The sequence below is a fragment of the Enhydra lutris genome, unplaced genomic scaffold (assembly GCF_002288905.1).
Source record: "Enhydra lutris kenyoni isolate GAN:26980312 unplaced genomic scaffold, ASM228890v2 scaffoldscaffold94, whole genome shotgun sequence".
NCBI classification, from domain to species: Eukaryota; Metazoa; Chordata; class Mammalia; order Carnivora; family Mustelidae; genus Enhydra; species Enhydra lutris.
This window is the reverse complement of record NW_019154178.1, coordinates 1,899,577-2,152,216: the sequence shown is the minus strand read 5'-3', so window position 1 is coordinate 2,152,216 and position 252,640 is coordinate 1,899,577. Positions and strand designations below refer to the sequence as shown.

At 59.9% G+C, this 252,640-nt stretch overlaps 16 protein-coding genes across 24 annotated transcripts; 6 read left to right on the top strand and 10 right to left on the bottom strand.

Moving 5' to 3' along the window:
• Positions 1-4,621: 4,621 nt before the first annotated feature.
• LOC111138817 (collagen alpha-1(I) chain-like) lies at positions 4,622-35,972 on the bottom strand. The gene is made up of 10 exons (XM_022490720.1): positions 35,386-35,972; positions 24,621-24,767; positions 23,018-23,213; positions 22,031-22,172; positions 19,386-19,447; positions 19,195-19,311; positions 13,607-14,407; positions 8,191-8,303; positions 6,405-7,581; positions 4,622-4,690 (listed from the first exon to the last, which is right to left on the bottom strand). The coding sequence occupies exons 1-10, from the start codon at positions 35,970-35,972 to the stop codon at positions 4,622-4,624; spliced, it is 3,411 nt and encodes a 1,136-aa protein (XP_022346428.1).
• A 28,408-nt stretch (positions 35,973-64,380) lies between these two features.
• LOC111138985 (Rh family B glycoprotein) lies at positions 64,381-73,866 on the bottom strand. The gene is made up of 10 exons (XM_022491041.1): positions 73,649-73,866; positions 68,886-69,072; positions 68,327-68,477; positions 68,072-68,219; positions 67,019-67,185; positions 66,599-66,736; positions 66,345-66,478; positions 65,897-66,018; positions 64,925-64,998; positions 64,381-64,748 (listed from the first exon to the last, which is right to left on the bottom strand). The coding sequence occupies exons 1-10, from the start codon at positions 73,833-73,835 to the stop codon at positions 64,680-64,682; spliced, it is 1,377 nt and encodes a 458-aa protein (XP_022346749.1). The 5' UTR covers positions 73,836-73,866; the 3' UTR covers positions 64,381-64,679.
• Positions 73,867-82,338: 8,472 nt separating this feature from the next.
• Positions 82,339-89,272, bottom strand: LOC111138986 (TSSK6 activating cochaperone). 2 transcript variants are annotated; one of them, XM_022491042.1, is made up of 3 exons: positions 88,707-89,272; positions 84,592-84,714; positions 82,339-83,665 (listed from the first exon to the last, which is right to left on the bottom strand). In XM_022491042.1, the coding sequence occupies exons 1-3, from the start codon at positions 88,738-88,740 to the stop codon at positions 83,412-83,414; spliced, it is 411 nt and encodes a 136-aa protein (XP_022346750.1). In that variant the 5' UTR covers positions 88,741-89,272; the 3' UTR covers positions 82,339-83,411. The 2 variants fall into 2 exon arrangements, with proteins under 2 accessions (XP_022346750.1, XP_022346751.1); XM_022491043.1 differs by having other exon boundaries at positions 82,339-83,641.
• Positions 89,273-89,666: 394 nt separating this feature from the next.
• Positions 89,667-107,538, top strand: LOC111138889 (chaperonin containing TCP1 subunit 3). 2 transcript variants are annotated; one of them, XM_022490838.1, is made up of 14 exons: positions 89,667-89,845; positions 91,638-91,699; positions 92,313-92,363; positions 92,459-92,521; positions 93,514-93,610; positions 99,357-99,474; positions 101,342-101,528; positions 102,129-102,278; positions 103,035-103,167; positions 103,350-103,431; positions 104,434-104,614; positions 106,222-106,467; positions 106,725-106,856; positions 107,196-107,538. In XM_022490838.1, exons 1-14 carry the CDS (start codon positions 89,815-89,817, stop codon positions 107,298-107,300), a joined length of 1,638 nt encoding a protein of 545 aa, XP_022346546.1. In that variant the 5' UTR covers positions 89,667-89,814; the 3' UTR covers positions 107,301-107,538. The 2 variants fall into 2 exon arrangements, with proteins under 2 accessions (XP_022346546.1, XP_022346548.1); XM_022490840.1 differs by lacking the exons at positions 92,313-92,363; positions 92,459-92,521 and having other exon boundaries at positions 89,748-89,845.
• Positions 107,539-110,660: 3,122 nt separating this feature from the next.
• LOC111138925 (glycosylated lysosomal membrane protein) lies at positions 110,661-113,006 on the top strand. Its single transcript, XM_022490923.1, is given in 7 exon segments — positions 110,661-110,801; positions 111,103-111,135; positions 111,137-111,361; positions 111,535-111,735; positions 111,836-112,054; positions 112,413-112,669; positions 112,779-113,006. Coding segments are annotated over 7 exon segments (1,221 nt in total). The 5' UTR covers positions 110,661-110,681; the 3' UTR covers positions 112,945-113,006.
• A 955-nt stretch (positions 113,007-113,961) lies between these two features.
• LOC111138974 (transmembrane protein 79) lies at positions 113,962-118,277 on the bottom strand. The gene is made up of 3 exons (XM_022491029.1): positions 117,078-118,277; positions 116,714-116,927; positions 113,962-114,418 (listed from the first exon to the last, which is right to left on the bottom strand). The coding sequence occupies exons 1-3, from the start codon at positions 117,835-117,837 to the stop codon at positions 114,205-114,207; spliced, it is 1,188 nt and encodes a 395-aa protein (XP_022346737.1). The 5' UTR covers positions 117,838-118,277; the 3' UTR covers positions 113,962-114,204.
• Positions 118,278-120,149: 1,872 nt separating this feature from the next.
• Positions 120,150-145,123, top strand: LOC111139069 (protein SMG5). 3 transcript variants are annotated; one of them, XM_022491205.1, is made up of 22 exons: positions 120,150-120,379; positions 123,668-123,766; positions 124,270-124,393; positions 124,749-124,905; positions 127,001-127,090; positions 128,027-128,116; positions 128,772-128,850; positions 130,808-130,933; positions 131,019-131,087; positions 131,238-131,446; positions 132,075-132,212; positions 132,741-133,325; positions 134,929-135,104; positions 136,105-136,180; positions 136,773-136,948; positions 137,765-137,923; positions 141,190-141,249; positions 141,742-141,901; positions 142,278-142,368; positions 143,092-143,166; positions 143,502-143,640; positions 143,750-145,123. In XM_022491205.1, the coding sequence occupies exons 1-22, from the start codon at positions 120,306-120,308 to the stop codon at positions 143,831-143,833; spliced, it is 3,036 nt and encodes a 1,011-aa protein (XP_022346913.1). In that variant the 5' UTR covers positions 120,150-120,305; the 3' UTR covers positions 143,834-145,123. The 3 variants fall into 3 exon arrangements, with proteins under 3 accessions (XP_022346913.1, XP_022346916.1, XP_022346915.1); XM_022491208.1 differs by lacking the exon at positions 137,765-137,923; XM_022491207.1 differs by lacking the exon at positions 132,075-132,212 and having other exon boundaries at positions 131,238-131,455.
• Positions 145,124-146,628: 1,505 nt separating this feature from the next.
• LOC111139071 (progestin and adipoQ receptor family member 6) lies at positions 146,629-150,122 on the top strand. The gene is made up of 8 exons (XM_022491209.1): positions 146,629-146,678; positions 147,207-147,284; positions 147,645-147,772; positions 147,871-148,076; positions 148,263-148,389; positions 148,781-148,877; positions 148,966-149,116; positions 149,381-150,122. Exons 2-8 carry the CDS (start codon positions 147,234-147,236, stop codon positions 149,653-149,655), a joined length of 1,035 nt encoding a protein of 344 aa, XP_022346917.1. The 5' UTR covers positions 146,629-146,678; positions 147,207-147,233; the 3' UTR covers positions 149,656-150,122.
• Positions 150,123-150,428: 306 nt separating this feature from the next.
• On the bottom strand, positions 150,429-152,289 carry LOC111138881 (osteocalcin-like). The gene is made up of 4 exons (XM_022490820.1): positions 151,038-152,289; positions 150,870-150,908; positions 150,718-150,787; positions 150,429-150,605 (listed from the first exon to the last, which is right to left on the bottom strand). The coding sequence occupies exons 1-4, from the start codon at positions 151,099-151,101 to the stop codon at positions 150,476-150,478; spliced, it is 303 nt and encodes a 100-aa protein (XP_022346528.1). The 5' UTR covers positions 151,102-152,289; the 3' UTR covers positions 150,429-150,475.
• Positions 152,290-152,366: 77 nt separating this feature from the next.
• Positions 152,367-159,497, bottom strand: LOC111138880. The gene is made up of 5 exons (XM_022490819.1): positions 157,583-159,497; positions 155,819-155,924; positions 155,176-155,276; positions 154,008-154,203; positions 152,367-152,854 (listed from the first exon to the last, which is right to left on the bottom strand). The coding sequence occupies exons 1-5, from the start codon at positions 158,089-158,091 to the stop codon at positions 152,801-152,803; spliced, it is 966 nt and encodes a 321-aa protein (XP_022346527.1). The 5' UTR covers positions 158,092-159,497; the 3' UTR covers positions 152,367-152,800.
• Positions 159,498-165,525: 6,028 nt separating this feature from the next.
• Positions 165,526-184,352, top strand: LOC111138843 (protein SMG5-like). The gene is made up of 18 exons (XM_022490748.1): positions 165,526-166,317; positions 167,254-167,343; positions 167,999-168,077; positions 170,035-170,160; positions 170,246-170,314; positions 170,465-170,673; positions 171,302-171,439; positions 171,968-172,552; positions 174,156-174,331; positions 175,332-175,407; positions 176,000-176,175; positions 176,992-177,150; positions 180,419-180,478; positions 180,971-181,130; positions 181,507-181,597; positions 182,321-182,395; positions 182,731-182,869; positions 182,979-184,352. Exons 1-18 carry the CDS (start codon positions 166,263-166,265, stop codon positions 183,060-183,062), a joined length of 2,547 nt encoding a protein of 848 aa, XP_022346456.1. The 5' UTR covers positions 165,526-166,262; the 3' UTR covers positions 183,063-184,352.
• Positions 184,353-185,857: 1,505 nt separating this feature from the next.
• LOC111138844 (progestin and adipoQ receptor family member 6) lies at positions 185,858-189,350 on the top strand. Its single transcript, XM_022490749.1, has 8 exons — positions 185,858-185,907; positions 186,436-186,513; positions 186,874-187,001; positions 187,100-187,305; positions 187,491-187,617; positions 188,009-188,105; positions 188,194-188,344; positions 188,609-189,350. Exons 2-8 carry the CDS (start codon positions 186,463-186,465, stop codon positions 188,881-188,883), a joined length of 1,035 nt encoding a protein of 344 aa, XP_022346457.1. The 5' UTR covers positions 185,858-185,907; positions 186,436-186,462; the 3' UTR covers positions 188,884-189,350.
• A 306-nt stretch (positions 189,351-189,656) lies between these two features.
• Positions 189,657-191,517, bottom strand: LOC111139015 (bone gamma-carboxyglutamate protein). Its single transcript, XM_022491101.1, has 4 exons — positions 190,266-191,517; positions 190,098-190,136; positions 189,946-190,015; positions 189,657-189,833 (listed from the first exon to the last, which is right to left on the bottom strand). Exons 1-4 carry the CDS (start codon positions 190,327-190,329, stop codon positions 189,704-189,706), a joined length of 303 nt encoding a protein of 100 aa, XP_022346809.1. The 5' UTR covers positions 190,330-191,517; the 3' UTR covers positions 189,657-189,703.
• Positions 191,518-191,594: 77 nt separating this feature from the next.
• On the bottom strand, positions 191,595-207,014 carry LOC111139014 (polyamine modulated factor 1). 3 transcript variants are annotated; one of them, XM_022491100.1, is made up of 7 exons: positions 206,810-206,990; positions 200,767-200,796; positions 197,278-197,300; positions 195,617-195,665; positions 194,404-194,526; positions 193,236-193,431; positions 191,595-192,082 (listed from the first exon to the last, which is right to left on the bottom strand). In XM_022491100.1, the coding sequence occupies exons 1-7, from the start codon at positions 206,965-206,967 to the stop codon at positions 192,029-192,031; spliced, it is 633 nt and encodes a 210-aa protein (XP_022346808.1). In that variant the 5' UTR covers positions 206,968-206,990; the 3' UTR covers positions 191,595-192,028. The 3 variants fall into 3 exon arrangements, with proteins under 3 accessions (XP_022346808.1, XP_022346807.1, XP_022346806.1); XM_022491099.1 differs by lacking the exons at positions 195,617-195,665; positions 197,278-197,300; positions 200,767-200,796 and adding an exon at positions 195,047-195,152 and having other exon boundaries at positions 194,404-194,504; positions 206,810-207,014; XM_022491098.1 differs by lacking the exons at positions 195,617-195,665; positions 200,767-200,796; positions 206,810-206,990 and adding an exon at positions 195,047-195,152 and having other exon boundaries at positions 194,404-194,504; positions 196,811-198,725.
• Positions 207,015-208,583: 1,569 nt separating this feature from the next.
• LOC111139013 (solute carrier family 25 member 44) lies at positions 208,584-221,873 on the bottom strand. Of its 2 annotated transcripts, none has more exons than XM_022491096.1 (4): positions 221,739-221,873; positions 216,856-217,493; positions 211,445-211,572; positions 208,584-209,411 (listed from the first exon to the last, which is right to left on the bottom strand). In XM_022491096.1, exons 2-4 carry the CDS (start codon positions 217,478-217,480, stop codon positions 209,220-209,222), a joined length of 945 nt encoding a protein of 314 aa, XP_022346804.1. In that variant the 5' UTR covers positions 217,481-217,493; positions 221,739-221,873; the 3' UTR covers positions 208,584-209,219. The 2 variants fall into 2 exon arrangements, with proteins under 2 accessions (XP_022346804.1, XP_022346803.1); XM_022491095.1 differs by lacking the exon at positions 221,739-221,873 and adding an exon at positions 219,991-221,377.
• Positions 221,874-227,764: 5,891 nt separating this feature from the next.
• On the bottom strand, positions 227,765-242,488 carry LOC111138856 (semaphorin 4A). 2 transcript variants are annotated; one of them, XM_022490774.1, is made up of 15 exons: positions 241,146-242,488; positions 240,826-240,993; positions 239,337-239,497; positions 238,355-238,417; positions 237,998-238,096; positions 237,652-237,757; positions 236,853-236,969; positions 236,475-236,599; positions 236,150-236,322; positions 235,043-235,193; positions 231,773-231,953; positions 230,031-230,149; positions 229,788-229,945; positions 229,423-229,523; positions 227,765-229,066 (listed from the first exon to the last, which is right to left on the bottom strand). In XM_022490774.1, exons 1-15 carry the CDS (start codon positions 241,990-241,992, stop codon positions 228,474-228,476), a joined length of 3,162 nt encoding a protein of 1,053 aa, XP_022346482.1. In that variant the 5' UTR covers positions 241,993-242,488; the 3' UTR covers positions 227,765-228,473. The 2 variants fall into 2 exon arrangements, with proteins under 2 accessions (XP_022346482.1, XP_022346483.1); XM_022490775.1 differs by lacking the exon at positions 241,146-242,488 and having other exon boundaries at positions 240,826-241,099.
• Between the last annotated feature and the right edge of the window lie 10,152 nt (positions 242,489-252,640).

Here is a 252,640-nt window from a genome sequence, read left to right as displayed (position 1 = left end):
AGACAGGGCCCACCTTTGCGGTCCTGCCTCTGGGACTCAGCCGTTTGCAGTGTTCTGACACTTGACGCAGGGAAGGAACCAGAAGCAAGGGTGTGTGTGACCGCACGTGTCCCTGAGCGTGTACACAAGGCCATCCGGTGTGTGTGTGTGTGTGTGTGTGTGTGTGTGTGTGTGTGTGTGTGTGTGTGTGTGTGTGGTGTGGATATACCCGTGTGTGTCTCTGAGCCCGTCTGGGCCAGTCCACGACCCGTGAGAGATGAGCTCCGAGGGCATGTCCACGTGCGCGTGCCTGGTGTCTGTGGAGGGACGGGAGGCCACCATGCTGCGCAACCCTGGCTTCCAGCTCCACGCCTCTCCGGCTGGGTCCCTGCCACCACCCCTGCCCCTGCTCTGTCCGCCCTCGGCTTTGACAGGTTGGGACCACTGTTGTGGGGAGCCTGCAGTCGCCCCCTTTGCTTCTCCCTAGGGCCCCGGCTCTCCTGGGCTCCAAGCACGAGTGGCCACCTGGCCCCTGGCCCTTTGCACACATGCAGCTGCCCTTCCTGCTCCTCCCCTGCCCCCACCCTGCTTTCGGGGCCACACTCGTGTTCCTCTTCCTTCTGGAAGCTGCTGCTTTGTCTGGGCCATGACCCTCCCTTACTCAGCGTTGAAACCCCAGCTGCTGACTGGGCACACAGCACGTCCCGGCCTTCTCCACGGGTTCCTGGAGGGAGTTTCGCGAGTCGAGGCGCCTGAAGCAGGGCCTTGAACTACACTAGGGTATAGTCCTGCGCGTGCATCCCCAGAGCCTTGCCCGGCGTCTGGCACGTGGTTGGCGCGGTAAATGCTGAACGTGTGAGGGACAGGTGCGCAGTACAGCCTGAGGGAGGCGGTCCCTTCTCAGGCCGGTCCTGCCGGCAGTCCGCCCACCTTTGGAAGCTGGGCTCGGCCACCACTAGACACAGGGGGGCGGGACGAGAGCCCCTGTGGCTCACGGTGCAGTAATCACCATTTTGCCCTCTGCCTTGTGATGGCAAACGTGGCTTCTGATTACCGTGCGTGTGCGTGTGCGTGTGCGTGTGCGTGTGCGTGCGCGTCTTCTCTCTCCCTGGGGGCAGGGTAGGTCTGTGAATGAACATGTGACATTTCTGCAATTCAGTATCCCAAGGTTTGTCTTGGGGGTAGGGGCTCCTGGCTGGCCAGACGCATGGGTCCCTCAAGGGGGGCTTCATTTCTTCCTCTCACAAAGCCAAATTTGCCTCCACCTACTCCTTCCTCCTAAGAACTGGGCGTTTGCCAAAGTAATCAGTGACTGGAGTCCTCCCGTGCCCCGCCCCTCCCCAGCCTTCCCACAGCTTTCAGGGACTGGGCAAGAGAGCCCTCCCGTTCACTGGGACGCACCATTCCCTCCCCACCCCCCCACCCACCCCCGCAACGCCCGCCAGCAATGCACTCGATGCAGCAGACTGACCCCTGACCTTTACCCAGCCCTCCCCACCTCGGACAGGAAGGAATTAAGGCACCTTCTCTTGATGATTATTTATTTCTTTGGAGAGACAGAAATGATGTAAAAGTGTATCTAGAAATATCTATAACTATATATTTTTAACTGACTCTTTGGAACCCCCTGGGGTGGGCTGGGGGTGAATTCAGGCTTTCGTGGAGGAGAGGAAACCTGAGCCCGGGGACTCTAGTCCTCTCCTCCACCCCGTCAGAGATGGGGGAAGGCGTGGGATTTGTGTGGGGGCAGGGGGCTGGAATGTTCTAGGGAGAATCTGGATTCTCTTTGTCTTCCCCATTCAAGTCCTAGAAGCGAGAGGGAGGGGAGGCATGGGCGTGCCCCCCAAACCTGACAATCACCCACACTCCTGGGGCTGCTCCTGAGTCCTGGGCAGGATGCGTCCAAGCGTGTGGCTGTTGATTTGTTTTCAATATTTCTTTCCGTGCTGTATGGTGACGCTTTCTTAGTATTCTACACAATAAGAAGACAAAGTCCTCGGGATTCTTATGAGTTTTGTTTGAAAACTCTTTCACTATATTTGTTGTAAAGAGGTTTACTATTAAAAGAAAAAGAATACACGTTTCTGATACTTGGGCTTGGGTTCTGGTTTCTTTGGTGTGGCCCAAGGGTCCGCTCAGCCCAGTGGGGGGTGGGGGCTGCTCCCAGGTCTCAGGTGAGTGGTTCGGGCAGAAGCAGAGGCCATCCCGCACGGACCAGGGTTGTCCCAGGGGAAGCCGCATGGTGGGGGGGGGGTTCCTGGGGCATGAGAGGCAGAGGAGCAGTGACCAAGGCCAGGTCAGGAGCAGGGTGACGGCGGGCAGGGCTCCCTCTTCCTTTAAAACGCTTTAATGGGGCCAGGGAACCTCTCCCTGCTCTCTCAGGGTGCCCCTGAGGGCCCCCCAACCTGGTGCCTCACTGCCTGGGGTGTGGCTCGGCCCGGCAGGGTGTGCACGGGTGGAGCTGGTGACGCCCCCGCATCTACAAGGGCAGGGAGTACCCGGGTCATGGGGCTGGTGCTCACGGCATCATGGGGGTTGCGGGGGTTGTGGGGGTCGGCCAGTCCCGGCGCCGCTGCAGATCCCACCTCACTGCTCCCTCCGCTGTGGCAGAGGGGGTGGTGCAGAAGGGCTTCCCATGTCCTCCACATGCGGCCCCGCTCCGGCTGCCTGCGCTGGCCCCTTTGAGACGGCCTCGGGGTCCCCCAGCCTGGCTCTCGTGGGGTCCTCCCTCATGCCAATGCATGGGGGCACGTGTCCGAGGAAGCCCAGCTCTGCGGAAGGCAGGAGATTTCTGCTGCTGAGTCCCTCTCGTCATTTTGGGGGACGCCTGGGGCCATGTCATGGCGCCGTAGCAGCCCTGGGGAGAAGCCCAGGGGACAGCAGAGGCCTCCCATCCACAGTTTCCCACAAAGGCCCAAGCCTCCCCAGACACTGCGGGGGCACCCCGCTCGGGTAGAACAGGCACGCCCGCCCACCCGGGCCGTGTCGTGAGGCCACCTGACGCCACACCTCGTCCCTCGCATCTCCGTTCCTCCTCCGCAGGCATTGCTGCCCGGTGCCCTGGGTAGGCGTCACTTCTGTCCCAAACGGACACATTCCTCGGTCTCCGTGTCGGCACGCCGGGTCATGGGCTGGCTGATGGGCTGTGATGGCAAGTCAGGCGTGTCCCGGGCTCAGACTGGTGCTGTCCCTGCTGTGGAGGGCTGGAGCCATCAGAGGGCCCAGGTCACCGCGCCGCCTCCAGGAGCTGCGCTGTGGACTTGGTTGCGGCAAACGAGCCACAGAAACGCAGCTTCGTGTCTGCGACATGCCTTTCCTCCCCGACCGATGCAGTGCCCTCTTGCAGGGGACAACCGCGAAGCCCCGTCTGCGGCAGTGCCGCCTGTGGGGGCGCCACCATCTCTGCACGTGACCTAGTCCCGCACCGGGCTGCCCGCTGGTTCTCCCACTTGGCGGTCGTGCGGCCAGCCGTGGGCGGTCCGTCTCCCCGCCGTGAGCCTCCCCCTCCCCGGGCTGCCCTCCCCACCGGGGTGCAGCTCTGCTCGTCTCCCATCGCAGCGTCCAAACTCCCCGGCTGAGCTCCGGGGCCTCCAGAGAAGCAACGCCACCTCGGGGTCAGGCTTCGCGCATCCCTTGGACCCTAGACCAGCCCGCAGCCCATCCCGCGTCCTGACAGATTCTCCGTATCCGGCTTCTGCTCTCTTTCCGTCTGAAAGGCAACCAGCACGTACGAGGCACCCACTCCGTGGGAGCCCCTTGACTAGGCCCTGGAGACAGACAGGCCCGGGCAGCTCCCAGCTTAGACACGCGAGTGGGCAGCATGCAGCAAAGGTCGCGTCAAAGGACAGGAGTGGGCCAAGGGATCAGCCCGGAGGCCCACCCAGACCCCGGCGAGGGGACACCAGGGGAGGCTTCCGTGCGGAGCTGGGTTCGAACACATGAGGGCTTCCCGGGCAACACGGGCAGGAAGAGCACGGGCGGTGGGAGGGAGAGCGGTGTGCTCGGGAGATCCAACACTGTGGTGAGGGTCAAGGGAACGGCGGGGAAAGCAGAAGAGGCAGGCCTGGGGTCGGGGCTTTATTCTGGAGATGTCTGGTCATCCAAGGATTGTACGTGTGAGAGGGACTTGGTGAGATCTGCACTTCAGCTCTTGCCAGAGCGCCCTCCTTCCCACAGCGATGTGGAGGACCACTGGGAGGAATGCAGAATCTGGGCCCAGTCAGGATCTTTTACAAGTGAATTTAGCAAATATTATTAAGTTCTGAAGATTTTGTTTTTAAGTAATCGCTGCAGCCAACCTGGGGCTCGAACCACAACCCATGACTCCGAGATCAAGAGCTGCAGTGACGGAGCCGGCCGGGCACCCCTCAGTAAAGATTAAAGAGGTAGAATCACGGGACCTGGGAAAGGCCTGGTGAAGGCAGAGGAGGAAGGAAAGGGAGGCGGCTCAGTGGGTCCCAAACTCACGCTTGGAGTCCTGAGTGGGCGGTGGGGCTCCAGCCCCGGGTCTGTCCAGAGAAGTGAGGTTTTGTTTCAGGCCGAGTTAGAGGGACACCCAGAAGCCGATCACGGCAGTGGGAGATGTCTGGGCCCCGCGGTGTACATCGCCAGGGGCGTAAGGAGGTTTTTCTGAAGAGGGAAGTCATTCCTGGTGCTGGTCACCCGTGAAGTCGACCTCAGGACATGGGAACTCCAAGGACCATGACGAAGGCTGGGGGCCGGGCAGGAAGAGAGCCACGTCTACCGCCCTGAGCTGCACACGGGCAGTGGAGCTGTGCAGACAGAACCACAGTGGATTTACCTATGATCTCCTGCCTTTGCCACAGCCTCGCTCGACTCACTGGCCTCGTGCTCGTGTTTTGTTTTGTTTTTTAAGTTGTTTTACCCAACATGGGACTCCCACTTCCCACCCTGAGGTTAACAGCTGCACATGCTTCCAACTGAGTCGGCCAGGGCCCCCCGACAAGGGCACACTCGTGGTGCCTTCTTTGGGGGCATCCAGGGGCTGGGAGGGGGACACGGGTACTCTGCTCCCCAGGAACGGCTGTGGGGCTTGTCACAGTGGTCAGGGGAGTGGGAACCTATGGAAGATCTGGTTCCAAAGGCCCAACTGGTCCTTCCTAGGGACACCCCGCGCTGGGTTTCTTTTGATAAGGGAAAATGACACTTCTCAGGAACCTGAAGGATACTCCAGAGGAACGGAAACCGTTCTGATCCGTAGCGAGTGCTTGCTAAGTGTTCGTCCTTATTCGCATGACGGCTGCTCCTCAAAGCCACGAGACTGGAAACTTACTCGGGGAAGAGGAGGTCCGGGGGCCCCAATGCTCTACACTCGTTGCTACCTTTGAAACCTGCCCTGCCATTCAAGAGTCCCACTCCTACAACTCTCCCTCCATAAAGCTTCTCCTGACTTCCCTGCCTTTTCCCCTGGTGTCGGGAATATGACCTCTAGAGTACCCTCCTTGTCCTGTCCAAAGTGGAGGTACTACTTTCTATTTTCTCTCCACGACTGGACTGAAAGCGCCTTTTAAAAATGCACTGGGTGGTGTGGTGCCTGGGGCGCTCAGTCGGTGAAGCCTTTGCCTTCAGCTCAGATCATGACCCCAGGGTCCTGGGATTGAGTCCCACATCAGCCTCCATGCTCAGCGGGGAGACTGCTTCCCCCTCTCCCTCTGCCTGCCACTCCCCCTGCTTGTGCTCTCTCCCCACACCCCAAATAAATGAATTAACAAAAAGAAAAAAACTTGGGTGCCTCGGTGGCTCAGTGGGTTAAGCCTCTGCCTTCGGCTCAGGTCATGGTCTCAGGGTCCCCAGGGTCCCCAGGGTCCCCGGATCGAGCCCCGCATCAGGCTCTCTGCTCAGCGGGGAGCCTGCTTCCCCCTCTCTCTCTGCCTGCCTCTCTGCCTACTTGTGATCTCTATCAAAGAAATAAAATCTTAAAAAATATATATAAATAAGGGGCGCCTGGGTGGCTCAGTGGTTAAATCCTCTGCCTTCCGCTCAGGTCGTGATCCCAGGGTCCTGGGATCCAGCCCCGCATCAGACTCTCTGCTCAGCAGGGAGCCTGCTTCCTCCTCTGTCTCTCTGCCTGCCTCTCTGCCTACTTGTGATCTGTCAAATAAATTTTAAAAAATCTTAAAAAAAGAAAAAATTCTTTAAAAAAAAAAAATATATATATATATATATATAACATACAAGTGCGCCGTCTTACCCAGGTCTGCATGTGGCTCAGGGCCGGGCACACAGTAGGGTTCGGTCGCAGTAAATGAGGTGGTGTTTTGGACACCGCGCAGGGCTCCAAGCCCAGAGGATCTTTCTTTCCCAGACTGTGGTGACCTCGCGCTGCTTCTCTGCTCTGCAGCCCCTGAGCCGACCGCGTCCTGGGCTGGCCGCGGGCCCTCCGAACGGGCACCCCGGGCTCCTACCCCACGGACGCGGCTCTCGGGAGGCCGGAGGCGGGGGTGGGGGACTGTCGCAGCCACGGCGGCCAGGCCAGCGGCCGGAGCTCTCGTTCCTCCGACTCCTGCCTGGAGCCAAGGGCCGGGCGACTCTCCCCGCCTCGTGACCGCGCAAACGCGTCGGGAACAGCGAGCGGCGCTGAAGCGGACACGCCGGCCCCGCGCCAGCCCCACGGCGGCTCTGCCGGGCGGGGCGCACCGCCTGCTCTGCCCGAACGATCGAGCCCACCCGCACGGCCGCGCCTCGGGCCCAGGGGCTGGAAGGTGCGGGCCGGACCGGCGGGGCGCGGCGGACAGCGCTACGGGCCGAGCTGCGGTCACCCGCCGTCGCCGCGCCGTCGCCCCCACGTGCCCCGCAGAGACCCGGGCAGGCGCCTCCCGAAGGCGGAGCGGGTTTCGGGACGGCGCACGGCAGGCGCTCAACACACGGCCGACGGGCTGCCCCGTGCTGGCCATTACCTCGGCCCGCCTCGCGCCCACTCCCCTCCCCGCCACCACGCGGCCACCAAAGCAACCGTTAGCGGCCGACCGCGGGCGGGCGCGCGCATCCTTGGGCTCGTCCCCACTAGCGCGGGGGCCGACAAAGGCCCGAAGCTCCACCCAGCGACCCACCGTGGGGCGGGAACTGAACCTTGGAGCTCGCTCGGTTGGCCACTCCGATGACGGACGGGGCCACCAGCCAATCGGAGCCCGGACAAGACGCACGCGTACACAAATGCTTGAGCCCCAGATGGGGAAAAGACGGAGCGGGCGAGCCGCGGCGGTCTGGGTCTCGCGGGGGGTCTGGAGCGGCGGCTGCGCATGCGTGATCCCGGCACCGCCCCCGCCCTGCGCGGCAGGCACCGAGGGGGCGCCCTGGGGGCTGGGTCCGCTTGCCCCGCCGCGGAGCCCCCGCGGAGCCCGCTTGCGCCGTGCGGCTGGGCGGCGGTGCCCGGAGCGGACGCCGCGGGGAGGAGCCCGGCCGGCTACGCGCGCAGAGGGTGCGGCCACGGGCCCGTCCGCCGGCGAGCGGGGCCCGTCTCGGGACGGCAGGGCGCCCCGGGCGAACCCGCGGAGAAACCGTTGTAGAAAGCGAGCAGCAGGGCGCCGGTCGTACGGAGCGGAAGGCCGGAGACAGAGGAAGGGTAGACGGAGTTGGCCGGGTCTCTCGGCGGGAGAGGGGCGGGGGCGGACGGACGGGGCGCGGCCGGCCGCGTGCTCCTGACCCTCCGAATGTGACTTAAGTGAGTTGGCGGGAGCCTGGGTGGCCCAGTCGGTCCGGCCTGTGACTCATGGTACCGGCCCAGGTCACGATGTCAGGGCGCTGAGGTGGAGCCGCGACCCGGCTGGTGGGCAGCGCCGACGCCGCTGGGGAGTCTCCCTCTCTCTTAAAGAAAGAAAGAAAATCTAAAAAAGGCGGGGGGGGGGGGCGCCTGGGTAGCTCAGTTGTTGAGCGTCTGCCTACAGCTCGGGGTCCTGGGATCGAGCCCTGCATCGGGCTCCCTGCTCGGCGGGAAGCCTGCTTCTCCCTCTGTCACTCCCCCTGCTCGTGTTCCCTCTGTCGCTGTGTCTCTGTCAAATAAGTAAATAAACTTTTTAAAAAATATGAGAGTAGCATCATGGCTCCTCCAAAAAAATACGTAGTTGGAGAAAAAGGAGAAAGCGTTAGCTGTGCTGGGTTTCCAGAACACTTCCATGTGCAGTGTCCGTTCATTGTCGCAATAGCCCTTCAAGGTACTCACGAGCAAGATGAAGAAAAGGACCCAAAAGTTACCCAAGGCCGGCAGGACACAGGCAGGAAGGGAAAGGTGAGAGCGTGCGGAAGGCCGGCACGGGCCGGCGGGGTTGAATCTCCAGAGAGGCAAGCGCGGTCAGGTCAGCAAGCACCTGCGGAGAGGGTGAGGGACTGGACTTTGTCATCGCATGGGCGTCCCGATCTGAAGAGAGTGACCCTGAAGGCAGGCGGGGACCCGCATCGTGGCAGGCTGGCCATTGCCAGGGTCAGGACTATTGGAGAAGCTACTCTTCTCTCTGGGCAAAGCCAGCCTCCGAGCTCCCTCCAAGGACGCTGAGTTTGTCGGCGATGGAAGAGGCGATGGAAGACCAGACCGCACAAAGAAAGGCGGGTCCCCCACTGCGCGGCGGAAGCAGTCACCAGAGAAAGGCCTGCGTGACAGACACGCTGCGGGAAAGCTGTTGCCGGAATAGGTGTGAGGTGTGTTGTCGCAAGTGGCCACCGGCCACTGGGCCCTCCTAGCCGGAAGAACAGTGGGTTGATGGGCAGCGATGCAGAAACGCCTGTGGACAGTGCTCTGGACAAGTGGGAGCCGGAGGGAAAGAGCACTGGAGTGTGAGTTAGGAGACCCTGTTTCTAGGCCTGTCGCCTTGGACAAGTCACTTCAGCTGTCTGAGTGTTTCTCCTCGTATGTTAAAGGATGTGCACGCAACCAGAACTCAAGAGAAGCACGCGCTGCAGCCCCTTCTGAAGATCTAGTTAAATCGGCTCATACAGGTGAAGACACGGGATTTCCATCACTGGGACGTGGCTTCCTCCGCTGCCCCCATAATGCGTTCCCGGTGCTGGGACTCCCATGGTTGAGCTGGCGTGCACGTGCGGAAAGTGCAGCTGACCCAAGCCCCCGTGCCCCGCGGTGCCCGAGTCGGGGCCCAGGAGAGGTCTTTTGGGCTCTAGAGTTCTGTGATCCGACTGTGTTCTGTGGACTGAGAAGATGGAACCGTCTGGTCTGCAAATTCCTTTGCGACCCCGCCGTAGAGGGATTTCATAATGCCGACTCGCAGGCCAGGTCACAGAAGCAGTGGTCCGTCGGGTTCTCGGGGAACCTGCAGGGAGCGCTGAGGACAAGCAACAGCCGGTCACCCCGTCTGGGAAGGAGGAGCCGCGCTGAGTGACAGAGAAGGACAAGTGTGAGAAGCAGGAGAGGAGAGCAGCTTGGGTGTCCCATTCCGATGCCCAGGAGAGCCCAGCAGGCACCTCGCCCCGCTGGGTGGCACTGCCATAGGTGTGACAGGCAGTGAAAACCACAGGGCCCGGCCGGAGCAGCCCGCTGTCTCTTCTGGTTTCTGAGATGAAGCTGGAAATCCAGATTTTTATTTGAAACCTCATGATTTTTAAGTGTTGAATACCAATTTAAATTATTTTAAAACCGGTAAAAAACCAAAACGCCGCTCCATTCTCCTACTCTCCCTTCCAAGGACTTTCTGGAAAGTTCTTTCTTTTCCCTTCTCCAGCAGATTTCTGAATCGGTTGCATTCTGCTGCTTCTCTTCCTGTCCTAAGTTGGCTCTGCTCCTCCGCTCAGTGCCATTTGAAGTCCGCTTCCAACGTCCCACCGAACCCCTTCTGACCCGGGCAAAGGTCCCTGTGGCTAAATTCATGGAAGGGCTCCAACTGGGCTCAACTCCTCACACTCGGAGACTGAATCTTGTCCTTTGAATTTTATTACAGAACCAAGAAGTGTTCCATTGGTGTTTATTGAACGGAATGGGAACGTGTCTTTAAGAAAGGCGGGCCGTCAGCCCTGTAATCATCAGATTTACAGAGCGATCAAAGTCTGTGTTGGCCAAATGAAGGCCACGGGATTGTAAGAGAAGGAGTTCGCTGGCAGCTTCGGAAGGCAGTTTGAGCAGAGAGCACTGGGAGACACGTTGCTGTAGTTCCGGAGGAAGAGGGTTGTGCTGTTGTCACACAGATGATAGACACACGTTCTGTACAGATCACGCACTGCAGGAGTTTTGTAGGGAGGGAAGAGGTATGGAGCACGGGGTACTGGGGACATGAGTGCCACTTAGAGTCCTTGAGATGAGAAAGCCCCGGTGTGTTTGTAGGCAAGGCGGCCACACCAGCAGCTCCCGATGTGCTGGCGGTTCAGTGATGAGCCGAGACAAGGTCTCATCTGCAAGCCTGGGGCCCCGGGAGGTGGGGGGTCGGGGGAGGAGACAGGGGCCGCGGGGCAGGACGGGGACTATGCGACAGGACTGGGGCTGTGGGCCATCTCCCAGCCCTCACCCTCCGCTGGCTGTGCTCCTTCGGCTCACTCTGTGGCTTGCTGGGGACTCTGTCTTCAGCTGCCCTTCCTCCTTGACCCCTATCAGGGAGGTGTCTGTGCCTGGGGTTTAAGCCACCTCGGTGCTAGTGACTGATTCTATGTCTGGGACCGAAATGTCTCTCCAGAGCCTCGCATCTGTGTGTCCAGCTTCACCAGTGGCTCGGTACCTTTATGAATGAAACCGGTCATTCCTCCTTAATTCTTCATCCCCACTAATGGTCACGATAATTTTGCAGTTGTCCAAGCCACATACATGTTTTCACCGCCCTCCCTCCCCGTCTCCCCACACGTGCACGTGTGAATAAGAACATACTTGTATTTTGTGTACTGTGTTTCTTTTTACTTACTACTGTCGTATCACTGTATCATGTCAATAAATTTGTTTTACATTTTTTTTAAAGATTTTTATTTATTTACTTGACAGAGATCACAGGCAGGCAGAGAGGCAGGCAGAGAGAGGAAGGGAAGCAGGCTCCCCGCTGAGCAGAGAGCCCGATGTGGGGCTCGATCCCAGGACCCTGGGACCATGACCCGAGCCGAAGGCAGAGGCTTTAACCCGCTGAGCCACCCAGGCGCCCCTTGTTTTACATTTTTAGTGGCTTCCCGGTATTATCTACTCAGGTATTAAAGTCTACTGTCTTGAAAATTGTTTTCTTTCTTCAGGGCGCCTGGGTGGCTCAGTCAGTTAAGCATCTGCCTTTGGCTCAGGTCATGATCTTTGGATCCTGGGATCGAGTCCCACATCAGGCTCCCTGTTCAGCGGGGAGCCTGCTTCTCCTGCTCCCCCTGCTTGTGCTCCGTCTCTCTCAAATAAATAAAATCTTTTTTAAAAATCTTAAAGCAAATAATTATTTTTTAAAAATTGTTTCCATGGGGTACCTGGGTGGCTCAGTGGGTTGAGCGTGCATTTCCCCCTCTCTGCCTACTTGTGATCTCTCTCTCTGTCAAATAAATAAAATATTTTTTAAAAAATTGTTTCCTTTATTATACATAGCACTGAATGTATCAGTACATATCTTCTATTTCCTTGTATTTAACACTTAGAACTGAAAAGAAGGCCAAGGAGTGTGACATTTGAAAAGCTTTATACATATTGCCAAATTAGCCTTCTAGAAAATTGTCCCAGAAGTGTACGGCCCCCTGGTTGCCTATACCTTTGTTAGCATTGGATATTATTATTTTTATGTTTTCTAATGTGGTAAATGATACCTGAGCCTCTAGCTCCCAACCCCCATCTTTCTGTCCAGCGTCCCCCATTTCCATTTGGTCGGTGCCATGACTGCTGGGGGCACAGCTCACTGGGAGGGTGGGGGGACAGGTGACGGCCGGGTTCCTAGGGGACAGTTCTCAGTCTTCCACAGTTTGCTTAGGTTCTGGCCCCACGTGTGCTGCTCTTGGGCACAGAGCTTTCCTTCTGGTGACTCTTCAGGATCTTCCCTGATCAACCTCTTTTTCCCAACCCCGCCTGGGGAAGGAAGTTTTTCCTCGCTGCTTGTTGGCGCCGACCCTGCAGGAGCGCCTGGGCTGTCTTCCCCTATAGCAGCAGCACCGGCTCTGGGAACAGTGTTCCTGCCTTCCCTTGCCCAACAAGCAAACATACTCCAATCTCTCCGACACCGGGAAAGGAGAGTCCTGTCACCCTCTTAGGCTCTCACACTGCTGCCTTCTTTTCTCCTTCCTTCGCCATCCAGCTTCTGCCAAGGGGAATCGGGAAGTCTGTCGTCCTCATTGGCCTGAGTTCCACCCCATCTTCTCCCCCGAAGCCACAGTCTTCAGGGGCCCAAGCAGCCTCACCGCTGGGAGAAGGCCAGGGCTGTGCCCCTCCCTTCAGTCGGTAGCTCGTGACATGGACTGGGTCCTCGCTGCCACTGTGTCCCAGCGGTGTGGCTCTGCCCTCTCCCTGCTCTCTCGGCTCAGGAGAGTGGCCGTGGTCCTGCGGCCATAACCTTCGCCTCCGTGCTCAGGTTCAATGCCGCAGTCCGAGAGCTGCCGTGTAGCGCGTTCCTGCAGTGTGCCAGGTGCTTCCCACATGTAACCGCCTCTGCTCCTCCCACAGGAATCACGGGAGGCGCTTACTGTCCCCGTCCCTGTTACGGGGAGACCGGCGGAGCGTGGTAGCATTCCACGTGTCTAGGAGTGCTTGGGCCTGTGTGGCATTTCGCTGCGTCCTCTCTTCTCTCAGTGCTGGACACGGTTGACCCTGTCAGCCTGGCCTCCAGGGCTCCCCTCTGACACCAGCCTCTCGTCCTCCCAGTGCCCCTGTGGGGTCGAACTCTCCAGCCGAGAGCACGAGCCCTGGATGTGCTGCCCGCCCCCCACCCTGTCTGCTCTCTCTTGCTTCCCTCTCTGGGTCCCTTCTTCCTCCCCACCCTCCCCCGTCCAGATGCCGCTTCTCCATAAACCTTCAAACCCTCCACCGACACATTTAGCTCTACCTCTTCCAACCCCCACCCTTAGTATTTTTTGCTTTTATCATATTTTCCCCAGTCTCAGGGATTTCTGTAAATGTCCGTCCGTGTGACTAGTCTCGTATGTTCTCGGAGGCTACGGACTGTCGCTTAGGCCTCTTTGTCCCTTCCACACTAACCCCACGACCAGCTGGTGTCCCGAGGAGGCGTGCGTGTGTCATGTACAAATGTTAGTTTGGCTTCAACGTCCGGGTTCCAGGCTCTGTCCGGTGGGCTCTTTCCCCGGGAAACTGCCTTCGGGGACGGAGCACTCCGGAAGCTGGAAGAGATGAGAGACGTCCCTAGGAAGAGAGATCGCCCTTCTCGGTTGGATTCTGGCATAACTAGGGTTCGAGAGCCTTCCCACAGTCCGGTGGAGGGAAGCTGGGTCTGGGGCCTGGAGGCAGCTGTGCCCGGCTCGAGCCCGGCTGCACGACTTGCGAGGACGGCAGGGCACACGTTGCTTAAGGTCCCGGAGCCTCAGTGAGCCCCGACCCCGGGGGAGCAGGACAGAGCACCCTGAGGACAGGGCCAAGATGCGGAGTGCAGATGTCAGGGGCGCCCTAACGGCAGGAACACATCAGGTACGTTCAGAATGGGCTGCACCTGCGTCCACTTCAGTACGAAGGTGTCTGCTTTCCCGGCGGTCCGCGTCCACGCGCACGAAGTGACCGCACCCGCGCCTCCCGCCCTGCCCGGCCGGAGGAGGGCAGTACCCGCCGTGACCGCCAGGGGGAGCACGCGCGCCGCAGACGCCCCGGGGCACCCGCTGGGGACTGCACGCGCCGCCGCCCGTCCCCGTCCCTCCTCCGGGCACGCGTGGGGCTCTCTGGCCGTACGACTCCCGGGGCGTCTGGCCGGCGGCCCTCTACAGAGGACCGGACCCTGGACGGGAGCCCGGAGCCCCGGGACCCGCGCGCCGGCGTTGCCCCCGATCCGCGAGCAGCCGACGCCCCCCCGCCCCCCGGGAGAGGCTCTGCTCCCGGCGCCTCGGGGCCGCCGCGAACCCGCCGGCAGAGCGCCGCGGGGTCGAACCCGCGTCTGGCCTCCCGCTCGGGCCTTTCGCTCCCGCGGCCCCGCCGACCCTGGGCCCGGGGCGGGGGACGGTCACGGTCAGCACGGGGACGCCCGCCCCGCCGCGCGCGCCCGCCGAGCCGCAGCCCCAGGGACTGCAGCGGACGCGGGCTGCGCTCCAGGGCCAGGCGCGAGCGGTCGGGGGAGGCGGCGACCCCCGCGGCCGGCCCCGCGCGCTCCCGCCGACGTGCCCCGGCGCGGCCCCCCGGGAGGCGTATTGGGTCTGCGGACACCAGGGGGCAGCACGAGGCCACGAACCGCGAGGCGCGCCTCGGCCCGGCCGCTGGGACGCCCGGGCCCCGGGTCCGCGCCCCACGCGCTCCCGCCGTGCAGGCCCAGAGCGGGCCGCGGGCGAGGGACCCGGGGGCCCGGGCGTCCTCTCCGGGGTTGTTTGCGCAGAGCTCCTAGGATCCGATTTCCAACCTTCAAAAGGGTACAAGAAGGGGGCGTTGGAACGAGACTGAAAAACCTGGATGATGAGAAGTGGGCGTCTGGATAGGACTCCCCAGCCCAGACTGAGCCGGAAAAGAGCTGGGTGCGGAACCTTTGTGGTGTTTTTGTTTTTGTTTTTGTTTTGTTTTGTTTTGTTTTTAAATAGCGGTGGCCCGAGGACGTCATTACCTCACCCATCCCTGCCCCAGGACCCTCACACACACAGACCCCATCACCTTTCCCACCAAAGCAGAAATCAGGCATGTAGCTAACGGGAACTCTTCATTTTATCCCTCCATCAACTACTGGTTCTTCCTCCGCCAAAAGCCAGGGCCCCTTGAGAAAACCGCATCTCATCTCGGCCAGGCCACCTGGAAAGGCTCCTGAGACATGAAGCCAGGGGCTGACCAGGCCACCACCCATGCCGGTGTTCTAGGGGCAGACACAGTCCCCGTGGAAGAAGACGCCTTCTCCTTGGCCTCACTCCAAGATGGAATCCCCTTTCTGGATCATTTCCACTCCTACTGTTGAACTCAACCTCTTTTTTCTTTTCTTTCTTTCTTTCTTTCTTTCTTTTTTTTTTTTTAAGATTTTATTTATTTATTTGAAAGACAGAGATCACAAGTAGGCAGAGAGAAGAAGGGAAGCAGGCTCCCTGCTGAGCAGAGAGCCCGATGCGGGCTCCATCCCAGGACTCTGAGATCATGACCTGAGCGAAAAGCAGAGGCTTTAACCCACTGAGCCACCCAGGCGCCCCTCTTTTTTATTTTTTTTTAAGATTTTACTTACTTATTTATTTGAGAGAAAGAGTGAGAGAGAGTATGAGACGGGAGAAGGTCAGAGGGAGAGGCGGACTCCCCATGGAGCTGGAAGCCCACGGGACTCTATCTCGGGACTCCAGGACCACAACCTGAGTTGAAGGCAGTTGCTTAACCAACTGAGCCCCCCAGGCGCCCTCAACATCTTAATTAGTGGAGTCACCATGGCCGTGCAGCCCAGCAATGCCCTCCCCATTTCCTTGAGCACAGTGGGGCCAAGACCACCCCCTCATCCTGTCTTCTCTGTCTGTGGGCTGGGACGCTCCGGTCCTCCCTGGTTCCTCCAGACCTCACTTCTTGACATGCTTCGCCTTTGACCGTGCAGCCGTCACGCATGTGCGTATGTGTTTACGCATAGAAAGCGTGAACACAACTCAATGTCAGTGATGATCGTCGCTGTTTTCTAACTATCTGCAGCATTTTGCAGTTCATAAGAACTTTCACCTGCATTGTCTAATTCATCCATCCACTCATTCATTCATTCATTCCACAAATATTCACCAAACACCTGTTACAGGCCTGTCACTCTTCCGGACACTCAGTAGAGAAATGATGGCCATGGACACAGTCCCTGCCTTCCTGGAGCTCTCATGGAAGCTTGTGGTTTTCTATCTCAGCTGACACCTGCGAGCTGTGTTGTGTTGGTATCTTGGCATTGGAAAGAATGTTAGAGACCAGTTAATTCAATCACTTCCCCAAATCAGAAATTCCTTCTACATCTTCCCTGGGTGGCCATTCTTGGCCGAAGGTTCTCCCCAGCCCTTTGAGCCTTCTTCCTCCGGCCAAACCTAATGTGCTTCCTTATCTCCTTGTCTCCTTATCTCCTTATCTCCTTGTCTCCTTATCATCTTGTCTCCCTTCCCTGATTCTCCCCATCGCCCCATTAACTGACCGGCATCACACCCCACTAACAGCAGCAGGCCACCGCCTGTCTCCCGAAGCTTTGCGAATAGTTCCTCTTTTTCAAGAATGGTTTTAGGGTATCTCCCACACCGGCTCAGTTAAGCCTCCATGCCATGCAGGAATTCTTCCCTGCACTTTACCAAGGAGGGAGGGCCACCCCCTCACCCAGGCAGAGGCCCCAGGGCTGTTTGTGGCCGATCCTCTTCTCCACACTGTTGCCTACCAGTAGCTCCTTTAAGATGAGCTCAGTCCAGGGGCGCCTGGGTGGCTCAGTGGGTTAAGCCTCTGCCTTTGGCCCCTTTGATTTCAGGGTCCTGGGATTGAGTCCCTCATTGGGCTCTCTGCTCAGCGGGGAGCCTGCCCCCCCCACACTTGCCTGTCTGCCTGCTTGTGATCTCTCTGTCAAATAAATAAATAAAATCATTAAAAAAAAAAAAAGATGAGCTCAGTCCAAAGTAGGGTGACATTCCTCATCTTTCTTGACCTGGATGTGGCTCTCCCCTACTAGAGCCAAGGATGGCATTAGTTTTAGCTGCTCTGGGATAGATGATGTCACTGGTTCATAATGAGTTTGTGTTTACGCAAACACTCAGGTCTCACTGGTCCACGTTCTGGTCGGAAGTGCTCACTCCTGTCCTTCGCTTTCCCCTGTGTTCTGTACGCTGGGGGCCTGTGCATCCTTCGAGGACTACGCCTCATGCCACCTCCTTCGGGAAGCCTGTCCTGATTGCACATCACCTCACTTGACTGTTGTCTCTTTCTCTTTCCGTGGACTTTCTGTCTGATTTTCCGAGCACACATCCCCCGTCCAGCTACACAGGCCAGCAGCTAGCATCCTTCTCTGAACTCTCCAATCAGGGCATAGTCCTCATTGCCCTTCGGGTCCCTTAGTGCTTTGCTGTATAGGTATCCAGCAAACACTTGTCAAGTGAGCACATCTTATACCTAGGAAATTCATATTTTGTCCCTCCCCGTGTAAATACTGTATACACCCCTGCAGGGTTTCATGACCAAACGGTTTCCGTGGTCCTGGGGCTGAGTCCATGCTCTGCGTTTGTGCTGAGCACCTGCCAGGAGCCGTGTGCGGGTCCCCGGATGCCTGCGGTGGTCCTGTGAGGGGGGCATCGCCTCTGTCTCACAGATGAGGGAATGGAGGCTCGGACTGACACTGATGGTGTCATTTCTGCTACTCTGCTGCTTTTCAAGAGCCAAGACGTGCCCTTCTGGGGACCAAGTGTGTCTAGGGGCCCCAAACAGGCAGCTCTTGGGCAAAGCCGGGGACCCCTGCAGAGTTTAGGGCAGGCTGCTGGCGGCTGCTCTGGGTTCTTTTAACCCCACCCCCTTTTAAATTTTTTAATTTTTTTTAAAGATTTTATCCATTAATTTGATAGAGAGAGAGAGATCACAAGTAGGCAGAGAGGCAGGCAGAGAGAGAGGGGGAAGCAGGCTCCCGGCCAAGCAGGCCCAATGCGGGGCTCAATCCCAGGACCCTGAGATCATGACCTGAGCTGAAGGCAGAGGCTTAACCCACTGAGCCACCCAGGCGTCCCCCCTCCTTTTTCAAAGTAAGCTCTACGCCCAACATGGGACTTGAACTCAAGACCCCAAGATCAGGAGTCGTGCTCTCTACTGACTGAGCCACTGGGTTCCCCATACACGAGAGAAGACTTTTTTTTAAAGCGATAACTCCTTGAGGTTCTTGACCGGGTCACAAAGCAGCGGAAAGGGCGGTTGAGGGACTGGGTGTGTGGAATGCACGGAGGCAGGGGAACCCGCGGGAAGACACTGCTGTTCCTTGCAGGCGGGACTCTCCCCACCCCTCCCAAGAACCCTCCCGCCTTTAAGTCTCTGCTCAGAAGCCGCGGGCTTTCCGGAGGCCCCACCCTTCGACCCCCACCCGGTGTCCCGGCCCATTTACTGTCCTCGGCCGGGACTCTGGGCCGTCTGATGCCCAGGGCTGGGTCTGCACGCGCACACCCCTCCCGGTGCCAGCCGGGCTTCCCCGCAGCCTCTCTGCCCCGTCTGCGAAGGCCCCTTCGGTGACAGAGTAATGACCGACGAGAGAAGGAAGGGAAAAGCCTCTAAAATAAATGACTCTCCGAGGGAACCCAGCATTTTCGTGTCCTGCCCCCACAGTTCTTCAGGGAGAGCTGAAGCCCAGATCAGGAACCGTTCCCCGACCGTCCCAGGTGGGGGGGACTCAGAGCCGCCGCAAACGGGCTGGGGCTGAGGTTCAGGGCCGGGAGAGAGCCGCCGAGCAGCTCGTTCCCGGTCCCCCTCCCGGCGGGGGGCTGATCCCCGGAGGCCCCGGCTGGCCGCCCTCGCCCGCCCCTCGCCTGGATTCCCAGCGTCGCAGGCTCCTGAGAAGAATGCGGCTCCGCGGCATAAGTGACCTTTCACCCCGCAGACAAGCTAAGTTTGTTTTCTCCTTTTCTGTCCATCCCGCAGCGGGAGGGAGGGGGAAATGGGCTGGGCCTTGTCGAACTTTCTCCCTCGACAATACCCTAGAGGAGTTGAAGTGCGGGGAGTAAAGGATCTATTTATTTTGGCTCAGGAGGGACAGTGTAAGCAGATGGTCTTTGATGGGATTAGCGGCGTAATCCCTAAGACCCTGGTAAATTGGAAAATGATCCATTATATTCCACGAACCTTTGGCGGCTTCGGATCCTGGGGAGGGAGGGGAAGGGCCCAGGGGCACCTTGTTAGAACGGACCCCCCTCTGGGAGCAGCCCAGGCCCGAGGGAGAATTTGGGAAGGAGTTCGTTAGCTGCCCCGCGGGCCGGCCCCTCTCCTCTGGAGAGAGCACAGAAATCAGAACTCTCCCTGCGCCGTCTCAGAACTCCTCATCGGCCTCCCCCTCCCTCCTCAGGAGGCTGCTGCAGGGTCCTGGCGATCACCCCCCTTCCCAGTCCCAGGGTGCTCACCGGGACTCTTGCTTGTGAAGAGAAGGAGATCAACTCAACCGCCTTGGAAGGCAGGACGTTTTTCTTAGAATCCCAACTGTGTCCCTCCCACTGGATTTCCAGTCTGTTGCCCACTCCCAGCCCCACAGCCCCCCGGGGGTTGCGGGGGACCCCTCCGCTCCACTCACTGGGCAGCCGGTCCGAGCCTGGGCCAGGGAGAGGGGGATGGGCAGCCGCCACAGGGATCAGCCACTGCGGGGGGGATGTGAAAGGGGAGACAGGGCGATAATGAACCACCCGCCCAACTCTCCACCCTCTCCGCTCACCTCCATGCCCCAGAGCCCAAGCGCCTCCAGGCCTAGGAGCCCCTCCATCTGGGGAATCTGGGCTGGAGGAGGGGGCATATGGGAGCCCCGGTCTGTGTGAGGGGTGGTGTAGCTGGTTGGGTCCAGAAGCTCTCTGTCCTGTGTGTTAAGATCTTCATCTCCATGGGACGCAGCAGCTTCTAAAGAAACTTAGATGCTCGGAACGTCCTCTCGTCTCCAAATAACCGGGTGAGGAGGGCATCGGGAAGCTGGGCACGGTACAGACAGGCTTGGCGACTTGCTGCAGGCCCCAGGTCCGCGCCCACAGAGCCCGAAGGGAAGCCAAGCTCAGCGCAGCGGGGGTCGGCTCACGTCGCTAAATGCGTGACGTGACGTGACGTGTTTACGGCACACCTTTGTTTGTTCATGTCAGCACCTGAATCACGTCCAGAACTTTCCGTAGTTGCTGAACAGGTGTCTGATTGCAATTGTATCTGATTCACAGATTTAATTTAGGGAAATCCAAAACCCACACATAATCAAAGTATGCATTTGTCCATACACAGAAGCCACACTTTTTTGAAAGGAAGCACATGCATGAGGGGGGCCGGCGGTGGCACGCAGAAGTCACTCAACTCCAAACAGAAATGCCAACCCCTCTGAGTGTGTCAGCTTCACGGGGGGTGCGGTTTCCAGGAGGAATCTGGCTTGTACAATATTTTATTTGGGGCTATTTCAATGTATAAAGATATATCTTATTTTATTTTAGCATTTTTTAACAGATGGATACCTTATGATGTGTATATTTTTTTAAGATTTTATTTATTTATTTGACAGAGTTCACAAGTAGGCAGAGAGGCGGCAGAGAGAGAGGGAGAAGCAGGCTCCCCGCTGAGCAGAGAGCCGATGCGGGGCCTCATTCCCGGGACTCTGAGATCATGACCTGAGCCGAAGGCAGAGGCTTAACCCACTGAGCCACCCAGGCACCCCTAATGTGTGTATTTTTAAAAACTTTGTTTATAGAGTTATCTCTTCGCCCATCTAGGGGCTTGAACACGTGACCGTGAGATCAAGTCTCCTGCTCTACCAACTGAGCCAGACTGGTGCCCCTAATGTATGTTTTTTTTTTTTTTGCTTTCGGGTGTGTGTGTGTGTGTGTGTGTGTGTGTGTGTGTGTGTGTGTGTGTTGAGATCGCTTGAGCTGACACAGGGATTTGTAGACTGGTTAGAACAGGAAGGCAGAGGGGAAAGACAGCAAGCTCCCTCTCTACCCCATCCTCCTCTCTACCGTCCTCTCCCCCGCCAGTCCTCTCCCCCCAGGACAAAAATCACAGAGTTGAGGGGACAATCCCGAACTGTAAGAAAACTACGATTTCTTGAGTGTGAAGGCCAAGCCGGCACACTGGGCACATTAATTCTCTGAGTTCACAGCCCAGGGAAGTAGGCTTCCTCTCCTCATTTTACCTGTTGGGAAGAGAGACTCAGAGAGGTAAGGGAACTGGCTTAGGGTCACACAGCCAGTTACACAGTGGGGCTGCCGTTGCAGACTGTGCTCCTCCCAATACCGGGCACCCTTCCTCAGAGCCCCTTGGCCTTCCTAGGGACCCAGAGTGCCCGGCCTGGATGTTCACCTCGAGGCAGAACTCTCTGGGGAAGCCCTCCTCCTCCCTGTTCTCCGAGGGGGTTTCTCCCGTGGAAGCACCCCACTCCTCACCTCCCACCCCCACGGGTAAGGGTTTTCTCTCAGGTTAGCTCATTCTCTGCCCCAAATTAAGACACAATACGTTTACTGATGAAGTCGAAAATATTCTGGGCTGGGACTGACCCAGCTGGTCTGGGATGGTCTCTCCTTCCCTCCTGGCTCAGGTCACCTCTGCACTGGGAGAACCCTTCCTTCATCAAGGAAAGGGCTGGACACAGTGGTGTGGCCAAGGCGGCTGGGCTGGTCACTGGCCACCCTTCCCCACCCCTCCCACCCCTCCCAAACCCACAGAGGTCTGGGGCAGAGGAGAGGGCTGGGAGGCATTTACTCAGATGTTCTGAGAGTGGAATGGCCACCTGACACTGAGGTCAGCTGGGGCTGAGTTCAGATATTAAGCTCTGGACTGAGCCAGCCTCTCAGTTGCCAAGAACGCCCTGCACCTCCTGGAGTCCCAGGCAGGCCGCCCGCTTAGGTCCCTGCTCCAGGCCGGAATGTTAGAACTTCCGGGAGGCACCGAGGCGTCAGCTCTCCATCCCCTTCCCTGCTCCGGAGAACCACAGACGGGGTCCATGTGACCCATGCGGTCCTAATTCTTTGGAGGATGGATCACTGGGTCCCTGGAAACCTGGGTCTAGGGGCAGAAGTGGGCAGCTTCAGAGGAAAAGGGAAGGGGCCCCAGCGCCGCTAGAGGGAGGGGGAGGGTCTCCAGGCCTCTGGCCAGACTCGGGGAGGGGCGGGCGCTCCTCTGCCGCCCTGGTCGCCTGGTTCTCTCCTCCGTCCTATTTCCCCGAATCTCCCTCTCTCGGCCTCGTTTCCTTCCCCGGCCCCTGATTCTGGGCCCCCCTTCCCCCCCCCCACCCCCCCCCCGCTCTGTCCGTCTGGTCTTCCTCGTCCCGGGCTTGCCAGGCTCCCCGGCTGCCCCGGCTTCTCCGGGGACTGGTTTCTCAGCTCCACGACCCCGCACCAAGGCCGGGCCTTCCCGCCTCGCGCTCACAGCCCGCGGGGCCGCACGGGGAGTGGCGTGGCCACGGCCGCTGGCCCCCGCGCTCCCCACGGGTCCCGGCTTCGAGAGCCTCCGCTTGGCGCCGCGAATCCGGAGACAGCGTCTACAAGGGCCTGGCGGCCAAAACCTCGGACCCGAGGGAGGACCTAGCCTGGGGGATGGGAGTGCATGGGGGAGGCTCTTCTTGGCTTTATTCCCCGGGGCCGGGTTCGGCAGCGGAGATGGGGGAGGGGAGCGGGCACGGGCACAGCCTCGAGCCGGGCTTTTCGCCTGACCCGGGTCGGGGAGCGGGCCGCCGGCGGAGGAGACCCCGCGCCCCCCGGTTCCCGCAGCCCCTCGGATCCCGTGCCTCCTCCTTCCCGCAGTGCCCCGAATCCCGCAGACCCGCGTCCTGCATCCCCCCCCACGTCCCGCGGCCCCGTCCCGTGCCCCGTCCCCGCTTCCCGCGGCCGTCCCCCGTCACCCCAATCCGAGCCCACCCCCGGCCCTGAATCCCTTCTACCTCCGCTGTCCGCCGCCCCGGCTTCCCGAGCTGCCCTCCTCCCTGCGGTCTCCCGGATCCCGCGACCCGGATCCGTGCCCCCCCCACCCGCCCGGCTTCCCTCGGCCCCCGCTTCCTGCAGCCCCCAAATTCCCGCGGCCCCAGATTCCCGGAGCCCCCGACCCTGCAGCCCCCCTGTTTACCGCCCCCCACTTCCTGCAGCCCCCCCCCGTCCCGTGCCCCCCAACTCCAACGCCACATCGCCCCGTCTCGGCCTCTCCCCTCGGGCGCCTTGAAGCCTTTTCTTTTCCATTTTGTTAACTTGTCTTTCCCACCATTTAATTTAACGTTAAGATCTTTGTTATGTTTCCCTTTAATTTTATGGAACATTATTTCATCCCTTCTGTTTTAGTGATTCCTGTTCTCTGTTTCCGATTCCCTTTTTCTTTCAACGCTCACTAGGTCACTTCGGCGGTCTCGTCCTCGGGGGTGCCCCCGGTGGCCGTGTGCCCCAGAAGGAGCCGCGCCCCACCTGCCCCCGTGCCCGTGCACAGCCCCCGGCCAGACTCGCTGGGAAGCGGGAACCGAGCTGCCAGCGCCCGGAGAGCGCGACCGGACCAGGGGCGCAGGGCGTGTTCCCCTCTGGCCTGGCCGGGCCTGACCCTGGGCAGCAGGCGTGGCGGGGGTGGGGGGGTGCATGGACAGGCCCACGGTTCACACCCGGACGGCGCCGGCCCCTAGACACGCACCGGCAAACACCGAGATCAACCAATGTCACACCCGCAGCCCCAGCAGTCCCAGACCATGAAAACACACCACACTTGCAGAGCTGGGACATAATGGACACGGGAGTGATCGGTACACGCGCACCAGCGAGCGCACACATCATTGTAAATAGACGTGACTCAGACACAAAAACCTACTTGCACACATGACAGCTGGGGGGGCGGGCTTCGGAGATAACTCACACCATCCCAGTGTGACCCTCCGCAGCATGGCAGTGGCAAGTGGACCTGCCTGGTCTCCCCCGGCAGGCATCGCCGTGGCCAGACGCACAGCCACTGGTTCAGTACCTCCGCCTCGCTGAGGCTGGAGGGACTCCCAAAGTGGGGAGTCCTGGCTGCTGGTGTAGGGGAGGGATCCAGCCCAAGTCTGGGAGCTTGAGCCCCAGAAAAGAGCATCAGTCCTAGAGGACCCCTTCTGCAAAGCAGGCGGAAGCCAGCGCTGCTCAGAGAAAATGGCACCGCGTTAGAGTATCAGGCCGCAATCCGAGTGCCAGCAAGGCTTCCCAGACGCTTGTAGCACACACGGTGCTGGTGTCGGCCAGCTGCCCACTTAGAGACCATTATTTGTGTGAAAAAGAGCAGAAAAGATGCATGTGGTTCTAGGAATCAAAGTAACACATGTATACAAATATAGGTACCAGCACACACCTAGGGGGATGGAAAGCAGAGACTCTCCAGCTCCCCGGCGTCGCGACCAAGCTGACGTGCCGCCCGAACCTCTGTGGCCTGGTTTGCGGTTCTTTCTTTCCAGGGCAGATGGGGTGGACAGTGGAGTCTGGCCACAGGTAGGAGTGAGTCGGTGCAGACTGAGCTGGGGAGCCGGGTGAAAGCACAAACCCGATCAGGTCACACCCGGACGTGCTCCGCACAAAGCTCCTGACACCCACACGGGCACGAGGCAGGCAGTGCGTGGTTACGGATGTCCACCCGGTGGCCAGCGACAGGGATTCTGTAGGAGAGAAGATGGGCTAGGACAGATGCGTGTGTGCACACACAGGACCCCTCGGTTTGGACCTGAGCCGCTGCACATGAAAGCCGCAGAAGTAGGGGAGCTGGAAAAGAGAGACGCCAGGGTCGCCCTGGGGAAGCCCCGGGAGGGGGCGGGGGGGGGGACCCATGGTCCTGACGTCTCAGAGGCATGCAGGGGCTGCGCCTGACCAAGCTGCAGATGTGTTTGCCCATTTCTGGACTGAGCCTGCACCAGTAACAGGCAGGAGGAAGGGCCACATGCCAGGTCTCTAGGGTGGGATGGAGAAGGGCAGGCTTGCCCCCACCCCGCCCCCACTGGGCAGGCTGGCTGTCACTTTTGAGGTCTGCCCTGTCCTTGACTGGGTTCCTGGTGCCTTTCTTGTAGGTCTGGTCTCTACCTCTGTATTGCTGGGCCACAAAGACACGCAGCCGACCCAGGAGCAGGTAGAAGGACGAATGCGTTCTGCGGAGGTTAAGCTCATGGGTGATGAAGTCCGGCCATCTTGCTGGTCTCTGTATTTCTGTGATAGAGCCTTTTCACGTTTGTGCAAACCTCAAGTACGGCCTTGAAAGTTTGTTTTCTGGGGCGCCTGGGTGGCTCAGGCAGTTAAGCATCTGCCTTTGGCTTGGGTCAAGAGTCCGGGGTCCCAGGATCAAGTCCCGCGGGGGCTCCCTGCTCAGCAGGGAAACTGCTTCTCTCTCTGCCTCTGCCTGCTACCCCCCCTGCTTGTGCTCACTCTTGTTCTTACAAATAAATAAATAAAATCTAAAAAAAAAAAGAAGAAGAAGAAGAAGAAAGAAAAAGAAAGTTTTTTTTTCTTTCGGTCCTTTGGCTACTGTCTCTCTGGGGGTCTTTTTCTGTCTGTTTCTCTTGAGGAGCCTTCCCCTTCTACATTACATCCCTCAAGAGCAGTCTTGGCCCTCAGGCTCAGTTTCGGTACCCCCCCCGCCCTGCCCCCCAATATTGCCTTCTTTAAAGTTTGCCTCAGGTGGGCCGCGGCTTGCTTTCTTGGGCGAGCAGGCGGACAAGTCTGGGGGCACAGCAAGGCCTGTGGGGCCCCTCGGGGGGTGGAGGCCTCTCCTCTTCCGAGTGGAGTAGAGGGAAGGACGTCGGTGAGGCTCTGAAACCCATGGCCAAGGGCCCTTGGAGTCCCACCCGGCCGGGCAGGGGAGGAACCTGGGGATATCTAGGTGGAGAGCCCAACAGTGAGGACAGCAACCAGACACCCTGGGGGAGGAGGAGGGGCTGGAGTCTACCTCTGTCCGCCCGCTGTGCCCTACCGTCGGGCGGGTAGAACGACACAGGGACCTATTTACTAGGTGGCTCAGTCAGGGCTGGGGGGGGCTTGGGAACGGGGTGCGGGGGCAGGGACAGTGGAATGCACCCCACAGAGCTCGTGCGGCCCCCTCCTTCCAGAGAAGCAGGCCCCCGTGTTCTCTCCCAGTCTGGATTCCTTGCGCCCCTCTGGGGGGGGGCTTTGCCCCCACCTGCTCTGGTCCTCAACTCCTGGGAACTGGGGGGGGTCTGTCTCCCTGTCTCTGTCACTCGTTGTCCTCGGGTCTCCGTCTCTCCAAGCTCACCCCAACCCCCCCCTTGGGAATTCACTGACTTCTCCCGGAGCCCCTCCTTGCTCTTCCCAGAATAACACGGAGGAAAGTGTCCCACACCCTGGGCCCCTCCTCCAGGGCTGTGGGCCCCTCTGCCGGTGTCAGATAATTGCTGGTGTGCCGCTCTGAGAAGCCCGAGTGGATCCCAACGAAGGAGAGAGGGAGAGAAATAAATAATAATTTGCTTCCATTCAGCGTATATAGGTTACTTGATTTGCATATATGCTAATAATGCTATAATTACCCTGCTGTTCTGGTCTATGATCAAGTTCTATAAATACACGGACAGCAGAGTGAGGCCTAGCAGCACCACGCCAAATTATAAGTGTGTGTCTGTGTGCATTTACGTGTCCCCTAAATCCACGAACCTCTCTTTGTTACCACAGGGCCCTCCGAGGCCCCAGCTCGCTGCTCTTCGCTACCCCTCCTGTGTTCGGAGACAGCTCCGGGGGAGGAGGAAAGACGAAAGACGGGCCTGAAGGAGAAAATATTCCGGGTTATAGGTGATTTTTTTTGTATTGATATGATCATGAATAAATGACTACTGGTTTTCGGAGGAGCAGAGATTTCCCCCAAATCCTTGAATTTGTACTGTCTGAAGGCCCTTGCCTCCTATAGGCCTGTACTTGGGGTGCAGGTAAGCCGCAGGAAGAGCCCACCCGCCTGTGCGGGGCTGCTGAGATGTTTGCCAGCGGAGGGTAAGGGGTCCCTTTCCCCAAAGCCACCCCTGCACCTCGGCCCCCTCCTCACCTGCTCCCCACTCTCAGGACGTCAGGGGGAGAGGCTCCCGGAGCTCAAGCCCGCCCCATGCAGATGTTTGGGGGATTGGTGGCAGAGGGGGGAGGAGGCCTGGATCCACAGCTGTCTGCTTTTAATTATAATTATCCCCTTTCGCTTCCTTTCTGGCTAATGAGGGGGGGATTAGGTTTTTTTTTTTTTTTTGCTCCCTTTTCTCCCCCCTTTCCCTGGAGTTGAGGGGTGGGGTGAGTTCAGGGTCCTCCTCCCCTTCCTCCCCAGGCCCTGGTTACTGGGAGAAAGGCAGACTCGGGAGAGTGGGGACAGTGTGAAGAGATTTGCAGGAACAAAGGGAGGACAGGTTTGGATTGCTGGACACGTCCCAGAGCTGGAGAGACCCCCTCCATCCCACCGGCAGCCCCCAGCCCCCAGACAAGGAGCTCAATGTCTTCCAGCCGGTGAGAAAGGAGCTAAAGGGAGCCCAGGCCTGGGGGGGTGGTGGGGGCACAAAATTAGTCTCAAAGGATCTTTATTTCTGAGCTAGTGAAGCAGATTAATCAAGGGGAGAGCAAAATGATCATAATGGGAGCAATGAGGGGAGGGGACTGAGGCCGGAGTGGGGCGCAGTCTGGCCATCCCCCACCTCCCCCCAGTCTCCCTACTCCGGGTGCGGAAGGAAGAGCCAGGCCTGCAGACCCTGACCTAAGCCCTCAGAGTCCCCCTTTCAAAGCTGAGGGACGCCGCCCGGAAGGTGGCTGCGAAGGCACCAGGGAGAGGAGAGAGCCCCCCGCCCCAGCCGAGGGAGGGGAGGTAATGGGAAGAGGGACACTGAAAGCCATGGGGGAGGGGGAGAGAGGGAGCCGGCAGGGACTCAAGTGGCCTCCAGGTCTGTGGGACAAAAGTTGGAGGGAGATTTGTGTATGAGAGAGGAGGGGAGGGGGCCTTGGGGAAGGGGGGGCTTTGACAATGAACTTGAGACAAACTTCATTAGCATGCAGGCCCGCTGTCTGTCACGTCGAGCTCAGACAGAGTTCCCAGGCTGGCCAGGAAGAGTGGGAGGGAGGGGAGGGAGGGGTGGGGTGGGGGTGATGGAGGGGACCGGCCATTGTGCCATCCCGGGCCCCAGCGACGAGCAAATATCAGGATCCCAGCCCTGGAAACCAGCCCCCAAATAGCTCTCCCTCCTCTGAGAACAAGATAATTTATCTCCCACTTTGAATCCATGGTCCCACCCCTCCTGTCTCCTGTCTGGACTTCCCAGCGCTGCCCTTCCGTCCCCACGGTGGGCACACAGTGTCTCCCAAGTGTCACTCTCTCCTTCACAACTTGGATATGGATGTGTGATTTCTCCAGAGCTGACAGGGCCTGGGGCTGGGGGAGGCTTGGGATGGGGGCCCGGGGACACCCTGAAACGGCAAAGTGTCCTCGCCTGTCACTCCTTCTCCACTCCGCTCCCCACTCTGGACGGGTCATCTAGCCATGCTCTCAAGTTCAAAGGTCAGCTGGACCGGGCAGGAGCCTGGGGACTGTGCGTGTCTGTCACACTCTTTCTCCCTTTCTCGGGCTTACTTGGGGGATTTGGGTGGCCTGGAGGAACAATGGCTTTCTTGAGCCCCTTCTTCCTGCCTCAGGTTGGAGAAGGCAGTAGGAGGAGGTGGGGAACAGCGGAGATGACAAAGACCCCTTCCCACACAGGCCTCGGAGAGGGAAGGGAGGGGACTTTCTCCACGCTGTCATTTTGGTGGTCGTGGTGTCTCCAGACAGGGGCAGCACCCCCTCTTTGCAGCCTTCCAGGGAGAGCAGCCAGAGAGAGAGAGAGAGAGGGAGGGAGGGGGGCGAGGAGAATTCCTGAATGGACAGACAGATGCTACGTCACCATCACCGGGGCTGCGTCCCCCCCCCCAGCCAGAGGAGGCAGGAGCCGGAGCGAGGCAGTCCAGCGGCTGGGGCCACCGAGCCTGCTCTCCTCCTCACAGAAGCCGGGTGAGTGGCCATTCCGGAGGACTCTTGCTCCCTCAGACCGCTGGGCTGGGGTGGGATGGGATCCCCTAGAATCAGTCCAGGGCATCCTACTTTGCCCACCAGCTAATGGAGGAGAGGCAGGCACAAAAATCGCAGAAAGGAACGGCAGATGAAAGACGGAGGGGGCGACCCACAGGGGTGGGGCGTGTGTGTGGAGGAGTCGTTGGCAGAGGGGGGTCCCCGCTCCTGCTTCCGGGGCGCCCAGGGCGGTGAGCTGAGGCAGCAGCCCTGCCTTGCTACCAGAGCCCCTCCGGGTCCCCTCCTTCCCTGCCGGCCGCGGGATGCGGCTCACCAAGTTTGTCAATGGGATTGGGAGGCTTTAGGGTCACGGCGCTCCTGATCCTGTTAACCGGCCCCTCCCTCTCTCCACCAGAGGGCCAACATCTTAATGCTCCTACCAGTTGTGGGGGGGCAGGAAGGGAGACTGGTGGGGATGGGAGCGAGGAAAAAGACAGTCCTGGGTCTGGACTCCTGACCTCGTTCCTTTCGTGGCTTTAGTCCTCTCTGCCCTGGGGACTTCCGCTCTTGGGGGAGGACAAGGTCGAAGGAGCTGGGTCCTGGGGCTGGGGGCAGGGAGGGAGCCACAGTCCCAAACAGGTGGGGACCAGAATTAGGAGGAAACCCAAAAGCATGTTACAGAATTTAGATCACTCTAATTCTCCTTCCCTCCTTTTCGCATGAGCTGGCCGGTGGGAACAGGGCTCGGGGGAGCTAAAAGCCCAGTGGGGTATCAGGGTCAGATGCTCAGGTCCCAGAAGGGGCAGGAGCCCCTCTGCAGCTTTTGCCAGCCCCACTGGATGCTGGTTCTTATTTCTTGCTTTTCGGGAAGGGCCAGGGGATATGGAGAGAAGGCACAATTGCTGTCCCCACCCACACGGTGGGGTGGTTCTGGGAGACCGGCTGGACTCCTGTGGGCCAGTGGGGGTTGGAGGCCGCAGAGTGTTTCTGGTCCTCCGAGCCAGGTTTCTGGGAAAAGCTGAGGCTACTAGTCACTGAACAGGCTCCGTGCCTCCCTCCCGGGGCGAGGTCCTTGTCACCGTGCCCCCCACCCGCTGCGCGGCATGGTGTGTGGGGGGTTGCGGGGCAGGGCTTAGCGGGGAGAGGCATTGCTGCTGCGGGGACCCCACGCCTTTCTGATGGAGAGGAAAGGAGCCGAGCCCCCAGCTGTGTTTGCGCCCATTTTCTAGCCAGTCTTCAAGTTTCAGGGGTCGGCCCCGCTTTGGGGTGAGGACCTTTTCAGACGGAGACATCTGCTTAGGAACGGAGGGGACGGCGGAGCTGAGGCTGGGAGGCGAGTGGGCATTCGTGTCCGGGAGACATGGGGCGGGGCGGGCAAAGCGCTCCGGCAGGAGATGGAGCTGGGATGGAAGGCTCGTCCCGCTCCCAGCCCTGCCTAGTGATGGTTTTCCCTGCGTGAAGGCTGGTGGTCTTCCCGGTTTAAAGAAGGTGGAGTAGTTGTGGAGCGAGATTGAGGGAGAAGGACTCATCAACTTACCCCAACACACACACACACGCACACGCACACGCGCACACACACGCACACGCACATGCGCACACACACGCGCGCGCACACACACACACGCACACGCACACACACACGCGAATATGCCTCTAGAATGTCAGAAGCTGGGTCACCCACGTCATGCCCCTAAATCAAAATTCAGCCTGAAAGCAAAATCCCGGAAAGGTGAAACTGTAAAATATTGAGAGAAGGTTCCATACCCAAGAGTAACATGTAAAATGCTGCTTTGTATTTTCACCTTTTGTGCACGTGAGACTGAGAAGGAGAGGACGGGGGCTCTGGCAGCTCCAGGATGGAAGGGCCAGAAAGCTGAGACGAGCAAGGCTGGCGGTGTCTTCAGGGCCCAAGGACTCTACAGACACGCCGCCCTTAGCTCTTGACAGACAAACAGGTCTCAGTGCCCCCGGATCCCTCATCCTGCTCCAGGCAGCCCGGAGCTGTGAGGACAGAATGCCCGTGGGGTAAGGGACTGCTGCCCCAGGTTCAAGTCCGAAGGGCCAGGGGCCTCTGCTTCAGCAGGAGGAGGAGCAGGCTGCGAGCGGGGTGGGTGGGTGCCATCCGGGCAGTGTGCAGGCAGTGTGGGGCCGCGGGGACCCTGCCTTCCCTCACCTCTGGGCTGCCGGCTGCTCTCCTCTCCACCACCCCCACCATCGCTGGTGCTGTCTGGAGTTCCGGCGAGAGAAGAGGGCAGCCTGGCCAGCGGAGGAGGGAAGGACCGAGGAGGGCGGCAGGGAGAGGGGGATGCGAGGGAGCGTGGGGGAGAACAGGAGCCACTCTAACCTTCACGTTCTCCTCCTTGACAGGGCCGGGCCTCCGAGATACAGCAGCCCCGAGTCCTGGGTGGTCACCTTGGCTTTTAGGGTATTTATTTTCTTATTTGTTTGCTTTGATGGTGGGGGTGGGGTGGGCTGGCCCTACACCCCCCACTTCCCCTCCTTGTTCTCCTGGTCCCCCCCCTTCTAGCTTTCGGGCCCTGACTGTGCTCCCCTCTGAGGGTTCTAAGACCTGTGGCATCACCGATGGTGGGAACCAAAGACACTCCCCCACCACACCCAGCTCTGGGAGATGGAGGAGAGGCCCTGGGGACCCGGGGGACTCTTCCTCTTCTCTCAAAGGTTCCTGAGGCCTGGACAGGCAGGGGTGGGGGGGACCCAGGAGGAGGCCGGTGGTTGCAGGGCGGGGTGGGGATATGGGTCCCGGGGCGAGGCAGAGGTGAGAAAGGAGGGCAGCATGGGTTTCGGGGCCCGCAGTCGGAGGCTGTGGCCAGGAGTGCCAGTACAAGGGGTGGCATTTGTCTCTGCACCTAGGTTTGTGTCTGCACACACGTGTACACAAACAGCACCCTGGCACCCCCATGCTTTTGCCCCGCAAGGAAACCCCTTGCTGAGGGCCAGGCCCTCTAGCGTGTCCCTCCCCTCCCTTCCCCTCCCTGGCTCCAGAGGGCTCTGAGACACACGCTCAGCTCAGCTTCTGGGTCTAAGCACGGGGAGCAGCCAGGAAGGCATTTCGACAGGAGAAAACCAGGCTCCTGGGGAGGGAAGCGTGGCATCCCCAGGGACAAAGTCTTCCCAGTCGTCCCCACGCCCTCTAACCTCCTCTGTCCCTATAGAGATAGACAGATTTGTTTTCATGGCTTCAGCACTTTTTTTTTTTTTTTTGCCAATTCCTGCTTTTATGTGTCACTACTCCACAGACAATGCAAATATTCTGTAGCAAAAGAATAATGTGTGATAATGTTCATAACAACGGGGCACCCAGAAGGCAGAAATAATACCTGAACCCAGCCTCCTCCGAAGGCAGCTTTCATGTGTATCTTCCAGGCGAATTAATCTGATCTTTGAAACAAAGAAAAAAAATATGCTTTTAACATAATGACCTGAATGGTTCCAGAGAGTGGCCTAATGCCAAAATTTTTGGACCCAAATTACAAAAATATTTTGGACCCAAATGATAAAAACCTGCCCCAAAGCTGCATCCAGAAAGCGCAATTAGGGCCTTGTTTTTCCACACTTGGGCCTGTTCAAGCGCGGACAATGGGTGCGCATCAGGCCCGCAGGGATGGGGGTGGGGACAGGCACGGGCAGGGAAGGCGGGCTGAAGCCAAAGGAGACACTTGCACACTCTGATCGATACCGGGGACTTGGGGGGCTCTCCCCTCAGCACCCCAGAATTTCCCTGGAAGGACTCGGGGTTCTGCAGGCCACAGCTACTGTACACCAACCTCGGTCGAGAGTGCTGGGGGCTCCAGCGGAGGCCTTCCTGGGAGACTGAGGCTGGCAGGCCCAGCACAAGGGGCACTAAGGCACTCATTTTGCTCCAGTCGGCGGCCTCTCTGAGGCCTGCCGTATCCAATTCCGGAGGGTAGAAGGGTCTCTTGTGGTCAAAGGAACCCCTGAATGAAGTCACTAACACACAACGGCGTCCCTACGCCTCTCCCGTCCCCTCCCACGCAGAGCCCACTTTGTCAATGCCCTCCCTCTTTACCCATCCACACGAGGGCAAACTCAGCCGGGCATGGGCACGCACATACCCTCCTTAACCCAATCTTTCCTGGGCACCCATCAGGTTTTCAGCATAGTATTAGATCCCCCAGACCCGATAGGAATGACTTTGCCCTGGAGGGCCATCTCATTTGCTCCCTTCAACGTGCTGTCCTTTGGGAAACCTGATTGACACGGCCTCATATACAGAGCAAGCCCAGAGGCCCTGGGGAGTCTTCTGGCTCTTCCCGGGCTTGGCTTAGTGCTCCATCCCCATGGGAATGGGGACAGAGGCCCCACTCGCCTCCATCCCTGAGCAGGACCCTGGGAGGTCAGCGTGTCCTGTCTGCCCAGAGAACCAAACCAAAAATGGCTTCATCAGGAATCTGGCCAGAGTTCCAGTGTACACACTCCTCTCCATTTTCCCCTGCGGGGGCCTCCTTACCTTTGGATACCGCCTAGGCCGGGGGAGCTCTGAGGCACCCGTGGCTGTGGCACAAGGCAGAAAATCTAGCTCCTCATCTAGCTACTGGAGGGGAAATTTGGAAACGTACCCTGCTTTCTAGACCCCAGTTTTTGAGAAGGTCCAGCAAGTCTGATTTTGGCCCACGGGGGAGGGGGTGTCTCCCGGGGCAAAGAAGGCTTCGTGTGTCTAACCCCTGCCCCATCCCCTGCAGAAATACAGCAGTGGCTGAAATGGAAGGAAGGTTCTTGGTGGTCCCCCCCCCACCAGTCACTGCACTCCCTTGGGTTGTGTCTCTGTGAAGATGACCTGGGGCCCACTGAGGACAGGGGACTAGGCTGGGACTGGTGACAGGGGAGAGTGGAGGGCACTGGCAAGTGACTCTTCCCACCTTCCCAGGAGCTGGGAGAGGGGAAGGACAGGGGATGGGAGAGAAAGTACCCTTCGGGAGCTTTTAAGGGGTCTTGTAGGGGGCAAATGGGGGAATATTGGTAAGGGAAGTTGGTGGTGTGTGTGGACAAGTGGAGGTCCCACCCAGGATTTCTGGAATGTCTGGAGGGTCTTGGGTTTCCTTTAAAGGGGTATGAAGTCGACGACCTGGAATAATTTGAGGACATTTGTAGGCAGGAAGCTGAAAGGCTGGAGGGCGCTAGGGTTTCTCCAAGGCCTGTAGGGAGGGTGCCTTTAGAGAGCTCATTCAGCAGCCTGCTGGTAGGGTCAGTCTGTCTGTGAGAAGGCTTGAGGAGGATTTCATTTTTCTGCAATGGAACTGAGGCAACAGAGATCCTTGTGTTCCCCCAGTGCTCCGTTCTAAGCCCTGAGCCCGTAGGGGCACCGGGGAGGGCGGGAGGGAAGAAAGTAGGCTGTCGGCACTTTATCTCTTTCTTTCCCCACCGCCGGCTGGTGGCTGGTGTGCTCCCAGTTCTGGGAGGGTAAAGAATTGATGCTGTGGAAGCTTCTAGAAAGCCTTTCCCTTGGGTAGCAATCCTGAGACCCTTTGGAGGCTGACAGAGGAGTGGGGCTGGGGAGCTGTGCCAAGCACAGCCCTGAGAGCGCCCTGAGAGCGCCCTGAGACTGGGGAAGCCAGGCTCCAAACTGCTATTCTGGGGAAACACAGGACTCCAGGCTTTACCCTATTTCAAAGTGTCCCCCACCTCCCAATTGTGTGGTGACTAGTCAGACATTCTCTGTAAGGGGTGTATAAAATGAAAATTGGCCATGGGCTTGCATCTAACCAGGGGGAATAGCATCCAGACGGTGCGGAGAGGTGACCTCCCCCCCACAGTGGATAGAACAGTTGGCCCGCTGGCAGGCCGAGGGGCGCACCTCTGTTGGCACCGCGATGAAGGATCCCAGGGGATAGGAATGGGCTGGGATGAAGCAGACACACGGGCTCTAGGAATCTAAGTCGTAGTATTTTTCAAAAAAGGGGCTGAGAGTAGGGCGGTTGGAGGGACGGGGACTGCTTCCTGGCAGACACTGGGGCTCAGCGAGGGACCCACAGCTCTCTCTCCGGAGAACTCTGCCAGGCAGCTAGAATCCGGACCCGGATTGCGGGGCGGCGCGAGCTGCCGGCCTTGGGACGCTGCATTACTGGACTCGGATTCTCTAGGCTGGATGGGGAGAGCCAGGTCAGGACATTTGCGCCGACAGCGACCCTTCTCCCTCGGACCCCAGCTCTCCAGACGCCGAGATGGAGTGGGGGTGGGGGCGCACGGGACAGGCCTCCGAGGCCGAGTGGAATGTGCGGAGACTGTCAGTGTTAATGCCCGCGGGGTTCCGCCGGCCTCCTCCACCCGGACCCTTGGTGCAGCGAGCAGGTTCTAGAGATGTTCCCGTTTCTGCGCCGCGACTAGGGAGGCCCTGCCTGGTTCGGACCCCGCGTCTCCCGCTAGGAGTCCAGAATCTTTCCCTCACTGTTTTGGGTTGGAAACCAAGAGCGAGGTTCCCGCCGGTCCTAAAAGGTTAGGATCCCAGTACGGAAGGGATCAGAACACGACAAGCACGAAGAACGTCCTGAGGAGAGGAGGCAGGTGGGGGGAGAATCCCATTATCTGATTCTTTTTAATATCTGGGCTCCCCACCCCCATCCTGGCGCAATACCTCGGGACCAAACGGAAAATGTGGGGCCGACGGAGAGTGAGGATGGAGGTGAAAACCACGCATGGCAATGGGGGGAGAGAGCAGGCGGGCTCGGGGTGGGCGAGGCAGCAAGAGGCCGGGGGTCAGCACACGGAGGTTCCTCCCCCACCCCGCTTCTAGGGGGAGGGGCGCCCCAGTTGCGCGCTCCGGCTGGTCCCTGGCAGGGGAGGGGCGGGGCCGGCTGGGAGACGAGGAGGTGACGTCAGACTTGGCGGAACCAATCGGAGGCTGGGCTGGGGAGGGAGCGTGAAAGGATGAATGAAAAGTCCGGAGCCGGAGCGCGCCCGGGCCAGAGCAGCTGCCGCGGCGGAGGCGGGAGCTGGGGAGGCGAGGCCCGCGAGGCCCTGCTCGCCGCGGCTCGGCGGGGGCTGAGATCCGGCGGGCGCCTGCAACCCGGCGCCCGCGGAGCCCTGGCACCCCGGAGCCGGAGCCACAGCTCTCCGCGTCGGGAGCGCGCCGGGAGGACCGCGCGGGAGAGCACGACGGGCGCCCGGGGCTCGCTGTAAGTGGCCTGGCCGGCTCGGGGCAGCAGGTGGGCGAGCGCCGAGGTGTCCAGCGTGCCTGCGCGTCCGCCTCGAGGGGCCGGCCGAGACCCACACCTTCCTCGGGGCTGCGGGGACCTCCGTGACGACTCCCCTTCCCGATCGGAATCCCCGCCAAGCGCCCGGGCCCCTCTCGCCTCGGACCCCCGGCCATTTTCACAGCCTTGGGTGCTTTGTGGACCTCTTTGTACAAAGCCGTTTTTCTGGGGGTCCCGCGGGGCCTGGGGTTCGGCTCACCTGCACCGCCTGCCCCATCTCGAGTGTGGGGGGGGTCTCCCGGAACCCCTGCCGGGTGGGGTCTTTGCCCTTTCCTTCTCTACCCGAGACGCGCCGGGAGGCCCTGGGGCGCCCGCCCCGCACCGGCTTGCCTCCCTCCCGGTTGCCGGGATTTCCTGTTCCCTCCAGGACGCCGCCGCCGGGGGTTTCCCGCACGATTCGCTGCTCGCCCCCCGGCTTTAGTCAGCGCCCTTGTTCCAGCCCTTCGCGAGCAGGGGGTCCCCGCGGTCCCATGCAGAGGCTTGGGCTGTTGGGCGCGCCCTGCAGCTTCCAGAGGAGGGCGGTGGGGACCCCGTGGGGCCGCGGAGGCCTCTGCCGCGGTCCCTGCGGTCGTCCCGGTTGGTGCGAAAAGCCCGCGAGTCCCTCTTCCTGCGGAAGGACCCGCGGAACTCCCGCTTCTGGCTCGGATGCGAGCGGGAAACCAGGCGCTCGAAGCTCCTGGGGCCCGGGGGCGTGCCCTGGACCTCGACGCCTTCGCGTCCTTCCCACGCCCTTTTCGGTCTCCGTGGTTGTCTGTGTCCTGTACTCGGGGTCCCTTTCGGTCTTGGACTCCGTTTCTCTCTCTGCCCCCACCTCCACCCCTGTCCCCTCTCCCACCTCTACCGCGCGGCTGGGGGTGGCGGTGGCGGCCGGGAGGCTGCGTGGAAGAGGCGGCGGCAGCAGCCAGGAGGCGGGGTTGGTTGTTATCTTTGGTTATCTAGCTGTATGAGTGGTGTGGAGTCTTCATAAAGCTAGATAACCGAAAGTAAAAATAACCCCATACACTGCGCAGAGGGCCCCGGGAAAGCTGGCCGCATGGCGGGCGGGGGAGGCCTACACAAGGGGCTGGAGGCGCGAGGACCCCTGGGCCGCGCGGGCGAGAGGAGACGCCGGTGGCCCGCGGGCCTCAAGACCGAACCCCAACCCGGGTCCGCGCAGGTAGGAGGCGCCGCCGGGGCTCACGTTAGCCCGGTGCTCCCCAAGAGCTGGGACTAGGCAGAAAGGGGCGGGGTGGTTCCTCCCCAGGATGGGGCCTTTTTGGGCAGAATGAGGGGTGGGCCACTGCGCGGGGAGCTGCTCTGAGGCAGAGATCCGTTGACTCTACGTGCAGGGTTCTTTGGGACAGTGTCTAGGGCTCCCGCGCAGGCGTCTCCCGTGGGCGCTGGTGAACAACTTCCCGCAGGCTATGCCCAGCTCTTGCTGGGGTGGGAGGTTTGGGGGGGAACCCCTCCCCCAGACCTCCTTTTCAGGAGAAAAGGAAAGAGCAAAGACCCCCCCACCTATGGTTTTTGCTTTCATCCGCTCCCTGAAGCCTTGTAGGTCTACCCCCCTGGGCTGGGAGCTGGGACTGGCGGAGCGGAGGAGCGGAGGCCTGTGGGGGTAGACCTGGGGTAGACGGGGCGAGGGGGGCGGAGAAGCTGGATTCTGGGGAACGGGCCTGCGGAGTGTTTCTCAGCTCCCTTGTTCCTTATTCTTTACTCTTTCTGGCCCAGGACCTGAGTGTGATATCTTGAAAAGCTTCTCATGCCAGCTTTGTCTTCACTGACCACCTGGGTTGAGTTGGGGTCTTACCTGCCTATCCCACCCTCACGCTCTTAGAAATCACCTCCAAGAGCAAATGGCCTCAAGGAGCTCAAACACAAAGGAATCTGTAGCTTAGTATTTATGCTGCCCAGAGAAAGCAAAGAATTAAGAGAGATTAATCAGGGCCTTTTCTGAAAGAACCCATTTATCTGGTCTGACCTAAATATTTTAAGCAAGTGTTTCAGGGCAGTGGAGAGGAGGATGAGGACGGTCTAGAGTTACTTGGTGGGATAGAAGTAAGTATAACAAAGCCAGAAGTAGCCCCCCTGCATTTATGCCCTCTCCCCGCTCCCTCCCCCACCACCTGGGCCTCCAGAGTGCCCGGAGAAAAAGAGGGCAGGACAACTGGGCAAAATGACCTTTCCCAGACCCCAGTTCCCTGCAGCAACTCACCGTTTCCTCCAGGAACTGACTTCTGTAGCGAGGAAGAGATGATGATCCCATGATACATTCTGAGGGAGAAATCCTGGGGACCCCAGACGAAAACAGTCAGGCTTCAGGGAGCCTAGAGCACACACTGTTTCCTCCCTTTAAAGCTTTGGAGGAAGGAGAGATTAGCTGCCTCTCACCTTTTTTTTTCAACTGTTTGGAATTTGGTATTTTTGAAGGGGGGGCAGTGGAGACAGGATTAGGGAGAAAGGGAGCAGGTTTGGGCAGGGACTGAGAATCCCTAACAACAAGCACGTACCTCCCGGTAACAGCTCCGTTGTCGTCTACATGCTGCTTTTTGACCCTCCGACACTGGGAGGTGGTTATGATTAACCCCATATTACAGATGAGGAACTATAGACCTCAGTGCAAAGCTAGGGTCACGGAATAGTTTCAAACCTGGGGGTGGGGGAGGACCAGGGGGTAAGGTGGGAGATGTGGGTGAGGGGTGAGTGAGAAAGAAGGGGGTCGGACATGGGGGTAGGAAGGCCCTGGAGAGATGGGAAGAGAGCCTCAGGCCTGGTAGTGATCCAAGGAGGGGGAGGGAGCGGGGAGGCGGAGGAAGAAGAGGGGAGGAGGGGGAGGAGAAGCTCCAAGAAAGACAGGCTTTTTTTTTTTCTTTTAAGATTTTATTTATTTATTTGACACAGAGAACACAAGCAGGGGGAGCAGGAGAGGGAGAAGCAGGCTCCCCGCTGAGCAGGGAAACCGATGCTGGGCTTGATCCCAGGACCTCATGATCATGACCCCGAGCCAAAGGGAGGTGTTTAACCCACTAAACCACCCAGGCGCCCCTACTTTTTTTTTTTTTTAACTCTTCATGCTGCTGGTTGGAAGTGTGTGTTTGGGATCTGCTGAGACTCCTCTACCTAAGAACTGTTTTAGGGGCAGTGGGTTTATGCTGACACCATGGGGGGGCCCAGGAGCACATCTGATCTCTGGGTCTCCCAAGGAGACCAGTTGGGAGGGAGCGGGTGGGTGGAGGGCACAAAACAAACACCTGCTCTGGGGAGAGGGGGCAGAGGCCAGGAGGCACGCGGTGGGGGAGTGTGGGCTGCCTTCCGTGTCCACATGGCGGCGCGCGTGGGTGCGCGGGCAGGGCTGCCAGGAGAGGGTCGGGAGGCTGTGCTGGGAGCTATCTGTGTCTGCTCAGGAGGCTGAGAACCTGAGGGACCCGGTGTGAGGCTGGGTGTGTGTGTGTGTGATGGGTCCACAGTGGGCAGGAAGCTTGGCTATCGGATCAGGGATGCCCGACCACGCATAAGTACAAATTCACTGAAGGGACCTACACTCTGGATTGGGGAGAGTCTACCAAATGCAGACATCACCGTCTCCCCCAACTTTTATACCAGATGATGCCTCCTCCAGCTGAGCCCACGAGGCACCCTGATGGGATGGGAGTGCAGGGAAGCTGGCTCCAAGGGGCTCGCAAGGGCCTCACCTGTCACCAGTGAGCGACTCTCTGGCTTGGTACCATCACACCTCTGCGTTGACCAGGTGTTAGTTTTGTTCTTCAGATCTTGCGACATCCACCCATTCCTACTGGGAACCAAGTTCTAAGCTGGTTTCTTCGCCCATTGTCCTCCCTCGCCCTCATCCCAGTGGCTTCCTATTGGATTCTGAGTCCAGGAGTTCAAAGGCAATTTTCTCCTAGATATCTGACTCAAATTTTGATTATCACTCACACCCTCACCTTGGGTCAGATTTTCCTCAATGCGGGGCATTGAAAGGTTTCCCCAGGGGCGCCTGGCTGGCCCTGTCGTTAAGCTGTGATCCTGGGGTCCTGGGATGGAGCCTGCCTTGGGCTCCCTGCTCATCGGGAAGCCTGCTTCTCCCTCTCCCACCCCCCTGCTTGTGTTCCCTCTCTTGCTGTGTCTCTCTCTGTCAAATAATAAATAAAGTCTTAAGAAAGAAAGAAAGAGAAAGAAAGGTTTCCCTACTCATAACCATCATCACCGTCAGCAAGCCTGGGGAGGGACAGAAACAGAAAGAGTGTATGTGACTGGAAGGTCTGGGGTTGGGTGTATCACGGACCAGCTGCAACATCTCCAAGCCTTGGCAGGATGTTTATAGAAGGGGGAGAAGAATGTATGCCCTCAGGATTGTTACATGGAGCAAACAAAGAATTCTATGTAAAAGACCTTGTACTATGTTACTATATCCATGGGCAAGGAGTCTACTTCCCTACAGTTTGCAACAACAGTCCGAAGGCTTATGATTGAGCTCAGAATGCAAGAAAGGACAGCTCTTTGGTATGTTCTTGGCTGAGGATTCCAACGCATTTAAACTTGAAGTTCCTTCCTTCTTTTCCAGCTTTGGAGTCCAGGAGGGACTGCTGGGGACCTGGGTAGGCAGTGTCTGGAGGCTGGTGGAAGGAGGAACAACCTGTTCAGGGAAGAGCCTAGAGTCCTTGGGGCAGAAGGGCCATCGTGTTTTCTCTTAACAGATCGTATCACCTCTTGGTAGCGTACTACAATTCGACTTACTTACGTAGATAGAGAAATATGGCAAGGGTAGATAATAATTCCAAGCTTATTCCATTAAGTTTCTAGGATTACTAAAAACAGTTTATCTAGGTAAAGGACCCGTTAGGCAGTGGGTATAATTAACAGACCAAATGGAGACCTGCCTATCAGCCTGCAGACTTTTCATCCGTACTGAGCAGCTTTAAGAAGGGCTGTTTTCTCTCCTCTTGCCTCCCTGCCTCCCACCTCCCTGACTGCCAAGTTCAATGCCCAAGGTTAGCAACCCTCTGGAGAAACACAGCCCCCTCTTCATTCTTCTGGGTCTGGAAGTCCTACTTGAAGTCTGCACTTCCCAAGGCTTGGGATCTGGAATATTCTGATACTTATTTCTTTGCCTTATTCCCACCCTAATGCTCTGGGCACAGATCAACCTTTCCACTTTCCTTCCTTTGTTGTCCAGACCTCAGAGATCTTGGGGAGTTATGTAGGGCACTTTCTCTTCCAGAGGCAGGGTGTGCCCACTTCCCTAGGAAAGAAAATGCATTTAGATTAGTGCTTTAAAATCATTGCAGGGAAAGAGTAGAGGAAACCATGAAAACATTCTCAGGGCTTTGAGGAAAATGAGAAGCAGGGTTATGGAAGGTAAAGGTGTGTGGGTGCATATTTAGATAGGAGAGAGGTGAGAGAAAAGGGGAGTCCTTCCTTGCCACCCAGGCTCTCCCAAGGCTCAGAGTGACACTCCCCTCCTCCTCCTGCCCTAATCCCCCATTAAGGCTGCTCTGAGTTTGTTATGACAGCGGCTGAATTGCTGTTTGCTGTGTCTGCTAATTGGACTGAAGGGTTGGAATCTGGACACTGAAAGGAACCATTGTTGCTGTTTACCTTCTACAACTGCCTCCCTGGGGACCTTCTGGGTGAAGGGGAGCAGCATGCCCTCAGGGTCACTGCACCCATGCCCAGTCTCCACACAAGGGACTGTGGTGGGGAGACAGTTTCTCATTGCCTGATGTCATTGGGATGGTTTGAGCTTCCACAGCACAGAAGAGACAAGCCCAACACCTGAGCCCATCTCCCATCCAAATCTGGCCCGGGTTCGGGGGGGGGGGGGCACCAGGAGTTCCCAGAAGAGAGAAGTTATACGATTCTCCTTCTCTTCCATATTTATTCCCTGCTTCTTTGGCGGCCCTAGCTTTGCCTCTTCCTCCGGTGGGCCAGGGTTAATCCTTGTACTTTGTCTTAGGAGCTTTCTTCCGGGCCAGGGATTCTTGACTAGGTTACACACAGGGGAGCTTTAGAAAAAAATTACTGATGTTTGGGTCTAATTCCTGACTGATGAAATCAGAGTATCTGGGAATGAGGCCTGGGGATCTGCATCATTGGAAAGTTCCCTGGGTTTTTCTAATGTGCAGCTAGGGTTAAGATCCACGGATGCAGGCTTACTCCTCTGCCTGGGTCACATACACACACACACAAGTGCGCGCGCGCGCGCGTGCACCCAGGCACACGCCTGTGCTCGTTCCTACCTTCCCTGCCTTTCCTCTCCAGCAATCCGTAACTGCAATGCTGTTGGGCAGACTGTGTATCTGCACCTGCGTATCTACCTCATCTTTATTACTAAATTCCTTATTACTAAATTCCCTGTGGGAACCATAGAACTTAGGGTGGAACTTAGAGGTCTGAGCCCCATCAACTACCTCGACCTGCCCTTCCCCGAGGGCAGGAACTATGCCCTTCCTGCGGGTTTCCAAACAAGACCCAAATGAAGACTGAGCTAATCTAGGATTCTCATGTCCTTAGGGATGAAGGGGTGCGAGGCTCAGAACTGCGCTGGCTCTTGGGCTCTCCTCTCCCTGAAGTTGTATTGAGGATCTGGATATCTGCAAAGAGGAGAAACTTCCTCCAGGGTTATCTGCCCCTTTACTTAGAAGTTTCCAAATGTTTCTGCTTCTTCTCTTCCCTTTAGCTTCTCACCTGGGGCGGGTGGGTGTCCCCACCCTCCCGCCCTCTTTCTCAGGCGCGAGCCCCAGCTGCATCCAGCACCACGGACAGCTCCCGGGAGGTGAGTCAGCCGCGGCTCGGCCCCCTCGGGGAGGGTGAGCACGGGCCCTTCTAGCTGTCTCTAGATTGTGTAATCTGTGGGAACTGTTTGCAGGCAGCCATGGAGTGTCAGGAAGAGGAGAGGGCTGAGGGCAGTTGTACATTCCATCTTCAGGAAACTCTGTCTGTCCTCCTCGGGGACTCTGGGTGAGGACCGGCTGTCCCAGCAGGAAGGATGAGAGTTAGACTTCAGGAAGGATTTAACCAAAGCCCTTGCGAGATCAGGTAGAGCTAGAATGAGCCTTGGCCCTATGTCCCTCATTGTACAGATTCCCAAGAGAGTAGAGGAGTTAGGACCAAGGTCACTCAGCTGGGGAGGGAAAGTGCCGAGAGGCACCTCTTGAACTCCAGGCTGGCTCTGCACACCGGGTCTGCTAGATCCCGTGGGGCCTCCCTGCCTGAGTTGGGAGGAGGAGGCCTGAGAGGGTTCGCAGGTTGTCCGTGCACGAAAAAGGACAGAATGCGTGTGTGGACATGTGAGGCGTCCACACGAGCCAGCACGAGGTGGAGCCGACTGCTCTCCCATCCGCAGAGGTTGGGGGGGGGGGGAGGCCTCAGACAGAGGCGCAGGGGGAGGCATAGCGAGCTGTGGCTGGCAAGCCCATGGGAGAAAAGGCAAGGGGGCAACCATCTGCCAGGGCACAGAGGCCAGCGAAGGGCCACAAGGCGTCTCCAGAGGCCGGCAAGAGTCACGCAAACTGGAACAGGGCCTGGGAAAGGCCCTTCTGTGTGCCCAGGCCTGCTTCTCCGACACCGGGAGCCCAGAAACAAAGGGGCCATTCTCTCTAGGATGTGATGCCGCCATCTCCGGCTGGCAGTGCCAGGTGGTGGGGGCATCAGGGGGTGTCAATCTATTATCCCCCCCTCGACTCTTAGGTCCTCTGGGGCTGGATGTTGGGGAGGTGGGTGTCCATGCTATGTTGCCATGGCAACCGCCCCAACCCCCACCTTCCTAAGCACAAAGAGAGAACAGTTTTCACCCCCACCCCAGGAGGAACCTGGGTCTGGTCGGGAATCTTCCCTTGGGAATCCTCCTTTCTGAGGCACAAGCCTTGGCGTGCGTGAGCCTCACCCTCTTCTCAGCAGCAGAGCCCCGCCAAGCTGCGCAGGCGCACCCAGACACTCTGGGAAGGTTGTGCGAACAAGCAGGAGTCCCTCGTACTTAACCCTCTCTCCCCTCAAGCTGTCCTGTCCCTCCCCTCCACCCAGGCCATCCTGGGCCTTCTCAGTTCGAGTGACAGTTGTCTTGACCTTCTAGTCCTTCCCAGAAGTGAGGGACACCCTGCTACCCCGAGCGAGCCTCCAGGCTGTGGGAACGGGGGAAGAGGAGGGGGTCATTCCTGCCACCCTCCATCTGCACCCTCCGCCATTACTCATTAGGCATTCTGCCCCCTCCTTCCGCTCGTTAAGCCTGATTTGCATACATTTGCATAATACAACTCATTTACATTCCAGGAGGCTCATGGTAGGAGCCAGGAAAAAGGGGGAGGGGGATGGAGAAGAGAGAAAAGGGGAGAGATTTTGTTTTCATCAAAGTGAGTGTGTGTAGGGGGGAGGTGGCAGGAAGAAGACAGAAATAAAAACTCACACTACTTTCTTTCTTCCCTTCTGCAGTCCCTCCCTGAGCTGGACTCAGATGCCAAAGAGAGATGCCAAGGGGCCGGCTTTTCTGTCCTTTTTTGTCTTGCTTCCTCCGGCCTTGGCTCCCCAGCCTGGCCCCCCACCTTGTTGGGCTCAAGCTTCAGAAAGAGAGAGATGGGGGTAGGAGGCAATGCTGTGGGAACGGAAGCAGAGGGAGCGGGAGGCCGCCATTTTAGGCAGCTGGTGCCCCTAAGACGGCCACCTCGGACAGGTGGATGGACATGGTGGGGGGATGGGGGTGAGGCCACAGGAAGCGCTGGGCTGGCTGACTGGAACGTGGTTGAGTCTACCTGTTCATGGAATTGGGAAGAGAGGATGGGAGAGAGGGAAGGCGGGAGGGATGAGGCATGGGGGCCCCAAAGGAGCGTGAGCCTGGCCTGGGTGCAGGGCTGGTGGAGACCTCCGGTCCCCTTCCAGACCCCAGTGAGCGCCGGTGGTCAGAGGGCCTGGCCGAGGATCTGATGGGCCGTGGGTTAGGTACAGATCCTGGAGGGGTCAGAACCGGGCATCCCCGCAGGAGGAAGGAGAGGGTAAGTGGTGGGTGAGAAGAGGGTTCTAGTCTTCTCTGCCCAGCCCAGGAGGCTGACCCGGATGGACCTCCACGGGCCCTGCTCAGGCTGGACGATCCCTACAGAGCACCTCCTGCTGGCGCCGTCCTGCCCGCTCCCGCGGCCTTCAGCGCTCCTGTTACATCCTTGCTCGTGGCTCTGGCTTCTGCTCCCTCGTCCTCCATCCGGGTTCGCCAGGTCTGCATTCGCGAGTGTGCCCCAGGGTTCCGCGGCCCTGCCAGTGTATCCGGCCAGCCATCGTGGGGTTCTAGACGCTCACCCACTTCACTTGTCTGGCCTCTCTGGACTCCAGACCTGTCCCCCACCTGCCCTCTGTGCTCCCGAGGCAGAGGCTGGAGGGGTACACCCGCATGGTGGATGCCCAGGCCCGGGCTGCAAGGAGGGCCGGGACAGTTCCTGTGCTTTTGGCTTCCATAGTGACGCATAAGCCAACCTAGCCCAGAAATTCACTGGGTGGCCGCTTCCCAGACGCTCACTGGCTCAGCCCTACTTCTGACCTGGCCGGGCTCCTGCCACCCTGCCTCCACCAAACTCCTAGGCCCCAGGTCGCATTGGGAGCAGGCCCTTGCCCTCCACACCACTCACATCAGGACCCATCTCCCCGCCTTGCCCCTCATACCCACACCTTCCTCCCCTTCGCCCTGTCTCCACGTCCACTCCTGTCAACAGGCACTTACCGCCTGCCGTGTGCTGGGGCCTTGTGGAGGAGGAAGGTGGCTACAGGACTTCGCTGAGGAGCTAGCTGTCCCATGGGGAGGGCAGACACGCAAGGAGTCATGCGACAGGGTGAAGGCCTGGGCCGGGTGCTGCAGGGGTGCGGGGCAGGCAGTCAGGGGGGCCTCCTGGAGGGGCTGGAGGAGAGGTGGCGGGACGGGGGGGATGAAAGTGATACAAGGTACAGTGTTGTCACGTCCGAGGTCTGGGGAAGAAGTGGGTGCTGGAGCGTGGACAGGCAGGGGACGGGGCTGTCCATTAGGGGGACTCTGGGGCAGGAAGAGACGGACATGCGCCCCGCCAGGGAGGCTGGATGTGACGGGGTGCTGGGAGTTCGCTGACGGCTTCAGAGAGGCCGGGAGCAGGGTGCGGCCAGGGGGAGGCACGTGACCGCTCCCAGGAGGGGCCGGGACCCCGCATCAAGCTGCCCACTCGGCCCATGCCCCGCTGGATGCCTCGGGGGATCCTGGTTAGCTCTGCAAATGAAGGAACACGTTTAAGGCCTGGGAGCCCCCTGAGGAAGGGTCTCTGCCTGTCCCGCCGGCCTCACCCCACCGTCCATACGTGTACCTGCTTGCTCATGGGTAGGCTTGTGGGAGCTCTCTGGGAAGAGGGGCCGAGAAGCTGGGGTTGGTGTCCAGCACCAGTGCCCTGGGGCCAGCAAGGGAGATGGGCAGCTGGGACTGGAATGAAGGGCAGAGAGGGCACCGGGTCTCGGAAAGTCCCTGGACGGGGGGTGAGGGACAGGGAGGGTGGTGGGGTGTGGGCCTGGGCTCTGAGGGGATCCCTCCTGGGGAAAGGCTGTGGGAGGCTGGAGAAGCAGCCTGGAGGCGGTGGTGAGGTGCTGCTGTTGGCCACTGGCCGGGGCAGGGGGGGTAGTGGGGGTACGGCCCCTCCCCTCCCCCAGGCCCAGCCTCCGCACAAAGGCTTCTCTATGAGGTGAGGGAACGTGGAAGGGCTCTGTCAGGTGAGGGGGCTTAGTTCCCAGGGCCCCCGGGGGTGGGTGGAAGGGGTTTGGAGGAGGGGAGGGCTGACGGGTAGCCTCGAGCTTTAACCAGACCTAGGAAGGACATGGAGAAGCTGAGATCTGGCCAGGCTCTCGGGGCCACAGGCTCAGGACAAGCTCCTCTCCAGGATCCCGTCAGGCCCCACAGGCCCCGCACCGAGGCCCTCCTGCTGGCCTTCTCTCCCACCCACCCCATAACTCCCCGTCCTGCCAGGCCCCTCCAGCCTCCCTTCCCCAAGCCATAGCTGCCCTTCCCTGGTGCTTCCCAGCTCCTGCTCCGGGCACCTCCCTCCCCGCTCCCAGAGGGTGGAAATAAGAATCCCAAGCCGGAGCCTCCACCCAGTCTTGTCCTCCCTGCTGGGACGTTTCTCTCCTTGCCGGGTCTGCAAGTCCCTGCTGACCACCAGCGTGGAGGGACCTTCCCCACCCCCTTGCGCTTCGTGCCCACCGTTCCTTGTGATCAGTGTTCAGGTGTGGGGTGCTGACAGCAGGCAGGATGTCCTGCTCACACACTTGCTGGAAGGGCCCCATCTACGGGACGGAGAGCAGGAGGTTTCCGTTGCTGACCTGGAACCCACAGGCTTGTCAGGATGCAAACCCTGCTTCCCTGACTTACGGGCTGGGTGACCTTAGGCAACTCACTGAATGTCTGTGATCCTGACTTCCTTCCACAGCTGTCCTGGGTCAGAAGGGTCCCTGTGACAGGCTGTTTTGTAAGGCTGTGTGCAGACGTCCAGGGCTAATTCTAAAAGGGACGCAGTTAGAAGGGCCATTGCAGGTAGGTGGGAACAGTCAGGGAGGGCTTCCTGGGCTCAGAGGTAAAGGCAGGACCCCTGGGGCGGGGGGGCGAGGGGCAGGACTCAGGCTGCCGCAGACCCTGCCGAGAAGCGTGGCGGCGGCTCTGGCGGTCTCCATCCTCCAGCATCTTTAACACCTGGAGGGGAGACCCCCTGACCGCAGCTTCTTTGGTTCTTCCAGCTGGCTCTGTGAGCACAATGACCAGCAGTCCTGGGGGAGCCGGTCTGAAGTCCCCCCACTTTGCCCTCCCCCTGCGGCCCCCACGTTAGGGTTCTTCAGAGGCGCCGCTCGCCAGACACCGGGACCCTCGGTGAGCGTCTTCGAACGGTGCCCTGGGCCTGCCATGCCGGGCTCTCCGTCCCCACGTTCCGTGCCGTGGCCTTGTCGGGGCGGGGGGGTGCTCAGTTCAGACTTCGCCAGAGCCCTCAGCCCCTGGGCCAGCAGGACTCCGAAGAGCAGGGTCTTTTGTCTCCCAGCGGTCACTCCTGGCTGTAGGAGCAGAGCTGGGAGGGGGACCAGTTCTCCTCCCCCACAGATCTCGGGGAGCCCGGAGGCCTGCGGGGAAGGGCAGGGCCGAGGCTGGCATATGGAGGGACAGCCCTGGGCACGGGGGCACGAGCCTCACCCGGCCAGGGCTACCTTCTGCCGGCTCTGTCCATCTGGCACCAGCTGGCTCTCCAGCGCTGCCCCCACAGTCAGCCGGACTCCTTCTGCTGCCGTTGCCATAGCAACGGGCTGCCATCTTGTACTCAGGGCACTGCCTCCTATCTGGCTCTTCCCATGGGCTTCCCGGAGGATGGGAGATAAGTCTCCAGGGATGGATCCCTTCCTCCTGCGAGCCATCCCTTTAAAATTAAGATTAACCTACGATTTTTTAAAAATAGCCAAGGTGGAGGCCAATGGTAAGTCGGGCTCTGTGCTGAATGTTCCCGGTGTGTTATGTAATATGGCCAAGGAGGCACTCACGGGATCCGGTTCCCACCCAGTTTCTTACTCTTGCGACAGGCTTTTCCTCTCTCCAACCAGGAGGTCCCATGATCCCGCACATTCCTGTCCTGGGAAGTCCTTGCCAGGACCTAACCCCGATCTGTAGCGAAGCACCCTTCGACCCTGGGCGTGACACGGCGACTTTGAGAGGTAAGGAACACACGGCCACCAGGTGCGGTCGTGGCCCAGCCCGGGCTTCCCAGACTCCAGCTGCTGGCACTGGCCAGCTTGGTGAGGTCCCAGGAACCCTTCAAGACTTGGAGATCCACGTCCAAGAGCTGTTGTTCAGAGGGGCACCCGGCCGGCTCAGTCAGCAGAACGTGTGACTCTCGAACTCAGGGTCCTGAGTTCAAGCCCCACGTTGGCAGGGAGCCTGTTAACAATAATAATAATAATAATGGTAAATGCAATCTTGTCTAGAGAAGGGGAGTCCGTGTCACAAAATGCTTAGAAATTCCCCTTCCTTGGCCCCATAACCACCCAAAGAAAGAAGCAAGAGCCAGCGGCCACTGGGAAGTGACAGTGTCCCAGGCCCTCAGGGTGGGGGGCTGGGGTTCCCCTAGGAAGGCAGTCTCCCTGCTCCTGCCACTCGGGAGGTTGACAGGGACCCGATCCTCCCTCCCTCTGGAGCTCAGGCCGAAGGCAGGGAATGGTCACCTTGACCCAGAAGGACATCCCAAAGGGGCACTGAGCAGGGGCCGGCTCTGCTGGGGGAATCTTGAATGAGGGACAGGCGGAGCGAGAAAGGCCATTCTCCACTGAGGCAGGGTGGGCTGGCAGGGAGGGGCTGGGGTGATTTACGACATCACTGCTTCCCTGCCCCCCTTCCCAGCCCCCTGCTCCTGGACCGTTGCTAGGAGATGCTGGCTGGCTGCCTCTGGGCTGGGAGGGTGGGGCAGGCGGATTCTGCTCCATCTGGACTCCTCCTCCCCCATGGGCTGGGGGGGTGCTGCTCTGAGCTTCCCCCACTGCCCCTGCCCAAGCCCTGGCACGCACCTTCCCTTCTGTTGTCCCCCAAATCCAGCCAGCCTGGGGCTCATGGGGCTCTGAGGTAGGCTGAGGTTCTGGGCCCAGAAATGCCAACAGTGAGCTGGGGAGGGAGAGGCCGGCGGACGCAGCTGGGGTGCCGAGGAGGGGGCCTACTCCCCGGGGCCTCTAGGAGCCAGGGCAGGCTGAGGGCCAAGGGAAGTCGGGGCCTCGAGGAGCCCAGGTTTGAGGGAGACTGAGTCCTCTCACCCTCGGGGCGCTACCCGTGTGATGGGTAAGGCACACCACATTCGCACCCCTCCAGAGTACCGCCTCAGTCAGGATTAGCGGCCTGCAAAGGCTGGGTTTGGGGTCGTGAGGTGGAGAACAGAGGGCAGGGGGCAGGTAAGGCTGGGCCATCTGATCTGAGGGAGGGGAGATGCATCGTGGGGGCATGGCTCAGGTCCCCTCCCCTTCCGGAGAGTCTCTCTTCACACTTCAAAGCCCTTGGGGAAGTCAGATGGAGTGAACTTGAGGGACCCCCCAGAGCCACCGGCTCCCAGGTCCTGCTGGCAGGAGAGGGACACCGTGTCCCCATGAGCGCTCCTGATACCAGAGTACGCACAGCTCTCTGGCTGGGCTTTGTTCCTCCGTTCTGCTCGCTTTACCCTGAGAAGAAGGGAGCCCACCTGGATTCAGCACCCGCTTGCCCGTGCCCCAGTCCCCGCCCCATTCTCCATCAATCTTCCAACAGGCCTGGAAACGGGCTGGTACTGTCCCTCACTTTGCAAAGGGGCAGCTGGAGCCTGACGAAGGACATGTGACTTGCCCAGAGTCGGGCTAGTAAGCTGGGCTGGGCTTTGGATGGGCCCTGGGGGGGTCCCCTGCACGTGCTGCCTCCCTCCCCTGTGGCTTCCGCACAGCAGGTTCCTAACACACTCTGAGTGATGGAGTGACGGATGGGCGGGGGCCTCACAGCTCCTGTTGGGGGCAAAGCCCAAGGGATGCTGAGACCGCCCTTGCGGGCGAAGACAGGACCGGGGAAGAGGCTATGGTTGCTGTCGAAGCCACCGGCATCCTCCCAGGTTGGTCTTTGTCCAAAGGGAGCCTGTTCCCCACTTTCGGCCAAGTCCCCTGGCCACCGCCCCACCTCTCACCTGCTGGGGATCTGAGTTCCTCGCCCTGTCATGGCCCTGGGTAGAGCTCCTGGAAGAGATACCTGGACTCAGCCCTCGGGCATGGGGACCCCTGGCCCTTGTCTTTTTGGTGGAGGGGAGCCCCAAGGGCCACTGGATGTTGTCCCTGGAATTCTGTTCTGTGCCTCCAAGGTCTCCATCCAAAGAGAACCTTCTTCACTGTTGACACTTCTTTTCAGACCAAAAAGAAGGATCTGTGTCATCCAGTGGGTGTGGGCTCGCTCCAAGAAGCCTGGGATTGACCCAAGCATGAGGCTCAACTCTGTCAACTGACCAGTTGCTCCAGGAAGCCTCTGAGCAGGATGGAACTGGCCAGGCCCTGGTTCCAGCCTGGGCTGCCCATTCCTCCTGGAGCCACTGGGGAGAGGACTTCTTTCCACCCGTGCTCCCATGCCTGCTGCTGTCCACCTGGCCCAGCCCGGTCCCTCCCGTGTCGTCTGAGCTGACAGTCCTGAGATGGGGGTCCCATCTCCTCTAATAAAGATTCCTAAATGTTGAGCCAGTCCTGGTGGTCATGATGTACCTGGGTAGGATGTGAGGGGAGGGCTCCCCCCGAGAGACCCTTGCTGTGGGGGCCGCTGTTGCAGCAGAAGAGGAAAGCCTCATGAAGACACACCCCAGGTGTGGGGACTGAAGTCCTCCTTGGCTGCTTCTCCCTTTCCCAGCTGCCCCAGGGCTCCTGGTGATGCCTCCCAGGCTCTGGCCGGGCCCAACTCAGAGCGATGGGCAGATGCTCCCGGCTGAACTGGAACCACCACCAGGACCAAGAGAACGGGAGAGGCTGGGCTTGCTGCCCGGAGTGCCTGTGTGGGGGGTCCCTGGGTGGCCCTCTCTCTCCTCCACAAAGGGGCCCTTCTTCACAGACGTCCTCTGTCTGAACAGACCAGAGAAAGAGCAGCCACTCCTGCTTCCTCTGTAGACACAGAAGGGAGGGAAATACTTAGCAAAAGGGATGCGGGTTAGATGGTGGGTAGGACGACCCAACAAGACCTTGGTGGGAACCTGGGGGCAGGGGACCTGCAGTAAGAGGGGGCTGCGACTGTGCTCTTACCCCATGTCCCTGATGATGCATCCGTATCCAACGCATTCCCCCAAAAGATAGGCCCCTCCCTGTCCGCAGAGCTCCTGCTGTGAAGTGTTGGGAGTCGGACTGCCGGCACCTTCTAAGATCTCTGTCGCCCACTAAGAAGTTCTTCCTCCCACCTAACCACAGCCCCTCTGTGGAACGATAGTCTGAAACCTGGAATCTTCCTAAATAAAAATGCTGAAGATAGGAACCATGGTACACTTCCAGCAGCACAAAAGGGAAAGTATGTCTTCTTCCCGCCCCGTCCCCAGGCACCCCCCTCCTCTCCACAAGGCAACCACCGTCCCCGTATCCTCCCCGAAACACTCCATATGCATGTACGCACGTGTGTCTACAACCCCCCCGTAGAAACACTGACCACTGCACTTTTAGCTCCCTAAACCGGGCCTCCTAGCCTGAGGGCAAGACGAAGCCCAGGGACCCTGGCATCTGCTGAAGGTGCATCCAGAGCGCCAGCTGGGCACCTGCGCACTGTGTCCAGGAAGAAGGGACACATGAAAGTCACCTGGTCTTGTCCCAGTCTTCATTTCGCAGAGGAAACGGACGTGGGACAGGAGGAAGGCTACAGAAGCCCCCCACCCTCACCACACCCCAGGGTCTCCCGCAAGGACAGGTCTCAGAGGGCTGGCCAAGGCCCAGTACACAGCCAAGAAGAGGCCATTCCATTGGTACCACGACGCGGCTTATTTAAGCACCTCCTGACGCCTGGCCAGGGCCTCTAAGGTTCCCAGCCCTCCTTTCAGGACCCTTTCTGCTGTCTGGCCTTGCGAGGATCCCCAGCAGCCCCCCATCCCCAGGACAGTCGCTGGGGAGGAGGGGTGAATGGAACCGGGGCCTGCTGGGCTCCAGGGTCAGCAGGAAGGAAGTCGCTGGGGATCTGCCCCCCACCCCGCCCTGAGCATCAGTCTTCACAGCCCTTTACCCTCTGGGTGCTGGGGCCCTGGGTGGGGGAGGCAGCCAAGGATGGGGGCCAGCCCTCTGCCTGCACCGGTGGCCTCCGGGCCTGGGAAGGAGACTCCGGGTGCAGTCGTTGGGGATGGGATGGCGGCAGGCGGCGGAGGGAGGGCTCTGCACAGGAAGGAAGGGCAGGGCGTGGGCCCAGCAGGTGTGAGAGGAGCCTGGGAGCGTGTGTGCCGTGTGTGTGCCGTTGGGAGGCAGAAAGACCCTGACCCAGACAGGGGCGGCGGGGTGGGGGCGCTCCCTCGCCAGGGATGCCAGCACTGGGCTGGGAGGGGCCTGGCGGGGCACTTCGGAATGTGCTCTCGGAGCCCCACGGAGTGTATGCAGATGAGTCCGTCTGTATGCTGACGGCCCGTCTGTATGCAGATGAGGAAAAAGGCCTCCTCCTCTCCGGGTTAGCACGCAGCCCACGCCCCTTCCTGCAGGGCCCCAGCTGCGGGGCTGCCCGGAAAGAGGCCAGTCTGGGGAGAGGCAACCTGCGAAGAGGGTTAGACTTCAGGAAGGACTCACCCAAGCAAAGTGGGCAAGGAGCTGGAGAGGAAACGGGGAATGTAGAGGGGCGGTGGGGCGAGCCAGGCAAAGAAGATGGGGGGCGGACGAGGACAGAACACAGCCGGAGGGGAACAGGCCCACAGAAAGCCGGGAGCCCGGCAGCTAAGAAAGAACTTAGACTGGAGGCTGGGCAGCCACTCCGTGCCAGGCCTGCTGGGTCCCCTTGGGTCCTGCCGAGTGAGGCCCCCCAGGCCGACAGATGTGTCCAGGACTCCCTGTTTGCAAATGGCAGGCCCTGGCCTATCCAGCTCCACGGCTTAGAACCTGCCTACGTCTTCCCTGCAGGCAGACCCTGGGACAGCTCGTCCTGCCCTCTGGGAGGATGAAAGGTGTTCAAGGTCAGGGCCTGTGCTTGGCCTAGGGGCCCCGGCTGGGAACTGGCAGCGGAGGGTGGGGTAGGCTGCTTGGGGCAGCAGAGAGGGGAGACACCAGGAGGGGGACATCAGGTGTGTGAAGGATGCCAGGGATAATGCCGTGGGGGAAACTGAGGCCAGGATCTTGGGAGATTTGCTCTTCTCCCTCAGCAGATCCCAGTCCCAGCTGAGCCTGAACCCGGGGCACTGGGACCCCAGCCCAGGGCCCCTTCCTTGGAGTGCAGTGGCCGGGAGTGGGGGTGACTTTGAGAATAGCCTCTCCTCTCTGTCCGGTGGCCCCCGGCCCCCCACGTCCAGTGGTGCAGCCAAGGTCTTTGTGGGGAAGCCGCGGGGAAGAGAGGCCCCTTGTTGGCCTGTTCCTGTCGCCAGAGGCCCCGCCAATGCCAGTCGCCAGCACCGGCTGGGCTCTCCTTCCTGGGGGTGCCAGCCGGCCCCCCACTCGAGACCGCTGCTGCCCACTCCCCAGCTCTGTCGTTTCCTGGAGCCTCAGGGCTTTGGCCCCAGTCCCGGCTGGTGGATGGCGGGGAGCCCCAGCACCTCCCACACCCCTCCTTTCACACGCTGGCACCAGAGTCGTGGGAACGCCAGGCAGCAGCTGGGCACCAGTGCCGGGCTTTGCCCACCCCCAGCCCAGTCGACCTCAGCGAGGGGAGAGGGGCAGGCTGCCCCAAAAAAAGCCCCTTCAGGATGGGGCCCTAGAAATCCTTAGCACTAATTATGAATCTGGGGACAAACAAGGCATTTGCAAGTCAATTAGTGACAGAACTTTCCCAGGAAAGCGCTTCATCCAGGCTCGGCTGAAGCCTGGGCCCCATGCTGGGTCACCTTGTCCCTCCTCCTGTCCCTGCCCTGCTCAGAGCTCAGGCACAGTGTTCCGCCAGCCCCTCAGCCGAGGTGCCAGAACCCGGAGTAGGCAGGAGGCTGGGGGACAAGGCTGTGGTCTGCGGAGGTCAGCTGGGGGTCCCTCTGGAGCTGTCCCCGGGGCCGGGCTGGGCCCTTGGGTCCACTGCAGCACAAGCCCGGGGCTGGCCTGGGCGGCGGGCAGGGCTAGGTGGACAAGAAAGTAGATATCACCGTGAAGAGGCCAGGGGGCGGCTTCCCTGTGGGCAGAGAAAGCAGGGCACGAGACAGGCAGCCCAAGGGGGTTCAGCTACACCTATGGGAACTTCAGGGGGGCTGGCCCGCCATCTGGGGCCACTTCTCATGACAGGGAGCCAGGGCAGGACGCTCCTCCTCCCAGGCCTGGGAAAGGCACTCTCTGCCTAGAGGACCCCTTAATTGGGGGACGTGGCGGAGGGAGGGGGAAAGGGGCTGTTGGGGCAAAAGCCCTAGAGCCAGGCTCGCTAGCCATCTGAGGGAGATTAAGGGATTACAATTAAAAGGCGTTTGCAGGCCGAGCAGGTGGGCTGGGGCTAACGATCTAATTGCCGCTTCACACCAGCACTTTCGAGGGGCTCTAATGAGCGGGGTGGGTTTTTCAAGGGGGGGCAGGCGGGAAGAGGAAGAGGGGAGAGTGCACCGGGCCAGGAGGGGCCAGGAGGGGCGGGGCCTCAGCTTGAACACCCCAGATCCAGGGACCACACGGCAGAGGCCTCCCTACCGCTGCCCTCCCGGAGTTCCCAAGATGAAGCTGCGTCACAGAGCTCTGTGGGCAGGAGAAGTGCTTCCAGGCCAGGAATGAACAAAGGGGGCGCTTAGGTCCGGACAGAGCGGAGCCCTTAAGACGGCGGTCAGGGTGTACTCTGTGTCACGCATTTTACTACATACTTTACAAACGTACATAACCCTCACAACCACAGTAAAGTCGTGTCCCCCGCCAGGACAAGACCCTGGAGCTGGGGGTCCCAACGACCAGGGGGGGTTCCCTTCAGACCCAGCCTTTCCAGGAAGGGACAGAGGGACACACCCTCTCCAGACCCCAAGAGACCTCAGGCTGAGGGTCCAAGCGTGCGGGGTGCAGCCCCTGAGCCCCCGCTATGGGGGCCCAGGCCCCTCCTTGACTCTCAGGCAGAAAGAGACCTGGGCACATGGAAGGTGCCACACAGTGGAGCCCTCGCACACTCTGTTCCAGTTCTGGGACAGCCAGCCCTTCTGCTCCTTTTTAAAAATTTTTTAAAGTCTTTATTTATTTATTGGAGAGAGAGAGAGCGTGCACACAAGCCGGGGAGAGGGGCAGAGGGAGAGGGAGAAGCAGGCTCCCCGCGGAGCAGGAAGCCCAACAGACAGATAGACCTGGGACTTGATCCCAGGACCCTGAGATCTTGACCTGAACCAAAGGCAGACGCTCCACTGACAAAGCCCCTCAGGTGCCCCCTCCGCCCCTTCTCTGCCCTTCTGAGAGGTCCTCCTATCCCCTCCGTCCCCAGGCTCCCCTCCCGCATTCTCTGGCTGAGAGGGTGTGACACACGCTGGGGAAACACAGGCATGGGGCTTATTTCTAGAAACCGAAGGGCCTGACCCAAGTAGCCCTGGGAGGGTCCCAAGCAGCTGGGGACGGACGGGACGTGGGGCGGAGACAGGTCCAAGAGAAACTCCGTGCCGTCTAGTTTACCCTTTGTGCCTCCAGAGTGTCAAGAAGGAATTATTCAGAAACAATTACGTTTCAAATATTGGTTATTGCATCTTTTTTAAAGGCTGGGGAAGGATAGTGCTTCACCCCAAAGGCCAGAGTAGCAAAGCCTGAGGTGCTTCATTTGGGAGGCAAGAGTGGGATTTCGGTTCCTTCTGTCTGCCTCTCCCCTCCTCCGGCCTCTGCTGGCATCCCTCCCAGGTACCTGGGCCTGATCAGTGTCCTCCGCGCTCCGCCCAGGTCCCCGGGGCCTTCTGGGACCGGGCCCCAGAGCAGCAGCACCCTCCCTAGCCAGCTGGCGTTGAGGGCAGAGCCTGACTTCTCACCAGCTCCACGTACGCGCTCCCTGAGCCTGCACCGGCCCCATGAGGGGACAGTGGTGGCCTGGTGGCTCCCGTCCCTGCTGCCAGGCCCCCGTGGGCCCACTTGCCCTCTCCGCACGTCTGTGTGTCCTCCCTCTGGGGCCTGGGCCCTGCCGGCCCTTCCTCCCCCGGGGCTGGCTGCCTTGCTGAGGGGAAAGGGGGCCCGGTCTGTGATAATGGAAGTGGAGTGCCCAGCACAGCAGGGCCCGAGCAGGGCTCCGAGCGAGGCTATCATTGCCGTTATTAAATGGGAGGGACCCTGCGCCGTGTGCAGGCCTGTGGAGGGGACCCCTCGTTACTGCTCTGGCTGGGGATAATGAGGCCTGTGGTAATAGCCCCTCACACTCCCAAGCCCGCTGACAAAAGGCCCAACAAAGTGGGAAGTGAATGTGCATAATGGGACACTCGGGGGGTTTCGCCCAGGCTGGAGGGGACCGGGAAGGACCCGTGGGCTATGGCTCCAGGTGCTCAAGGACCCCACAGGCCAGAAACCCCAGCCCGCAGGCCGCCCTTTCTCTACCTCAGCGGGGCCAAGGGCCTTCAGAGGCAAACCCGGCTCATGATGGGGAGCGCTGGCTGGCGCACCCAGACCCCAGAGCCTGGGGCCTCATGAGGCCACTGCGGGAGAGTGACATGACCGGCTATTCCCATCATAAATGACCTGGAGAAAAATAGATCAGGAAAAGGGGAGCAGCAGGGCAGGCAGGGTCAGGAGGTGAATCACAGTTTCAAATAAGGTGCTTATGGAAGGCCAGATTTTGTTCAACTTCGTCTTGTGAAAAATCGTCCGTAAACACAAACCACGCAGGCCAGTGTGAGGAGCCCCATGGCCCCCCATCCGCCTCTCTTCCCTCTGCGCCAGCTCCCCCCACACCCCCTCGGCTAGGCTCAGAGCTGAGGTTTTGAAGCAAGTCCACACTCTCCCTTCCCAATGGCCCAGGCGTAGGGCTCCAGAAAGCCGCGTGGCCCGAGTTCCAGGCAGGGGGACAGACAGCCAGGGGCCTGGAGCCCTGGGCCTGGGATGCGACACGCGGCTCCCACCTCCCTTGGTGGCCGGCTGTGTAGCATTTCACTAGTCTCCGAACTGCTCAGAACCTTAGTTTCTCTGTCTGTGAAAGGGGCTGGGGCCTCATCCTGCAGGGAGTCTGGAGGAGGGGAGGTGCAGCCCTCAGAGGGTTTCATGAAGGTGCTGCTGGGAGGCAGGTCCAGGGTCGGCTCTCCGCACGTCTGGTCCTAGAGAAACTCAGTGACTCCGTGGTGTGACGATGAGACCAGAGCCCCGAGGCACCCAAGCCAGGGTGGGGGTCAGGACGGGGCGTGGGGGAGGTCTCCTGCAGAAGGCCACTGCCGGCTAGCCAGCCACGGTGATGGGGGGTTGGCTGAGCCCAGAGACTGGCCATGTTCATGGTCCGCCCCTCACCGCCACCTGCCGTGGATGGGCCACAGGATCCCAGGCTGCTGGAAACAAGGGGAGCCTGGAGCCTGAATGGCCCCTGTTCTCTCAAGAGGCTTGGTCCCCTTTAAAGACCCTTATCACCACCTCCACCTCCCTCCCAGGGTGATTATCACCCAGAGGGGCCTTTCCTAGGGGACATAAAGAGACCCTCAACTCCCATCCTTGGGGCAGGATAATGGGCCATTCACACTGAGGGACCCCAGCCCCACACCTGGCCCTCTCGGGAGCCCGACTCCACCGCCCCCATTGTCCCAGGGGCAGGGGAGCCCGAGTCCCCAGCTGGAGCACTCCTGGCCCTTCCCCCACCTCTCCAGCCGCCTGGACTCCCGCTTAATTTGGGGGAGGTGGGTCCGCCATTCATCCACCCCCTCACTCAGAATTTCACTTCTCTCCAAAGCCCTTACAGAGCGATGGGAAAATGGGAGGGAATAATTAGGAAAATCATTAGCGTCTCAAGGCCCATCTGAGAGGGATTAAGGGATTAAAAGCCTTCCAGCCAATCTCTCCTACTTTAAGGTTGTTGCAGGGGTTTGGGGTTTTGTTTTCAGGACCCCCCTTCTTCTGAGTTGGGGCAGACTGAAGTCTTGGTGAATCCTTCCCTCAAAAGCCATAGGAAAAAGTCAAGACATTGAAGTCCGAGCAGAGAAGAATGGAGGGAAGCAGGTGTGGGGGGGAGGGGCTCTTCCCAAGCTCTCCTGGGCCGCCTGGGGCCACTTCTCAGGGTGTGAGTGCACAGGGAGGGGGTACTGATGCCCGGCCGGGCCAGAGGGGTACCTGGCCGGGCCTGCCAGGCCACCTTCCACTGGCCCGAGCGCCCGCTGAGGGCTCAGCCTACTCTCCTGCCCCTGACTGGGTCCGTCCTGCTCCGTGGCCAGTGGCCAAGGCTGGAGGTCGGGGGGAGAGGGAGAGGCAGAGCGCCCGGCACACGCTGTCCTCAAGGCGCCCACAGTCCATTTGGGGTGAACCGATAAACAGCGCATCACACCCTGTGAGGGGGGCCTACAGAGGGCGCCGACCCCAGGCAGTTCGGAGGGCTTAGCGACCCTCCCCCCAGAGCGAAGGCCGGCTTTTCTGCACCGGCATTCCGGGCGTTCCGAAGGCCTGGCACCTGGCCGGCTCCCATTCTAGCCCATTGCTCCCTTCCACAGGGTTGTGCTGTCTCAGGAGAGGGTGCTCTAGCCTCAGAGGGAGAAATCCAAACACTGCGCCACCAGGGTTAAGGCAAATGGGGCCCCTAGGGGCCGTGGGTTGTTGGGACCTCCATCCCGAGCTACCCCCGAATGTTCCGGGGAAGAAGGGCGCTGGCTTCACATGGCCCTGCCGTTCGCCTCTCTCTCCCTGGTTCCAGTCCTGGGGCTCCCTCCATTCCCCAGCTAAGCCCCTCGGAGCCTCTGTGCCCATGGACACCTGCTCGGTGGGGGGACGTGGAGTCCAGGACGGAGGCAGGCCAGAGCCCACCTGCAGTCTGGGAGACCACGCAGCCTGCTGGCTTGGGCATCAGTGACCACAGGTATTAAGGGTCTGCATTAGCAATTGTCAACAAGAAGCCCGGTGCTAATCCGAGGCTCGCGGGGCGTGGACGGAAGGGCGGGCGTGGGCCGGAGGCTGGCAGCCACTGTGCACTGCGTGGGGTCCAGCTGGGAGCGGCCCGCAGAGCTGGGGAGAAGGGGGACCCTGCTCCCCACCGCCAGCTCCCGCCCGGGGGTTCCTCGACCCCCCGGGGCGCAGCCTCCTCAGATGGTGTTGGGACAAAATGAAGCGTGAGGAATTGCAGGGAGGAGGGGAGACTTCTGGGGAGAGCCAGAACCAGACAGCAGCCCGTGGGAGGAAGGCGAGTCTGTAAAAGCCTGAGTGAAATGAGCTAGAAGGGGATTGGGAACAAGCCCCACAGTGTCCCGGAGCCACATTCCTGCTCTGGGGAGACGGAGAGTGGATGGTGTGAGCGAGGACGGAGGGGACACTGGGCGGGGGCAGCCCCTCCAGCCGAGGGCTCTCCTGCCAAGAAGAGCAGGGTGGGAAAGCGAGTTTGCGAACCCGGGAGATGCCCAGGGACAACAAAGCCACTTCCTCTCTCAGCCTCAAGCCAAGCGAGGCCTGCTTGGGGCCCCAGAGACCAGCCGAGCAGGTCCCAGGGAGCCCCAGAAGTCCGAGCCGGGAGCTCGGGTTGCTGCTCTTCCGGCACTGGCCAACATGAGGTGCCACCTGCAAATGTCCTCGTGGGAGGGCAGCCGCGCTCTGGGGTTCGGGCCGGTGGGGGCCCCAGCCGCATGTACATGTGCGTGAGGACAAGGGTTTGCCTTCTTCCCGAGGTGGCAACAGGAATCAGGGCAGCCCGGGTCAGAATGCTCTGGAGGAATTCTGGGTCGGCCCAGAGACGGGGACAAAAGAGCAGCTGGGTGAGGAGCTGCGGGGGGCCCAGTCGCAGAGGTGGGGGCTGGGGGCCGGCAGAAGTCTGGCTGCTTCCTGGGTCCCACGGCACCCCTCAGCTCCCAGTCCCGGGCCCCTGACCCCGACTCTCCTCTTAACTTAGATCATCCCAAATGCCAGCCCAGGAGGCCATGCCCCATCCCCCTAGGGTGAGGTGGCTGGGCACATTGTTCCTGCGTCCCTGGGGAGGCCAGGGGTGGAAGGCTGGGCCGGCCCAGAGAATCCTCAGGCAGTGTCTCTGTCTTCTCCCCCCTCCCCCATCGGGGCCTCTCGCCTTCCGGGACCAGAGGCCTGGGTTTCCCAGGACAGCTTTCCTTTTGGTGTGGCCCCACCGATTCTGCCCCAAGAGTCTGAGGAGTCCCAGGTGTATCCCTGTTTCAAGGGTTCAGCACCAGCCCTAAAAGAGCTTCTCACCCGAGTGGCGGGCGCCGTCCTTCACAAGTCTGCATGGAGGTCTGGGAAGGGTGGGCTCGGGCCCTGCGCCTTGTCCAGCCTCAAGCCCGTGAGCCAGAGCTCAGCCTGGGCGCCCTGGAGCAGGGCTCCTGCCCCTCCCCGGAAGGGACTCTGCTCCCAGCCCGGAGCTCCCTCACCCACTGTCTGAGTATTTTTGTAAGTAAAACTCTACATTCCAGGTGGGGTTTGAACTCAGGACCCCGTAGTCAAGACTCTGAGCCAGCCAGACGCCCCCATCTGAGCATTTCAACCCAGGGTTTGGCCAGTTCCACGCGTGAGCCGGACACAGGCCCCTGGGCTGGGGGTGGAGGGGCGCACCTGTTTCACTTGCGGGAGGGACCGTGCGTCTGTCAGTCCTGCCGCCGTGCACCTTTCTCCCAGGCCAGACGGGGCCCCTAAATGTGGTGGACAGGAGGGGGCGGGCAGGAAGGGTGGCCTGCACTAGGTCTGGGGCGCAGGGGTCAGGGAGGACTCCTGGGGTTATCTCTGTCCAGTACCCTGCTTTGGGGAAACCACGAGCGATCCCCTCGAGGCTCTGGACAGGAATCGGCTGTGAGAGTCCACGGAGTCCCCGTGATGTGAGAGAATGGATGGCGACAGGGGTCAGGGCTCTGTGGACAGGTAGGGAGAGCGGGAAGAGCCCCACCCACCAGGCCAGGTTGAAGCCCCAAGGGAAGGAACCCCAGCGGGCCAGGCTAGTGAGCAGGGGGCGGGAAATGGGGGGCCCACTGCAGTCTGACCCCCAAGTCAAGCCTGTTTGGGGCAAGGAGTAGGTGCAGAGGGGACAGGTTGGGGTCACCTCTGCCTGGGGCCGAGGCTGGTGATCAGACTGTGCCGCGGAGACAATGGCGCTCTGTCCCAGCGCGGGGATGACAGCTCATCTCTATGCGGTGGCTGCCGGCCCCTTTCAGGCGGTGGAAGCCGGTGGAGGGGAATTCTCACAGGCCGGGGCATTTGCATAGCCGGGCTCGCCTGCCGGAGACATTGGCCCGCATTGTTCCCGCCGGGGCGGTGGCGGCCTCCGTGGTGCACGGGCCGGGGTGCACGGGGGCGGGCTGCAGGGCCAGACAAAGGGGCTGGGGCGCGGAGCCGGGAGGCGGCGGGCAGGGGTCCTGATGGTGGGAGAGAAATATTGGGGTGAGGCGGGGCACCTGCCGAGCCACCGACCCACACTTCGGACACCCACGCCGTGTCTAATTCCTCCCCGAGCCAGGGCGCATGCCGTGATGTGAATCCCAACGGCACAGCTCAGGCCTTTCCCAGGCTGCCATGTTCAGGCCAGGTCCTTCAGAGGTCAGGCGAGCTGCGGTGGCCGGAGGGCTCCAGCCACACAGGCCCTGAGGCACCGGAGAGCCTCCCTGGACGGACAGAGTTATGCGAAGCCAGAGCAGTAGCCACTTCCAGAAGCCCTTCCCTTAGTGTCTTGCGGGCTTCCACGCCGACCTCCGCATGGACCGTCAACCCCATCAGTGCGTCCCTGGAGGAGCACGAGGGCCCAGTGTCCTCGAGGTCCCCAGAGCTCGGGCTGCATGCAGTTCACGAGCGGACGAGCATCTGATTGTCTTGCGTTGAGAGTGATAATGGTGGTGACCAGAGGGGGATTCCCTGAGGAGCAGAGTCCTATTTGTCCTGAAGGGGTGAGGAAAGAGCCCCCTTGGCCCTGTCCCTGCCATCTCTGTTGACCCAGACTGGAGGGATGGGCCACCTTGCGGGGGAGCAGTGGCGCTGAGTGGGGCTGCAGGCCAGATGGGGGAGAGGCTCCTTAGACACCCGTGTTTCCTGCCCTCTGAGCTCCCGGCCAGACAGCAGTGATGGGACCATCACCCCTGTCCCCTGTCACTCCCAACCCCCCCATCGCCCTCATCCCAACCACAAGTGATGGTTGGCTTCCTCATGGCACAGTCCGTGGGGTGCCCAGCAGCCTGCTGGCCCTCAGGACCGGGTATGGGAGGGAGAGGAGGAAAAGTGAGGACAAACCAGGCATCTGGCTCGGGACAGCTCAGGCTTGGACCGAGTCCCCTGAGCACTGAGCGCAGCACTGTCTCCAGGCCACGGGAGGCTTCGTGGGGGACATGGAGCAGAGGACCACCTGTCCCAGGGTGCTTTTGAGGGGCGGTCCCCGCCTTGTCCCTCCTTTCTCAGGGACCTCTGGGTGGGCCCCCCCACAGTTCCTCCCCCGGAAGCTGCCTGGCTAGCCGCCTCCCCCGAGAGAGAGCTCAGTTGGTCCCTTCCTCCAGGAAGCCCTCCTCCATGTAGCAGAGAGCAGCAGCCAGCCTGAGCTGGAGCAGGCGACGTTTTCAAGCCTGGAGATGCAGCTGTGGTCAAGGAAGGACCAGAAGTGGAGGGCCTGGTGGAAAATGCTGGCAGCCGCGTGCAGAATGACGGTCCAGACTGAACCAGGGCACGCCAGGGCTCGTCCCTTTCCTGACAGGTTTTCAGGTCCCTTTGAGGACTGCTGGGGAGGCTCCAGTTCAGGAACTGGATCTGGGCCAGCACAGGGCTGGGAGCTGAGGCCCCAGGGCGTGGAGGGAGGATGTGGCCTCAGCTCTCCCCCAAGCCCCCCATCCCCACCAGGGCTGACAGGACAGGGTATCCTACTGCCATCTGGGCTGTCATCCTTCTGCCCCAGCTCAGGGGCCTCCCCATGACCCGCCCACCCTGGCCAGCCGTGGGGGCCTCCAAGGAGGAAAGACGAAGCCGATGGGCCCCTGGGGCACGGACGGTCCCCCGGAGCGCTTGTCCCTCGCGGCTCTCTGTGCTCCTCCCCTCCCCCTCGCTCCCCAGCCAAACTCCACACAGTGAGGAGGACGCCTGCTGGGGGCACCCTCTGCCCCTGACCCCCAGAGACCCTGGGTCTGAATGGCTGCTGGACTCGAGGGAGAGTCTGCGGTCCTCCCAGCTCCAGCCGGAAGTCCGGAGGAAGGGCCGGCCGGGGTGGAGGGGTCCCGGCCCTCCCGCCCGCTGCCGGGGGGGCCTCTCTGTCGCACGACCTCTGAAGCCCTAGAGCCCGCCTGACACACGGGGGGCTCAACACAGACACGGGGCAGGCATGCTGGGGAGCAGAGCGGGAGCCTCCGGGAAGGACGTAGGTTTGGGGGTGAGGGGGCGGGAGGGTCACGGACAGCGGCTTCGGCGCTGGGCCCGGAGCGCCCTCTGGTGGTCAGAGGAGGTCAGGCCGGGGGCTGCCTTCCCTCCCGCGGCCGCTCTGGGGCGCTTCCCACGCCCGGGGCCTCACAACGACAGGGGCAGAAGGGGCGCCTGGCTGTGGGCTACTTCCAGGGACTCTGTGGCAAACAACTCTCTCTTTCCCTTCTCGGCCCCGCAGGCGAAGTGGGAGCAGCTGCCATTCTGGGGCAGGAGGACCTGGCCAGCAGCGCCAGCTGTCCTGGGACACATGGACTTTTGGGGAGAGAATGAGCTCCCCGTTCCTGGAGGCAAGCAAGCCTAGGCTGGGCACCCACCTGGCGGAACTCGGCCTCCTAGAGGGAGAACCATGGGCCCAGGGAGGAGGGAGCTCGCTGGCCCTGAGGTCCAATATTCCAACGTTGTGTGTCAGAGCCAGAGAGGAGCCCCCCACATGCCCAGTGCACAAAAAAGGAGTCGCAGTCCTTGGTGTGGGTGGTGTTTATCACCCCAACAGCCGGGCCTGGCGCACACCGCACTGAAACGGCCGCTTCAGCTGCCTCACTAGACAGGCCGAGGGGTGGAGGGGGGTGAGGTCTCCCTCGATCTCTGCCAGGTGCAGCCCCTTCCATCTCCCCACCTTCCACCACCCTGTCCCCAGGGCCGCAGACAGCTCTCAGCCTTTCTTGCAGCAGGAGGGGCAGGAGCTAGAAAAGAACTTCCCTACGGTAGCCGGTCGCCGGTCAGCATCTTCTAAAAGCAGGGCGTCCTCTCTCAGGGCTGGAAGCAAGTCAGGCCCGGCTGTCTGGCTCCTCTGCCCTCAGAGGGCCCTGGGCTTCCTCTTCCTGCTCCCCAGGCACCTGGAGGGCAGGGGTGGGGAGCAGGTGAAGGGGTAGCCCCGGGGGCTGAAGACCACAGCTGGGGTGGGAGGAGTCCCCCAGAGGAGAAGGAGTGGGCAGGAAGGAAGAGGCCGGCGGGATCATCGAGATGAGGCCGGGAGGGAGGGCTTGGGTGTGAGGGGCTGCAGGCACCTCACCTCCCAGTAAACTTGGTCCTCGTAGCACTGGGAGTCCGCAGGGGAGCTCAGGAAGGGCAGCTTCAGCAGGAGGCCTGGTGGGGGGTAGGGGCGGGTGTGAGGGGCTGGGAGGCCCAAGGGCTTCGCAGGACACCTGCCACAGACGGGTCACAGCCGGATTGGGGCAGCCCTACTGTGCGTCGGACCCCGTGCCAAGGGCTCAGCAAGGCCCTTCCCGGGTCCCGCTGCAGCCCTGTGAGCTGGACCTGACCCCCAGGGCATGGTGGAGAAGTCCCATGCCTCCCTCCTTCCTACAGAACATCGCAGACCCTATCATGACGCTGCTGTGACACAGCTCCTGAGCTCTCTGCGGCCTCCCGCAGGAGGGGTGCAGAGAGTGTCTACTGAGTTAGTAAGAGATTATGCGAGGAAACAAACCGAATCCTGTTGGGGCACGAGAATCTCGGGGGGGAGAGCAGGGAGGGCTGGGGATACTGAGTCATCGGTTTTATTTTGAAGGCCACAAGGAGAGAGTCGAGACGTCGGGAAGGACCGTCTGACCAGGCATCAGTGGGCAGTCTGCCTCCACGGATGGATCTGGGTTCCCGACCCCCGGCACCCTGCCCCTTGCCCCTGCTCCCAACCAGAGCCCAGCGGCCCCTTCAGGACCTGAGTCAGCCTGAGGTCGGGCTGCCCTCTGGTGGGTGGAGCGGGCAGTGCAGGGAAGCCACAGACACCAACTCAGTGCCTGGCCGGCTCCCCACCTCCTCTGGGCACCAGGAGGGAACAGGTGCCCACTTCCAGATGAGGTTACCCCCGAACTCTACTACCCCACCCCACCTCTGGCACAAAGCAGGTGCTCCCTAATTATCTGAGCCAATGAACGTGAAGGGCGTGGGATCCGCTGGCCGGTCCTCGGGGGGACAGCCCTCCTCTGTCTTCTGCGCCCCGCAGAGCTCCTGCTAGCCTCCCACCAAAGCCAAGGTCACTCACCTCCGAGGCCCCCACCCACGGAAGCAAATGTCAGTGTGACCAACAGCCCGAAGAGTTGGTAGATGGCCTGGGACGTGGCGGTGCGCCGGCCCGCGGCTACGAGCGGAAACACACTGTCCAGGCTGCAGGGAGAGGGGGTTGGGGGACACGGGGCTGGAGCCCAGGGCCAGGGCGCCAGTGCACTGCATGGCCTCATGCAGCCAAAGGACCTCGAGGGAGCCCAGAACACCCTGTCACCCTCATGGGCCCGCACACCCCTAGATGCTTTGAGAACTGTCTGAGGATCTCTTTTGGTCCCAAGGGTAATTACCTCTTCCTGTCGTTGTTCAGGAACGAATGAATGAAAACAGTGCTTTTTGTGTTGGTCCACAAAAGGAGGAAGAGAGTGAGTGAGGTCACCCTGCGGGGATAATGACCTTGGGGAGGGTCAGGGATGGTGAGGACTCACCCTTCTCCATAAGCTTCGTGGGTGGCCAACCCAGCCACAAGGACCCCCAGGAGGGCTCCCAGGACTCCAGGCATCCCGTGGAGGTTGTGGACACCACATGTGTCTTGGACTTTGAATTTTGCCTCGAGGATGGGCTGGAGGACAGGACACCTGTCATGAGTCTTGAGTGCCCCCCGCCCTGGGCTGTTGGAGATGGGGGAGGAAAGGCACTGAGCGCCCTGTGCTCTGCCCAGGGCCCCGGGAGATGTCTATACCGTGAAGAACTTGTATCCCAACGTGGAGACCGTCCCAGCCAGGAAGCCAGCTGCCAGGGCCCCAAAGGGCGTCAGCATCATTTCACCTGCTGTCCCCACCACAACCCCTCCGGCCAGCGCAGCGTTCTGGATGTGGACCTGGGGCAGCACCAGGGAGGGGCTATGGGAGGCCCTTCCAGATGGCACGCCCAGCCCAGCCCCACCCCGTCCAGCACAGCGGCATCTCCTGCCTCTAGAAGTCCCTCTGCCGACTGACCTCTAACCCTCCAGCTGTCCCGAGGTCTCCTCCTGCGAGGACCCTGCACATCTGGGCCCCAGGCCTGTGCTGCGTCCTGTTCCCTTGGAAAACGGGCCTTACCGGGTCTCACAATGCTCTTCCCCCGACCCATCCCGAGGCCTCCCCGAGGCCTCCACCCCTACCATATCCAGCCGGCCATGTTCCCCGACCAGGGCCGACAAGGCAAAGGTGCTGAGGGTGCTCGCCGTCAGGGAGTAGTACGTGTTGAGTGCTGTCCGGTGCTGCCCATCCCCCAGCACGGTGGGCGCAGAGTTGAAGCTGGGCCAGAAGACCCACAGGAAGATGGTGCCTAAATGGGGAGCACAGAGGAGAGCTGGGGGGTAAGCCTCCCGGGGAAGCATGCCTTCCTGAGGGAGCCCCCAACTTCCAGCCAAAACATCCATCCCATTTCACCACAGACCTGGAGGTGAGTGAGAAATGCAAAATCTGGGGCACCTGGGAGGCTCAGTGGGCTGAGCGTCCCCTTGGCTCCTTTGGGTCATGATCCCGGGTCCTGGGATCGAGCCCACAGTCTCTCCTCCCTGCTGCGCTCTGTCACTATCTCTGTCTTTCTTTCAAATAAGATCTTTAAAAAAAGAAACGCAAAGCCAGCCTTTTTGTGGGGGCATAGGCACTCTGGCCATTCTTCAGTGCCACCTACGAGAAAATAAAATCTCCATTTCCTTCCCCGCCTTGTTTGTGAAGATAGAGACGGGAGCAGGGGCCAAGGTAGAGGCATGTTCTTGGAAGGGGGAGGTGGTGGTGACAGTCAGTCCCAGCCGCTCCCAGGAGGGACCCATGACCTCTCCCTGTGCCCTGGGCGTGGGCAGGGGGTGGGCAGCGTGAGGGGCAGAGTCCTGGAGGTAGTAGGTGGGGAGAATGGTGGGGGGCAGCTGTGCTGGGCTGAGCCTGGCTTCTGACTTGGGGTGGGGGCTGAAGGGTTTTAAGCAGGGACTGGTGCCATCAGACTTGGTTTGGGGCTGGGGATGGTCTGGGGCGTGGGAACATCCCAGGACTGAGTTCCAAGAACATGTCGAAAACAGAACAAAAATAAACCCGCTGACAATGCTGAGCCGACCCCGGGCTCTTGGAAGGGAGAGCCCAGCAGGACCCCAAGGACTGTAGGCAGCACGCCGAGACCTCGCCTGGAGGTGGTCCTCTCCAGCCCCCGCAACCCTCACCCAGGCCGGCCTCACCAATCATGGCAAACAGGTCAGAATGGTAGATGGAGCCCTGGCGATGTTTGCTCTTCTCCAGCTGAGGCCGGTAGAGGACCCGAGAGAGGACCAGCCCGAAGTAGGCCCCGAAGGTGTGGATAGTCATGGAGCCTCCCGCGTCCTTCACCTGGGGAGGCAGAGCAGATGTGTAGGGGCAGCCGACTGCCCCCACCCACCCCACCCGGCCCCATGCTCTCCCCACTTGGATCGCCCTGCCCGGCCCCACTGACTCACCTCCAGGAGGCTGAGGAGCACAAACTCATTGATCCCGAACAGCACGGTCTCCAGCAGGGCCATGAGCAGCAGCTGAGCAGGCCCAGTCCTGCCCAGGACGGCGCCGAAGGAGATGAGCACAGCCCCAGCACAGAAGTCCGCGTTGACCATGCTGGGGATACCGGACAGAAGGGCGGGAGGGGCGGGCAAGGGTGGCCCCGGAGGCCCGGGTCAGGGCAGCAGGCAGGGAGTACCGGCATCTGGGCCCTTCCCTGGTGGGTGGGAAGGGCTCCCGTGGCCCCCGCTCGTGGACAAGGAAAGCAGTCTCGGGGAGGTTCTGGGACGTGGAGTGCGAAGCCCACAAGGGGCAGAAGAACCAGATCCTGAACCAGGAGGGCCCCTGAACCCCCTCCTTTGGCCGGGTGTAGGGGCGGCCGAGGGAGCCGGCAGCCCCTGGGGCGGCACCCGCAGGTCTGGGAGCCGACTGAAGGACAGGGCGTGGGGCTGGCTCTCCCCGCCAGGCAGGGGCCTCCCAGCTAGCCCAGGACTGGGGAGGAGCCGGGAGCCCGCCACTGCCCACCTCTGCACGCCCACATGGATGCGGCCCCCGTGCGTGGAGTGCAAGAAACCCTGGACGAGCGTGGACCACTGCAGGGCGAAGGCGGCCAGGAGGAAGGTGAAGCCCACGCCGCCGAAGCCGTAGCGCTGCAGGAAGGCCATGAGGAAGCCGAAGCCCGCGAACACCATGACGTGCGCGTCCTGGAAACCTGCGGGGGCGCTCGCAGCTGCTCAGCGCCGCCCACCCCAGCAGCCCTCGCCAGCCGGGGCGCCCAGAGGCTGGAGCCGACAGGCCCTCTGAGACCCCCCAGCTGCGGCGGGGACCCCCCAGCCTGGGTCACCCCCCCGCCTGGGTCACCCCCCCCCCCGGCTCACCCTGCTGTCCCCATGTGGGAGCTGGGAGCCCAGCCTCCTGCTCTCTCCTCCGCCGGTCTTCCCACACCTGACGGGGCCCTCCTGCCCGGGCTCTCCCCTGCGGCGGCCCCTGCCCCCCCCCGGGGGGGCTCCAAACTGGCTCCCCCTTCGCACTTCGTCTGATTTTCCCCTTTCTGCTGGAAAGTCCTCCTCCTTGTCTAACCTCCATCCCTCAGACTTCGGAATCTGTGCCTCTCTCCATTTTGAGGATTTTAAACTTTTTAAAAACAGTTTATGAAACAACTTTATTTATTTTGGGGGGGACATAGCTCCGATTGTGAACAGAGAATTCCTCAAGGATGGGGACGGGGACTGGGACAGGAACGGAGGGGCGGGGCTGCTGGGACACAGTGCCAACAGGGACCCCAGGATCTGTGACTTACAGAGGCTCGGGGCAGGGGGGTTCTGCTCTTTTGCGTGTTTCTTTCTATAATCTGCGTATGTTAATTTTATAGATGAATTGGTTGGATTCATCACACACAGTGTCACACAGTGTCAGTGAGGTTTCTGGGCAGGGAGACTGGAGGCTTTCTGCTTGCATAATAGGCAAGGCTGATAACAAACGTCTACAGGGACGCTGGGGATGCGCTACACAGCTGCGGTTTGCTTCGGGGTCCGTGTGCGCCTGCACCCCTCCCCCACTCCGTGTAAACAGGGTTTGAGACGTGACCTAGTGCGGCCCTGCTCGGTCTTCTGGGGGAATTCCGTGCAGTGTCTTTGGCTTTAACGGAGAAATGCTAGAGAAGGAGAGTCGTGAGTGTGGTCAGAAATGACACAGTGTAAACAAGCTGTTGAGAAACGGGGTCAACTCTGACCCCAAACTCCCCTTTTAGAGCTCCACGTGAGAAATCTCCCTTGGAACTTAGTCCTAGCAAATGTCACCTCCCCCAGGGCCCTCCCGGCTGCTTCCCCTGCATTCCCCTGACAGAGATTTACTAAGAACTGGGGCACCAGGCTCTGGGGACACGGCTGTCACGGCAGCTGCCACTGCACCTTCCCTCACGGAGTGCTCAACACAGACATCGAAGAACCAGGGACCCACTCGAGGAAGCCCTCCTGACCTCTGGAGAGAACACATAACTGATTGCATTTCCCTTTTCTCTTGGCCGCCTGGAAGCTCCGAGCCACACCGGGATTGCAGCTGGGACAACTGAGGCACTCATTCCTGATGACTACTATTCATTATTTGTGTTCTGCTTCTCGGCTTTTCTTTTCTCGTCCTCATTATGTGTTTGTTGTAAACGACCTCAGATCTCTTGTAGAGAGAGGGAGATCATAAAGGAAAAAAATCACGGTCCCCTTTTTGTTTCGTCTGAAGAAGCACTGACAGAGGCCAAATGTGTATTACCAGACCGTACACGCGATCCGCAGCTTCAGGAGAAGCAGATTTTTCTTGTGCTGGGTGTGGGCTGACAGGAAAGGAGGTTGCAAGCCCCTGGCAGACGGCTGGGTGGGTCTGGGGCTCAGCTGCCCCCCACCCCCAGCTGCCAAAGGGGTAAGGGTCTGGGGGTCCACTGCCTTTGCTAAATGTCCCCAACACCGTGCCACTTCTCCAGCCCTGTGCGCCCCCGAATCACCAGCTCTCTCCTCCCTCTCAGATTTTAAAACCCAGCAGAAAAGGAGAAGAACCCCCCGGAAGCCAGCCTGTACCCTAAGTTCTTTGAGGCCTTGCTGTCTGGCTTCTCTTCTCCTTGTGGAAAACAGTAAAGGGGTTGCCATGTCTGTCCTTTTGTCCAAGGACAGCTGGATGGCAAAGGGGGCTGGGTTGCTGGGCTCCGTGACCCTGACGAGCAGAAACTGCCCCAGCACTTGTCTTAACTGGCAATAATATTTATATCTCCTGCTCTGGGCTTGTTTTCAATCAAAACTCAGTCCCTTGACCTTTCAACTGGAGTCTAAACATTAAGAAAATCTCCTTCACAGCAGGACATTCCGCAGACTCTCCATTGGCTGTGGCCACCAAACCCATGCACCTTTGGTTGGAGAAAAGATAAAAGTCCCCTAGAGATACCCATTACCCCCCCTCCTTCCCTGACTGCTCCTGCCCAATCCACTCGTTGGCTCCTGAGCAAAATAACAAGGAAGAAGGGGACCGTTAGAGCTGGACTGGGTGACCACGGACAAGTCACTTAACCTCTGTGAGCCTTGGTTTCCTCATCTGTAAAGTGGGGCTACAAACACGCCCAGCAGAGGAAAGGGAGTGGTGACCTGGGGGTCCACCTCCTCTCACACTCGACTCCCTCCTCCTCCCAGAGGTCACAAACCACTCTGGTCCCAGTCACATCCCCCTTCCCCCATGTCTTCCAAGAAGATCCTGATTCTACCTGTCCTAAACCCCTCTCCCCAGAGCTAAGCTCTCAGAGGCATGTGACACAGGACCTGCCCATACCATTTTCTGAGACTCATTCTCATGGCTGTGGCTGTGTCCCCTGTCAACTTGTCTTTTCTCCTCTTTCTTATTTCCATGACTTGCCTCATGGGACAGGAGGAGTTGCCGCAGCTGGGCGGCCAGGGGACCTGGCTCAAGCCTGGCTGGCTTGCTGTGTGATCTTGGGTAGCCCCCTGAGCTCTCTGGCTGTCTCTGCCACTGAGGCGAGTGGACCAGATGGGCTCTGAGGGCCCCCCTGCAGCGAGAGGTCAGACGGACCCTCAGAGCGGCCGTGCCCTTGGCACCGGTTAGCCCCACGGCTCAACGCCAGCTGCAGAACTCCCTTTCATCTCCCGAACCAAAGGGCGGTGGCTACGCCTCCCTCTGGCCCTGACCCCTTCCCCTGGACTCAGGGGCAGGGGAAGACCCGGCTCATCAAAGCCCCAGGCTCCAGAGACCTCACCTTTCCCTCCGCCCCAACCTCCCCCCACACCAGGGTCCCAAGTCCACAGGGACGGAAACCTAGGACATCAAAGAGGTAGGATCCCCACTCCCATCCTTACTGCAGCCCAGGGAGAGCTGCGTGTTGCAGGAGAGCCCTGCCCCCCCGAAACAGAGGGGCAACTGGCTGGGGTGTTTCGGGGAGAACTCGGAGGCAAGCAGGGTGCTGAGGCCTTGAAGCCCTCCAGGAGGAGCAAATACAGGGTCCCGGCAGGCAGCTAGGTCAGACCCTTGGACAAGAGCTTACTTCCCTCAGCTTGAGGGCTGTCTCCTCCCAACTCTCTACCTCTCTGGGCAAATGCACGACCCAGGAGCCTGCCATCCAGGCGACTGTGGCTCACCTTGTGCAGACAGGGTTGAGGGGAAACATGGGAGGATCTGCAGCCCCCCTGCAGAGGACGGCTGGGGGTCTGGGGGTCTGGCACTTCTAGCTGGGGCCCAGTGCATCTCACCCTCTACGCCCTCAGCATCAGCAGTCTCACTGCATCGGGGTCGGGACTGGGAGAGGGTCAGGTGGGGACAGCCTGCCACCAGCTCAGCATAGGAAAAGCAGGGTAATGACAGACCAGGGTTTATAGAAGAGACTCCCACACTCTGGGCCTTGTTTGCATGTGCATCCCGAAAACTCAAGCTTCCTTCTTCCCATTGCCCAGACGGGGAAAACTGAGGCTGAGAGGAGCACTGCCCAGCAATGGTGATGAAGTCTGGAGAGCTGGTATCTTTGGTCCCAGCTGCCCAGGGCCTGAGCTGCAAGAGGCGGCCCCCAACCTTAAGAAAGAGGCTCCGTCCCCAGTAGGGGATGTTGGTTGGGAAGCCAGAGACCTAGTTCCTGCTCTGCCATTCACCTGATGGGTGATTACGGGCAAGTCACAGGCCCTCTGAGCCTCAGCTTCCTCCCCCAGGAAGTGGACTAATGACCCTGCCAGGCTTCCTTCTCAGAGCTGTGGTCAATGGTGGTGTCCTTCTCTCTCTCTGACTCCAGAAGGGCCAGCTTTGAGTGGCTGGGGAGGAAATGCCTCAGTGCCACCTGTCTCCACTGCCTTCATAGCGAGTACCTGCCATTACCACCTTCGGCACACCACTCCCTACCGGGAGGACTCTCTGCCTGGGATCAGGGTGGAGGCCCTGCAGAGCCCGTCTGGGAACAGCCCTGCAAAGCCCAATGATGCCAGCTGGGAGGGGAGACAGGGAGCACCTCCAGCTCGGATCTGGGTTTGAATCCCCACTCCCTCAACTCTGGCAGCCCAAACCTTAAGTAGACAACTAATCTCCTGGAGCCTGGGTTTCCCCATCCTTGTCCACGTCGTGGACTAAGGGAGATAATGCATGTGCGGCCCTCGGCACAATGCCGGGACACCGCAGACACCAGTGAAAGGCTGTCATTATGAATCTGGGGCACCTTCTTCTCCGAGAGAGAGAGTTGCCCTCCTGGGGTAGAGAGGCCCGCCGGAGACACCGCGGACCTTGGGGTCTTTGCTCCCCGCGCCCTTACCCGCACTCACTTGGGTAGCGAAAGTAAAATTCGTTGTCCGCGTGACTGTGGTTGCCCCAGTGCCAGAGGGCGGCATCGGTTTCGGGGTTGTAGCGGACAAAGACTGCAAAGAGGATGGCGGTGGCGCCCTGGAGGAGGAGGCACAGCAGGGGCAGCTGCAGTCGCTGGCCCGCGGCGCGGCGAGGGGACCCGGCCATGGATAGGGGCTTCCAGTCTCCGGCTCCGGCTCCGGCTCCGACTCTCGCTCGGGGCGCGCAGGGCCGACTATCCCGGCTCCGTGCGGCAGGCTCCACCTGGGCCAGGCCCCGCCCCTAGATAACAGGCCCCACCCCTGATCAGGCCCCGCCCACCGGAGCCAGCCCCCGGTCCACGCCGAGGCTCGGCCCCACCTACCGGAGCCAGGCCCCGCCCCCGGATCAGGCCTCGCCCACCGGAGCCAGACCCCGGCCCAAGCCGAGGCTCCGCCACAGCTCGAAGTCCTAGCCCCGGCAGGTGCGGAACCAGGGTGGCGAAGGCCTATGTCCGAGGCCTGAGGTGGGACAACGCCCGGGCGGGGAGGGGGTTATCAGGACCCCCAGTTCCTGTCTCCCTTGGCCCAGCTGCCTCTCGCGCTCTTCCGGTTGGGACAGGTCCTTGGAGATGGCCTGTGACCTGCCCTGATGGGGCACAGCTGAAGGAGCGGGTGGGAGTGGGGGCAAGAGAGGACCCTGCCCTTCGAACGTGGCGTTAGTTTAGAGAGTGTTTCCCAAGGAAGAGGCCCTTTAAGGCCCCGGCCTGGCCCCTCCGGGATTAACACCAGGGACAGTGGAGGGCTTACTCAAGTCTTCCCAACTGAAAAAGCCAGATGGAGAACGGAGGCAAAGAGACTGGCCAGGCATTGATGATTAACCTGATTGGGGGTGTCTGAGCCTCAGCAGCACAGTCCCTCCCTTGGGCCCGAAGCCTTCTGGGCCTCCTCCCACCACGGTCTGCATCCCAGCCTGCCCAGCAGCTGGCCGCGGTGACAGCTGGGCTCCCTGGATGCCTGCACAGGGATGAGGACACCTGGCCTCTGCCTCAGCAGCTGGAAAGAAGGGAAGCTAGATGGAGAAGGGTCTTAGCCCGGAGTCAGGAGCCGCTTCTAACATGGGCAAGTTCTACATTGGCTGGGGTCCTGGGAGACAGACAGTAAGAACACAGACTGACTGACGCCTACTGAGAGCCAGGTTTTGGAGACGAACCACATGAGCCCTCCCTCCAGGAGCACCTAGGAGGGAACTGAATTCCCACTGGGGTGAATGTGGGACCTTAGGAAGTACAGAGCCCAAGGGGGCCCAGGAGGAGAGGCAGCAGAACCCACGGGAGCAGGGATGAGGTTGGGCACAGACATGAGCTGCTTCCTGGGAGGTCGTGTCTGCAGGCGCTCTAGAAGGACAACCTAGAAATTGGGCATTCCAAGAAGGAGGAGGGGACATTTCAAGAAAGGGAACTGAAAAGATGGAAACCTGCCATGGGAGTGTCCAGGGTGTTCAGGGACTGAAGCTGGGGGTGGGGGGGGGTCTAGAAAGATCTTGAAGGCCCTGCTGAGGCACACGGCCTCAGCCCGTGGGCGTGGGGCCATTGGAGGGCTCTCACGGGTGGAAGACCCTGGCACTGTTGGTTCTGACACCTGAAGGCCACAAGGGGCTTCAAAGAAGAAAAGCCAACGGTCGTCTCAGTGGGGCTGGTGGGATGGGAAGCCCTCTGTCCTCCCCGCTGCCCAGCTGAGTCTGTGGGGGCTGTTGTGTGGGCGGGGCTCGTCCCTGTTTGCAAAGGAAGAGCTGCCGTTCCGGAGGCCGTGGCCGAGGGTCCCAGGGACCAGCCACTCCCCCTAGCAGGTGTCTGGTGGGGCTCCTGCCAGCAAGGGGGCTTGCCCCTTCTCAGGAATGCACAGGGACAGGTGTGACGGTGCCGTCCCTGACCCTCCTCCTTGCATCCCGTCTGCCTTTTGTGCAGCTCTCCTCCTCCGCACTTCCCACCGCCGACTTTAGCCTCCAGCCTCTCGTGGCTCTGGGCGACTGCTGGATTCTAGGGGTCCGCCTTCCTGACCTAAGTAAGTGCCCAGCCAAGCAGGCCTGGGAGGGCAGGGCTCAGCCTCCGTGGGACTGCTCCCGGCGGCCCAAGCAGGCTCTCTGGCCTTCCGCGGCCCCTGGCCCATGGCCCGGAGCTCTCTGGCACTACTTGGTCAGCAGGAAGGCTGTTTTCTAGCTCCTACTGCAGGGATGGGGGTGGGGGTGGGGGATGTCTGGTCAGCAGCCTTTGGATAATGATTCTCGGACCATTCATCTGGGATACCCTCCCGGAGCCAGCCTTCTGCCCCAGGGGTGTGGCTTGCTTCCTGGGCACTGTCTGGGAGTGGGGGCTTCTTTGGGTTGCCCAGGCAGGGTCTGGACAGGCCCTCATAAGCTGCAGAACTGGTGAGAGCAGGAAGGAGTGGGTTGGGCCCTCCCAGCATTTTCTGGGAGCCTGTCCCATCTCTGTCTCACCTGTTTGTCTCTCTTAGTCTCTGAAAGCCTCCGGATCTCAGATTCCCCCTCCACCGTGGTTCATTCATGTGTCCAACAACAATTCGCTTAGTCCCAACCCGGGCCAGGGCCTGGGGCCATGACCTAAGACTCTAGTCAACATGGGTAACACAGTTGGGTCCTGGAGGCCTAGAGAGACCTCTATGGGATCTACTGGATATTGGGAGGTCTAGAGGGCCAGAATAGCCGGGTCAGCCTGTTATGTAGACATCTGGGTTACATCTGTTTGCCCACCTGTATGGAAAGATCATTATATTTTAACAAATAGTGGTACCAGCCTGTGTCACCCCTGGCCCAGCAGAGGGCAAGATCCTGATAGTCCTCCCCTTCTGAGGGTCCCCCCGACAAGCCTCCACCTGCGAGGTCTCCCCTGGCCCACCACCCAGAAGGAAGAGGCTCCATCCAAACGCTCTCAGGGCCCCTGCCCTCCCCCTGCATCCTCTGGGCCTGGAAGCTCTGGTGGAAGGGGGCTTTGTTTCTCAGTCCTCCCTCCACCCCACACCTCCCCCAAGGGGTCCCTGAGTCTGTTACCTGCTCCCATCCTGCAAGCTGGGGGTCTACCCCATCTTGGACCTCCCTTCTCCAGGTTCCACTAAGCAGCTGGACACGTGGAGGGTGGCCAAGGGGAACTGCTGGGAGCTGCTTGCCCTGGCCCAGGGAGGCCCCAGCGGTCCTTGGCTTGGGCCCAGGGCTTGGGTTACTGAGTAACGGTGGGGTTGCCCTCAGGGGGGATGTAAATGAAGGGGCAGGATCAGGCTGCGGAGGACCGGAGGGCCGAGGGTGTCCTGGCCCTGGTGCTAACCCGTGCTGCTACCCACGGTGGGTCGGTCAGGGAAGGTTTCCCGGAGGAAGTGACGCTTGCGTTGAGATCCAGCCTGATTTCGCAGCTGGGGTGGAGGAGGGGGTTCTTCTCTTGCAGCGCTCTGGTATGAAGAGAAAAGAGGCCAGGCTAGAGAGCTCCTGGACGCCCATTTTCTGGGGCCGGATGAACCGCAGCTCTCAGACCACCCTGAAGACCACAGCCACGGCAGCACCGTGTAAAACATTGCTGTTTTTACCTCCACGGCATAGTGAAAATTACATCTGGCTTTCTCTGCCCAGGGCCTCACCCACTTAGTGTGCAGTAAAAGACAGATCACTTTCTTGATCTCAAGCCCCCCGTTTTTTTCATATGTTTAACACTCTATCTGCATTTTGGCGATGGGCCGGGTGCTGTGCTGGATTCTGGCGGACGTCTCCCCCACGCTCCCTTGCCACCACATGGGACAGAACCGCGCCCTGTTCTTGGGCCGCCAAGACAGAGGAGACGATGTCTCAGTCACTAAGGCTTGACGGTAGCCGTGTTTCCAAAGTACAGTCCTTGCCTATCCTGCTGGGGGTCTGAGTTCAATCCCCGATCAGTAAAAGTTTTGGGAGACAGCAAAGTGCAGGAGGGAAGGGCGTAGCCTTGGAACGCAAGGACGTAAGTCAGAGTCTCAGCTCGGTCGCAGAGATTTTGCACCAGTTGTTTACCAAGCCTCGAACCTCAGTTTCCTCGCCTGTTACAGGGAGGGACTCACCTCCCAGGGGCTGTCGTGAGCATCAGTGTCCAGGAAGCACGTGACCGGCCACGTGTCCTCAGAAGCAAAGCTCACGGTGATTACCGCTGTTCATAAGGAAACCTGCAAGTAAGCCTTATGGCCATTTCTTTGCCTTAGGGGAAATCTGTGCACTGCTAGGGACGTGGGGAAACTGGCCCTCAGTCCTTAGTTTGAACACAAAAGGAAGGGGGCGCCTGGGTGGCTCAGTGGGTTAAAGCCTCTGCCTTCAGCTCAGGTCATGATCTCAGGGTCCTGGGATCGAGCCCCGCATCAGGCTCTCTGCTCAGCGGGGAGCCTGCTTCCTCCTCTCTCTGCCTGCCTTTCTGCCTACTTGTGATCTCTGTCAAATAAATAAATAAAACCTTAAAAAAAAAAGAAAAAAAATGAACACAAAAGGAAGGGTGTTCATTTAATTCTCAAGTGCCTGAGTGGGCCCCTTTAAGAGGAAAGCCAGGAGGGAATGGGTCATATGGGTGTGACTACTGTTAAAGGGGGCCAGGACAAAACACCCTGTGTCCTTCCCCCACCCCCCACCGCAGCTTCTTTTCCTCAGTGCTCCCAAGGACTCCACCACCACCATGGAACCAACCAGAACCACGGTCCATCCTGGACCAGCTGGGAAAGCTGGCTCATGTCCTACTATTTCCCTCTGCGGGGAGTCCAAGGACTCCCTCTCCTAGCCAGCCCCATGCTCCCTGCTGGTCTTCCCCAAACGTGAGTTTTGATGAACACCTCTCTTCTCTGGAAAGGGAGCAACTGAGCAGAAATGTTCCCATATGAGCCAGGATGGAATGACTGGATGAGATTTCTGTCCGGGGCCTGGTGGGGGTCGTCCACAGCTGGGCAGGAGCAGCTGGGACGGAGGTGGCGAGCTGGTCCCTACCACCTGACATGGGCTCCTGGCTCTAGGAAGCTCCTGGCTGCAGAAGAGGAACTGGACTAGGCCGTCACACTGGAGAACTTCACCTTGTCCGGTGCACGCGTAGGATGCGGGCTGCCTGCTCTGGGTCTCTGTCCTGCAGGCCTGCCTGAGTCCGAGACCCCTGAGACCCAGGCAGGATGTGAAATCTGGGGCTCGTGATGCTGGTAAGCAAAATCATAGCCACTCAGTCCTTCCCTCCCTAGCTGTTTATGGAACCACAATTCACAAGGTCAAGCAGGCCTGGCTTTGCCCCTGGGGATACAGCAGTGAACAACAGACACTGACCTTGCCCTCAAGGAGATGCTTTTCTAGTGGGGGAGCTGCGGGAAACACACATAAGTAGCTCTATAACATGCCCTAAGAGGTCTGATGTAGACGAGGCCGGCAGGAGGACGGAGGGACAGAAAGGAAGGGGAGTGAGACTGGGCTGCTGGGGATGGCCTCGGGAGACTCAGGAGACACAGGCAGGGAGCCAGAAAGGAGCTCCTATGGACCCCTGGGCAGAGGGAACAGCATGGAGGGCAGGGCAGCTAGTGTGGCGAGCAAGGGGGTGGCGCACGGAGACGTGGGCCGCACATGGAGCGCTCAGGGCCCTGGTAAGGAGCACGACTTCTCTGTAGGGATAATGGGGGGCAACCAAGGAGTTAAGAGCAGAGGAGTCACATGATCCGATTTACTACTGTAAAGGAGCTTCTGGCTGCCTGGGGAGCACGAGCGTGCGTGTAAGTGGAAGCAGGCAGCCAGCTGAGCGGCCGGCACCATCCAGGCAAGAGCTGGTGGTCACGGTGACATGGAGGAGGAAGCAGTCAGGCTCCGGGTAGACTTGGAAGCTAGAACTGACAGGGTTTCCTGAAGGACTGGACATGGGGTGAGAGAGAATGGAGTCTAGATTCACGTTTGCATATGGATGTCCAGCTAGTCCAACACTACTGAAAAGACTATCCAGGGGCACCTGGGTGGCTCAGTCATTGAGCATCTGCCTTCGGCTCAGGTCATGATCCCAGAGCCCTGGAATCGAGTCCCACTTTGGGCTCCCTGCTCCTCGGGAAGTCTCCTTCTCCCTCTCACACTCCCTCTGCTTGTGTTCCCTCTCTTGTTGTGTCTCTCTCTGTCAAATAAATAAATAAAATCTTTTAAAAAAGAAGAAGAAAAGACTATCCTTTCTCCATTGGATTACCTTTATTTACTCCTTTGTCAAAGGGGAGCTGGCTATGTTTGTGTGGGTCTATGTCTGGGCTCTCCATTGTGTTCCGTTGCTCTATTCATCTAGCCTCTCACTAATACCATACTGTCTTGACTAGTGCAGCTTTACATTAAGTCTTGGAGTCAGGAAGCATCTCCAAGATGCTCCAATGTCGTTCTTCAATATTGCTATTCTGGGTCTTTTCCTCTCCATACATACCTCACAATAAGTTTGTCAGTATCAACTAAATAATTTGCTGGGATTTTGATTGAGATTACATTTAACCTATAGACCTAGTTGGGAATGGGGTGCCTGGGTGGCTCAGTAGGTTAAGTGAGTGACTCTTGATCTTGGCTCAGGTCTTGATCTCAGGGTTGTGAGTTCAAGCCCTGCATTGGACTCCACACCCAGTGTGGAGCCTACTTTAAAGAAAAAAAAAAAATCAACTTGGGAAGAACTGACATCTTATCAATACTAAGTCTTCCTATCCATGAACATGGACTATCTTTCCATTGAGCATGACTTAAACTTTTTTTTTCTTTTCCTTTTTTTTTTTTTTTTTTTTTTTTTTTTAACTGAGGGGCACCTGGGTGGCTTAGTTGGTTAGATGATCAACTGTTGATTTCAGCTCAGGTCATGATCTGAGTCGTGAGATCAAACCCCACGTCAGGCTCCATGCTCAGCGCAGAGTCTGCTTGAGATTCTTTCCCTCTGTCTCTCCCTCCCCAAACTGGCTTGCTCTCTCTCTTTCTCTCAAAAATAAAAACAAAGGGGCCTTTGGATGGCTCAGTCAGTTAAGTATTTGAATTCAGCTCAGATTGTGATCTCAGGGTCCTAGGATCAATGCCCATGTCAGGCTCCTCCTTCAGCAAGGAGTTGGCATCTTCCTCTCCCTCTGCCCCTCCCCCTGCTCATGCTCCCTCTCTCTCAAATAAATGAGCACAATCTTTTTATTTTTTAAAATATTTTATTTTATATATTATATATTATATATATATTATATATATATTATATATTATATTAAATAATTTTTATTTATTGGGTGCTTGGGTGGCTCAGTCAGTTAAGCATCTGCCTTCAGCTCAGGTCATGATCCAAGGGTCCTGGGATCGAGCACTGCATTGGGCTCCCTGCTTGGCAGGAAGCCTGCTTCTCCCTCTCCCATTCCCCCTGCTTGTGTTCCTGCTCTCTCTGTCTCTCTGTCAAATAAATAAATAAAATATTTTTAAAAGATTTTATTTATTTATTTGAGAGAGAGACAGAGGAAGAAGCAGACTCCCCACTGAGCAGGGAGCCCAATGTGGGGCTTGATCCCAGGACCCTGAGACCATAGCTTGAGCCGAAGACAGACGCTTAATGGCTGAGCCACCCGGGTACCCCAGCAAAAAAAATTGTTTAAGATTTTATTTATTTATTTGAGAGAGAGAAAGCTAGCATAAGCAGGGGTAGGGGCAGAGGGAGAGGGAGAAGCAGACTCCTCACTGAGCAAGAAACCCCATGCCGGGTTTGATCCCAGGACCCTAGGATCATGACCTGAGCTGAAACCAGATGCTTAACCAACTGAGATACCCAAGCACTTCAATAAAAAAAAAATAAATAAAAATAAGTAAAAAATAAATAAAAAACACTTTATTGAATATATTAGGCAAATAACACTGCCTAAATTTAAGGTGTACAATGTTACTTTGATACATTTATATACTGCAATATGATTGCCATTGCAATATTGTTGCTATATTCATTATACTGTGCATTAAATCGCTGTGGCTTAAGACTCTTTACAATTCTGTACCCTTAAATATAACTTTTTTGTGCCCAATTCCCTATCCCCTCGTAACCACCAGTTTACTGCTCTTTTTAGTTTGGCTTGTTAGGCTCCGTGAGTGGCATTGCGGAGTGCCGGCCTTTCTCTGGCGTCCCTCACTCGGCGTTGCGAGCTCCAAGAGCATTCATGTTGTTGCAAACAGCAGGAAATCCTCCTTTGTCATGGCTGAGCTGGACGGGGCATATGGACCACAGCCCTTTTATCCATCTGTCATTTGATGGGCACTTAGGTTGTTTCCAGATCTTAGCTACTGTACAAATGCTTCAGTAAACTTGGTAGTGCAGGGGCACCTGGGTGGCTCAGTTGTTAAGCATCTGCCTTCGGCTCAGGTCATGATCCTGGGGTCCGGGGTCTGAGGATGGAGCACCGCACTGGGCTCCTTGCTCAGCGGGGAGCCTGCTTCACACTCTTTCACTCCCCCTGCTTGTGTTCCCTCTCTCACTGTATCTCTCTCTGTCAAATAAATAAATAAAATCTTTTTTAAAAAAGATTTTATTTATTTGACAGAGAGAGATCACAAGTAGGCAGAGGAAGCAGGCTCCCTGCAGACCAGGGAGCCTGAAGCGGGGCTTGATCCCAGGACCCTGGGATCATGACCTGAGCCGAAGGCAGAGGCTTTAACCCACTGAGCCACCCAGGCACCCCTGAAACCCTCTTCTTAATCACTGCTTTCCCTCCTCTCCACCTCTGCAAACCAACCCAGCTCTCCCCCTGCATTTCACAGGAAGAGAAGGCGTCTGGGGAAAAGGAACCAGTCTTGAGAGTAATTTGCCAACGCATCTGTGAAAGTGACGATCCAGTGTGGCTCACGTGGCTGAGCTAAGCTCATGTGTCCTCTTCTCAAATACTGGAAATTTATGGCTGGACCTGACCCCTCGTTAAAACTAAACTGACTTCCCCGCAGAGAAATTTCTATGTGCCGTGTCTTGGTGTTTCAAGTTCAAAGCTGGTAGTCAGTCCTTCTCTGCTGGAGTCAGTCCTTCTCTGCAGTACAGCTCAGCTTCCCCCACTCCGTCTTGAGGAGATGGCCTGTCTGTTTCTACCCCCTCATCTGGCCAGCAGTAGTGTCACATCGGATTACATTATCAACTGATTTAGGTTTCGCGCCATTGCCCTTCCACCCCAGAATGCCTGCCCATGGTGTTTCCATGACCTTACACGTGCCCTGCTGCTCTCTGAAGGCTTCCAACGGCTCTTCAGTGCCTCCAATAGAATCAGAGCTTCTAGAGGCTGTGGTTAGTCCCATTGCCCGGGGAAAGCTGCCTTGTCAGATCTCAGCTCTCTCCATTCTCCCTCACATCCTCTGTTGGGGAGGAAAGCTTCTCCTCCTAATTTCTAGTGACTTATTCTCCTACCTCAAGGTCCTTGTCCAAGCCCCTCCACTGACATGAACCCCCCCTTACTTCATCTCCCTATGCCCCCACGCCCACCCCTTCACAGAGTCCAAGATGGGTACAGCTGCCCTCCCTAAAAACGCCCTCCCCTGCAGCCCCCCTCCAGGCCCCTCCAAGGACTGCTACATTTTGCAAGGGATTATCTTAGCTGCCTTGTTAGATGCTAACTATCCCAAGACGGTCTCCCGTGACACGCATCCCCAGTGACTCGCCCAGTGCTTTGCACCCGGCGAGCGCTGACTGTGAACCAGCCATGTGCAGGATTCCTATACACTGGGTTCCACCGAGGGCTTGCCGGGGAGAAAGCAGAAGACGCACACAGTGACTTAGTTCGGCGACTCATTTAGTGGACTGGGCCGGTGATTTAACAACAGGCTGCGGGATAAGGCTGGGAGAGTAGAGTTCTTGCTTCCCCGCTCAGGAGCCAGCTGTGTCATGGACGCTTGTAAATTTTCCAAAATAGCCATCTGCTGTTGGGCGAGCTGGGTCTGGAGCTGGAGATTGGCGTACATACACTCCAGGAGTCCCAGGCATTCCGTGGGCTTGTGGTCAACTCCTGAGGGAGAGCAGACGAGGTGCACTGGGGGCAGGAGGGAGACTCAGAGACCGTCCCGCAGCGGGGAGGGCTCCGGTCGTTCCTGCACAACTCAGCCCGCATGCACCTGTGCTCGGCTGTCACCTACCCGGCCACACTATTTTAACTGGAAAACTGTCACTGGGATTTGTTACTTTCTCCCTTGCCAAAATTTCCCCATAGTACTTGTGATCACATAGCCTATTCTGCAATCACTTGTTTAATGGTTGTCTAAGCCCCCCTCTAGAACATAAGCTCCGGGAAGGCAGGAAGCTCTGATTCGTTCGCTGTTCTATCCCCAGCACCTAGAAGTGTGCTGGTGTCTAAGTATTCAGAACATATTGATGAGTGAGTGAGACAATCTGTGATCCTTCCACAGCCTGGTGCAGCATGGGGTCAGCGGGGACCCGCAGTCCCTCCTGTTGTCTCACGTCACTTTGCTACTGTTCTCAACGACTGCAGCCGGCTCCTGGGTAACTCTGGCAGTGATGTGCCTATTTCTTGTGTATTTATTGGCCTTGGCTCCTTTGCTAAACTCTGAGGTCAGCAAAAACTGTTGTCATGACCTGTCATATAATCTAGTGCCTGGTAGTCTCCCTGCAGGTGTCCGAAACACGCACGGGTTTCCCCACAGGAATGGGAGCGACTGCCTACCGTTTCCTTCCCTGGCCGCTTTTTAATTAAAGTTACTAGCAAGCAATACAATCTTCCTTTCAGTCCCGCTTAGCCCAGTAAATATGCGAATAAGGAAACCAACACAAATTGGTAGAATCCGGAAGAAAATGCAATCAGTTGAATGAACAATCCGCAAGCTGCCAGCGACCCGGGGTTGGTTCCAGATCAACTGGGAGAGAGCTCAGGCCACTTCCTGCGTGCAAGCCCTCCCCCTCCAGCGCTGGGTCCCTTGGGGAACGCCTCCCCCAAATCCTTACCTGAGGGCGGCTTTGTTTTCTGGATGCTCAGGGAAGCAGCCGGTGGGGAACTTGCTGGAAGATTAATAAAGCTAGGGGAGGGTTTGGCTGGACAAAGAGGCACGGCGTTACTTTCCTCTTTGGCTGGAACAAAATCAGAGGCAACTACTCAGAGTCACTTCTCACAAGGGACCGCCTTCCTAACTCGACCCCTGCCTTTGGTCTATGAACACAGGTACCAAGGCCCTACGCTGAATAGCTCCAAAGGAAGTGACGTAAGATAGACAAAAAAGAAACCACAGTGGGAGTAAGGGAAGCCAAGCAGGGATGGGCTCAGCTAACATCTGACAAGTTCTCATGGACGAGTGCCACGTGCTTACTCTTGTGCTGGACACTCGCGCATCACAGGGTCTCGAACTCGTGGCTTCCTAGGGCCTATCTCTTTGGGAGACGAATAGCACACTGATGACGAAATATGAGCTACAACCACTTAAGGACTGGGATGCTTGGGTAGCTCAGTGGGATAGGCCTCTGCCTTCCACTCAGGTCATGGTCCTGGGGTCCTGGGATTGAGGCACATATCGGGCTCTCTGCTCAGCAGGGAGCCTGCTTCCCCCCATCCCTCTGCCTGCTTGTGATCTCTGTCAAATAAATACATAAACCAATAAATAAAATCTTTAAAAAAAAAATAACCACCCAAGGACCTAAATAATGCGCTTCTGACAATCTGGGTGAAAATGAGACCTTTGTTGCTATTATTGTTATTATTATCTCTAAGATTTATTTATTTATTTGAGAGAGAAAATCTCAAGCAGACTCTGCACTGAGCATGGAGCCAGGTGCAGGCTCGATCTCACGACCCGGAGATCACGAGCCGATCCTACATCAAGTCAGACCCTCAGCCGACTACGCCACTCAGGTGCCCCGAAAACGAGGCCTTGTATCTCATAGTTATCCTAAGTATGTGACTGGACGCAGAAATGGATGCTTCCGGAAAGGAACAAGAGCTCAAGACAAGTCTGGGAGTCAGGGAAGACCCCAGGCCAGGAGAGGGTATCTACCGGAAAAGATACCTCAAGTGGGGAGGAAAGAGGCTCGGGAGAGCAGGTGAGCCGTGGGGGGCCCTTCACAACAGTAAGTCTGAGACTTCAGGCTTTCTCCTGAATCCGGTGGAAAGCCACTGAGCCTTTTAGGATCAGAAAATGTGATAAAAACTCTATTTTATTAATTTACAGGAATTAAAAGAGGCTGGATGTGAAAGAAGTTCTTGAACGGGGAAATACATAATCTTTAGCACAAATAATTAAGTTAGAAGGAAAAGTGCATTTGTAGGGAGAAGGTCATGGGTCCCACAGAAGACATGGGTCAATTTTGTTTAGTGAGCAACACTTCCTCTGGAAAAACGACTCTTCTCAGATTCCAGGCCATTCTGGTTGGGACCGCACCAGGCCTGGCTCCCCAGGAGGAACGGGCCTGGGACCCAACACAGGCCAACCACGGTATCTCATTCTCCTTGGCCACGTGGCTGATCCAAGCGTAAGCACGAGGGGCCGGGGGGGTAGTGCACATACGGATCCTGCTGTCCAGGCAGCTTGCTTTCTTGGGGTCTGCTATGTGGGAAAACGTGAAGTTGGACAGAGGAAAGCTACTGAGTTTCCAGCACAGCACAAGGAGCAGACACAAGCAAGAGAGCATGGACAAGAGCGCAGGAGAGAGACGGACGGACAGCTGGCTGCGGGCACCATGTCCCTCGGTGCAGTCCCGAAGGCCCCCACTCCTGCAGGGCCTTCCTCCTGTCCTGCGACCATCTCAGCCTCCCTCCCAACTGCACAAGCCTCTGAATTTCCTTGTTTACCCAAGGAAGTCTGGGTTGGGTCCCATCAGATTAACGTAACTCACATTTTGGACATAGTGAATGAGTGGAGACCAGACAGTCCAAGTAGAAATGCCTAGAAAAACAGCCAGAGGTAGCACTGAGCTCAGGGGAAAGGTCAAACTGCCAGGCCAGCCCCAAAAAGGGATAAAGAAGGTGCAAAAGTACATCAGCTCTCTGGAGTGAAAAAATGGGAGAGCAAAAATGGGGCCTTGGGGAGCTCTTCCTCGGGAGTTTGAAGATGAGAAGGAAGCGGCCAAGCGTAGAGAGAGGCGGCGGATGGAGAGAGGCAAAGCGGCTGAGTCTCCGAGGGAGACTGCGAGTCACTGCCAGGCCGAGATCAAGGGGGACAGAAAGACGGACTCCGCCGGCTCACTTACACACCTAGGAGACAGCTCGATGCCCGTGAGCGTCCACCACTGACGATGCCACAGCAAGCAGACCCACGCGGTTGCGCCTCTCAGGGAGCTGACAGCCTGGCGGTGTAGACAGCCACTAAGCGACTGAGCATGTGTGTCATTCCACCGGGAAGTGTGAGAGAGCACCTAACCTAGAACCCATCTGGGCAGCCAGGGACTGTGTTCCCCAAAGCGATCCTGTCTCAGCCGGGATCTGGGGATGAAGATTAAGGACGGCTGTCTTCAGAAGAAACAAGCCTGGGGCAGAGGTGTGACAGGTAGGTTGAATGAAGGAAGACGTCATGTTCTTGTCCTTAACTCCAAGTACAACAGAGGAAGGGACCCCCCCCCCCCCCGGGCAGGGGGCAGAGAGTCCTCATAGCCGGGTGCCAGGCTGAGGTCCTCTCTACTTGGAGACTCACTGGGCCTATGAAAATGTAAATCTGTTGGGGCACCTGGGTGGCTCAGTGGGTTAAAGCCTCTGCCTTCGGCTCAGGTCATGATCCCAGGGTCCTGGGATGAGCCCCCCATCAGGCTCTCTGCTCCCTTCCTCTGTCTGCCTGCTTCTCTGCCTACTTGTGTTCTCTGTCAAATAAAATAAAATTAAATTAAAAAAGGCATATGAAAATGCAAATCTGTTTTATCCCCTACTACTCCTGGTGAAGGTGAAGGAAATTCGTCTTTGGGGATTTTTTAGGCTGCGTTTATGCATCTTCCAAGCCCTGCTGTAGGCCCCCCATCTCCTTTTCCCCACGTCTCATCTGTCATTTGAAGGCTCCTGCAGGATGGTACGAAGACAGAAGCTGAAACTGGGGGTCTCGAGATTATTGTCACCATTGGAAAAAAATCTAACTTTAACTTCCATGCAAATGCACTTCTCCACAATTCAGTCCCTTCCTAGGTTTAGGAGGATATATTTTCCACCAGGTTGGAAGGTGTGAAGGTGGGAGGAATACTGACACACAACGCACGTGAAGGAACCACACCTCCGACAATACAAAGGGGAAGGAGGCTGGGAAGCAGCATCGGGAAGCAGAACACAGAAATAAAGGGAACAGGTGCTTTATGGACATTATCTATTTTTCACGATGACCTTAAGAAGTAGGTAGCTTTCTTCACATTTTATCTGAAAAAACTTAAGTTAGGAAATTTGCTTAGGATTCCACAACTAGCCACGTGGCAGTGCTGGGGTTAAGTCCAGGCCTGGGGGCTCCATGGTCATGCTCTTTACCAGCCCCGACAACTGTGAAGACAGTCTGTTCTGTCTAAGCTGTGACACAGCCGGCCCCTCCGGTGGGAGTCATCTACTCCACCCACGGTTAAGTGGCTGGCTCTGCGGTCGGCTGCTCCAGGCACCTCCCAGTCCGCTGCGTGGGACTGCGCCACCCCCCTCTCCAACGGAGTATCTGTTTACTCTTCCCAACACTAGGTCTCCTGGAATCCCTGCACATGAAATCCTGTTCTAAGCAGTAAGAGGGAAAACAAAGGAAGAACAATGTATTCCCTCAACGTGTCCTCGAGCAACTATCATGTAACAGATCCAGTTCTAGGCACTGGGAATACAGCAATGTTCCCATTTATTTATTTATTTATTTATAAAGGAAGGTCTACGCCCAGAATGGAACTCAAACTCGTGACCCTGAGCTCAAGAGTCACAAGCTCTGCTGAGGGAGCCTGCAAGGCGCCCCAGCAACGTTTCCATTTGATGGGAAACCGTAGAACACCTACAAATACGTTCCACTTAACAGAGAGAACAGGGAAAAAAAAAAATACATACAACTAGAATCACTTTCCCAAATTCTGAGCAATTAAGGAGGCCTGGCTTTGGTGTGTGTGTGGGGGGGTGCAGGGCCTCGGACACACACCTTCTCCGCTGGGATGGCCAGCACGCTGCTCCATCGGGACACCAGCAGGTGTGGTGCCTGGGGAAGAATCACAGCGTTACAGGCCCGACAACCCGCGCTGTCACTACTAGCGACAGTTCGGGCTCTCTCCGGCGCATCTCGGGAGGCGCGCGCGGGAAAGCAGGTCCTGTTCTATGTCACGGCCAAAGGTGCGCGGCCGCGGAGTCGCCGGCGCCCTCACGGTGCTGCGCTAGCTCGCAAGCAGGTCTGTTACCGTTGCTCCCGCTCTTCAGCACAGAGCGGTCGTGGACTACGCCCAGACCTTCACGAAGAGCCTCCCGCGAGCGGGGCTTCCACCACGGCTCCGTTCCGCAGCAGCAGCCCCCTTCCTGCCCTGCGAGCCCCCGCCTCCCCACCATCTCCGTGGGCCGGGACTGGGACGCAGGAGGAGGGCGCTGGGGAGCCGGGACGGGAGCCCCGGGGGCGCGCTCCGGGCCGAACAGCAGGCGGGCGTCTGCGGGAAGCACCTGCGGAAGGAGTGCGGGGGGCGCGCGCGGGAACTCGCCGCGCGCCCCGAGAAGGGCTCTGCCACCCAGCCGGCCCCAGAGACCCAGCTCCCGAGGCGGCCCGTGCCGCGGCTCCTCCCGCAGCTAAGGCTGGAAAGGGCCCCCCGCAGCCCCAGCGCACCCCGCACGCCGGCCGGCTCGGGCACCTCACCTGCGCTGTTACTCCGGCCCGGCACCCACCCTCGTAGTTGACACACATGCGCGGTGGCGCGCCGGCCAACCGCCCCGGCCTCCGCGCTTGCGCCGACCTGCGCGCCGCACGCGGCCGGGAGCGGCCACCCTACTGCGCAAGCGCCCGCGCCCTCCCCGTGCCTTCACCGCGCGCTCTCCATCTAGCTTGCCGGGCCGTTCTGGCGTCGAGGGCGGGGCTAAGGAAGCCGATTGGCCGGTCTTCGTGCCGGTCAATGAGCTGGCTGCGGTGATTGGCAGCGACCCGGAGGGTAGCGGGTTAAGGTGTGAGCCTTGAGGAGGCAGCGTTTTCTGGGCTTCTCTCTGCTTCTCTCTCTCCAGAAGGTTCTGCCGGTTGCCCCAGCTCTGGGTACCGGGCTCTGCATCGCGCCGCCATGATGGGCCATCGTCCGGTGCTCGTGCTCAGTGAGTTGGGGGGAAGCCGGGGCAGGGACCCCCTTTCCGCCCCTTCCCTCCGCACTTCGCCGTGGGGCCCCAGCCCGGTCCCGCCCGGGTCCGGTCGCGCAGCCTTCCCGTCGCCGTGCGCCTCGGAAGCCTCCTCTGCCGCTTCCCCGAGTGCCCCGAGCCGGGTCCCTTGTCTCCCTGCTCCTGGCCGAGCCGCCGGGCTGCGGGCACTCGCGCTCTCCGCGCCGCCGCACCCCTGCTCGCGTGGTTTTCGGTGCGGGGCTGGGGAGTGGGATCTGGCCTGGCCTGGCCTCGGCGCGGTGGCCGGTGGGTCCGTGGCCGCGGGGCCCCGCCGGATCGCCTGGCTCGAGCGTGCGGTCCTTACTGGGGGCTTAGCAGCCTGTCCTCGTGGGATGGGGGGATTAGGTGACGGGAGTGAGCTGCCGAAAAGGGGGTCTGCGCACAGCCAGTGGTACCCGCGGTCAGTTTCAGTGACAGCCCCCCGGGGTCACCCTCCAGCGACGCGCTGCGGGGGTCCGGCTTGGGTGTAATTCGTCCCGCGGCGTCCTCTGCGCTGCGATCTTCCTGCGGAGTTTTCCTGAATTCCTCTCTGAGGAGGGCCACCTCCATTGTCTTCCCTTGGGCCGTTCCCATTTTTCGGGTAACTTCTGTACCCCAGCTACAAGCTCTTGTCCCTCCCTTACGGTTTTCGGTATACAAAATGCAATAACTCGATTTTCTCCGTTTTCCGTGTACCTAGGAAATAACTGTTTTCAGAAAAAAAAGATTCACCTAATTGGGGCAAAGCCACGTTCCTTCTGATGAGTCGGCCAGACAGTCCAGGCAGGGTTTTAGTCACCCCGGCCTGAAACGGGAATCCAAATTCTGAGGGTTCTGAGCGTGTAGATTTGATGGGACTGGGTGAAAATTTTACCCATTTACCTTGTAGAGAGTGTGTAACTTGAGAGAGGAGGGAGATCAGCATTATGTTGGTTTGGTTGGAGCCATGGGCTTGTCTCCATTGGGAGGGCCCAGGGGTGAGTGGTGCATGGTGAAGCCTTTTTCAGGCCTGCGTTTATCCCCGGCACTACTGGCTAGAACCGAGTAGGCCCCGTCAGGATAGGTGCTTAGCTCTGGCTGACGGTAGGGGTCCCTGAGACATTCCTATTATATCCAGGTGTGGAGCGAGTGTGTCTTGTAACCGAGCCCCTCTCAGAGCATATTCTCACTGCACAGCACACCGTGGGGCCACGTCAGTGATTACGCTGGGACTGCCAGTGTGATTCCCTCTGCCCAAGTAGGAAGATGGGAACCCCCAAACTCTTTCCTTTTTTACATAAAGCAGTGATTGATGCTTTTTTTAGGTCACCGGTCGTTTGAGAATCTGATCGCTCTAGAGCCCCTTCCCAGACAAGAACACAACATCTCCCCATTTTCTGCTAATACCCAGGAGTTCACCATTCCACTAGGGCCCATTCGTGGACCTCAGGTTATGAATCTGCTGTAAATACGTGAATGTCTGGCTCATGGGAAGGCGATGACCAGGGTTCCAATGTTGAGGTGTTAGGGATTGGTTGTACGCCAGGGCTTGACATAAAGAAGTAGCCACAAGTACGTATACTTACTTTTTTAACAGTTTTTAAAGGTACGTCGACACAGTAACTTGCACGTATTTGAAGGGTACGGTTCGATGACGGTTGATCTTTGTGACATTGTAAAACCTGTGTGTGTTTTATTTTCGAAGGTCAGGGAATGAGAGTTTCTATACCGTGGGTGAATCCTGGTCTGTTTTTGTTTATTTTATCTGTTTTAGGCCAGAACACAAAGCGTGAATCTGGAAGAAAAGTTCAATCTGGAAACATCAATGCCGCTAAGGTAGTGTGTCTTTTAAGTAGTTTAAAGTTGATTAGTTTGCCTCCAGCTGCCTTCCCTGGTACTTTTGTATTCATTTGCAATTAGGCAGAAGAAAATGCCCTTTCAGGCCGTTTCTCTTATGGTGGTAGGTAGAAGGATACCCTCCCACAATGAGTTAGGCCTAATAGCTGGGCATAATTCTGTTAATGTATATTGTTTTGTAACCTCCTTGTGTCTGTCTGCCATTCCCCACGAGTTACTTGAGGGGAAGGACTGTCTTCCCGTTAGCATTCCTAGTGCCCACTGTAGATCCTGGCGGGGTACTCAGCACATGCTTCTGGACGAAAGAGTGACACCGTCCCGGAGCTGATTTAGCGGGGTGTGGAGGCCCCTGTCGTGGGAAGAAATGCTAACACGTGGACCCGCAGTTACCTGAGTTACAGGAACCTGAAGCTCCGGAAGCCACGTCCCCTTTTCCTGTGAAAAATTCTTTCTGCGTCCACCCTGAAATCGCTCCCGGGGGAGAAATCGCAGCCCCTGGGCGTGTGACGTCCTGTACCGAACGTGCCTTCTAACACACACACTCACGGGCCTTCTGACCGGTGGTACGTGTCTGTCATTTTCTTTCTGATAGACCATCGCAGATATCATCCGCACATGCTTGGGACCCAAGTCCATGATGAAGGTAGGCCTGTCCCTTCCTGAACCTTCTGACTTCAGATTTTTCCTGTCTGTTACCTGGAACAGGTGTAACTTAGGTATGACTTACTTTTGTCCTAGATGCTTTTGGACCCAATGGGAGGCATTGTGATGACCAATGACGGCAACGCCATTCTTCGAGAGGTGTGACTTTTCGTTTCGCTTTCCAGTGTCCGCTTCAGCAGCACACATACTAAAGTTGGAACGTTTTGCTTTCTAACAATTTTATAAAGGGTCCGTAAAATTATGTATACATGATGGTTAGTTTCTTAGGACTGCTGTGGCTTTAAACAGAAATTTATTTTCTCATAGAGTGGAGGCTAGAAGTGCAAAATCAAGGTGTCAGCAGGGCCCTCCTCCTTCCGAAAGCTCGAGAAAAGGATCTGTCTTTGGTGCTACCAGCATCTGATGGTTGACTGCAGTCTGTGACATTCCTTGGCCTGTGGACTCAGTCTCCTTTTTCTTTTCTTTTAAGATTTTTATTTATTTGACAGCAGGCACAAACCGGTGGAGGGGCAGAGGGAGAGGGAGAAGCGGGCTCCCCGCTGAGCGGAAAGCCTGACGTGTGGGGCTCCATCCCAGGGCCCTGAGATCATGACCTGAGCGGAAGGCAGAGTCTTAACCCACTGAGCCATCCAGGCACCCTCTGTCTCCTCAGTTGTTATAGGCCATTCTCCGGTTGTGGCTCTGTTATAAGGACAACAATGGTTGGATATAGGGTCTATCGTAATATCATGCATGATCTAATTTGTAGATCTTGATTACAACTGCAAAGACCGTGTTTCAGTAACATTCCCATTCACAGTTTCCAGAGGGTAGGACTTCAGCTGTCATTTTGGAAAACACAGTTCAGCCGCAACAGTGGGGCTCCTGGGAAGTAAGCTATGAAAGAGGCTCTTCTGTCTTTGAGAAACTTGAGTAGTTGACTTGGGACGCATTTTTCCCTAAAATGAGGGGGACTTGGAGAGAGGATTCACTTAGATATTTTGGAGACCCCTTAAAATCATTTAAGCTGTGGTAAAATGGTACTGGGTAAGGGAGAGAATATAACAGCTCAAGAGTCAGGACCCAGTAGAGTGGGTTCCGAGGTCTCTCAGTAGTGCTGATTCCGTGGCAATCTGCGTTTTCCTTCTCAGATCCAAGTCCAGCATCCAGCAGCCAAATCCATGATTGAAATTAGCCGGACGCAGGATGAAGAGGTTGGAGACGGGACCACATCAGTAATTATTCTCGGTAAGAGGAGGACAGCAGTGCTGATAAGGGAAGCTCGATTGAAACATAAAGTTTTTTCCTTTTTTTTTTTTTTTTTTTTTTTTTAAGATTTTATTTATTTGGAGCACCTGCCTGGGTAGCTCAGTCATTAAACATGATCTTGGGGTCCAGCGATCGAACCCGACATCGGGCTCCCTGCTCAGCGGGGGGCCTGCTTCTCTTTCACTCTTGCTCATGCATGCGTGCTCTCTCTCTCCCTCCCTCCCTCTCTCTGTCAGGTAAATAAGTAAATCTTTTAAGATATATATGTTTATCTGAGAGAGAGGCAAAGAGATCACAAGCAGTGGGGAGGGGTACAGGGAGAAGGGGCCCACGTAGGACTTGATCCCCATGACCTGAGCTGAGGGTAGACACTTTACTTACTGAGCCACCCAGGTGATCAAAACATGAAGATTTTTATCGGAAATAACATCTGTGTCCTGTTTTAAGAAGGAAATTATTACCAGTCTGCTAATTACAAATATTTAAATAATTTATTGGTAATTTTTTGTGTATTTTCTCCAAGTGAGCATAAAACATTCATCACAGTGTAGGATGAACTAAAAACCTAGTTGAACAAAATACAGTGGGTTCTTGTCATTCACGGTAAGTTGCATTCTAGAAAGTCACCACAGACGCTGAGTTAGCAGACACTGAACCGTCTGTCCTGGAGTAGTTACGTGTCAGGCTCCTTTGAGCCTCTTCACACACTCTGTAATACATACACACCTTATTGTATTTGTTTGGTGGGGTGTGGAGCAGGGGAGAGGGTGAGGGCAGAGGGAGAGAAACCCAAGCAGAGTTCCCGCAGAGATGGGAGCCTGGAGCCTGATAGGGTGCTCGATCCCACGACTATGAGATCATGACAGCTGAAACCAAGAATCAGGTGCCCTTATACCTCATTTAATGTGAGGTGGGTTTTTTGGTTTGTTTTATTTATTTCTATTTCTTTTTAATTTTTTAGAAAGGTTTTGTTTATTTGGGAGAGAGAGAGTGATCGAGAGCACGAGCAGGGAGGAGAGGTAGAACAGCCTCCCCGCTGAGCAGGAAGCCTGCTAATCCCGCAATCCTAGGACCTTGGGATTAGGACCTGAGCCAAAAGCAGGTGGTTAACTGACTGAGCCGCCCGGCCTCCCCTACTTATTTTTCAAAGTAATCTCCCAGTTCACTGGGGTGGCTCAGTTGGTTAAGCGTTTGCCTTTGTCTAGGATCATGATCTCAGGGTCTTGGGATCAAGTCCTGCATTAGGCTCCTTGCTCAAAGGGGAGCCTGCTTCTCCCTCTACCTGCTGCTCCCCCTGCCTGTGCTCCCGCGTCAGCCAGTGCTCTCTCTCTCTCTGACAGATAAATAGAATTATAAATAGAATAAACAACCAACCAAATAAATAATCTCTACTCCCAGCATGGGGTTTGAACTCATAACCGTAAGATCAAGAGTCGACGCTTTTCCAAGTGAGCTAGCCAGCACCCCTCAGTTTATTTTTTGTTTTGTTTCTGTTTTTTTTTTTTTCTTTTTTTTTTTTTAAGTTTTTTTTTATTTACTTTGCAGAGAGAAAGAGGTCACAAGCAGGTAGAGAGGCAGGCGGGGCGGGGGGTGGGGGATGGTGCGTTGCAGGTTCCCTGCCGAGCAGAGAGCCCAATGCGGGGCTTGATCCCGGGACCCTGAGATCGTGACCTGAGCCGAAGGCAGAGGCTTAACCCAGTGAGCCACCCAGGTGCCCCTTGGTTTTTTTTTTTTTTTTAAAGACACTCTATGGGGGCTCCTGTGTGGCTCAATCAGTTAAGCGTCAGACTCTTGGTTTCAGCTTAGGTCATGATCTCATGGGTCCTGAGGTCAAACCTGGCGTCACGCTCCGTGCTGAGCAGAGTCTGCTTGAGAGTTTCTCTCTCCTCCTCCTCCCCCTGTTTGCGCAGGGGCATGCACACGTGGTCTCTCTGTTTCTCAAATAAATACATTTTTATTTATTTTTTAAAGGTTTTATTTATTTGAGAGAGCAAGGGATCATGAGTGGGGGGAAGGATAGAGGGAGAAGCCGAGTTCCCACCAAACAGGGAGCCCGGGGTGCCTGGGTGGTCAGTGGGTTAAGCCTCTGCCTTCGGCTCAGGTCATGATCTCAAGGTCCTGGGATTGAGCCCCGCCTCGGGCTCTCTGCTCAGCGGGGCGCCCCCCCCCCCCCCCCCCGTCTCTCTCTGCCTGCCTCTCTGCCTGCTTGTGATCTCTATCTCGGTCAAATAAATAAATAAAATCTTTAAAAAACAAAACAAAACGCATGACTCGATCCCGGGACCCAGGGATCATGACCCAAGCCGAAAGCAGATGCTCAAATGACTGAGCCACCCAGGCACTCCACAATAAATAAATTTTTAAATAAAAATAAGGACACATTATGTAATACCTGTTGCTGATTCATTGAACTCACAGCCAGTAGCACGTAACCCACGCCTGAACGAGGCTTTTGTAATGTCACGCTTTTCTTGCACTTAGGAAGGCTGGGCTGGACTGTAGTGCTACGCTTGGGCCAGTTGGAACAGTGAAGTCACCAAAATGCACAAAAATGTGAACCTGTGGGCGCCTGGGTGGCTCAGTGGGTTAAGCCGCTGCCTTCGGCTCAGGTCATGATCTCGGGGTCCTGGGATCGAGTCCCGCATCGGGCTCTCTGCTCAGCAGGGAGCCTGCTTCCTCCTCTCTCTCTCTGCCTGCCTCTCTGCCTACTTGTGATCTTTGTCTGTCAAATAAATAAATAAACTCTTAAAAAAAAAAAATGTGAACCTGTACCGCGTAAAGTTTGGGAGCTGAAGCAGGGCAGGGCATCGCATTGCGTGCCTCCAGTGTTCATCTCAGCGTGTGTGTGTGAGTGACCATGAAAATGCCCCTGATTTGGGGCTCAAAAGTAACATTGTATTTATTTATTTAAAATATTGTATTTATTGGGGTGCCTGGGTGGCTCAGTGGGTTAAAGCCTCTGCCTTCGGCTCAGGTCATGATCCCAGGGTCCTGGGATCGAGCCCCGCATCTGGCTCTCTGCTCTGTGGGGAGCCTGCTTCCCCCTCTCTGTCTGCCTGCCTCTCTGCCTGCTTGTGATCTCTGTCTGTCAAATAAATAAATAAAATCTTTAAAAATATATATATATATTGTATTTATTTATTTGGCAGAGACAGTGAGAGAGGAAACACAAGCAGGAGGAGTGGGAGAGGGAGAAGCAGGCTTCCCGCTGAGCAAGGAGCCTGATGCGGGGCTCGATCCCAGGACCCTGGGATCATGACCTGAGCCAAAGGCAGATGCTTAGCAACTGAGCCATCCGGGCGCCCCTACAAATGACATTTTAGCCAGTTGTGAGGTTGATGAATGTTGACAATGAGTCTTGACCATACATATTTTAATAACTGATCTTTCCATTTTCTGAAGGATCATAAAGGATCACTTCTGAAAATTTGACGTTGCTTTTATTTCTCTGTGTGTTTTAATTCGATGGGGAAATGTTTATAATCAAGGCATTTTTAAAAATCTGATTTCAGTAATACATTGTTGAGGAAATGAGAACTCTTTTTTTCTTTTTTAAATTAACATATAACGTATTATTAGTCCCAGGGGTACAGGTCTGTGAATCGTCAGGCTTACACACTTCACAGCACTCACCATAGCACACACCCTCCCCAAAGTCCATAACCCCACCCCCCCTCCCAATTCCCCTCCCCCCCATCCCCCTCCCCCCAGCAACCCTCAGTTTGTTTTGTGAGATTAAGAGTCTCTTATGGTTTGTCTCCCTCCCGATCCCATCTTGTTTCATTTTAAGGAAATGAGAACTCTTTTAAACAGATGTCAGTTTATAATGTTGGCCCACATGCCTGGAAGTAGAGTGCGTATAACAGAATTATTGTATGAACTTTTAAAGTGATGTTTTCAGTTATTTTTAGGAAGTACAGAGTTGGGTGGAGATGTAGTGCCGTCACCACCAACTAAGCACTTGGTTATTTTTTGAGGGAGCGTGAGCTGGGGTTGGGGAGGGAGCAGAGGGAGGGGGCGGGGCTCCAGCAGACCCTCTCCTGATCGGAGCCGGACCCAGGCCTCTGTCCTCTGGCCCTGAGATGACCTGAGTCGAAACCCAGGGTCGGATGCTTAACCTGGAGAGCCACCCAGGTGCCCACTAAGCATTTGTTCAGACCCAATTCTCTGAGGAGCGAAAATTAGGTGTGGCTAGTTCTGTGCGGGAAGGAAAATTCGGAGGATGCGAGAGGGAAGACCGACTTCACATGCTTTCTCACTGTTTCGTGGCTGCGGATGAGCAGTAGTCACCGCGCAGAATTTCCCGCTAATAACCTCGTTAAATCTCCGGAGAGATTAGGGCGTTAAGTATCCGCGAGTCTAGGCAGCTCTGATAAAGAAAACCCTGCTGTTCCTAGAGTCATTCTTCTTCGAAGTTATCCTCACTGTTCTCTAACAGGCCATACCCTTTTCTAAGTGAACTTATTCTAGCATATTTTAAAATGCTTGAGTATTTCTGGACGCATCTGGGGGGCTCAGTCAGTTAAGTGTCTGACTTTTGGTTATGGCTCAGGGTCGTGGGATCAAGCCCCGCGTTAGGCTCCACACTCAGTGCAGAGTCTGCTTGTCCTCTCCTCCCTTTCTGCCCCTCCTGCCACATGTGCACATGCGTGTGTGTGTGTGCTCTTAAACTGAATAAAGTCTGTAAAAAATAATTGCTTGATTATTTTAACGGGTATTTTGGTCACTTAGGAATTGGTGTAAGGCATTGAATTCAAACATTCAAGCACAAGCCAAAGTACATTTGTTTTTGTTTTTGTTTTTAAGATTTTATTTATTTAGTTGACAGAGACACAGCGAGAGAGGGAACACAAGCAGGGGAAGTAGGAGAGGGGGAAGCAGGCTTCCCGATGAGCAGGGAGCCGGATACAGGGCTCGATCCCAGGACCCTGGGATCATGACCTGAGCCGCAGGCAGATGCTTAAGGACTGAGCCCCCCAGGCGCCCCTCAAAGAGTCCACTTGTGAACCTTGACACATTTGTGTACATTTTTTTCTCATTTGTGTACATTTTAACAATCAGTGTTAGTGGACAGGTAGTACAAGCAATTTGTACAAAAGATCTTTTTTTTTTTAATTGTTACAAAAAGTACATTTGTCTCTCCAAACTTTTATTAAGAAACAGGCTTGTGTGTGTATGTGCATCTGTGTATCTATTTGTGTGTGTTAGAAAGTAAAGGCAAATTTTTTTAGGAAGAGGATGTTTCACAAATAATCTCTCAGAGAGTAAATTTTGTAAATTTTTGTGGTTATGCTTCCAGGTATCAAGTTTTTATGTGTATTTTTGTTTTTAGTATAAACAGTTTCTCTGTCTCCTAGGTGTTGAGATAATCATAAACAAGTCCGTTTTCCTTTATGTGTTTTTCCTTCTAGAGTCTTTGGGGGGGAAAAATGTCTCCTTTTGCTTAGAAAACTGGTGACAAACGCTGATCTTGAAAGATCAAGTGAATAAACTGTTCAGTCTTTGATCACTTAAAGCATGTCTGGTGAGGGTATTTTCTTCATGGATTGCCTTGTATAAAGTGTAAAATTTGGATTACAAAAAAATTTATTAGCAGACCATTGGCGTAGGTTTTAGGACCATCTATTTTAGGGAAAACAATAAGGTATTTTTAGAAGTCTCATGAAGTTGCCTTGAAATCTTGGTACTTTAAAAAAAACACGGTGGCTTGTGTGTCTCTTTTCAGCGGGGGAGATGCTGTCTGTGGCCGAGCACTTCCTGGAGCAGCAGATGCACCCGACGGTGGTGATCAGTGCGTACCGCAAGGCCCTGGACGACATGATCAGCACCCTTAAGAAGATCAGGTATTGAGATCAGGGACCTGCTGTCAGCCGTGGGGGCCTGGAAGACGGAGGTGTTCTGTGGCGGTGAAGGAAGGCGCATCACCAGGGCTTTACACTGTCATCCTGTATGCGACGAAGAGCGAGGAGGAGAGCAGCAGGACAAAGGACAATGACAGAAGACACAAAGCAGACAAAGGGAGTTGGGTTCAGTTCTCCCGAATGTCTTCGGGTTACATGCGGTTTGCTTGTTCCCCTGTTAGGGGCTGCCATGGAAAATGCTTAGCAAAACAGACCTACCTTCTCAAAGCTTAGATGCCAGTGGGGGGAATTAGTTGAAGAGTTGGATAACTAATTATTCAGGATTTAATACTAAAGTGTCCTACCGTCACGTAGGATTATGACTCACGCAGTTAATTCTCTAGTAAAATGCTGAGGAGAGTGGTAGCCGGCAGTTTTCCATTAAAGTCAGAAGGAGTGGGACTGAAACTTCTGTTCGAGTCCCATCTCGGAATCGAAGAACTTGCTCTTCGTCTGCTGCTTACTAATTGGGTAACGATAGGAGTGTGGAAAGGCAGGACTTCTAAATCAGAGGATGTTAGGTCGTGACATAATGCAGAATGTCTTTGGTTTAAAAATTCTGTGTAAAACCTATAATGATCTACTCTGACGTGGTTGGGTGTTTGGTACATAAGCCTCAAGTAACTTGGCGAGCTGTGTATTGTAGTGCCTGCTAAGAAACAGAGTGTATGTTAAAGTCTGTCTAGCACTTTTAAGGAATGTGGTGTTTGCCTAAAATTATTTTATGAAGTAAGCTGTAAGAATGTAGAGATAACCAAAGGATTTATTGAGTTTGCGGAGTTGAATTGATAGTTCTTCTTATCAGACAATAATTGTCTGAATGTCTTTGCCGCTTGTGGAGCCGTTGTGGAGCTGTTGTTTCTTCTCTAAAATCCATAATTCTTGGGGCGCCTGGGGGGCTCAGTCGGCAGAGCATCTTCCTTCAGCTCAGGTTATGATCCCAGGGTCCTGGGATCAAGTCCTACATCGGGTTCCTTCCTCAGCAGAGAGTCTGCCTCTCCCTTGGCCCCTCCCCCAGGCCATGCTGTCTCAAATAAATATTTAAAAAAAAAAAAAAAAATCCAGGGGCACCTGGGTGGCTCAGTGGGTTAAAGCCTCTGCCTTCAGCTCAGGTCATGATCCCAGGGTGCTGGGATCGAGCCCCGCATTGGGCTCTCTGCTCGGCGGGGAGCCTGCTTCTCTCTCTCTGCCTGCCTCTCTGCCTGCTTGCGATCTCTCTGTCAAAAAATAAAATCTTTAAAAGAAAAATCCATAATTCAACAGCTACGTAATGATAGCACATCATATGCCTTACGCTGTTAATGAAAATTTGGATTAGGTGGTGTCCAAGGTCTTGTAGAACTTCAGTTTTATGGCTGCAGGTAGTCTCAGCACATACAGGTGTGTGCCGCTGCCAAGAGAGGCTGAACGCAAGCGCGCCGCGTGGTTCAGTGCGGAGTCAGCTGCTTGACGGTGGCGCAGGCCGCGGGGGTTACCGGGACGAGCTCTTGGCATTTACTAGCGGTGGGATGAGGTGTCAGAGGCAAAATGTGTCTTGACTCAGGTTACAAAAGTTGAGTTTATCCGGTTGAAGCAGAAGGTAAAGAACAGATCATGTTTCTGTAAACTCTTAAGTCTGGAGGGTCGTCAGGCATGAGGAGAGATTGCTCGGGTTTGAGGTCGCTTCCGGGGCCGGCTTAGCTGCAGTCTTGTCGAAAGGCGGGGGAGGGACAGTTCTGCCCGTGGGCCCCCCGGTCCCCAGGCTGTAGACGGGGGACTTCCTCGACCGTCCGAGCTGTCTGCTGAGCGCACTGCCTGCCTCTTCCTCCAGTGCCCCCGTGGACACCAGTGACCGAGACGTGATGCTCAACGTCATTAGCAGCTCCGTGGCCACCAAAGCCGTCAGCCGGTGGGCCTCGCTGGCCTGCGGCATTGCCCTCGACGCCGTGCGGACAGTGCAGTTTGAGGAGAACGGTCGCAAGGAGATCGACATCAAGAAATACGCCCGGGTGGAGAAGGTGAGCTCATCCGCCGCGCTTGCAGGACGCACTGCTTCCGAGCGCGTCGCCTCACTTGGGATGACCGAGGGTCGTGGTTTTAGAGTTAGAACATTTGCTGGCCAGAAAACTGCAGCTTGAGAAAGAAGGCACCCAGGAGGTGGTCCCAGAATCGTTCTGCTGCTTTCTGTGCTCTTCCTGCACAAGGCTTCCGGGGGCTGGAGGAGGGCTTCTGGGCCTCTTGGTGAGGCTGTGACCCAGGCCCCAGAAAGCGCTCCCCAGCTCTGCTCCTTGAAGGACCCAAAGTGCATTAATAGCCGTGGGCCTGTAGGTGGAGCCCCAAGCCCAAAACATCTGTGGGAATCTTCCCGGAAGTAGGAGAGAATCTTTGTGAGTCACTGAATTTCTCAGAGTCTCCGCTGACCTTCAGATCGGGGTCCTGGTCCGTGATTGGTGTGCCTTCTGGAGGGAGAAGTGTGATTACAACTATGTTTTTGACGTTCAGGAAAAAGCTACGTCAGAAACCTGCAGTAGTGCTCATTCGGGAAAGCCGAGTGTCTGGGAAGGGAGTTGAGAACTGGCTGTTCTTGGTTGTGGATGAAAAGTGGGTCTTTTGCTCAGATACCAGGGGGCATCATCGAAGACTCGTGTGTCCTGCGGGGAGTCATGATTAACAAAGACGTGACCCATCCCCGAATGCGGCGCTACATCAAGAACCCACGCATCGTGCTGCTGGATTCCTCTCTGGAGTACAAGAAGGGAGAAAGCCAGGTGAGGCTCCTGGCCTGCTCCCTCGCAGCTGGTGGAGGACTCCGGCTGCGAATAGGGACAGGAAGTAAAGGCGTGTTTGTTACCGTGCCTGCCGCATCCGCAACCTGCGTGCGTAGTTTCTGCTTCCCGTGGGAATTCTTTCCCAGTGTTCGTACTGATTTCCGTTCACAGCTGAGGGATTCAAAGCTCAGAGAAGGTAGATTAATTGAGGAACACAACCGTACTGGCCAGGTCAGGGTTTGAAGTCAGCTCTGTCAGCTCCGGTTCCATCCCGCCATGCCGCCTCTCCTGACACGAGTAGAACACGGGTCAGGGGTGACTCAGCTCGGGAACGCCAGGGGATTTTCAGAGGGAGGAGGTTAACAGGCTTTACTACGTGTGGTCAGAACTAAGTAACAGGCTCGTTAACACAGGCATTGGGAGGAAGGTGTATTTTGTTGGTGGGAAGAATTAAGACCCAGATACTATGCACACTGACGACCGGAGGGAACATTGCCTGGAGGGTCCAGGACCTCAGGCCACAAACTCCCCTGATTGCTTTTGCCTTTGCCTTCCACTTAATGTGTAATTAAACGAGGGCATTAACACGGAACCGCACCCCTGAAACCAATAAGGCTTGATGTGTTAATTAAAAAAAGGAAAAAAAGTGAAGACACTCGGCTGCAGGGCTGGGGCTGAACTGGCTCCTGAGGGGTGGGCTCCCGGCCCGCAGGCCTCTCGCGGACCTATAAGTCCGTGGCTTTCTCCACCGCGCAGACGGACATCGAGATCACAAGAGAGGAGGACTTCACGCGGATCCTGCAGATGGAGGAGGAGTACATCCAGCAGCTCTGTGAGGACATCATCCGTCTGAAGCCTGATGTGGTCATCACAGAGAAGGGCATCTCAGGTAGGACTCCATTCGCTTTCCCTCCTGGTGAGTAGAAGAGGGTCGCTGCCCCCCCCGCCCCCCCCCCCAGTTGGCATGGACCGCATGTAAATGCGATGGTGTGGGGGTACGTTGGGGATGACATCGGTTCAGGACCCAGGATTCCGGCTTCCAGTTTGACATCTCTGCTCTCGGGTTTACAGATTTAGCTCAGCACTACCTCATGCGGGCCAACATCACAGCCATCCGCAGAGTCCGGAAGACAGACAACAACCGCATCGCCAGGTGAGTTGGCCACGTGAAGACGAGATTCCTCCTTCCCGTGTGTTTCCCTTTTGGAGCTTATAATGTGGTTCCTGTTACCTGAAAAGGTTTAATGTAGGACACAGCCAGATCGGGTATCGATGGGCATAATCTGGGCTTAGCTGTGTGCTGTCTCCAGAAAGGCTCCGGACCAGCAGCTGCCTGCTGCTGGCCAGTAGTGACCGGCCCAGGCTTAGACGTCTGCGGTCCCTGCCTCAGGGTCTGTCACGGCCTGTCTGCGGTAGCTCGGCCTAGAGCACGGCCGTCGGATTCCCTGACTGGATCTTCAGCTGCTGTTCATGCAGCTTACGACTGACTTCGCTGTTTGCAGATTCTGTGTTCACATACCATTCGTTTCTGATACTAATTTTTATTTTAAAAAGCTGAGTCTACCCCAGTGTCAAGTATCAGATCCACGTCCAGTTTTACACTTCCGCCGGCTCTGAAATGGCTCTGAGCGTGCACGGGTACAGAGGGCTGACTGTGGTTCCGGGAGGGGGGGGAAACGGGCAGGTGAGTTCTGTGCTCCGTGGAGTGGAGTCAGATGTACATTCACGGACTCACTTTCCTCCCTTCTTGACTTCGCGCTGTCTTGAGTGCAGCTCCGTTACTGGCCTGGAGCTCTCATCGGGCCGTGCAGGATGCATCGCGTCTGGAAAGGACCATAACGTGGCACACACAGTAGATGCGCCCGAGAACGCATTTGTCCGGTGCTGAGGAGCCACAGAATATCCTCAGATTAAACTGCACCTGGTTGTCCCGTTGTTCCGGGTGTATTTGCAGTTTATAAGCCCCGTCCGTGCAAGGACACGTCACCTACACGTGTTTGAGAATCTTACCGCCGGGCAGCCAGTAGCTCCCGCGTTACGTAGCAGTGTTTCCAGCAATCCACTTCGGGCCTTGCCCCCAGCCACTGGCCTTAGGGGCTGGGAAGATGAGTAAAAGCACCCGAAGTCACATGCCCCCCCCCAATCTAATCAACAGAGCCTGCGGGGCCCGGATAGTCAGCCGGCCGGAAGAGCTGAGAGAAGAAGATGTTGGGACAGGAGCAGGCGTGTTGGAAATCAAGAAAATTGGAGACGAGTACTTCACATTCATCACTGACTGCAAGGACCCCAAGGCCTGTACCATTCTCCTGCGCGGGGCCAGCAAGGAGCTGCTCTCCGTGAGTCTGCCTTGGGGGCGTGCGCGCCTGAACTGGGTCTTGCCATTTCTTTTTTTTTCTTTTTAAAGATTTTATTCATTTATTTGACAGAGATCACAAGTAGGCAGAGAGACAGGCAGAGAGAGGAAGTGAAGCAGGTTCCCCGCTGAGCAGAGAGCCCGACGCGGGGCTTGATCCCAGGACCCTGAGATCATGACCTGAGCCGAAGTCAGAGGCTTTAACCCACTGAGCCACCCAGGTGCCCTGGGTTGTTACATTTCTTGAGAGGGCCCCCCAAGACCTAAAATCCTTCTGTTGCCCATTTATAGCCATTTAATTTTTGATATGTGGCCACAAATATCTTCTTTTTTAAGTGAATAATAATTTTTTAAAAGGTCTTATTTAGTTGGGGCACCTGGGTAGGCTTAGTCGTTTTATGTCTGCCTTCAGCTTGGGTCACGATCCAGGGTCCTGGGGTCAAACCCCACATCGGGCTCCCTGCTCAGGGAGAAGCTGCTGCTCTCTGTCCACCTCCCCCTGCTTGTGTTCCCTCTCACTGTGTTTCTCTCTCTGTCAAATAAAATCTTAAAAAAAAAAAAAAAAAAAAAGATTTTATTTGACACAAAGAACACAAGGAGGGGGAGCAGCAGGCAGAGGGAGGGGGAAGCTGGCACCCCTGCTGAGCAGGGAGCCCCATGCGGGACTCGATCCCGGGACCCTGGGATCATGACCTGAGCCGAAGGCAGACATTCATCCAACGGAGCCGCCCAGGCGCCCTGAAAAACAGTTTTTTAGGGGCACCTGGTTGGCTCACTGGGTAAACACACAGCTCGATCTGGAGGTCATGAGTTCGAGCTCCGCCTTAGGTACAGAGATTACATGGGTATGTAATTTTTAAAAAACTTCTTAGGGGCACCTGGGTGGCTTGGTGGGTTAAGCCTCTGCCTTCGGCTCGGGTCATGATCTCAGGGTCCTGGGATCGAGCCCCGCATCGGGCTCTCTGCTCAGTGGGGAGCCTGCTTCCCCCTCTCTCTCTCTCTGCCTGCCTCTCTGCCTACTTGTGATCTCTCTCTGTGAAATAAATAAATAAAATCTTTAAAAAAAAAAAAAATTTCTTAATTACAAAAAAACCACATAAAATTTACCATCTGGACCATTTTTGAGTGTATAGTTCCTTCCGTACACATTTACATTCTCGGGCCGTAGATCTTCAGAACCTTGTCATCTTGCCAGACATAATCCTTTAGCAGTGACTCACCATTTCCCCGGTAACCACTGCTTCCTTATTTCTTAAGCTGACGTTACAAATACCACTTTTGTCCCAGGTTAGGTAACTTACCCAAAGGTGCACTAGCAGTTCCTACAGTGCTGTTGGGATGGGACGGAACCGGGAGGGGGGAGGCTGCTCTGTGTGGCCTGACTTCATGCCCTGCCCTCTCGCGCACCTGTAGTCCCTGTGCTTCTGGGAGGCGCAGGGCGTCTGCTCTGCCCCACAGGGTTCTAGAGACCTTTCCAGCTGCCCTCCTTGATGGTTTACCAGACGTGGCAGTCAGGGAGCCCTCAAGTGCCTCTCATGTGTCCCTGAGTCCCCAGCCTTGGGCTTCATGTCATCCATTTGCTTTCCCAAGGAAGTGGAACGCAACCTCCAGGATGCCATGCAAGTCTGCCGCAATGTCCTCCTGGACCCCCAGCTGGTTCCGGGGGGTGGGGCCTCGGAAATGGCCGTGGCCCACGCCTTGACAGAAAAGTCCAAGGCCATGACCGGTGTGGAACAGTGGCCATACAGGGCTGTTGCCCAGGCCTTAGAAGTCATCCCTCGTACCCTTATCCAGAACTGTGGGGCCAGCACCATTCGTCTGCTTACCTCCCTTCGGGTGAGTTCCTTCCCACGCTTTGCTCCTGACGGGGTGGGGAGAGCTGCTTGGCCTAGGGGGATGGTTCACATCTGTGTGTCTGGCTCTCCTGACAGCTTGTGCCTTCAGGTGTCCCCTCTGCCTCTCTCCGAACACTCGACGTGTTTGCAGTCACTGTCACCTTGTCTCGTGTCACTATTTTTCCTTATTACCTGATGTTCCGGCCCACTTGTTTCTGGTGTTTTCCCTTGAGCTGTTGATGCTTCTTCCGACTCCAGGCCAAGCACACCCAGGAGAACTGTGAGACATGGGGTGTAAATGGTGAGACAGGCACCTTGGTGGACATGAAGGAACTGGGCATCTGGGAGCCGTTGGCCGTGAAGCTGCAGACGTACAAGACGGCAGTGGAGGTGAGGCCCCTGAGTGCCGCTGGGCTGCGGGCGGGCACGTCCCTGGAAACCAGTGTGTTGGATTCGATCTTGAAGGGCGGGCTTAGAAGACAGAGTGTTCTCGGAAGGTCTCGCAGGGTATCCTTTTCTGTACTCACCTCTAGCTCATGCAGAAAGCAAGGTGACCCTACAAGATGTGGCCCTTCCTGAGGGAGAGCTGCGTTTTCCGTGCCAGGCTCGGTCCGGGTAGATGGCAGATCAAATGCTAACTACGTGGGAGGAGCTAGGTGTTGGGTTTTAAAGAAAACAAGCTCTCTTCCATTCTCTGCTGACCTCTTTGGGGCTGTGGTTTTTCCCTAGACGGCAGTTCTCCTGCTGCGGATTGATGACATCGTCTCGGGCCACAAAAAGAAGGGGGATGACCAGAGCCGGCAAGGCGGGGCTCCCGATGCCGGCCAGGAGTGAGTGGCAGGCACCGAGACCTCAATGCGCAGAGCCGGCGGAGGCTCCCTCTTCCCTCAGCCAGACTGCCAGGGACACTGTGGATGTCTTTGCTTGGAAGGGATCGGGTTGAGGGGCAGCCCAGCCCCTTTTCTGTCCCAGTTCAGTTTGCAAAAGGCGCTGACATGTAATTCTTCTCTATTGTAAGCTTTCCATTTAATTTAGTTTGCTTCCGATGATTAAATCTAAGTCATTTGAGACAGTGGTTATGTGTTTTTCAATTTTGAGTCCTATCTCTGCCTCCTGGTAAAGAGGGAGGAGGAGAAGACCTTGCTGGGGAGGAAGGGAGATGGGAAGGAGGGAGGTATCTGCCTCCTTGAAGGTGTTTTTCAGACTTCCCAATAGATGCTGGTCGGGAAGACTCTTGGAATTCAAAGGGTCGGACTTCCCAGCTGGAAGCAGCACCGCCTTGTGTTCAGGACCCAGAGAACAAGAGGAACCTGTCCAGCCCCTGGGTGTTCCCGCGGGGTTGTGTAGACAGCAACACCCAGTGCACGCTTGGGCTCAGGCATTTGCCCTAAAGAGCGTGAACCTGGGGTTTTTCTGTTGTTCCCTTTAACTTTCAGAACCCCTCCTGTCTTGCCTGGAATGCTTTTCTTCCTGACTGCTGTCTGTCCCCTGGCCTGCTGGCGTGTCCTGGCGCGCTCCAGTCGCGGGAGGGCCTCTGCCTCTCTGCTGGCAGGCATGGAAGGCTTAATTGTGTTTCATGCTTTGTTCTTATCAAGAGAAGAAAATAATGGCCAGGGATGCTGGAGGCCAGGTGGGGCTAGCCTGTGATTTCTTGTGTCCTTCGTGTTGGCTCCTGGGCCCTCCACATCCCCTTTGTCCTTAGGATTCATACAGTTAGTCCTTACCTCCTCCCCGGCCGCAGGCCTTAGTCGTGTTGGGCTGAGTGCTTGGTAGAAGAACAGCACACAGTGCCTCCTGCCTACCACGTTCCAGTCCGCGTGTGTACTCCCCGTCTCCAGGGGGACTCCGATCAGTCATCCCCCTTTCACAGTGGGGCATCCGACTGGCACAGATAAAGTCGTGTCAAGGGCCACGAAGCTGGAGATGGTAGGCGAGCGTGTCTGGCTCTCAGCAGGCCGTGCCCACTGCAGGAGGCACGAGGGGGCCCCTGGTCTGTTTGCATCCGGGGCCCAGCGTTGGCTCAGCCCCGTCTGAAGCCCTTGCTCCTCCTCCTGCCCTGGGGCTCTGGAACAAGCCCCCACCTCCTGTGCTGAGGGCCCTGCCTCTGTTTCATTCATCCTTCCTTCTGCGCTCTAGGACCTTAGGGGCGAGGTAGACGACCGGGTCTTGAAGTGGTGCTCACGAAGACCCTGTGGGTCTTTGCTCCCCGTTGCGATTTCCCCCGACGTCCATTCTGGCTGCAGTTGTCCCTGCCGGGCGTGGGGGCGAGCTCCTCCTGCCCAAGCCCCCCTCCGGCGTTCCCAGCCTCTCCCTGCAGCGCAGGCTGCCTCCGTCACCACCCTGTGGGCCTGTGGCGTGACCGCAGCTTCGCCACCTCCCCGACTGGGTGTGCTGCCCCCCTGCTGTCAGGCTCCTAGCACCGGCCACATCCCGTTTTCCTCCTGTAAAGCAGCATTTTTGAGTGGTGGGGAGGCTTGAGTTCCTGACTACTCAGTCAAGACTCCAGTTTCTACTTTACTGTCTTGGTAGCTCAGACGATACAAGCACTTGTCTCAAAAATGAGTGGTTTTTTTGTTTGTTTTTAGATTTTATTTATCCATTTGAGAGCGAGCGTGAGAGGGGAGAAGGTCAGAGGGAGTGGCAGACTCCCCGTGGAGCTGGGAGCCCGATGCGGGACTCGATCCCGGGACTCTGGGATCATGATCTGAGCCAAAGGCAGTTGCTTAACCAACTGAGCCACCCAGGCGCCCTCAAAAATGAGTTTTTTGAGAAAACGAGTTCATCCCAGAGGAGCCATTTGGGGGAAAAATAAAATTAGATCCCTACTTCATTCCCGGTTTCCAAAATTACTTCCAGGCAGCTGAAAGTTTTCAATATAAAAAAGTGAAACCAGAAGAAAACCTGACATTTTAGAATATATCAGCGTGGGGGAGAATAATGGACATTGTGAAAAAGAGAGCGGAGGCGGTGGGGGACGCGGTGATGTTGGTTCCAGTACAGAAGGTAACTTTAAAGAACTAGCACTTGGCGGTCAGGAAGGTGGGGCCTACACTCTGGCCAAGGTGTAACTACAGAGGAGTGACCGGCCTCCCTCGCCGGGACAAGCAGGAGGGTGGAGGCTGCGAGGGTCAGGCCCTCCCACACGGCCTGTCCGGGGGAAATCTCACACACCGTCCGTGGGATCAGCCGCGTAGCTCCGGTATTTGGACTCAGATGCGTATGAAATGCTGTCGGCATAGGGTGTTCATGCCACAGCCTGCCGCAGCCCATTGCTGGAAACCACCTCGGCTCTGGGTAGACGTTTCCGGGGGACAGGCCCCCGCGGTGAGACACGCGAGTGGAGAATGCGCAGGAGCAGAGGGCAGGCGACAGGCACATGCGGGAGAGCACACGGCAGGCCCGGGTTTGCCGCCGTTTCATAGCATCACACGTATGTGTACACGTGTGGCACGCAGCACGCACAGAACAGCTCGGGTCTTGTTCTGCTTTCTTCAGTGGGCTCTGCGCCCGGCGTGGGGCTCGAACTCGCGACCCTGAGACCAAGAGTCGCCCGCTCCCAGCAGCCTGCTGGGTGCCCCTGCTTGGTGCCCCTTGGGAAGGACAAGTCACAAACACCACAGTGGTGGTGGTCTCAGGAGGGAAGAAGAGTGACACCCTCCCTTACCTTAAGAAGTCTGAGTCACGTGCATTTATTAGTCAACATAATTTTAAGGAAAAACACGAAAACAACAGAAAGGGGGTTTATTCAGCCAGACATAAACTCCTTTTGACAAATACAGGGTTAGTTTGGAAATGTCTTACAAGGCGGAGCTCCCGTAGGTCAGGAAGCGCATGCGCGGGCTCCACAGTCATGGACAGACCCATGGGGGCACCCCGTCTCCGCCAGAGTTCTGTCCAATTCCTCTCCACCTTCCCCACAGCACAGTGTTATCGGGATCCCCTGGGATCTTGAATCCCGACATCGTGGCCCCTTACAGGCAGCCAGCGTGGCGGTCAGGTAGGCGAGGTCCGGGTGTCTCGCTCGGGGCCCCGCTGGGGATGACGAGCCACCCACCTTCCCGACCTTCCGGCTCCCCTTCTCTCCTGAGCCTGGATCGGGGTTAAGGGAGGCGGCCCCTTTAAGGACTGTGCGAGGCCCCGCCCTGCGCGGAGGTCAGCTGAGTGTGCGTGTCACATGATTCTGGGGTCTCTTCCGCCCTCTGAAGTTGGGGTCCCATGTGCAGCGGCGAGGGGCCCCGCTGGCGCTGGGGGCGCGGTGCCCCCAGCCCCACGCTCCTCCTGAGCCTGCTGGCGTCTGCAGCCCTGCTCGGCCTGCTGCGGGGCGAGACCCGCCAGGTGAAGGGCTAGAGCCCTGGGCGCTTCAGCAGGCGCTGGCCCGGGAGGGCACCCGGGCTGCAGGGGGCGCAGGGGGCCGCTGGGGCCCACGGGAGCGGGTTGCGGAGGGCAGGGGCTCCCTGTCTTGCCCTGGTGGCCCGGAGGGACCCAGGTGGGCCTTTTTCTCACCCCCCAGCCCTGCGCCCTCATCTGCCCGCCAGGGTCAGGGCATCCGGGTCTCTGTCCACCTCTGCGCCCCTTACCTCTCCCCATCCCCCCAAGCGGCTTCAACCTGTGTCCTTTTCCCTACCCCATGATCCAGGTGTCTCTGGAGGTCATCCCGGACTGGCAGGGCCCCCCCCCAGAACCTGCTACACATCCGGGCGGTGGGCGCCAACTCTACGCTGCACTACGTGTGGAGCAGCACAGGGCCCCCGGCAGCCCTGCTGGTGGCCACCGACACCCCCCACAGCACCCTGGCCGTCAACTGGAGCCGCCTGCTGTCCCCGGAGCCGGACGGGGGACTCACCGTGCTCCCCATGGACAGCGTCCGGTTCTCTTCTGCCGTTGTCTTCACCAGGGTGAGGAGGCTGGGGAGAGCCAGGGGGAGGAGCAGAGAATTCATCGGGGTCCGGGGGGGGGCACTGAAGACTGTCAAAAATGGGACCCCGGGGGTGGGGGTCTGCGAGTGGGTGGGGCTGGTTCAGGTACAGCGGGACGCAGCAAGCCCCTCCCTCGTCACCCCACCCACCAGCTGTTTGAATTTGACGACACCAACACATCGGAGGCGTCCACCAAGCCTCCCGGAAAACCGCATCCCCCGTATTCCCTGGCCGAGTTCTCCTGGGACAACATCACCGACTCTCTGGACCCTGCCACCCTGACTGCCACGTTTCGAGGCCACCCCATTCGTGACCCCACCAGGGCTTTTGCCAACGGCAGCCTGGCCTTCAGGGTAAGGTGTGGGGACTCAGAGGAACACGGAAAGCTGGTGTGTGAGGGTGGGGAGGGCCTGCAGACACAGGCCCCCGCTTCCCGTGCCTCCCCCACTCCAGGTGCAGGCCTTTCCTGGCTCCGGCCGGCCAGCCCAGGCCCCGCGCCTCCTGCATTCGGCGGACACCTGCCAGCTCGAGGTGTCCCTGGTTGGGGCCGCTCCCCGGGGAGAGCATTCCCTGTTTGGGCTGGAGCTAGTCACCCTGGGCCAGGGCCCCGACTGCCCGTCTGTGCGAGAGCAGCGCTCCATCGATGACGAGTACACGCCTGCTGTCTTCCAGGTCAGGCCTCCAGCGGGGTGGGGGCCGCAGGAGGAGCCCGCGGGGCCAGAGGTGCCGGTAACCACGTACCAACCGGCAACTAGTTTAGCAGCTTTAGGTGCTGGTCACTGTGCCTACGAGTGTGGCCTGCGGAGGGCTGGGGAGGGAGCTGAGCACAGGCTTGCAGAGGGCAGGGCTGGGAGGCGCCCGGTGCTCCCGATCCAGCTCCCCTTTCTACGGAGGAGAGATGGAGGCTCTGTGCAGGTGGCCTTCGGTCCTGGAGGTGGGCCCAGGCCCCAGGCCAGCTAGTGACAGCTGGAGGCCCGGAAGGGTCGGCACAGGGTGTCGTCCTCATCCTGTTGTTTTTCGTTCTCCCCAGTTGGACCAGCTGCTGTGGGGATCCCCCCCATCGGGCTTCATGCAGTGGCGGCCAGTGGCTTTCTCCCAGAGGCAGAGGGGCCGGGATTCGGCCCTGCCCTGCCAAGCCTCCCCACTGCGCCCCACCTCGGAGTACCCTCTCCCACAGTCCCCCATTGTCCGAGCCTTCTTTGGGTCCCAGACCAACTTCTGTGCCTTCAATCTGACCTTTGGGACTTCCACAGGCCCCGGCTACTGGGACGAACGCTACCTCAGCTGGTGAGGGCCAGGGCAGGGCTGGGGCCCTGGGAGTAGATGTGGGGAAGCCCAGCCTCCCGGTCTTCCCACCTAACCTGCTGGCCTGTCTTTCCCACTCTATTTGCCCTAGGTCAATGCTTCTGGGCATGGGCACTCCTCCGATGGACAGCTTGTCCCCGCTCATCTTGGGCATCATGGCGGTGGCCCTGGGGGCCCCGGGGCTCATGTTGCTGGCAGGAGGCCTGTTTCTGCTGCTGGGCCACAAGCAGTGCTCCGAATACCAGCCTGTCAACTGAGGCCCGCTCGCTGGGACGGGGGATGTGCACTTCTGGGCCTGCCTCGCCGGTCTGCCGAATGGAGGGTCAGCTGCTCCCTTCTCCATCCGGCTTCCCTGCAGGACCTCAGAGACCACCCCCAGGGGTGGCTTCCTTCATCCTCCGGGGAGGGACCAGCGACAGGGTGATTGCTAGAGGTGGGGAGGGTCCCTTGGCGATCCCTTCCCACCCCTCGAGCCCTGTTTCCCGGGATGGGACTCGGGCCTAATGAGAGGCCTTCTGACTGGCTGGCCACTCTGGAAGGGATGAAATAGACTCTTTTTTCCCCCCAAGGGCTCGTCTGTCAGTGTGCGGGTTTCATGGGTGCGGGGGAGAGGGTGCTGGTTCCAGGAACCGAAGGCTGAGGTGTGGGCATGGGAGGTGTCGGCAAGGGAGGCCGTGTGCGGTCCCCTCTCTTCCCTCCAGCACGCCCCTCTCTGTCCTGTGGGGCAGGGGGTTCTGGACCAGTTGGCTCACACCAGGGAGGGACACCTGAGAGTGGGGTTCAAGCACGAATAGTGAGGGAGGACCATGGCGGTCATTTATTGTCACGCACATGTTCACACAGGGTCCACATCGGCCACCACACCCTGCAGGCACCCCAGCCGCCATGTGCGTGGGCGCACGCACACACACCCCTGCCCCTCTCCGGACGGAGGCTTCCCCTCCCCTCTGCAGTTTGGAGGTGGGGGGTTGGGGGCCTGACTGGGTCAGAAGGGAGCAGGTGGCAGCTCTGGGCTGGGGCAGCTTCGATCACCTTGACCGAAGCTAAAAGTCCTACAGGGGCCCATGGTGGAGGGTCCTGAACCCAGGCCCGCAGGAAGGTTTCTGCCAAACGTGCAAGTCCCGTGTGATCGAATGCCCAGGCTTTACCTTGGGCACGGGCAATACTGCCCGTCTCCCTGTGGCCCGTAGCACAGAAATGGTCAGTCAGCGGAGGCTCTGCCTGCGCGGCCTCACGGGCGCTGGAGCGTGGGGCGGAGGCCAGCACAGGGGGTCCTGGAAGCAGTGCCAGGGGTGGGGGGTGTTGCTCAGGAGGGAACGATGCCCATGCTCCCTGTGCCAGCCCTCAGCCTGCAGAAGGGGCATGGCCGTCCACCTCTTCCCCTGCAAGAAATCAGCTGAATTCCCTCCCGACAGCCGAGGGCTCCCAAGGTGAAAGGGGGGAGAGCAGGGGACAGACGGGAAATCCTGGGGCTTGTCCCCCGAGGCACTGAGGCTGGGGGGAGCCGAGTGGGGGCCTCAGCCCCAGGGACGAGGCCTGAGGTCCAAGGCCGAGCGGGCGTGATCGGGGTAGTCCAGGCGGCTCTCGGCAATGGCGAGCACGCGCTCGGGCTCCACCACGAACATGTAGTACAGGTTCCACACCAGCATGGACAGCAGCGGCAGGAACGTGAGGCCGTAGCCAAAGCCTCGAAAGGAGCGGCCCACGGCCAGGGTCAGCCAGTATATCAGCCTGGGGGCGGCAGGGAGAGGAAGCTCGTCAGCTGGCTGGCTTGCGGGCTGATGGGGGGCGGCGGACACGACACGATGTAGGCCCTAGTGTGGACATCCCACATCTCCAGGAGGCCCTCGTCATTCCCTCCCTCTCTGCTGACTTTCCAAATTTAAGTCTAAAACTTCAGCGTAGGTGGGATACCTTTCTGCGGTTCAAAATGCAAAGGCACCAGCGAGTACGGTGAAATGTTCCCCGTCCCGATCCCGGGTCTCAGCCACCCGCCTCCCCTCCACCCGCCTTCAGACATCCAGGAACCCCACGGCCTGGAGGTCAAGGCTTTATGTGCAGATGAGCAAGCACAAGGTGGATGTCCTTTTCCCATTATGAAGTTCGGTAGCACACCGTACGGACCGTCCGCGCCACTGCCTGTCCTGATTAGGGTTGTAGCCATACATCACGCACTTCCTCGTCTCTCACAGCCGGACTGTACCCCACTGTACTGGTTTCTTATTTTGCAGATGAAGAAACAAAGACTCTAAAGGGATTAAGTAGAACTGGTCCAAGGTTGCACATCAGGGAAATAGTAAAACTGTGATTTGAACCCAAGCCTGATCATCACCCTCTCTCCTGCCATGTTAGAGGACAGAGGGGAAAAGAGTAAGGAAGCCGGCTTCAAGAGGCCTGGAGCCAAAGGGATAGGTCTCTCCGCTCTTGGAAGATCCATCCCAAATACACACCCCTAGTGCCAGGAGGACAGCAGCCTCTTGTCACATGAAGGACCGCTCGCCACAAAACGCCCGTGCCTCCACTCTCACCATGGGACGGAGAAGAGCCTCGGCCTCGGGCTGCCAGGTGCAGCGGGACACTAGGTTCCAGCGGCTGAGCCCTCCCTGAGCACCAGACTCCCGAAAGCTCTCTGCGTGAAGTCCCTTGTTGAAGCCCCACACTCCGCAGAGGGTGAAGCCAGGCACGAGTGTTGAGCACCTTGCAGGTGGTAGGGAAGGAAGGGCCCTGGGGGGACACACGGAGGGGCTGTGTTCCAGGCCCCATGGCTGCTGGCGGGCGTCCCCTGACCTGCTGGGCTTCCCTCGCCGTGAACCGGGTGAGAAGGGCCAGACAAGCGCCATGTCTGCTTAAGCCAGCTTCCGTCTGAGGCCGGCGCTCCCCAGGATGGACACGGGGACATGGGAGGGTGAGTGACACAAGTAGGAACACGTTCATCTGGGGGGGAACATCTGGGAGAAAACAGGCTGCAAGACGGCCGGGAGGCTGGTGGGACAGACGGCCACTGGACTCCCAGTCAGAAGGACGGCACACGGATGCTAGCTCAAGAGCAAGAATGTTCTAGCACTTAAAGGGACCAGGAATCCTGCATGAAAAGTAACAAAAGGAGGGATGCCTGGGAGGCTCAGTCGTTAACTGCCTTTGGCTTGAGTCATGATCCCAGTGTCCTGGGATCGAGTCCCACACTGGGTTCCCTGTTCAGGGGGGAATCTGCTTCTCCCCCTCCCTGTCACGCCTCCTGCTTGTGTGCATGATCTCTCTCTCTCTCTCTCTCTCTCTGACAAACACAAGCTTTAAAAAAAAAAAAGTAACAAAAGGAAATACATTAGGGAAAAAAACGAAAAGATCTGCATGTGCCTTCAGAAATTCAAAAGTGCTTTCTGGGTAAGCAGCAGTTCACGTGGAAACGCCCCACAGGGTTTCAGGTGACTTCCAGACGAAAGCAGAGGAACGAGAGCCAACGTGGCTCCACGCTTACGAGCAGGAGGCCAGTGCCAGTGACCGCCGACAAGCAGGAGGCTCTCTGGCCAGAGAGAAGGTCACAGGACACTGAGGCAAAGGAACTGTGGGCGGGGGGGCAGGGTGCTGGAGTGGGGACATGGAGCGCTGGTGTCTAATACCTGAACGGTCCTGGGCAATTCCAGAGTCAAAGTCAGGACAGCAGTTTGTAACACAAAGACAAGACTCTCTAGTAACTGGGGCCTTTACACAGACATGGAACTGCGCATCGGTCACAGGGGGTGTCTAACTAGAGGCCAGCGGGTGGGAGGTTGATGGAGGTGACACCTGGCAGCCTTTCCAGTTTTGGGTTGGTCCTTGGCTCTCTAAAACAACTTCCTTTGGGAACACAGGGCGGATCACCTGCTCCAGGTGAGGTCAGGTGCAGGCGGAAAGCGGACTCACGTTGCAGGGGGCACATCCGGGCTAATGCGGAATCCCGAGGGCTCCCTGCCCCCGTCTCCCCAGACAAAATGCCGGGGTCCCTCCAGCACCACCCCCTCCCCCAGCCCCATCCCCCGGCCAGCTCACCGGGAGACGGCAAAGAGACCGGTGAGCAGGGGGAGCAGTTTGAGGGTCTCCTGGGGCAGGTAGGTGGAGAGCACGGCCAGGTTGAAGAAGTACAAGATGAAGAGCTGCACCGACTGGGCCACGTAGCGCCGGTGGATCTCCACCTCCCGCCGTGGCTCCCCGAACGGCCGCAGGGCCGAGAAGCACAGCAGGCTCAGCCCGTACACCAGCAGCCCTGGCGGATCGGAGAGCGCGCATGGTCGGCCCGTGAGCTGCGGGCTGGAAGCGGGGGAGGGCTCGCGGGGTGGGGGGCGGCGTGGACCCTGGTGTGCGCTGGGCGCAGGGGACCCGGGGAAGGGGAGCTCCCGACCCCCGGCCAGCTCACCCAGTATGATGGGGAAGGTGGCAAAGACCCCGCAGCGCAGCGTGTAGATGAGGCGGGAGCTCATGGTAGGCAGCCGCGGGGCGTCGAAGGGCAGGAAGGCGTAGGCCCCGTACAGCAGGCAGGGGAAGAGAACGAGCGCGGCTCCCACCGAGGCCACCGCCCTCAGCCCCTCCCGGCCTCCGCAGCCCCCGCAGCCCCCGCAAGTGTGGCCCTGCGGCCTCACCACGGCCTCGGCCCACTTGCGCTCACAGGGCTCGGGCTGGGTGGGCCGGGTGGGCAGGCAGGCCCGGCGGCCCTCGCCCTCGCCGGCCTCACAGCGCGCAGCCGGGTCCCCCTGGGGCCGCCGCTCGATGCACTGCAGGTCAATGGGCACGAAGGCCCGGGCCGCCTTCTCGGGCACCAGGTTGGCATCATCTTCGGACAACTCCTCCAGCTTGGGGGGTGGCTCTGACCGGAGGGGCTCCGGCTCCATGTCCCGCCACCCGGGGGGGTCTGGGAACAGGGCACTGGGCGGGGGGCCGGTCTCCCAGGGCAAGGTGGCCGCCTCGCTCACTGCGCTGTCAAGACCATCCTCAGGTCCCTCTCCAGCCGTGGTAGACCCAGCTGAGGACCCCACCTTGGAGGACGCAGCTCCGTGGGTCTCGGCCTCACCTTCCCCTTCTGGCTGCCGGCCATTGGGGACCAAGGCCTGGGGTGGGCTCTTCTCCGGGGCCTCAGACCCCTTCACTTCCAGCAGGGCCAGGGTCTCGGGTTCTGTCATCCTGGGGCTCACTCCTGGGGTCTACCATGAGGGCCTACCACCCTGGAGGGAGCAGACGAAAGATCTGTCAGAAGTTCCTGGTTTCTGGCCCTCAGGACAGGTTGATAGAATCAGAACTGTCTGGGGCAGCTGGTCTCATGGGCTTTGGCCTCTTCTGGGACCTTAGGGAGAACATGGGGCCAAGAAAGGTGTTGAAAAGAAGGAGGTGGGAGGGAAGTGAGCAGCTGAAATGGAGACACCCTTTCCGCGTCAAATGCTACCCAGCAGGAGAGGGTGAGTCAGGGGGCGCAGGCGCTGGCAGCTATGGCCTCGGCCAGCTCCCACCCACACCGTCTACTCCCTCCACCAAAACCCCTGGGGTCATAGCCACCCTCATGCAAAAACAGGAGGACGAAAGGGTTTCTAGAGCTTTGCCAGGAGCTCCCTTCCCAACAGGGGCCTCACTGTCCCTCCATCTTCAATCCTCCCCTTCTTCTTGTCGATTCCTGCTTGGAACTCTCCTGGTAACTGATACCACTGATCTGCCTACAACTCTGTCCCAAGGATCTGGCAGCGGCCGTGCGCCCTGCTCCTTTGTCTCCAACGTGGGCACCTGGGCAGTCTCCACTCTCTTCACCAGCCCCTGTCCTCTGTCCTCCATCTCCAGAGGGCCTGGGGCTGTCCCTTCTGAGTTCTAGGTCTAATCATGGCTGTTCCCCATGCCTCCTCTCCTTTCTCCCCTCCCTGTTTTCTCCATCTCACTCCTGCTGGATGGGGCTGGGTCCCTTCCCCCCACCTCCTCAAGCCTGCCTTCCCTGCCTTCCCCCCACCTGCCTCTAGCCATGTAGACCCATGATACCCTCTTACTTTCCATCTGGAGAGACGGAGGGTCCCCAATGTCTGGGAAGGAGCTGCCCGGCTCCCTGCTGGCTGTGCAAGTGTTCCTCTCAGTCTCTCTCCCTATACCTGTGTCTCCAAACCTGTCTGACCAGAGCAGGTGGGGCCCGGATTAAAGGGGCAGGACCCGCCCTGCTGAATCTGCCGACAGAAAAAGCATTGGCAGAGGACGTCGTCATCCTTTCTGAAAGTGGGGGTGCAGCTGGGTGTAAAGGGGAGCGTGAGGTCCAGGCACATGGGATGTGTGGGAGCCTGAAGCTCGGCAAAGCAGAGGGTAAAGAGTGGGTCTGTACGTGAAAGGGTGCTTGGAGTAGGTTGGGAGACCCAGAAAAGAAGTGGAATTTCTACCGTTATCCATGAATATTTGTGGAGCACCTGTTTCTAGTCAGGCACTATTCTAGGCACAGACATAGGAGACAAGATGACAGGCAAGGTCCCTGCCCTCCAGAAGCTTGTTGTATTGGGGTTTCAGGTAATGAAGAGCCTAACCTGTCAGACAATTAGAGAAAAACCTCTTAGCCAAGATGACATTTGAGCTGTGACCTCATGGGAAATAAGGAGTGTCCTAAGGAGGGGACAGCAGGAGAAAGCCCAGCCTAGGTGGTTTCAGGAACAGAAAAAAGGTCGGTGCAGGAGACGGAGGGGGAAGGGAGGTTATGTTCCCATCATAACTCACAAAGACCCCAAAACACCTTGCTTTGTAGCCTGGGTGCAAGGTTAGGAAAGCAATCAGAATCCAAGGTGACCTTCCAAGGCAGAGGGCGCGTGGCTGCTCACTCCCGTGGGGGCTGCTCGCTCCCGTGGGGCCTCACCCCCGAGCCGTCGGAGCTCTGGGAGGGCGGGACAGGGTCTGGGTCGCTCGCCCCGCATCGCGTGGCGGGGTGTGACTGTTTGCGGGGCTGCTGAGAGACGCGCGGTGTGGGTCTGTGCGACGGGAGCCGGGGAGCCGCGGGCGCGGTCAAGGCTGGCGTCTCGGAGGGCCGTCCGCTCGCGTGCCGCCTTTTGAAGGGAACTTTCAGGTACACTTAGGTTTGTTCAAGAGACCGCGGGGGGTGGGGTGGTGGGGGAGGGGAGGAGTCGGCAGTGATCCGAAAGCGACGCGGCTCCAGCGGGGGTTGGGGTGAAGGGTCGGAAGGACGGGCCGAGGACGGGCCTGCTCTGCAGGACAGAGCAGAGCCTCGCTCCTAGCTGTGGGCCCATCTGCCGCCCCGCAGCCCAGCTCTCCAGCCCCTCGCAGGGTCCGCCGTCCGCTCGCCGGCGGCTTTGTCAATAAAGTTTTCCGCAGGGGCTTGCAGAAGCCGGAAGGAGGCCGCGCTGCCCAGAGTTAGTTCGGGCAACTTCCCGGGAGAGCAAACGAGCTTCGCGAGATTTGGCGGCGTTCAGGCCGCGGGCCCGCCGCTGGGCGGCTGCTATCGCGAGATTTGGCGGGCGGAGGAGGAGCTGTCGCGGGCAGCCGCCTCACAGCGATGGCGGCCGAGCAGGGCCGGCGGCGGCGGCGGCGGCGGCTGCGGCTCCGGCCGGACACGGCAGTGGTGGCGGTAGCGGCGGGCGGCGGGGGCCTGTGACCGGGAGCCGCCCCGGACCCGGGCACCATGAGCCAAGGCCCCCCCTCAGGGGAGAGCAGCGAGCCCGAGGCGAAGGTCCTCCACACCAAGCGGCTTTACCGGTGAGGGGCCGGGGCGTGCGTGCGGCCGCCGGGGGAAGTGGGCGCCGCGGGGGCGGGGCCGCGGCGGGCGGGGCCGGGGTGCGGGGGGTTGCGGGAGGGCGCGGCCGGGCGGCGAGCGGGGTGGGCGCGGGGCCCGGCGGGGGCCGAGACCGGGGGGCGGCCGGGCGGCCGGGGGGCGCACGTGGAGGAGGCCCCTGGCCCGGAGCCTGGGGCGGGCGCCGAGCTCTGCGGGCCGCGGAGGTGAGGGTGGGGTCGCAGGCGGGGAGAACCCGGAAGGGAGCGGCGCTCCGAACCCCGCAGGACGCGACGGAGGGGAGTGCCCCGGCCTGCGGTCCGGAGAGCCAGGGGCTTCGTGTGACCTTGGGCCTCGCCATCCGCATCCTGGAGAGGACGGCTTGGGTTGGGTACGCCCTGAAGTCCCTCCGGCTCGCGTTTTGCGGATTTTGAATGAAAAGAGAGGCCGAAGACGAGTTGCGTCGGCCTGGAGGGGCCACGAAGGGCCGGGTCCAGAGTGTTCCTAGGTCACGGGAGCCCATTTCAGGGTACCGGGGCCCTCCTGATCGCGAGCCCTGCTCCCTCCCAGCCTCAGGACTACAGCCCCTTGCCAGGCAGCGTCCATCCCCAGTTTCTGGTTCCCGCAGCGCCACTCGCCCCCCGCAGGTCCTGGCTGCCGCCCCCGTCCCTCTGCTGAGGCCGCTGTGCGCTCTTCCCACACAGGGTCGAGGATTTCTTCTTTCTGGGGGGCAGCTGGAACGTGGTTTCTAGAACTGGGGCAGAATGGCGTGAAGCGTGAGACGAGGTTGAGGTTGCTGCTCTCTAGTAGAGGGTGAGGTTCGTACAACAGGGGCCCTCGGCGCGGCGGCCCCATCTCGGCAGTGCGAGAGTCGGAGCGTGCTCTTTCCCTCCCGCCACTGGGCGTCCTGCCTTTCTGGCCTTCGTTAAGTCAGAGGCACAGGGGAGTATAGGCCGCTCCAAAACAGCAAAGTGATCCAGTCGGCAGCCCCTGGGCGCCCACTGTGGGCTGCCCCCAGCCGTCTCAGGGCGGGTGAGGAGCCGGCGGTGGGTGACACGGGTGCCGCGTCACGCTGCCCGTCCGAGCGTGGGCCCTGCCTGCGAGATCCCGCACGTGTCTCCAGCTTTCAGCAGCGGCCTGGTCATCCTCCTGATCGTTCGCGGGCCTCGCTGTCCCTCAGCCCACCCCAGTACCTCACGGGACGGACGAGGTGATGTGGGTGCACATGTGGCTTACGTGTGCGCGTGCGTCCCTCTGCCTGGGCCTGTGTTCTTGGCTTTGAGCCGGGTGGAAACGGGAGGCGGCAGGCAGGTCGCTGCTTTGATTCCTTACAGACGTGACTGCGGGAAGGAACCGGGGACGGAAGGTCTGCTTTCTCTGCCCCATGTAAATGTGTGGTTAGATACGAACTGTCACTCTGAGCTTCAGTAAATTGGGGAAATTCCCAGCGTCTGCTTATAGACGGAGATTCTGAAAAGTTTTAGAAGGGGAGAAGGCAGCAGTAGCAGGGATGCTGGAAGGGCCACAAACACCAGTTAATTAATTAGGCTGACGAACTATTTTTAAAAAGTCATTTTTTGGGGAGCCTGCTGGCTCAGGAGTGCACGCAGCTCTTGATCTTAGGGTCACACATTCAGTCCCATGTTGGGTGTAGAGATTACTTTAAAAAAAAAAAAAAAAGAAAGAAAGAGAATCTGCAATTAGAACTTTCCGGAGTAATGGTTATTAAGCTTTCTTGGATCGACAACTAGGGAGAGCTGTGGAGCCAGTCCATAAAGGCATGTGCACACGCTCCTGAGGTCTGTCCGTGGCCCGGAAGTTCGAAAGCCCTGCCCTGGGGAACTAAGGGGGCCTAGGATAAAGTCACGGATGGCCGTCTGACGGCCCTGGCATGGAGGGCCAGGCTGGCTCAGAGGGCTTGGCTCCCATCTGTAGGCGGCCCGGAAGGCGTTTGCAGAAATGCTGAGCTCTCAAGATTGCCTGTGAGAAGGCCCGGAGCCCGCTCCCGCCCGCTCCTCTGGGTGCTGGCGGTCATGTTGCCCTGGGCAGGGCAGCGTCTGTTGGCGTCCCACCTGAGCCTCCACAGGGAGCCAGCCTGCCGTGGCCCACTTTACCAGCCCAGGGGCCCACGTCTCAGTGTTCTGAAACAGTCACCAAACCCTCCCTTTCTTGGTTGCTTGTGTGCCGGAGCTGTTTCTGAGTTTCCCTGTTTCCGCAGCTGTTACCTGCCTTCCTCGGGGTTTTCCCCTTCTAGAGATGACACGTCCCTCTGGCATTTCTCAGCCATCCATGGTGGCGTTTCAGTGGCCTTTTCTCGTGGTGTCTGGAGTCGCCTCCTGGCCTTAGACAAGAAAGATAGAAGCTACTACTTGCTGAGTCTGCACGTATGAGGCACCATCATGAGTGCTTTACGTATTCGCTAATTTAATCCTCGTGCAGGGGCCGTAATCGTGCTTCCATTTTGTAGGCGGGAGAGCTGGGATGCAAGGAAGTTAGCACTTTGGCCCAGCACCCAGAGCCTGTCATAGCAAACAAAGAGTCGAGGAGACCTTGCGACTACGCAGTACGCAGTGCAGCCCCCCTCCCCATTCTTCCGTACCCCACTAATTCAGAAATAGAAATTTATGCTAGGGAGGCCTTTCCTTTGTGTCAGGGACAGTAAGCCCTTGGACAATGATTAACTCGTGTCCCGTTACTTGTTGAGCGGCTGCCGTGTGCCAGGGCCTCACGGGAGTCCTTTCAGTTCGTCCTCACAGTCCCCTGTGGCGGCTACCATGCCTGTCCCCATTTTTATGGACAGGGAAACTGAGGCTCGGAGAGCTTAATTTGCCTAAAATTACAGATGTAGACACAGCCAGGGTCAGAGCCTGCATTTCCCGTTGGCGTCCGAGCACAGGCTCTTTCCATTAAGAGAATCCAGCTTTTCCTATCATGGGGCTTCTCTGCTTTGACACCTTGGACACTTGGGGCAAGATATGTATTGTGGTGGACTGTCCCATGTGTTGTGGGGCCTCTGGCGGCACCCACTGTAAGCCAGTAGCAGCTCCCCTGCCCCGCAAGCCCCGCGGCAAGTAGTGACAGAATTGTCCCCCCGGGGAGAGGGCTCTTCTTGGGGTGCGTGGCGACTGTTCATCTGGTTTTGTACAACTTAGCCTGCAGCCTTCCCGTTTCCCTGCCCCTAATTCTGTAGCTTCTTCTCTAGGATCAGTGCCCCCCGCCCCAGCCTGCCTGGACATATGCAGGGCTCAGGGCTCTCTGCCTGTGCTTCCCTCCAGGGCCGTGGTGGAGGCTGTGCATCGACTTGACCTCATCCTTTGCAACAAAACCGCTTATCAGGAGGTGTTCAAACCAGAGAACATTAGCCTGAGGAACAAGTAAGCCGGAGACTCTCAACGACAGAGCCTTAAGCTTTCTCTGCCTCTCTCCCCCGAAACCCTGTCGCACACAGACGCGTGTTCTGTCTTACCTCCTGAGCTCATGGTACAGTAACGGGCTGAGAACTCTGGCCTTCCTGAGAGAGGACGTGGGGACCCCTCACTGTCTCTGCAGCTTCTTCCTCTAGCGGCCTCGTGCCACTGGACGGCACTGAGTTGGGGGACCCGGCCATGCTACCAAATGGCAGGAAAGAAAGATGGGGTTAAAAGGCAGGAAAAAAGGAGAGAAATGTGCAGGGCGCAAAGAAGATTATTAAAGTTCTTACTGCTCCCGCCTCTATCCTTTGGGGTTTCCACTGCTTTCCAGGACTGCTGTTTGTCCCGGGTCCTGCAGATGGACCCTGGATGTCCCTTGGGAGGCATGGGGATTTGTGGGTCGGGGCGTCGCAAATGCCTCCCTGCCCCAAGGATGGTCAGCCTCCTGTGCTGCTCTGTGCCCTCAGGCTGCGCGAGCTGTGCGTCAAGCTTATGTTCCTGCACCCAGTGGACTATGGGAGGAAGGCCGAGGAGCTGCTCTGGAGGAAGGTATACTACGAAGTTATTCAGCTCATCAAGACTCACAAGACGGTAAGGGGAGGGCCCAGGTTTTGAGAAGAAAGGTGTCTGAAGAGGGAAGCTGAGAACGGAAGAGACAGCTAGGAAGGTGGGCCAGGACATGGTTGGAGGTAGAGGAACCACGGAAAAGAGGCAGTAAGGAGGGAGGGGTCCGATGTAATTAGGATTGGCCGGGGAGCCTCCTCGCAGACGGGAAGATGAGAGAGGTGGATCTGAGGGTGTGGGGTGACTCGTGAGTGAAGGGGGATGTGGGCGAAGTTCCAGAGCCAAGAATCCACGTTCGTTTCCTGGGGTTGACTGGGGTCAGGGAGGGGAACAGCCCTGTGAGCTCACGGCTTAGCAGCCCCTCCGCTTTCCCGCCGTCCAGCACATCCACAGCCGGAGCGCCCTGGAGTGTGCCTACCGGACACACCTGGTCGCTGGGATCGGCTTCTACCAGCACCTGCTTCTCTATATCCAGTCCCACTACCAGCTGGAACTTCAGTGCTGCATCGACTGGACCCACGTCACCGACCCCCTCATAGGTCAGTGACATCCGACAGGTGGGCTGGGGAGCGAGAGTAGGGGCCGCCGCATCTGGCCTTCTTACTCTTCTGGGTTCTGTAGCTGGTGACCTGGCCAGGCACAGAGGATTCTAGCCAGACCTGCAGACGGTCCGTGGACTTCGGGTTTCTCTAAACAAGCGTGCGAGGTTGGGTGAAGACCTGGAGGAAAGAGGGGTTTCCGTTGGTCGGGGGTGCAGACGAGGAGGTGTCTGAAGGACGGCCGGGATGTTGCGAGCAGGCCCGTCCCTGGAGGGTGGAAGTAACGGCACTTGTTTTCTTCTTGCCCTTGAGTTTGCTCAGCACCGTGTGTGCGTTTTCTTTTTTAAGTATTTATTTATTTATTTATTTTCGTAGTCTCTACGCCCAGCGTGGGGCTTCAACTCACGACCCAAGATCAGGAGCCTCCCACTGCCCTGCCCTGACTGAGCTGGCCGGGCGCCCCAGCACTGTTGCTTTTAACTTCAGAAACTGTTTCCTAGCTTTTTTGTGCGTATTGAAAGTGTTAGGAACGTTTACGGACGTTCCTTCAGGGTAGCGCCGCGTGGTCAGGTGTCACAGGTAGGTGTGTGCGTGGCTGCCCAAGGGGCCGGCGACTGTGCTCGACCTCCTTCCCTCCTCGTCCGACGTCTGGCCGCTCACGCTCCTTCCCGCCCCTGCCTGTGCCCCTGCCCTGGCCAGACGCTTCTGTACCACCTCGGGGCATTCTCCGTCCGAAGCCCGGCGCTGCATCTGGTGCATTTACAAAACATTTAAAAACAACGACGTAACCTAAGACCACCCTCCTAGACGCCATGGCAGATGGCCGGAGGGGTCCAGAGCCCCCGCAGTGAAGAGCCTTCACTTCGGAGGCTCCGTTCCCTGAACTCAGTTTTTCTCCTCATTGATGTGCTCGCGTCCGGCTGACTGAGGGCACCTGTAGAACGTAGGAGGAAGGGCTTCTCGGGGCGGGTCTCGTAGCCAGCAGCTTGGCGACGTGGTGACGTGGACAGAGGGGAGCGGCTCGAGCCAGTCTGCCTTTCGAGTCCTGGCTCTGCCGCTCGCCAGTGTGTGACGTGCTTCCTGACTGCTGGGTGGGAGCAGCGGAGGTCGCCCTCTCGCCCTCTCCAGAGGTTGCTGTGGGCCCTCCTGACTGCTGGGTGGGAGCAGCGGAGGTCGCCCTCTCGCCCTCCCCAGAGGTTGCTGTGGGGGCAGCGGAGGTCGCCCTCTCGCCCTCTCCAGAGGTTGCTGTGGGGGCAGCGGAGGTCGCCCTCTCGCCCTCCCCAGAGGTTGCTGTGGGAGCAGCGGAGGTCGCCCTCTCGCCCTCTCCAGAGGTTGCTGTGGGCCCTCCTGACTGCTGGGTGGGAGCAGCGGAGGTCGCCCTCTCCAGAGGTTGCTGTGGGGGCAGCGGAGGTCGCCCTCTCGCCCTCCCCAGAGGTTGCTGTGGCCCGTTGACGCCAAAGAGCACTTAGACCGACCAGTGCCTGATACGTGGGGCGCTGCCCCCCAGAGAGCTCGAGCTCTCTGAACCGAGAAGGGGGAGCTGAGAGCCCAGCACATCGGCTCCGGCCACGCCAGTGCTCAGGCACGGCAGGCTCACCTGTCTCCTGCACGGGCGGACTCCCCAGTAGGTGGCCTTCTCCATAGGCCTCCGCCAGGAAGTCCGGGGCATCCGCCTTGGCCTCTTGTACATTTCATTTTTCCCGGCAGGTTTCCCGTCTCTGCCCAGACCTTTCCTCCTTACGTGGGAAGCTTCTGCCCAAGGCACCCAAGACTGCCTTGACAGTTGGCCTCCCCCTCTTCTTCCTTTCTAGAAGCCTTCCTATGATGACCTTTCACGTCGCCTTTCCCCAGGAAACTGTCCTGGCCTGAGGACCCTCGCCTGTCTCCTCCAGTTCCTTCCCGTCCCGTGAATGACCCCTGCCTGCAGGCCTCTGTCTCTCCACCTGGTCCTAGATGCACGTCCCCCTGCCCCTAACACAGGGTTTCAGGACGAGCGTTGGATTCTTGATCTCCTTTCCCCACCTAGGAAAGATGTTTCCCGTTAGGTAGAGGGCCAGGGAAGGGGCTTCTGAGTGTCCCTTTCTGTCTTTCTCAGGATGCAAGAAGCCAGTGTCTGCGTCAGGGAAGGAGATGGACTGGGCACAGATGGCATGCCACCGGTGTCTCGTGTACCTGGGGGATTTGTGTAAGAACCGGCACTCTCGTTGGGGCAACGGTTTGGGCTGCAGGCCAGGCGGGAAGCTGCTTCCGTTGTTGGTACCAGCTTGTATGTGGCGGGAGAGCAATAGGAATAGTTTGGGGTCTGTGACTAACATGTCCCTTTGTCCCTGCTCCTTCATGAGCCAGAAAGGACCAGTGACTATGGAAGAAGGAAATAAACTTTGAGAAAGTCTGGGTGATAACTCAGGTTCAGTATTGGGTTAGGAAGATTTTTTTAGTTGGATGTTTTTCTCTTTTGGGGTTTGCTTTTTTCATTTTTCCTGGACTCCTAGAGGAATTGAAGTTCAGCCTCCTGGAGGGTTTCCCTGCCCGGCAAACATTCTCAGAATGGAGGAGTACTCTCTTGCCTGCTGGGCCCAGGCCTCTAGTCCTGGTAGCTAAAGGTTCCTCATTAGGCTACTAGATACATTACTTCTTGTCCCCTGAGGTTTTTCCTCCCTGCCCTGTGCGCTCCTGGCCCCCTTATGGGCCCTGTGTGCAGAGAGAGCACCTGCTTCGCGTTAGACTGGTCGAGTGTCCTGAGTAACGTCTTCCCTGCAGGATCAGACAGCTGTATTCCAGAACCCACTACCGGAGGTCCTCCCAAGCAGTTACGGCTGCGGTCGGTGCCCGGGTCCCCTGCCCGGGTCCCCTTCCGTTGGGAGGAGATAAACAAGAGCCTGTTTACAAACACTAAACATTCCCCACACCCTGAAGCTCCCAGCAGGGAAGAGAGAGTTGAAGGATTGGCCCACGGTCATGCAGAGTTAAGATTATGCCCGAGGCCCAAGCAGCCAGCCTCATAGCTCAGGTGTCTTCCTCCCAGGGTCTTCCTATAGGCTCCACAGAGTGGACTCCAGGATGAGGGGAGGTTTCTCTGAAACACGGCAGCATCACGTTTCCTTCCTTCTGTCTCCTGCAGCGCGTTATCAGAATGAACTAGCTGGCGTAGACACCGAGCTGCTAGCCGAGAGATTTTACTACCAAGCCTTGTCAGTAGCTCCCCAGATTGGTAAGTGGCGTCTGACTCAGGCCTCCCTAACCAGCAGCACTTTTCAGCAGGAGGACAGCATGGAGAGGGCAGGCAGGCCGCGCTGGCTTCCCTGCGTCCCCCTCGTGCTCGGTCCCGTCACACTGTGCCTCGGTTGGGCGCTCGCCCTCTCGAACACAGGCTCAAGAGAGAGGCAGATTCTTTGTCTTGAGAAGGAGGGAGGCAGAGGGGAAGGAAGAGAAGAAGGCTCCCTTGTCTCTGAGGCTTCTGTAGAGAGAGGAAGTGACACTTGAGGGACAGTGGGAGCAGGGGGAATGCTCCATTGCACGGAGAGGTGGGGATTTGCTTGCAGTAGGAGAGCTCAGGGGTGAGAAACAGAGCTGGGGAAGAGGAGAGGCTCTGCGGGTTTCCAGCAACCCTAGAGTTGCCACAGCCGCCGCTGATGGGATAGCGCCCGGGGGTGCTGATCCCTGGCAGGCGAGGCCAGAAATGAGTGTCCAGCCAGTCCCCTGGGGAAATAGGATTGGCCACTCCTCCCTGGGGACGCTGGTGTCCTCTGCAGACCTGGGCCACCTCCTCCTCATGAGCCCATGAGTTCCCCGGTGCTCAGCAGTGCTGGGTCATGGTGGCAGGGGAATGTCGTGGCACAGACCACATGACTTTTGTGTCCCTGCAGGGATGCCCTTCAACCAGCTGGGCACGCTCGCAGGCGGCAAGTACTACAACGTGGAGGCCATGTACTGCTACCTGCGCTGGTGAGTGCCGCCCGCGGGCCTCGCGTCCCCACCGCTGCTGCTTCGCTCCCCCGCCCTTTCCTAGCTCCTGCTTGTCATGGATCCGCCTGGATTGGAAGGCGCTCGGGCAGCCGGCAGAGCTGCCCACCGTCTGCTGGGAAGTGCAGGATGGCTGTCTTGGGGGAGGAAGTCATCGGCGTGTGGCGGGCGGAATGGTGTCAGGGTAGCGGCTGTCAAGAACAGCACAACTGTCGGGCTTTGGTGTCCAAGTGACCATGGCGACAGTGTGGGAGGCCGCTGAACCGCAGGGTGGCCACTGCTTCCCCAGTGCTGACGCGCCCTCAGAGTAAGGAGCCTCGGCTTCAGGATGGCTGAGCTGAGTGAACTTAGATCACCAAGTCGCCCGAGCCAAGTGGACGTGTGTCTGATGGGTTGCTGGGTGCCCCAGTGAGGTAACGGTCAGGAATAAACCGCCTGGGCCCCAGCGGCAGCCGCCTTGTCGGGGCCGATGGCTCCATGAGAAGCCAGACGTTTCCAGAAGATGCTGCTGTGAACTGGGCTTCCAAGCAAGGGGAGTGGAGGGAGCTGGTCCTTCATAAGCATGTGGGCTGTGTGCGGAAGTGTGAAGTGAGCGTCTGTCTTCTCATTCCCTGTGCCGTGATCCGTGGTTCATTTGGTCCAGGAAGCCTTTCTTCTTGAATCAGCACAGTGTCTGCTCTTGGGGCGCCTGCCCCCTGTCCGGGACCGGCACAGACCGGCCCCCGCGGCTGCTGTTCTTAAATACAGGTTCGTGGGCTTCCGTTGCCTCCTCCCCAGTCCTCTCGTGCCTTTCCGGGAATGCCCCCCTTACTGGTCCTTGGTCCCTCATCACACTTGTGACCGTGATTGTGAGTGATCATTTCCAGAGAGAGCCTGGCACGTCCAGGTTTGGGAGGTGCCCGCAGGGGCCCTGCCTTGCTGTGTTAAAGCACTCTCGTCTCCCGTTGGTGGGTGAGGCATCTGGGTGGGGCCTGGTCAGGCCATTCTTTGTCCCCAGTGGCCTTTTCTAGGATCAGTCACTGGTATTCAGCAGCCCCGGGGGCTGCTCTGTCTGGAGCGAGGCTCCTCTGGACCCCTTCCCACTCTGTGTGGTTTCTCTTCTTGGGAGAGATGGATTTCGTACGTGGCAGCTCAAGGCTCCGGACATTGGATTGTGACCCAAGACATTTGGAAATAGAACCTGCCCGTCTCTTAGGGCCCGGAAGCCAGCAGTCATCTGTGTGGTAATCTGGTGGTCAGAGCAGCTGCGCTGCATTGTCCTCTCCCCCCATCCCCGATTTAAGGCGAGGACGCACAGAACCCATTTCTGGACGGAAGGAGTGTCCGTGACTTTGTGACTACCTGTTACTCACCAGGAACACACGTTTCTTCTTTTCTGACTCTCGCTTCTTATGACAAAAGTACATGAAAAACAGCCCAGTGCCTGTTGGTGCTGTGGGTGCTGCCGTGAGGCTGGCTGGGCTAGGAGCCTCCGCGCTGGCTCAGGGCCTGGGGCCGGCGCGGGGTCCCTGCTCGTCCCGGCTCCGCGTGCACGTGCGTACGTGTGGGCGGCACGCGCTGGGCTTGGCCCGTGGCGGGCTTCTCCGCACACTCACCTCTGACCCAGTGTCTGAGCACGGGAGCTGTGTGTGCACACACTTGTGCGCGGCCGCTCGCTAGCTGCCACTTGTCGTTACGTGCTCTGTGCTGCCGTATGTCAGGGACGGTCCCTGACAGCGGGAGCAGTCATTCTGCTTACGGAGGGGGCCAAGGTGTTCCATTCACTGTGTTGTCCGGAAGTTGTGTCTGTGTACTTTATCGGGAACAGTGGCCTTGCCCCGAGTCTGTACACAGAAAGGGAGCCTGGGGGCAGCGTGTGTTTGCTCCAAGTACTGTTCCCCGAGCGCCAGCAGAGCGCCGTGCCCTGCCGGGGCTGCCCAGTGCACTCTGTGTCCTTCAGCATCCAGTCGGAGGTGTCCTTCGAGGGGGCCTATGGGAACCTCAAGCGGCTATTCGACAAGGCAGCCAAGATGTACCACCAGCTGAAGAAGTGCGAGACTCGGAAACTCTCTCCCAGCAAGAAGCGGTGAGTAGGGCCCGTGGGGCTGGGGCGGTGGGACTGGAGGGCCTCTGGGGCATTTGCCATTTCCCTGGGGCTCCTCTTCTTCCAGGTGTAAAGACATCAAGAGGTTGCTGGTGAATTTCATGTACCTGCAGAGCCTCTTGCAGCCCAGGAGCGGGTGAGCGCCAGAGGGCGGGCCCTTGACCTGCATCCCGTGAGCCCCCTCCTGCCCGGGCCGGCTCTCTGCAGTCTCCGCCGGGCCCCGCAGCTCCTCTTGCCTGCCCTGGGCCCCATCACTGACCTCCTTGTTGCCCCTGCCCTTCTGCAGCCCGGTGGACTCAGAGCTGACGTCGCTCTGCCAGTCAGTCCTGGAGGACTTCAACCTCTGCCTCTTCTACCTGCCCTCGTCCCCCGGCCTCAGCCTGGCCAGCGAGGGCGAGGAGGACTACGAGGGCGGCTATGCTTTCGTCCCGGACCTCCTCGTCTTTCAGATGGTTGTCATCTGTCTCATGGGCGTGCACAGCTTGAAGAGAGCAGGTGACTCCCGTGCCCTGCCTGCTCCCCCGCCCCCACCTGGCTTCCTCCCCGGGCTGCCCGCGGCACCTGCCTCACTGCTGGGCCGGGGACCCCTACACTGAAGGAGCTGCTGGTGAAGGAACGAAGGCAACAGCCTGTCCACACTGTGCCCCCACCTCAGGCCCCTCCCGCAGACACACTCTCGGTCACAACCCGAGCCAACAGGAGGGACAGGGTGCTTAGCCGATGACCCAGACAGAATTCCGACTTTGTTGTCTGGGGCAGTTGGGCAGTTGCGCAGATCTTCCTGGGAGCGGCACACGTGGAGCAAAGTCGGGAGGAAAAGGGAGGCGGGCCTGGGTGTGTGGGGGCTGGGGCTGTGGGGAGCCCGCCTGAAGGTGTCAGAGCCAGGGCAGGTGGCATGGGCCCCCAGGATATGCTCGCCTGAGGACACACACAGTGAGCTGGCACGTCCTAGGCGGCAGGATAATCACGCAGAGACCTGAGAAATCCTTTTTTCTTAGAAGAAAGCTTTGAGAAGTTGGTTGGTCCTTGGAAGGGGGAGAGCAGGTGAGATGGGGCTGGAGCTCCTGGCGCCTGCCCCTCCTCAGAGCCCTGGGCCGCTCATGCCTAGCTTTTCCGGCTTTAGGGTCCAAGCAGTACAGCGCAGCCATTGCCTTCACGCTGGCCCTCTTCTCGCACCTCGTCAACCACGTCAACATACGGCTGCAGGCGGAGCTGGAGGAGAGCGAGAGCGCAGGGCCTGCGTTCCAGAGTGACAGCACAGGTGCGGGCGGGGGAGGGGAGTGTTCCAGAGCAACGGCACAGGTGCAGGTGTGGGGAGGGGTGTTCCAGAGTGATGGCAGAGGTGCGGGGGGGTGTCCAGAGCGATGGCACAGGTGCAGGTGTGGGGAGGGGTGTTCCAGAGTGATGGCACAGGTACGGCGGGGGGGGTTGCTGGTCCAGAGCAACGGCACCGGTGCAGACGGGGGAGGAGGGCGTTCCAGAGCGATGGCACAGGTGCAGGGGTGGGGCAGTTCCAGAGGGACGGCACAGGTGCAGTTGTAGGGGGGGCGTTCCAGAGCGACGGCACAGGTGCAGGTGTGGGGTGGTTCCAGAGCGATGGCACAGGTGCAGGTGGGGGAGGGGGGCGTTCCAGAGTGATGGCACAGGTGTGGGCAGGTGGGAGGGGGCGTGCACATGGGCAGGTCGGGCTGGAGTGCAGTGACGGGAAGGGGAGCACATGGGGGGCTCGGGAGGTGGTGAATCGCTCTAGTTTGCCCCCAGGCCCCACCTGACTGTCCTTTTGGCACAGATGAGCCCTTGGAGAGGGAGGAGGTGCCAGGCTCCGAGCCCCCTCCCGCAGCACCTCCAGCAGGTGAGGTCAGAAAGAGCCGGAAGTTTTCCCGCCTCTCCTGCCTCCGCCGCCGTCGCCACCCACCCAAAGCAGGAGATGACAGTGACCTGAGCGAAGGCTTTGAATCGGACTCCAGCCACGACTCTGCCAGGGCCAGTGAGGGCTCGGACAGTGGCTCTGACAAGAGTCTTGAAGGTGGGGGAACAGCCTTTGATGCTGAGACAGACTCAGAAATGAACAGCCAAGAGTCCCGGTCAGACCTGGAAGACATGGAGGACGAGGAGGGGACACGGTCCCCGGCCCCAGAGCCTGCTCGGCCTAGGTCAGAGGCTCCGGAGTCTCTCAATGGCCCCCTGGGCCCCAGTGAGGCTAGCATTGCCAGCAACCTGCAAGCCATGTCCACCCAGATGTTCCAGACCAAGCGCTGCTTCCGACTGGCCCCCACCTTCACCAACCTGCCCCTCCGGCCCCCGGCCGAAGCCCCTGGTGGGGCCGGCTGCAGGCCCTGCGTCAACGGAGATGCGGACAAGCCCTCGGAGCCAGGTATCTGGGCCTCGGTTCCCGAGGGAGGCGGCTTGCCTGTCTGTGCGGGTGCCCGCCCCGCCTCGCTGCGTCCGTGTGCTCTCTCCGGCCCGGCCCGGTCCGGCAGCGTCGTCCTGAGTCCCCACTGCTGCTTAGTCTGCCCCTTCTCCCACACGGCCACGGCCCCTGCCCCTCGTCCTGCCAGGGACCTCTCTCCCGGGGGTCTTCCCTGCACGGGGCACCCGGCTGGCCTGTCGTCGGGTGCTTTGTTGAACGTGCACAGCAGCTCGTGCAGGACGCGTTCTCCTCCCTCTTCTGAGTGCTGCCCCTTGCCCCTAACCTGGCACTTGGCTCCTCCTCACTTGCCGTCTGGTTTTCCCTCAAATCACGGGGTCTGGCATTCTTCCGGGGCTAGGGGAGAGTTCCTCCCTGCGGGTTCCTGTAACCTCTGCCCCGCCACAGCTTCCAGGCCTTTCCCACTCAGGCGTCCTTGTCTGTTGGCTTGTCTGGGTCCCCAACGAGACCGTGAGCCTCCTGGGGGCAGGGCAGCGTGGGTCTGGTCTGTCCTTGTCAGTTCACAACACCGAGCCTGTACGAGGGTGGGACACAGGGTGGGACGCAGGAAACGCTCTGAAGCCCGGGTGGGGGCGGGGGGCTGCTCCACTGCTCCACGCTCTGACCTGCCCCTGAAAGTGCTGGGGAGGGCGGGGTTGTCCTTTTTTTTTTTTTTTTTTTTTAATTTAGTTTATTAGCGCACACCTGCGTGAGAGGGAGGAAGAGAATCCCAAGCAGACTGTGTGCTGAGTGTGGGGCCCTGCACAGAGCTCGGCCTCACAGACCCTGAGATCATGACCTGAGCCAAGCCCAGGAGTCAGACACTTACCGGAGGGAGCCCCCAGGCGCCTCGGGCTGTCGTTGAATTCTGTCTGCCTTTTCTCCCTCCCCAACGGCTGCCTTCTGGTTGCCCGCTGTGCGTCGTAGCAGGGAGTAGGCCTTTTAGAAACACGGGTTGAGGAAATAGCTGTAGACCCCTCACAAGTTAGCTTGAGACCGAAAGAACCATATTTTGTTTTATTTGTTTATTTTTCAGTGGGCTCCACGGCCAGTGTGGAGCCCAGCACAGGGCTTGGCCTCTGGACCCTGAGATTAAGACCTGAGCTGACATCCAGAGTCAGACACCCAACCGACTGAGCCAGCCAGGGCCCCAGAAAGAAACAGTTTTGTTTTTCTTTTCAAGATTTTATTTGTCTGTTTGTCAGAGACAGAGTGAGTAAGCACAGGCAGGGGGAGTGGCAGGCAGAGGGAAAGGGAGACGCAGACTCCCCACTGAGCAGGGAGCCTGACTCGGGGCTCAACTCGGGGGCCCAGGGATCATGCCTGAGCTGGAGGCGGACCCTCCACTGACTGAGCCCCCCAGGTGGCTCAGCAAGGGTGGAGGCACCCGTTTCTCAGCTTAAGAGCATCTGGCCAGTGGGCGTGGAAAGATGAGGCGGGGGTGGTGGTGAGTTCCCCGTCTTCCGCATCCGCGCTCTGCCCCGGGGTGCGGGCAGGGCGGCCCCTGGCCTGGAGCTGAAGCCTGAGGCCGTGTGCCGGGCTCATCCCGGCTCCCCTTCCCCCACCCCAGCCTCCGAGGAGGGCTCCGAGTCGGAGGGCAGCGCGTCCAGCGGGCGCTCCTGTCGGAACGAGCGCAGCGTCCAGGAGAAGCTGCGCGTCCTGGCGGCCGGAGGCCTGCTGCCCGCCGTGAAGGTCTTCCTGGACTGGCTGCGGGCCAACCCTGACCTCATCGTCGTGTGTGCGCAGGTGCGGCTCGCCGCCGCGGGGGGCCCCGCTGGTTCCTTCGCGACAGACGTTAGGCGCCTGCTCCGGGTGGGCCAGGACGCTTTCTGTAGGGGCAGGGTAGACGTGACGTCTGCCCTCCAGGAGCCTGTGGCCAGGGCGGGCGAGAGCTGCTTGTTGTGCTTCGAGCCCTCGCGCCGGGGCATCAGGCCAGTCGTCAGGCCTGGGGACAGTCAGGCCTGAGGACAGTGACGGCCGGCTTTTAGCCCTGCCCCGGGGTCCAGACGGAGGAGTGGTGCCTGGGAGACGGGCCGGGGGCGGCAGGACTGCCGGACAGGGTGGAGGCGCTGGGGCAGGGGAGCAGTGGGGGTAGCGGCGTCAGGCCTGGGCTGTGGGGGCGGGCGCTGGGGGGTGGGGGTGCGGTGGGGGCAGGGGCGCCTTCTCAGGGTCTGTCTCGAGCCTTGAGGGCCGCACAGTGTTTTCCCATGTTGCTTTATCCCAGGGGCACATCTGCCATGCCGACCCCTCCCCTGCGGGTCGCCCTGGTCCTCAGAGGAGAGCTGAGGTTAGGCCAGGCACACCCTTGGGCGTGTGCTCATTTGTGCTGGCGGCGAGTTACTCACTCCCCTTTAGTCATCGGGAGGTGTGTTAAGGTTGGGGGTGTGGGGTCCCGTCCCCACACAGGTGTTCCAGGATGGGCACATGGAGGGCAGAACAGTGGGGAGAGGCCGCCTCCGGCGCTCAGGTTTCTCCCACTCCCAGAGCCCAGTGTCCTTCCTGTGGCCTCAAACCTTCTCCCCACAGTCTTGCTGCTGGTGACGAAGTTCAGCCAGGCCCGTGGGCCCCCTTCATTCCTCATGGGATCGGCTCCCTATTTTCCAGGTCTCCCAGGAATCCCCTGTCCCCGGCCTCTTTTGTTGATTTTTCTATCAGATCGCTCTAGGTCTGTGCCCACAGCCCCCAGACCCCCCCGGCGTGCTGCTTTCCTTGCCCCTGCCCCACTGAAGGCTTCCCTTCTTCGCAGAGCTCTCAGAGTCTGTGGAATCGCCTGTCTGTGTTGCTGAACCTGTTGCCAGCTGCTGGCGAGCTCCGGGAGTCTGGTGAGTGAGTGCCCAGCACTGCCCCTGCTCTCCCTCTCCCTTGTGGCCCCACAAAGCCCAGCCCCCTCCCTGGTAACCCAGCCTGGGGGGAAGGAGGCTGATGGGGCTCTGTGTCCTGCCATCCTGGCACACAGCGGCCATTGTGGTCTCTGTGTCTCTGGTTTCCTCAACACTGCCCCACTGTGGGCAGGTGGCCTGGTTGGCCAGGCAGGGTGCTCCCCGGGGAAGGCCGTGGGGAGGACAGGAGCCGAGAGAGGCAGGCCTGGGAGCCAGCCCCGGTCACGGAGAGTCCTCCTGGGCCTCCAGAGCTCATCCCCTCTTGCCACCTTCGAGCTGCGTGTGTGCTCCGGTTCCCAGCTCTGGCCTCAGCTGAGAGGGTGCACGTCCTCCTCGAGAGCCCTCCTCAGGTCCACCCTGGGTTCGGGGAGCCTTTCGCATCAGAGCACACTGCTCCTGTGCCTGCCCTGCTCCTCTAGCCCCACCAGTCCTGTGGGACAGCCCTGCGCGTCCATCTCCCTGCTCTCCAGGGGGAAGGGCCATGTCCCTCAGGGGGCTCCCACAGGGCAGGTGGTCTCACGTGGCTTCTCCCCAGGCCTGGCCCTGTGTCCCGAGGTCCAAGACTTTCTTGAAGGTTGTGAATTGCCTGACCTGCCCTCCAGCCTGCTGCTCCCAGAGGACACGGCCCTTCGTAACCTGCCGCCTCTCCGGGCGGCCCATCGTCGCTTTAACTTTGACGCGGATCGGCCCCTGCTTAGCGCCTTGGAGGAGGTGGGGATGGCGTTTCTGACACCAGCAGCTCTGTTCATCCAGCCCCACAGTAAAGCCGGTGGCCCTCCCGTCCAGCGTCCTTAGGGCTGGGCTGGGCGTACTTCTCTCGTGAGCCGCCGGGCTTGCCCTCCTTCCCGTGGGACGCGCATGGATGTCCTTTCGCGGCCTGCCTCCACCGTGTCCAGCTTTTGCAGTGTGGAGTGGGGGGCTGTTAGGGCTTAGGAGCTGTTCTCAGGCTCTTTTCCACTCTGGGGCCGGCATCCTGTGAGCTGGACAGGAAGCCATCAGAGAGAGCCGGAAGGGGCAGCGCTGCCTGACTGGTCACCCGTGTGTCTGCGTGCCTGTGCGGGGTGCCTGGGGACCGCCGGGTAGGCCGAGCAGACAGGCACCCAGCACCCTCGCCGGCACACAGGGGCCTTTTGGTTCCTCCTCTCCAGCTAGAGGGCCCGGGCTCTCGTCTGTTTCATGTTTTAGGGTTTTAGAGAGGATTCTTGTTTGAGGGGGAAGAATAGGCTGGAACTGTTGGTCTAGCTGTGTCCCCTCCTTTTTCCACTCGAGGAGGGAGGTGGCAGGAGTGCCCAGGTGCCCCAACGCTCAGCCCGCTGTGCTGCCTTTTCTGTCTCCGCCTGCGGCCTGGTTAGCCAGTCCCGCCTGGAGTCTCCTTTCCTGGCAGCCCAAAGCTCTGGGTCTCGGGGCTCCCCTCTCCCACCCCACACACCACCGGCCTTTCCAGGGAGCCCCTGCCCCTGCTGCGGGGGGCTGGGGGGCGGTGCCTGGGGGCCCTGCGGCGCCTGACCAGCTCCCACGTCCCCGCAGTCGGTCGTGCGCACCTGCTGCATCCGCAGCTTCGGGCACTTCGTGGCCCGCCTGCAAGGCAGCGTCCTGCAGTTCAGCGCGGAGGCCGGCATCTTCGTCAGCATCGCGCCGTCGGAGCGGGAGGGCGCGCTGCAGCAGGCGCAGGCGCAGTTCCGCATGGTGAGCCGCCGTCCTGGGGGCGGGGCCTGCACGGAAGAGCCAGGGAGGGGGCGGGGGGCGGGGCTGCGGGGAGGGGCCTCCCCCCCCCCCCCATCGTGGGCCTGCAGACAGGGAGGGAGCACAGGGAAGGAGCGGTGCTTTCAGCAGAGACAGGCTGGCCCTGTCCATGTCCGGACTGCCTGGGCTGGAGGCCCGTCCCTGTCCCCTCCTGTCTGAGCTCCCTGCTAGGTTCCCCCACGGGTTCCCTGGCCCCAGGGGTGCTGGCCTCACGGGGTTGTTGTGACGCCAGAACGAGCTTGCATCTCGGGCATGTGCCTGTGGGTGCCCCTGGCGCTTCCTCTTTTGGGGATGAGGACTGGGGGTGGGGGGAATGGCCGGATCCTTCCCTACGGGACCCCCAGAAAGTAGGAGGTGGCCGGGGTTAACCTCTTCTCCATTCAGAACCTGGTCCCCAGACGTTGACTGAGAGTCAGCTCCGTGCCAGGCCAGTCTGTTCTGTAGGCCCTGGGTTCGCGGCAGTGCCAGCAAGGTCGTTTGGTCTCGGGGGCCTGATGCTCCAGAGCACAGTCTGGGCTCTGCACTGGGGCCTGCACAGCTGAGTGCTGTCCCCCCGGGCTGGATGGCAGCCCATTTTGGGGGGCAGCGGGGGATGTCTGGCACCGAAGCACGGCCCATGTGTCTTTGCAAACCTTGAGGTTCTTCGTCCCAGGCCCATCCCCTCCACCCAAGCTGCAGGCCTCCCCACCTCTCTGAGCACCTGCTTCGCGCGGAGAGCGTGCATGGCTGGGAAGGGGCACAGGCGCACCAGAAACTCCCTTCTTTGTGGCCTTAAAAGCAAGCTCGTTTTGTTGAAAAACAAACCTGTCGTGCTCTGTAGAGGAAAACACGTAATTACAAAGACATTCATGGGGAAATCACACAGCTTTAAAACGTTAGTTTTTGCAGACATTTCCTTTAGCTTAAAGCTCCAAGACTCCCATCTCAGGGACAGGGAGCCGCTGAGAGCCCCTCGCGGTTGGTGCTGGACCCCAAGGTCCCGTCGCCTGCCAGGGCTTTCCCCAGCACTGCTGAGTGGCCCATGTCCACCCTAAGGGTGCATCCCTCCGCAGCAGCGTGCCCTCCCCGTAGTGACACCTGCCAGCGCATACTGGGAGCTTTCTGTGTGCCGAGCCGACCTGGCCCGGGACAGCGTGTTCAGCCCTGGGCGCAGCTCAGTGAGGGGGCGCTTACCCTCTCCTGTGCCCCATGACGGGACACAGAGTCACAGAAGAGGGATCGTCTGTGGCGAAGCCAGGGCTCTGGCATTGGGCAGACTGGCTCTTCTGAGCTGCTGTGGCTGCAGCATTTGCCTGGGTTAGGGACCCAGCTTGCCTGTGGTTCCTCAGATGTCCCCTGAGGACGGCCGAGGCCCACATCTCTGAGCCGCTGGCCTGACGATGCCAGAGGCTGAGGTTGGTGCAGCTCTCCTCTCCTCTTCCTGGACCCAGATGGAGGTCCCTTCCTCTACCCTCGGCAGAGCAGACCTCACAGTTCAACCCCAGCCTGAAAGGCTCCCCCGGGCTTGATTCCTGCGGTGCCGGCACTGCTCGTCCTCGCCAGTCTGCCGGCCGGGCCTGCTCTGTGCCTCCCTCTCTCTGTCCTGCGCCCAGGTGTCTCCAAGGGGCCGTTTTGTCATGTGGGCCTCTGGAGGGGGTAGGCGCATCTCGCACAACCATCGTGTAAGTGTCACAACTGAGGTGCTGGGATGGGCGCAGTGCTGTTAACCCCGGACTTCCCTCAGAAGTCACTGGATCTCCGCTGACGTCTGTTTTCTTTTTCTTTTCTTTTTTTTTTTAAGATTTTATTTATTTATTTGACAGAGATCACAAGTAGACAGAGAGGCAGGCAGAGAGAGAGAGAGAGGGAAGCAGGCTCCCTGCCGAGCAGAGAGCCCGATGCGGGACTCGATCCCAGGACCCTGAGTTCATGACCTGAGCCGAAGGCAGCGGCTTAACCCACTGAGCCACCCAGGCGCCCCTGACGTCTGTTTTCTTTGTTGTTTTTCTAATGATTTTATTTATTTGAGAGAGAGCAAGCAAGCAGGAAAGACAGAGACAACACAGGCAGGGGAAGCGGTGGGCAGAGGGAGAAGCAGGCTTCCCGCCGAGCAGGGAGCCTGATGCGGGCTCGATCCCAGGACCCTGAGATCATGACCTGAGCCGAAGGTAGACACCCCCTGGTGCCCCAGATGGCGGTTTTCTTTTCCAAGCTCCCACATTATGTTGGGTTGTGTGTGTCCTTGATCGGCTCTGGGCTGTGGCGGTTTCTCAGTCTCCTTTCATGACCTTGATACTTCTGAGGAGTGTCTGTCAGTTGATTTGCAGCGCGTTCTCAGTCCGGCTCTGTCCGGACATCTCGGCGGCCACGCGTTCTCGCAGTCGATGCATTTGCACAGGTTACTGCATAGGGCATCATTCTGAGGGCGTTCCTTCCCCCATCAAAGGGCCTTCGGTGCTGTGCCCCCCGCCCCCCATCCTTTGTCTCCTCTTTAGACCACGTTAGGGAGATTGGGCTTCATCCAGAAGATAAAGGGAACCGTCAGAGGACTCGGGGCCTCGGTGCCCAGCAGCTGGTGTCTGGGTGCCGGCGGGGAAGGTGGCTGGGGGCGGGGGCAGGGGCCGGGGAGGATGAGGTGGGAGGAACCAGCTTAGACGGGGGTCACACAGCGGAGGTGAGGGGGAACAGAAGCGTGTGAGTGGTTTTTCGGATGTGTGGTCAGCAGGACAGGAAGGCGATGACTTGGGGAGCAGAGAGAGGGACCAGTCACAGCCCAGCCCATCCTCCTGGCGTACACAGTGGCTGCTTTCCCAAGTCGGGGACCGCCAGAAGGGGAGCAGCAGGTTTGGAAGAAGTTGGCAAGTGGTTGGCGATAGAAGGCGTGGTGTGCGGGCACCATGCACAGCAGAGGGGCAGAGCTGGCAGGCCGCCGTGCTGCTGGGCGCTGTGTGTGTGGCCCCCACGCGCAGCTGCTGCTCCCTGTCCCTGGTGCCTGGGCCGGGGAGAGCTGCGGCGCGGGTCCCAGAAGCGCTTCTCTGCCAGGGGAGTGGTCTGTCTCCTGAGCCTCCCTCTCCCACACTTAGTGGGGGCGAGAGAGCTGACCTCACATAATGCCTTCCTGTCTCCGACTCGGGAACTCCTCTCGGATAATCTGAGAGCTCTCGATCACTGGGGAAAGGACTGAGGCCCCAGCTCTTGGTCCCAAGCTTAGCGCGCGTTTCGCCTTGTAGGCGCAGGAGGAAGCCCGTCGGAACAGGCTGATGAGAGACATGGCCCAGCTGCGGCTTCAGGTAGGCGGTCGGGACCCAGCGGCGGCCGCTCTGCGTCTGCTCATTGGCCAGACCCCGCTGGCAGATGCTGCCTGACCGCTGCCCCCTGCCCTGCCCCCAGCGCCTGCTCTCTTCCCCCACCTCCCCTCCCCGCTGTTCGGTGTGGTGCCCACCCCTAGAGCTCTGCCCGTCTCCCCCTTGCGCACCGGCTTCCACCTGAAGCACATCGCCTCCCAGACCGCCTTCTCTGGCTCTCTCCTCGCTGGGCCTCGCTGGGCCTCGCTGGGCCTCGCTGGGCCCTCTCTGCCTTCTCTGTTCGCTTTTCCTTCTCTTTCTCTTGACCTTTCCTCCCTCTGCCTCCTTTTCCTCCAAGTCCTTGGTACAAGGAGCCCCCTCACCCCCCCCCGTCCCCTTGGCGGCAGGAGATGCCCCAGGAGAGCCTCCTGGGCTCCGTCCATCACGCTGGGGCTGCAGGGCCCGTGCAGCCGCACCTACTCTGCCCTCTCTCCCCAGCTTGAGGTCTCTCAGCTGGAAGGGAGCCTGCAGCAGCCCAAGGCCCAGTCAGCGATGTCTCCCTACCTCGTCCCTGACACCCAGGCCCTCTGCCACCACCTCCCGGTCATCCGCCAGCTGGCCACCAGCGGCCGCTTCATCGTCATCATCCCGAGGACCGGTGGGTGTACTGGGGGGGACAGGGTGTGGTTAAGAGAGACTTGGGGCTTGCAGTTGAGAAGCGCTCAGGGAGGCCCAGTTGGCACACTGTGGCCTCGGCAGGTCCTGCCGTCTTTCTAAAGCTCGGTCACTTCATCTGTGGAATGTGTGTGACAGTCTGTTAAATGCTGAGTCACAAGACGGTTGGGAGAAACGGGAGAGACCTAAGCGCACGCACTTGGTAGACCGTGGGCTCTGCTGATGGGAGAAGGTCCTATTTTGGAAGAGCCCTGGGAGCCACTGAGGAGCCCGGGTCCTGCTTCTACTGCAGCAGGCACTGGGGGTTCCCTGCAAGCTCACCTGTTCCGTGTCTCCCCCCGCCCCGCCCCGTCTGCCAGTGATCGATGGCCTGGACTTGCTGAAGAAGGAGCACCCAGGGGCCCGGGATGGGATCCGGTACCTGGAGGCAGAGTTTAAGAAAGGAAACAGGTGAGTGTGGGCCTGGCCAGGCGTCTCCAGAGCCCTGGTCCCCGTGGGTGAGAGACACACTTGCAGTCCATGGGGCTGGGGAGGGGACGGAGATAAAATTACACGTCAGGGTCTCAGCTGTGGATGGAGGGTGGGGGAACCTGTTGTCAGACAACCAAGCTGTTGTCTCTTTGTCTCTGCGGCAGACGTAAGATGAGCGTCATCGGGGAGCTGGGGCAGCACCCCCCACCCCCCGGCTCCCGGCTGCTGTTGTAGGGTCCGTCTGAGGTCAGGGCTCCTGGGGTGGGAGTGCCTTCACCTGCGCAGCCAGGCAGGGACTGCTGAGGCCCGCTCAGGCCCTCCCTTCGGGGCTCCAGGCTGGGAGAGCCGCGGGCGGTGGGTGCAGCAGAGGGACAAGCTGGCTCTTGCTCCCCGGCACCCCCACGGCATCTGCCCCTGCCCGGCCAGGAAGCCACACAAAGCCTGCTTGTTTGGACTCTGTCTCCAGAAGCTCTGACTTGAAAAGCATCTGCTGCTCCTCCCTTCCCAGCTCCTCCCCCGGGAGGAACCAAGGGGTCGATGTTATCAGGAGGAAAAGCGAGCTGGCTCGGGGCCTGGCCAAGCTCCTTTGAAATGGCTCCAGACAGAGCGGGGATGGGACCGAGGTGCCCCTCCCCTCCCCGGGACACAGGGAGGTGCTTTCGGGGAGGTGCCCTGCCCTCTGACCCCCTCCCCCTGCTGCAGGTACATTCGCTGCCAGAAGGAGGTGGGGAAGAGCTTCGAGCGGCACAAGTTGAAGCGGCAGGACGCAGATGCCTGGTAAGCGTCGGCCCCGCCTCACTCTCTCCCACCTCGCGCTGGCTGGTGCTGCAGCAGCTGGTGGGAGCAGCCTGGGGCCATGCTTGACCCGCCAGGGCCTCCTGTGTGGTCCCCTGGGAGGGAGAAGTGGCCCCAGCCCCAGAGCCCCTTGGTGTCCCTGCTTAGTGTCCCTTTACCCAGTCCCCATGGGACACTCTCTAGAACCACTGTCCCTCTCTGCCTGGTTTGTCCTGCGCGCGCTCCTGCTGCCCTCCCAGTCCCCAGCTTCTGGGGATGCTGGCACGCGGGCTGCCCTCACACTGTGGCTTGGCCTGCCTCCTCTTCCTCCCTACCAGGACCCTGTATAAGATCCTGGACAGCTGCAAACAACTGACTCTGGCCCAGGGGGCGGGTGAGGAGGACCCCAGCGGCATGGTGACCATCATCACAGGCCTTCCACTGGACAACCCCAGTGTGCTCTCAGGCCCTATGCAGGTCGGTCCGCAAGGTAGCAGGATGGGGGTGAGCAGGGAGGAGGTGCCCGGGCCCACGCCCTCCTCAGACCACTCCATGCGCGTGCTTGTCTGCTTCCACAATCCCTTAGGCAGCGCTGCAGGCCGCTGCGCACGCCAGTGTGGACATCAAGAATGTTCTGGACTTCTACAAGCAGTGGAAGGAGATTGGTTGAGACGGACCCCCACGCCCTACAGTGGGGCTGCGTCCAGATCTCTCCTGCCCTCCCTGGCAGCCAGGACCACCACCTGTAGTCACCCCAGCACACGCAGACGCACGCACGCACGCAGGAAGGAAGCCCAGCCGCACAGGCCACAGGGAGGGCCCGGGAGCCACAGGGAGGGCCCGGAGCCGGCTGAGAGGGCGGTCTCCCTGTCGCCAAGATGACGTCAGGAAAGTGAGGGAAGTGCTGGGAGCAGGAGAGGCCTGGGGGCCCCCAGCCAGCCCTTCTGCCTTAGCCCACCGCTGTCCCCAGGGGCAGGGGCAGGCGTGGGCGTCTGCACTCCGTTGGAGTGCTTCGTGGACCTCTGAGGGGAAGGGACAGCAGAAGGGCCCCTCTTCTCACTCAGGATGCAGGGTGATTGGCGCCTGGAGTCTGCACCCTCTGGCGCTGGGGGAGAATTGGGTATCACCAGACATGTGGGTAGTTCTCTGCGGACCCTTCCTCTCCTGGAGGACCGCCCGTCCTCTCCCTATGTGCAGGCAAGGCAGCTCTGGAGCCTTGGGGACTCTTCTAGAAGAGGGGCCTGGAGCTGCCGGCACCAAGAGCAGGGCCAGGGCTCGCCCCCTCCTGCTGCGGGGACCGCACACCCAGCCGCCCCACTTCTGCTTCTGCTCTGCGTTTGCCTGGCTTCCAGGGCCCCGAGCAGGTCACTCTGTCTGTTGGCAGTCTGGCCCGCAGGCCAGGGAGGGTCCCTGGGGCCCCCAGCCCCACAGTGGTGGTGCTTGCTTGGGGGCAGAGTGCGATGCCGGGAAGAGGAGAGGGGAGCGGTGGGAGGCCCGGGAGAGGCCTGCGTGGAGGTGGGCCGCAGGAGGGAGAGGCCCTTAGAGCTGCCCAGCCAGGGGCTGCTGGCCCGGTGGGGCGGAGCGTGGGGTTCACTTACGCGCAGCAAGGGGCGAGGTGAATGTGGGAGCCAGGATCGGGAATTGCTCAGGGCAGCGGGCTTTGCAGCGGGCACAGGCTGTCCGGAAGGCTCTGGCCAGGAATGCCTTGGCCCCTTGCCCTGGGGCTGGCCAGGAGCTCGGCCAGGGGTGGGGGGTGCCGGGGGTCTCGGCTCTGCGCCCCCCCACCCCAGCGCTAGCCTAGCTTCCTGGGCTGTTCTCAGAGGAAAGCAGGCTTTTTGCTTCCTTCCTCTAAGACAGCACGTCTGGGACAACCTGGGGGCAGTGGGGGTCACCCCCCCTCCCAGTCCCTGGCAAAGACTGAGACTAAAGCGTCACTTAATAAAGACCCCTCGAAGCCCAACCCCGTCTCCTGGTGCCATTGTGTCTGGTTATATTGGGATATTGGCACTTTTTTCCTGAAGCGGCGTTTGCAGAAAGTTTCTTCGAGGTGAACCCCTCAAAGCAAGAACCCAGCAACCCCAGGGATGGTTTTGTGGAAGACTCCGTCAAGTTCGGTGGCCCCGTGAGTGGCTGGTGGCTTTGCAGGGTTGCTGGCCGGAGCTCCAGCAAGGACAGCAGCTCCGCCGGGGTGGGCGATGCGTGTCCTCCAGCTGGGTCCCATGAGCGGGGCTGAAGCTCTTCTGCGGGGGCGGGGGGCGTGCGTGGGGGCCCGGAGACCAGCCTCTGGGGCCTCAGCCCTTGGCCCCCGGCAAGGACTGGCGCGTCTGGTGTGTCTGGGGATAAACCGGCATGGCGGTTCCCTTGTGGTTCAGCCCCATTTCCTGGAGGCGTTTGCTCTGGACTCTGCCCAGCACCGCAGCTCAGCGAGAGGTGCTTTCTGAGGTCACAAGTCAGGATTTGGGTTCCTGAGCCCAGGCGCCCCCCTGCCCCCACCGCCCTGCTCATGGCAGAACCTGGACCCCTGGCGTGCCCCCTGGTCTGAGGAGGGCGCCATGTCGCCCTGGCCAGGTCCAGGCTGGCTCTAGCCTGGTGTGGCCAATCTGATGTCCGTGGGCTTGGGTCAAGCTGGAGGGGCTGGCTGTGTGCAGGAGGCCGAGTGAGCTGCCTGCTAATGGGGCTGGTCCACCCCGTGCTGCTCCCTGGGGGCTGGACAAGGCTGGGATTGTTCCCTGGCTCCCCTTTGTCTCACTCCCCGCCCAGGCCTGGCCCGCCTGCCTGCCGCTCTCTCCCTCCTGTCAGCTTGGCTGGCAGGAGCCTGGGACTCTGCCCGAGGAGCCCCGGGCCTGCTGACCCACCGGGTGGGGAGCGCCGGCCACGCTCTGGGTAAGGAAGCTCACCTGGGACGTGACACCCGTTCTGGGGGACCAGAGGAGAAGCGCTTGCTCCAGACCCCTCCTCTGTTTCAATGGCTACAGCACACAGCCCTCCAGAGACCCCAAACCCTACCGCTAAGGGAAGGGACCCCAAGGGAGCTAGGCCCCAGCATCTCCACCCCAACCCGTCCCCCAGGGAGGTGGGCAGCTCGCAGGATGGGTCGGATCACCCCCATCCCACTCCTGGGAGGGGCTACGGGACCCGGGAGGCCTCATCTAAAAGCCGGGCCACAGGGACTAGAGACCGGGTCTGCCTCTGCCCAGCAGGGTCCCCAGCACCCAGGTCAGAGGCAGAGGGCCCGGCAGGAGCAGAGGCCCCGGGACCGGCTGGCGGTGAGGTCCGGAGGCAGCGGCGCACACCCAGACCGCCGCCCCGGGAGGCAGGAAGAGGGGCGGGGCAGGGCTGTATTGTTGCCGCGCTGTTTTGGCGGGGGAAGGGGGGGGAGGGGGAGGGTCCTCCTCTCCCTCCCCCGGGGCAGCTCCACCCGCCGGCTGGCCCAGCCCCTCCAGTGGTGCCAAGGAATGTGCCTGGGCGAGGCAGGAGGGGCCGCGGAGCCGCAGCCACCCGGAGGCAGAGCACAGGTCTGGAGCTGAGGGGTACGGGGCTCAGGAGGGTCGGGGACCCCCGGGGCACATGTGTAGTCTTTAGAGAAGATCCAGGCTCGCCCTGATTCGTTGCGACTCCTGCGGCCATCCGGCCTCTCCCCGAGCCGTGGGCGAGCGCCGTCAGTTTCTGTGCTCGCCCGGCTCCGCCGGCCAGGGGGCGTTCTGGGGCGGGGCGGGGGTGCGCGGATGCTCTCTGCACTGACCTCCCTGACTCAGGCTTCCCCAGAGATGGAAACTGGGGGCTGGGGACCCGGGTCCGGGGTTTGGGACTACTAACCCGGGCTGCCTTCGCGCAGGGGAGCGCCCTGCACTGTCCCGGGCTGAAACTGAGCAGCCCCTCTCACTCGGGAACTGAACGCCCCAGGCGGGGACGGGGGTCACGCGCGCACCTGCGGGCACAGCGCACTCCGGCTCCCGGTGGCCAGGCCCGGCCTGCCTGGGGTGAGAAGGGGCCCGAGGGTGGGGGCAGACACCTGATGCCCTCACCCCGCGCTTTGTCTCTAGGTCACGGCGTGGAGGTGCCCGGCCACCATGCTCAGTCTCAAGCTGCCCCAGCTCCTCCGAGTCCACCAGGTCCCTCGGGTGAGGGGCTTGACCCGCCAGCTCCCCGTCCCCGGGCTTCCCCCTCTGAGCGGCTGGGCGTGGGTGTGGGGGGCTCCCCCCCACAGGAGAAGGATGCTCGTCCACCCAGAGTCCCTTCTTCCCCCCGGCCCCACCTCACCCCTCCCCTCTGGTCCCCTTCCCACTGCCTCCTCGCTTTCTCCTTGGCTCTCTGGGTATTTGGGACCCGCGGTAAGGCGCGGCTCTGAGTTGGCTTGGCTTTGGGGCGGGCGTGACCTCCAGCCCACTCTCTTCGACGCCGCTTGCGGAGGTCTCTCGCGGAGAGAACGGGGCGGGCCCAGTGGCGCCCCCCGACCTTGTACCCCACCTGCCCCCGCACAGGTGTTCTGGGAGGACGGCATCTTGTCTGGCTATCGCCGCCCCAGCAGCTCGGCCCGGGACTGCGTCCTCAGCTCCTTCCAGATGACCAACGAGACGGCCAACATCTGGACTCACTTCCTGCCCACCTGGTGAGCGGCGCCCCGACGGGGTCCCGGGGGGGGGCAGGGGCCGTCGGGCCCGCGAGCGCGGCGGGTGGGCGGCGGGCCTGAGCACCTGCCCGCCGCAGGTACTTCGTGTGGCGCCTGCTGGCGCTGGCGGGGGCTCCGGGCTTCCGGGCGGAGCCGTACCACCGGCCGCTGCTCGTCTTCCTGCTGCCCGCCTGCCTCTACCCCTTCGCGTCGTGCTGCGCGCACACCTTCAGCTCCATGTCGCCCCGCGCGCGCCACATCTGCTACTTCCTGGACTACGGCGCGCTCAGCCTCTACAGCCTGGGTGAGCCCCGCGGGGCCGGGGCGGGAGCGCTCCGGGGGCGGGGCCCGGGACGCTCTGGGGGCGGGGCCGGAGCGCTCCGGGAGCGGCCCCGGTGCTCTAGGGGCGGGGCCGGGCGCGGGCACTCCGGAGTGGGGCGGGCGCGCCCTTGAGACCTCAGCTCCAGCCCCGCCCCCCTTCCTCCCCCAGGCTGTGCTTTCCCCTATGCCGCCTACTCCATGCCGGCCTCCTGGCTGCACAGCCGCCTGCACCGGCTCTTCGTGCCTGCCGCCGCACTCAATTCCTTCCTGTGCACCGGCCTCTCCTGCTACTCCCGGTGGGTTTCCCGCCAGTGCGGAAGGGGAAGGCGGAGGGACAGGACACAGCTGGAGGCCCGAGTCACACTGGAGGCCAGCGATGGCGTACCTGCGCCTGGGGCTCTTGACCGACATGAGTAACAGTGGCCCGGCTTACTGAGGACTCCCCGGGTGTCGCTCCAGCGCCCCAGCACCGAACCTGCGCCCTCTCCTTGAATTCTCACGGCCACCCTAGAGCGGCTGGCGGGCGGGTGTCTACCGCCTTCACGGATGTGGTCACTTCCAGAGGCTCCCAGGCCCTAAGGGCTTTCACGGCCACTAAGCTAGTGACAGTCCATCTTGGCCAAAGGACCCCTGACCTTCAGTGACCACCCGCGAGCAAGGGTGGTAACTAGCCTTTCCCTCCCTCAGGTTCCCCGAGCTGGAGAGCCCTGGGCTCAGTAAGGTCCTCCGCACGGCCGCCTTCGCCTATCCCTTCCTGTTTGACAACCTCCCTCTCTTCTACCGGGTAAGGGAGCCCAGGGCTCCTGCCCTCCCCGCTCCCCAGACCCTCACTCCCGAAGGCCCTCCCGGCAGCAACGCTTGTCCTCCGCCAGCTCGGACTGTGCTGGGACAGGGGCCCCAGCTGCGGACAGGACGCGCTGAGCGCCAGCCACGGCTACCACCTGCTGTGCGCCCTGCTCACTGGCTTCCTCTTCGCCTCCCACCTGCCCGAGCGGCTGGCCCCGGGACGCTTTGACTACATTGGTGAGAGCTCAAGAGTGGCGCCCATCCAGGAAGGGGTGAGGGGGACAGCGTCCCAGAGCACAGAGCGAGCCGAGGAACGGGGTACGAGAGCACCCAGGGTCCAGGCGCGCCCTCCCCACACGACAGCGGAACCAGCAGCACGGGTACCGGGGGCCTTCTAGGTTTTCTTACTCCCCGTTTAGAGGAGCAGCCCGCCCAGAGGAGGAGGTAGTCAGGCTGGCCCTGGGAACGGGGTATGCGCCCTGAGCCGCCCGCCCCCCACAGGCCACAGCCACCAGCTGTTCCACATCTGTGCCGTGCTGGGCACGCACTTCCAGCTGGAGGCGGTGCTGGCTGACATGGGATCTCGCCGAGCCTGGCTGGCCACGCAGGAGCCCCCCGTGGGCCTGGCAGGCACCGTGGCCGCGCTGGGCCTGGCGGTGGCCGGGAACCTGCTCATCATTGCTGCCTTCACAAGCTCCCTGTTTCGGGCCCCCAGCACCTGCCCCCTGGTGCAGGGCGGCCCCCTGGAGGGGGGTATGAAGGCCAGACAGCAGTGAGGCCCCCATCTCTGAGCCTGCCCTGGGGGAAGGCAGAAGCCAGGCCTCGGTGCCGGTGCCGGGGAGGAGCCCAGACTCGGGCCTGACGGGTGGGGCACATGGAAGCCTGGAGCCCAGAGTGGCTTTGGAGAGAGGGCGGAGGGGAGAGGGCGGAGGGGAGGAAGGGGCCAGGGCGCTGCGGGCGGCGAGCAAGAGGGGCAGCGAGGGTGTGCTCAGCGGGCCGGGTAAGTGCTGAGGGTCGGAGAGGGGCAGCGCGAGTGCCAGGCTGCCGCTGAAGGCTGGGGACGGGGAGGTGCTGAGGCCCTGATACCTGGTCCCGTTTCTGGCTGCGAGTCTCTGCCAAGCCCAGGGAAGCACTAACAGGACTAACCTAGACCCCCGACCCCGCGCGCTCGGCCTGGAGACCCACCGCCGCCCTGCCTCCCCCCACCAGGCGGCTCTCTGCCCTTCGGGTCTGTGTGGGTGTCCTGGGTGGTGAGGTGGGCTGGGTGGGGGGAGGGGTGCTGGGCTAGAGGGGGGACCCTAATAATTAGACCTTTAGAAAGCTCCCTTCGATGCTTCCAAATAAAGCAGCCAACGGCAGATCTGGGGGAGCACTGAGACTGGAGGCCCGCCTCCCCACCCCCTCCACACCGCCCCCCAAAACCCCACAGACGGACAAAGAATCACGGCCCCAGTTCCTCTTCCCGAGTTTATTCTGGAGCAGCGGGATGATGGGGACCCCACCCTTGCGGGGTGGGGGGCGGGGGGAGAGGCCGGGTGCGGGGCTGGGGGTGCGGGGAGGGCTGCCAGCCGGGCCAGGGCCATCAGGGCGCCCGCTCTAGGCCGTGCCGTAGAAGCGCCGGTAAGCGTCCTGGAAGCCGATGTGGTCAGCCAGCTCGTCGCAGTCGGGGTTGAGCTCGCAGACTTCCCTCCTGGGCTCCAGGGGGTCCGGGTAGGGGGCTGGGGCTCTGACGCGCCGAGAGAGGGGCATCAGCCTCCAGGAACAGCGCCCACGGCCCCAGGGCTCCCCGCGCATCCCCAGGCCCGGTCCGGAGCCACGGGGCCCCGGACAGCACTCACCCCAGCCCGGGGTCCAGGTAGCGCCGGAGCCTCCTCACCACCTCGCTGCCCTCCCGCTTGGCCACGAAGGCTGTGGGGCACAGAGGCGGGCGTCAGGGGGCTCCGGGCCTGCGGGGTGACACGCGCACCCCCCCACGCGCCCTGCCTCATACCTGCTCCTCTGCGGGACTCTGCACCACTGGGTTTCGCATCTGCCGAGGAGAGAGTCTGGTTCAGCCCCGCTCGTCCCGCCCCCACCCCCAGGACAGAGCCCATAGGAGGGAGGGCGGCTGGGCGAGCAGCAGGCAGGGGAGGGGAGGCCGGGCAGGCGGGCCACTCACCGGCCGGGCCCGCCAGGCAGAGCACAGCCAGGGCCAGCAGGGTGAGGACTGTCACGGGCCTCATGGTGCGTCTGTCCTGTCTGTGTCCGTGAGCGGCTGCCGGGGCTGCTGGGCCTCAGTTGGTCTCTCGCTGCGGCCAGCGCCGGCGCCACTTATACTCCCGGTTGAGCCCCGCAGGCGAGGGGGGCGCCCCCTGTGGTGGGGGCGGGTCCCGGGGGACTGTGCCAGGGCCGTGTGGGAGTCATCTGCCCCAGCTCTAAAGGCCAGACCCCGAAGGATGTTGTGGTTGGAACTGGAGCTGCCTGGGCAGGCCCGGCCCCTCCCCAGGGGGCGCACCCCAAGTCCCCCCGCTCCAGCCTCAGTTTGAGCACCAGTGGGCCAGGCCAGGGTTGCGGGGGGAGAGGGGGGCTCCAGGTCTAAAACAGGCTCCGGGAGAGCCGGGCTGCCTCTGGAAGCCTGTGATTTGCACTGCCGGCCAAGGGCAGGAGCCAAACCCCAGGGAGGGGGAGCCCGAGGCAGCGATGCCCTCGTTCACCCAGAGGCAGGGCGGAGGCGCCCATCCCTGCAGGGACGTCAGTGGCAGGCCTGGTGTAGGGGTGGTGGGGACCCTCGCCGGAGCCCCGCGCAGGGGGACAGACAGGGCCTGTGAGATGGAGGCTCCTCCGGTCCTCTGGCTGCCTGGCAGCCTCCCCGAGGTTAACGACTGGGACCGGGCTTCCGAGACAGACGTCCAGCCTGCAAAACCCCACCCCAGCACCCTTGAGGGCCACGTTCCCCCAGCCCAGCCTGGAGAGGATGGGGAAAGGGTGTCCTCATGCCGCCTCGCTGCCTACCCTGCGGCCTGCAGCTGGGCAGGAGCGGGTCTCCCGTGTGAACGCCGCAGGCCTGCTGGGCTCGGGGCAGCCAGCAAGGGTCCCTCGATATCTGCCTGTGTGTCTCCAGTGCCCGCAGCCAAGCCTCCTGGGCGGGCTTTTTCTGGGCCCCACGTGCACCCATCCACTTCACCCGCCGGTCAGAAGACAGGCCCGTCGGCGCGTGTGCACGCGAGTGCACACTCACCCACCACGTGCGAGACGGAGGGGGGCCTGCCTGGGGCCTCCCTCACAGTGAACCCGAGTGGCAGACAAGGGTTGGACTCAGGGGTCCCGGTCTCCGGGTCGAGGGGCTTTGCTGCCCTCCCTGCACGGGACAGCATGCAGTGGTCACGGCGGTGGTCAGCGGCGCCCCCACCAGCCCGCCCGGCCTGGAGGCTCTCAGAGCAGCGCGGGGGCCTCGGCCCGGAGAGACTGGGAGAGGCCCGGGGAGGAAGCGTCCTCGCAGATTACAGTGTAGCAAGTGGAGGAGGTTTATTTACGGATGTGGGGAGAACATGGCAAGGGCCCTGGGGCTGGCCGGCAAGGGGACAATCAGGGCGGCCTGAACACAGATGCCCCGGGCCAGGTCCGGGGGCGCTCAGGAACGGGCGGGCAGGCGGCTGGCCCCGACCTGCGGGACAGAGAGCCTGGGGCCTGATTCCCGGCGTGGGAGCTGCCCGACAGCCCTCGCGTCCAGACACAGGGAAGGGTCTGAAGGGGGGGTGTGTATGCGTGTGTCTGTGTGTGACCCCAAGGGAGCTCCTAAAGCAGAAGGGCTGGTCAGGCCTCATCCTCCGGCTAATTCCATCCACACTCAGGGACTGGCCACCACTTCACTGGTTCTCAGGGGCAGCTGGCCCAGGCCCTTGACCTCGACTGCCCTCTGCTCCTGGTCCGGCGGCCGCCTCCTCACTCGGGCTCCCCCAGCACGCCCAGCAGCTCCTTCTGTTCTCTGTGCAGGGCCTGGCAGCAGCAGGAGGGGACACACAGCACAGAAGAAACCGTAAACCTTCCCCTCCACTCAGCCTGACCCCAGGCCTCTTTCCCCCAACGACACGGAAGGTGTCTCGGCTCAGGTCACAGGCCCAGCAAGGGAGGGGCAGGCAAAGGCCTCTGTGGAAGGTGTCCCCTACTCAGCTAGCGTTTGAGGCCGGCTGGCGGTTGTGGCCACCGAGGCTGGGCCTCCCCAGAGCAGCGCCCAGCCTGAATAAGGGCCCCCGAGTGTCCCCTGACACTAGCAGGGTCGCAGCTGGGCCATGGGCTGGGCCATGGACAGCCCTGCAGGTGCCACACGGAGTCGCGCACCCAGCTTGCCGGGCACCCACCTCCCACACGGTGAGGCTCTCCGGCTGTGTTGGGGCTGCTGTGGCTCTGAGCAGGGGCTGTGCACCCCGCTCCGTGTGCCCCGTCATGAACACAGAAGCTCTGAACGTCAGGGCTGGCCGGTTTGGAAGTCGGGGTCCAGACAGGAGGGTGAGCCCTGGCCTCGTGGGGACAGAGTGGCAGCAGCGGGGAGCACACTGCCTGACGACTCAGCAGGGTGCCCCCAAGAAGGCCCGGGTCAGGACCCTGTGGGTACCTGCTGCCCGGTGCCCCAGAGCCAGGGAGGGTGCGAGCAAGAGGGAAGCGAGCAGGCCACCGGCCCCGCTCCTGCTGCCAGCTCTCCAAGGCTGGGATGTGGGGACCCACTGTCGCGAGGAATGAACAGGAAGGCCTGCCCCGGGAACCCGCAGTGGTTGCGAGTAAAGACCGGCTGCGCGTCTGGATGACGGAGCGAGCCCAGCAGTGGTGCCCACAGCCCTGGACTGGAGCCGCTTTGGGAGTGAGGGAGGGAGAGAGGGGGAGAGGGAATCCCGAGCAGACTCCCTGCTGACTGCAGAGCCGCGCTGGGGCTCAGTCCCACGACCCCGAGAGCGCCGCCTGAGCTGAAACGGGCTCGGACGCTCGACAGACTGCGCCCCCGGGCACCCCCAAATGCACACGCTTCAAAGCTCCTGGGGGGTCTCGTGGAGAACCCCACGGCCACAGGCCACTGAGCCTAACAGGAGGAGCCCGTCCTTCGGGCTGCCACCTGCCATCAGGCCCCACGGCAGGGGACACGACCTGGGACACCCACCTGCCAGGCCTTCTGCCGGGCCCGGGCCCGCTGCTCTAGCTGCTCCAGCTGCCGCCGCCCGGCCAGCACGGCCTCCGCCAGCCGCCGGTTCTCCGCCTCCTGCCGGTGCACCCGGCGCTGCAGCGCGTCCCGCTGCTGCAGGAAGTAGGGCACAGCAGCGCTGCGCACGTCTGCCTCGGGGATCCCGCTGGGGCGCCTGGGGGGCGGGGGCGGGGAGAGCAGGGGTGTGGGTGAGCCTCAAGCGGGCCGGGCCGGCCCCCACTGGTGCGCTTACCCGCCGGCTCTCAGCTCGGGCGCCCGGGGACCCCTCTCCCCGCTCTCCCCGGCCGCCAGCCACAGGCGACCCCGCCCACGTCCAACGCTGCAGGGCAGGAGGCCACCATCCAGCCACAGCCTCTGCCCGTGGGACCCTGCACCCCCGCTCCTCAGCGAGTGGGGCCGCCCTGAGAGGCCCAGCCGGTGCCGGCCGCCTGGGAAGCTACGGCAGGCGGGTCTGGAGGTGAGAGTGCGGGTCCCGAACGCCCCGAGTGAGGACGGGCTGGTTCAGAGGGGCAGGGGGGTGGAAGCCACCAGAGGTTCTTTAAAAAATTCGATTTTCTGGGCGCCTGGGTGGCTCAGTGGGTTAAAGCCTCTGCCTTCAGCTCAGGTCATGATCTCAGGGTCCTGGGATCGAGCCCCGCATCGGGCTCTCTGCTCTGCGGGGAGCCTGCCTCCTCCTCTCTCGCTGCCTGCCTCTCTGCCTGCTTGTGATCTCTGTGTGTCAAATAAATAAAATCTTGAAAAGAAAATCGTTTTTAGCTCTAAAACCCAATTCTCTTGTGTGTTAAGGTCATAAAGCATAAAAAACTGGAAGGTTTGAGAAAGGTGTTTCCTGCCTCTGGCCTAAATTCAGGCAGGGGGTGTCGGGGAAGGCAGGAGCTCAGGATCCCCCCATCCTGTGTGGGGCGCCCCGAGCCACGGGAAGGTCAGCTTTGGGGGCGCATGGTAGGGGTCCCCTAAATACTGTGAAACGGACAAGTGACTAAAACCCGGCCAGACAGGCACTGCAAAACCGCCAGGTGGGTCCCGAGATGAGCCCCCCCGGAAGGACAGCCCCCCGTGGGCCGTGAGCCCCCAACAGCACCCGCTGGCTCCAGGGCTCGCCTTCCCGGGGGGCCACGCTTCTCACCAGGCCGGCTCTGTGCGGTCTTTGCCTTCTTCCACGATCCTGTCCAAGGCGTCCAAGACCGCCTCCAGGTTCCCCTCCGCTTTGATCTCAGAGATCTCCTCCTGAAGGGCAGGCGGGCCACAGCTCTAAGACGCCGGACAAGCCCACGGGGACCACACGCGCAGGACCGGTAAGATTTTGGCTAATTTCTGTGTCTTCATACCAACATTCCAACTTCTCTCCGTGTGGCTTATAATAATTAAGGACAGAAAGTACCAAACGGACAGCAGAGCCTGCCCAGCCCCTCGGGGTGCCGCCACCTGGGCCCAGCGTGGTGCCGCGGACGCACATGGGCGTGGAGCCCTCTGGAGAGACCACGATTACTCTGACACGCGAACACAGCCCTGGCCTCTTTCGCACTCCCCGCAGCAGGCCGCGCCACGGTTGCCCACAGTTCCGTGTCGCTCTGCGTCCCGGACACTGGGGACACGGGGAGGACAGGAGCCCGCGGGGCAGCGGGCACACGCCCCAGCCCCGGTCCACGAGAGCAGGGCCACACCAGAGAACTGACAGTGGCCACGGCAGCCCGCAGCCACAGAGGGCAGCGCTGAGCCCTGGGGAACCCCGAGGGCCAGCACGCCCTGCTGGGCTCCTTCCCACTCACCCGGATGGACGCCTGCAGCTGGGCGACAAACTTGTCGTGGATCCGCTGGGTCACGTCAGGCTGCAGCTGGCAGAGACGCCTGTAACAGTCGCTGAATCTCTGGTAGCTGGCGGGAAGGACAAACAGCAGGCAGAGGGTCAAGCGCACGGCCAGCCTGCGCCCAGCCTGGCCACCCCTGCCTCCCTGCCGCAGGGGCCGCCGGTCAAGTCCACGGCCCCGGGGGAATACTGTGGCGGTCATCCGGCCCCACTCAGCCGCATCTGATCCCCAGGGCCCTCACCGCCCCACAGCAGAGCCCAACTAAGCTCTGGGGTCTCCCCTTACAAGTGGGTCACCCCCGTCCAGCCACGGTGCCTCAAATCACCGGGAACTAAGACTCCGTGCCGGCCGCCCCCAGTGTCCAACCCGCTCCCCGGGGGGTGCTGCTGCGGGGGTGGGCTGCAGTCCTTGAGAAGCTCTGGTCACTCCAGTAGGACAGGACAGGGCCGGACAGGTGGCCTCTGGCAGAGGGTTCCTTCCTCTGTAAAGGAGCCACATGGGAAGGAAGCCCCTTCTGTGGGAGGGGACAACCTGTGCAGGCGGCAGTGGCTCCAGCTCCGGGCCTCCACGGGAGCTTGGCCTGAGGGCAGAGCTCATGCCCTGAGGAGGCTGAACGGAAGAGGGGAACTGGGGTGTCCGAGGACATCATCACGCGCTGAAAACACCAAACCAGAGCCACCCCACCTTGGGGCTGCTAGTTAGTGGGGTAATGGATTCCTCTTACTGTCATGCCTTTTTTAAAAAAATTTTTTAAAGATTTTATTTATTTGAGGGAGAGAGAGAGAGCATAAGCCCAGGGTTGGGGGAGCGGCAGGCAGAGGGAGACGGAGATGCGCCCCGAGCAGGGAGCCCGATGCGGGGCTCGATCCCAGGGCGGGATCATGATCTGAACCGAAGGCAGACGCTTAACCGAAGGAGCCCCTGGGCGCCCTGTTTGCGCCCTGTAAAAGGAGGTCTCTGTCCCGGCTATTGGAAGCTGGTCCCTGGATCCATCCTCGTAGCTGGAAGGATCAGAGGGTGCCCAGGACACTCCCCGTGGCTGGCTCTCTTGGACAAAGAAGTTCAAATAAGGCAACGGAGTCTCTTGCCTTTTCCCTCCCCACTCCCTGCTTTCTCGTCTCTCTCTCTCCCTTCTCCCTCCAGCCTGTCCACTGTCTGCCAGGGTGCTGGCCACCAACCAGGTACTGGGTGATCTTGGGGGAGGGAGCCGCACGGCCTTCCTGGGGTGTCCACGGGAGCACACGTGGACATCGGGATGGCCGCTCGTGGGGGGCACTTTGAAGGCAAAGGCTCTTAGAATGGTCTTTAAGCTGGGGTGGGGGGAGCGCAGTGACCTGCAGGAGCGTCTGAGCCCGGAGTCCCCAAGCACACAACAGCCCACACTGCGCTCGGCGGGGGATCGGACGCTCCCCAGCTGTGTGGCCAGACTGGGGGGCCGCGGGACACACAGGGTGTTGGGTCCCTGGAAGCCCGTGCCTAGCCCCCGCTCGCTTGGGGTTCACTGCTGGTCCCCCTCTCTCATGGCTCCCGGCCTTCCCAGCCAGCTCCTGCCTACACGATGTCTGTGGAGAGGGTGACACCTGTGCGTGCACGGGGGGCCTGCAAGGGACACCTGCCAGCCCACAGGACACCTGTGAGCCTGCTGTTCAACCGCCCCAGACACGAAGTCCTGTCGTCTGCCAGCAAATGATATTAGAAGCAAGGCTACCGCCTCCTGGCCCGCACCTTCCTGGTGCCCCGGGTGGCTGCGGTCCTCTGTCTGGAAACGCTCCGCATGCGCGGCGCCACTGTCGTCCTGCGACTGCGGCTCGAGCTCGGACACCCTGGAAACTGGCACACGCAGGCGGCCAGACCTTTATTTCTGGAAGGCGGCCTGCAAGCCTCTGCCAGCGGCTCCACGTGAGGGGACGGTCTCTCCGTCGTGACGGTCCCCGCTGGACACCAGCACCTGTGGGGGCTAAACCCTGCCCCCGTGAGCAGGAGCAGGGACAGAGGGCGGCACCCTTCAGCCTCGGCGGGGCCCAGGCGTCTTGTGTTCTGCCAGCCCCACTCGCCACGCAGTCTGTGGCTACACGAGGAATGTGGCGACGCAGGACATCCGGCCAAGCGGGCTGAACTGAAACTGGGTAATTGTGGCTTCGGAAAGACTTGGCTCGGACACGAGATCCTGCTCCTCCTCTGGGCCCGCTTGCCGGCAGAGGGTCTGAGTGGGCCCCTGTCCTGCGCTCCGGCATCCCGTGGTGGTGGTGGTGAGGATGTGGGGTCCAGGGACCAGGGACAGGCCGTCGCCCACCGGTGCTGCTGTGGGGGTCACTGCGTGGCCCGCTGGGCTCCGAGGACTCAGTGACAGCAAAGCCACACGCAGATCCCGGGAACAGTGACCGCCAGCCGCAGGGGAGCGGAGGGCGGGCGGCAGGACTGCAGGACGGCGTGGGAGAGACGGAGGACAGGGATCCTGGCTTTGTTGGACACTGCGATGTCACTGCCGCGCCTGCTTGTGTAAGGCTCACGGCACGACGCTGTGACTCTCACACGGTGAAAGAACGACCACGAGAAGCGCAGCCAACACCCTCCAGCTCGCGGAGACACAGAAAACCGGGGAGGAACAGCTTCTCCTCGCGGCACGCGCTCTCGCGGCCGACGCCCCTCACAGAGCGGCGCACGCCACGGTCAGGCCCATGGACACCGCGTGCCCCGGGCGTCCTCACCCTCTAGCTGACGCACGTGCCTTTGTCTGCCCTCCTCTGACCCCCCTCCCCACCCCATGAGTTCCTTTCTTGAGAGCAGGGACAGGCTCAGGAACAGTTTAAATGCCCTTATGACTCCTAAAAACATACTTTCAGAGAAAAGCAGGTCAAGGGATGCGTTCGGGGCCGTCACGCTCCCTACACTGTCACCTCCCTGGATCTCCGGGGTGCCCGGAGCTGTGCTGGAGGCAGCTGCAGCCCAGCACCCCACCCCCCACCCAGGGCCAGCGGGTGTGCACTGATCGGGCAGAGGAGTCCCCCCTCAGGAGCAGCCCAGGGGGGCCTCTCTGCAAGCCCCCTTCAGCCCCTGCTGGGACAGTGCCCCGGCCTTGGCCTTCCAAGGGCACGCGAGGGGCCAATCAGCTGCGTGTGGCCACGTGCACTGGTTCTGCGGCTCAGCGCCTGTCCGCCTGCCTGGGTTCAAACCCTACCTCTACCGCTCGTCGCGTGAGTGACGTGGGACAGCGTCCGCACCTTTCCGAGCCTCGGGTTCTGCTCTGCCGGGCGGGGGAGTAACTGTCCGCACTCCCCGAACTCCTGCGAGTCACGTGTGTGACGCACCCAGCACAGGCCCCGCGCGCAGACGAGCCCTGTCAGGAGCACTGATTCCACCGCAGGCCTCACTGCGCCCACAGAAGTACCCAACAGTAAGCTGGCTTCCCGGAGTCCAGAAGCCTCCCAGCAGACGGCAAGAGCTCCCTAACAGCGTCCTGGTGGCAGACGCCCGCTCGAGGCCAGCCCAGCGGCAGGAAGATCCCACTGGCCGCACGACAGAGAAAAGGCTAAGTTGTGGCCCCCCCAAAAGAGGGCTGTATTTATCACCAAAGTCACTGTTTGAAATGTATTTACTAATTATCAAAACACAAATGAGTGTATTAACTGACTTTAATCTAGTTCTTCTCTTATATTCTTTTAAGTTTTTTTTTTAAAGATTTTATTTATTTATTTGACAGAGAGACAGTGACAGAGGGAACAGAAGCAGGGGGAGTGGGAGAGGGAGAAGCAGGCCTTCCGTGGAGCAGGGAGCCCGATGCGGGGCTCGATCCCAGGACTCCAGGATCAGGACCCGAGCTGAAGGCAGACGCTTAATGACTGAGCCACCCAGGCGCCCCTTTAGTTAGTTTTTAAAGTAACCTCTGCCCCATGTAGGGCTGGAACTCAGCACCCCGAGATCTAGAGCGCCCTGCTCTCCAGCCCGCGCTCCACGGGAACTGAGACCCCCCCATGGTCTGAACTCAATGAAGGAGCATCTCATTAACTGCACTAAAAACTCAAACTGACTTTACCACACGAGTTTATTTTTTTAAAGATTTTGTTTGAGACAGAGAGTGTGCAGGAGCAGGGGAACGGCAGGTAGAGGGGGAAGCAGGCTCCCCGCAGAGCAGAGAGCCCAATGTGGGGCTCAATCCCAGGACCCGAGATCATGACCCGAGCCAAAGGCAGGCCTGGACAGACTGAGCCACCCCAGCGCCCCATATCACGGAGGTTTAACTTAAAAAAATTACCCTCAAAATACCGAAGCCCAGAATCAAGCCCCCACGGTCGGTCAGTGCAGGGCTTTGCAGATGGCTCCGCCACTGCCCACCGCCCACCCCCGCTGGCCTGCAGCTCTAAGGGAACACCCCCCGCCGCGAGCGCCCCTCCACCGACCGTCCACCAGAGGGCGCCTCGGCCCAGCCCCGGGATGGGGCACTCAGAGCCCGCGAGAGGCTGGGGGTCTGACACGCCCACCACCGCCCGCTGCCGCGCTCACCAGCAGGTGCTTGTCGGTGGCTCCTTCCCGCTGCCCCTTCCCGGTGCGGGCTCAGCGGGCAGCCTCAGGCCTGAGAGGGCGGAGGGAAGCCAAAACAAGAAATGCTCCTTGAGGACAGCACGGGTCTGTGATGCATGATGACGACTGCGGCGAAAAGTTAGCTTTTAAAAACTCATCTTCAGGGACGCCTGTGGCTGAAGGGACGCCTGGGTGGCTCAGCTGGTTGGACGACTGCCTTCGGCTCAGGTCATGATCTCGGAGTCCCGGGATCGAGTCCCGCATCGGGCTCCCAGCTCCATGGGGAGTCTGCTTCTCCCTCTGACCTTCTCCTCGCTCATGCTCTCTCTCACTGCCTCTCTCTCAAATAAATAAAGAAAATCTTTAAAAACAAAAACCAAAACAAAAACTCATCTTCATTAGGGGTGCCTGGGTGGCGAGGGGTCGGCCTTCCCACTGGGTCGTGATCTCCGGGTGCCCGGCGTCTTCTTCCCGTCCCTCCGCGCCTCTCCCTGCTCGAGCTCTGGCTCTCTCTCAAGTGAGGACACAGGCCCCTTGCAACCTAAACTTTTACTGCTTGGAAACTTCGGAAACTACCAGAAACTTAATAGTGAGAATCTGAAATTGCAGTACTTTTTCTGAAAAAGACTTCTTCTGATTTGATAAACATTAACAAAAAGATTTTTAAAAATCCCTCAAAGTAACTGTACAGCAGCCCCCTTACCCACGCGCACGCACGCCAAGACTCTGAGACCGGACAGTGTCGAACCCCACAGTGCTGCTTCTCCTGTGCGGACCCAGCACCATAAAGCTTAATTTATGAACCAGGTGCTGTAAGACGTGAACGACAATGTAACAACAACCGTTCTGTAAAACATCCTCATAACAGCAATACTGCAGTACAGTCGCGTGAATGGGGTCTCTCCACAGCCCTGCGTCTCCAGTAGCTGCTGCGGAGAAGGGGAGAGGCCTGGGGGCGGAGGGGCACGGCTTCCCACCAGGAGGGGCTCCGCTGTGCTGCTCCGCGGGCTGGGAACCGGGCAGTGGGGTGCAGGCAGAATACTGACCTGGGCTGGGCCAGGCGCGAGGAGGGGGGACCGAAGGCGCAGAGAATCCCGAACCCGTCCAAACAGCTTTCTGACCCCACACCTGTTTCCCTCCCCAGCTCCCGATGATGGCACCACCCTGCACCCGACCACTGCAAGATGGGAGTCCTGGTGTCCCTGTCCCTCCTCTCCCCTGTGTCCTACCCCCTAGTCGCCTCTGTCTGCACCGCCTCAGGCTGCTGTGGCCCCTACCAGGCAGTTAGACACCGGACTCTGGGCGGAGGAGCTTTTCAAGATCAGACAGATCGTCTCAGACTTCCAAAAAAAAAAAATGGAACAGCTTAAAAAAACAAAGCCCAAACTAAACTAGTAACGGTCATTTGTAAAAGATTATAAAATGTAACGCGTCAACTAGTCAACTGCAATGTTATTTTTTTAAGATTTCATTTTTTTAAGGAATGTCTATACTCAACGGACAGGCCTGAACCTACTACCCCAAGACCAAGAGGTGCACTTGCCGGCCACTGAGCCGCCCGGCGCTCCTGCACCCGCAACTGTAATACTAGAGAAAGATCATACTCATGTGGGGTCTGCGTGCTTCCCCCCATAACCTGGCTTTAAAATTTAACATCATAATGTGATCATTTCCCATGAACAGAGTTTATTCAAAATGGAATTTTATTCTTTTAAAAGATTTTACTTATTTATTTGAGAGGGAGAGAGAAAGCACAAGGAGGGGGAGGGGCAGAAGGAGAGGGGGAAGCAGGCTCCCCCTGAGCAGAGAGCCCGACGCAGGGCTTGATCCCAGGACCCTGAGATAATGACCTGGGCTGAAGGCAGATGCTTAATCCAGAGTCACCCAGGCACCCCCAAAATAGAATTTTATTATTTTTTAAAAGATTATATTTATTTGACAGAGATCACAAATAGGCAGAGAGGCAGGCAGAGAGAGAGAAGGAAGCAGGCTCCCTGCTGAGCAGAGAGCCCCATGCGGGGCTTGATCCCAGTACCCTGGGATCATTACCCGAGCCAAAGGCAGAGGCCCCAACCCATTGAGCCACCCAGGCTCCCCTGGAATTTTAAATACCAGGAGAGTACTTTCTTAGTCTGAGCTACTATACTTGTGTAACTCCCATTCTTCAAATGTTGGACATTTTAGGTGATTTTCAATTATTTTCCACTAAACATGTTCCTATGATAAATATCTTATTCATTTATTTATTAAATATTTTATTTATTTATTTGACAGAGATCACAAGCAGGCAGAGAGGCAGGCAGAGAGAGAGAGGAAGGGAAGCAGGCTCCCCGGCGAGCAGAGCCTGATGCAGGGCTCGATCCCAGGACCCTGAGATCATGACCTGAGCCAAAGGCAGAGGCTTAACCCACTGAGCGACCCAGGTGCCCCTAAATGAAAAACATTTCTATATGTAAAAAAAATAAATAAATAATGGGCGAAACATTTGAATCAGCAGTTCTCCAAAGAAGACACGGCAGCGTAAAGAAGCGTGTGGACGGGCTAGGCCCGGGAGTCCGGAGGAAAGCGCGGACCTGCGGCACGTGAGACGCCACTGGGCGCGCAGCCGCGGGCCACCAGCAGACAGACCGCCCGTGAGGAGCGCGGAGAGGGTGTGGGCAAACCGAGCCGGTGGAAACGCAGAACAGCACAGCCGCGCCGGAGGACGGTCCCCAGACCGTGAAACCGGAGTGACGAGCGAGCCGCCACGGCAGGGGCCTCCCCAGCAGAGCGGAGCACACCTGCGCGGCGCGCGCTTCCCGGCACCGTTCCTGACTCCCGGTCCCGGGAGAAGAGCCCCGCCGCGTGCCGGTCAGCGCAGCCGCAACGAAATGGGGAGGGAGAGCCACACGACAGAATGCAATCCAGGCATAAAAGGACGGAAATCCTGACACGGCGACAGGGACGAACCCTGAAACCCTTCGTCATGCGAAGTGCGAGAGGCCGGCCGCGTCAGGCCAGGCGCGGTGCGCTCCGTGCGGACGGACAGTCCAGACCAGGCAGGTGCACACAGAGGGAAGACGGTGACCGCGGGGAGCTGGGGAGAGGAATGGGGAGTGACTGCTAACGAACACGAGGTTTCTTTCTGCGGTGATGAGAATGTTCTGGAACTAGAGAGTGGCGATGGGTGTACAAGTCTGCGAGTGTGCTCCGCGCCATGAGGGTAGATTCCCCGGTATACGAATTGAACAACTTCTTCCTCCCCGGCCGCTTGAAGCCTGGCGGCCATCACGAAGGACGCGGCAACTATCCGGAGCGGAAGTTCATGACCAACCAACGACTTCAGCAGAAACAGATGGTCCCTGACGTCCTTCACCCCGGAAAGGCAACGGTACCTGAGACAGAAATTCGCGAAACACTAGCCACAATGTATAAGACGACAGCAGATGTCCATCTGCATTTGGATTCAAACTCCAGATCCAGAGCGGCTGGGGCAGCGCGACCGGCTTCGGCGTGATTTATGATTCGTGGACAACGCAAAGAAAAACGAGCCCGAACACTGACGCACAAGACATGGTCTATACGAGAAGACAAGACAAGAAACGGTGAAAGAACGCCAGGAACAGAATGCAGACGGGGCTGCGGCCGCCCGCGTGGGCGCCGGCGGAGAGAAGCGAGGCGGAGGCTGGGCGAGAGCAGCAGCGGAGCCGCCGCGGCGCCTGCACCTGTCACGGCTCTGCAGACTCCGCGCAAGAGGAGTCAACCAAGACTGTTAGAAAAAAACAAGAATTAAACAACTATGAAAATATAAAAGATAGCAGAATTTGTAGAAACCAGCAGTATTCATATGAAAATTAACAGGATTTATTTTTAAGATTTTATTTATTTGCCAGAGAGAGAGCACAAGCAAGGGGAATGGCAGGCAGAGGGAGAAGCAGGCTCCCCACTGAGCCGGGAGTCCGATGCGGGGCTCGATCCCAGGACCCTCGGATCATGACCTGAGCTGAAGGCAGACGCTTAACAACTGAGACCTCCAGGCATCCCTGGCTTTTTAAAAACCTCTCAGAAAACTAGAAACACACAGAGACTTTCATAATTTTTCAAAAATACATAGCCAAACTGTTTTTATTTTAAAGATTTTATTTACTTAGACAGAAATCACAAGTAGGCAGAGAGGCGGACAGAGAGAGGGGGAGGCAGGCTCCCCACAGAGCAGAGAGCCGATGCGGGGCTTGATCCCAGGACCCTAGGATCATGACCTGAGCCGAAGGCAGAAGCTTTAACCCACTGAGCCACCCAGGCGCTCCAATACATAGCCGAAACTTAAACACTGTGGAGAAGAAGGAAGAAGGCAAAGACGATTACATCACTGTTTACTACTGCGAATCCTTGATGACGATGTGGGTGAATCTCACAAAGGCAGCGTCGAGGAAAAGAGTCCAACGTAAAAGATCACAAACCACAGGATTCCTTCCATTTAATAAAGCGTGGCGGAGGGGGGGTACCCAGACAAAATTAATGTCTGGTTAACAAAAGGCAGGAAAGTGGTTACCCTTCCAGCTGAAGGTGAAGATGGGAGGGGGCGCCTGGGCACTTTCTGGGGGTGTTCCGGATCTGGGTGCTGGTCACAGGGGCGTGCTCATTCGCGGAAATGGTATCAGGCTGAACACTGGTGACCTGCGCACTCTGAGGAGGTTACACTTCAGTAAGAGCGGAGCAAGACTGCTGGATACAAGTATCTCACAAAAAGCAATAGTTTCTCTAAGTCATCAGTAACTAATTTTTTTTTAAAAGATTTTATTTATTTATTCGACAGAGAGAGAGATCACAAGTAGGCAGAGAGGCAGAGAGAGAGAGAGAGGAGGGGAAGCAGGCTTACCAGGTAGTGACCTAGTAAGAATGCGTGAGTTCTTTAAAAGAACGTTAAAACTCTGTAGAACGGGCGCCCGGTGGCTCAGTGGTTAAGCATCTGCCTTGAGCTCCGCTTCTCCCCCTGCTGCTGCTCTCCCTGCTGAGCTCCCTCCTTCTCTTTCAGTCTCCCTCTCTGACAAATAAATAGAATCTTTTTTTTTTTTTTAAATTTTATTTTTCATAAACATATAATATCTTTTTATCCCCAGGGGTACAGGTCTGTGAATCGCCAGGTTTACACACTTCACAGCCAGAGGTTGCTGTGGGGGCAGCGGAGGTCGCCCTCTCGCCCTCCCCAGAGGTTGCTGTGGCCCGTTGACGCCAAAGAGCACTTAGACCGACCAGTGCCTGATACGTGGGGCGCTGCCCCCCAGAGAGCTCGAGCTCTCTGAACCGAGAAGGGGGAGCTGAGAGCCCAGCACATCGGCTCCGGCCACGCCAGTGCTCAGGCACGGCAGGCTCACCTGTCTCCTGCACGGGCGGACTCCCCAGTAGGTGGCCTTCTCCATAGGCCTCCGCCAGGAAGTCCGGGGCATCCGCCTTGGCCTCTTGTACATTTCATTTTTCCCGGCAGGTTTCCCGTCTCTGCCCAGACCTTTCCTCCTTACGTGGGAAGCTTCTGCCCAAGGCACCCAAGACTGCCTTGACAGTTGGCCTCCCCCTCTTCTTCCTTTCTAGAAGCCTTCCTATGATGACCTTTCACGTCGCCTTTCCCCAGGAAACTGTCCTGGCCTGAGGACCCTCGCCTGTCTCCTCCAGTTCCTTCCCGTCCCGTGAATGACCCCTGCCTGCAGGCCTCTGTCTCTCCACCTGGTCCTAGATGCACGTCCCCCTGCCCCTAACACAGGGTTTCAGGACGAGCGTTGGATTCTTGATCTCCTTTCCCCACCTAGGAAAGATGTTTCCCGTTAGGTAGAGGGCCAGGGAAGGGGCTTCTGAGTGTCCCTTTCTGTCTTTCTCAGGATGCAAGAAGCCAGTGTCTGCGTCAGGGAAGGAGATGGACTGGGCACAGATGGCATGCCACCGGTGTCTCGTGTACCTGGGGGATTTGTGTAAGAACCGGCACTCTCGTTGGGGCAACGGTTTGGGCTGCAGGCCAGGCGGGAAGCTGCTTCCGTTGTTGGTACCAGCTTGTATGTGGCGGGAGAGCAATAGGAATAGTTTGGGGTCTGTGACTAACATGTCCCTTTGTCCCTGCTCCTTCATGAGCCAGAAAGGACCAGTGACTATGGAAGAAGGAAATAAACTTTGAGAAAGTCTGGGTGATAACTCAGGTTCAGTATTGGGTTAGGAAGATTTTTTTAGTTGGATGTTTTTCTCTTTTGGGGTTTGCTTTTTTCATTTTTCCTGGACTCCTAGAGGAATTGAAGTTCAGCCTCCTGGAGGGTTTCCCTGCCCGGCAAACATTCTCAGAATGGAGGAGTACTCTCTTGCCTGCTGGGCCCAGGCCTCTAGTCCTGGTAGCTAAAGGTTCCTCATTAGGCTACTAGATACATTACTTCTTGTCCCCTGAGGTTTTTCCTCCCTGCCCTGTGCGCTCCTGGCCCCCTTATGGGCCCTGTGTGCAGAGAGAGCACCTGCTTCGCGTTAGACTGGTCGAGTGTCCTCAGTAACGTCTTCCCTGCAGGATCAGACAGCTGTATTCCAGAACCCACTACCGGAGGTCCTCCCAAGCAGTTACGGCTGCGGTCGGTGCCCGGGTCCCCTGCCCGGGTCCCCTTCCGTTGGGAGGAGATAAACAAGAGCCTGTTTACAAACACTAAACATTCCCCACACCCTGAAGCTCCCAGCAGGGAAGAGAGAGTTGAAGGATTGGCCCACGGTCATGCAGAGTTAAGATTATGCCCGAGGCCCAAGCAGCCAGCCTCATAGCTCAGGTGTCTTCCTCCCAGGGTCTTCCTATAGGCTCCACAGAGTGGACTCCAGGATGAGGGGAGGTTTCTCTGAAACACGGCAGCATCACGTTTCCTTCCTTCTGTCTCCTGCAGCGCGTTATCAGAATGAACTAGCTGGCGTAGACACCGAGCTGCTAGCCGAGAGATTTTACTACCAAGCCTTGTCAGTAGCTCCCCAGATTGGTAAGTGGCGTCTGACTCAGGCCTCCCTAACCAGCAGCACTTTTCAGCAGGAGGACAGCATGGAGAGGGCAGGCAGGCCGCGCTGGCTTCCCTGCGTCCCCCTCGTGCTCGGTCCCGTCACACTGTGCCTCGGTTGGGCGCTCGCCCTCTCGAACACAGGCTCAAGAGAGAGGCAGATTCTTTGTCTTGAGAAGGAGGGAGGCAGAGGGGAAGGAAGAGAAGAAGGCTCCCTTGTCTCTGAGGCTTCTGTAGAGAGAGGAAGTGACACTTGAGGGACAGTGGGAGCAGGGGGAATGCTCCATTGCACGGAGAGGTGGGGATTTGCTTGCAGTAGGAGAGCTCAGGGGTGAGAAACAGAGCTGGGGAAGAGGAGAGGCTCTGCGGGTTTCCAGCAACCCTAGAGTTGCCACAGCCGCCGCTGATGGGATAGCGCCCGGGGGTGCTGATCCCTGGCAGGCGAGGCCAGAAATGAGTGTCCAGCCAGTCCCCTGGGGAAATAGGATTGGCCACTCCTCCCTGGGGACGCTGGTGTCCTCTGCAGACCTGGGCCACCTCCTCCTCATGAGCCCATGAGTTCCCCGGTGCTCAGCAGTGCTGGGTCATGGTGGCAGGGGAATGTCGTGGCACAGACCACATGACTTTTGTGTCCCTGCAGGGATGCCCTTCAACCAGCTGGGCACGCTCGCAGGCGGCAAGTACTACAACGTGGAGGCCATGTACTGCTACCTGCGCTGGTGAGTGCCGCCCGCGGGCCTCGCGTCCCCACCGCTGCTGCTTCGCTCCCCCGCCCTTTCCTAGCTCCTGCTTGTCATGGATCCGCCTGGATTGGAAGGCGCTCGGGCAGCCGGCAGAGCTGCCCACCGTCTGCTGGGAAGTGCAGGATGGCTGTCTTGGGGGAGGAAGTCATCGGCGTGTGGCGGGCGGAATGGTGTCAGGGTAGCGGCTGTCAAGAACAGCACAACTGTCGGGCTTTGGTGTCCAAGTGACCATGGCGACAGTGTGGGAGGCCGCTGAACCGCAGGGTGGCCACTGCTTCCCCAGTGCTGACGCGCCCTCAGAGTAAGGAGCCTCGGCTTCAGGATGGCTGAGCTGAGTGAACTTAGATCACCAAGTCGCCCGAGCCAAGTGGACGTGTGTCTGATGGGTTGCTGGGTGCCCCAGTGAGGTAACGGTCAGGAATAAACCGCCTGGGCCCCAGCGGCAGCCGCCTTGTCGGGGCCGATGGCTCCATGAGAAGCCAGACGTTTCCAGAAGATGCTGCTGTGAACTGGGCTTCCAAGCAAGGGGAGTGGAGGGAGCTGGTCCTTCATAAGCATGTGGGCTGTGTGCGGAAGTGTGAAGTGAGCGTCTGTCTTCTCATTCCCTGTGCCGTGATCCGTGGTTCATTTGGTCCAGGAAGCCTTTCTTCTTGAATCAGCACAGTGTCTGCTCTTGGGGCGCCTGCCCCCTGTCCGGGACCGGCACAGACCGGCCCCCGCGGCTGCTGTTCTTAAATACAGGTTCGTGGGCTTCCGTTGCCTCCTCCCCAGTCCTCTCGTGCCTTTCCGGGAATGCCCCCCTTACTGGTCCTTGGTCCCTCATCACACTTGTGACCGTGATTGTGAGTGATCATTTCCAGAGAGAGCCTGGCACGTCCAGGTTTGGGAGGTGCCCGCAGGGGCCCTGCCTTGCTGTGTTAAAGCACTCTCGTCTCCCGTTGGTGGGTGAGGCATCTGGGTGGGGCCTGGTCAGGCCATTCTTTGTCCCCAGTGGCCTTTTCTAGGATCAGTCACTGGTATTCAGCAGCCCCGGGGGCTGCTCTGTCTGGAGCGAGGCTCCTCTGGACCCCTTCCCACTCTGTGTGGTTTCTCTTCTTGGGAGAGATGGATTTCGTACGTGGCAGCTCAAGGCTCCGGACATTGGATTGTGACCCAAGACATTTGGAAATAGAACCTGCCCGTCTCTTAGGGCCCGGAAGCCAGCAGTCATCTGTGTGGTAATCTGGTGGTCAGAGCAGCTGCGCTGCATTGTCCTCTCCCCCCATCCCCGATTTAAGGCGAGGACGCACAGAACCCATTTCTGGACGGAAGGAGTGTCCGTGACTTTGTGACTACCTGTTACTCACCAGGAACACACGTTTCTTCTTTTCTGACTCTCGCTTCTTATGACAAAAGTACATGAAAAACAGCCCAGTGCCTGTTGGTGCTGTGGGTGCTGCCGTGAGGCTGGCTGGGCTAGGAGCCTCCGCGCTGGCTCAGGGCCTGGGGCCGGCGCGGGGTCCCTGCTCGTCCCGGCTCCGCGTGCACGTGCGTACGTGTGGGCGGCACGCGCTGGGCTTGGCCCGTGGCGGGCTTCTCCGCACACTCACCTCTGACCCAGTGTCTGAGCACGGGAGCTGTGTGTGCACACACTTGTGCGCGGCCGCTCGCTAGCTGCCACTTGTCGTTACGTGCTCTGTGCTGCCGTATGTCAGGGACGGTCCCTGACAGCGGGAGCAGTCATTCTGCTTACGGAGGGGGCCAAGGTGTTCCATTCACTGTGTTGTCCGGAAGTTGTGTCTGTGTACTTTATCGGGAACAGTGGCCTTGCCCCGAGTCTGTACACAGAAAGGGAGCCTGGGGGCAGCGTGTGTTTGCTCCAAGTACTGTTCCCCGAGCGCCAGCAGAGCGCCGTGCCCTGCCGGGGCTGCCCAGTGCACTCTGTGTCCTTCAGCATCCAGTCGGAGGTGTCCTTCGAGGGGGCCTATGGGAACCTCAAGCGGCTATTCGACAAGGCAGCCAAGATGTACCACCAGCTGAAGAAGTGCGAGACTCGGAAACTCTCTCCCAGCAAGAAGCGGTGAGTAGGGCCCGTGGGGCTGGGGCGGTGGGACTGGAGGGCCTCTGGGGCATTTGCCATTTCCCTGGGGCTCCTCTTCTTCCAGGTGTAAAGACATCAAGAGGTTGCTGGTGAATTTCATGTACCTGCAGAGCCTCTTGCAGCCCAGGAGCGGGTGAGCGCCAGAGGGCGGGCCCTTGACCTGCATCCTGTGAGCCCCCTCCTGCCCGGGCCGGCTCTCTGCAGTCTCCGCCGGGCCCCGCAGCTCCTCTTGCCTGCCCTGGGCCCCATCACTGACCTCCTTGTTGCCCCTGCCCTTCTGCAGCCCGGTGGACTCAGAGCTGACGTCGCTCTGCCAGTCAGTCCTGGAGGACTTCAACCTCTGCCTCTTCTACCTGCCCTCGTCCCCCGGCCTCAGCCTGGCCAGCGAGGGCGAGGAGGACTACGAGGGCGGCTATGCTTTCGTCCCGGACCTCCTCGTCTTTCAGATGGTTGTCATCTGTCTCATGGGCGTGCACAGCTTGAAGAGAGCAGGTGACTCCCGTGCCCTGCCTGCTCCCCCGCCCCCACCTGGCTTCCTCCCCGGGCTGCCCGCGGCACCTGCCTCACTGCTGGGCCGGGGACCCCTACACTGAAGGAGCTGCTGGTGAAGGAACGAAGGCAACAGCCTGTCCACACTGTGCCCCCACCTCAGGCCCCTCCCGCAGACACACTCTCGGTCACAACCCGAGCCAACAGGAGGGACAGGGTGCTTAGCCGATGACCCAGACAGAATTCCGACTTTGTTGTCTGGGGCAGTTGGGCAGTTGCGCAGATCTTCCTGGGAGCGGCACACGTGGAGCAAAGTCGGGAGGAAAAGGGAGGCGGGCCTGGGTGTGTGGGGGCTGGGGCTGTGGGGAGCCCGCCTGAAGGCGTCAGAGCCAGGGCAGGTGGCATGGGCCCCCAGGATATGCTCGCCTGAGGACACACACAGTGAGCTGGCACGTCCTAGGCGGCAGGATAATCACGCAGAGACCTGAGAAATCCTTTTTTCTTAGAAGAAAGCTTTGAGAAGTTGGTTGGTCCTTGGAAGGGGGAGAGCAGGTGAGATGGGGCTGGAGCTCCTGGCGCCTGCCCCTCCTCAGAGCCCTGGGCCGCTCATGCCTAGCTTTCCCGGCTTTAGGGTCCAAGCAGTACAGCGCAGCCATTGCCTTCACGCTGGCCCTCTTCTCGCACCTCGTCAACCACGTCAACATACGGCTGCAGGCGGAGCTGGAGGAGAGCGAGAGCGCAGGGCCTGCGTTCCAGAGTGACAGCACAGGTGCGGGCGGGGGAGGGGAGTGTTCCAGAGCAACGGCACAGGTGCAGGTGTGGGGAGGGGTGTTCCAGAGTGATGGCAGAGGTGCGGGGGGGTGTCCAGAGCGATGGCACAGGTGCAGGTGTGGGGAGGGGTGTTCCAGAGTGATGGCACAGGTACGGCGGGGGGGGTTGCTGGTCCAGAGCAACGGCACCGGTGCAGACGGGGGAGGAGGGCGTTCCAGAGCGATGGCACAGGTGCAGGGGTGGGGCAGTTCCAGAGGGACGGCACAGGTGCAGTTGTAGGGGGGGCGTTCCAGAGCGACGGCACAGGTGCAGGTGTGGGGTGGTTCCAGAGCGATGGCACAGGTGCAGGTGGGGGAGGGGGGCGTTCCAGAGTGATGGCACAGGTGTGGGCAGGTGGGAGGGGGCGTGCACATGGGCAGGTCGGGCTGGAGTGCAGTGACGGGAAGGGGAGCACATGGGGGGCTCGGGAGGTGGTGAATCGCTCTAGTTTGCCCCCAGGCCCCACCTGACTGTCCTTTTGGCACAGATGAGCCCTTGGAGAGGGAGGAGGTGCCAGGCTCCGAGCCCCCTCCCGCAGCACCTCCAGCAGGTGAGGTCAGAAAGAGCCGGAAGTTTTCCCGCCTCTCCTGCCTCCGCCGCCGTCGCCACCCACCCAAAGCAGGAGATGACAGTGACCTGAGCGAAGGCTTTGAATCGGACTCCAGCCACGACTCTGCCAGGGCCAGTGAGGGCTCGGACAGTGGCTCTGACAAGAGTCTTGAAGGTGGGGGAACAGCCTTTGATGCTGAGACAGACTCAGAAATGAACAGCCAAGAGTCCCGGTCAGACCTGGAAGACATGGAGGACGAGGAGGGGACACGGTCCCCGGCCCCAGAGCCTGCTCGGCCTAGGTCAGAGGCTCCGGAGTCTCTCAATGGCCCCCTGGGCCCCAGTGAGGCTAGCATTGCCAGCAACCTGCAAGCCATGTCCACCCAGATGTTCCAGACCAAGCGCTGCTTCCGACTGGCCCCCACCTTCACCAACCTGCCCCTCCGGCCCCCGGCCGAAGCCCCTGGTGGGGCCGGCTGCAGGCCCTGCGTCAACGGAGATGCGGACAAGCCCTCGGAGCCAGGTATCTGGGCCTCGGTTCCCGAGGGAGGCGGCTTGCCTGTCTGTGCGGGTGCCCGCCCCGCCTCGCTGCGTCCGTGTGCTCTCTCCGGCCCGGCCCGGTCCGGCAGCGTCGTCCTGAGTCCCCACTGCTGCTTAGTCTGCCCCTTCTCCCACACGGCCACGGCCCCTGCCCCTCGTCCTGCCAGGGACCTCTCTCCCGGGGGTCTTCCCTGCACGGGGCACCCGGCTGGCCTGTCGTCGGGTGCTTTGTTGAACGTGCACAGCAGCTCGTGCAGGACGCGTTCTCCTCCCTCTTCTGAGTGCTGCCCCTTGCCCCTAACCTGGCACTTGGCTCCTCCTCACTTGCCGTCTGGTTTTCCCTCAAATCACGGGGTCTGGCATTCTTCCGGGGCTAGGGGAGAGTTCCTCCCTGCGGGTTCCTGTAACCTCTGCCCCGCCACAGCTTCCAGGCCTTTCCCACTCAGGCGTCCTTGTCTGTTGGCTTGTCTGGGTCCCCAACGAGACCGTGAGCCTCCTGGGGGCAGGGCAGCGTGGGTCTGGTCTGTCCTTGTCAGTTCACAACACCGAGCCTGTACGAGGGTGGGACACAGGGTGGGACGCAGGAAACGCTCTGAAGCCCGGGTGGGGGCGGGGGGCTGCTCCACTGCTCCACGCTCTGACCTGCCCCTGAAAGTGCTGGGGAGGGCGGGGTTGTCCTTTTTTTTTTTTTTTTTTTTTAATTTAGTTTATTAGCGCACACCTGCGTGAGAGGGAGGAAGAGAATCCCAAGCAGACTGTGTGCTGAGTGTGGGGCCCTGCACAGAGCTCGGCCTCACAGACCCTGAGATCATGACCTGAGCCAAGCCCAGGAGTCAGACACTTACCGGAGGGAGCCCCCAGGCGCCTCGGGCTGTCGTTGAATTCTGTCTGCCTTTTCTCCCTCCCCAACGGCTGCCTTCTGGTTGCCCGCTGTGCGTCGTAGCAGGGAGTAGGCCTTTTAGAAACACGGGTTGAGGAAATAGCTGTAGACCCCTCACAAGTTAGCTTGAGACCGAAAGAACCATATTTTGTTTTATTTGTTTATTTTTCAGTGGGCTCCACGGCCAGTGTGGAGCCCAGCACAGGGCTTGGCCTCCGGACCCTGAGATTAAGACCTGAGCTGACATCCAGAGTCAGACACCCAACCGACTGAGCCAGCCAGGGCCCCAGAAAGAAACAGTTTTGTTTTTCTTTTCAAGATTTTATTTGTCTGTTTGTCAGAGACAGAGTGAGTAAGCACAGGCAGGGGGAGTGGCAGGCAGAGGGAAAGGGAGACGCAGACTCCCCACTGAGCAGGGAGCCTGACTCGGGGCTCAACTCGGGGGCCCAGGGATCATGCCTGAGCTGGAGGCGGACCCTCCACTGACTGAGCCCCCCAGGTGGCTCAGCAAGGGTGGAGGCACCCGTTTCTCAGCTTAAGAGCATCTGGCCAGTGGGCGTGGAAAGATGAGGCGGGGGTGGTGGTGAGTTCCCCGTCTTCCGCATCCGCGCTCTGCCCCGGGGTGCGGGCAGGGCGGCCCCTGGCCTGGAGCTGAAGCCTGAGGCCGTGTGCCGGGCTCATCCCGGCTCCCCTTCCCCCACCCCAGCCTCCGAGGAGGGCTCCGAGTCGGAGGGCAGCGCGTCCAGCGGGCGCTCCTGTCGGAACGAGCGCAGCGTCCAGGAGAAGCTGCGCGTCCTGGCGGCCGGAGGCCTGCTGCCCGCCGTGAAGGTCTTCCTGGACTGGCTGCGGGCCAACCCTGACCTCATCGTCGTGTGTGCGCAGGTGCGGCTCGCCGCCGCGGGGGGCCCCGCTGGTTCCTTCGCGACAGACGTTAGGCGCCTGCTCCGGGTGGGCCAGGACGCTTTCTGTAGGGGCAGGGTAGACGTGACGTCTGCCCTCCAGGAGCCTGTGGCCAGGGCGGGCGAGAGCTGCTTGTTGTGCTTCGAGCCCTCGCGCCGGGGCATCAGGCCAGTCGTCAGGCCTGGGGACAGTCAGGCCTGAGGACAGTGACGGCCGGCTTTTAGCCCTGCCCCGGGGTCCAGACGGAGGAGTGGTGCCTGGGAGACGGGCCGGGGGCGGCAGGACTGCCGGACAGGGTGGAGGCGCTGGGGCAGGGGAGCAGTGGGGGTAGCGGCGTCAGGCCTGGGCTGTGGGGGCGGGCGCTGGGGGGTGGGGGTGCGGTGGGGGCAGGGGCGCCTTCTCAGGGTCTGTCTCGAGCCTTGAGGGCCGCACAGTGTTTTCCCATGTTGCTTTATCCCAGGGGCACATCTGCCATGCCGACCCCTCCCCTGCGGGTCGCCCTGGTCCTCAGAGGAGAGCTGAGGTTAGGCCAGGCACACCCTTGGGCGTGTGCTCATTTGTGCTGGCGGCGAGTTACTCACTCCCCTTTAGTCATCGGGAGGTGTGTTAAGGTTGGGGGTGTGGGGTCCCGTCCCCACACAGGTGTTCCAGGATGGGCACATGGAGGGCAGAACAGTGGGGAGAGGCCGCCTCCGGCGCTCAGGTTTCTCCCACTCCCAGAGCCCAGTGTCCTTCCTGTGGCCTCAAACCTTCTCCCCACAGTCTTGCTGCTGGTGACGAAGTTCAGCCAGGCCCGTGGGCCCCCTTCATTCCTCATGGGATCGGCTCCCTATTTTCCAGGTCTCCCAGGAATCCCCTGTCCCCGGCCTCTTTTGTTGATTTTTCTATCAGATCGCTCTAGGTCTGTGCCCACAGCCCCCAGACCCCCCCGGCGTGCTGCTTTCCTTGCCCCTGCCCCACTGAAGGCTTCCCTTCTTCGCAGAGCTCTCAGAGTCTGTGGAATCGCCTGTCTGTGTTGCTGAACCTGTTGCCAGCTGCTGGCGAGCTCCGGGAGTCTGGTGAGTGAGTGCCCAGCACTGCCCCTGCTCTCCCTCTCCCTTGTGGCCCCACAAAGCCCAGCCCCCTCCCTGGTAACCCAGCCTGGGGGGAAGGAGGCTGATGGGGCTCTGTGTCCTGCCATCCTGGCACACAGCGGCCATTGTGGTCTCTGTGTCTCTGGTTTCCTCAACACTGCCCCACTGTGGGCAGGTGGCCTGGTTGGCCAGGCAGGGTGCTCCCCGGGGAAGGCCGTGGGGAGGACAGGAGCCGAGAGAGGCAGGCCTGGGAGCCAGCCCCGGTCACGGAGAGTCCTCCTGGGCCTCCAGAGCTCATCCCCTCTTGCCACCTTCGAGCTGCGTGTGTGCTCCGGTTCCCAGCTCTGGCCTCAGCTGAGAGGGTGCACGTCCTCCTCGAGAGCCCTCCTCAGGTCCACCCTGGGTTCGGGGAGCCTTTCGCATCAGAGCACACTGCTCCTGTGCCTGCCCTGCTCCTCTAGCCCCACCAGTCCTGTGGGACAGCCCTGCGCGTCCATCTCCCTGCTCTCCAGGGGGAAGGGCCATGTCCCTCAGGGGGCTCCCACAGGGCAGGTGGTCTCACGTGGCTTCTCCCCAGGCCTGGCCCTGTGTCCCGAGGTCCAAGACTTTCTTGAAGGTTGTGAATTGCCTGACCTGCCCTCCAGCCTGCTGCTCCCAGAGGACACGGCCCTTCGTAACCTGCCGCCTCTCCGGGCGGCCCATCGTCGCTTTAACTTTGACGCGGATCGGCCCCTGCTTAGCGCCTTGGAGGAGGTGGGGATGGCGTTTCTGACACCAGCAGCTCTGTTCATCCAGCCCCACAGTAAAGCCGGTGGCCCTCCCGTCCAGCGTCCTTAGGGCTGGGCTGGGCGTACTTCTCTCGTGAGCCGCCGGGCTTGCCCTCCTTCCCGTGGGACGCGCATGGATGTCCTTTCGCGGCCTGCCTCCACCGTGTCCAGCTTTTGCAGTGTGGAGTGGGGGGCTGTTAGGGCTTAGGAGCTGTTCTCAGGCTCTTTTCCACTCTGGGGCCGGCATCCTGTGAGCTGGACAGGAAGCCATCAGAGAGAGCCGGAAGGGGCAGCGCTGCCTGACTGGTCACCCGTGTGTCTGCGTGCCTGTGCGGGGTGCCTGGGGACCGCCGGGTAGGCCGAGCAGACAGGCACCCAGCACCCTCGCCGGCACACAGGGGCCTTTTGGTTCCTCCTCTCCAGCTAGAGGGCCCGGGCTCTCGTCTGTTTCATGTTTTAGGGTTTTAGAGAGGATTCTTGTTTGAGGGGGAAGAATAGGCTGGAACTGTTGGTCTAGCTGTGTCCCCTCCTTTTTCCACTCGAGGAGGGAGGTGGCAGGAGTGCCCAGGTGCCCCAACGCTCAGCCCGCTGTGCTGCCTTTTCTGTCTCCGCCTGCGGCCTGGTTAGCCAGTCCCGCCTGGAGTCTCCTTTCCTGGCAGCCCAAAGCTCTGGGTCTCGGGGCTCCCCTCTCCCACCCCACACACCACCGGCCTTTCCAGGGAGCCCCTGCCCCTGCTGCGGGGGGCTGGGGGGCGGTGCCTGGGGGCCCTGCGGCGCCTGACCAGCTCCCACGTCCCCGCAGTCGGTCGTGCGCACCTGCTGCATCCGCAGCTTCGGGCACTTCGTGGCCCGCCTGCAAGGCAGCGTCCTGCAGTTCAGCGCGGAGGCCGGCATCTTCGTCAGCATCGCGCCGTCGGAGCGGGAGGGCGCGCTGCAGCAGGCGCAGGCGCAGTTCCGCATGGTGAGCCGCCGTCCTGGGGGCGGGGCCTGCACGGAAGAGCCAGGGAGGGGGCGGGGGGCGGGGCTGCGGGGAGGGGCCTCCCCCCCCCCCCCCCATCGTGGGCCTGCAGACAGGGAGGGAGCACAGGGAAGGAGCGGTGCTTTCAGCAGAGACAGGCTGGCCCTGTCCATGTCCGGACTGCCTGGGCTGGAGGCCCGTCCCTGTCCCCTCCTGTCTGAGCTCCCTGCTAGGTTCCCCCACGGGTTCCCTGGCCCCAGGGGTGCTGGCCTCACGGGGTTGTTGTGACGCCAGAACGAGCTTGCATCTCGGGCATGTGCCTGTGGGTGCCCCTGGCGCTTCCTCTTTTGGGGATGAGGACTGGGGGTGGGGGGAATGGCCGGATCCTTCCCTACGGGACCCCCAGAAAGTAGGAGGTGGCCGGGGTTAACCTCTTCTCCATTCAGAACCTGGTCCCCAGACGTTGACTGAGAGTCAGCTCCGTGCCAGGCCAGTCTGTTCTGTAGGCCCTGGGTTCGCGGCAGTGCCAGCAAGGTCGTTTGGTCTCGGGGGCCTGATGCTCCAGAGCACAGTCTGGGCTCTGCACTGGGGCCTGCACAGCTGAGTGCTGTCCCCCCGGGCTGGATGGCAGCCCATTTTGGGGGGCAGCGGGGGATGTCTGGCACCGAAGCACGGCCCATGTGTCTTTGCAAACCTTGAGGTTCTTCGTCCCAGGCCCATCCCCTCCACCCAAGCTGCAGGCCTCCCCACCTCTCTGAGCACCTGCTTCGCGCGGAGAGCGTGCATGGCTGGGAAGGGGCACAGGCGCACCAGAAACTCCCTTCTTTGTGGCCTTAAAAGCAAGCTCGTTTTGTTGAAAAACAAACCTGTCGTGCTCTGTAGAGGAAAACACGTAATTACAAAGACATTCATGGGGAAATCACACAGCTTTAAAACGTTAGTTTTTGCAGACATTTCCTTTAGCTTAAAGCTCCAAGACTCCCATCTCAGGGACAGGGAGCCGCTGAGAGCCCCTCGCGGTTGGTGCTGGACCCCAAGGTCCCGTCGCCTGCCAGGGCTTTCCCCAGCACTGCTGAGTGGCCCATGTCCACCCTAAGGGTGCATCCCTCCGCAGCAGCGTGCCCTCCCCGTAGTGACACCTGCCAGCGCATACTGGGAGCTTTCTGTGTGCCGAGCCGACCTGGCCCGGGACAGCGTGTTCAGCCCTGGGCGCAGCTCAGTGAGGGGGCGCTTACCCTCTCCTGTGCCCCATGACGGGACACAGAGTCACAGAAGAGGGATCGTCTGTGGCGAAGCCAGGGCTCTGGCATTGGGCAGACTGGCTCTTCTGAGCTGCTGTGGCTGCAGCATTTGCCTGGGTTAGGGACCCAGCTTGCCTGTGGTTCCTCAGATGTCCCCTGAGGACGGCCGAGGCCCACATCTCTGAGCCGCTGGCCTGACGATGCCAGAGGCTGAGGTTGGTGCAGCTCTCCTCTCCTCTTCCTGGACCCAGATGGAGGTCCCTTCCTCTACCCTCGGCAGAGCAGACCTCACAGTTCAACCCCAGCCTGAAAGGCTCCCCCGGGCTTGATTCCTGCGGTGCCGGCACTGCTCGTCCTCGCCAGTCTGCCGGCCGGGCCTGCTCTGTGCCTCCCTCTCTCTGTCCTGCGCCCAGGTGTCTCCAAGGGGCCGTTTTGTCATGTGGGCCTCTGGAGGGGGTAGGCGCATCTCGCACAACCATCGTGTAAGTGTCACAACTGAGGTGCTGGGATGGGCGCAGTGCTGTTAACCCCGGACTTCCCTCAGAAGTCACTGGATCTCCGCTGACGTCTGTTTTCTTTTTCTTTTCTTTTTTTTTTTAAGATTTTATTTATTTATTTGACAGAGATCACAAGTAGACAGAGAGGCAGGCAGAGAGAGAGAGAGAGGGAAGCAGGCTCCCTGCCGAGCAGAGAGCCCGATGCGGGACTCGATCCCAGGACCCTGAGTTCATGACCTGAGCCGAAGGCAGCGGCTTAACCCACTGAGCCACCCAGGCGCCCCTGACGTCTGTTTTCTTTGTTGTTTTTCTAATGATTTTATTTATTTGAGAGAGAGCAAGCAAGCAGGAAAGACAGAGACAACACAGGCAGGGGAAGCGGTGGGCAGAGGGAGAAGCAGGCTTCCCGCCGAGCAGGGAGCCTGATGCGGGCTCGATCCCAGGACCCTGAGATCATGACCTGAGCCGAAGGTAGACACCCCCTGGTGCCCCAGATGGCGGTTTTCTTTTCCAAGCTCCCACATTATGTTGGGTTGTGTGTGTCCTTGATCGGCTCTGGGCTGTGGCGGTTTCTCAGTCTCCTTTCATGACCTTGATACTTCTGAGGAGTGTCTGTCAGTTGATTTGCAGCGCGTTCTCAGTCCGGCTCTGTCCGGACATCTCGGCGGCCACGCGTTCTCGCAGTCGATGCATTTGCACAGGTTACTGCATAGGGCATCATTCTGAGGGCGTTCCTTCCCCCATCAAAGGGCCTTCGGTGCTGTGCCCCCCGCCCCCCATCCTTTGTCTCCTCTTTAGACCACGTTAGGGAGATTGGGCTTCATCCAGAAGATAAAGGGAACCGTCAGAGGACTCGGGGCCTCGGTGCCCAGCAGCTGGTGTCTGGGTGCCGGCGGGGAAGGTGGCTGGGGGCGGGGGCAGGGGCCGGGGAGGATGAGGTGGGAGGAACCAGCTTAGACGGGGGTCACACAGCGGAGGTGAGGGGGAACAGAAGCGTGTGAGTGGTTTTTCGGATGTGTGGTCAGCAGGACAGGAAGGCGATGACTTGGGGAGCAGAGAGAGGGACCAGTCACAGCCCAGCCCATCCTCCTGGCGTACACAGTGGCTGCTTTCCCAAGTCGGGGACCGCCAGAAGGGGAGCAGCAGGTTTGGAAGAAGTTGGCAAGTGGTTGGCGATAGAAGGCGTGGTGTGCGGGCACCATGCACAGCAGAGGGGCAGAGCTGGCAGGCCGCCGTGCTGCTGGGCGCTGTGTGTGTGGCCCCCACGCGCAGCTGCTGCTCCCTGTCCCTGGTGCCTGGGCCGGGGAGAGCTGCGGCGCGGGTCCCAGAAGCGCTTCTCTGCCAGGGGAGTGGTCTGTCTCCTGAGCCTCCCTCTCCCACACTTAGTGGGGGCGAGAGAGCTGACCTCACATAATGCCTTCCTGTCTCCGACTCGGGAACTCCTCTCGGATAATCTGAGAGCTCTCGATCACTGGGGAAAGGACTGAGGCCCCAGCTCTTGGTCCCAAGCTTAGCGCGCGTTTCGCCTTGTAGGCGCAGGAGGAAGCCCGTCGGAACAGGCTGATGAGAGACATGGCCCAGCTGCGGCTTCAGGTAGGCGGTCGGGACCCAGCGGCGGCCGCTCTGCGTCTGCTCATTGGCCAGACCCCGCTGGCAGATGCTGCCTGACCGCTGCCCCCTGCCCTGCCCCCAGCGCCTGCTCTCTTCCCCCACCTCCCCTCCCCGCTGTTCGGTGTGGTGCCCACCCCTAGAGCTCTGCCCGTCTCCCCCTTGCGCACCGGCTTCCACCTGAAGCACATCGCCTCCCAGACCGCCTTCTCTGGCTCTCTCCTCGCTGGGCCTCGCTGGGCCTCGCTGGGCCTCGCTGGGCCCTCTCTGCCTTCTCTGTTCGCTTTTCCTTCTCTTTCTCTTGACCTTTCCTCCCTCTGCCTCCTTTTCCTCCAAGTCCTTGGTACAAGGAGCCCCCTCACCCCCCCCCGTCCCCTTGGCGGCAGGAGATGCCCCAGGAGAGCCTCCTGGGCTCCGTCCATCACGCTGGGGCTGCAGGGCCCGTGCAGCCGCACCTACTCTGCCCTCTCTCCCCAGCTCGAGGTCTCTCAGCTGGAAGGGAGCCTGCAGCAGCCCAAGGCCCAGTCAGCGATGTCTCCCTACCTCGTCCCTGACACCCAGGCCCTCTGCCACCACCTCCCGGTCATCCGCCAGCTGGCCACCAGCGGCCGCTTCATCGTCATCATCCCGAGGACCGGTGGGTGTACTGGGGGGGACAGGGTGTGGTTAAGAGAGACTTGGGGCTTGCAGTTGAGAAGCGCTCAGGGAGGCCCAGTTGGCACACTGTGGCCTCGGCAGGTCCTGCCGTCTTTCTAAAGCTCGGTCACTTCATCTGTGGAATGTGTGTGACAGTCTGTTAAATGCTGAGTCACAAGACGGTTGGGAGAAACGGGAGAGACCTAAGCGCACGCACTTGGTAGACCGTGGGCTCTGCTGATGGGAGAAGGTCCTATTTTGGAAGAGCCCTGGGAGCCACTGAGGAGCCCGGGTCCTGCTTCTACTGCAGCAGGCACTGGGGGTTCCCTGCAAGCTCACCTGTTCCGTGTCTCCCCCCGCCCCGCCCCGTCTGCCAGTGATCGATGGCCTGGACTTGCTGAAGAAGGAGCACCCAGGGGCCCGGGATGGGATCCGGTACCTGGAGGCAGAGTTTAAGAAAGGAAACAGGTGAGTGTGGGCCTGGCCAGGCGTCTCCAGAGCCCTGGTCCCCGTGGGTGAGAGACACACTTGCAGTCCATGGGGCTGGGGAGGGGACGGAGATAAAATTACACGTCAGGGTCTCAGCTGTGGATGGAGGGTGGGGGAACCTGTTGTCAGACAACCAAGCTGTTGTCTCTTTGTCTCTGCGGCAGACGTAAGATGAGCGTCATCGGGGAGCTGGGGCAGCACCCCCCACCCCCCGGCTCCCGGCTGCTGTTGTAGGGTCCGTCTGAGGTCAGGGCTCCTGGGGTGGGAGTGCCTTCACCTGCGCAGCCAGGCAGGGACTGCTGAGGCCCGCTCAGGCCCTCCCTTCGGGGCTCCAGGCTGGGAGAGCCGCGGGCGGTGGGTGCAGCAGAGGGACAAGCTGGCTCTTGCTCCCCGGCACCCCCACGGCATCTGCCCCTGCCCGGCCAGGAAGCCACACAAAGCCTGCTTGTTTGGACTCTGTCTCCAGAAGCTCTGACTTGAAAAGCATCTGCTGCTCCTCCCTTCCCAGCTCCTCCCCCGGGAGGAACCAAGGGGTCGATGTTATCAGGAGGAAAAGCGAGCTGGCTCGGGGCCTGGCCAAGCTCCTTTGAAATGGCTCCAGACAGAGCGGGGATGGGACCGAGGTGCCCCTCCCCTCCCCGGGACACAGGGAGGTGCTTTCGGGGAGGTGCCCTGCCCTCTGACCCCCTCCCCCTGCTGCAGGTACATTCGCTGCCAGAAGGAGGTGGGGAAGAGCTTCGAGCGGCACAAGTTGAAGCGGCAGGACGCAGATGCCTGGTAAGCGTCGGCCCCGCCTCACTCTCTCCCACCTCGCGCTGGCTGGTGCTGCAGCAGCTGGTGGGAGCAGCCTGGGGCCATGCTTGACCCGCCAGGGCCTCCTGTGTGGTCCCCTGGGAGGGAGAAGTGGCCCCAGCCCCAGAGCCCCTTGGTGTCCCTGCTTAGTGTCCCTTTACCCAGTCCCCATGGGACACTCTCTAGAACCACTGTCCCTCTCTGCCTGGTTTGTCCTGCGCGCGCTCCTGCTGCCCTCCCAGTCCCCAGCTTCTGGGGATGCTGGCACGCGGGCTGCCCTCACACTGTGGCTTGGCCTGCCTCCTCTTCCTCCCTACCAGGACCCTGTATAAGATCCTGGACAGCTGCAAACAACTGACTCTGGCCCAGGGGGCGGGTGAGGAGGACCCCAGCGGCATGGTGACCATCATCACAGGCCTTCCACTGGACAACCCCAGTGTGCTCTCAGGCCCTATGCAGGTCGGTCCGCAAGGTAGCAGGATGGGGGTGAGCAGGGAGGAGGTGCCCGGGCCCACGCCCTCCTCAGACCACTCCATGCGCGTGCTTGTCTGCTTCCACAATCCCTTAGGCAGCGCTGCAGGCCGCTGCGCACGCCAGTGTGGACATCAAGAATGTTCTGGACTTCTACAAGCAGTGGAAGGAGATTGGTTGAGACGGACCCCCACGCCCTACAGTGGGGCTGCGTCCAGATCTCTCCTGCCCTCCCTGGCAGCCAGGACCACCACCTGTAGTCACCCCAGCACACGCAGACGCACGCACGCACGCAGGAAGGAAGCCCAGCCGCACAGGCCACAGGGAGGGCCCGGGAGCCACAGGGAGGGCCCGGAGCCGGCTGAGAGGGCGGTCTCCCTGTCGCCAAGATGACGTCAGGAAAGTGAGGGAAGTGCTGGGAGCAGGAGAGGCCTGGGGGCCCCCAGCCAGCCCTTCTGCCTTAGCCCACCGCTGTCCCCAGGGGCAGGGGCAGGCGTGGGCGTCTGCACTCCGTTGGAGTGCTTCGTGGACCTCTGAGGGGAAGGGACAGCAGAAGGGCCCCTCTTCTCACTCAGGATGCAGGGTGATTGGCGCCTGGAGTCTGCACCCTCTGGCGCTGGGGGAGAATTGGGTATCACCAGACATGTGGGTAGTTCTCTGCGGACCCTTCCTCTCCTGGAGGACCGCCCGTCCTCTCCCTATGTGCAGGCAAGGCAGCTCTGGAGCCTTGGGGACTCTTCTAGAAGAGGGGCCTGGAGCTGCCGGCACCAAGAGCAGGGCCAGGGCTCGCCCCCTCCTGCTGCGGGGACCGCACACCCAGCCGCCCCACTTCTGCTTCTGCTCTGCGTTTGCCTGGCTTCCAGGGCCCCGAGCAGGTCACTCTGTCTGTTGGCAGTCTGGCCCGCAGGCCAGGGAGGGTCCCTGGGGCCCCCAGCCCCACAGTGGTGGTGCTTGCTTGGGGGCAGAGTGCGATGCCGGGAAGAGGAGAGGGGAGCGGTGGGAGGCCCGGGAGAGGCCTGCGTGGAGGTGGGCCGCAGAAGGGAGAGGCCCTTAGAGCTGCCCAGCCAGGGGCTGCTGGCCCGGTGGGGCGGAGCGTGGGGTTCACTTACGCGCAGCAAGGGGCGAGGTGAATGTGGGAGCCAGGATCGGGAATTGCTCAGGGCAGCGGGCTTTGCAGCGGGCACAGGCTGTCCGGAAGGCTCTGGCCAGGAATGCCTTGGCCCCTTGCCCTGGGGCTGGCCAGGAGCTCGGCCAGGGGTGGGGGGTGCCGGGGGTCTCGGCTCTGCGCCCCCCCACCCCAGCGCTAGCCTAGCTTCCTGGGCTGTTCTCAGAGGAAAGCAGGCTTTTTGCTTCCTTCCTCTAAGACAGCACGTCTGGGACAACCTGGGGGCAGTGGGGGTCACCCCCCCTCCCAGTCCCTGGCAAAGACTGAGACTAAAGCGTCACTTAATAAAGACCCCTCGAAGCCCAACCCCGTCTCCTGGTGCCATTGTGTCTGGTTATATTGGGATATTGGCACTTTTTTCCTGAAGCGGCGTTTGCAGAAAGTTTCTTCGAGGTGAACCCCTCAAAGCAAGAACCCAGCAACCCCAGGGATGGTTTTGTGGAAGACTCCGTCAAGTTCGGTGGCCCCGTGAGTGGCTGGTGGCTTTGCAGGGTTGCTGGCCGGAGCTCCAGCAAGGACAGCAGCTCCGCCGGGGTGGGCGATGCGTGTCCTCCAGCTGGGTCCCATGAGCGGGGCTGAAGCTCTTCTGCGGGGGCGGGGGGCGTGCGTGGGGGCCCGGAGACCAGCCTCTGGGGCCTCAGCCCTTGGCCCCCGGCAAGGACTGGCGCGTCTGGTGTGTCTGGGGATAAACCGGCATGGCGGTTCCCTTGTGGTTCAGCCCCATTTCCTGGAGGCGTTTGCTCTGGACTCTGCCCAGCACCGCAGCTCAGCGAGAGGTGCTTTCTGAGGTCACAAGTCAGGATTTGGGTTCCTGAGCCCAGGCGCCCCCCTGCCCCCACCGCCCTGCTCATGGCAGAACCTGGACCCCTGGCGCGCCCCCTGGTCTGAGGAGGGCGCCATGTCGCCCTGGCCAGGTCCAGGCTGGCTCTAGCCTGGTGTGGCCAATCTGATGTCCGTGGGCTTGGGTCAAGCTGGAGGGGCTGGCTGTGTGCAGGAGGCCGAGTGAGCTGCCTGCTAATGGGGCTGGTCCACCCCGTGCTGCTCCCTGGGGGCTGGACAAGGCTGGGATTGTTCCCTGGCTCCCCTTTGTCTCACTCCCCGCCCAGGCCTGGCCCGCCTGCCTGCCGCTCTCTCCCTCCTGTCAGCTTGGCTGGCAGGAGCCTGGGACTCTGCCCGAGGAGCCCCGGGCCTGCTGACCCACCGGGTGGGGAGCGCCGGCCACGCTCTGGGTAAGGAAGCTCACCTGGGACGTGACACCCGTTCTGGGGGACCAGAGGAGAAGCGCTTGCTCCAGACCCCTCCTCTGTTTCAATGGCTACAGCACACAGCCCTCCAGAGACCCCAAACCCTACCGCTAAGGGAAGGGACCCCAAGGGAGCTAGGCCCCAGCATCTCCACCCCAACCCGTCCCCCAGGGAGGTGGGCAGCTCGCAGGATGGGTCGGATCACCCCCATCCCACTCCTGGGAGGGGCTACGGGACCCGGGAGGCCTCATCTAAAAGCCGGGCCACAGGGACTAGAGACCGGGTCTGCCTCTGCCCAGCAGGGTCCCCAGCACCCAGGTCAGAGGCAGAGGGCCCGGCAGGAGCAGAGGCCCCGGGACCGGCTGGCGGTGAGGTCCGGAGGCAGCGGCGCACACCCAGACCGCCGCCCCGGGAGGCAGGAAGAGGGGCGGGGCAGGGCTGTATTGTTGCCGCGCTGTTTTGGCGGGGGAAGGGGGGGGAGGGGGAGGGTCCTCCTCTCCCTCCCCCGGGGCAGCTCCACCCGCCGGCTGGCCCAGCCCCTCCAGTGGTGCCAAGGAATGTGCCTGGGCGAGGCAGGAGGGGCCGCGGAGCCGCAGCCACCCGGAGGCAGAGCACAGGTCTGGAGCTGAGGGGTACGGGGCTCAGGAGGGTCGGGGACCCCCGGGGCACATGTGTAGTCTTTAGAGAAGATCCAGGCTCGCCCTGATTCGTTGCGACTCCTGCGGCCATCCGGCCTCTCCCCGAGCCGTGGGCGAGCGCCGTCAGTTTCTGTGCTCGCCCGGCTCCGCCGGCCAGGGGGCGTTCTGGGGCGGGGCGGGGGTGCGCGGATGCTCTCTGCACTGACCTCCCTGACTCAGGCTTCCCCAGAGATGGAAACTGGGGGCTGGGGACCCGGGTCCGGGGTTTGGGACTACTAACCCGGGCTGCCTTCGCGCAGGGGAGCGCCCTGCACTGTCCCGGGCTGAAACTGAGCAGCCCCTCTCACTCGGGAACTGAACGCCCCAGGCGGGGACGGGGGTCACGCGCGCACCTGCGGGCACAGCGCACTCCGGCTCCCGGTGGCCAGGCCCGGCCTGCCTGGGGTGAGAAGGGGCCCGAGGGTGGGGGCAGACACCTGATGCCCTCACCCCGCGCTTTGTCTCTAGGTCACGGCGTGGAGGTGCCCGGCCACCATGCTCAGTCTCAAGCTGCCCCAGCTCCTCCGAGTCCACCAGGTCCCTCGGGTGAGGGGCTTGACCCGCCAGCTCCCCGTCCCCGGGCTTCCCCCTCTGAGCGGCTGGGCGTGGGTGTGGGGGGCTCCCCCCCACAGGAGAAGGATGCTCGTCCACCCAGAGTCCCTTCTTCCCCCCGGCCCCACCTCACCCCTCCCCTCTGGTCCCCTTCCCACTGCCTCCTCGCTTTCTCCTTGGCTCTCTGGGTATTTGGGACCCGCGGTAAGGCGCGGCTCTGAGTTGGCTTGGCTTTGGGGCGGGCGTGACCTCCAGCCCACTCTCTTCGACGCCGCTTGCGGAGGTCTCTCGCGGAGAGAACGGGGCGGGCCCAGTGGCGCCCCCCGACCTTGTACCCCACCTGCCCCCGCACAGGTGTTCTGGGAGGACGGCATCTTGTCTGGCTATCGCCGCCCCAGCAGCTCGGCCCGGGACTGCGTCCTCAGCTCCTTCCAGATGACCAACGAGACGGCCAACATCTGGACTCACTTCCTGCCCACCTGGTGAGCGGCGCCCCGACGGGGTCCCGGGGGGGGGCAGGGGCCGTCGGGCCCGCGAGCGCGGCGGGTGGGCGGCGGGCCTGAGCACCTGCCCGCCGCAGGTACTTCGTGTGGCGCCTGCTGGCGCTGGCGGGGGCTCCGGGCTTCCGGGCGGAGCCGTACCACCGGCCGCTGCTCGTCTTCCTGCTGCCCGCCTGCCTCTACCCCTTCGCGTCGTGCTGCGCGCACACCTTCAGCTCCATGTCGCCCCGCGCGCGCCACATCTGCTACTTCCTGGACTACGGCGCGCTCAGCCTCTACAGCCTGGGTGAGCCCCGCGGGGCCGGGGCGGGAGCGCTCCGGGGGCGGGGCCCGGGACGCTCTGGGGGCGGGGCCGGAGCGCTCCGGGAGCGGCCCCGGTGCTCTAGGGGCGGGGCCGGGCGCGGGCACTCCGGAGTGGGGCGGGCGCGCCCTTGAGACCTCAGCTCCAGCCCCGCCCCCTTCCTCCCCCAGGCTGTGCTTTCCCCTATGCCGCCTACTCCATGCCGGCCTCCTGGCTGCACAGCCGCCTGCACCGGCTCTTCGTGCCTGCCGCCGCACTCAATTCCTTCCTGTGCACCGGCCTCTCCTGCTACTCCCGGTGGGTTTCCCGCCAGTGCGGAAGGGGAAGGCGGAGGGACAGGACACAGCTGGAGGCCCGAGTCACACTGGAGGCCAGCGATGGCGTACCTGCGCCTGGGGCTCTTGACCGACATGAGTAACAGTGGCCCGGCTTACTGAGGACTCCCCGGGTGTCGCTCCAGCGCCCCAGCACCGAACCTGCGCCCTCTCCTTGAATTCTCACGGCCACCCTAGAGCGGCTGGCGGGCGGGTGTCTACCGCCTTCACGGATGTGGTCACTTCCAGAGGCTCCCAGGCCCTAAGGGCTTTCACGGCCACTAAGCTAGTGACAGTCCATCTTGGCCAAAGGACCCCTGACCTTCAGTGACCACCCGCGAGCAAGGGTGGTAACTAGCCTTTCCCTCCCTCAGGTTCCCCGAGCTGGAGAGCCCTGGGCTCAGTAAGGTCCTCCGCACGGCCGCCTTCGCCTATCCCTTCCTGTTTGACAACCTCCCTCTCTTCTACCGGGTAAGGGAGCCCAGGGCTCCTGCCCTCCCCGCTCCCCAGACCCTCACTCCCGAAGGCCCTCCCGGCAGCAACGCTTGTCCTCCGCCAGCTCGGACTGTGCTGGGACAGGGGCCCCAGCTGCGGACAGGACGCGCTGAGCGCCAGCCACGGCTACCACCTGCTGTGCGCCCTGCTCACTGGCTTCCTCTTCGCCTCCCACCTGCCCGAGCGGCTGGCCCCGGGACGCTTTGACTACATTGGTGAGAGCTCAAGAGTGGCGCCCATCCAGGAAGGGGTGAGGGGGACAGCGTCCCAGAGCACAGAGCGAGCCGAGGAACGGGGTACGAGAGCACCCAGGGTCCAGGCGCGCCCTCCCCACACGACAGCGGAACCAGCAGCACGGGTACCGGGGGCCTTCTAGGTTTTCTTACTCCCCGTTTAGAGGAGCAGCCCGCCCAGAGGAGGAGGTAGTCAGGCTGGCCCTGGGAACGGGGTATGCGCCCTGAGCCGCCCGCCCCCCACAGGCCACAGCCACCAGCTGTTCCACATCTGTGCCGTGCTGGGCACGCACTTCCAGCTGGAGGCGGTGCTGGCTGACATGGGATCTCGCCGAGCCTGGCTGGCCACGCAGGAGCCCCCCGTGGGCCTGGCAGGCACCGTGGCCGCGCTGGGCCTGGCGGTGGCCGGGAACCTGCTCATCATTGCTGCCTTCACAAGCTCCCTGTTTCGGGCCCCCAGCACCTGCCCCCTGGTGCAGGGCGGCCCCCTGGAGGGGGGTATGAAGGCCAGACAGCAGTGAGGCCCCCATCTCTGAGCCTGCCCTGGGGGAAGGCAGAAGCCAGGCCTCGGTGCCGGTGCCGGGGAGGAGCCCAGACTCGGGCCTGACGGGTGGGGCACATGGAAGCCTGGAGCCCAGAGTGGCTTTGGAGAGAGGGCGGAGGGGAGAGGGCGGAGGGGAGGAAGGGGCCAGGGCGCTGCGGGCGGCGAGCAAGAGGGGCAGCGAGGGTGTGCTCAGCGGGCCGGGTAAGTGCTGAGGGTCGGAGAGGGGCAGCGCGAGTGCCAGGCTGCCGCTGAAGGCTGGGGACGGGGAGGTGCTGAGGCCCTGATACCTGGTCCCGTTTCTGGCTGCGAGTCTCTGCCAAGCCCAGGGAAGCACTAACAGGACTAACCTAGACCCCCGACCCCGCGCGCTCGGCCTGGAGACCCACCGCCGCCCTGCCTCCCCCCACCAGGCGGCTCTCTGCCCTTCGGGTCTGTGTGGGTGTCCTGGGTGGTGAGGTGGGCTGGGTGGGGGGAGGGGTGCTGGGCTAGAGGGGGGACCCTAATAATTAGACCTTTAGAAAGCTCCCTTCGATGCTTCCAAATAAAGCAGCCAACGGCAGATCTGGGGGAGCACTGAGACTGGAGGCCCGCCTCCCCACCCCCTCCACACCGCCCCCCAAAACCCCACAGACGGACAAAGAATCACGGCCCCAGTTCCTCTTCCCGAGTTTATTCTGGAGCAGCGGGATGATGGGGACCCCACCCTTGCGGGGTGGGGGGCGGGGGGAGAGGCCGGGTGCGGGGCTGGGGGTGCGGGGAGGGCTGCCAGCCGGGCCAGGGCCATCAGGGCGCCCGCTCTAGGCCGTGCCGTAGAAGCGCCGGTAAGCGTCCTGGAAGCCGATGTGGTCAGCCAGCTCGTCGCAGTCGGGGTTGAGCTCGCAGACTTCCCTCCTGGGCTCCAGGGGGTCCGGGTAGGGGGCTGGGGCTCTGACGCGCCGAGAGAGGGGCATCAGCCTCCAGGAACAGCGCCCACGGCCCCAGGGCTCCCCGCGCATCCCCAGGCCCGGTCCGGAGCCACGGGGCCCCGGACAGCACTCACCCCAGCCCGGGGTCCAGGTAGCGCCGGAGCCTCCTCACCACCTCGCTGCCCTCCCGCTTGGCCACGAAGGCTGTGGGGCACAGAGGCGGGCGTCAGGGGGCTCCGGGCCTGCGGGGTGACACGCGCACCCCCCCACGCGCCCTGCCTCATACCTGCTCCTCTGCGGGACTCTGCACCACTGGGTTTCGCATCTGCCGAGGAGAGAGTCTGGTTCAGCCCCGCTCGTCCCGCCCCCACCCCCAGGACAGAGCCCATAGGAGGGAGGGCGGCTGGGCGAGCAGCAGGCAGGGGAGGGGAGGCCGGGCAGGCGGGCCACTCACCGGCCGGGCCCGCCAGGCAGAGCACAGCCAGGGCCAGCAGGGTGAGGACTGTCACGGGCCTCATGGTGCGTCTGTCCTGTCTGTGTCCGTGAGCGGCTGCCGGGGCTGCTGGGCCTCAGTTGGTCTCTCGCTGCGGCCAGCGCCGGCGCCACTTATACTCCCGGTTGAGCCCCGCAGGCGAGGGGGGCGCCCCCTGTGGTGGGGGCGGGTCCCGGGGGACTGTGCCAGGGCCGTGTGGGAGTCATCTGCCCCAGCTCTAAAGGCCAGACCCCGAAGGATGTTGTGGTTGGAACTGGAGCTGCCTGGGCAGGCCCGGCCCCTCCCCAGGGGGCGCACCCCAAGTCCCCCCGCTCCAGCCTCAGTTTGAGCACCAGTGGGCCAGGCCAGGGTTGCGGGGGGAGAGGGGGGCTCCAGGTCTAAAACAGGCTCCGGGAGAGCCGGGCTGCCTCTGGAAGCCTGTGATTTGCACTGCCGGCCAAGGGCAGGAGCCAAACCCCAGGGAGGGGGAGCCCGAGGCAGCGATGCCCTCGTTCACCCAGAGGCAGGGCGGAGGCGCCCATCCCTGCAGGGACGTCAGTGGCAGGCCTGGTGTAGGGGTGGTGGGGACCCTCGCCGGAGCCCCGCGCAGGGGGACAGACAGGGCCTGTGAGATGGAGGCTCCTCCGGTCCTCTGGCTGCCTGGCAGCCTCCCCGAGGTTAACGACTGGGACCGGGCTTCCGAGACAGACGTCCAGCCTGCAAAACCCCACCCCAGCACCCTTGAGGGCCACGTTCCCCCAGCCCAGCCTGGAGAGGATGGGGAAAGGGTGTCCTCATGCCGCCTCGCTGCCTACCCTGCGGCCTGCAGCTGGGCAGGAGCGGGTCTCCCGTGTGAACGCCGCAGGCCTGCTGGGCTCGGGGCAGCCAGCAAGGGTCCCTCGATATCTGCCTGTGTGTCTCCAGTGCCCGCAGCCAAGCCTCCTGGGCGGGCTTTTTCTGGGCCCCACGTGCACCCATCCACTTCACCCGCCGGTCAGAAGACAGGCCCGTCGGCGCGTGTGCACGCGAGTGCACACTCACCCACCACGTGCGAGACGGAGGGGGGCCTGCCTGGGGCCTCCCTCACAGTGAACCCGAGTGGCAGACAAGGGTTGGACTCAGGGGTCCCGGTCTCCGGGTCGAGGGGCTTTGCTGCCCTCCCTGCACGGGACAGCATGCAGTGGTCACGGCGGTGGTCAGCGGCGCCCCCACCAGCCCGCCCGGCCTGGAGGCTCTCAGAGCAGCGCGGGGGCCTCGGCCCGGAGAGACTGGGAGAGGCCCGGGGAGGAAGCGTCCTCGCAGATTACAGTGTAGCAAGTGGAGGAGGTTTATTTACGGATGTGGGGAGAACATGGCAAGGGCCCTGGGGCTGGCCGGCAAGGGGACAATCAGGGCGGCCTGAACACAGATGCCCCGGGCCAGGTCCGGGGGCGCTCAGGAACGGGCGGGCAGGCGGCTGGCCCCGACCTGCGGGACAGAGAGCCTGGGGCCTGATTCCCGGCGTGGGAGCTGCCCGACAGCCCTCGCGTCCAGACACAGGGAAGGGTCTGAAGGGGGGGTGTGTATGCGTGTGTCTGTGTGTGACCCCAAGGGAGCTCCTAAAGCAGAAGGGCTGGTCAGGCCTCATCCTCCGGCTAATTCCATCCACACTCAGGGACTGGCCACCACTTCACTGGTTCTCAGGGGCAGCTGGCCCAGGCCCTTGACCTCGACTGCCCTCTGCTCCTGGTCCGGCGGCCGCCTCCTCACTCGGGCTCCCCCAGCACGCCCAGCAGCTCCTTCTGTTCTCTGTGCAGGGCCTGGCAGCAGCAGGAGGGGACACACAGCACAGAAGAAACCGTAAACCTTCCCCTCCACTCAGCCTGACCCCAGGCCTCTTTCCCCCAACGACACGGAAGGTGTCTCGGCTCAGGTCACAGGCCCAGCAAGGGAGGGGCAGGCAAAGGCCTCTGTGGAAGGTGTCCCCTACTCAGCTAGCGTTTGAGGCCGGCTGGCGGTTGTGGCCACCGAGGCTGGGCCTCCCCAGAGCAGCGCCCAGCCTGAATAAGGGCCCCCGAGTGTCCCCTGACACTAGCAGGGTCGCAGCTGGGCCATGGGCTGGGCCATGGACAGCCCTGCAGGTGCCACACGGAGTCGCGCACCCAGCTTGCCGGGCACCCACCTCCCACACGGTGAGGCTCTCCGGCTGTGTTGGGGCTGCTGTGGCTCTGAGCAGGGGCTGTGCACCCCGCTCCGTGTGCCCCGTCATGAACACAGAAGCTCTGAACGTCAGGGCTGGCCGGTTTGGAAGTCGGGGTCCAGACAGGAGGGTGAGCCCTGGCCTCGTGGGGACAGAGTGGCAGCAGCGGGGAGCACACTGCCTGACGACTCAGCAGGGTGCCCCCAAGAAGGCCCGGGTCAGGACCCTGTGGGTACCTGCTGCCCGGTGCCCCAGAGCCAGGGAGGGTGCGAGCAAGAGGGAAGCGAGCAGGCCACCGGCCCCGCTCCTGCTGCCAGCTCTCCAAGGCTGGGATGTGGGGACCCACTGTCGCGAGGAATGAACAGGAAGGCCTGCCCCGGGAACCCGCAGTGGTTGCGAGTAAAGACCGGCTGCGCGTCTGGATGACGGAGCGAGCCCAGCAGTGGTGCCCACAGCCCTGGACTGGAGCCGCTTTGGGAGTGAGGGAGGGAGAGAGGGGGAGAGGGAATCCCGAGCAGACTCCCTGCTGACTGCAGAGCCGCGCTGGGGCTCAGTCCCACGACCCCGAGAGCGCCGCCTGAGCTGAAACGGGCTCGGACGCTCGACAGACTGCGCCCCCGGGCACCCCCAAATGCACACGCTTCAAAGCTCCTGGGGGGTCTCGTGGAGAACCCCACGGCCACAGGCCACTGAGCCTAACAGGAGGAGCCCGTCCTTCGGGCTGCCACCTGCCATCAGGCCCCACGGCAGGGGACACGACCTGGGACACCCACCTGCCAGGCCTTCTGCCGGGCCCGGGCCCGCTGCTCTAGCTGCTCCAGCTGCCGCCGCCCGGCCAGCACGGCCTCCGCCAGCCGCCGGTTCTCCGCCTCCTGCCGGTGCACCCGGCGCTGCAGCGCGTCCCGCTGCTGCAGGAAGTAGGGCACAGCAGCGCTGCGCACGTCTGCCTCGGGGATCCCGCTGGGGCGCCTGGGGGGCGGGGGCGGGGAGAGCAGGGGTGTGGGTGAGCCTCAAGCGGGCCGGGCCGGCCCCCACTGGTGCGCTTACCCGCCGGCTCTCAGCTCGGGCGCCCGGGGACCCCTCTCCCCGCTCTCCCCGGCCGCCAGCCACAGGCGACCCCGCCCACGTCCAACGCTGCAGGGCAGGAGGCCACCATCCAGCCACAGCCTCTGCCCGTGGGACCCTGCACCCCCGCTCCTCAGCGAGTGGGGCCGCCCTGAGAGGCCCAGCCGGTGCCGGCCGCCTGGGAAGCTACGGCAGGCGGGTCTGGAGGTGAGAGTGCGGGTCCCGAACGCCCCGAGTGAGGACGGGCTGGTTCAGAGGGGCAGGGGGGTGGAAGCCACCAGAGGTTCTTTAAAAAATTCGATTTTCTGGGCGCCTGGGTGGCTCAGTGGGTTAAAGCCTCTGCCTTCAGCTCAGGTCATGATCTCAGGGTCCTGGGATCGAGCCCCGCATCGGGCTCTCTGCTCTGCGGGGAGCCTGCCTCCTCCTCTCTCGCTGCCTGCCTCTCTGCCTGCTTGTGATCTCTGTGTGTCAAATAAATAAAATCTTGAAAAGAAAATCGTTTTTAGCTCTAAAACCCAATTCTCTTGTGTGTTAAGGTCATAAAGCATAAAAAACTGGAAGGTTTGAGAAAGGTGTTTCCTGCCTCTGGCCTAAATTCAGGCAGGGGGTGTCGGGGAAGGCAGGAGCTCAGGATCCCCCCATCCTGTGTGGGGCGCCCCGAGCCACGGGAAGGTCAGCTTTGGGGGCGCATGGTAGGGGTCCCCTAAATACTGTGAAACGGACAAGTGACTAAAACCCGGCCAGACAGGCACTGCAAAACCGCCAGGTGGGTCCCGAGATGAGCCCCCCCGGAAGGACAGCCCCCCGTGGGCCGTGAGCCCCCAACAGCACCCGCTGGCTCCAGGGCTCGCCTTCCCGGGGGGCCACGCTTCTCACCAGGCCGGCTCTGTGCGGTCTTTGCCTTCTTCCACGATCCTGTCCAAGGCGTCCAAGACCGCCTCCAGGTTCCCCTCCGCTTTGATCTCAGAGATCTCCTCCTGAAGGGCAGGCGGGCCACAGCTCTAAGACGCCGGACAAGCCCACGGGGACCACACGCGCAGGACCGGTAAGATTTTGGCTAATTTCTGTGTCTTCATACCAACATTCCAACTTCTCTCCGTGTGGCTTATAATAATTAAGGACAGAAAGTACCAAACGGACAGCAGAGCCTGCCCAGCCCCTCGGGGTGCCGCCACCTGGGCCCAGCGTGGTGCCGCGGACGCACATGGGCGTGGAGCCCTCTGGAGAGACCACGATTACTCCGACACGCGAACACAGCCCTGGCCTCTTTCGCACTCCCCGCAGCAGGCCGCGCCACGGTTGCCCACAGTTCCGTGTCGCTCTGCGTCCCGGACACTGGGGACACGGGGAGGACAGGAGCCCGCGGGGCAGCGGGCACACGCCCCAGCCCCGGTCCACGAGAGCAGGGCCACACCAGAGAACTGACAGTGGCCACGGCAGCCCGCAGCCACAGAGGGCAGCGCTGAGCCCTGGGGAACCCCGAGGGCCAGCACGCCCTGCTGGGCTCCTTCCCACTCACCCGGATGGACGCCTGCAGCTGGGCGACAAACTTGTCGTGGATCCGCTGGGTCACGTCAGGCTGCAGCTGGCAGAGACGCCTGTAACAGTCGCTGAATCTCTGGTAGCTGGCGGGAAGGACAAACAGCAGGCAGAGGGTCAAGCGCACGGCCAGCCTGCGCCCAGCCTGGCCACCCCTGCCTCCCTGCCGCAGGGGCCGCCGGTCAAGTCCACGGCCCCGGGGGAATACTGTGGCGGTCATCCGGCCCCACTCAGCCGCATCTGATCCCCAGGGCCCTCACCGCCCCACAGCAGAGCCCAACTAAGCTCTGGGGTCTCCCCTTACAAGTGGGTCACCCCCGTCCAGCCACGGTGCCTCAAATCACCGCGAACTAAGACTCCGTGCCGGCCGCCCCCAGTGTCCAACCCGCTCCCCGGGGGGTGCTGCTGCGGGGGTGGGCTGCAGTCCTTGAGAAGCTCTGGTCACTCCAGTAGGACAGGACAGGGCCGGACAGGTGGCCTCTGGCAGAGGGTTCCTTCCTCTGTAAAGGAGCCACATGGGAAGGAAGCCCCTTCTGTGGGAGGGGACAACCTGTGCAGGCGGCAGTGGCTCCAGCTCCGGGCCTCCACGGGAGCTTGGCCTGAGGGCAGAGCTCATGCCCTGAGGAGGCTGAACGGAAGAGGGGAACTGGGGTGTCCGAGGACATCATCACGCGCTGAAAACACCAAACCAGAGCCACCCCACCTTGGGGCTGCTAGTTAGTGGGGTAATGGATTCCTCTTACTGTCATGCCTTTTTTAAAAAAATTTTTTAAAGATTTTATTTATTTGAGGGAGAGAGAGAGAGCATAAGCCCAGGGTTGGGGGAGCGGCAGGCAGAGGGAGACGGAGATGCGCCCCGAGCAGGGAGCCCGATGCGGGGCTCGATCCCAGGGCGGGATCATGATCTGAACCGAAGGCAGACGCTTAACCGAAGGAGCCCCTGGGCGCCCTGTTTGCGCCCTGTAAAAGGAGGTCTCTGTCCCGGCTATTGGAAGCTGGTCCCTGGATCCATCCTCGTAGCTGGAAGGATCAGAGGGTGCCCAGGACACTCCCCGTGGCTGGCTCTCTTGGACAAAGAAGTTCAAATAAGGCAACGGAGTCTCTTGCCTTTTCCCTCCCCACTCCCTGCTTTCTCGTCTCTCTCTCTCCCTTCTCCCTCCAGCCTGTCCACTGTCTGCCAGGGTGCTGGCCACCAACCAGGTACTGGGTGATCTTGGGGGAGGGAGCCGCACGGCCTTCCTGGGGTGTCCACGGGAGCACACGTGGACATCGGGATGGCCGCTCGTGGGGGGCACTTTGAAGGCAAAGGCTCTTAGAATGGTCTTTAAGCTGGGGTGGGGGGAGCGCAGTGACCTGCAGGAGCGTCTGAGCCCGGAGTCCCCAAGCACACAACAGCCCACACTGCGCTCGGCGGGGGATCGGACGCTCCCCAGCTGTGTGGCCAGACTGGGGGGCCGCGGGACACACAGGGTGTTGGGTCCCTGGAAGCCCGTGCCTAGCCCCCGCTCGCTTGGGGTTCACTGCTGGTCCCCCTCTCTCATGGCTCCCGGCCTTCCCAGCCAGCTCCTGCCTACACGATGTCTGTGGAGAGGGTGACACCTGTGCGTGCACGGGGGGCCTGCAAGGGACACCTGCCAGCCCACAGGACACCTGTGAGCCTGCTGTTCAACCGCCCCAGACACGAAGTCCTGTCGTCTGCCAGCAAATGATATTAGAAGCAAGGCTACCGCCTCCTGGCCCGCACCTTCCTGGTGCCCCGGGTGGCTGCGGTCCTCTGTCTGGAAACGCTCCGCATGCGCGGCGCCACTGTCGTCCTGCGACTGCGGCTCGAGCTCGGACACCCTGGAAACTGGCACACGCAGGCGGCCAGACCTTTATTTCTGGAAGGCGGCCTGCAAGCCTCTGCCAGCGGCTCCACGTGAGGGGACGGTCTCTCCGTCGTGACGGTCCCCGCTGGACACCAGCACCTGTGGGGGCTAAACCCTGCCCCCGTGAGCAGGAGCAGGGACAGAGGGCGGCACCCTTCAGCCTCGGCGGGGCCCAGGCGTCTTGTGTTCTGCCAGCCCCACTCGCCACGCAGTCTGTGGCTACACGAGGAATGTGGCGACGCAGGACATCCGGCCAAGCGGGCTGAACTGAAACTGGGTAATTGTGGCTTCGGAAAGACTTGGCTCGGACACGAGATCCTGCTCCTCCTCTGGGCCCGCTTGCCGGCAGAGGGTCTGAGTGGGCCCCTGTCCTGCGCTCCGGCATCCCGTGGTGGTGGTGGTGAGGATGTGGGGTCCAGGGACCAGGGACAGGCCGTCGCCCACCGGTGCTGCTGTGGGGGTCACTGCGTGGCCCGCTGGGCTCCGAGGACTCAGTGACAGCAAAGCCACACGCAGATCCCGGGAACAGTGACCGCCAGCCGCAGGGGAGCGGAGGGCGGGCGGCAGGACTGCAGGACGGCGTGGGAGAGACGGAGGACAGGGATCCTGGCTTTGTTGGACACTGCGATGTCACTGCCGCGCCTGCTTGTGTAAGGCTCACGGCACGACGCTGTGACTCTCACACGGTGAAAGAACGACCACGAGAAGCGCAGCCAACACCCTCCAGCTCGCGGAGACACAGAAAACCGGGGAGGAACAGCTTCTCCTCGCGGCAGGCGCTCTCGCGGCCGACGCCCCTCACAGAGCGGCGCACGCCACGGTCAGGCCCATGGACACCGCGTGCCCCGGGCGTCCTCACCCTCTAGCTGACGCACGTGCCTTTGTCTGCCCTCCTCTGACCCCCCTCCCCACCCCATGAGTTCCTTTCTTGAGAGCAGGGACAGGCTCAGGAACAGTTTAAATGCCCTTATGACTCCTAAAAACATACTTTCAGAGAAAAGCAGGTCAAGGGATGCGTTCGGGGCCGTCACGCTCCCTACACTGTCACCTCCCTGGATCTCCGGGGTGCCCGGAGCTGTGCTGGAGGCAGCTGCAGCCCAGCACCCCACCCCCCACCCAGGGCCAGCGGGTGTGCACTGATCGGGCAGAGGAGTCCCCCCTCAGGAGCAGCCCAGGGGGGCCTCTCTGCAAGCCCCCTTCAGCCCCTGCTGGGACAGTGCCCCGGCCTTGGCCTTCCAAGGGCACGCGAGGGGCCAATCAGCTGCGTGTGGCCACGTGCACTGGTTCTGCGGCTCAGCGCCTGTCCGCCTGCCTGGGTTCAAACCCTACCTCTACCGCTCGTCGCGTGAGTGACGTGGGACAGCGTCCGCACCTTTCCGAGCCTCGGGTTCTGCTCTGCCGGGCGGGGGAGTAACTGTCCGCACTCCCCGAACTCCTGCGAGTCACGTGTGTGACGCACCCAGCACAGGCCCCGCGCGCAGACGAGCCCTGTCAGGAGCACTGATTCCACCGCAGGCCTCACTGCGCCCACAGAAGTACCCAACAGTAAGCTGGCTTCCCGGAGTCCAGAAGCCTCCCAGCAGACGGCAAGAGCTCCCTAACAGCGTCCTGGTGGCAGACGCCCGCTCGAGGCCAGCCCAGCGGCAGGAAGATCCCACTGGCCGCACGACAGAGAAAAGGCTAAGTTGTGGCCCCCCCAAAAGAGGGCTGTATTTATCACCAAAGTCACTGTTTGAAATGTATTTACTAATTATCAAAACACAAATGAGTGTATTAACTGACTTTAATCTAGTTCTTCTCTTATATTCTTTTAAGTTTTTTTTTTAAAGATTTTATTTATTTATTTGACAGAGAGACAGTGACAGAGGGAACAGAAGCAGGGGGAGTGGGAGAGGGAGAAGCAGGCCTTCCGTGGAGCAGGGAGCCCGATGCGGGGCTCGATCCCAGGACTCCAGGATCAGGACCCGAGCTGAAGGCAGACGCTTAATGACTGAGCCACCCAGGCGCCCCTTTAGTTAGTTTTTAAAGTAACCTCTGCCCCATGTAGGGCTGGAACTCAGCACCCCGAGATCTAGAGCGCCCTGCTCTCCAGCCCGCGCTCCACGGGAACTGAGACCCCCCCATGGTCTGAACTCAATGAAGGAGCATCTCATTAACTGCACTAAAAACTCAAACTGACTTTACCACACGAGTTTATTTTTTTAAAGATTTTGTTTGAGACAGAGAGTGTGCAGGAGCAGGGGAACGGCAGGTAGAGGGGGAAGCAGGCTCCCCGCAGAGCAGAGAGCCCAATGTGGGGCTCAATCCCAGGACCCGAGATCATGACCCGAGCCAAAGGCAGGCCTGGACAGACTGAGCCACCCCAGCGCCCCATATCACGGAGGTTTAACTTAAAAAAATTACCCTCAAAATACCGAAGCCCAGAATCAAGCCCCCACGGTCGGTCAGTGCAGGGCTTTGCAGATGGCTCCGCCACTGCCCACCGCCCACCCCCGCTGGCCTGCAGCTCTAAGGGAACACCCCCCGCCGCGAGCGCCCCTCCACCGACCGTCCACCAGAGGGCGCCTCGGCCCAGCCCCGGGATGGGGCACTCAGAGCCCGCGAGAGGCTGGGGGTCTGACACGCCCACCACCGCCCGCTGCCGCGCTCACCAGCAGGTGCTTGTCGGTGGCTCCTTCCCGCTGCCCCTTCCCGGTGCGGGCTCAGCGGGCAGCCTCAGGCCTGAGAGGGCGGAGGGAAGCCAAAACAAGAAATGCTCCTTGAGGACAGCACGGGTCTGTGATGCATGATGACGACTGCGGCGAAAAGTTAGCTTTTAAAAACTCATCTTCAGGGACGCCTGTGGCTGAAGGGACGCCTGGGTGGCTCAGCTGGTTGGACGACTGCCTTCGGCTCAGGTCATGATCTCGGAGTCCCGGGATCGAGTCCCGCATCGGGCTCCCAGCTCCATGGGGAGTCTGCTTCTCCCTCTGACCTTCTCCTCGCTCATGCTCTCTCTCACTGCCTCTCTCTCAAATAAATAAAGAAAATCTTTAAAAACAAAAACCAAAACAAAAACTCATCTTCATTAGGGGTGCCTGGGTGGCGAGGGGTCGGCCTTCCCACTGGGTCGTGATCTCCGGGTGCCCGGCGTCTTCTTCCCGTCCCTCCGCGCCTCTCCCTGCTCGAGCTCTGGCTCTCTCTCAAGTGAGGACACAGGCCCCTTGCAACCTAAACTTTTACTGCTTGGAAACTTCGGAAACTACCAGAAACTTAATAGTGAGAATCTGAAATTGCAGTACTTTTTCTGAAAAAGACTTCTTCTGATTTGATAAACATTAACAAAAAGATTTTTAAAAATCCCTCAAAGTAACTGTACAGCAGCCCCCTTACCCACGCGCACGCACGCCAAGACTCTGAGACCGGACAGTGTCGAACCCCACAGTGCTGCTTCTCCTGTGCGGACCCAGCACCATAAAGCTTAATTTATGAACCAGGTGCTGTAAGACGTGAACGACAATGTAACAACAACCGTTCTGTAAAACATCCTCATAACAGCAATACTGCAGTACAGTCGCGTGAATGGGGTCTCTCCACAGCCCTGCGTCTCCAGTAGCTGCTGCGGAGAAGGGGAGAGGCCTGGGGGCGGAGGGGCACGGCTTCCCACCAGGAGGGGCTCCGCTGTGCTGCTCCGCGGGCTGGGAACCGGGCAGTGGGGTGCAGGCAGAATACTGACCTGGGCTGGGCCAGGCGCGAGGAGGGGGGACCGAAGGCGCAGAGAATCCCGAACCCGTCCAAACAGCTTTCTGACCCCACACCTGTTTCCCTCCCCAGCTCCCGATGATGGCACCACCCTGCACCCGACCACTGCAAGATGGGAGTCCTGGTGTCCCTGTCCCTCCTCTCCCCTGTGTCCTACCCCCTAGTCGCCTCTGTCTGCACCGCCTCAGGCTGCTGTGGCCCCTACCAGGCAGTTAGACACCGGACTCTGGGCGGAGGAGCTTTTCAAGATCAGACAGATCGTCTCAGACTTCCAAAAAAAAAAAATGGAACAGCTTAAAAAAACAAAGCCCAAACTAAACTAGTAACGGTCATTTGTAAAAGATTATAAAATGTAACGCGTCAACTAGTCAACTGCAATGTTATTTTTTTAAGATTTCATTTTTTTAAGGAATGTCTATACTCAACGGACAGGCCTGAACCTACTACCCCAAGACCAAGAGGTGCACTTGCCGGCCACTGAGCCGCCCGGCGCTCCTGCACCCGCAACTGTAATACTAGAGAAAGATCATACTCATGTGGGGTCTGCGTGCTTCCCCCCATAACCTGGCTTTAAAATTTAACATCATAATGTGATCATTTCCCATGAACAGAGTTTATTCAAAATGGAATTTTATTCTTTTAAAAGATTTTACTTATTTATTTGAGAGGGAGAGAGAAAGCACAAGGAGGGGGAGGGGCAGAAGGAGAGGGGGAAGCAGGCTCCCCCTGAGCAGAGAGCCCGACGCAGGGCTTGATCCCAGGACCCTGAGATAATGACCTGGGCTGAAGGCAGATGCTTAATCCAGAGTCACCCAGGCACCCCCAAAATAGAATTTTATTATTTTTTAAAAGATTATATTTATTTGACAGAGATCACAAATAGGCAGAGAGGCAGGCAGAGAGAGAGAAGGAAGCAGGCTCCCTGCTGAGCAGAGAGCCCCATGCGGGGCTTGATCCCAGTACCCTGGGATCATTACCCGAGCCAAAGGCAGAGGCCCCAACCCATTGAGCCACCCAGGCTCCCCTGGAATTTTAAATACCAGGAGAGTACTTTCTTAGTCTGAGCTACTATACTTGTGTAACTCCCATTCTTCAAATGTTGGACATTTTAGGTGATTTTCAATTATTTTCCACTAAACATGTTCCTATGATAAATATCTTATTCATTTATTTATTAAATATTTTATTTATTTATTTGACAGAGATCACAAGCAGGCAGAGAGGCAGGCAGAGAGAGAGAGGAAGGGAAGCAGGCTCCCCGGCGAGCAGAGCCTGATGCAGGGCTCGATCCCAGGACCCTGAGATCATGACCTGAGCCAAAGGCAGAGGCTTAACCCACTGAGCGACCCAGGTGCCCCTAAATGAAAAACATTTCTATATGTAAAAAAAATAAATAAATAATGGGCGAAACATTTGAATCAGCAGTTCTCCAAAGAAGACACGGCAGCGTAAAGAAGCGTGTGGACGGGCTAGGCCCGGGAGTCCGGAGGAAAGCGCGGACCTGCGGCACGTGAGACGCCACTGGGCGCGCAGCCGCGGGCCACCAGCAGACAGACCGCCCGTGAGGAGCGCGGAGAGGGTGTGGGCAAACCGAGCCGGTGGAAACGCAGAACAGCACAGCCGCGCCGGAGGACGGTCCCCAGACCGTGAAACCGGAGTGACGAGCGAGCCGCCACGGCAGGGGCCTCCCCAGCAGAGCGGAGCACACCTGCGCGGCGCGCGCTTCCCGGCACCGTTCCTGACTCCCGGTCCCGGGAGAAGAGCCCCGCCGCGTGCCGGTCAGCGCAGCCGCAACGAAATGGGGAGGGAGAGCCACACGACAGAATGCAATCCAGGCATAAAAGGACGGAAATCCTGACACGGCGACAGGGACGAACCCTGAAACCCTTCGTCATGCGAAGTGCGAGAGGCCGGCCGCGTCAGGCCAGGCGCGGTGCGCTCCGTGCGGACGGACAGTCCAGACCAGGCAGGTGCACACAGAGGGAAGACGGTGACCGCGGGGAGCTGGGGAGAGGAATGGGGAGTGACTGCTAACGAACACGAGGTTTCTTTCTGCGGTGATGAGAATGTTCTGGAACTAGAGAGTGGCGATGGGTGTACAAGTCTGCGAGTGTGCTCCGCGCCATGAGGGTAGATTCCCCGGTATACGAATTGAACAACTTCTTCCTCCCCGGCCGCTTGAAGCCTGGCGGCCATCACGAAGGACGCGGCAACTATCCGGAGCGGAAGTTCATGACCAACCAACGACTTCAGCAGAAACAGATGGTCCCTGACGTCCTTCACCCCGGAAAGGCAACGGTACCTGAGACAGAAATTCGCGAAACACTAGCCACAATGTATAAGACGACAGCAGATGTCCATCTGCATTTGGATTCAAACTCCAGATCCAGAGCGGCTGGGGCAGCGCGACCGGCTTCGGCGTGATTTATGATTCGTGGACAACGCAAAGAAAAACGAGCCCGAACACTGACGCACAAGACATGGTCTATACGAGAAGACAAGACAAGAAACGGTGAAAGAACGCCAGGAACAGAATGCAGACGGGGCTGCGGCCGCCCGCGTGGGCGCCGGCGGAGAGAAGCGAGGCGGAGGCTGGGCGAGAGCAGCAGCGGAGCCGCCGCGGCGCCTGCACCTGTCACGGCTCTGCAGACTCCGCGCAAGAGGAGTCAACCAAGACTGTTAGAAAAAAACAAGAATTAAACAACTATGAAAATATAAAAGATAGCAGAATTTGTAGAAACCAGCAGTATTCATATGAAAATTAACAGGATTTATTTTTAAGATTTTATTTATTTGCCAGAGAGAGAGCACAAGCAAGGGGAATGGCAGGCAGAGGGAGAAGCAGGCTCCCCACTGAGCCGGGAGTCCGATGCGGGGCTCGATCCCAGGACCCTCGGATCATGACCTGAGCTGAAGGCAGACGCTTAACAACTGAGACCTCCAGGCATCCCTGGCTTTTTAAAAACCTCTCAGAAAACTAGAAACACACAGAGACTTTCATAATTTTTCAAAAATACATAGCCAAACTGTTTTTATTTTAAAGATTTTATTTACTTAGACAGAAATCACAAGTAGGCAGAGAGGCGGACAGAGAGAGGGGGAGGCAGGCTCCCCACAGAGCAGAGAGCCGATGCGGGGCTTGATCCCAGGACCCTAGGATCATGACCTGAGCCGAAGGCAGAAGCTTTAACCCACTGAGCCACCCAGGCGCTCCAATACATAGCCGAAACTTAAACACTGTGGAGAAGAAGGAAGAAGGCAAAGACGATTACATCACTGTTTACTACTGCGAATCCTTGATGACGATGTGGGTGAATCTCACAAAGGCAGCGTCGAGGAAAAGAGTCCAACGTAAAAGATCACAAACCACAGGATTCCTTCCATTTAATAAAGCGTGGCGGAGGGGGGGTACCCAGACAAAATTAATGTCTGGTTAACAAAAGGCAGGAAAGTGGTTACCCTTCCAGCTGAAGGTGAAGATGGGAGGGGGCGCCTGGGCACTTTCTGGGGGTGTTCCGGATCTGGGTGCTGGTCACAGGGGCGTGCTCATTCGCGGAAATGGTATCAGGCTGAACACTGGTGACCTGCGCACCCTGAGGAGGTTACACTTCAGTAAGAGCGGAGCAAGACTACTGGATACAAGTATCTCACAAAAAGCAATAGTTTCTCTAAGTCATCAGTAACTAATTTTTTTTTAAAAGATTTTATTTATTTATTCGACAGAGAGAGAGATCACAAGTAGGCAGAGAGGCAGAGAGAGAGAGAGAGGAGGGGAAGCAGGCTTACCAGGTAGTGACCTAGTAAGAATGCGTGAGTTCTTTAAAAGAACGTTAAAACTCTGTAGAACGGGCGCCCGGTGGCTCAGTGGTTAAGCATCTGCCTTGAGCTCCGCTTCTCCCCCTGCTGCTGCTCTCCCTGCTGAGCTCCCTCCTTCTCTTTCAGTCTCCCTCTCTGACAAATAAATAGAATCTTTTTTTTTTTTTTAAATTTTATTTTTCATAAACATATAATATCTTTTTATCCCCAGGGGTACAGGTCTGTGAATCGCCAGGTTTACACACTTCACAGCACTCACCATAGCACATACCCTCCCCAATGTCCATAATCCCACCCCCCCAACCCCCCTCCCCCCATTAACCCTCAGTTTGTTTTGTGAGATTAAGAGTCACTTATGGTTTGTCTCCCTCCCAATCCCATCTTGTTTCATTTACTCTTCTCCTACCCCCTTAACCCCCCATGTTGCATCTCCTCTCCCTCATATCAGGGAGATCATATGATAGTTGTCTTTCTCCGATTGACTTATTTCGCTAAGCATGATACCCTCTAGTTCCATCCATGTCGTCGCAAAAGGCAAGATTTCATTTCTTTTGATGGCTGCATAGTATTCCATTGAGTATATATACCACATCTTCTTTATCCATTCGTCTGTTGATGGACATCTAGGTTCTTTCCATAGTTTGGCTATTGTAGACATTGCTGCTATAAACATTCGGGTGCACGTGCCCCTTCGGATCACTACGTTTGTATCTTTAGGGTAAATACCCAGCAGTGCAATTGCTGGGTCATAGGGTAGTTCTATTTTCAACATTTTGAGGAACCTCCATGCTGTTTTCCAGAGTGGTTGCACCAGCTTGCATTCCCAAAATAAATAGAATCTTAAGAAAATGAGTCTGGAAAAAAAAAACCTGGAGGAAACGAGGAGGCCGGGGGCAGAAAAGGAAAGCCACATGACTGACAAGAGCGATGAGGGTTATGTCCGAAGCTGCGAGGCAGCGGGACACGCGAATTACCACACTGTGGACAGCCCTGTCCACGCCTTCAGAGCAGCAGGGGTTAGGTGGTGGACACCGGTGCCGGTGAGGATGGAGGAGACAGGAACAGCTTTTCTGGAAAGCGATCTGACAAGGCAGAGGCGGGTGTGAACCCCAGAATCCAGGGCCCCTCTCCCTTACCCTCGTGCAGAAATGCCAGCGCTCGTGCAAAAGCAAGGACAAGGACAGTCGCCCAAGCAGGAGCTGTAGAGGACGGGCCCAGAGGTGGCCAGGGGTCTGCCACCGGCTGGGTGAGCGCCAGATGTCTATCAGGGAATGAAAGGCAGCCGGAGCGGCCCTGCACCACAGGCACGGAGGATACGTGGTGACAGCTTAAAGCAAGCGGTGTTCAGTGAAAACGGCCTACGCAGCCCGCTTATCACTCACGTGCTTACAAACAGGCACGGAACATGTTTTACAAGGAGGCAAACACAGCAATGTCCCCTCCTTGCACTTGCTAACCCAGATGCCCCCCCCCCCGCCGCCGCTCTACTCCTCTACCCCGACTCCCTTCTCCTGATGGCCCTGGACACCGGCTCCACGAGAGCAGGCGCCCTCCGGCCCGACCGCGGGTCTACCTCCAGCTCCTGCAGCACCGCCGGCGACACTGCGGGCAAGTACTCATACACCTATAACCGGAGGACACGGAGCCCACGGAAAGTGAGGCCTATGTAGAGGGGAGAGGAAGACACGAAGGGGGGGAGGGGCCAAAACCGCAAATACCTAAAACACAGGGGGGACCTCGCCTGGGCAGATCTCGGCGGTGGCTTACGACGGGTCCACAAGAACAACAACGGATGCTTTATCAGGTTCCTTCCTACGGAGAACTGCACGAAGGCCACCAGCTGCCCCCCCACCCCCCGGCAGGCCTGACGACCTCCGGGCCTTTGCGCAAGCCTCGTCCGTAGCCTTTTCCCCGTCGCTCCCTCCTCCAGGTTCCGCTCGGCGTCACGTCCTCTGCGGCTCCCTCCCCGCGCTGCCCTCCAGCCCGGCGCCCGCCCACGGTCTCGGCAAGCCCGGCGCCCGTTCCCCGCGCGTCTGCCCCCAGGGACGCGCGGCGCCCGGACCTGTACGCACTGCAGCCGCGCGCGCAGGGACCGCCGGCGCTCGGTGCGGGTCTGGGGCGCGGGGAGCCCCGCCGCAGCCCACCCGCGGGGGCACGCCCCGCCGGCCGAGCGCCCAGCTCCCCGCCCCGCCCCCAACGGCGCGCGCGCGCGACCACGTGACCACGGGTGGATCCCGGCCAGTCACGACCCGGGCGCGAGGCCACGTGACCGGCCGCCGCCGCGCCCCTTCCCTGGCCTCTCGCTTCCCGCCCCTTACCTCCCGGCAGCGACCAGCTTCTGGAGGAAAGTTTCCACCAAGGTGTCGAGGAGCTTCACCCTCGGGATGGTGGCGCCGGGGGGCACGGCTGGACACGACCCTTCAGGCCCCTTTTCCTCGCAGTCGCCGTCTGCGTGGACGCGGCGCGCTGCGGCCATGTTGAACCCCGACCGCCAAATCTAACGGGCTCGCTCGCCCCGCCCCCGGGCCCCCCGATTGGCCGGCCCGGCACCGGGCGCCTCCGGTTGGAAGCGGCGGGTGTCCGTCACCGAGCCGCGCGGGGCGGCGGGGAGCGGCGCGCTCGGGCGGGCAGGCGGACCACTCGCAAGCCGACGCCCGGGGGCTCAGTAAAAAGGTTTAATCACACGTCAGAGACTTCGTACAGTGCGACAGTGGGTGTCCGCCGCTCGTGTTCACAGCAGTCCAGTGTGCCCGCCGCCCCGTTGTCCCGCGTTCCTTCCGGGGCGGGCCACGGACCAGCCCCCCGCAAGTCCAGCGGCCGCCGCCTTCGGCCCTCTGCCCACCCGGGCGCTCCGTAACCCGAGGCCACCCGCCCCCTGACGGGCTGGGTGGGAGCCCAGGGGCCGGGTGCGAGAGAGGGAGGTGGGCAGAGGGAGAGGTGGAGGAAGGAGGGAGCGATGGACAGAGGGAGAAAGAGGTGGACAGAGGGACAGCCGGACAGAGGGAGAGGTAGAGAGGGCGGGGGGGAGGTGTGCGGCACCCCGCATGGGGAGCTCGGGGGAAAGCAGTGTGAGCGCACGCACGCCCCCTCCTGCCACCGCCCGGCCCCGTGGCCAGCGTGGGGCCCACGGCAGACGGGCCTCTAGGGAGGAGGCGTGGGGCGGAAGCGCGGAGACTGCAGGGACAGGGGCCCTGGCCTCCACCCTCCTGGTGGCTCTTGGGCAGGTGGGTGACTGAGGGGCAGTGGGTCAGAGTCACCTGTGCGCCCTGGTGTGGGGGGGAGCCACTAGGGGACAGACACTGGGGGACACCTGCCAGAGGAGGAGAGGGGACACAAAACCAAAGGGAGGTGAAGGGGGTTCGCCCTCAAAGATCTGACAGACCCAGGTGGGCAGACGTGGAGAAGCGGGGTCTGGCTCTGACCTGGCCAGGGAGACGGAAGGGGGCAGCCGTAGAAGTGTCAAGGCCTCGGGTAGCTAGCACCTTTCCCGGCACCGCGGCCTTTCCCGGGGTGGGACCGATGAGAGGTGGGAAGGGTCCTCCAGACACACATGTGCCTTCTGTGGATGCGGCGGCCTGGGTGGCAGCGGCGCGTGGGGGAGGAGGAGCGCCGGGCGGCTGCCAGGGCAGTGCCGGCTGGTAAGTGCAGCGGTCGTGAGCAGGTGGTTCGCGCCCGCTCCTGACTCTCCCAGCACCCCTCGGGAGGCCTGTGACCGGGAAGGCTCTTCACTGGGATGAGGAGAGAAACACCAGTGGTTTCACGACTCGGAGGCTCCCGCTGTGAGGCCTGTGTGTCCGTGAGTCCCGCTGACCCGGGTGCAGACACGGGCGGCCCCACTGCCTAGGGCCCAGAGCTCCACTGGGCCGCCCCGGACCGGCTGTTCTCTCCACTTGGCAGGCCTCTAGTCGCCCCGGGCCTGCACGTCCGGGGGCTGCTGGCTCGGAATGTGGACGGGACAGACAATCGGGATTGAGGGAAAAGCCGCGTTTTCCACCTTTCTGAGGAAGGGGTGGGCTCTGACTGCAGGACTGGCGCTTCAGCAGGACTGACAGTACCTAGTTCACAGGTGTTAAAAAACACACACACAAGATAAAGGATCAACATTTGTCCCCAACCTAATACCTCTCCAAAGAGAGGACAAGTGCTCTGGAACACCAGAGGTTCTCGCTGTTCCTACTCCCCGCGCGGAAGTGCCTGGCCTCGCGCCCCCAGCGCCCCGTCGGCAGGGAGAAGCAGAGCAGTCCGGTGGGCAGCTCAGTCCCAGATAAACACGAGCGGGCCCGGGGAAGGCGGCGGGAGAGGGCTGGTGGCAGCTGATGGGAGCGGGGCTGGGGGCCCAGGAGAAGACCAGTGACGGGAAGCAAGCTCTACGTACAGCTCTTGTCAGGGTCTCAGGGACACAGACGGTGGGGGAAGCCAGAAGAAGGGTCCGCAGGGCGTGGGGCGGTGGCACTGGACGGTGGGTTTCCTTAGGCCAGGGCTGAGGACCGGGACTGAGCCAGGGAGCCCAGTCGGGCAAGATAATGAAAAGTAATGGGCGAGGGGGTCCCGGTGTGGAGCTTCTTCAGCAAGAGCCGTTCCGTCTCTGCCCTGTCCCAGACAGGCCCCCTGGGGTAGGGCTGCGGATGTGGGGTGGCGGGGAGCCCATCGGGGGGCGGCGCCACCCTCCCCACACGGCCCCTGCCCCAGAGCAGCGCGGCCACCAGTGGGCTTGGCTTCCGCCGCGGGTTACCAGTGTCGGGAGTCGACCAGCTCCGGCCGCAGGCTCAGCTTCTTGAGGCTCTCGTAGCCCACCACGATGACGATGGTGGAGGGCGTGGCTGAGATGATTCTGGCCGAGAGGCCCTTCATGAGGCCCCAGGGCCCCTCTTCTGCCATCAGCTGTCTGAAGGTCAGGATGATGGAGCTCTTGCCTTCCACCTGAAGAAGCACACAGCGGAGGGCCGCGGGCTGTGGTCGGAGCCGCTCAGCACAGCCTTGTGCCTTGGGGTCCCAGGTGGGACCGTGCTTGGAAGCGGCAGGGTGGCCCGGGGCTGCATGTGGGCCCCGGTGCCGGCCCGCCTGCCGGGGTCAGATCCTGCTCCCCGGTCACTGGTCACCGACAGCGCAGCCCCGTGGGGAGCGTACTCTGCGCTCGGGGCCCTCGTGCATGCAACAGCGACGGAGGACCCCCCGCCCCACCGCAGTTGTGTGAGCGGTCCCGCTGGCAGGCCCTGGCGCCCCGTTAGTGGGAGCTATTACCGCCGTCAGACTGGCCCCTCCGCTGCGGCCCTGCCTGGCTGCGTCCCCCCAGCCTCAGGGAGACCGGGTACTCGCGGCCCTGCCACTCTGTCCTTTCCATTCCGACCACTTCAGTCCCTCAGTCCCCGAGGCTGGACTCCTCCCCTCACCCTGGCACCCACACAACCCCCAAGGCCCCTGTTCCCTGCCACACTGGAGTCCAGCTGAGGCTGGAATCTCTTCTGTTCTTCTTGACAGTCCTGCCCCCTTCCTGTGCCCCCAGACCCTGCCACCGAAGCATACTTGGTCCCACTCAGACCCTCAGCCCGCGCAGGACACCAGCTCTCCGTGTCCCGCCTCCCCAGACAGGGCGATGTTCACAAGACGATCGGCTCCAAGCGTCACCCCCTCCCCACCCACCTCCCGAAGCACCGGCCACACACTCCGCTCTTCCTGGGCAGCACTCTCCTCTGCCCCTCTGCCCCCTGCCCTCCCACAGAGCCACAGCCAGGCAGGGCCCGGTGCGCTTTGTCCCCTCCCACCCGCTTTGTCCCCTCCCACCCGTCAATGCCTCAGAAGCAGACACCTGTCCTTTCCCTTGGTCTCCTCACGGAACACTCAAAATAAGCCTCAGAAGAGGAGGGAACCTGTGCACTTTGTTATCTGCAAACCAATCAGATGTCAATTGATTCCTTCAAAAGTGTGTGTGGGGGGGACGCCTGGGGGGCTCAGTCGTTGGGCATCTGCCTTCAGCTCGGGCCATGATCCCTGAATTCTGGGATCGAGCCCTGCATGGAGCTCTCTGCTCGGCGAGAAGCCTGCTTCTCCCTCTCCCACTCCCCCTGCTTGTGTTCCCTCTCTCGCTGTGTCTCTCTCCATCAAATAAATAAATAAAATCTAAAAAAAAGTGTGTGGGGGCGGCATTCTTTCCTAGGGACAAGTAAACCTAGATTTACCGGCCACCTCCGTCCCAGCATCCTGGTATCAGGGAAGCTGGCTTCACCTCCAAGCTGTTGAGTTTCTTTTCCCCCCTTCCCACCCTCACAGTGACCCCACTCTCCTGGACAGTGGTCCTCCTACCCTACCCACCTCAGACATCACAATCCCCCATTGTTCTTACCTAAAGCTCCACACCGCAGCCCCTGCCACCTGTATGTGACACACCCAGATTCAGATTCTGCTTCCTTGGACGAGGTGCCGGGGAGCTATCTTTGAGCTGAGGGAGGACAGGGACGATCGTCCCCGGACAGCACCACCAAGGGCGCTGTCAGCGCCCTGCTGAGTCTACCTGGCACGGTCGGTGGGGCCTGCCCAGGAACAGTCTGCAGAGAGCCCAGCCCAGCAGAGAAGCCAGACCTACCCGCCGAAATGCACAGACGTCTAATAGCCACAAACCTGCGATGTAAGGAAAAGCTGTCCTATTGGCTATGCTAACAGGCGGCCAGGCAGGGAGGGGCCCAGCGGGCACGGCCACGACAGGAGCAGGGCATGCTGGGACTGGAACAAGTGCGTGAGGCCAGAAGCAGGACGTGCGAGGCCACAGACACCATGAGGGGAACACTAGGGGCTTCGACGTGCTCAGCTGGTTTCTGCAGAAGTGAGCCAGCTGCGGGAGGGGGCCCGGCTGACAGGACAAGGCCAGCTAGACTAGAAGGCCATGGCTCAGAGGTCAGGGGACACGGGGGAGCCCGCAGGTCACTCACCCTTCTCAGCCGGGTGGAGGCTGGTCTTACCTGCACTCGGGTGCGGATGACGTCCATGGGGTTGGTGAGGATAGAGGCAGTGGCCGCAGCCAGGGGCCCCGAGACAGCCTGGAAGACGATGTGTGGGCACTCCTTAGGACAGAGGTACGAGAGCTGTTCTGGAATCGGGGGAAAGACAAGGCCTCAAGAGGTGCGGCGCCACGCGGTCGACCCTCAGGCTGCTTCTGTGCCCAACGAGGACGAACCCTCTCCAGCCTCAGCCTCCTTGGACCCCAGAACACCCATCTTCTCTTCCTGGCTTCCATCGGAGCCAACAACACTGATGGCTCTGAGGGCCCTTCCGGAAGCCATGCGGAGTCCATCTCCAACCTGAACAGAACAGTTCTCTGGAGAAGGGGTTTCAGAACCTCTCTGCACGCCAGTTCCTTTCATCTGATGGACAGAAATCCTCCCTGGTGCGAAAACCCGGTGCCTGTGCTCCACTCCTCTCGACTCACGGCCAGGAACACGCACGGGGCCCGTCTTCCCATGCACGCACGAGGAAGGGGCAGGGTGACTGCCGAGGGCACGGGGTCTCTTCCCCGCATCCCTGTCCCGACCTTGTGCATTCTGGGCCACGTGAATATTTGTACTGTACTTTTTAATTCCAGTTTCTTAGCATACGGCGTTACATTAGTTTCCTGTGTGCGATACGGTGATTCAACAATCCTATATACTGCTCAGTGCTCATGACACTAACCCCCTTCAGCCCCCATCACCTGTTTCCCAGCCCCCCCACCTCCCCTCTGGTGACCAGCAGTGTGTTCTCTAGAGCAAAGAGCCTGTTTTTTTGGTTTGTCTGTTTTTCTCTTTGTCTTGTTTCTTAAATTCTACATCTGTGTGAGATCCTATAATACCTGTTTTTCCCCGACTGGCTTATCTCACTTAGCATTATACCATCTAACTCCGTCCATGTCATGGCAGACGGTAAGTTTTCATTTTTTTTAATGGCTAATACTCCATTATGTATATACCTATGTGAATTTATTTTAAAGATTTATTTATTTATTTGACAGACAGAGATTACAAGTAGGCAGAGAGAGAGAGGGAGAAGCAGGCTCCCTGTTGAGAAGAGAGCCCGATGCAGGGCTCGATCCCAAGACCCCGGGATCATGACCTGAGCAGAAGGCAGAGGCTTTAGCCATTGAGCCACCCAGGCGCCCCTCTATGTGAATTTTTTTTTAAGATTTTTAATTTATTCATTAGAGAGAGTGAGCGAGCACAAGTAGGCAGAGTGGCAGAGGAAGAGGGAGAAGTAGGCTCTCCACTGAGGAGGGAGTCCGATGCAGGGCTCGATACTAGGAGTCTGGGATCATGACCTGAGCCGAAGGCAGACGCTTAACTGACTGAGCCACCCAGGGGTCCCCCGCCATATGAATGTTTTTAAAAATAAAAACAATAACGAGAGAAAGTCACATCTAGAGTGAGATGTTTTCTCCAGGCAGTATCGAGAAAGCAAAGCTCATTTCTCAAACTGCTGATGGAGACGGCCAGACTCACCCACTCCCTGGTCACGGGGAAGCTCAGTGCGGCTGAACCGTTAGCTTTACCCTCTCTAGCCATGAAAGATGAGAGCTCGCTTGTTGAACAAAGGCTCCCTGAGTGGCCACGTGGCCAGCCGCCCCAGGCCCCGAGGATGGAGGTGTGAATAAACAAGGTCGAATCCCAACCTCATAAAGGTTTCTGTTCTACGGGGGGGGGGGGGGGGGAGGGGGGGGACACAGGCAATCCCAAAAACCAAAAGACAGAGCTACGTCAGAAGGTCACGTGTGTCCCCTGTCAAGGATAAAGCAGGAGAGGGGACGGGAGTGCGGAGTGCTGGCAACGCAGGGCTGCCGTGGTAAACACGGTGGCATGGAAGCCCTCGCCAAGAAGGCTCGAGTCTGAGCAAAGACCTGAAGGCAAGCGCTATGGATCTGTGCAAAGAACTTTCCGGGCAAGGTAACATCCTGTGTAAAGGCCCTGAGGCAAGAGCGGGCCTAAGTCTTCAAGGGCAGCAAGGCCAGTGTGAGGCGGAAGCTCTGGCTTCTGCTCCGCAGGAGGTGGATGCACGGCAGGCTTGCCATCGCAGGTTCTGTCTCCGTCTTCTCTCTACAGCTCAGTTGCCATAGAACCTTAGAGAGTTTTCTTCTCATCCCTACTTTTGGTCATTTGTGGCCACCTAAAGATCGGGGGTAGGCGTGAGAGCCTCTAAATCCAGCAGCATGGGAGGACTCCATATGGCCTGCCAGAGCTGCCTCCCCCGCCACCCGAGGTCGCTAGCCACCGGTCCGCATAAACCAGAGAGTGACCAGCATAAACCGAGACACCCGCGTCCTGTTTCTCCAGAGAAGGAAGCATCTCACAGCCACTGCGAGGTGGCATCCGGCTCGGCGCTGCCAGCCTCCATGGGCCTGTCTGCACTGGCCCCTGGGCCTGCAAGCCACAGCAGGCTCCGGGTTCCAGCTGTAGTCATGCACACAGACCACGTTCCTGGGACTTCGGGAGAGGATGAGAAAACAAAGCAAGAGGATGGGGGCAAGAGCTCCAGGTCTCTGCTCTCCATTATCGTTCAACAAGCGCTCATGGGCACCGAGTATCTGCAGAGCAGATGGTAAACCCAAGCTCACTTGGTTTAAGTCCCTCCTGGCCACATGATTTTGGACAGTAATATAAATGTCGGTTTATTTCACGCTACCGGATGCCAGGCACTGCTCTGAGCACAGGACACACAGCAGAGAAAGGAACGTGGAAGGGCCTTTATGGGACTCACATTCTGCTGTAGGAGTTGTGAGTCAAGGACAAAGTGATCGCCAATTATGACAAATGCTGTGAAGGAAACAAGCTGAAAAAAGAAGGAGCCCTTTTTCCAACTGGATGAAGACGTCTTCTGTGCAAAGGTGGCATGTAGGCTGAGGCCTGGAGCACCAGAAGGACGACGGGGGACAGGGCGCTCCAGGCTGAGAGAACGTTATGTGGAAAGGTGAGAACAGAGCTTGGTGTGTTTCAGGAACAGAGAGCAGGACAGTGAGGACGGAGCGGAGCAAGTGGAAGGAGGCCACCGCGGGGCTGGCCCAGCAGAGCGGCCAGATCATGGGGACCTGCACTGGCCACGGGCACACTCGTGTTCACTTTGTAAACTTGTGTTTACACTTATCCTAAATGCTCATAAGGCACCATTGGCAGATTTTAAGCCAAAGGGGATGACAAGAACCACTCTACTCATTCAACAAGCATTTACGAAGCACACGTGTCCAGGAGCCCGTCTGGCAGGTGGCGTTCAGTCAATAAATGTCAGTTTCCTCCCCCTTCCAAGAAACTTCCCAATCAACTGTATCTTAATTGTATCTCAACTGAAAAATGCATTAGGAAAAAGGGAACCTTTCCACATCATGGAACAGAGCAGGCGCACACAAACGGCATCGAGGCACGCTATGCAGCTGCAGAAGGAAGCTTCAAGGAACGCCACCGGGACTCAAGGACAGACAGGTGGTTTCGGGGTTAAGAAGGGCTCCAAGGAGAGATGTGAGGCGGCAGTGAGCAGCACTCACGTACGTCATGGCTTCACAGGGCCGGTGCACCCGGACGGCCGAGAGGAACAAAGCTGGGGTGGGAAGATTTGTGCATGATCTGGCCTGGCTACCACGCACACCACGCACACCACGCACACCACACCAGGGGACACCCCGCTGTAAAGGGCGGCGGAAGCCAGGCTGAAGAGATGGACCCGTCCTCGGCCAGCAGGGGGAGCCGCTGAGCACCACGTCCAGGGGTTACAGAGTGACTCCCTTGGCAGGTGTGGTAGGTGGGATGGGAGGCCAGCTAGAGGGCTAGCACAGCAGCCGGCAGGGTGGCCCCGGACGCCTGGTTTCCAGGGAAGGCAGGAGAAACGGACAGAGAGTAGGAAAAGACATTCCGGGGTCACCAGGACCAGATGTGGGGACGAGGGAGTGACTGTGTCAGTGACATGGAGCATAACCTGGCCACTGAGAGAAGGAAGTGAGTCAACCAGCTTGGGATGAAAAAGAGTTTACTGCATAGTGTTTCCGATGTAAATGCATGCGTCCAAGTCGGGAGGCTCAACAGTCAGTGCCTGTCCAGAGCTCTGGAAAGTTAGTCTAGGGACAGACACAGATTTTCTGACATGGCAGAAAAGGACAAGTCAATTGTAAATGAAATCACATGAGGAGAGAAGGGCAAAGACAGATGCCAGAGAAAACGCTCACATTTCCTAGAGTGATTCTTTTTTTCTTTCTTCTTCTTCTTCTTTTTTTTTTTTTTTTTTTTGGCGAGAAAGAGTGCACGTGCCCAAGCAGGCCGGGGGGCAGAGGGAGAGGGAGAAGCAGGCTTCCCACTGAGCAGGGAGCTGGTTGCGGGGCTCGATCCCAGGACCCCGGGATCATGACCTGAGCCGAAGGCAGACACTTAACAGACTGAGCCACCCACGCGTCCCTCTTAGAGTTTTTCTCAACATTAAGATTACCAGGATCTGTTCCCAAAGGATCTGAGGCAAAAGGTCAGGGGTGGAGTCTGGGTGAATTTTACCAAATATGCAAGAAGAAAGACTGTGCTAAACAGGAGGGAGAAACAGAGCTAGCAATAAAGAAGAAGGCACAGTCAGGAGAATAGGAGAATCACAAAGGTGTAGTCCTGGAGGGAGAGGATGATGACAGGTGAGGAAGGCATTATGAAGTTTGGTTAGAAAGGTCCCGGATGGACTGGGCAGAATGCCCATGGCCAAGGCTCGGAGCCCACAGCAGGGACTGCGGAGGCCGCAAGCAGACACCGTCCTCACGGGAGTCCACTGGTGGCCCAAAGCCGTGGGTGTCAACGGTCACGGGCACGCTCAGATCCTGTTCTTGGCAATGCACTCTGCCTTCCAGAAGGAAGTCTGGCAACATGCTTATTGAGGCCCTCAAAAATGTTATCTTTGGACCCAGTAATCCATTTCTGGGAAACACTTAAGAAGAAGTAAAATGTCTTATGAACAAAAATACATTCTAGGAGCAGAGGGGTTCCAGGCTCTTTGACACCCTGAATTTAACAAGGCTGAGGAAAGGCATCCAATGCAAAAAGTCATCTGAAATTTGAAATTTCCTCTTCAGATCCCAAATATCCCATGAATTTTGTCCTTCCTCGCCTTCCAATTAAAGTCCACGAACCCCCACTGATTAAGGCAATCAACATACTTGATGTTCTAGAGTCATCTACTTGACTCGTCTGAGTCCCCCCACGATGACAGAAGCTCCCCGAAAGCAAGAACCCGTGTCTCATTCATCCGTGAGCCCTCTTGGGATCAAATGTTTGTTGGACGAACACGCCGTTCTTCCCTGAAGTCCTCCTCTCTGGCTTGCACAGCGCCCCGCCCGCCCCGCCCCCACTCACCCCACCCGCCCAACCCCTGCTCTCCCACCCCCCCTTACCTGCATAGAAGTGATAGAAGGGCCACCAGACAGCACTGTTTGGGATGTAGGTGAGCAGTGACGCCACGTACCCCCGGTAGAAGCCTCGGAGCCCGTCAGCCCGCAGGATCTGCTTGATGATGTCCTTGGTTTGGCCAAAGGCTACCACCCCTCGTCCCTCGGGGCTCGCTCGCACTTGGAAGCGGCCCATTCTCTCACCCTTGCGTTGCATCATCAGGTGCTGGGACACCACATCGATGGGTACCGTGATGCTCTGGGCCACAAGGGAGGCCGAGCCGCCAGCCACCAGCGACTTGACCGTGTTGCTCTGGCTATAGTCAGCGACAAACTTCCGGGTGAGCTCGTACGTGGTGACGTAGCACTGGCCGGAGATGAGCGTGAAGGTGTTGACCAGGAAGCCCCGGTAGAGGCCAGTCACGCCATCGGCTCGCAGGATCTTGACAAAGGCATCGAAGGTCCCGTGGTAGAGGCTCTTGCCTTTCTGGACCTGCAGCCGGGTGCGGATGAGGGTGAACGGGTAGACGCTGACGCGGATCATCATGGTCATTGCCACCCCAAACACGTAAAACTTCTTCTTGTCCAGGTGCTCCCACTCTATGATCTGGATGTTGCGTTTGTCCTCCATGGCGCCTACAGACCTGGGGGTGCGAGTGGGCGGGAGGACGTGGGCAAGGAGGCCAGGGCTTCGTGCTCTGCCCTGCTGGCTAGGCTCCGAACCCCGTCCTCAGGCTTCATCTCCGGGGTACCCGCCTCCCTGGAGTTTAGATCCCACCCGGTCCAGCTTGGCCGGCTCTCTTGCCCGAGTCGTCCTTCGTGCCCCCTTCTCTCTCCTTAGTCAGCCCTTCCCCAACTCCAGAAGCCGCCCTCACTTCAGTAACTCCCGCGGCTCCGCTCCCAGCTCGGCTCCCTGCCCCGGCTGAGCAGACCACCGATCCCAGTCCCTGCCTCTGCCCGGGCCCTGAGTCATAGCCCATGAGCCTCCCGCTCTGTTCACCCAGGCAGAGCTCAGGATGCCGCCGGAGAAAGCACCTGGCCAGGGGCGAGGCCTCCAGGCGGGATGAAGGGTGTCACTGAGTGACACTTAGCAGGCTCCTAATGCCGAAGGGAAGCCAGTGCTCCGTTTTGGCTGCCCCCAGGGCCTCCCAAGGAGGCACCGCCTTGACCGCTAACCCTCAGCAGGTGCTTCTTTTGTCACCATTTACCCACAGCGGACTGGGCCCGCAGAGCTGCCGGGACTCACTCACACTCCACTTATCTTCCCTGCAGCCTGCATTAGAAGAAAGTCTGCCCCCCTCCCCTCCCTCCAGCAAAGGATAGAAAGTTAGCAACAAGCCAAAGGTCAGAGTCCCCTTTGGTTATTAGATAACTCACTCTAGAGAACAGCAGCAGAGAGCAAAGAGGTTTCCCTGAAGTCTGGAGAACCACAGGGCACAGGACAGGCCTGGCCCTTCTCACCCCTGCGCACAGAAATCGTAACCTCTGTGCTGTACAATGAGGGGAGACCCAAGCGATAGGAAGATACTGCCTCTGCCTTCCAGACACGCACAGTCTGTTTTCAAAGACAACAGCAATCCCTCCGGGAAATGGATCTAAGACTCAGACAGAAACCAGGCCAAAGTAAGCTGCCGTGGCTCTAATGTCAGGCCTGGCCACCACCGAAGTTCTCCAGCAAAACCAGCACTAATGCAATAACCATATGAAACCAGGACCTTCCAACTTAAGAACTGTCCAGCAACAGGTCATGATCTACTGGACATGCCCTGAGCGACAACGGAACGTGTTCCTGCCCATGACACCGGACATTTTCGGCCAGAGTGTAAGCGGGGAGGTGGAACTGGCCGCGAGAAGTCAGGGGCTCCCCAGGTTTTGGGAGAAATCCCGATAGGATTGGAAAGGAGGTGGCCACATTAAAGGGACAACTCTAGAAGCTGAAATGTTCCCGAAGCCAGTGCCTTGGCCAACCTCATGTCGAGTGTCTAAACGGAATCCATCCACGACCACCTCTCCCAACCAAAGGTCCCAAGTAGCCTGAGGACCTTCTCGCTTTGCCATGGAAGTCAGCAGAGAAGCACAGTGAGCCCCCACCCCCACCCCCAGCTGGACTGTGTCACTGTCACAGAAGGCCAGGCTGCCTGCAGGGCAAGCCAAACATCTGTGCCCTGAGGGAAAACCTCAGCTTCCAGGTGAGGCCAGCGGAGGAACCCTGCAGGGCAGAGCCGTGTGGCCAGAGCAGAAATGCACCAGACCACGAGAGCAGCAAACGATGGCTTAGAACAACCAGCTCGGCCCAGGAGGAGCACCTAGGATGTGGGAAATAACCGAAAGGAAGGCTGCCATGTCACCTGCCGCGGGCAAAAGTGGCCCTTCCTCCCCAGCCTCAGATGGGGACACCCACCAAGCCCCACAGTCCTCTCCTCTGAGGCCTTCAAGAGAAGGTGGTAGTGACCCAGAGTGTCTGGTATCCAGGGTCCCAAGGTCATGTTTCCAACAGCACTGGGCGATGAGCAGAGAGAGACTCAAGGATTTTCCGAATACCTGTCACCTCATGTGACCTTAGAACCTCACCTGTGCACAGGCAGACACTTCGGCATCAGATAAGGTAAAAGGAACAGGTCCAAGGTCATGGTGGAGGCAGGGTATGAGCCAAGATTTCTCCTCTACTGACCATGCCTTCTACCCCACGGAAGTGAGGCGTTCGGACACAAGTCACACTGCTCAGTCTAAAGCCGGGTCCCTCCCACCCGTGGTAGGCAGCATTAATGCTTTCATGGCTGCTGGTCACTCAAGGGTTAAAGGGTTAACCATAAGCTCCTGGGCCTGCAGATGACCAGAGATTTCTCTCAGCTTTGCTCCAGAGAAACCAAGAGCTGCCTCTGCTTTCCCAGCGTGCTGGTGGAGGGACTGGCCGAGCTGAGCGGCTGGCCAGCACGCTGCTGTCACCGGACAAATACGGCAAGGCTCAAGCAAGACGGCCTCCTGCCGGGCTCGCGCCAACTGTGCTAAGCGGGACAGAAAAGAAGAGCAGTGGACTCGTTCTCAACTTGTCGGGCTCGATCATAAAGAACCACTAACTCCTGACAACAAGTCCGACGGCGGGACCCAGCACCCCATTTCTCCGCTTTCCTCCATCCTTACCTGGGCCGATTGATTGTAAATTCCCAGAAGGAAGGCGGGACTCTCCGAAGCCAAGGCAGGTGTCCTCTACAGCTGCCATGGTGACCAAAGCCACTAAGGGTCATGCCTCAGAGGGAGAAGCTTGTACAGCTGAAGGAGAGAAGGCCACGCACACACCCCCTCTAACCCTTCAAAAGCTGCGGGGGCCCCTCGAAAGTGGGATCCCAACCTGCTCTTTGTTCCATAACCTCCAAACTTCCTGCTGAAATACCAAAACTAGTCCCTCCAGTTTTACCCGATGGAAAATCCTCTTGGCAGGTGCCCGTACGCACACTGCCTCTGGGCTTCCCTTCTCCCAGCTCAGCAGCCCCCGTTCTTTCTTGCTCTTTCCGCCGACCCTTACTTGCGTGCACAGCTCCGAATCTGAGTTTCCTCCCATCTTTCAACAACTGCCCAGGCGCAAAGTCTGAAGTGCTTCCTATGGAGCCCAACAGATGACCCAGGACACCCCGAGATGTGAGAGGCAGGGCCTCCGCTAACAAGCCCAGCAGGGGAAAGGGACAGATTGGTGGTCTCTGCACTTCTCCCTTCCACTTGCACTCTTCCTGAACCAGAAGCATCACTCCAGATCATTCTCTAGGTTCTGAGGTAAGACTCTGGTTCAGGACAAGGCAGGCCACCTGGAAGGCCGGGGTCATGCAGTGGGAAGAACACCCGTACTCAGGAGGTCCGAGGTCCACTTCCATTACTTACTGGTACGATCGGAACCGTGTCGCTTCATTGAAACTCAGTTTCCTCATCTGGGAAGCGGGGCAGCCAGGCCCGCCACACATACAGCGATGTGGCGGCCCGTGGGAAAGCATTCTGTAACAGCGAAGCATCTCTGCCATTGCAGAGCTCTCCCGGACAGCGCTGCCCTGAGCCCTGGCTGGGCAGAGCCGCGCACGCACCTGGGAGCTTGCAGACACACGACCTGAGGCTGCAGGCTAGCCCGCCCAGTGAGAGCCACAGGTCAACGAGCTCTCTGGGTGACTACAGTGCCCCAGGGTTTGGAAAACACTGCTTTAAGTGACGACTGTCACTATCGGAATAACGATGACAGAGCTGCTCAAAAAGTCCAGGACCATTACGACTCTATCTGACTTGTCGCCAGAACTGGGCCCAGCACTGGTTACCAGACGCAGGCAGAGCTGTTCCCGGGGCCACCCGCACCAAAGCAAACCCCGTCCCGCAGCTCTGGACCCACACGCTGGGCTCGGCCCCCCGATTCTCAGCGGAAACAAGGCCTCTGCCCCCCTTCTGTCCCTCACTCTCCCACTGCGTCTGCATCCAGACTCCCTCTCCCCGCACGGGCGCGGACACATCTCCACGCTCGGAGACCGCGACGCCTCTGACCCCTCCGACCCCTCCCTCGAGGCCGACCCCCCCCCCCTCCCCGAGCTGTCCCCCCCCGCCCTCCCGGGGTCGTCCACAGGCACCCACGCGATCCTCGTCACAGACACCGCACGACAGCCGTCCCGGCAGCGCCTGCCCGGGCCCCCCGCACGGCCGCCCTCGGCCCGGGGCTCTGGGCCGCCGAGCCACGCCCCCGCCCCGCTCCCTCCGCCGCGCGCTCCTCCGACAGGAGCAGACGCCTGGCCGCAGCCGCCCCTCGGCCCCGGGGCTGCGAGGCCGGCTCCCGCGGAGCCGCAGGCACTCGCCGCCGCCGTGACAGGTCCGGGTCCTCGGAGACCTCCGCCGTCAGGCGCTCCGCGCCGCCGGCTTCTCACCTCCTCCGATCAGGGCGGTTCTGCCGCGACTGAGGCGAGCTCCGAACCCGGCCCTTTAGGCCACAGCGCCCACTCGAGCCTCCATGCCCCGCGACCGCCGGCCCCCACTCGCATCTTCCTCCATCTCGACCCGGCTCCCAGTACTGCCGGAACCGGAAATTGGGACACTGTCACTCCCGCCCCTCGCGAGGGGGCGGGGATACGCCGCGGGCAACTCCACCAATGGCGTGCTGAGCTTTGAGCCTCTCCCCCGCCACCACCTGAGGAGGTGATGGGCGGGGCTCGCGGCCATCTTAGATTCGGGCAGAAGCCACGACTTCCTCGGCCTCGTCATGCCCTCAGTTCTACGGCGCGTGCGTGTCCTTTCTCGTTCGCGGAGCCAAGTCACCTGGCCTTGCTTGAGGATCGCGTTGTAAATGGGTCACCTTGTGTTTCGGGTCTATTGGAATCTTTTTTTTTTTTTTTTTTTTTTTAATTTATTTGACAGACAGAAATCACAAGTAGGCAGAGAGGCAGGCAGAGAGAGAGGAGGAAGCAGTCTCCCCGCTGAGCAGAGAGTCCGATGCGGGGCTCGATCCCCGGACCCTGGGATCATAACCTGAGCCGAAGGCAGAGGCTTTAACCCACTGAGCCACCCAGGTGCCCCGGGTCTATTGGAATCTTAACTCCAAATCTAATCTGTGATTTTTGCTTGACTTTTTTTATTTGTGGAGCCAAAGCAGTAGAGGCCGGTGTGCAGCAGGAAGGACTGAGGTTAGACAACCGATTCTGAGGCTTGAGAACTCAAAAAATTGCAGGAATAGGGGCCATTCTGGAGGTGGAGTAAATGACATTAGGGTGTCTTCTGGCTCTGAAACTACCTGTATTTGGATTTTAAGGGAGAGGAAGAGCTCTTTAAATGAGGGCCTGGAAGACCTGGGGTGGAGAGTGAGTTCACTTCAAAATGGGATTTTCCACAAGTCAACAGCAAAAGACCAATGACTCAGTGGACAAAAGACTTGAATAGACGTTCTTCCCACCACCCCCCATCAGTTCATGAGCAAGTCCAGTCGCAAGTCCAGTCTTGCATTTGCACAGACCGCAGTGCAAGCTCTCCTTCCCTCCCCTGTCACATGCAGCCCATCCTCAGATGCCGTGGGCTTCACTTCTTTTTGTTTTCCTTTTTTTTTTTAAGATTATTTATTTATTTATTTGACAGAGATCACAAGTAGGCAGAGAGGCAGGCAGGGGGAGGGGGGAAGCAGGCTTACTGCTGAGCGGGGAGCCCAATGCGGGGCTCAATGCGGGGCTTGATGCAGGGCTCCATCCCAGGACCCTGAGATCATGACCTGAGCCGAAGACAGAGGCTTTAACCCACTGAGCCACCCAGGCGCCCTTATGGGCTTCATTTCAAAAGTCTGTCCAGAGCTTGGCCACTCCCCACCAGCTGTGTGCTGCCTGCCTGGCCCCAGCCACTGCTCTCACCTGGATGACTCCAGCAGCTACCTCACCGGTTTCTTTGCTTCTCCCCTTGCTCCTGCTATGTTCTAGTCAGAAGACAGCAGCCAGGGTGATGCTTTTAAATTCTAGGTCAGATTCTGTCCCCGCCTCTGTTCAAAATACTCCAGGGGTCCTCCATTTATTCAGAGTAAAAGCCAGTATCTACAATGGCAAAGCCCTACGAGGTCCTATGGTCTCCCTCCAACCCGGCACACCAAGTATCTTTCTCCCTTCCTCTACTGCTCTCACTTCAACTCAGGGCCTTTGCACTGGCTTTGGCTTACATCTGGAAGCTCTTCCTGCAGGCACCCACAGAGCCTGTACTTTCATTTACTGCATTGTTTCACTGCTCAAACTTCACGTTATCCAGGAGACCTACTCTGGATCTCCTGTCTGTAGACACTCATTCCACTCAACCTTCTTCCTGCAACTCAATTTTTTCCTTTATAGCACATCACCCTCTAATATACCCTACCTGTTTGACTATCTCTGTCGTCTGTCTCCCACACTGGGATGTATGCTCTATGACCATAAGAATTGTGTCTACTGGGGCGCCTGGGTGGCTCGGTGGGTTAAGCCTCTGCCTTCAGGTCAGGTCGTGATCTCGGGGTCCTGGGATTGAGTCCCGCATAGGGCTCTTTGCTCAGCAGGGAGCCTGCTTCACCCTCTTTCTCTGCCCGCCTCTCTGCCTACTTGTGATCTCTGTCTCTCAAAAAAATAAAATCTTAAAAAAAAAAAGAATTGTGTCTACTTTGTTCATCGGTGTGTCCTCAGCACCTCACAGTGCCTGTCACGTAGTAAGTGCTCAGTAAATGTTTGAATGAATGAAAGGATTTCAGCATTGAGACTATATGCCGGGTACACAGAAACCCGGTGAAGCAGCAGCCATGTATGAAAGGGATTACAGCAAGGTGTGCCCAGGGCACTAACTCTGCATGGTAGGTTTGAGAACAATCCAGAGGGGATAATGTCCCAGGGGGAAGAAACGGCATGCCTCAAGGAATGTCACTGTTAGTTCCGTTAGGCAGGAGGCTACTGATCTCTGTGTCACCAAGGCCTGGAATGACACTGGACACTCAGTAAAAGGTTCTTGGAGAATGGTCCGAGGAGCTGAGTCACTGCACCTAGTAGGAGGCGTATGCAGAGCAGCTGGAGGGAAGGCACGCTGTCCCTGAAGGTCATGCTGGAGTTCTTTAGTCTGGATTGAGTGAAAAGCCATTTCAAGTTTTTTTCTTCAGATTTATTTATTTATGAATTGGAGAGCGTGAGCTTGCACGTGCTCGAGCAAGGGGAGGGGTTGCAGAGGGAGAGGAAGAGAAAGAACCTCAGGCAGGCTCCCTGCTGAGCGTGACGTCAGTCGCAGGGCTCGATCTCACGACCCTGAGATCATGACCTGGCTGAAGTCAAGAGTCAGACACTCAGCCAGCGGAGCCCCCGGTGCCCCAGCCATTTCAAATTTGTGGCAGAATTGTTTCTAGCAAGCTCTTCTTGATCCTGGCCGGAGAGTGGAGTCTGGATGGGAGTGGCAGAGAGGTGGAAGGGGCCGGTGAGGGGTCAGCTCTGGCTGCCTTGGCGAGGGGGTCAGGACCCAGTGGGACTGCAGGGGCAAACGAGGGCGGGGGAGGAGATGGGGTGGGGACCCAGTCCCCAGGGAGGGGTGGGAGAGAGGAAGTGTAGGACCAGCCACAGGCCTCCACACTGTGGTGTGACAAGCCAGCACAGGGGAACATGGAAGAGGGGGTGGGTTTGGAGGGGGTGACAAATTGAATTTGGGACATGTTGAGTTAGGGATGTCTGTGGTGTGTCCAGGTGGAGGGAAGCAGTAGCTGGAAGGGCAGGTAAAGCACTGTCCCCCTCAATACCTCTTCCTCAGCTCGTAGCCAGCTGTCCCTGCTGCTGCATCGTAAACCCCGCGCAGACAGGAAGCAGGCCTGGCCACGCCACGTTCTGGACCACAGCCGGGGCGGAGTGCGTGTTTGCTGAACGGATGGGTCGGGGGATGGACGGGTGGAGGGACGGACGGCTGGGAGGATGGACGGGTGGAGGGACAGACGGGTGGAGGGATGGGTGGGCGTCCTTCGTTAAGAGGTGGGAGAGAGAGCAGTAGGTATGGACACACTGTCCAAGGGATTTTTTTTTTTTAAGATTTTATTTATTTATTTGACAGAGAGAGACAGCGAGAGAGAGAACACAGGAAGGGGAGTGGGAGAGGGAGAAGCAGGCCTCCTGCCAAGCAGGGAGCCGATGCGGGGCTTGATCCCGGGACCTTGGGATCATGACCTGAGCTGAAGCTCAATGACTGAGCCGCCCCGGCGTCCCTCCAAGGGAGCTTTCAGCGGGAGAGCAGGGAATGATGCCCGAGAGAACCTCGGACGCGGGGACAGGCAGGCAGGTGAGCGAGTGCGCAGCCGGAGACCGGAGCACAGGTGTCGCTGGACGGAAAGGTCACCAAGGTCAAAGGCCGCACAGAGGTCACTCAGGGCGAGCCAGACAGAGGCTGTGCTGTCACAAATGGTGAGTCTCCGGAAGCCTCCTGTCGCCAGCGCGTAGAGCCTCATGCACACCTCACCTGCCGGCTGTGGGGGTGGCCTGAGACGCATGGCCCCCCTCCCCCACCCCTGCCCTGGGCCCACTCTCAGTATCACATTCTTAGGGTCGGCTCTGGGCACCTCCTGAGTGAGGCAGACAGTGAGCACCAGGGAAATCCCGGGAGGATTGACCGCCAGGACTGGGGCCAGCTGGGAAGATCGAGTGGAGGCATCTAAATTGTACCTCAGAGGGGGATGAGGAAAGAGACGTTTCCAGAGTAATGTTGAGGGGAAGCAGCGAAAGGCAGAGAAAGGACACACTTCCGGACGCCTCTGGGCGGCCTGGAGGAAGATGTCTGGCGGGCTTGTCCTCGGGCTGGCTGGAGCCGGGAGAAAGCTCGCTGAGGAGACAGATGCCTGCTTGGCAGCGAGGGTTCCATAATGCTTGAAGCAGGAGGGGCTTCTGGTACCTTCCTTCCTTCTGAGAGGTGAGGGATTGCGGCACGGACAGGGACGTAGGCCGAGTGCAAGTTCCCAGCAGCCCCGCTGTGGCCTAGCGCCCTCCGCAGCCCCACTGCTCTTGGTCGAGAGGCCCCGGGGTGGGAGGGGGTGGCTGGAGCCACAAGGCTCGTCTGGCAGGTGCTTGAACAGCAGAAGCCGGGCTTGGGCTAACAGTGCGTTCGGTGACCGAGGAAGACGGAGCCATTGCGCGGCGGGGGGGAGAAGACATTCCTAAAGAAGAAGACCCCCTCCAGAAAAGAAGGCACAGAAAACGGGGTCTGGAGGAGAGACTTGCCCACCCGTGCTCACTGCAGCAGTGTCCGCCGTAGCCGAGAAACGCGACAACGGAGGGTCCTCCGGCGCAAGAACAGGGGAGAAGTGGCGGGACGGGTGCCCAGGGGAACAGTGCTCCTCCCCAGCGAGGAAGGAGGTCCTCCGACATGCGTGAGCCATGGGGACATCACGGGGAGTGAAAGAAGCCCGTCGCAGAAGGCCAAACACTGTGCGACTCCCCTCACAGGACACACCTCCCGTGGCCAAATTCACAGAGAGGGGACTGGTGTTGCAGGGCCCGCAGGGGCCCCGCAAGGGGGAGATGCTGTTCGAGGGGCAGAGATCCAGGGCTGCAGGAAGGCAGGCTCTGGCGGCATCACACAGCAACAGGAGCGCAGGCAACACCCCGCGGCGGTCCGTGAAGGGGGTAAACCGCGTGTTGTTTGCTTTGAGCCGCGTTACAAATAAAATGTTAAGGAAAAAGGAGAAGCCCCAGAGAAAGAGAGTCATGGGAGTGCAGTGGCCAAGTGTGAAGGTGGCAGAGCGGTCAAGGCCCCTTGGGGCTTATGAGTAGCTTCAGAGTCATCGGTGCAGACAGGTGGGACAGAAAGCCAGAGCACAGGGCACCTGAGAGGGCAAGGTTGTCCCCGGGGGAGCCGTGGGTGGGCAGCCAGAAGGGGCCCTGTCTGGGTTTGGGTGAGAACAGGAAAGAGAGCCCGTGGGCGTTGGCAGGCGGGGTTGGGGGGGGGCAGAGCCCTTCTTAGTTTGGACCCTGGAGGGAACACCCAGCGCAGATGTGGGGAGGGGTAGGGGAGAGGGGAGGGGAGGAGCGGTGGAGTGCGGTCAGTGCCAGGGTCTTGGTGAGAGGAGCCCCAGGGGAGCCCTACACAGGGCTGTTGTGGGACTAGGGAAGGGGATGCCCCAGTTGGGGGTGGCCGTAGGGTCTCTCCATAAATTCAGTCCGCCAAGAGTGGACACCGACAGCGAACATGGGGAACGGGATTGGGGACAGCGGGGACAGCAGCTGCCCAGACAGGGAACAGGCGCGTGTGGGCGATGGATGAGGAAAGGGCTGCGGGGTTGGTTCTGGGTGGGCAGCCGGCGTGGCAGAAGAGGTGGTTTGCCTTTGGACAGCCCTGGCCCCACGGACCTGGCGCTGCTCCCCGCTGAGGCCCTCCGCTGCCGCCCCCTCCATCCCACCGTCCTCTGCGGCCGCCTTCTGCTCCCAGAAAACAGCACGAGTCGTGAGCTTTGTCTTTTTAATAAAAAATAAACTGTCTGTGATAAGTGGTAGTCTGGATCCCAAAATAAAGGAAAGGGGAGAGGAGAGGGCTCAAGAGGTCAGCCAGAGTGGAGGAGGGAACAAGGCTCAGATTACCCCGTCCTTCCAGCCACGGCAGGGGCCACAATCCGCCCCGGCTGAAACAAGAAGGAAGGTGGTCAGAGCTCCAGAAGGACTTCCCAGGAGTCAGCAATGTGGCTGGTAAGGGAGCAGGAGGGGCAGCTCCGGGCAGGGACCCGGAACAGCGGAGCCTTGGTGTCCGTGGCGGCGGCGGCAGCGGCCCCCCGTGGGGTCTCCGGGCAGCGGCCTGCTAAGTCGTTTGTACCTCGGTGTTTGTTACCACGGGGGCCTTAACAGTCCCGGGTCGCAGGGGCTCCTGGAGCAGCATGTTTCTGGAAGGTCTTGGAACGGCCGGAGATGAAGGATGGGCTCCAGGTCTTGCTGGTCCGGGTCTGGGATGGCCCGGTGGAGAGCCCAGTGCGCGGTGGAGGGACAGCCCACAGGGGTTCAGGCCGCTGTGTCCGGCCTGCTGAGGACCACCAGCGGCACAACAGGAAGGCGGTGTTTTGTGCTCCTGCCTGTCCTGGGGCTACACTGCCCCAGGTCCCCCAGGCAGCCCAGCTGGGCACCCCACCCTACCCTACCCTACATGGCTACAGCCCTGCCCAGAGCCTAAGCCACCTCCGTGCCCAGGTGGTTGTTGTCAGCGTCCACATCGCTGGCCGAGGTCCTGCATTCCTTGGGAGGCTGGAGGTGCTGCTCCCGGCTCAGGGGGGCCTTCTCCCCTGGGGGCAGGGTCCCACAGCCCTGCACCTTGCCCCGGGCTCGGAGAGCCCCCAGCGGGGAGGCAAGGAGGAGGAGGAGGGCCCCTGAAAGCACTAAGGCCAGGAGCACAGTGACTGTGAGGAAGTGGGGCCAGTAGGACCGCTGGGCAGCCGGAGCGGCCCCAACCCCAACCCTGGTCAGTGGGGCATCCACACGCTCCCGGGGGATGCCTGCCAGCTCAGGGTCCAGGGCCAGGGGCTGGTCCTGGCTGTGCACCCAGTAGGAGACCACGGGGTGAGAGAAGCCGTTCTCTGTGGCCCAGCACTGGTACAGGCCTCCTACCCCGCCCTGCAGCAGCAGTACCAGGGAGCCGTTGTAGACTGCAGAAGAGGCTTCTGGGATCTTGGCCGCACCGCGAGTCCAGCGGTAAGAGGCCAAGGCCGAGAGGTGGGGGCAGGGGAGCTCCAGGATGGAGTTGGGCGCAGCCTGGACTTCTTTAACTGGAGATGAAGGAAGGGGATATGGCTAAGGGCAGGGGAGCAGGAGGGCAGGAAAGCTCTACGGACATCTGGACCCTGACTCCCCTCTACACCTTCCAGTTCAGCCCCCACACTCAAAGCTGAGCCCTCGTCTATCTCCAGTCTGGACCCCAGACTAACCGTGGTTCATCTGACTCCAACTCTGACACCAAAATAGACTTCAGCCCCAATCCGGAATCCCCACTTGGAATTCCCATCCTCCCTCCCGAAGCCAGGCCTGAGATCCTCGCCCGGTCGGGTGTTGGGCTCGCAAGCCGGCAGGTGCTGGGGGGCAGCCGCCTGAGCCTCCCCCCACCCTCCCCCGGTTCCACACTCACTGATTTGGGGACGGCTCTGGGGCTGGTGGCTCCTGCCCACGGGCCCAGTGGCGCATGCCCACCCTGGATTCCCTTGCTCCGTGTCCTGTCTCCAGGACCTCCTGTGGAGGCAGAGAGCAAACCTCAGGCCTTGAAACAGACCAAAGTGGGAAGAGGATGGAGGACGAGAGGGAGGTGGGGGGTCAGGACAGAGAAGACGCAGGTAAACCCAGGCGGATGGGGCAGCTCCAAGACCCCTCGCTTCAACCCACCCCAGGAGGAGCCTTGGCCCCAGGAGGGAGACCCTGGGTGGGACCGTGCCCCACACGCTGGGTAAGAAGGTCCCAGTGGCCCAGCCTCCACTGACGTCCAGGACCGGCACTCACGGGATGGGGCTGGGCACCAGGCGGCAGGTTCTGGACTCGGGGTCCCAGGCACAGTGGGGGTCCCGGGCCAGGACACAGTCCACGCAGCTCTCATAGATGCTGCAGTTGGCTCGGGGAATCCTCCAGATGCCCCCTGAGAAGCCTGCAAACACTGCGCCCTGGAAAAGAGAGGGACAGTGACCTCTGCAACCCCAGTAGGGACCCAGCCCCCCAGCCCCGCCTCGTCAGAAGGGCCCTTGCCACCTGCTCAGGGGCCAGCAGCAGGTTGCGGACAGGTTCCGGATCGAGGAACAGCTGGATCTCCTCCACCAGATGAGCACCGCTGTCCCCACTCACCACAGCCTTGTGGAGGGCCCCTGTGGCTGTGGAGAGACAGACGGTGGAGACTGTCACCTCTTCCACGGGCCCTCGTGCGTGGCCTCTGACTCCAGACTCCTCCAAAGAGAACCCAGCACAGCCCATCAGGCTGCTCCCTTCCATGCCATGGGGCTGACGGGAACTCTGTTATCAACTCTGTTATCAACCCTTGCCCCTCTGTCTTTCCTTTGCAAGAACCCAACCCACACCCCCAAGGACTTGGGGCCAAGGACAGCCATGTGCTTCTGCAGAAACCCCGGCAGCCGCCACCCTCAGCGGTGTGTCCCTCCTCCACAGGCCTCAGTGAGGTCGCACTGACCGCGTCGTTAGAAATCGCACCCCACCCCCGGCTGTGGCTGGGGGTCCACCGTCCCTCCAAATCAATTTCTAATCTCAAAACACACTAGGTCCGTGGCTCATGTGCTACACGCGTTGTCTGTCTCCATGCGTCCCACAGGCACCGAGCTTTCGTCTGTCCTGATCTCTGCTAGAACCCAACAGGCGTGCAGCGGAGACGGTGGCTGGGATCAGCGCACCGGTAGCTTTCTTCCACGGAAGCTCAAGGTCATCTACCCCCACCAGGCCCTCAACACACACGCCTGGCAATCTTGCACGTTCCCCCGCTGACTCTCTCTCTTTCCTTCCACACTGACTTTTGAATGTAGCCCTTTCTCCTCACACCTCCCTGCTTTTCCACCCCTCGTCCCCAGCCCCAGACCCCATGTCCTCCTCCTGTACAGAACACCAAAACCTGCCTGTGACAGCAACCTCTGCTCCCGGCCAGACACCCACCCCCAGCCCTACCTTCTTCTACTTCCTCACCCCATCCCAGCATGGGGGCTGCCCCCCACCTGCGTCCTGGACTCCAGCTTCCTCCTCGCTCTGCAGCGTCACCTGCCAGTCACCCCTTACCCGCCCGCTCACTTCCTCACCGGCTGCCTCTCTCCTGGAGCCTGAGGACCTTTCCATCCTAAAAAAAAGAAACCTGGGGGCACCTGGGTGGCTCAGTGGGTTAAAGCCTCTGCCTTCGGCTCGGGTCGTGATCTCAGGGTCCTGGGATCGAGCCCCACATTAGGCTTTTTGCTCAGCAGGAGCCTGCTTCCCCCTCTCTCTCCCTGCCTGCCTCTCTGCCTACTTGTGATCTCTGTCTATCAAGTGAATAAATAAAATCTTAAAAAAAAAAAGATAAAGAAAAAAGAAGCCTGATGGCAGGAGCCCCTTCCTTCCTCCAGTCTCCCCTCCCCGCTTCCCTTCATGGCCAGCTTTCTGAAGGACTGTCCCCCCGCTGGCTGCTCCCAGCCACCCGCCACCCACCACCCGCCACCGGCTCACTTCTTCACGGCTCTAATGGGGCTTTGGGAGACAAATAGCTCCTGGTCAGGCCATCAAAGCCCTCTGTGCTCTGTGTCCGTCACCCCCTCCAGACTCAAAGCTCAGACAGGGTGGACACTGGGCTGTCGGGCGATCCCACCGTATCCTAGAACCCCACAGGGCGCCAGACACATAGCAGGTGCTCAGCAAGCGTTTGCGGAACGAGAGCGGGAGTGAACGGAGTCCGCGGTTTCCCTCGACAGCCTGAGTCACAGTCCCCGCTTGGTCGCCGCGGGACATCGGGAGCCTTTACTCACCGGTGCCCAGGTACAGGACCAGATGGCTGTGCCCGTCGGCGCCCTGGGCTGTCTCCACCGCAAGCCTCGTGTACTCCACACCAGACTTCACCAGCAGGGGAGTCCCCACCACCTGCTCATCCATCAGGAAATGGTCCTTCATGAAGGTCAAGGCTTTGTCGGAGGAGGGGCCCACGGAGCACTACAAGGGGAAGGAGGAGCCTCAGGTCAGTGCTCTCTGCCCCGCAAGCTCACTGTCGCCTTCCGGCACCCCCACCGGTCCCTCTCTCAAGGCAGTCCCCATCTCAGGACCCTGGGGCTGCTGAATTCCAGGCCCTGCACACAGCACAGCGTGTCACCGGCTCACGGTGCCCCCTCCGTCAGCTGCCACTGTGCAGATGTCACTCCCCCTCCACACGCTTCCATTTCCTCAATCTGCGACGTGAGGTAAGAACATCTGTGTTTCATTCTGATGCCAGAAGGAGCACGTGCACCTACTCTCACTTCCTCCCCCTACCCCGAAAGGGGGGGACGGGGCAGGGGGAGAGCAAAGGCAGACGCAGGGTGAAAGCTGGAAGTCAAACAAACAAAGATGGTAAAAGACTGAGCAGGAAAAAAAGGAAAGAATTTTCTTAAGCCAGCCCCGGGGTAGCCAAAAGGGTCTGACTTACAAGGCAGACTCTCTAAAGGTCACGAGTGGCGGTAGCCACCTCTGGAAGTAGGGGTCGGGGGGCTGCGTCAGGAGGGCAGGCTGGGGTCCCACACGCAGGGCTGGGGGGGCTGGCCCTGCAGGCCCCGGGCCCAGGACTAGAGGCTCCTTCTCTGGAGACCAGAAAGCCGAGGGTCTCTGGGCACGGCCAGCAGGCACACGTTGAAAGTAGGGGGAGAGACCAGGGGGAGACCAGTGCATGTGGGGACGTGGTCCCCCAGCCCTCCAGCCCCCCAGGGCCAGCAGCCAGGCCGTCTCCCTCCAAGCACAAGGCTGGAAGAGGGCCCCAGAAAACTGGCTGCAGGTCAGAGGTAAGACCTGATGATACTGACGTGGAGGACCCCTGAGAATACCGCCCGGCCAGGCCACCTTCCGAGGGGCATCGGGGAACCCCCGCTGGCGGTCACGTCCACGGAAGAAGCTTCCGGAGAACTTCACGGGCCCTTCTCACGAGAACAGAGAGGCCAGGGCCATCAGACCCGTGAGTTAAACCATGAACACAAAAGAGACCAAAAAGAACTGATGGAAAAAAAAACAAACGAAAAGCTAAATGACCCAGAGGAAACAGACCCTCTCCCAGCAAAGAACTACCGAAGCGGTCTTACGCCCCTGTGGGGCTCTGATTGGATAGAGTCTCTAGGTCCAGCCTCCAACGAGGCGCAGGAACGACGGCAACTCCACCACAGAGACCCGGAGGCCCCGAGATCCAGACTGAGAAAAATTCCACAGGACAAGCAAATGGCAAGAGAAAAGAAGACGGTGGAACGTACAGATTAAAAGAGCCTTAAAAGAACAACAAATCCAAGGGTGCCCAGCGGGCTCCGTCGGGAGCATGTGCTGCTCTCCATCCCACGGGGCGAGTTCTAGCCTCACGCTGGGTGTAGAGATTACTTCAATAAGTAAACTTTAAAAAAAAAAAAAAAGAGGGGCGCCTGGGTGGCTCAGTGGGTTAAGCCTCTGCCTTCAGCTCAGGTCATGGTCTCAGGGTCCTGGGATCGAGTCCCTCATCAGGCTCTCTGCTCAGCAGGGAGCCTGCTTCCCTGCCTCTCTCTGTCTGCCTCTCTGCCTACTTGCAATCTCTGTCTGTCAAGTAGGTAAATAAAATCTTAAAAAAGAAAGAAAGAAAGAAAAAAAACCAGCTAATCCAAAGTTACATATCTTACTTAGATTTTGATTCAAATAAACTGTATTTTGGGGCACGTGGGGGACTCAAATGGTTAAGCATCTGCCTTCGGCTCAGATCAGGATCCCAGGGTCCTAGGATCAAGTCCCCAGTCGGACTCCCTGCTCAACAAGGTGTGGGCCCCTATTCATGTGTGTTCTCTCTCTCTCACTCACTCCATCAAATAAATAAATAAATAAAATCTTTAAAAACAAAAGAAAAGCATTTTAAAAAAAATAGAGGAAGCCATGTGTGTCAGAACCACGAGAACTTCATGGAGAGATACAAAGGAAATGCCCAGAAGGACGAGAAGGGAAATTCTAGGATGGCGGCAGTGCAGGGGGCTGGTCTGGGATGCAGCTCAAGGGAACCACCTCCAGGAAGGCAAACCTGTTAGAATGCCTAATGCATCTGTCTTCAGAAGAGACGCAGATTATTGAGGAAGGGTTTGGGGTAGAATTAATGATAAGAGCTTAGAAAACAAAGCAGTGAAAAGAGAAAAAGAAAAAGCAAATTAAGAAAGTAAAAGAAGAAAAAAGAAAGAAAAAGAAGAGAGATAGTTACACACCCTCGGGAAATTTTTAAATTATGCAAAAAGGAAACGTAATCAGGGCCTGCTTCCTGGCTCATCTGTGCATGAGTCCTGATCTAAATACTGATCTAACCAAAATTACTATAAAACTCTGTTGAGAGATGAGGGCTGGGTGCAGTGGTGTGCTGGTAAAACAGCTCGGGGGGGGGGGGGCAGGCAGCCCTAATTCCCGCGGGTCTCAGGCCACCGGCATCATGTCAGCGCACATGAGCTTGGAAAGAGATGTCCCCAAACGGTTCTTGCTGGCTGCTGCAGGCCAGTGCCTACATGCCTGGGTAGGGGTGAGGGGCTTAGGGAAATCGTCACCGCCCAGAATGGGATTCGATAGATCCTACTGAAACTCAAACATCAAGAAGGAGCAATAACAGTATGTTAGAGATCTGGAGATAAATACAAAAGGTATCAGCTCAGCTAAAAGAGGTTGTCCCTCTACAGAGGGAAAAGTGTAGGACGCTGCATAGGGCTGTTTTTGGTAACTGACCACGTAGATCTGTAAGATTCTGTAAATGCTGTCCGTATACAACTCTGATCAAAACGCGGAAGTTAAATAAGAAAGGCAGAATCAGATGCCCAGGCAGTTCTTGGCATAGCCGGGGCTCCCTTGTCTCCTCCATGATACCCCGGGTACTTGGGGTGCACTTAGCAGCAGGGGGACTTCTCTGTGTGTAGGATGCATGGACACCTGTGGAATGCGGGCCACGGGAGCAGGTGTGTACCTGAGCAGACAGGACTGGGTAACATTTATCGGACACTGATCATGCTTCCATATGCAGGACGTGTGTGTATCAGTGGGGCGGAGGACTGCTGGGTGTGGGGGGTGGTACTCACGCTGCCTGGCCGGGGACTGATCTCGGGGACCCCGTAAGTCGTCCAGCGTGACGTCTCTTTGTTCAACTCCTTGTACTTCCCCTCAAAGACACGCTTGATGTCCTTGAGAGAGAAGGCACAGACAGCAGAGCTCCTGGTCCCACCGATCTGCCTGGGGACAACCAGAGCAGACACGGTCATCTCCTCTGCTCTACCAGCTCCAGGCCTGGACCACCCCTGTGAAAAAGCCCTGGAGGGCAGGAGTGTGGAGGGCCCAGTTTACTGCCCCCTCCGCCCCTGTGATAAGGGCCAGGAGAGCCCCTCACTCTGGCTCATTTTAGGATTATCCTTAAGGATAATTAACTGGGCGCAGGTCTTGGGGCGGCTCCTTCCCGTCTTGCCCAGGCTGGGCTGTACCCATCGGAGGGGCCATGGAACCAGCCCCTGATGATGAAGCTGTGATCCTTTGGGCCTCCTGGATTCCTGGTCCTCGGACAACCAACCAAAGCCTGACTATGAGACTATTTTTATTCCTTCAGCCCTGGTCTGTGAAGACAGGTTTCTCTTGTTCCCTTTAGCCAGACTGTGGCACACCCCATATTCTCAGTTCCGGATGCCACTGATACCAGCCCCTGCTGACAGCAGATATCTTTGGTACCTGACATGTGGTCAGCAGACACCTAAATACTGTGGGGCCAGATCACAGCAAATCAATGCCCAGCCTCCAAGCAATGACTACTCTTATCCTAGAAATGGTATTTCCCTCTTTGCTCTGGCCATTAGGAAGCTCAGAGCTAAATTTGTAACCAGCTCCCCAGCACTGCGCCAGCGCCAGCCATTTGTGATGTGCTCACCCTATCCCTGCCTTCTCGTCCTCCTTTTTTACTCCCATTTCATCGGTTTGACCTTATCCGGTCTCAACGTTCCCCTTCCGTAAGCCTCCTATCCTTCTTGGAAGCGGGCAGAAAGAACCTCTCTGAGCCTAATTTTCCCACCTCCACGAAGGTCATGAGTCAGATTCCTGGGACGTAGTGCCGGGTCCATGCCTTCCTAGATGAAGTGCATGCAGTGGGCGCTCTAGGCCCCACGACACGCGTGCCGCCCCCGCGTCCCCACTGCTCTGCTCACCACTGAGAGCTGAAGGTCGCGTAGACGCGGGGCTCGGCGGAGGCGGCGGCGGGCAGCAGGACAGCGTGGCGGATGACGTTGAAGGGCAGCTGTCCTGGCTGGGAGCACAGCAGCTGGGCCTTCAGGAAGGTGGTCCACTTCTTCTGCAGCAGCTTGTCCCCGCCCACGTCGTTCTAGGGCCGCGGGGGCGGAGTCAGGGAAGCCTCGCCCCCGTCGCCCCGCCCCCGTCCCGCTCCCATTGGGCCCTGGGAGCTCGGCCCCGCCTCTGCCACCTCCCCAGTGGCTCCCCCGACGGCCGGCCCCGCCCACCGCCCGGGCCCCAGACCTTGCAGACTCTGGCCACCCGCGACGTGTGGAGCTTCTCGAAGAACTCGAACTCGCTCGCCGTCTCCTCGAAGAAGAAGTACACGAAGTGCGTGGAAGGGATGGCGGCCACGAAGGAGGCGTCCGCTGCGGGCGGGGCGGGGAGGCTTAGGACTGGGACCCCGGGGGCCGGTTGTGCCGCGGGTGGCCGCCCGACGGGACGCCCCACGGCTGGCGGGAGGTGGCGCTGGGGGCGCCTGCCACGGGGGCGGGAACTGCACCCCCTCCCCGAACAGGCCTCCTGGCACAGAGGACCGCGGAGTGCAGGAACCGCGGCTCTCGGGCTGGGTCTCCGCGCTCAGGGCAGAGCCAGACCTGGGCTGGGGGCTCGGGTCCTTACGCTGCAGCCAGCGGAGGAAATTGTCGGTCTTGAGGACGGGCTGGGGTCCCAGCGTGCGGATCAGGATGGGCTCGCTGCCCAGGAAGTTGTTCATGGTGCCAGAATAGAGCATCCCATCTAGGGGAGAGGGCGGGAGGCGTCCTCGTTAGAGGGTGCAGCTTCCTGGGGCGCCCACAGCCCAGCTGGTAGACCCCACTGAGCACCCTTGTTAGGGCCTCCTGCGGCAGGATGGAGCCTCCCTCCTCGTCCTTCTGCGCGCTGGCCTTGTCCAGCCCTTCCCTGCCTGCTCCCTTGCATGCCCAGCTGAACCCCCTACCAGAAAGGATCCCTCTTTCCTCCCCAGAGTTGGCGGTGCTTTCCGCTTCCACGCCTTGGTCCCACTCTTCTCCTCCTGGAACATCTTCCCAGTGCATCTACCCCAACTTCTGAGGTCCTACTAAAAACCAAAGGCCACCTCCTCCAGGAAGCCAGGGTGGGGAGTCTGTTGTGGTTTGTGTATGGGAGGGCGCAGACAGTGATGTCTCTATAATCTATGGACAAGTGGCTGAGCCTCAGGCCCCTTCTCTGCCCAAGACCCTTACCAGGGCCCCCCGCCTATGTGAACGAACCTCTCTCTACCTCTCCCCCCACCTTCTTTGTGGTTGGGGAGCTGGTGGTTGGGGTGCTGAGTGCCCCTCCAATCTAGTGCTCTGAGGCTCCTGGCTTCCCCTCCCTCTGTCCCCTGCCTTTCAGGAAACTGTCAGCTTCCATATTTCACAGAATGACCTGGGAAAGCCCCTACTGGGAACCTGATACTCACCTGTCAAGACAGCCGTGTGCTTATGGGCAGGATCAAAGGGGCTCTGGCCTTTCCCCTCCACAACCTTGTCCTCGGAGATGGGCAACAGGTAGGAATCTCGGAGTTCCTAAAGGGGGGGAGAGGCTGGGGGCCAGAACGCCAGAGTCTCATGTCTGGGAAATGAGGGGCGTGAGGAAGGGAGAGGGATGTGGAGGGGAACTGGGGCCAAGAAGCTCACAAGGGTCCCGCATCCAGAAGAGCAGGGTTTTCCAGAGCTAGAGAGGGTGGAGGGGGGGGCAGGGGCAGGGGCGGGGTGTAGGTGTGAGAAGGGATGCTCAGGTCTGGGCGCTGGTGCCCCGTAACTCACAATGAAGGTACAAGCAGGGCTGAAGGCAAAGGTGCCGCAGGTGTACAGATGGGTGGCGTTGAAAGAGACCAGGACACGGATAAAGTTGAAGCACTGTGTCTGGGGAGACAGAGAATCCGGGTGTCTGGCCACTTGCCCCACACTCTTGGGCCCCACGGGCTGCCCCCCCACTTCCTGGTGGGGAGAGGGCCCAGAATTGCTGGGGGGGGGGTCCCTGGACATCTTCACAGAACGTGATGCAGGCGATCGCCTAGGAAAGAAGGTCCTCCACTGCCTGCCCAACCAGATGTCATCCAGTGAGGGTCTGGGCCTCGGGGGTTCCCCATCCAGTGTCCCTACACCCGCACCTCCACTCACCTCATTGCTCTTCTTCTTAAAGGCGCACTCACTCTTTTTCCGGTCACTGGCCGGCCAGGGGATCTGCAGCGGTAGGGGTCAGGAGGGAGAGGACAGTGAGGTCTTCTGCTCTAGCTTTGACCCGCTGTCCTCTCCTTGGGTCTGCTTTGAATCCACCAGCACGCACGGTGGTCAGTGCACACTGATGAGCTATAATAACACCAGCCCTTGACCTTGGCTATGGCCCGAAGGATGCCGGTGTTCAGGAGGGTGCGGCTCTACTGGAGAACCCAGCCTGTGGAATGAGGCCCGAGTTTAATCCAGGCTCAGCCACTCCCTGGGTGAGGGGTCCTAGTCCATTGCACAGGCTTCCGGAGGGCACAACCAGGGTCATATGGAAAGTACCCAATACCCGGCAGGCTAGGCAGAGCGGCAGTCGACAAACCACACGTTTCCTGGGGAACTTGTTTAAAATGTCAGTTCCTGGCTCACACCTCAGAGAATCTGCATTTTCAACCAGCATCCCTTACGCACAGGTGGCCCAGAGACCACACCCTGAGAGACGCAGCGAGGGAGACGAGGGAGACGCTCAGAGACCCTCAGCTCCGTCCCTCCTTCCTTCCCCCTGTCCTCCTCACATGTTCCCGGCAGGAGGGTGACTATGACTTGACACGGAAGCTTTGGGGATTTCTGCCGGCGGGCGGGCATCGTGCTATTGCTATAACGCCGGTCCGTGCTTCCTTCAGTGTCAATGACTTCCGTATCAGCCATTTTAGCACTTGATGTTGTTCGGCCAGGGTGCGTGGCGCTAGCAGGCAGTGCGGCCACCGTGGCGTTTCTTATCTGCTCTGCAGACCAGACACCTGCGTCGGGAGTGGCTGAGCGCCACGGGTTAGAGTGGACAGCACTTGCGCAGTGAGTCGTGCGTGGGCAGTCCAGGCCCCCAGCAGCTGCCCGCACCCCCACGCACCAGGCCAGCACCTGTCATCCCCGGCCTCCTCACCATGTTCTTCAGCTTGGGCATCCCTGGGTCCTGGATATCCAAGGCCAGAATGGCCTCTCGAGCCCCCACATAGAGAGTGCCTCCGTCATCGCTCAGGAGCAGGGTGTCGAAATCCTGGAGGCCCTTCTGGTGGAAGAGGCTGAGAGCCCTGCGTCCCTCCCCTGTTGGGAAGTGATGAGAAGGGGTGAATGATGAGGGGTGGCTGGGCAGGCAGATGATTCCTCAGGTCAAGGTGGGGGGTGGTGGGGAGAAGGGTTGGCAGAGTGTGCTCCCCGGGCCTTGGAAGCTGGACCTGCTCTCCATCAGCGGCTCCCCTTGTTGAGCCCATAGGGGAGAGAAGAGGCTGCCAGAGACAGGCTAATGACAATCTGGGACTGGGGGAAGGTGGCCTGCACCCAAGAGATAGACAAAGGGACAGGAAATCGAGCAAGGCACATGGACATTCTTCCAGGCCTGGGGGACGCTGGGGGCAGGGTAAGGATGCCCTGATCCTCCCCAGGGAGGAGCAGGGGGAGCAGAAGGCAGAGGGACAGACAAGAAGATACTGTGAGCCACATGGGATGGTGTGTCGGGGTAGCTGTGGGTTGTAGGGTCACACTTGCCAACCCCCCTTCCTCTCCTCTAGCAGGAAGCTTCAGCCACTAGAATCACAGCCAGAGGTCGAGCAGAGGGGACCATATGTCTTCAGAGGCCCCTGTTGGCATGGTTGGATGTCACCTGGGCGGGGGAGGCGAGCTGGTTCCAGGAAGGGCATCCTTCCCGGACCTTCTCCCTGGAAGTGGGAGGAACATGGGCCCCCACAGCCTCAGCAAGAAACCAGCCGACAGGAGCACCTGGGGGGCTCAGTGGGTTAAAGCCTCTGCCTTCGGCTCAGGTCATGATCCCAGGGTCCTGGGATCGAGGCCCGCATCGGGTTCTCTGCTCAGCGGGGAGCCTGCTTCCTCCTCCCTCTCTGCCTGCCTCTCTGCCTACTTGTGATCTCTCTCTCTGTGTGTCAAATAAGTAAAATCTTTAAAAAAAGAAAGAAAGAAAGAAAAAGAAACCAGCCAATAGCGTCCCAGGGCCTGGACCCCAGCAGGCCGCCCTGATTCTCTTATTCCTGGGGTCCACGGCACTGGACACGGCGTGGTCCAGCCTGGTCTGTGTGGTGGTCTTGTGCCTGCCATGTCCTGGGCCACCAGGTCCACGGATAACCTTCTAGCATGGGCCTTGTTTTGGGGTATGTGTGAAAGCGGTTAGGGTCTGACGTGCCTAGCTTGCGGACCAGGCCGGGTGAGGACAGAAGGAAAAACCACCTCCTCCGAGAGGCACCCGGGTCCCTTCTGTCCCTCAGTCTTTCGCCACACGGTTTCTTCACTCCTTCCTCAGTCTCTGGCGCTGCGAGACCACAATCTCCCCCCCTCACCCCGTCCCTTGCCTCCCCGTCTCCCTTGGTCTCTGTCCTCCTCTGCCCTTCCAGTTCAGCCCCATCCGGCCCTCAGACACTTACCTGCGCGGTACGTGATCCTGGGCAAGGGTTCCTGCCCTCCGCCCCCTGCGGTCAGCGGTAGCGGCACAGCCAGGAACAGCTGGGAGAGGAGAAGGCCCAGGAGGCTCCAGGGGTCCCGGCCCGGGGCTGGGAGGGCCATGCTCAGCGTGAAGCTGTCACCAGATGGCTCTGGGGAAACAGGCGCCGGGGCACTCTCAGCGTGAGCCATCCTTACCACATCCCCCCCTGGGGACCAATGGGAGAACCCCAGGCAGCAGAAGTGGGGGTGGGGGTGCCGGGGAGGGGACAGCTTCCTTTGCAGGGTGCCCGCAGAGTCTCACTTCCATCACCACAGGCGCCGGCCCGCTGCCTCGCGCTGCCCTTTGGGTCCGAGTCCTGCCGTCGGGCCATCGTCCTGACCTCCGGCCACCACTGGCCCCGCTCTGTCTTTGCTCTCCTTACTCTCAGGAAGTCCTTCTTGCTGTCTCTTCCTTTCCTTCCCTTCCCCATAGTCCAGACCCCAAAGCCCTGCCTGGCCCCAGGAAGGGGAGGTTCTGGAGAGCAGATTCCCACACTTAAAATAGAGGTGAATCGGACCGGTATCTCCCCGCACTTTGAGATCAGCGCGTACCCTGGGGCTGTGCCTTCACCCCTGGCCTCGGATGACCCGGGCGGGCCTGCTCTGAACTCTCCCCTCGGCCCAGCCAGGCGCGGGTCTGCAGGTGTTTGATGTGCAGACCTACCTGGCCCTCTCCTTGCAGGGAGGCGATGAGGAGCCCAGCAGGCTCCCGGCACTGCCGAAGCGTCCGCAGCCGACCCTCTCCCTGGAGTCTGTCTCCCCGGGTCGCTGCATCTGTGTCCCCAGAATGGTCCACCCCCAGCCACCCGCCCCTTCCTGCATACCCTTGAGCTAGCCACAGCGCAGAAACCCAGGTGACCGGACTCTGGGGTGGAGGGGCTCCCCAGGCCCTGGAGGCAGGGGACAGAGGCCTTAGCCCGGCTGGGCCGGGAACGCGGCCGTCCAGGTGCCCATAGTGCCGGAGCCAGCCCTGGGAGTTCTGGAAAACCAGAATTTCCACCTCTCGAGTCCGGACAGATCCTTGGCTTGGGCTTGGGCGGAAGGGGGGGGTGGGGCAGGCAAAGAAAGGAGACTCGCCTCTGTCGCCCCTCCTCTCTCTCCCTGTCCATCCAGAAAGCTGAAAAGGCCAGAAAGTTTCTGGGTCATGTCAGCCACCCCTCTGCCCTCTGTAATGCCACATCCCATCTGACCAGACCGGGAGTGACTTCTCTTGCTCGAGCCCTCCCAGCTGGGAGCCATGACCCGGGCTTCGTTGTTCCTCTTTCGGCTCGCCCACAAGATGAGGTCTCCTCCTGGCTGGGGGCCTGGACGGGCCTGCAGCTGGCTGACCCCCAGACCCCCACTTCCAGCTGAGCCTCCGGCTCTTACCCGCAGCTGTGCCGACCCAGTCCCTCTGCAGCCTGGTCTCCGTCCCCTTTGGGGCAGCACAGGCTGGGTGGCCCAGAGCATGTCCCGTCTGCAGTCACATCTCTGGGACACACTGCTGGGGCGCCCAACCCCCCCATAGCTCACCTGCCCCTGGAGGCCCCCGGGGGAGCCTCGTAACGCAGAGTTAATGACACATCTCGCACCGAGGGCTCACAGCCTATGAAGTGGGGAGTTTCCGGCCTGCTCAGCCCGAGGCTGGCTGGCTGCTGGGTTAAGAGCACGGCCAGCCCTGGGCTGACCTGACTCCGACCCGCGACCCAACTCCTCAGACGCCCATTCCTCGGGCGGAGAGTCCTTCCTGTCCTGCCAGCCCTCTGGCCACAACGCAGCCCAGGTCACTCCCTAGATTTTCCTCTTGGGCACCCCAGCCCTCTTTCCTTGTCCCTCTGCTCCCATTTCTCTAACATTCTCCTCGGGGTTGGTCTCAGCCAGGCCCCTCCAGACAACTGTCACCGAGGTTGGTGGCCAGGTCCTTGCGAAGCGGGGGAAGGGGCAGCAAGCCACTAGAGAAAGTCTTTCAGACTCCCAGAACCCTGAAAAACCCCCACCTGGACCCCACCTTCTGTGCCTCGCCACCTCCCAGCCCAGATTGGGACCTGCCCTGGCCCTGGGCCTCTCTGCTCCGCAGATTTGGCTTATCTGGGTCACAGGGAGGAGTTCTGGTGGGGGCAGGTGGGTGGGGGAGGTAGGGAAGCAGCTCCAGCCCACGCTCGCAGCCCGACGCCCTGCTTCTGCCTCTGGAAGTGTTTGATTCAACACACTGGGCTTAGCTCCTTCTTCCCCAGGGACCCAGGAATTTTCCTTCTGGCCTGGGGTGGCCTTTCCCAGCCCCTCCAGCCAACACGAATAGTGCTATTGAGCTCTGGTCTGCGGAGGACTGCAGCCGGCTACCATGGTAGTCCCATTTCCCAGGTGAGGCGAGTGAGGCTCAGGGAGGCTCCCCAGGGAGAAGCCAAGTTAGACTCAGATCTGAATCCCTAGGCCACCCAGTGTCTGGGGAGCACTTACTCCCGCTGTCCTCCCTTAGCTCAGAGCCACTTGGTCGGGGAAGACAGCTGGGAGGGTGCAGGCAGCCTGCTCAGGCTCTCCTGGCTGAGAGCGCGTATCTCGGGGGATTCCCAACGCAAGAGGGAACAGAAACCTCTCTGGCCGGCAGGAGCCCCACACCCAGGAGGGCCATCGAGCTTGCAGGAAGACCCAGACCAGGAGGAAGGGCACTGCACACTGCCCCGCCACTGCCCCTGTTGCCTGGGAGGCCTGGAGTCGGACGCCACGGCCGCACCACCGCCCGCTGTACTGGGGAGCCCGCCGCCGCCGGGGTCAGGGGCACGTGACCTGGGCAGTCCCAGGAGCCCGCATTCGGAAGGGCCCCTCGCGCCAGGTCTGCAGCTCTCCGGGGGCCTCCTGAAGGCAGCTGGTGGTTTCTGATGGGGACCGCCTCATGTCCCCCTCTGCACCCGGCCGGCAGACATCGTAGCAAGTCCTGCCCACAGCCTCGAGCTCCCCACCGGCAGGGCCCCACCTCCCTCCTGCCTGTCCCAGTGAAGAAACCCCGGGCCCAGCAGGGGAGTCTTGGGAGGGTTGTGCAGGTGGGGGGTGGCAAGAAGGGGTCAGGTGTTCAGGGACAAGGCCTGAGGGGCTGTGATGTTGCATAGCCCCAATGAGCGGGGGGTCCTCTGGCTCCTCTCTCCCCAGCCTGGGCCCCCCCCAGTAGCAGCAATGCTGAGTTCAGCCGTGTCCCCCACCCCAGAGTCCACCTCCTCTGGGGACTCCTCCCACACGGCCCCTCGGTCCCATCAAACAGCAGACCCTTCCTGCCAAGCTTTCTGGCCCAGGGTGGAATCTAGCTGTGGGGATTAGAGGTGGGAGGGGAGATGGAGGTGTCATTCTCCACCCTACACTGTGCTCACCCCCCGCACCCCTACCCTGTGCTCACCCCCCGCACCCCTACCTCGTGCTCACCTCTGCACCCCTACTCCATGCTCACCCCCCGACCCCTACCCCACGCTCACCCCACCACACCCCTACCCTGTGTTCATCCCCTTGGACCCCTATCCTGTACTCACCTTCCCTGGACCCCTACCCCATGTTCACCTCCCCTGCATCCTTACCCCATGGTCATCCCTCGTACCCCTACCTTCTGTTCACCCCCTGCACCTCTACCCCATACTCACCCCCGTATACGTCTACCCTGTGCTCACCCCCCCGCACCCCTACCCTCCTCCCCTCCCCATCCTGTGCTCACCAGAGAACTCTGGGGCACTTTGTCTCTTCAGTGCCCCAGGGCACATGGATACCTCACTGAGAGGGGCTCCAGGAGTGGGGAGAAAGGCTTTGCCAATGACCCAGCAGGTCCAACGCCCCCTAGCCCCTCTCCCTTCCAGCCTCAGGGGCAGCCCCAGAAGAGCCCAGTCGTGGGGAACACCAGCCTCCTGGCTCCCCTTCCTCCGTCCCACCTGCCCTGCCCCTTGTTGCCCTCTTTTTATGATCACAGCCAAGTCAAGTCAACTTATGCAGAACAGCCTACTGTGTGTCAGGCACTAGGGATGCTCCCGGCTTCCACTCCCCCAGCCTCCCCTGCCTCTTCCCGCCCACACTGTCTCTCAGCCTTCCTGCCACCCGCCCAGCCTGACCCCCCTAAGCCTTTACCCGGGGCCTCCTAGGCTTCCTCCTCCAATCTGACTGTGCTGGAAGGCTGAGCAGCGTAGCGCACACAATGGCCCGACCCCTCTGTCTGCCCCCTCCTCAGGGCAGAGCCAGCATCAGACAATGGCCCGCCCCCTCCCTTCAGTTCTCCCGCTTCCTTACCTGGAGCTCGGGGATGCACCATGCTTCCCTCCCCCTGGAATGCCCGGCAGTTCCTGTCTCCCAGTGCCTCCGTCCCTGCCACGCCCCCGCCCCCCATCCTCAACCCCATCCCGCCTCACTGGTCCTCAGTCACCATGGCGACCGCATCTCTAAGTGGGAGGGACTAGAATCTCCCCATATTCTTCCTCCTCCTACCCGTGTCCCCCTGCGCCCCACCTTCTGCGGCTCACGGATCCACATGTGTGGGGGAGGCGGGGATCCAGCTGTGGGGGGTAGGCAGGAGGGGAACACTAGCCCCTGGGGGGGGCCTTGCTCAGCTCCTTCTCCCCCTGTCCAGCAGGCATCACCTCACAGATGTCCCCCAGCTGGGTTCAGGGGTCATGTGGTGCCAAATTCTTTCCTGTGGTCAGTTTCTCTGGGTTTCGCTCTTCCCTGGGAACTGCGTCTATGTAGGAGGGGGTCCCAGCCAGCTGCCAGCCAGCCCGACCCCATGCAAACGGAGTTTGCCAAGGAGGAGGCAAGTGAACACACAGATATCCGGGCAAATTAGCTGAGAGGCTGGGTCTCAGAAGCCCTCTTCTGTTCTTAGTATCCCGAGTCCCCCGGGAAGGGGTCCACCGCCACGCTCAGGTTGGTGCCACAGCCTTCTTTGGCTAGCCCCCTGAGACCTCTCAGGGGGAGAAGGGCGATGCTATAAGAGGGAGGAGGGCAGACTCTTGCAGAAGGGGCTTTCTAAAGTCTAGACCAGATGCGGATAAAACAGAGACAAGCCTGAGCTGGAGTCTTTCCCACCTCTGAAGGGGCGAGCAGGGTTCTGGCTGGAAGCTTTGAACCTGGGCCTGTGTCCACTCCCGGCCCCAGAACTGAGTACCCCTGTACCCCGCCCTGCTCTCCTGTCCCCCCTGGACCTCAGCTTCCTCACTGGTAACAGGAGCAGTTGACAACGCTCCTTCCGGGCTGGCCTCTCTGGGCCTAGGGGAGGACCATAAAGCAGGCACCAGGGGGCCAGGGAGCCGGAGCCCTGGGTCCCAGGCCGGGCTGCCTCAGACTGGTATGCGACCCCGGGCAGCGTTCTTGCTCTCTCTGATTCACATAGGTGAGATGATGGCTTTCCAGCCTACCTGGGAGCAGTTTGGCTCATTTCTAGACTGAATAGTGTTTCTAAGAAGAAGGAAGTGAGTGTGCTGGTGCCGGCCCCAGGCCGGGCTTTCAGAGGCCAAGTCTGGCTCCCACTCGGGTCTGGGTTCGGGTGGTGAGTGAGCGTTGCCGTCTGGGGAGGGGCCGCTTGGGCCGGGCTTGTAGTGAAAGCAGAAGTGGACTCTGAGCCAAGCTCCATCACTGCCCCCCATGGTCCCTTTCCCGCTGCTGGCGGCCCCTTGGCCTTGGGGCCTCAGAGAGTGCCCACTTGTCCAGGCTCTTCTACCCCTGGATGGGCGCATGGGAGCAGGGGAAGGCGTGACTGGAAATCAAGGTGGCGGGGTCGGAGGCAGCTGAGCTAGCGGCGCAAGAGGAAGGAAGAGGTCGGACTGCAGAAGGACTTCCCGCCTGGGAGTGTCCCTGGGTCTTTCCCCCACCTCCTTCCCCTCTAGGGGAACTGGGTGCCATTCCTGGAACAGAATCGTAAGGGCCACATTTCTGAACTACTCCAAGGAAACAGAGTGGAGGGAGGCTGCCAGCCTCCCCTGCCTTACTTCACCCCACGCAGGTGGGCTTCGGGGAGCCCCTCCTGGCCTTGAATCAGAATTCCAGGAAGGAGCTAGGCTGTCCCGGTGATGCAGCGGGGACGTAGTCTCGGGCTGTGGTTGGAACTGTACTGGGGCTTTCCCCACCTGTGGGAAGATGGGGGTGCCAGGGTCCCACATCTTTAATTGCAGGAGGGACAAGTGGCTGATGGAGTTTATCCCAGGAGGGTCCCAGGAAAATGAGATGGGGGAGAGGAGGGTGAGAAGACACAGGGATCCTTCCCCCCAGGCTTTGCCCCTCAAAACCCCCGGAGCTGCCCTACCCCCAGCCTGAGGCTGGAGGACCCCCCGGAAGGACCTCCTATGTTATCCACTGAAGTTGGCACAGATACTCTGTGCCCAGAGTCCTAGGAAACTGGCATCCTACCCTCCCATCCCCTCCCCCGGGGACCACGGTCCCCCTTTCCCACCACTTTCCAGCCTTACCCCCAGCCCAGCAGTGGAGACCCTAACCCCGGCGTCCAAGACTTCCAGCAGAGTCTGTATGGGGCAGGGGCGGAGCAGAGGCGGGCATGGCAGGGGGAGGGGGTGGGGGCCCTGCCAGCCCCCTCTGGTGCCCCAGTTCCCAGGCAGCTCTTAAAGGGACCAAGACGAATTAGCTAGGGACAGCATCAGGGGATGGCAGTGGAGGAAAGTGGGTGGTGAGGAGAAGATTAGATTTGCACGGGGGGGGAGGGCAGGAGGGCCAGACTGGGGGCCTGGGGGCCTGATGTTCCCTCTCTTGCTCCTGAAGCCCTCAGACTCATCGGTTGAACCTTTCCCTCATGCTGTGGGACCCCCATGTTGGCCACCCAGCTTCCGGCTACACCTCCTCGGATCCTGGCCCCCATTCCCCTTGGCCCCTGCCCACTTCCTCCCCTCCCCCATATTCGCGCCGCCTCGGTCTTCCGCCAGAGCTGCCAGCTGGCACTGACTGGTACTAAGCACGGAGAACCAGCGCAAGGATTGTGAGGGCCTGCAGCCTGGCCCCAGAGGGGGAGGGGAGGACAGTCCCCCCCAAGGTCACTCCAGGGGCCGGGGGCGGGGAGCACCTTCCCCTCCAGATCCCTCTCCAGCCGTGCTCCTTGGCGACAGGATAAGGGCATATGGCGCTGGGGCTGCAGGGAGGCAGGGTCCGGCTCACCCCCTCCCGGTGCTGGCCTGTGAGCTGGTGAGGGCGGGGGCACGGAAAAGGCAGAGGCCTGAGAGGGTTACTTGTGGCCACAGAGGGGCCCGGGCAGCCGAGGGAAACAGGCAGATAAGGAGAGGACAAAGATATGAAGGCGGAAAGACCTCAGACAGGGAGCCCACAGGAAGCGTGGGCTCTCCTCTCTCGGGCTCAAACCTGCCGGCTCCCCAGTGCCCACAGTGCCAATGTGAAGTCCCCGTGGAGTCCCTGCGGGTTCCGGAAGGCTTGACTCCAGACCTCCCGGACCCAGCATTTCCTCGAGTTTCAGTTTCTACCTGCAGTGGGACTTCCTCTCATTTCCACCAGATAGAACTTCTCTCTGTGTTTTTTAAAATTTTGTTTATTTATTTGAGAGAGAGTACAAGGGGGGAGGAGTGGCAGAGGGAGAGGGAGAAGCAGGCTCCCCGCTGAGCAGAGAGCCCGATGTGGGGCTCAATCCCAGGACCCTGAGGTCACGACCCGAGCTGAAGGCAGAGGCTTACTGACTGAGCCCCCAGGTGCCCCAGAACTTCTTCTTAAGTAATCTCTACGCCCAACGCGGCGCCTGAACTCACAACCCGAGATCAAGAGCCACACGCTCCACTGACTGAGCCGGCCAGGTGCCCCCAACAGAATTCTTGTCTTTCCCTGCCCGCCCCAGAGAACCCCTTCCTCCAGAAAGTCCCGGGTCCTCCAACAGTGATGTGAGTCGTCAGAGCATCTTCTGGGAGCCAGGAGCCCCGGACCCCACCAGCCGCTGGATGACTTCAGCCCAGCCTCTCTCCGCACTGGCTCCCGGGCGCTTCGCTTAAAGTGGGAAGGTGACCTCCGCCCGGCAGCCAGGAGCAGCAGGTCTCTGCGAATGTGCTCGCCCCGAGGGATTCCCCTCCCGCGCCCACAGACGCTGGCAGAGTGCCCACTGCGTGATCGGGCGCTGCGCTAGGCGCTGGAGTCATAGCCTGAATGAGACAGACCCCAACGCCTGTCCTTGGCGCATGCGTCCCAGGACAAGGACAGAAGGTGAACATGCAAATGCAGTATGACCCCCGCCACTAAGTCGTGGGGACAAATAAATGGGGGAGGGGGGCTGGGAAGCGTTAGGGCTCAGGAAGGAAACTTCTTCGGGGAAAGCTGTCCTTGACGGTGATGTTTGAACAGGGACCTGGAGAGAGTGAAGCAACGAGCCCCAGAATGTTCGATGGGAAAAGTGGTCCAGGCGGGAGGGGGCCCTGAAGCCAGGGAAGAACTTGGCAGCCACGGGCTTGCGTGAGGGGCCCGGGAGTGAGGGACCAGGTGCCCGGGTTGTCACGCCGCGCCGCATGTGTCATTTGAGCAGGCCACTTCGCTCTTACGCGGACGGCTTTAGGGAGGCTCTGGAGAGTTTTGAGCAGAGTGTGACCAAGCTGTTAAAGGCTCCCTGTGCTGGGGGCTCCTGGGTGGCTCACTCTCTAGGCTCACTCTCTAGGCTCACCCTTGGACTCAGGCCCTGATCTCAGGGTCCTGGGATCGAGCCCTGCATCGGGCTCTCTGCTCAGCTCTCGCTGTCTGTCAAATAAATAAATAAAAATCTTAAAAAAAGAATAAAAAGGCTCACTGTGCTGCTGTGCAGGGAACCAACCACAGGAGCAAGGGCAGGAGGCCGACTAGGAAACTGACATGTAATCGTGTAATCCGCACAGGAGGTGGCTGGGGGGCAGGCTGGCTTCCTCATCTGTATTAAAGACCTGCCACAATCTTCTGGGAGACTGAATGTGGGGTCTGAGAGGACAAGAGGAGTTAAGGACAGGCTCCAGGCTTCAGCCCGAGCCGCCGGACAGAAGGATGGTCACCCACTAACGTGGGGAGGACGACGGGCAGAGCAGTCGGGCGCGCAGCATTTAGGCCATCGGCGCAGACAGGCTGAGCTCCAGAAGCATCAGGTCTGGGGTTTAGGGAAAGGAACGCGCAGAAAGTGTACACCTGGGAGTCGGCAACGTGTGGCTGGTGCTTAAGGCCATGAGCCTGGAGGAAGCCTGTCCTGGCTGCAGTGTAGACAGAGAGGAGTGGGGACCAGGCACTCGGTCTGTCAGAGGAGGGAGAGAAGAGGAAGACCCAGCAGTGGGGACTGACAGGGAGCAGAGCACCATCGTCTGTGACAAGCAAGGTCAAGGGCAGAGAGGACTGAATAGAGACCACTGGGTCGGCCGTGTGCAGGGCACACGGACCTCAGCAAGAGCCGTCTCTTTGGAATGGAGAAGGATGCAGGTCAGCAGCTGAGCAGGAAGAGAGGAATTTGAAGAGACAGGAGAAGGTGTGACGTAGTCCTCTGGAAAAGAGTGGTCGGGGCTAGGGACAGCAGGAGGGGGTGATGGTGATGGGGTGGTGACCCCAGGGATGTGTGCTCATGAATTTATTTATTTATTTTTAAAGATTTTGTTAATTTATTTGACAGACAGAGATCACAAGCAGGCAGAGAGGCAGGCAGAGAGAGAGGAGGAAGCAGGCTCCCCGCTGAGCAGAGAGCCCGATGCAGGGCTCAATATCAGAACCCTGAGATCATGACCTTAACCGAAGGCAGAGGCTTAACCCACTGAGCCATCCAGGCACCCTGTGCTCATGAATTTAAAGGCAGGCTAGTGGGGACGCCTGGGTGAATCACTCAGTTAAGCACCTGACTTCCTTTTTTAAAAAATTTTATTAACATATAATGTATTATTTGCCCCAGGGGTACAGGTCTGTGAATCACCAGGTTTATACACTTCACAGCACTCACCATAGCGCATACCCTCCCCAGTGTCCATAACCCAACCACCCTCTCCATACTCCCCCTCCCCCCAGCAACTCTTAGTTTGTTTTGTGGCATTAAGAGTGTCTTACGGTTTGTCTCCCTCCTGATCCCATCTTATTTCATTTTTTCCTTCCTGACCCCTCAAACCCCCCACTCTGCCTCTCAACTTCCTCATATCAGGGAGATCATATGATAATTGTCTTTCTCTGATTGACTTATTTCACTCAGCATAATAGCCTTTTGTTCCATCCACGTCACTGCAAATGGCAAGATTTCATTTCTTTTGGTGGCTGCATAGTATTCCATTGTATACATACACCACATCGTCTTTATCCATTCACCTGTTGATGGACATCTAGGTTCTTTCCATAGTTTGGCTATTGTGGACATTGCTGCTGTTAACATTTGGGTGCACGTGCCCCTTCGGATCACTAGGTTTGTATCTTTAAGGCACCTGACTTTTGCTCAGATCCTGATCTCAGGGTTTGGGATCGCCACACTCAGCGGGGAGTCACCTTGTCCCTCTACCCCTGCCCCCCTCCTGCTCTCTCTCTCTTTCTCTGTCTCTTTCAAATAAATAAATAAATCTTTGGGGCGCCTGGGTGGCTCAGTGGGTTAAGCCTCTGCCTTCAGCTCAGGTCATGATCCCAGGGTCCTGGGATCGAGCCCCGCATTGGGTTCTCTGCTCAGCAGGGAGCCTGTTTCCTCCTCTCTCTCTGCCTGCCTCTGCCTGCTTGTGATCTCTGTCTGTCAAGTAAATAAAATCTAATAAATAAATAAGTCTTTAAAAAATAAATAAGGGGCGCCTTGGTGGCTCAGTGGGTTCAGCGACTGCCTTCCACTCAGATCATGATCCCAGAGTTCCAAGATCGAGTCCCACATCGGACTCCCAGCTCCATGGGGAATCTGCTTCTCCCTCTGACCTTCTCCCTTCTCATGCTCTCTCACTCTCTGTCTCTCAAATAAATAAAATCTTTTAAAAAAAAAAATGAAGTCAGACTAATCAGCAGGGGACTCACCGAAACTCCATCATAAGAAATTACCTGAAACACTCAAAGAAAAGGCATTCTCCGCTGCATTATTTATAACCAGAGACATGAGAACAAGCCTAAATATCCAGAGACGATTGGTAAAATGAGGTGTTATACATACACTTAGCCATGTTTAAAGTACTTTTATATAATAAATATCCTTTATCAAATATTTGCAAAGCATATAACTTAATAGCTAAAGAGAGAGCGCTTTCTCCCCTAATCTTAAGAACCAATATGAAAATCATAATCTTCCCAATAAAAACATGAGCAAAATATGGAAACATTACTCCTTCCAGAAGAAATGCAAAAAGCCATTATACGTGAGTGAAAAAACAACTCAACTTCTTTTCAAGGAGATGCAATTCCGAAGAACAATGAAGTGTAATTGTTTTCCTATCAAGTTGGCAGAGATTAAACTGGTAGAAATTTTGGCGTGGGGAGGAGCTTGGGGAACAGTGAGCTCGGCGGCAGGTGGGAACGGGAAGGCTTCTCTGGAGGATGCTCCGCCATGATACCAACAGCCCTGATCGCCCCCCCCCCCACTTCCCGGGTCTCTGCTAGTCCCGACCCCACATTTATCCTGTGGAAATGCCCACAGGCGTCAGCAAAGAGGTCGGCTCCGGGCGCGTCCTTCTGGAAGGCCCCGCGCGGCGCGAACACGCGCGCGCATTTGAACGTCGGAAACAACCAAACGTGCCGGACGCCCGAGCCACGTGGACGGCGGTGGTCGTGCGGCAGCGGGAGCGCAGACGAGGCCGGGCTTTCCTGCCCCTCCTGCGCGCGCGGGAAGGCCGGTGCCGCTTGAACCAACCGCTAGAAGGATCCGTGTCG

Excerpts from the sequence above, each read along its gene's own strand:
- LOC111138985 (XM_022491041.1), bottom strand. The coding sequence starts at position 73,835 with ATGGCCGGGTCCCCTCGCCGCGCCGCGGGCCAGCGACTGCAGCTGCCC. Across the intron at positions 68,478-68,885 it reads ATCCATGTGGGCGTGCAGAG|CATGGTCAACGCGGACTTCT; the intron begins GTGGGCAGTGGC and ends CGGTATCCCCAG. Across the intron at positions 66,479-66,598 it reads TGGGATACAAGTTCTTCACG|CCCATCCTCGAGGCAAAATT; the intron begins GTATAGACATCT and ends CCTGTCCTCCAG.
- LOC111138986 (XM_022491042.1), bottom strand. The coding sequence starts at position 88,740 with ATGGAGCAGCGTGCTGGCCATCCCAGCGGAGAAG. Across the intron at positions 84,715-88,706 it reads TGGCCATCCCAGCGGAGAAG|CCAAAGAGGAAAGTAACGCC; the intron begins GTGTGTGTCCGA and ends ATTTTGTTCCAG. Across the intron at positions 83,666-84,591 it reads GAAAACAAAGCCGCCCTCAG|TGCACCTCGTCTGCTCTCCC; the intron begins GTAAGGATTTGG and ends TCCTGCCCCCAG.
- LOC111138856 (XM_022490774.1), bottom strand. The coding sequence starts at position 241,992 with ATGGACAGGGAGAGAGAGGAGGGGCGACAGAGGCGAGTCTCCTTTCTT. Across the intron at positions 238,418-239,336 it reads TGCCCAAGCTGAAGAACATG|ATCCCCTGGCCGGCCAGTGA; the intron begins GTGAGGAGGCCG and ends CTACCGCTGCAG. Across the intron at positions 236,600-236,852 it reads TTTCCTCCGCTGGCTGCAGC|CGGACGCCTCCTTCGTGGCC; the intron begins GTAAGGACCCGA and ends CCCCGCCCGCAG.
- LOC111138844 (XM_022490749.1), top strand. The coding sequence starts at position 186,463 with ATGCTCAGTCTCAAGCTGCCCCAGCTCCTCCGAGTCCACCAGGTCCCT. Across the intron at positions 187,618-188,008 it reads GGCCTCTCCTGCTACTCCCG|GTTCCCCGAGCTGGAGAGCC; the intron begins GTGGGTTTCCCG and ends TCCCTCCCTCAG. Across the intron at positions 188,106-188,193 it reads ACCTCCCTCTCTTCTACCGG|CTCGGACTGTGCTGGGACAG; the intron begins GTAAGGGAGCCC and ends GTCCTCCGCCAG.
- LOC111139071 (XM_022491209.1), top strand. The coding sequence starts at position 147,234 with ATGCTCAGTCTCAAGCTGCCCCAGCTCCTCCGAGTCCACCAGGTCCCT. Across the intron at positions 148,878-148,965 it reads ACCTCCCTCTCTTCTACCGG|CTCGGACTGTGCTGGGACAG; the intron begins GTAAGGGAGCCC and ends GTCCTCCGCCAG. Across the intron at positions 149,117-149,380 it reads GGGACGCTTTGACTACATTG|GCCACAGCCACCAGCTGTTC; the intron begins GTGAGAGCTCAA and ends CGCCCCCCACAG.
- LOC111138881 (XM_022490820.1), bottom strand. The coding sequence starts at position 151,101 with ATGAGGCCCGTGACAGTCCTCACCCTGCTGGCCCTGGCTGTGCTCTGC. Across the intron at positions 150,788-150,869 it reads AGAGTCCCGCAGAGGAGCAG|CCTTCGTGGCCAAGCGGGAG; the intron begins GTATGAGGCAGG and ends TGTGCCCCACAG. Across the intron at positions 150,606-150,717 it reads TACCTGGACCCCGGGCTGGG|AGCCCCAGCCCCCTACCCGG; the intron begins GTGAGTGCTGTC and ends TCGGCGCGTCAG.
- LOC111138880 (XM_022490819.1), bottom strand. The coding sequence starts at position 158,091 with ATGCCGGAGCGCAGGACAGGGGCCCACTCAGACCCTCTGCCGGCAAGC. Across the intron at positions 155,277-155,818 it reads AGCTGCAGGCGTCCATCCGG|GAGGAGATCTCTGAGATCAA; the intron begins GTGAGTGGGAAG and ends CCTGCCCTTCAG. Across the intron at positions 154,204-155,175 it reads GACCGCACAGAGCCGGCCTG|GCGCCCCAGCGGGATCCCCG; the intron begins GTGAGAAGCGTG and ends CCCGCCCCCCAG.
- LOC111138817 (XM_022490720.1), bottom strand. The coding sequence starts at position 35,972 with ATGGCCGGGGGTCCGAGGCGAGAGGGGCCCGGGCGCTTGGCGGGGATT. Across the intron at positions 24,768-35,385 it reads CCCCTCCCCCTAGAAGCGGG|AACGCATTCGTCCTTCTACC; the intron begins GTGGGGGAGGAA and ends TAACCTCCGCAG. Across the intron at positions 23,214-24,620 it reads AGTGACAGCCAGCCTGCCCA|GGTCAGGCCCGGCCAGGCCA; the intron begins GTGGGGGCGGGG and ends CCTGCTGCCCAG.
- LOC111138889 (XM_022490838.1), top strand. The coding sequence starts at position 89,815 with ATGATGGGCCATCGTCCGGTGCTCGTGCTCA. Across the intron at positions 103,432-104,433 it reads GACAACAACCGCATCGCCAG|AGCCTGCGGGGCCCGGATAG; the intron begins GTGAGTTGGCCA and ends TCTAATCAACAG. Across the intron at positions 106,857-107,195 it reads CGTACAAGACGGCAGTGGAG|ACGGCAGTTCTCCTGCTGCG; the intron begins GTGAGGCCCCTG and ends GTTTTTCCCTAG.
- LOC111138843 (XM_022490748.1), top strand. The coding sequence starts at position 166,263 with ATGGACTGGGCACAGATGGCATGCCACCGGTGTCTCGTGTACCTGGGG. Across the intron at positions 166,318-167,253 it reads CGTGTACCTGGGGGATTTGT|CGCGTTATCAGAATGAACTA; the intron begins GTAAGAACCGGC and ends TGTCTCCTGCAG. Across the intron at positions 176,176-176,991 it reads TGCTTAGCGCCTTGGAGGAG|TCGGTCGTGCGCACCTGCTG; the intron begins GTGGGGATGGCG and ends ACGTCCCCGCAG.
- LOC111139015 (XM_022491101.1), bottom strand. The coding sequence starts at position 190,329 with ATGAGGCCCGTGACAGTCCTCACCCTGCTGGCCCTGGCTGTGCTCTGC. Across the intron at positions 190,137-190,265 it reads CTGCCTGGCGGGCCCGGCCG|ATGCGAAACCCAGTGGTGCA; the intron begins GTGAGTGGCCCG and ends TCTCCTCGGCAG. Across the intron at positions 190,016-190,097 it reads AGAGTCCCGCAGAGGAGCAG|CCTTCGTGGCCAAGCGGGAG; the intron begins GTATGAGGCAGG and ends TGTGCCCCACAG.
- LOC111138974 (XM_022491029.1), bottom strand. The coding sequence starts at position 117,837 with ATGACAGAACCCGAGACCCTGGCCCTGCTGGAAGTGAAGGGGTCTGAG. Across the intron at positions 116,928-117,077 it reads CACCTTCCCCATCATACTGG|GGCTGCTGGTGTACGGGCTG; the intron begins GTGAGCTGGCCG and ends CCGATCCGCCAG. Across the intron at positions 114,419-116,713 it reads GGTCTCTTTGCCGTCTCCCG|GCTGATATACTGGCTGACCC; the intron begins GTGAGCTGGCCG and ends TGCCGCCCCCAG.
- LOC111139069 (XM_022491205.1), top strand. The coding sequence starts at position 120,306 with ATGAGCCAAGGCCCCCCCTCAGGGGAGAGCAGCGAGCCCGAGGCGAAG. Across the intron at positions 133,326-134,928 it reads GGACAAGCCCTCGGAGCCAG|CCTCCGAGGAGGGCTCCGAG; the intron begins GTATCTGGGCCT and ends CCCCCACCCCAG. Across the intron at positions 142,369-143,091 it reads GAGTTTAAGAAAGGAAACAG|GTACATTCGCTGCCAGAAGG; the intron begins GTGAGTGTGGGC and ends CCCCTGCTGCAG.
- LOC111139014 (XM_022491098.1), bottom strand. The coding sequence starts at position 197,319 with ATGCCGGAGCGCAGGACAGGGGCCCACTCAGACCCTCTGCCGGCAAGC. Across the intron at positions 195,153-196,810 it reads CCACCCGGGGCACCAGGAAG|CTACCAGAGATTCAGCGACT; the intron begins GTGCGGGCCAGG and ends CCTTCCCGCCAG. Across the intron at positions 192,083-193,235 it reads CCCGGCAGAAGGCCTGGCAG|GCCCTGCACAGAGAACAGAA; the intron begins GTGGGTGTCCCA and ends TGCTGCTGCCAG.
- LOC111139013 (XM_022491095.1), bottom strand. The coding sequence starts at position 220,094 with ATGACCCTTAGTGGCTTTGGTCACCATGGCAGCTGTAGAGGACACCTG. Across the intron at positions 217,494-219,990 it reads TTTACAATCAATCGGCCCAG|GTCTGTAGGCGCCATGGAGG; the intron begins GTAAGGATGGAG and ends TCGCACCCCCAG. Across the intron at positions 209,412-211,444 it reads TCATCCGCACCCGAGTGCAG|GTGGAAGGCAAGAGCTCCAT; the intron begins GTAAGACCAGCC and ends GTGCTTCTTCAG.